The 284,924-nt window shown below is 34.6% G+C and overlaps 12 protein-coding genes, 5 long non-coding RNA genes and 2 pseudogenes across 31 annotated transcripts; 10 read left to right on the plus strand and 9 right to left on the minus strand.

The window, feature by feature from the left end:
* Positions 1–9,097: 9,097 nt before the first annotated feature.
* On the minus strand, positions 9,098–11,807 carry LOC148266273 (uncharacterized). The gene is made up of 3 exons (XR_015818423.1): positions 11,690–11,807; positions 10,550–10,620; positions 9,098–10,328 (listed from the first exon to the last, which is right to left on the minus strand). It is a non-coding gene; the product is annotated as an uncharacterized LOC148266273 (long non-coding RNA).
* Positions 11,715–14,115, plus strand: LOC148266274 (uncharacterized). Its single transcript, XR_015818422.1, has 2 exons — positions 11,715–12,258; positions 13,650–14,115. It is a non-coding gene; the product is annotated as an uncharacterized LOC148266274 (long non-coding RNA).
* Positions 14,116–15,136: 1,021 nt separating this feature from the next.
* On the minus strand, positions 15,137–17,193 carry LOC148266275 (uncharacterized). The gene is made up of 3 exons (XR_015818758.1): positions 16,215–17,193; positions 15,681–15,852; positions 15,137–15,536 (listed from the first exon to the last, which is right to left on the minus strand). It is a non-coding gene; the product is annotated as an uncharacterized LOC148266275 (long non-coding RNA).
* Positions 17,194–27,583: 10,390 nt separating this feature from the next.
* Positions 27,584–38,932, plus strand: LOC110809423 (uncharacterized). Its single transcript, XM_022035250.2, is given in 9 exon segments — positions 27,584–27,939; positions 30,368–31,643; positions 31,735–31,800; positions 36,821–36,843; positions 36,846–36,965; positions 37,053–37,271; positions 37,598–37,805; positions 37,900–38,095; positions 38,518–38,932. Coding segments are annotated over 4 exon segments (1,293 nt in total). The 5' UTR covers positions 27,584–27,939; positions 30,368–30,486; the 3' UTR covers positions 36,893–36,965; positions 37,053–37,271; positions 37,598–37,805; positions 37,900–38,095; positions 38,518–38,932.
* On the plus strand, positions 37,095–38,632 carry LOC148266276 (pre-mRNA-splicing factor CLF1-like). Its single transcript, XM_088219067.1, has 4 exons — positions 37,095–37,271; positions 37,598–37,805; positions 37,900–38,095; positions 38,518–38,632. Exons 1-4 carry the CDS (start codon positions 37,095–37,097, stop codon positions 38,630–38,632), a joined length of 696 nt encoding a protein of 231 aa, XP_088075193.1.
* A 21,155-nt stretch (positions 38,933–60,087) lies between the features above and the next one.
* On the plus strand, positions 60,088–117,066 carry HIT1 (Membrane trafficking VPS53 family protein). Of its 4 annotated transcripts, none has more exons than XM_022035246.2 (26): positions 60,088–60,792; positions 61,703–61,800; positions 62,441–62,535; positions 68,382–68,438; positions 68,583–68,733; positions 70,472–70,542; positions 80,465–80,589; positions 90,025–90,185; positions 90,263–90,404; positions 91,848–91,911; positions 92,646–92,834; positions 92,920–92,958; positions 101,215–101,319; positions 101,404–101,463; positions 101,659–101,736; positions 102,950–103,057; positions 103,143–103,208; positions 108,639–108,716; positions 108,793–108,926; positions 109,009–109,102; positions 109,691–109,768; positions 111,325–111,387; positions 111,971–112,039; positions 112,114–112,209; positions 116,314–116,601; positions 116,679–117,066. In XM_022035246.2, exons 2-25 carry the CDS (start codon positions 61,752–61,754, stop codon positions 116,599–116,601), a joined length of 2,460 nt encoding a protein of 819 aa, XP_021890938.1. In that variant the 5' UTR covers positions 60,088–60,792; positions 61,703–61,751; the 3' UTR covers positions 116,679–117,066. The 4 variants fall into 4 exon arrangements, with proteins under 4 accessions (XP_021890938.1, XP_021890941.1, XP_021890940.1 ...); XM_022035249.2 differs by having other exon boundaries at positions 60,088–60,772; XM_022035248.2 differs by having other exon boundaries at positions 60,088–60,739.
* A 2,837-nt stretch (positions 117,067–119,903) lies between these two features.
* On the minus strand, positions 119,904–122,712 carry LOC110809432 (high mobility group B protein 13-like). 2 transcript variants are annotated; one of them, XM_022035262.2, is made up of 9 exons: positions 122,180–122,711; positions 121,698–121,826; positions 121,354–121,628; positions 121,139–121,244; positions 120,990–121,055; positions 120,739–120,909; positions 120,561–120,658; positions 120,386–120,470; positions 119,904–120,286 (listed from the first exon to the last, which is right to left on the minus strand). In XM_022035262.2, exons 1-9 carry the CDS (start codon positions 122,606–122,608, stop codon positions 120,173–120,175), a joined length of 1,473 nt encoding a protein of 490 aa, XP_021890954.2. In that variant the 5' UTR covers positions 122,609–122,711; the 3' UTR covers positions 119,904–120,172. The 2 variants fall into 2 exon arrangements, with proteins under 2 accessions (XP_021890954.2, XP_021890955.2); XM_022035263.2 differs by having other exon boundaries at positions 119,983–120,286; positions 120,561–120,652; positions 122,180–122,712.
* A 2,236-nt stretch (positions 122,713–124,948) lies between these two features.
* TBL23 (TRICHOME BIREFRINGENCE-LIKE 23) lies at positions 124,949–128,515 on the minus strand. The gene is made up of 3 exons (XM_088217859.1): positions 128,052–128,515; positions 127,285–127,571; positions 124,949–125,830 (listed from the first exon to the last, which is right to left on the minus strand). The coding sequence occupies exons 1-3, from the start codon at positions 128,281–128,283 to the stop codon at positions 125,054–125,056; spliced, it is 1,296 nt and encodes a 431-aa protein (XP_088073985.1). The 5' UTR covers positions 128,284–128,515; the 3' UTR covers positions 124,949–125,053.
* Positions 128,516–141,783: 13,268 nt separating this feature from the next.
* Positions 141,784–150,341, minus strand: CIP1 (COP1-interactive protein 1). 7 transcript variants are annotated; one of them, XM_088217866.1, is made up of 6 exons: positions 150,156–150,341; positions 149,699–149,851; positions 149,535–149,594; positions 148,409–148,610; positions 147,191–147,358; positions 141,784–146,699 (listed from the first exon to the last, which is right to left on the minus strand). In XM_088217866.1, exons 5-6 carry the CDS (start codon positions 147,282–147,284, stop codon positions 142,081–142,083), a joined length of 4,713 nt encoding a protein of 1,570 aa, XP_088073992.1. In that variant the 5' UTR covers positions 147,285–147,358; positions 148,409–148,610; positions 149,535–149,594; positions 149,699–149,851; positions 150,156–150,341; the 3' UTR covers positions 141,784–142,080. The 7 variants fall into 7 exon arrangements, with proteins under 7 accessions (XP_088073992.1, XP_088073989.1, XP_088073988.1 ...); XM_088217863.1 differs by lacking the exon at positions 149,699–149,851 and having other exon boundaries at positions 147,191–147,312; XM_088217862.1 differs by lacking the exon at positions 149,699–149,851.
* Positions 150,342–155,829: 5,488 nt separating this feature from the next.
* LOC110809439 (uncharacterized) lies at positions 155,830–160,507 on the minus strand. Of its 2 annotated transcripts, XM_022035268.2 has the most exons (3): positions 160,372–160,507; positions 158,666–158,827; positions 155,830–158,369 (listed from the first exon to the last, which is right to left on the minus strand). In XM_022035268.2, the coding sequence occupies exons 2-3, from the start codon at positions 158,718–158,720 to the stop codon at positions 156,094–156,096; spliced, it is 2,331 nt and encodes a 776-aa protein (XP_021890960.2). In that variant the 5' UTR covers positions 158,721–158,827; positions 160,372–160,507; the 3' UTR covers positions 155,830–156,093. The 2 variants fall into 2 exon arrangements, with proteins under 2 accessions (XP_021890960.2, XP_021890961.2); XM_022035269.2 differs by lacking the exon at positions 158,666–158,827.
* Positions 160,508–167,436: 6,929 nt separating this feature from the next.
* LOC110809434 (Transmembrane amino acid transporter family protein) lies at positions 167,437–172,094 on the plus strand. 2 transcript variants are annotated; one of them, XM_088217867.1, is made up of 7 exons: positions 167,439–167,708; positions 167,795–168,025; positions 168,938–169,035; positions 169,786–169,972; positions 170,479–170,609; positions 170,926–171,162; positions 171,401–172,094. In XM_088217867.1, the coding sequence occupies exons 1-7, from the start codon at positions 167,636–167,638 to the stop codon at positions 171,788–171,790; spliced, it is 1,347 nt and encodes a 448-aa protein (XP_088073993.1). In that variant the 5' UTR covers positions 167,439–167,635; the 3' UTR covers positions 171,791–172,094. The 2 variants fall into 2 exon arrangements, with proteins under 2 accessions (XP_088073994.1, XP_088073993.1); XM_088217868.1 differs by lacking the exon at positions 170,926–171,162 and having other exon boundaries at positions 167,437–167,708.
* Positions 172,095–177,486: 5,392 nt separating this feature from the next.
* LOC148266277 (uncharacterized) lies at positions 177,487–178,014 on the minus strand. The gene has a single exon (XM_088219068.1). It carries the CDS (start codon positions 178,012–178,014, stop codon positions 177,487–177,489), a length of 528 nt encoding a protein of 175 aa, XP_088075194.1.
* Positions 178,015–178,470: 456 nt separating this feature from the next.
* Positions 178,471–180,249, plus strand: LOC148266278 (uncharacterized). Its single transcript, XR_015818759.1, has 2 exons — positions 178,471–179,420; positions 179,542–180,249. It is a non-coding gene; the product is annotated as an uncharacterized LOC148266278 (long non-coding RNA).
* A 17,075-nt stretch (positions 180,250–197,324) lies between these two features.
* On the plus strand, positions 197,325–198,248 carry LOC110817070 (uncharacterized). Its single transcript, XM_022045468.2, has one exon. It carries the CDS (start codon positions 197,525–197,527, stop codon positions 198,032–198,034), a length of 510 nt encoding a protein of 169 aa, XP_021901160.1. The 5' UTR covers positions 197,325–197,524; the 3' UTR covers positions 198,035–198,248.
* Positions 198,249–221,588: 23,340 nt separating this feature from the next.
* On the minus strand, positions 221,589–231,101 carry LOC148266279 (uncharacterized). Its single transcript, XR_015818760.1, has 2 exons — positions 230,890–231,101; positions 221,589–223,341 (listed from the first exon to the last, which is right to left on the minus strand). It is a non-coding gene; the product is annotated as an uncharacterized LOC148266279 (long non-coding RNA).
* A 7,476-nt stretch (positions 231,102–238,577) lies between these two features.
* Positions 238,578–240,257, plus strand: LOC110812390 (hydroquinone glucosyltransferase pseudogene; annotated as a pseudogene).
* Positions 240,258–250,330: 10,073 nt separating this feature from the next.
* Positions 250,331–251,709, minus strand: LOC148266280 (uncharacterized; annotated as a pseudogene).
* A 5,452-nt stretch (positions 251,710–257,161) lies between these two features.
* On the plus strand, positions 257,162–269,382 carry LOC110810311 (CDPK adapter, putative (DUF1423)). 3 transcript variants are annotated; one of them, XM_088217871.1, is made up of 6 exons: positions 257,162–257,266; positions 257,380–257,439; positions 265,581–265,999; positions 266,520–267,088; positions 267,190–267,256; positions 268,662–269,382. In XM_088217871.1, exons 3-6 carry the CDS (start codon positions 265,612–265,614, stop codon positions 269,084–269,086), a joined length of 1,449 nt encoding a protein of 482 aa, XP_088073997.1. In that variant the 5' UTR covers positions 257,162–257,266; positions 257,380–257,439; positions 265,581–265,611; the 3' UTR covers positions 269,087–269,382. The 3 variants fall into 3 exon arrangements, with proteins under 3 accessions (XP_088073997.1, XP_088073996.1, XP_088073995.1); XM_088217870.1 differs by having other exon boundaries at positions 257,162–257,445; XM_088217869.1 differs by having other exon boundaries at positions 257,162–257,439.
* On the plus strand, positions 262,556–264,739 carry LOC148266281 (uncharacterized). The gene is made up of 4 exons (XM_088219069.1): positions 262,556–263,159; positions 263,434–263,703; positions 263,904–264,482; positions 264,567–264,739. The coding sequence occupies exons 1-4, from the start codon at positions 262,556–262,558 to the stop codon at positions 264,737–264,739; spliced, it is 1,626 nt and encodes a 541-aa protein (XP_088075195.1).
* Positions 269,383–284,924: the final 15,542 nt, after the last annotated feature.

Below are 284,924 nucleotides of genomic sequence, written 5' to 3' on the forward strand. Positions count from 1 at the left end.
TCAAGGAGGATCACAATCTGAGAGAGAGAAGCGACGGAGCACAGTTGCACCGCTGCATCGGAGATCGAAAACTGCTTAGTAAGGCAAAAATTTCCCTCTTTCCTCTGTAGAACACCATCCTAACCACGATTTAAATGAATTTTCACCAAGAAATAACCAGAATCGATTCAGCCGAGAGGGAGAAGCATAGAAAAAGAGAAGCAAGCGGTGGAGCTCGGTTTTGCCACACCAGAACCCTAAACTAACCCCCTGATGAGATTGTTTTGCCCTTTTTACGATTCCTTGTGTATTTTCGTGCTGTTTTGACGTACGTTTTCAATCTTACTAGGAAAATCTAAGAAATTCAAAAACCAAAATTGTCAAGAACCATAGTAAGAAAGATGGTTTCCTGGACATTGATCTAGTGTAAGAATCCCTTTCTTTTTTCTCATGTTATGTTAAATTAAAGCTACGTAAATAATAAATGGAAAAATTATAAACAATTTGATGATTCCTTAATTAATTAAATACAGGTTGCCGATGGAGCCAGTAATCGATTTGTCCATGTTTATCTCTAGTTTATTGCATTGCCTATATGCAATTTTTCCCCTATTTTTATTTGATTTTAATAGCTTATTTATATTTCATTTTAATTGGTTTTATTTGTGCTTCATTTTTACTTTCTGCTCGTTAAAAATCCCACCTTGAGTTAGTGTTTCATTTTATTGTTCATGATTATTGCGACATGTAGTGTTTTATCCTTTTGTGATATTTTGATTCAATTTTATTTAATGACTTATTTCTTTACAATTTTTAAGCATGAATTTTGTCTCCTCGTATTTTTAAAGTGTGGGTTTGCGTGGAAAAATATGCATGTGTAAACAAATGTTGTGGAACATGAGGGCTTATCGAGTGTCATAAAAAATAGTGTATGGACTTGGTACATAGGGTGAACTCTACTGTGGACATTACCCTCAGCAGTACGGGGCTAAGAAGTCCCATACCGGATAAGGTTGGGAGTTTATAGATTCTGCTCATACCTGACGAGGTATTAAGACGGTTTTTAGTTGTGGTGCCCATTACCGGATAGTATATGGGGATGACATATTTAATTACAAAGAAAGTGTATGCATCCATGTGTAACGGGAATCTCTGTAGACCCCCAGTGACATCTGTAGGGAAAAGTAAAAAGATAGAGTAGCGATGAGTATGGTAAGGAATCCGACTTTGAGTAAATAGTGAAGAGTCAAACGTTATATATCTATTGAAATGTATACTATTAGATTGTTATTATGATTTTATCTTAATGTATTTGTTTGAGAAGTTATAAGTTAGGGGAGAAGATATTAACATTTTTAGTGAAACGAGTAATGATAGCACTAGTATTCGGCTTTTATTTAAAGTATGTTTCATTGATCGTTTTATGTTTTCTACAACCTTTTGATTTTCTGTGTAACGGCCCCGGAAATTAAAAAGGAAATATATATTAAAAAAATCTGAGTGCGAAAGCGAAATAAAAAGTTCTGATTAATATCTCTTACACAATAACTTAAACGTACTAACAATATCAAATAATAAGTTCTCTAAAGAAAATATTAGAAATGAAAGACTATAAAGAAAACTATAAGGTATCTAGGCATCTACTCGTCGTCTTTTTGTGGATCAGGCTCGGGAACCAAATCCTCCTGATCTGAAATGGTTAAGTAAGAAATGAGCTACACTAGCCCAGTAAAGACGTCACACTATATCACTGTCATAGAAGTAAAGGTTGGTAGAAAACCAAAAATAACTAATGGAGCACAAATTTTAAACAAATTCATTTATCAATAATCAAACCATTTACCATCCACTTACCTCCGTGAGATTTATAAAAACGACCTATGGAAATAACATCATAGATATCATGAATTTATACATAATTTGTAACATAGCACATGTCATACTTTTATATTTTAATCATCAAACAACAGTTGCCCCATTTTCATCAGCCTACTAGTATCCACGGGGATCCATAAGGGTCCCCGCTACATGTAAACCCTACCCTTAATAAACTTAATTTCCAGGGTCGTCCCCATACCCCATCTGGTATAGGCGCCAAACAATAAACCTCAATACCCCGTCCGGTATGAGAGTGAAGCGGATCGTCACCATACCCCGTCCAGTATGAACGCTAAAACATTTAAAGTCTTCATACCCCATTCGGTATGAGACAACGTTCCCGGTAAGGTTCCCTATGGACCCAGTCCGTTCACCATCTCCCAGAATATCTAGTGAGGCTGTCATCTTATTCATTTATCGATTCACACCCCTTTCCTATTTTTCTTTAGTCTCCGTTACCCATTCAAACATGAATACTTAAACAAGCAACGTGCATTCAATAAGGCAAACATATCTTAGATTCACAAAATCAAGCAGTAGTGAAGTAAACAGTGATTCATGCATTCAAAATCATAGAATAAATAAACCATATATCATAATGCATTTAAACTGTAAAATAAATCAAACAGCAAATGACAAAGAAATATGTCCGATTCGGGCTCCATTAGCAACCGTAATTAATTATGCATATTTACTCAATTTGTATAAAATACAGTTTTTATCATTTAGTCATACTTCAATCCCGTGATAGGAAATAGGGTGAGGGGTCCTTACCTAATTCGACGTTGAAAACCGAATTTTCACTGCACCTACGGGCAGTCCCTAGATTCTCTGAATTTTTTTTCGGGAACTGAAACGCGCTTACGGTACCTACACATGTCCCAAATAACTGAAAAATCAGACCCAGGGTCTACTCGACCAATTTCAGAATTCTGGCACGACGGCTTCGCCGTGCTCTGGTGATGCGGCGGTAATCCACCTCGGGTTGGCTGTTTCTGACCGTTTTAGACCGAATTCAGCCAAACTTGGATCGGTTCCTGTGAGAAAACACCCTTAGGGCCCTCGGTGGGCCGAAAAAATACAGAAAACCGAGACTTACTTGCGGTGGGGCTCTCCGGTGCGGCAGTTCCTTTAGCTCGCATTGCGCTTTGGTGTTTTGCTCTGGTCAACCTATAGAGGAGGGAACAATGGTCACAATGGTAAAAAAAATTACATTAAACGGGAATCGGGAAGGGCCTCATCGGAGGCAAAAATTGAGACAACTCGCGGCGACTCCGCTGGGCTTCGGCGGTGTTTTTCGGTCAATTGGCCGGTGTTTTTGCTCCGATTTGGCCATAGATGGGTTTAGAATCGAATTCTGAGCCAAGGAGATAATTTTTACCTCGTTTGACGGCCGATAATTGCTCCGGTGCAGCGGCGGGTGACGGCGGTCGGCTCCCCAGCGGCTGGGCTGTCTTCTCCAGCGAGGGGCTCTGGCGGCTAGGGTTAGGGTTTGGGTGCGGATGAGATTATTTATAACCATTCACTTTTAATCTGAGCCATCCATCGCGATTCAATATAGACCGTCCGATCGCGATTAAATAAGAAATGAATCTAGACCGTTCATCGCGATGCAATCTGGACCGTATGTGCGTATTTTTTATCTGGGTTGTCCGTGCGCGCAGGAACAGATCTCAGCCGTTCGATCGCGCGCACGCAGATTGCCCACGTGGCTCCCTTCCGCGTGGCCTCCCGCGTCAGCGTCTCTGTCATGCGATGCGTCCTGGTTGGCGGGGGCTGCTGACCGGGCAGCTAACGTGGTGCAATTTTTTTAAATTGTGTTTTGACCATTGGTTTTCGATTTTTCTTTCAAAAATACCCCTAGAACCCAAATTTTCACCCGTTTTCTCCAAAATTATTTTCAATTAAATTTCCAAATAATTTTTACCCCTTTTATTATTATTATTATTATTATTTCTATTTAAATGAATTAAATTAAATTAAAAAAATAAAAATTAATGAAATTAAATTTTAAAAAATAAGAAAAGCTTCTTGGGTGTTACATTATGTGTCAGTGGTAAGACGTTGATATTCTTACTGATGTAATGTACCTCACAATTTTCTTATTAACCAATTCATATCAGGACGACCAAGACCCGGATCTTGAACAGTAAAAGACCAGCTAAATAATTACATCTTCTGCTTTGTTAATTTCGAATAGAGGTTAATCATATTTATTGTTAATATTTTTCCCGTTTTAAGTTCCAAAGCTTTTCCATAAGCCCTATTTAAATGTTTTAAGTAAATGTGTAAAGAATGTAACATTCGAACAGTTAATTCTTCTCTTAAATAAAGAAATTCGATATTATTATAATTGTTATCATTATCATGATTTGGTCAAAACCCTTGAAATCCCTATTAAGAGTTTTGGACTTTTACATATAGATTTATAGTAAATTGCTAGTTCATATTTTGATATTATAAAGTGCTCGTGTAAATTTTAATAAACTTAAACACATAATAAATCTACTTTACTTACATCTAAAATCATAGTTTATTCTTAATAAAGGGAAAATTGTCAATTAAATAGTAATCTATAGATTCTTACATGTTACACTTTTATTTCTTGACTTATTATGTTTTCTTCCTTGATGATTATTATTTCTTGGAACAAATTTCTTTTATTTTAGTTATTTTTAACTTGTTGAAAAAAAAAAATTGTTCAACTAATGAGCATGTTCTCTTCATGTGCGATAATTCTACAGATGTTGATGCCTCTAAAAGATGTACATAGAAAAGTTCTTTTCAATTAATTTGATATTATATCATATTTTATATTTTATAATTTGATATTATATATATTTTTACAGATAAATATTTATATAAATAATTCAAACTCAAAATTTATGTGTAATTTTTTAAAATAATATTTTAAACATAAAGTATAAATCTTAAATTTCATTAATATAATCTATCTACTATTTCTGATTTTTTTTTCTTTTTTTTTAAAGCTAATTTGTATGTATTAGAATTGTCAATTTAAAATTTTTAAAAATAAAGTTATAATTCAAAATAATGTAGAAATTTTTTAACTTGATTAATATATATTATAATTTTATCTTCATTTTTAATTTTTTTTTTTTAACTTCTGGATGTATTTGTACTGACATAAATCACCATAATAATTTCTATTATAGACATTAAAGATGCTTTCAAATACACAAGTAACAAACAGCAGTGCTTCTTCTTTGCTTATATTATTATATTTATAAAATAATTTATTATTTAGTTAAATTAAAAATTAGATAAACGTATCAAATTTAAAATTCTATTAAATCTAAAATATTTAATTAAGAAGTCGATTAATTATATTAAAATTAAAATTAACTAAACTTTATAAAATTAACTGTAAAACCAATGTGCAGGAAACATTTATACATTTTAATTTGATATCTACTGTTTTGTTTGGATAAATTGTAAACACAACATAAGTAATAATACATCTTTATACTGTTTTCATTTATATCTTTTTAAACCTTTATAGTTTTATTCTACTTTCATAAATTTTCATTTATTTTCTTCATTAAGTTAAATGTCTCATCAGCCATACGGCATTGACTCAAAACAGAAAAGTAATGTTTAAGAAGTTAGAAAATTAAAACAAAATTTTATTTAAACTGAAATTTGAAACCATGATTTTGTAATCTTAGATTACCATCTTAACCAACTCAGTTATTATAACTTCATTATTTAGGATTCCTTAACAACATATGTAACAATAAAGTCATACTTCATGTGTTCAAAACTTATTAATATATAAATGAGGTTGATAGATTATTATTACTAACAATATCTTTCTATCACCTTAAGATATTATATTATATATATATATATATATTAATTTATGTACGTGCAAAAGTATCTAATTTAAATGACAAAATATTTTTATTAAAAAATTAATAACTTGAGTTCAGATGGATAGTTATGAGTAGTTAAAAATATTGTAATAGTAACTTTAAAAAAAATATACTTTCAATGTGGAAATGATATAATATTTAGTAAAATTTATTATAAAAAGTGTATTAATATCGTATCTTATTTATCCAAGGTGTACCGATGCACATTTAATATGATAAATACTAAATTATCTTAATATTAAAATACGCAACGTTTATATATCTTGTAATGGAATACATCCTTTTTCAAATATCAAAACATAAGACTCTAAAAGTTTAAAAAATATATTGTTATTGAAATATCCAAAGTTTAGCTTACTTCCCTAACATCTATTGTCCCAACTCTTGAATGGATGTGAAATTTTAATGAATTTTCACTTCTCAATAAGTAGGGATGTCAAAATCTTACAACGAGAAAAATTAAAATTTTAAAACATGCATATTGAGAAAATTAATTGAACACATAAGCACATATTTAACTTGTCACGGACTATATCTCATCTTATAAGGTAATAATAAGAGCATACTCACTTAAATTACATAGATTCAGATTAAGTAAGATAACTTAATTTTAGTCGCAAAATTTTCAAAGGGTGTACAAGAGATCCAAAATATAGAATGCACCTCTTGTGTCTACTTTTGTTGCTACAAGAGTCACTTTAGGGACTGTCAGTGCCGCACCTGCATTCATTATATGCAGAATGCACAATCCTAATCTCCCCTAATCATCAGTTTAGCTTAATGATTATGCTGATTAGAAGTTTCATCTTTCAGACTTTATGTCTTATATGTAAAATCTAGACTGCATGATCATGTTTTTTAATTAATGGCCCGAGTTTGATAACGACTTTCAATTGGAATTTGGATGCACGTGCCATCTTCCACCATGTAGTACACAAATCCTATTGTGCTGGTGGCAGCATTTATAGAGGTTCTAGGCATGGAGATGGTGAATGACAAGGCTCTCTAACTAGTCGAAGTTTGTTCAGATCCTGTGGTTGCCATGCATTGAAAGATCTTATCAAAACTGCTTCTTGTTGTATGATTGGTGATGATTAGACTTGAAAGTTTATGTTTGGAATTTGGGTTTTTGAGAAGAGAAAGAAAATTCTTTGGAATTAGTGAGAAAAGAATTAAAGGATAATAGAGGATATATATATATGTATGTATATTCTTTTTCTATCTCAAAAATTTTCTAACAATAATGCTACATATTGTTTATATAAGCATATTTATATTCATAAAATATGTACATATAAAGTATATTTAAAAGAAGTGTGAGGTATCCTTAAATTTATTTTTTTATTTATCATAATCCTATTATTGAAGAAAATTTTACTAAAATCCCTAAATGAAATAAAGAATCTGATTTAGTAGAAATTAGTGATATACTATTAGTTTTTTTTAAAATATATGCAGGTATTATTTCCTAAAAAATAATAGTTTATTGAAGAATTTGATGTTTTTCCTAATAAGCAAAATTCTTGGGTTCTAGAAAAATGAGGTACTTATATTCTTTTTGAGATATAAAATATAAAATTATTAAATAAATTTGTAGTACACCACCACCAAAGAATGGTGCATGGTCAAAGATCGTCACAGCCTAAAAATTAGTGTATCCTATATAAATGGTAAAATAAGCAGAAGAATTTCTCAAATTTCTATTAAAGTTGCTATAAAGTCTTAACTATCACTAAAATCTATCTCATTATATAACATCTTATCAATCTTTAAAAAAAATCTTTTTTTTTATGGGACGACTAATATTGTAGTAATATATCTTATTATTATTTAATCTAATATGTTTAAGCAAAGTGTATTGAATTCATTTATTATAGTTCATTAAAAAAATTATAAATGCACAATTATACGTCAAATTTAAATCAACAGATAATCAGTATTGTTGGAAGGCTCATAAATAGATATTAGAGCTTGTCTCGATGCTCTCAAAGAAAGGAAAAGCTTGCAATAGTAATATGTAACATTACGATCAATTTTAATAGCATTTTTCTTAAGAGTTATAAGAACTATATTCCCAAGTTGATTGTTTTCCTCAGAAAAAACTTCACCAGCTCTATTTCATGTTCAGCAAACTTGTAACCTGATATCTTGCTAAACTTAATCTTGTATGGATCAGAAACAAATATATTAAGTTCGTTCTTCTAGTGAAGCTCCTAGTGAGATGTGTGAGGAAAATTAAAGTCATTTAGTTACAGTAATAATTTTAATTTTATGTATATAGTTAGTAATTTATCATAAAGAAAACCATCCAATAAAAACACATCTACAATGGAAAAGGATGTTGGTATAGGTGGCACAAGTGAAGCCTTACCGAGTGGAAACGAGTGCAACATGGTCTTGGGTCCCGTATGATTTTGCTAGTACAGATCTTTTCTAAAGCTTCCTCTTTTGAACCTTATGACATGAGATTTAGACTGTAGAAAATATTAACATTGAATATTTAGATTTTGTATTTGTGCTTGAAGATTAAGAAGAATGGAAAGAAACTTGTTTTTTTTTCTTTCTTCGAACGAGTGGAGATTAAGTGCGTACCTTTGAGTTTAATCAATAATAAATAACTTCAGAGGTTATGTAGGGTTTGGAAAACTAACTTTTGACTATACTTTTTTGTTGCACCAGTTAAGAAGACGAGTTTAATTGAAGAACAATTGAATTATGATGGAGGGATAAATGACATACGGTTGAATATTTTATATAAGCCATGGAAAATATAGGTTTTATGACACTACAGTTTATAAAACCTTTGAATTAAATGAAGAATCGATGGCTATTTGTAAAGTGGTTATATTTTTTAAAATCTTGAACTTAAATGAAGAATCCATCACTATTTGAGATGCGATTTTATTATATTCATGTAATATCTTACTTAATATATATATAATTAATTAAAAACAAATATTTGATTAATTCTATGATCGCCAACTATATTAAAATTAACTTTTGAATTTTAATCCATGCGCTAAAGAACTTATTCATCATTTATTTTTTTAAAAGTGAGAAAAGACAATTCTATTGAGATAACGATAGAAGTTTATCACCACACTTAATGTAAAAAGCCACTTTGCAAAAAAATGTCGACTCTACTTTACAGTAATGTGATTAGTTATTTTAATGCAATATCTCTACTTTAAATCATGTTTTTATATACTAATATATAAAAACTGGTAAGTAATTAACCTTAGAAATATGATCTAATTGTTGATAAAAATTTTGAAATACCCTTGATATAACGACCCCGGAAATAAAAATGAAATGTATGTATAAAAAAGTTCTAAGTGCGGAAGCGAAATAAAAATTTTGATTAACATCCCTTACACAATAACAAAAAACGTATTCAACGTATGAAAGAATAAACTAAGTAAGGTAAATACTAGTAGTGAATGCTATAAATAAAACTATGAAATCCTTAGACGTCTACTCGCCGTCTTCCTGCAGGACGAGCTCGAAAACCAAATCTTCCTGATCTGAAATGGTTAAATAAGCTACACTAGCCCAGTAAAGACATCACACTATCTCACTATTACAGAAGTAAGGGTTGGTAGAAAACAAAAACGAGCAATGGAGCATAATTCATGATAAATTCATTTATCAATAATAAAATCCTTTACTGTCCACTTACCTCGGTGAGCTTCATGAAAACAACATAAGGAAACAATAACATTATAATATCATGAAATCATACACACTTTATAATATAACACATATCATACCTTTGCATTTCAATCATCAGACAACAGATTTTCCTCTTTTATCAGCCTACTAGTATCCATGGAGATCCATAGGGGTCCCCGCTACACGTGAACCATTTCCATTGATAACTCGATACAGGGCTGTCCCCATACCCCGTCCAGTATGGGCACCAAAAAACATAAACCTCAATACCCTATCTGGTATGAGGGTGAAACGGGTCGTCCCCATACCCCATCCGGTATGGGCACCAAAACACATAAGGTCTCCATACCCCGTCCGATACGAGAGACCACGTTCCCGGTAGGGTTCCCTACGGACCCGGTCCGTCCACCATCTCCCAGGATATCTAATTAGGCTGTCGACATCATCCATTTATCAATTCACATACCTTTTTTTATTTTTCTTGGTCTCAATTATCCAATCAAATATAAACACGTAAACCAGTAATGAACACCAAATAAGACAACAATGGGTTCACAATAATTCAAACCATAATAAACGAAACCGTGATTCATGCATGCAAAACCATAAAATAAACACATCAGATACCATACTGCATTTAAAACTGTAAAATAAATCAAACAACAACTGACTGAAAAATACTTTAGATTCGGGCTCCATTAGCAACCTTAATTAATTATACACAATTCATGAAATACCATTTTATCATTTATTGAGCATTAATACCGTGATAGAAAATAGGGTGAGAAATCCTTACTTGTTTCGGAGTCTGAAATTGCCTTTACACTGCGCCTTCGGGCAGTCCCTAGATTCCCTAAATTTTTCTCCAGGAACTGAAACAAACTTTTGGTACCTACACGTGTCCTGAAAAAACTCAAAGTCAGACACAGGACCTACTCGGCCAATTTTAAAATTCTGGCACGGCAGCTCCGCCATGCTCCAGCGACGGCACCGCCTCCCGCGGCGACGATCCGCCATGGGTTGGCTGTTTTTGGCCAAATTCAGCCAAACTTGCATTGGTTCCTGCGATAAAACAACCCTCGGGCCCTCGGTGGGCCAAAAAATCACGAAAAATTGAGACTTACTGGCGGTGGAGCTCTCGGGTGCGGTGGCTTCTCTGGCACGAGTCGTGATTTGATGTTTTGCTCCAATCAACCTGTAGAGAAAAGGACGGTGATCACAGTGGTGTAAAAATTATATCGAATGGGTACCGGGAAGGGCCTCATCAAAGGCAAAAATCGAGGGAAGCCGCAGCGGCACCGCTCGACTTCAGCGGTTATGAAATACTAAATTTATTCTCAAAGTTTAGCTTCAAAAATTTTTTCCGTATCATCACTCACTCTACAATGGTATTTTAAATATTTGGATGGTGATAGGAGGTGAGAAAAAATATTCCAATAAACGATATTATAAAATCACAGCATAATACATGCAATATATAGTTTCTTTATACACAATAAAACATATGTTATATAATCTTTCCAAAACATATATATGAATCAGAAGACGAATGCACAAATCAGAAAAAAAAAAATTCACAATTGCTTTATTGTATACTTCATCACTATTATGAAAGATTAATTAGTTATCATATATTATGCGTAGGCACACATACCTATCACTGGTTCCTTATATACCCAAACACATAATGATATATATGAATACATTAAAACACTACTACCCCCCGAATACGAAACAATTAGAGCACGCAAATCAAACTGTTTCTCCATACACATGAACACGAAACAATTATGTATAGGTACACACTTATTACTTCGCCAATACACTCGAATATGAAATGGTTTTGTATGGTCATATTGAAGCCTAACATAATGCAGGTATTTTCGGAACAACTTCGTTCTATAATAAGTGGTGCACAGATATCAAAATCACATTTTAAAAATAAAAAGTGGGATAATACTTATATCAAAGTAAAACTTTAACAAATACTTATTTAGCAAATATAAAAGACAAATCAAATATTTTCACAGGTTTATACTGAAAATTACATAGGCTATAAATATATAATATCTACTTACCTTAGGTTCTTAGTAGTCATAATCTTAATTTCAGTATAGTTTTGATTTTATTTATGACATTTTTCTCTCAAAAATTCAGTAGAATTCGGGATGATTTTTTGTTACTTTCTTAACTTAAAAATATCTCAAAAACTAATCTCAAAAATTAAAGAGAAACCAAACTTCAAAACTTAAGAAAAGACTTACCTTTTTAACAGTTCATAGTCTTCTTTTGATCGTGAGCCATCCTCGTCTTCTATTTCTCTTCATTTACTTTCACGAATCTAGTAGATTTTTTCCAAGATTTTTATTTAAAACCTTACAATACTCTCACAATTTTGTATTCCTTTTTCTTTCCTTTCGTATTCCTTTTTATTTCCTTACCTCTATACTTCTCACTATTTTCTCTCATCCGGAATGTGTAACAACCCAAAAGAATTGGATGGTCCAGATCGCACAAGGGAGATTCAATGATCAAGATTTAAGGGAAGATAAAACGACCAAAATATACCCTCACTAAGACCTAGATCAAATGGCCAAAAGTAAATCCCTAGATCCAATGGTCCAAAATCTCTCCCACCCGATTTTAAATAAGTTCTTTATACTAAAATTGATCCTAGAGAACGAATGGAATGGCAGAAAGGAGTGAGAAAGAGAAAGAATTGATTGGGGGGAGAGAGAGAGAGAGAGTGAGCAGCAATCGACTAAGGGAGGAAAGAATGGAGGAGGAACTGTGCGAACCACCACTGGTTGGTGCCTGAATGTCGACCGAAGAGGTATTTTTGGTTTGATAAATGTTATTCCTTCGAAAAAAACTCGAATCCGAAGGACTCTCGCCATTCTAGATTGAATGTCAAAATAAATCTCTGGGTATATCATATTTGTGCAACTACAGGTGAAAAAAGAAACTTACACCGCACCTCAACTTTATCTATTCGAGATTCGGGAAGGGTAAGGGTAGTTTATTACTTTAAATCCCCAGATTTGAAAAATAATGTAGTGATCTAGGTTTTTGGATTGAGTAAATGATATGGTATTGCACCAAGATTTGTTATCTTGAGAATATTTGACAATAATGATACAAAAATTTGAAATGTATTATGTATATGATGGTGTAGCTCAGACAAGCTTGAGATGTGGTCAAACAAGGAGCGATTGAGGGTTCCTTCCTTGTTGTCCCAGGCGTCGGGAAGAGGGAAGATGATTTATTGAGTCAGGTAGCGGGTCGGTTTGGCAACCTATTAAGCCCATATCCGAAAGCTCTGATAGTTTTGAGTGAGACCAAGCCCAATAAGTCTCCCGGTTTAACTTTGTAAAGAAAAATGAGAAAAATTATGATAAGAGGTTGGTTTAGGTTTTATTGCCCAAGCCCACATAGCAATGGACTAGATATGAATTCAAATTTTATTGGATCTAAGAAACAAAATAAAAAAAAAAAGAAGGGGAAGACAAGGAGTTAAATAAAACCAATAAGAGTTGATATCTGAATCCAAGAGTTATCAAACAAATTTCCTACTTATTAGATATATGAATAGTAATGAGCTGGTTGAACAGAAATTATGGTATTGGACTAAATGGCCAGAGGAAATAGTAAATAAAATTAATGAAAGAAGTTTAGTTAAAGCTATAAATAGGTCTAGAAATAATCATTACTGGAAATAAAATATAATGGGAGTACAAAAATATTTATGCGGTGGAATAAAGGGTATTGGCCTTATAATTAGATAATTGTAGACCTACCAATTGTGAATAGTTTGATAAAATTGTAATTATAAGTAGATATATAAAAAGTATGCGCATTTGAGTTAGATAAAATGGTATAAGATTACGGGAATAGTTCGATAATTGTGAATTAGCAACGGCGTAAGTATAAGATGCTTATGTTTGAATATTTATTTAAGTCTATATATAAGAATGTAAATCTTTGGGTGATTCTAGAGATTAAAATAATTTAGGCATTGATGAGTTTAATGATTTATAAATTAATAGATTTAACCTTTGGAAAGCAAAGAAATAGAATTTTATATGAAAGAAAAAACTAAATGGAGGTAGTCAAATTTAAAGGTTAATGGGTAATTTAAATCTAGAAATAAAATGCATTGGGGAATACATATGACCAGCAGTTAAGATTCCTTATCAGTAAGATATGTGTAATTATGTGATGCAGGATCGGTTAAGAATGATTATAAATTCTATCTCATGGACTGTCTGTTTGTATCGTATTTATGACTGTAACTATGACTTGTGTCCGTTAAGAACGATGTGAATTGTAACTATAATTGTAATTATGACTTATGTCATTTGGGGTTGATATGAATAGTAACTCTAACCGTAACTATGACTTGTGTCCTTTGGGGACGATGTGAATCGTAACTGTGATTACAACTCTTATTGTAATTATGACTTATGTCCATTGGGGACGATGTGAATTGTAACTATGGCTACGACTCTAATTGTAACTATAATAGTAATTATGATATGTGAATGTGTAACTATGACTAGATTCATATTAATAATGTAAGTATCTTTTTTTTTTCGTGATTGTGACTAAGTGTTATTATATGAAATAATATGGTTTATGCATGTGTGTTGGTTGTGTACAGTGAAATGATGAAAATTTATTGTTATGTGAATATATATTTAAAGAAGGATACCCTATGTGTGAATATGTGTTTAAAAAATGGTATTCAATTTGTGAATATAAGTTTAAGGAAGAGTATTTTATGTTTGAGTACGTTTAATTAATATGAATACGATATTACGTTTATTAGATTGTGAACAAACCAAAGGTAATTTATGGGAATATAGTTATGTAATTGTGGATATATTTTGGATGATTTGAAATATATGAGAAGAAAAAATATTTTATATGTGAATATGTGCAATCAATGTAATTATGACGTTATGCTATAGAGATTGAGAAAGTCTGGATATCCTTTGATTGAAATGAGGTATATGAAAGTGAAAACATGTGATTAGTAAGATCGACATAGTTGTAGTAGAGTGTGAAAATCAAATAATTGTGAAGAGCGTAATAAGTTTGAGGTAAAAGTTATAGTTCGAATCAATATATTATATTTGATCTTTGGCTTGGAGTCTTAAATTATTCTTACTAAACAAGTGGTGACTCACTCTCTTTTTATCAATTATAGGATAAGAAAACCAAGAGCAAGTTCGAGATTAAAGGAAAACTCAGAAGAATATTTTTATAATTTTGAAAAATTATTTTGTAGAGGATATCTAAAATTTACTATAGAAACATTATCAAATATTTTGTGAGTATCATGAATTGTAACTTGTGCAAGGGATATAAGGTTGAGTCTCAAATTTTGGCATATTGCGGTGCTATTTATTAAGTTTTATACGTGTGGTACCACTCCTTTCTTAAATGAGAAAATGAGTCATTACAGAATGCTTCTTCTTCCCTTCTCACATCCCTTATATATAGGAGTGAGGAGTTACGAGAAAAAAGTTACTACTATTCTGTCATACTATTTTATCTAAAAGTTGTTATTTTTTATCATGTCACTTCATATAAAAAATTACAATTTTTTATATGTCACTTCATCTAAAAGTTGTCACTTTCTGTTATATTATTTTATTTAAAATTTATAAATTTTTACATGTCACTTTATCTAAAAGTTGTTACTTTATGTTATGTTATTTTATCTAAAAGTTATCACTTTCATTATACAACTTCATCTAAAAGGTTTCTATTTTTTTCCATGCCTCTTCATGCTTATTTTGGTAAAGTAATGAGTAACCAAAAATGTACCTTACTTTAGTGAGTACATTTTTTATTGCAAGTTGGAGATTTTGACAACATCTTTTTGAGCAAATCTAGTGTACAGAACTTTCCAAAGATCTTTTATTTGATCGATCCACAACACACTCTGAGTGGTCCACAACGACAAAAATCGAAGTATCCATGAATGCATTATTGTGTTACATCGCTCCCATGCCTCGTACATAGGATCATCCTTGCTCGGACTCTGTATTGATCCATCCATAAAATTTTAGCTTGTTCTTAGTGATTAAGACCATCTTCATTGCCCTGGACCATGAGTGAAAGTTGTCATTGGTGAGCATGATAGATATGAGTTAGAGAATTGGACTTTCGCTTGGATGTATATAGAAGAGATTTGCCAAAGATTCATTAGATTTCGTCAAATCAGAAGCGACCATCTTCAACTCATACCTTGATTGATGCAGAAAGCGATAAGAGATGATCGACCAAAGAAATTTTTGAGAACTTAAGATTTATTCTAGGTGTCGATACCACAAAATCTTCTGAGTCTTGTTGGTTATTTCAGCTCTGATACCATATCAGATGATTTTGTATTCAAGATTAGCAGCAAAGTTTGCAAACTCTGAAAAAAAAATGCAGTCATTGATTCACATTCGAAAGAATGTTTAAATGTGTCTTTTTGGGAGAGAGAGAATACACCGGGGTTAGTTCAAAGAATATAAAGAGTTTTGGGTTTTGGATATTTATACAAAATGTGTAATTAAATTGATTACAATTAATTAATATTTAATTATAATTAATTCTATTAATGATTATTGACTGGACCACCGTCTTTTACTTATCCGTTGAGCTGGTTGAATTTGTTTCTTCTATCATAAATCATGAAGAAAGTTAGTCCAAACATATACAAAAGGAGACCAAAATACGGAGAGCCTGACAAAGCAAATTAACAAAAATCCATCACAAAAATGAACGCTCTAATACCTGCACCCGCTAAAGTGCCGATAGCATCATCTGGAGAAATGCGAGAAGGACCAGCATGCACTTCCAAGTCGATATTGTTCCCATGGCAACCAGTTTCATCAGTCGTATTCATCACTAGTGCGTATTCTTCTTCTAGGCGCAAAACCCACATTTTCAATTTCTCAAACTTCGTCTTCCAAAACTTGAGTTCGCTCTCAGCCTTCTCTTTCTTACCTTCCGCATCGAGATTTTTGCTCCTTAGTTTAACAATAATCCTCTTCTCCTCTTATTTTACTTCTTTTGAAATATCCGACAACTTCTTACACCTCTTCTCGGCTTGATGCTCTCTCTGACACGCGACCTTCTTTTCCTCAGTCAAACGAGCATTCATTTGCCTCTCGAATGCCCAGATTAGTAACCTCCAAGAACTTGCATCTCATCCTTCCATCTCTTGAGCTCCTCTTGAATGCCCAGATTAGTAACCTCCAAGAACTTGCATCTCTCCTCCGCAATCTTCTTTCTCTGGTACGCAACTTCCTTAGCTTCGTTCAAGAGAGAATTCGTTTTTCTCAAATCTGAACACTCTTCAAGAGGAGCTCAACAAACTGAAAGAAGTGTGTTCGGATTTGAGGAAAGTGAATTTCCTCTTGAGCAACGCTAAGGAAGTTGCATGCGAGAGAGAGAAGATTGCGGAGGAGAGATGCAAGTTTTTAGAGGTTGCTAATTTGGGTATTTAAGAGGAGCTAAAGAAATGGAAGGATGAGTGTCTAGTTTTGAGGCAAATGAATGCTCGCTTGACTGAGGAAAAGAAAGTCGCGTATTTGAGAGAGCATCGAGCCGAGGAAGATGTATAAAAAGTTGTTGGATGTTCTAAAAGAAGTAGAGGAAGAGGACAAGAGGATTATTGTTGAACTAAGGAGCAAAACTTTCCAAGTTGATGGTAAGAAAGAGAAGGCCGAGAGTGAACTAAGTTTTGGAAAAGGAAGTTTGAAACGCGGATTTTGCGCCTGGAAGAAGAACACGCACTGGTATGAATATATAATAATAATAATACATAAACGCATTGAGTAATTTAAATTTTATCTTAAAAATATATATATAATAATAATAAATAAAAATAAACAAATAATAATAATAGTATATATATAGATATACATATGCTGAAGGAGAAAAAAAACTGCAGAAGAAGGAAGAAAAAAAAAAGAAAGAAACAAAAAAAAAAAAAACAGGTAAATATATATACATATATATAAGGGTTGAAGGCCCTGTGTGCAACCTGACGAGAAGAACAAAAAAAAAAGTATACGTGTATATGTATACTTTAAAAAAGAATACAGCAAAGGACGCGGAGGACGTCCTTCCTTGGCCAGGCAATGGCTGGCCAGGAGAGTGGAGTAGCTGGCCTGACCACCCACCAGCTGAAAAAAAAAATTAAAAATTAATGAAGCTGCTGGCTGCAGCAGCAAGCTAAAAAATTAAAAAATTACACAAGAACGAGCACAAAAAAATATATATAATAAAAGAGAGAGAGGTAAAAAAAAAAAAAGAGAGAGAGAGGCAGCATTGTTAGAATTAATTATTATTTTTATATAAAATTATAAATTATTGGTTAAAAAAATAAATAAATAAACAATTATAAAAAAATTAAAATAAATTAATAATAAATTAAATAATGATTAAATATAATAAAAATAATAATTACGAAGAAAAAAATTAATAGATCATTATCTATATATAGGTAAGTTATTTTTGTGTACTAATATTATTGTTTTGATTTAATAAAAAATTGATATTCTTTGCTCTCAATATATATCTTTAGTTAAAAATTTGCATCAATAATTTTTAGTTTTCATTTTATTTTAAATAACTAGTATTAGAGTCTAATCCGACTACAAACATTAACGAAGTAGTGAATTCACTTTTGTGAAATTTGAAAAAGCATTCCAAATTGATGACTTCAAATGTTGGTGCAAGTATGGCACTATAAGGGCTCCGAAAATTCAAAAGGAAATACATATAATAATTTGAGTGCGGAAGCGAAATAAAAGATTAAAATTAATATTCCTTACACAATAACTTAAAAGTATTAAACAATATCACGGAATAAGTTCTCTAAAAGAAGTACGATAAATGAAAAAAAAATAAAGAAAACTATAAAGTATCTAACATCTACTCGCCGTCTTCTTGTGGATCGGGTTCGAGAACCAGGTCCTTTCTGATCTGAAATAATTAAATAAGGAATGAGTTACACTAACTCAGTAAGGACATCACACATTATTACCGTCACAGAAGTAAAGATTGATATAAAATGTAAAACAACCAATGAAGTACAAATTTTAAAGCAATATAGTTTTTTAAAATAAAACTACTTACCCTTTTTCTTACCCTTGGAGAACCTGTGAAAACAACCTATGAAGACAATAACATCATACAAATCACAATTTCATACATAATTAGTAACATAAAATACATCATAAATCTGTATTCATTAACAATAACTTACTATCACAGTTTCTCATTTTTTACCAGCCTACTAGTATCCATGGGGATCCATAGGGGTCCCCGCTACACATAAACCATTCCCTTTAAACAATCTTAATTTCAGGGTCGTCCCCATACCCCGTCCGGTATGAGAACCAAAATAATAAACCTCAATACCTCGTCCGGTATGAGGGTGAAGCGAGTCGTCCCTATACCCCGTCCGGTATGAGACAACGTTCACGGTAGGGTTCCCTATGAACCTGATCCGTCCACCATCTCCCAGGATATCTAGTGAGGCTGTCATCTTATCCATTTATCAAATCACATCCCATTCCTATTTGTCCTTAGTCTCCGTTACCAACTCAAACATAAATACATAAACAAGTAACATGAATCCAACAAAGCAAGCATATCTTAGATTCCCAAAATCAAACAGTAGTGAAGTAAGTAGTGATTCATGCATTTAAAACTATAGAATAGATAAACCATATATCATAATGTATTTAAATAGTAAAATAAATCAAGGAGGAATCGACAGATAATAATGTCCGGTTCGGGCTCTATTAGCAACTTTAATTAATTATGCATATCTATTAATTTGCACAAAATGCAGTATTATCATTTATTCAAACTTCAATTCCACGATAGAAAATGGGGTGAGGGGTTCTTACTTGATTTGACGCCGAAAACTAGATTTTCACTGTGTCTATGGGTGGTCCCTAGATTCCCTGAATTTTTTTTGGGAACTAAAACGCGCTTACGGTACCTACACATGTTCCAAATAACTAAAAAAATCATACCCAGAGCCTATTCGGCCAATTTCAGAATTCTGGCACGGCGGCTCCGCCGTGCTCCGGCGACGACGCGACGGCGATCCGCCTCGGGTTGGTTGTTTTCAACCGTTTCCTGCTAAATTCAGCCAAACTTGCATCGGTTCCTGTGAGAAAACACACTTAGAGCCCTCAGTGGGCCGAAAAATCCGTGCGCGATGCAATCTGGGCCGTCCGTGCGCATTTTTGATCTAGGTCATCCGTACGAACGGGAACGGATCTCAGCCGTTCGATCGAGCGCATGCAAATTGCCCATGTAGCTCCCTCCCGCGTGGCCTCCCGCATCAGTGTCTCTACCACCTGGTGCGTCCTGGTTTGCCAGGGCTGCTGACCGGGCAGCTAACGTGGTACAACTTTTTTAAATTGTATTTTGACCCCCGGTTTCTGATTTTTCTTTCAGAAATACCCTCAGAACCCAAATTTTCACCCTTTTTTTCTAAAATTGTATTCAATTAAATCCCTAAATAATTTTTACCCCTTTTTATTATTATTATTTCTATTAAAATAAATTAAATTCAATATAAAATTACATAAATAATAATTATATTCATACAATAATAATTAACAAAAAGAAAAAAAAAGGGTTAGGCGTTATAGGCACAGTCAATGGTTCCCATATTTTTTAGATAAAATTATGATGTATGGAAGATCAAGATGTGAATGTTGCTACTATCGCGAGGATTGTGAGATAGGGTTGAGAATAATTATTCTCAATTTGTTGTTGGATTGCAACTAACACCACCAAAAACAAAAAAAATTATGTGAAGATTATATGAAAGATGCAAGAGTCATGTTTCTCATTCAACAGGATATTGCAGAGAACTACATGTCTTGAATTTAGTGCAACTAAATCAAAAGAAGCGTTAGATATATTACAAGAAGAGTTCCAAGGATCAACAAAGGTTATCATTGTGAAGTTACAGATTTTGCGAAGATAATTTCAAATTTTGTAAATAAATGAGACAAAGAGAATAAATAAGTATTTCTCGAAGGTGATCGAGATCATAAAGCATATGTAGAATTACGACAAAGAAATCACTGATCAAAAGGTAGTTGAAAAAATTTTAATTAGCTTACCTAAAATATATGAATATATCGTTGCTGCAATTGAAGAGTCGAAAGACTTAGTCCATTCTTATAATTCAATAATTAATAAGTTCCTTGAAGTCACATGAGGCAAAGAAATTGTATAGTGGGAGCAATTTTATTGAAAGTGCTTTTAGCATAACTTTCACAACTCAAACGTCATTGGCAAATTAAAGAAATTTTCATTGAAAAGATGGACAAAATGCATAGAAACAACAAAATGATGTTGAATGAGAAAATATGTCTAACATTTTTTGGGCATAAGTAGTAAATATAACAATTTACATCTTGAATAAGAGTCCAACAAAATCATTTACTAATCGAACTCCAATTGAAGCTTGGAGTGGTGTCAAGCTAGTGGTTAGTCACATGAAGGTTTTTGATTGTGTATATTATGCTCATATACCAACTGAGAATAAACTGAAGTTTGATGACAGAAGTAAAAGATACATTTTGCTGAATATGTTGATGGTATAAAAAAATGATGATCAGTAGAGATGTCATGTTCGATGATAACGCTTCTTGAAATTAGGAAGAAGAGAAGATTCAAGAAAAACAATCACCACCAATTATTATCTCATTGGGTTGGCCAATGACTCAGGTGCTCGAGGCACATGATCAATATAGCACTATAAAAAAAGATGAGTCTAGCCGAAGCTCAACTTCTACTCCAGGTTCAAGCCCGAGTTCCAATCAAATTTCTGGAGAAGTGCTAATTACTCCAGAGTAAGCTCCAAAACAGGTAAGAAACCTGGTAGAAATTTATAAGTCATATAATTTCTCAATAGTTGAGCCACAAAACTTTGAAGAATATGAGAAATAATAAAATTAGGTAAAAGCCATGGAAGATAAAATTCACATGATAGAAAAAAATAATACTTGAGAGTTAGTAGATCAACCAGAAGATTGTGAAATAATTGGTGTTAAATGAAATTATAAGACAAGAATGAGTCCAAATGGCTCAGGTCAGAAGTATAAAACAAGACTCATAACAAACGGTTTTAAACAAAAGTATGACATAGACTATTATGACATATATGCTCCTACAGCAAAGATAGAGATAATTAGAACTATTATTGCTCTAACAGCTCAAAAAATTTGGCAATTATATCAATTTGATGTTAAATCAGCCTTCTTGAATGGTTATCTTGACAAAGGAATTTATGTCGAACAACTAGAAGGATTTCTAGTTGAAGGGGAGAGAACAAAGTATACAAACTAAAAAATGTTTCATACGGTTTAAAGCAAGCACCAAGAACATGGTATATTGAGATAAATAAATACTTCACGCTAAAAGAAATTCAAAAAAGAAAGAGTAAGTCAACTTTATATGTCAATAAAAGAGGTACTGATATTCTAATTATCTCATTATACGTTGATGATTTATACATGCTATAATGAAATGATGTTAAGAGAATTCATGAAAGATATGACGGAGACATATGAGATGAGTGATCTTGGCTTATTACACTATTTTTTGGGTATAAAAGTATGCCAACATGAGATAGACATCATATCATAGAAAAATATATAGAAAGCATTTTGAAAAAATTCAATATGCAAGATTGCAAGTCAGTTACAACTCCTTTAATGGCCAATGAAAAACTAAAAAAAAAAAAGATGATGGGGTAAAGATAACAGATAAAATTATCTATAGGAGTCTAGTTGAAAGTTTGTTATATTTGACTGCAATGCGACCAGACATCATGTTTGTTATCTGCCTATTATCAAGATTCATGAACAATCCAAGTCAACTAAACTTTGCAGCTGCAAAAAGAGTGCTTAGATATATTAAAGGTATAATAAATTATGAAATATGGTACAAACTGTTAGAAACTTTTATGTTGAACTTATCTTTTTTATTGAATTCAACACATCTTAAAAAAGAAAGACAACAGAAAGTTAGAGCTGCATATCGTTCTGAGATGATACAATCATAACGTAATTGAGAGACCCTTTAGAAAAAAATCTTAATTCTCTGACTCACTTCTTCTCTCTATTTAGCTATTATGCACAAAACTTTGTAGTTTTAACTAATAGAAAATACTTTGAAAGGGAAATTTGTGCTCCTTTTATAGATGAGATGAGAGACTAAAATATATTTAAGGTAATTAAATGTGTTGATAACTATTTCTATTATTATAAATTAATACCCATAAAATACAGTAATTTTATAATTTATGTTAAGGTTACCCACTCCATCAATGTACATTTTTCTTTATAACGGTTATCTATTATTTAGATGTCCTTTAAGTTGATTTCAACCGTTATAAGTGGATGAGAAAATAAAATACTAGATTAGTAGGTCATTCACTTAGTTGCTAAAATTAATATAAACCAATAGAAAGCTCAAAATTGATTGGTTATATAAATAACAATTGGGTTGGATGTGTTGATGATATGAAAATTACATCTAAATATACTTTTTCACTCGGATCAATTTTTCGCTCATGGTCATCAAAGAAGTAGAGCTTAGTGGCTTGATCATTAGCTGAAGCTAAATACTTAACAACAACTTGTACAATCCCACAAACAGTTTGGTTAAAAAGAATTCTAGACAATATTAGTGAGAAGCAAGAATAACCAACAATGATATTCTTGATAGCATGTCGGCAATTGCAATAAGTGAGAATCCAATTATCATGACATAACCAAATATATTGTTATTAAGTATCATTACATTCGAGAAGCAGTCGAATACCAAGATGTGCAATTCAAATTTTATAGAATGGACATTCAGCTGGCTTATAGAACGTTTATGTTCTTTGCTCTCAATACATATTTCTAGTTAAAAAATCCCATCAACAACTTTTAGTCTTTACTTTATTTCCAATAAGCAGGTCACTATCCTAGGAAGTAGAAAAGAGAAAAAGAAAATGAAAAAAGAGATTAAAAAAGAAAATAAGTCAGTCAGGATTGGAACACTTGTTGGCATCCCATTAGCTACTTTGAGGAAAGGAAATAAAGGAGGAAAGAGGAGTTCTTCACATATTTTCTTCAAGCAACTTTGAGACAAAATATGTATTAATCTGTAACTTCAAATGTAATGGCCCCGGAATTTTAAAATGAAATATGTGTATTAAAAAGGTCAAATGCGGAAGCATAATAAAAATTTTGAATAACATTCCTTACACTAAAACAAAAAACGTGCTCAAAGTATAAAAGAACAAACTAACTAAAGAGAAACTCGAAAATAAAAGCTATAAATATAACTACGGAGTCTTCAAGCGTCCCCTTCGTCGTCTTCCTGCGGAACGGGCTCGGGAACAATGTCTTCATAATCTGAAATGATTAAATAAGGAATGAGCTACACCAGCCCAGTAAAGACATCACACTATCTCACTGTCACGGAGGTAAAGGTGGGTAGAAAACACAAAAAGACCAATGGAGCATAATTTACAACAAATTCTTTTATCAATAATAAAATCTTTTACTATCCACTTACCTCGGTGAAGTTCATAAAATAACATACGAAAGCAATAACATTATCATCATCATGAAATCATATGAACTGTATAACATAATACTTATCACGCGTTTTGCATTTCAATCATTACATAACATATTTTTCCTCATTTACCAGCCTACTAGTATCCATGGGGATCCATAGGGGTCCCGCTACCCGTGAACCCTTAACACTTGTAATCAGATTCCAGTGCCGTCCCCATACCCCGTCCGGTATAGGCACCAAAACTATAAACCTCAATACCCCGTCCGGTATGAGGGTGAAACGAGCCGTCCCCATACTCCATCCGGTATGGGCGCCAAAACACATAAGGTCTCCATATCCCGTCCAGTATGAGAGACTACAATCCCGGTAGGGTTCCCTACGGACCCGGTCCGTCCACCATCTCCCAGGATATCTAGTCAGGCTGACCACATTATATAATTATTAATTTACATAACATTTTATTCCCTTTTTTCCTCAGTCAGCATCATCAAATCACACACAAACAAGCAAACTAGTAATTTATGCCAAACAAGACAACATACAACATCGGGTTCTCAGTCATTCAATCCATAATCAATAAAACAGTGATATATGCACACGAAACTATGAAATGAAAACATTAGACCTCATACTGCATTTAAAACTGTAAAATAGGCCAAACAACAGCTGACCGACAAACAAACCAGATTCGGGCTCCATTAGCGACCTTAAACAATTTCACACATCTATTGATTCATGAAATACCGTTTTATCATTTATTGAACTTTAATACCGTGATAGGAAATAGGGTGAGGGGTCCTTACTTGTTTCGGGGTCTGAATACGGCTCTACAGTGCGCCTACAGGCTGTCTCTAATTTTTTCTGAATTTTTTTCGGGGAACTGAAACGCACTACTAGTACCTGCACGTGTCCTAAAAAATCCCAAATTAGACCCAGGGCCCCTTTTGGCCAATATCGCAATTCCGGCACGGCGGCTCCGCCTTGCTCCGGCGACGGTGCTGCCGCTTGCAGCGGCGATTCGCCTCAGGTTTGCCGTTTCCGGCCGAATTCGACCACACTTGCATCGGTCCCTGTGATAAAACAACCCTAGGGCCCTCGGGGGGCCAAAAAATTACGAAAAACCGAAGCTTACCGGCGGCGGTGCTCTCGGGTGCGGCGGCTCTCTGGCGAGGTTCGTGTTTTGGTGATTTGGCTCCAATCAACCTGTAGAGAAAAGAATAGTGATCACAGTGATATAAAAATTGTATCAAACGAAGGCCGGAAAGGGCCTCATCGGAGGCAAAAACCGAGGAGGGACGCGACGGCGCCGCTGGGTTTCGGCCGTGTTTTCCGGCCGTTTGGCCAGGAGTTTGGCTCCGATTCGGCCACAAGGGAACTTAGCATTGAAAAACGAGCCGGGAGTATGAAATTTACCTCGATCGGCGGTCGAAAAACTCCCCGGTGTGGCGGCGGGTGGCGGCGGCCGGCTCCTCCGGCGTCTGGTTCGTCTTCTCCGGCGAGGGCTGGCGGCTAGGGTTTTTGTGGTCAGGTGTGGGGGGTTTATTTATACCCTTTGCCTTTTAATCACAGCCGTCCATCTTGATTTAATCTGGACCGTTCAATCGCGATTTAATTTGGATTAAATCTGGGCCGTCCGTGCGCGTGGGAACGCATCTGGACCGTCCGATCGCGCGCCCGCGGATCGCCCACGTGGCCCGTTCCCGGGTCGGCGTGGCCTTGCCACGCGGCAGGTCCTGGTTGGCCAGGGCTGCTGACTGGGCCGCTCACGTGGCTGCTGACGTGGCGCTGATGTGGCACAACTTTTTTAAATTACGTTTTGACCCCCTGGTTTTCGATTTTTTTTTCAAAAATACCCCCAGAATCCAAAATTTCACCACTTTTTTCCAAAATCAATTTCAATTAAATCCAAATAATATTTCTACCCAATTTTATCGTTATTATCATTTTTATTTTTATTAAATTAAATTAAATAAATGAATTAAAATTCAATAATTACAAAATAGACTAAATAAAATAAATTAAAAATTAATAATAATAATAATAAAAATGATAAAATTAATTGGTGTTACATCAAAATTTTTTACATTTTAGTAGGATGATTAAGTATTCTCTTAGTGACTTTTAGGAACAAGAACAAATTAAAACGGTGTTTGGAGTTGAGAGAAAAGCTCCTGAAACTAGAAGGTATTCGCTACCAGAAAACAGCAGCATACACCGATTTGGAGGAATTTTTTGGGGCTATTTTAGACCAATTTTCGCGAGAAAAATTTTACAAGTTTGCTTGGCAATGAGGTAAGTATGTTGTCAAATTTTCATTTGCAAAGATTTTAATGCTTTAAGGGAGAAAACTAAGCCAAAAAATGAACACCAGTACGCTAAAATTTCTAGACATTAGTACTTAATTTTTGTATAAAAACTTCCTTAGATTATTTGATGTGATTTTGGATCTTTGACATGCTTAAATTTATGTATGTGCATGATGGTATGTTATGTGAAAATATGTAAGTTTTTGAGTTTAATTTGGATAGCGGTCAAAATAAAATAAATTAGAAAGAATTAAAATGCATAAGCATGAAATTATAAATTAGAAATTTTTAGAGGTAATTTTTAAGTATAAAAGAAAATTTTAGAAGATTCTTAGGATATTATTGAAAATAGAACAATGTATATGATAGGAACACACGGATAAAAAAAAATTTAATACCAAATCGTTTATTTTGTAAATAGATATTTAAATTATTTTCAAATAAAATTTTAAATCTGTAATTTTTTTAAAAAATAAAAATAAAAATAATATAATTAGAAATAAAGATTCAAGAATAAATTAGGATTAATTTAAATAAAATTTTATAATATAGTTAGCTCTAACCAAAAAATTTCTTTATAACTAAAAAATTATAAGATCTGAAAATTTATTTAAGGGAGACGGTTTTAAAAATATTATTTTAAAATTATTTTTTTATTAATTATTAATTCTATATTTTTTTAAATTTGATATGAAAATTTTTAAATTCTGCTTGAATAATAGTATATTAATGTATGATATGATTTTTTTATATTTTTATTTTTTTATTTATATTTTCGAACACAATATAATTTTTTCACAATTGTTGTATAGATCAAAAGTTATAATTTTTTTTTTAAATTATCGAATTAGCAATTTTGTGTTGTTTGAATGATTTTATTTTTATTTATATATTTACTATTTTTTATTATTTATATTTATACCCATTTATTTTTTTCTTTACCCGATGCTTCTTCTTCTTCTTCTTCTTAAAGGTTTGGATGATTATTTATTTTATTATGTATATACATATATATAATTAATATATATTTATTTAATTATATATATATTTTATTTTTTTATTTATTATTACATTCAATAAAAAAGAATAATACGTAATTTAATTAAATATATAATAATATCATTTATCAGTTTAAATAAAAATAATGATTATTATCATATATTAATATATAATTTTTTTTAAATATAATATAAATTTAACATTATCATCCCACTTATCATATAATACCATACCTTAATAAACCATATTGAAAGTCATCCAAACACCTCACAAGAAATCAGAGGCTTCCTCGACACAAAAGGCTCGAGGGTTTTCAAAAAGAAAACGGAAAGAAGGGGAAACTCCGGTGTCTTTGAAGGAAGGAGCGATGGAAACGGTCTAGTGGGAGAAAGGGTCACTCGAGCAAGGGAGGAGCATGGTAAGAGAAAGAAGAGAGAAGAAAGTAGCAGAAGAAAAACAGGAGAGAGGCCGAATAGCCTGGGTATAAGAAATTTTGAAAAAGAAAGGAGGGAGATCAGGAACAAGCGAGGTTAGGGAGTGCCTTTGCACGGGTTTAGCCATCTGGAAGCAACCACAAGAAGTGTTCGAGTGTGGTACAAATCTCTCTCTTTTCTTCTTCCTACTAGTTTAGTAAGTTGTATACGTTTTGAATGATGAGTGGAACAGGAATTTTTTATACCCGTGATTTATCAATATGAATGATACTGCTTGCTTCTGCTCTGTTGTGTGCTAATATAAGATGAATTTATCTGTTTGGATTACTTCCTATTAGAACGATGATTGGACCGCTGAATCAGTCTATTTTCTTTTGGTCTACACTCTGCTAAAATGAATGTTAAGAAATAAGTAAGCTTAAATGGTGTTTGGAGCGTTTTGGGTCTGTTCAACGATGTCTATGACTTATTTCCTACTATGCATAAATTCTTCCAAGATTTCGGTTATGGTAATGAATTTACTTTGTTCTACGTACTGATACATAATGGACAAAGTTCGAATATACTGTTTGCATATGTATGAAATGGTAGGGGGGTATGATGAAGCAAGGCATTTAGTATGCATATTTCAAGGGTAAATACTTTGTGCTCAATAGAGGGCAGCATGAAAGATTGAAAGGGTTTTGCAAAATCAATTTTTCCGTCATAGGGATTCTATCACTGTGAAGACTAGACTAGCCCTTGAGACCAATTACCCAACCAAAGACATTCCTTTCATTTGTTTTTCCAAGTTGCCACCTTTGCACCTCCAAAATTTCTCTTTTCATACTTGAATCATTGATGGGCAGCAACCCTCTTCTGATTCTGTAATCGAGCTTAGGATTCATTCCATCTTGGTAAATATCTAGTGATGTACCTAACCTCCCTGTATGTCTCAGTTTCTTACAATCCCTTTCATATTTTGGTTTTTTGGGTAATTTCCTTGTCTCTTTTTGGGAAAAGTAGGGACCATTCTGAAGTTGGTAACCTAAAGGCCCCAACATATTAGATACTAACTAGAGATCCTCCAATGAGTCAATAACCAGAATTGGGCTCCCATAGGTTCCCTTCTATCCGTCCTTCTTAGGTCTCCTCTCTAGGTGTCATAGTCATTACTCATGATTCGGGATGAAAATGATTGATAGGGAAAAGGCAGAAGGTCTCTAGTGTTTGTCTATAAAAGCTAATAGCAGTAAAAAAGGGGGATGTCCATGCTCTTACAGCCACTTCCATACCCGCCTACCACTGAGTTGCATCCTTTATGGCTTAAAAGACTGGCCATTTCATGCGCATTTCAATCCTCTGTTTAGACTAGCTTTAGGTCTCTGTTAATAATCCATTCTTGAAGGTTTTAATTCATGTTTGTCGCTCTTGGTTTCCCTTTTCTTTCTCTTTTCTTCTTAAAATGTTTTTGCCTTAGAAATTATAGCTAAAGGTGCTAGTTTAATAAAAAAAGCCCTCTGTCATTCCAATTATTGGCACTTTCCCTGATATTTGTGTTTGAACAAAATGGTTGTTTAGATTGAGTTTCTGTTCACCATATTAGAAGTTGTTCTGTTTTGTTGACTTACTATTGGCTGTTTATTGATTTGAGGAGCTCGCTAATGGAAGCCATGACTGTTTTAGAACATCCATTTTCTATGCATAGTTAGCTACTGTTTAAATTTCATTTTTGTGTAATGTGTCCATCTTTTCGTTTTATGGTTTCAAAATAAAGAGGTGGACTGTACTGGAAAGTGGCTTGGTGATCATGAATCAGTTTTGAGGTTTTGGAGAAGAACTTGTCTAGTTGATTTTATTAGGCATTGGGTTAGCCAATAAATAGCATTTTGGTTTCGAAGTTCAAGAATAGGAAAATGGGATCTATTGTGAATAAATTAAATTTCCTTACATGTTTATTTTCTGTCTTGGCTGCTGCCTGCTACTCTAGAAGTAAGGAGTTGATTCATGGTTAGTAAATGAAGAAAGTTATTGTGTGGGTGTTGGAAATGATTGACCTTTGGTGGGTTTAAGATGGGAAAAAAGACCAACTTTTCTCTTTTAATTTAGACACGTGTGCACGATATCTTGATATGATTCAAAGACCATGCCTTTTTTGGGATAATAGAAATATATGCTTTTAAAACTTTGGTGTGTTTCATTGGCTTCTTATTTGGAGATTTATTGTATGAGAAATTGGGCTGTTGTAAATTGATAAAAGATCACTTACTTGATAATTTTTGGAATTACGCATGAATAAAGTATGCATCTAATTATGAAATATTTTTTTGATAAATATTTTTTTTTGATAATTTGTCTTTACAATATTTTTTTTAAATTACAAAAGATTGATAAATGTCTCGTGACATTTAGATGGGTGAATAAAATATTTTTTTAAATACAAAAAATTAATTATTTGATAATTTTTGAAATATGCATGAATAAAATATGCATCTAATTATATTATTTTTGGTGGATTAAGTACGTTTATACAATACTTTTCTAGATATTTGGTAAAAATAAATCCTTATAAATCTTTGAACATTTACATGGGCATGCTCGTGGCTAGGCTATTTGGCTGCTGCAGAATCAGGTGTACTGGAATCAAATAGGGTTAAGGAATTCAATTCCTCACTGACCTGAGGAAGTTCGATCACCTTTCAGGGTTCTGAATATCAAGTATCTACCATGTCATCGGGGAAAGAGGCTGATCCCTCTCTCGGCTACTTGACTCGAAAAGACATTGAGGTTAAGTTGCCTCGTCCGACTCGGGTCAAGAACAAAACCCCAGCTCCTGTGCAAATCACAGCCGAGCAAATCCTTCGGGAGGCACGCGAGCGGCAGGAGGCAGAAATCCGTCCCCCCAAGCAGAAGATCACTGATTCCACCGAGCTTGCTGATTATAGGATCCGCAAGCGGAAAGAGTTTGAGGACCATATTCGTCGTGCGCGGTGGAGCACTAGCGTCTGGGTTAAGTACGCACAATGGGAGGAGTCCCAGAAGGATTTCAACCGTGCTCGCTCTGTCTGGGAACGAGCCTTGGAGGTGGACTACCGGAACCATACCCTCTGGTTGAAGTACGCGGAGGTGGAGATGAGGAACAAGTTCATAAACCACGCCAGGAACGTTTGGGACAGGGCAGTGACATTGCTTCCCAGGGTGGACCAGCTATGGTACAAGTACATACACATGGAGGAGATGCTAGGTAATGTAGCTGGTGCTAGGCAGATCTTTGAGCGGTGGATGAATTGGTCCCCAGACCAGCAAGGTTGGTTGTCGTACATCAAGTTTGAGCTTCGGTACAATGAGGTGGATCGTGCTAGAGGTATCTTTGAGCGGTTCATACAATGCCATCCCAAGGTTTCGGCGTGGATACGGTATGCTAAATTTGAGATGAAGAATGGAGAGGTGGCTCGGGCAAGGAGCGTGTATGAACATGCTGTGGAGAAGCTGGCAGAGGACGAGGAGGCGGAACAGTTGTTTGTGGCGTTTGCTGAGTTCGAGGAGAGGTGCAAAGAGGTAGAGAGGGCAAGGTGCATTTATAAGTTTGCTTTGGATCACATTCCCAAAGGGAGAGCAGAGGATTTGTATAAGAAGTTCATGACTTTTGAGAAGCAGTATGGGGATAAAGAGGGGATTGAGGATGCCATTGTGGGTAAGAGGAGGTTTCAGTATGAGGACGAGGTAAGGAAGAATCCTTTGAATTATGATTCTTGGTTTGATTATATTAGGTTGGAAGAAAGTGTGGGAAATAAGGAAAGGATTAGAGAAGTTTATGAGAGAGCCATTGCCAATGTACCACCTGCTGAGGAGAAGCGGTACTGGCAGAGATACATTTACTTGTGGTGAGTATTTTTTTCCCCCAAAATTTCTGTTTTGTGATTTGGATTAAGTTTGTTATTTGTCGCTGGCTTTTCACATTATTCTGCCATCCAGGATTAATTATGCGCTGTATGAAGAGCTTGATGCAGAAGATATGGAGCGCACCAGAGATGTTTATAGGTATGTTACTTAAACGGAGAACAACATGCATCATTGTGAACTCTTTCTTGTTCCAAAGCTTCTACTGTTGAGATGTTGCTTGTAGAACCGGTTGGTGACATAAGTTCTAAAGCATCTGTTTGTTTACTCTCCATTTGCACTTATTGGTAAAAAGTCTATTAAGCTAATAATTCAGAGGGGTTATTTTTCAACCAATCATGGATGTAATTAAGTGGAAAATGATTTATGTTGCTTGGATAAGGCAGTAATTGAAATAGGTAAGATATTTTATCTTGTGAAAGAGTCAAATTTAAGATTATTAATATAAAAAAGATAATAATAACCCCTAACTATCTGTCAGCATAATAAAAGAATTATGGTTATTTTTATTCCATCTGTTCTCTCTTGGCCTTTGATGCAGATGAGTGGAAATGGTTCCTCTTCATTTCCATTCTATTCCATTAAGGAATAGTATCTGAAACAAGAGTAAATATTCCGCTCTCGGTTTTCCATTCCGTTCCATCCTCTCCCCCTCTGCACTCATAAATATCCTGATATCATTTTGATTTTTGGTAGTGACCTATCAACTTGAATTCTTGGAATATAGTTATTGTGAGAGTGAATAGGGTTGAGTGCATGGTGAATGATATTTTCAAGACTGTCTTTGTTTTTCCTTGTGTATTGGAGCAACAGCCTTATTCTGTCAATTGCCATCTTCAGTTGTGATAGATTCCCTATTGATGGATCTAGTTATGGTCGATTTGCATAGAAATCCATAGATAAATTTGACTGTTTTTGGATTTTGTCTTTTTCTAAATTTGGATCTAATTTTAGAGATAGTTAAAAGAGAACCAAATGGTCTCTTGAGTACGTAGGTGCTTAACATTTTAGTAGGTTTCTTTCTTAGGTATTCTGAGATCAGACAAAAGGATTTATTACAATAGGGAGGATAGGGTCAGTTGCCGTTTTCCCAGAACATGGGAACTGCCCGATTGTTTAACCTTAACTTCCTAGACTTAGTCAACTGTAACAACTACCAAGACATTCAAATATTTCTGAATTATGATTGACTAACTTTATTTCAATTCATATTGCCACAACCAAAACACCTACAAAACAATGGGACACTTGGACCCTAAAACTGGGAGCGAATAATTCTGAACAACACACTCTTTCTTCCTTTTCTGATACACTTTAGCTATGGAATGTAATCTAACACTCCCCCTTAATGCATTTTTTATTACTCCAAGCCAAGCATATTTCTTAATATCTTGAACTTTGTTCTTGGTAATGCTTTGGTGAAGATATCTGCGAGCTCTTTCTCTGTCTTGCAATATTGCATGGGACAGTATCTAACCAAATGTATAGGAACACATATTTCTAGGCGGTTTTGCCGCCATACAAGACAAAACCAGCAGCCGACTGTGTCTGAGATGGATCTTCCCGCTTGCATTAAACTCATGGCGCTTCCCGTTTTTCTTTCTTTCGTTCGTTTTAAAAATGGGGGAAGGATTGCATTCAAGGATTTAGGCATTTAGGATCCTTAACATGGTTGTGTCATTTTCCCTAATTTATAGAAGTTAGATGGATGAACATTGAGTCAAGTTTTAAGAGTCTATGACCATGCTTCTGGTTTGTATTATGTTGTAAGAAAGTAGAAAGTTGATCAAGCACCTAAAATGTTTGTGCTATTAACTTAAAATTAGAAGTTGTTTTATTTTTTGGTAATTTAATATGAAAGCTTGGAAATATATGCCTGACATGTAAACAGTGTCTTTAATGAGTATTTTTATCAAAAGGAGGAGATGCCAAGAAGAGAGGATGGTTATGCATAACATGAGAATGATGATTTAGTTGATTATTAACAAGCAGACACCTCTCTTTTGTCTATAGTGAGACACGTCTTAGCGACACTTGAAGTGGAGAAAGATGATGGCATTGTACAATTATATCTTAAACTCTTGTTATTTGTGGGACGAAAGCTAAAAAGATGGTTATTAATAGTAGAAGTTCTGTGGGATGTAGTATCAACTACAACAGCCTAGCGTCTCTATCTTCCAACACAACCACATCTGTAGCTCTACTAAGTTACATCAACAGATAATACAACTATTTGGTCACTCAAAGAGTCAAAAGACTCTTTTTTTCTTTTATTGAGGTGCCCCATAGGATTCTATCTTATGTTATGTTGTTCCTATGAAAGTTATCCATGTCCATCTTTCTTGCCCTAGCTTTACAACTGGCATATAGATTATAGCATAAGGGAACAATACATTGCTATTATTATTTTGGAAAAGAGAGATTGTTCTACAACCTATGGGACATTTTTATTATTATTTTAAGGAGACATATGAATCAAATGGTAGGCCGAAGAATAGATAAACATCAATTTCTAGCAGTTATCCCCAAGGTAATTTGAAATTGTTTGTTTCAAAGTGTGGACATACTGTTATTTCAAAAACGGAAGTGTGGGCATACTGACATATGGGCTGCAGTGGCAAAGAACAATATATTGCATGTCAGGTTATATTAAAAGGAGATGCCAACAGAGGATGGCCACATGAGAATGACAGTTTAGTTGATAATTAAGAAGCAGACACCTCTCTTTGTCTTCTGTGAGACACATCTTATCAGCACTTGAAGTGGAGAAAGATGATTGTATCGTACATTTATATCTTGAAATCTTGTTATTTCTAGAACAAAAGCTAAAGAAACTTGTTATTAATAGTTAAGTTCTGTGAATGTGGTATCAACTTTAACAGTCAAGCATCTCAATCTTCCGACAGACACGTCTGTAGCTCTACAAGGTTAAATTAATAGATAATACAACTGTCCTGGTAAATTGAAGATGGCTTTTTCTATGCCCTTTTTAATGAGGTGCACATAGTGATTCTATCTTATGTGATGTTGTCCTTGTGAAGATTACCACGTATCCTCCTTGTTGCCCCTAGCTTTACAACTTAGAGATGCATCATAGCAGAAGGGGAAACTACATTATTATTATTATTATTTTGGAAAAGAGAGATTGTTCTACAACCTATGAATGCCATTATATAAGAAGTATCCAGAAAAAGCTGAGAACTATGATGGGAAAGAGATCCATAAATCTAATGTGTTGTTTTAGTAAAGAAAAAGAACAACTCTAGATTATGGCAAGATAGAAACTAAAAGGGATAAGCAGATAGATGGTACTCATTTTAAGAGGAAGCATGGTGTGTGTTAGTTGGTAGAAAGTTCCCGAGCTCTTGATTTTAGCAAGAAGTCTTATGCTCTCAGCTTGAAGGGATCGAGTTTTTTAACATGGGGAGATTGATGGTGCATAGCAACAACTATGTTGTTTAGGACTTCTATTTGTAGTTGACTATTTAGGATCTAAGTTATGTTTTCTTAAGTTAAATATGATTTATTTTCTTATTCTTAGTGGCAATTATATTTCTTTAGTAGTATTACTATTAGTGTTAGTATTTGTACTTCTGAGAATTCTTAGTCTAATTTAAATTTGGGAAAGACTACATAACAAGCACTCTGAATACCAATCTCGCTTTTAAGAAGAGGTCCAATTGTTCAATGAAGAGCTTACTGAGAATTTTCTCCATATTTCTAGTTGCATGATGCAATTAGACTCTCGAGTTTGATGATTCGGGATTCTTAGGTGTAATTTGTAGGAAACCTTGGGTGATGATTTCTTGAGTTAAGAATTATAGGCGAGTGATGTTGCTTCCCTCAAATCTAAGAATTTTATCTCTATCATTCCTCTTCTTATTCTTTGGGTCACGTGGAAAGAGAGAAATAGGAGAGTTTTTGACAATCCCTCTTCACTTTTCTTAGATTAGACATCGGTGGTTTCGAATTCTCTATATTTTGCTTTAAGGGGAACCTATTTCTGATGGTATTGATATTTTGGATCTCTTTGATCTTTTCTTTTGTTGGAGACTAAATTCTGTATGTCTTTTGTTTGGGTTCTTGATGCTCATAGTGGATCTTTTTTCTCTCAAAAAAATCTAGGTTACATCCCAAAATCCTTAAGAAGACTAATTAATCCTAATTTGTCATATATCATGAACTATTTGTGTTGGGTACATTTTAGTATGCAAATGCATCATCTTACACTAGTAGGAAATACATTTTGGTATGCAACTATCATCTTACACGAGTTAAGAAGCTCAGACACAAGAATGCATGTGATATGATATTTGACTTTACTTAATGTATATCTCCATTCTTTTTTTTTTTTTGGAATTTTGATGTTTAATTTGTAACACATATTTGGGTTAATTGGCCACTGTGGAAGATTCCTTATGCCACTTTTTAATGCAATGTCCGTACGCGGAAAGCAAATGTGATATGATATTCCACAGCTGGCTAGGGTTTCGAGAGGAAACTTAAGAAAAAGGAAAGATACATCCAACTCCTAATCACAAAAATTTGCAACAACTGATAGGGTTGTCACAGTGATAGAGCTGTTAGGCACTCAATTTTATGAAAGGAATTTACTAATTTTTGTTTGTTAGCAGTCTGTTTAATTAGATGACTCACCAATGTATATACAGGGTACTTACATAGCCTAGTATAACTTGAATCCCTTGAAATGGGAAATCAATAAAAAAACAAAATTTCTAACTGAACAAGAAATGGATACTAAACCAATAATATGCCTGTTCTTAATAGTTTATAGATAAGCTAAATATCCCAAATAACACATCAAGATTAACTTACATAAATATCCCATGATTGGATGTGTAAGATACTCTATGTTTCATGTAATTTTATGCCTCCATAAGGGAATAAGCTGCATTATAGTATTTTAAAAACTTTGGCAGTTGAAATACCTCTTTCTTAGTTCTGGGCTGTGGATATTTGTGGTGACTTAAACGTGTCTTCTTTTCCTAATATTAACCATTGCTACCACACTTTTCTTTAAAAAAATACGTTTTGTATTCTTTTCCTGATATTAATCATTGCTGCTATACTTTCCTTTAAAAAAATTTATTTTGTTACTGCCCAATGGGATTTTCTCATTCTCACTTTGAAATTTTTCCAGAGAGTGTCTTAAGCTGATTCCTCATGAGAAATTCTCATTTGCAAAAATATGGCTTTTAGCTGCACAATTTGAAATACGACAGTTAAACATCAAGGGTGCTCGTCAAATTTTGGGAACTGCCATTGGCAAGGCTCCTAAGGATAAGGTAACGTGTGATCGTGCTGCTTATTCAAATGTTTTCTTTTCGAGTTAAATTGATGCATTCTCACTATTGGGCTGGTTAAACAAACAGATATTTAAGAAGTATATAGAAATCGAGCTACAACTTGGTAATATGGATCGTTGTAGGAAACTCTATGAGAAATATCTGGAGTGGTCACCTGAAAATTGCTATGCTTGGAGCAAATATGCTGAGCTAGAGAGATCCCTCTGTGAAATGGAGCGAGCTAGAGCTATTTTTGAGCTCGCTATTGCCCAACCGGCCTTGGACATGCCAGAGTTGTTATGGAAGGTGTGTTGTGGGAACTTGTATCATACTTATTTCAGATTGAATGTTTCTCCAATGCATTTCATCCTGTGTCTCTGGATTTGAATTAATTTATAGTAGTAGGGTACTCTTTGAGTTGAAACCATCATTCCAAAAATCTATGGTTTATCCATCTTCTGCTGAGCGCTAGAGGTCTTGGAGTGTGTCCCTGTCTAGGTTATGTTTGCTACTCGAGTAATGCAATTCATATAACTGTAGAGATCATAAAGATCTTACATTTCTCTTTTTTTTTTTCAAACTTTATTTGATTATTTGATTTATTAATCCATAAATATGCTTACTTATTTCAGGCATACATTGATTTTGAAATAGCAGAAGGGGAATTTGGGAGGACGAAGGCTCTCTACGAGAGACTGTTGGATAGAACAAAGCATCTCAAAGTGTGGATCAGTTATGCAAAATTTGAGGCATCTGCGGTGGATTATGACAGCAGTAATTCAGGCCTAACAGAAGATGAGGTCCAAATACGAAAGAAGGAATGTATTGAGCATGCAAGAGGTGAGTTATTTGACGAATTTCATTCCTTCCTTTGCTTAATTTCATTGGATTTTTGTGCTTGTGATCAAATTCTTAATGTTTCCTCATTTTCCAGAGATTTTTGAAAGAGCCAACCAATATTTCAAGGACTCTGCATCTGAGTTGAAGGAAGAAAGAGCTATGCTTCTAGAAGAGTGGTTGAACATCGAGAGCAGTTTTGGCGAGCTTGGAGATGTTGGCATAGTCCAGTCCAAGTTGCCAAAGAAACTGAAAAAGAAGAGGCAGATTACTAGCGAAGATGGTTTATCTGGGTATGTAGCTAATAGCTTAAGATATATAGTCTATGATTATCTAATGTTTTTATTGTATTATTTTGTGGTGTTATTAAATATCTGTTTGTGTTGGCAAGACTTTGTTGGAGTTTGAAGAGTATTTAATTTAATAATAGGTAAAAGCTAAGCGATAACAATTGGGTTGGATCCATTCCTCCTCCCAACACACCCCCCTTCCCCAACCCCACCAAAAACCCAAATGGGTAGAAAAACTCTCTCCTCGAGCTGAGAGAAATCTCTGCCCTACAGGGCGGAGAGAATAACCGTATCATTAGGATCCCTTTGTTAACTATTATCACCGTGAATTTAGCGCTTTAAATCCTGAGATAGATACACCAGTGATTTTGACTAATTCACATGTTGCCTTTGGTTCATTCTAAAATTTGTGAACATTTTGATAGGTACGAGGAATACATCGACTATTTATTTCCTGAGGAATCTCAGGCTACAAATCTCAAGATTCTAGAAGCTGCATACAAATGGAAGAAGCAGAAAATTGCTACTGATGAAGAATAGCTGGATTCTGACTGTTCTGTTCCGTGTACTTCTCTCTAGAGTGATCAAAAGTCCAAGGATTTGTTACCTGGAATGCAAATATTTGGAACAGTGAAAATTTGCTTTAGGAACTGTTGAAAAAAAAAGTTAGCTTGGTAGTGACGAAAGAAGATTAAAGCTAAAAGCTTCTTCTGCTAGAGTTTGAAGAAATTTGTTTGTAAATTGAGATGGTAGATGATTCAAAAGGTCTGCCAAGATATTGATAACTTGTAATATTACTTTCTCTTGCGCCTGTCGTATCTAATATTACATTTTAAATAATCACTCTGTAATACTTATGTTGCATCATTCATACTACATATCTAATTATCTACATAATAATTTCGTATTTTAGGAATGTCCAAATATTTTTTTATATATTAAGTAATAAAAATTTTGAGTAACTAAGGACAAAATATTTTTGACGACTTCTTGTATTATTTAATCTTTTTTATTTAAATTCTTATACTAGTTTTTGGTCTATTATAATTTTATATTTATAAATTTTTACCAAATTAATCTTCGGCACTGATGGAAGCTGTTAATGGTTGGGCACGAGGTGATATATCAATCATGATATGAGAGGCTTAGGGGTTAACATTGAGAGTTGATTAGAGAAAAAATTAAAAATATATTATTAAAATAGACAACAAAAATGTAAAGAAAGTTATAGTATATTTCAACCTATTTATAAATATTTAACATTTATGATCAAAATATTCTATGAATTCATATACTATGTGATCTTTTCTATTTAAATTCTTACGATATTTTTTAATCTATTTTAATTATATATTTTTAAATTTTATTTATTCAACTATCAACATTAACAGTAATTTTAGAGTTATTAACGACTTAACACGTGATTAATGACGTACTAAAATTATGATATATTAACAATTGTGTGATGCATAATATGACAGAGTTGAGGATGAGTGTTAAGAGTTGAATCAATAATACAATGCCAAAATAGATTAATAAATAGTACATTTGTTTAAATGAAAAGCGTCAAATAGTATGGAGGCTTATAAGGTATTTTAGTTTTTTTTTTTCCTTTTTGTTAATTCAAATTGCATTACCAAAAAGAAAGAAAGAAAGAAATAATCAGGAAATAATAGACATATTTTTGTGCTGGGTTAACATATGCATTAGATTGTATAAGAAATTAAGACAAATTTTTAAATAAAAAATTATGTCAAAGTTTTTAGTTCTTTATGAATTCTAATTAAAGAAGTTTATTTGTCATAAAATATTCTTATTGCCTATAAATTTATATCTCGTTAAAATTTTTATGATTTCACTAATATATTAATAAATTAAGTCACGTGTTTTACTAAATCAAAGTAGATTTAAACACTTAGAAAATTATAAATTTTATATTCATGATAAAATTTGAGTTTATAAATTTTAAATAAATTAAAAGTTCTAAATGAAAATTAGATATACAATTCTTTATTTTATTCATTCTTATTTGTATTTCTTTTAGGAAAATTGTAAATAGAACACAACTAAAAAATAAGATTTTGAGTGATCTCTCTCTCTCTCTCTCTCACATACATCTTGATAACTAGTAACATGTTTTAATTTTTTTTAATAAATTGATATAATTTAAAACATGCTGGTTGAAATTTTTTGTATGAGTTTATTTAAAATTAAATATATACATACATAAGATAATTCTAACTATTTAATTTTTTAAATATTTATGAATATATCAAAATATTTTACAAGCTCCAGTACTATTTGACTTTTTTTTTCCATATAAGCTCATGTATATGTTTTTTTGATTTATTTTAATACTACTTTGAAATTTTCTATATGTATGAGATTATTTCTTTGATTTATTTTAGTTCGTTAATGAAATTTTTTATTTTTAAAATATGAATTGATGTAATTTTAAATATATTAGTTGAAATATTCTTATGTAAATTTATTTAAAATTAAATTTTTGTATGCACATAAAATAATTCTAACTACAAAAGTTAAGTCAAAACAATTATGAACCCTTATACTATTTGACTTTTTTCTATCTTTGCCCCTATACTAATTTTTTGTCCATCTTAACTTTGTACTTTAAAATTATTATCAATTTAACCCTCATGTTAACAATCGTTTGGGGGCATCAATGGCTAGACACGTGGCCAATGATATTTTAAATTCATGATACGTTAGTAATGACGTTACGCATGACTTAACATGATTGAGAGTAGTGCTCGGGGTTGAATTCGTAAAAATTTATAAGTAATATACTAAAATAAACCAAAAAACAATACATGAGCTTAAATAGAAAAAATTAAATAGTACATGGACTTACAAGTTATTTTGATCAGTTTATTAATATTTAACTTTTATAATTAGAATTATCATATATATATATACAAAATTTTAATTTTAAATAAAATTATACAAGAATATTTCAACCAATATTTTTTAATTATATTAATTTATTATTTTTTTTAAAAGTATTATATGTTACTGGTTAATTATATGTAAATTACACAAATAATTTATTAAGATGTATGAGAGAGAAAGAGAGGTAATTCATAATCTTATTTTTCGGTTGTGTTTCATTTACAACTTTCCTAAAAGAAATACAAATAAAGAATAAAAGAAACAAAAAATTATACGTCCGACTTCTATTCATAACTTATAACTTGTTTGAACATGAACTCACATCTTATTAAGATTATAGAGTTTATTATTTATTAAGTGTTTCAATATATGTTTGATTTAGTAAAACATATGATTTAACTCATTATTACTTAGTGGAGCTATAGTAATTCTAATGAAATATAAGATATATAGACAAAAAAAATATTCTTTGATAAATATACTTTTTTAGTTGGAATAGTTTAACAAGCTACAAAACTCGAAATAATATTTTTAATTAAATAATTGTCTTAATTTATTATGTTAGAAACTCATGAAATCATATAATTCATAAATTAATTCTGTAACTATTTTTCCAAAATTATTTTGTATAGTATCACATAAAATCACTTTAATACATAACAAACTGTATGTAAATTTTCACGGCACAAATATCTTTTGTAGAAAGCCAAAATTTTGAAGAAAAACTAACCAAAAAATATCTTCATCTTCTTCACAAAAGAACTTTTTGTTGAGAGAGAGTGTGTGTGTTTTTTTTTTCCTCTCTATATGTTATGTCCCTTCTTTTCTTCTGTTTTTTTTTTTATTTCTTATGGAATAGTGAGTAACTTTTCCTTTTCTTTTAGATGTGGTAACTAAGTATAATCTTTTTTATTTTTGAATTTTAAACTAGCAGTCACTATTAATACAACTGGGTGGGGTCCCATCATGGGTGACTCACCTAATTGAATTCAATATCTCTCACTCACACGTGATGGGACTACCTCTCTCTTTAATTCTACAAGACTCATACATAAATAGGTCGTGTAACCATGCATACTTCGAAAACACTTTAACTATATATCTGTTAGGAGTATATACCTTTTTGAATAGTGAAAGCTTGAAGTATGTAATTGTATGCTATACCGTAAATCACATATTGCATTTATATCTCTAACGATCTCATTTAACTAATAAATCAAGTACATTCATAATTATATTTTTTCATAGATAAACATAACTGGTCGACCAATGAATGTACATCAATAATACGATATATTTTTTAGATTGTGATTTTTCTCTTATCTTGATTCTGTCACCTTTTATTTAATTCGCTTTTCCAGAGATATTCCATTAAATTGAATCATTCATGATCCTCTTGTTATATCCTAAGATAGCGAGCCTTAACTAAAAAGCTTAAGAAAATAGATTAGTGCCATGAGAGTATTAGATGATATTATCTTAAAATTTCAGGGTCTCACACAATATTAAAGTTGAGATCTCACTTTTATTACCCTTTGGTCAAATTAGTTGCACATGTGGTATGAATCACATGTTATGGTATTCTCTCATTTTTCGTGGAGTGCATGTCTTTTATTTCTCATAAATACCGTACCTATTGTAGTTAAATATGCTCAATATCTAACTCGACTTCACTTACACACCTTTTTAACTCTTCAGAACTCTAATATGATAATAAGACAGATAAAGTGATAATTATTAAATTATTCACTTAGTGTCATAAACATAACAATTTTATTATGACTTAATTCTTCATCCTGATGAGTGGCGACAATTATTAATATTTAAGCTGGTTCTCAATTACTACCTAGATAATTAGCTTAAATTTGTCTCATCTTTGTTATACCAAATAACGAAGGTGGATTGCCAGTGTGAGAATGTCAATCTTATATATGTTTGACATGTTTTCTCTAAATGTATAGATGTATACAACATTTGTTCACATGTTTGTATATGTATGCTCTCCAATAAATATAAACAAGGTAATAAGAGGGAAAAAAATAAAGTCTTTCATTGGTAACATAACTAATGAACATGGTTGAAAAATATATAAAATGTAAGTACATTTAACACATACGTAAACCTAATGATTTAACATGCTTATAATATGCATCTCTTGGTATAGGCTTTGTAAATGGATCTGCTACTATATCATGCGTATATATGTACTTCATGTTTACTTCTTTTTGTACAACCATATCTTTCACGAAATTGTATGTAATATCTATATGTTTTATTTTTTCATGAAATTTGAAATTTTTGGTATATGCTATTGCTACTTGATTGCCACAGTTCACAATTACTAGTTTACTAGTAATACCATTGACTCCCAAATAATCCATAAGCATTTTTAACCAAACAGCTTCTTGCATTGTAGCTGAAAAAAACTACAAACTCAACTTTCATTGTGGAAAAGGTTATACATGATTGTTTCTTACTACTTTATGATATAGCACCACCGTTTAGTAAGAAAGCATATCCAGAGGTAGACTTTCTCTCATCTAAATCTCCTCCCTAATTAGTATCTGTATAACACTTCAAGTGTAAATTAACCTCTTAATAACACAATGAGTAATTAGTTGTGCCTTTGAGATAACGTAGGATTCTTTTCATTGCTTTTCAATACGCTTGACCAAGGTTGGATTGATATCTACTTACCATTACAACTGCATGACATATGTTAGGCCTTGTGCACATCGTAACATACATAAGGTTTCCAACTGAACTTGAATAAGGAACTTTGCTCATTTGTCCTTTTCTTGTGGTGTTTTAGGATACAATCTTTAGTTTAAAGCTTCACTTTTTATGATAAAGGTATCAATGAGTTTACAATCTTACATATAAAATCGTTCAAGTATCTTTTTAATGTACGACTCTTGTGAAAGAGATAAAAAATTCTTTGAACGATTTCTTGAAATCTTAACTCCAAGGATATATGCAGCCTCTCCCATATCTTTTATCTCAAGATAAGATGGCAATCAATCTTTATTTTTTTTACATACCCTTTATGATTTCAAGCTATAAATATGTCATCCACATAGAATGATAAAATAATAAATTTATTTTTTGGATCTTTAATTATATACACAATGGTTTTCTTCAATCATATTAAAGTTATGCGACATTATCGCATTATTAAATCAAATATATCATTGTCTTCAAGACTGCTTAACACCATATATTGACTTTAAAAGTTGACACACTTTGTGTTCTTAGCTGTTTTCGTGAAATTTACTGGTTGTTTCATGTAGATTTCTTTTTCTAATTCTCCATTGAGAAAAGAAGTCTTTACATCCATTTGATGTAATTCAAGATCCATGTATGTTACTATAGCTAGAATTAGTTGGATTGAGGTAAATCTAATAATAGGTAAAAAGGTTTCTTCATAATCTATTCTTTCTTGTTATGTATACCCCTTCGTGACTAGACGAGCTTTGTATTTTTCAATATTGCCATCAACTTTTTGCTTGATTTTGAGAACATATTTGTTCTCAATGACTTTGCGTCCTTTAGGTAAATAGACTAACTCCTAGATTTGGTTAGATTTCATGGACTCTATTTCTTCTTTTATTGCTTTTATCCATTTTTTCTTTGCAAGGTATTTAAGAGCCTCATTTATATTTCTTGGCTCTTCTTCATCTTCTGGAGTAACTGAGAATATTCCCCCTTCAATCTCAAAATAGGGACGAAGAATACTTTCCTATTTGTTTGACATAGTTAAGATTCTTTTAAGTTACTCCCACTGGAACCAACTTTCATACTTGGGCCCACTATTAATTGTGATTGGGTTTCAATTGAAACATATTATTGAATCTCATATCACTCCCACTCAAATATAGTGGGTCCGTTTGTATTTGTTGGATGAAAATATTTTGTTCTTGAGTTTCATATAGAAATAAGTCTTGACTTATCTCACCCATTTTAGAAAAATCATTCTCTAAGAATATGACATCTCATTATTTAAATATAGTTACATGACTATTTTCTTGTGTGCCTGTGAACACATATTCTTTTGATTATTCAGAATATCTTACAAAGATACTCTTCTTCCCTCTTGGACTTAATTTTCCATACTTGTGGGAAGATTCATTAAAACAGGCAGCACAACCCTAAGGTTTTACAAAACTTATGTTTGGTTTTCTGTTAGTCCATAACTCATATGGTATGGTGATAAGCGATTTTAATGGTACACGATTAAGAATATATGTGGCTGATAATAATGCATCAACCCGAAAGGTAATTGACAAATTAGCTTATGTCATCATATATCTAACCATTTTAAGCAAGATTCAATTTCTTATTTCTGCAACACCATTCTGTTGTGATGTTGCTGGAATAGTTAATTGATATTTTATTCCCATTTCATCACAAAACTCTCTGAACTTATGAGATAAATATTCTCGTTCTCTATTGGTCCTTAAAACTTTTATTTTATTGTCTAATTGATTCTCAACTAAATTTTTATATTTTTGAAAGCAACTGAAAGCTTCAGATTTACGAGATATCAAATAGATATAACTTAATCGAATATAATTGTCTATAAATAAGATAAAATAAATAGCACCATAAATTGCCCTCACATTCATTGGACCACATGTCATAATGAATTAGATTCAATGGAGTATTTGCTTTACGACTTTTTTAAATGGTTTTCTTGCTATTTTTCCAGCTAGGCAATGCTCACAAATAGACAATTCTACTTTTTCTATATTTCTTAGTAAGCCCTCTTTGGCTAATCTATTCATTCGTTGTTGACCAATATGGCCAAGTCTAGTATGCCAAACATTCACATCAATTCCAACACTATTAGAAGATGTAAATAAGGAAAAACTAATGTTATAAAAATTATAGTCAACATCCAAAACAATAAAACCATATAGAAAATAACCATCATCATAGTTTATTCCTAAATACAAGTTTACACCACTAGGTTTAAAGTTCAAACTGAAACCAAGTTTAATTAAAACCAACACAGAAATTAAATTCATGTGAATTTCTGGAGTAAATAGTACATCATGTTGGAATAAGGTTCGGCCTTCATGCATCACCAACTTGTATGTACCAATACCCTTTACCTCTATTTTTGAATTGTTTCCTAAATATATCCTTCGTGCTCCATGTGGAATGCGTTAGAATTCTATGAAGGCATTCATGTCCTTCGTTATATGGTCTATGGCTACTGAGTGTACAGTCCACAAACGATGAGATTTATCATAAAGATAGAACTAGAAACAAAAATTGCACTCACACGTACAAATAGGTCTTTCACCTTTTTGGGCTTATTACAATCGTGAGCAAAATGTCTCTTATTGCCACAGTTATAGCATTTCACTTTTGCTATATTTTTCTTCTTGAAAGTACATTTTATTTTCTCTTGTTAGTGAAACTTTCTTTTTTTGTTGACTTTGAAACTCCTTTTTCCCTTTTGTTGGGATCCACCATGGAACTTGTGTTTATGTCCCCCATCACTTTATGAGCTAGAACTGGTCATATAAACATTAGTACTTGACTTATTGGCCTCAATTCGATCATCTTCTAGGTCTAAGTGTCTCATGGAACCTTTAAGAGATCTAATACTTTCATTATCGGTTAGGTGGATCTTTAAATGTTCTAAACTTTGAGGCAATAAATGAATCACAGCTTGGATCTATTATTCATTAGTAAGAGTATGACCATCACTTTTTAGCTCACTTATCATGTTTGACATTTTTCTTAGATGTTTATTCATTGCATGATCAAGACATTTCTTATAAGTATCAAACTTGACAGTAAGTGATTGAACTTTTGTCAAGAACGTACCACCAAACCTTTGAGCTAAGGCAGACCACATGTCTTTAGCTAGGTCATACTTCCTAAACTCTTTCATGATGTTATTTTCCATACTGCTCAACAACGTAATGCGAACGAGATATTTTTTTTTCTTCCAAGTCTCAAAAGTTGTATGGTCTCTTTGATGTTGGGTCATGTTCCCTTCTTCAGGTTCATTCATGGATTCATTCAAAGTTTCAAGAGCCTCTTACTCTTTAAACACATTGAATTTTCATACTCCATATCTTATAATTGTTGCCATTTAATTTTTCTCCTTTATTGAGTTCAACAACAATGTTTTTTAATGCATATGTCATTTCTCTATACATATAGATATTGTGCACGTCCTTAACATATATTAATTATGCTAACAATAATCTCATATTAGACAGAATAAAAAGGACATTATGTTTCTAATAATCTAAAATTCTAATATTTGATAACTATTAGTGTAATTAATCATGTACGGTGCTACTTTTGGTTACTAAAACCTCTTAGTTTTAAGATAATTCACACATGCCATATAAAAGAAAAAAAATGTTATCATATATATACATAAATAAATATGAAAAATATGAATAACATTTCATTAATAAGAATAAAGTACATAATTTATAAGTAGTTCATAAAAATTAAAAATAATAATAATAACAATATAAAATACTTATCTTATTGTAACCTTATGTTTAAGAAAAGATTCTGTAAGCTTCTTTTTAAGGTTATTCTTAAGAAAATTATGCTTATTTTAGCTAAAGGGACACCAACAACCTTATGATATCCTTTTCATGTAGACACCACCTATTGAAGCACCGACTATCATTCTAGCACCCCAATTAACATATTCCTTAATAAATTAGTTAACTGTGGGTTTATATGCTTGTTTTTTGTCCCAACAAAGCTCAAGCAATCCTCGATAACTAGGAATATATAAAGTTCCCTTAACAGCATCATATTTTTCTTTGTCTTTTAAAATACTTCATTTCCACACAATTTTTTAAATATTTATATTAACATTAATAATATGGTTCACTAAAAGTTCAGTTTCAATTTGTCTACCAATCTCTTCCATATTTAAGTCTTGTATCATACGATTGATTTTCTCTCTTTGTTGAGTAGTACTAATTGCCATAGAAGTTCTTACCATTATCACCATTAATTTTTTGTAATACATACAGAAAATAAAGAATATATTAATATGCTATATTTATAAGTTAATTAACTAATAATTGATTCATATAAAATCGCTATTATAATAAATTAATCAACTAATAATTAATTTATTCAAATATGATACAATTAAATGACTAATAATTAATGTATTTATAGTGACAATTATAATAAATTAATTAACTAATAATTAATTTATTAATATATGATAAATTAATTAACAAAAAAATAATAATTTATATGAAAGGACTTGTTTTATTATGTGTTCATAGATCTTTTATCAAATTACATATACTATCTCACTCAAAATGGGTTTACCGGATTTGTCGTCGGGCACAGGTTCGATTCTTGTCACTCACTGTAATTTTACTCTCGATTTTGTTTTTTTTTTTGTTTATTTTGCTTTACTTTGAATACTTACCTAAAATTTGTTTAGTTCAGTCGAGTCTTACTTTGGATATATCTCTCTAATTTTTTATTATTTGAAATAAAAAAATAAAATATTATAAAAAGACTAAATGTAATGGCCCCGAAATTTTAAATGTAAATGTATATATAAGAAAAATTCTAAGTGCGGAAGCGGAATAAAAATTTTTGATTAATATCTCTTATACAATAATCCAAACGTACTAAATGTATGAAAGAATAAACTAAATAAAGTAAATACTAGAGATGAATGTTATAAATAAAATTATGAAATCTTTAGATATATACTCGCCGTCTTTTTACGGGACGGGCTCGGGAACCATATCTTCCTGATCTGAAATGGTTAAGTAAGGAATGAGCTACACTAGCCCAGTAAAGACATCATACTATCTCACTGTCACAGAAGTAAAGGTTGGTAGAAAATAAAAACGACCAATGGAGCATAATTTATAACAAACAAATTTATCAATAATAAAAAGTTTTACTGTCTACTTATTTCGGTGAGATTCATGAAAATAACTTATGAGAAACAATAACATCATAAACATCATAAGATCATGCATACTCTGTAACATAACACATATTATACTTTTGTATTTCAATTATTAGGCAACAAATTTCCCAGGATATCTAGTCACGCTGTCGACATTATCCATTTATCAATTCTTATACCTTTTTCTATTCTTCTTAATCTCAATTATCTAATCAAACATAAACACGTAAACTAGTAATGGATACCAAACATGACAACACAACATCGGGTTCACAATAATTCAAATCATAATAAATGAAACCGTGATTCATACAGATGAAACCATAGAATAAACACATCAAGCACCATACTGCATTCAAAGTTGTAAAATAAATCAAACAACACCTGACCGAGAAATATATCAGATTCGGGCTCCATTAGATACCTTAATTAATTATACATATCTATTAATTCAAAACATACCATTTTATCATTTATTAAGCTTTAATGCCGTAATAGGAAATATGGTAAGAGATCCTTACTTATTTCGGAGTCTGAAATCAGGTTCTCACTGCGCCTACGGGTAGTCCCTAGATTCCCTGAATCTTTTTTTTTGAAAACTGAAACACACTTCTGGAACCTGCACATGTCCCCAAAATACCCCAAATCAGACCCAGGGCCTTTTTGGTCAATTTTAGAATTTCGGCACGGCGGCTTCGTCGTGCTCCTGCGACCGCATCGCCGCCCACGGCGACGATCTGTATTGGGTTGGCCGTTTCCGACTGATTTCGGCCAAACTTGCATTAGTTCCTGTGATAAAACACCCCTAGGGACCTCGGTGGACCAAAAAATTACAGAAAACCGAGACTTACCGGCGGTGGGGCTCTTGGGTGCGGAGGCTCTTCCGGCGCGAGTTGCGATTTGGTGTTTTGCTCCGGTCAATCTGTAAAAAAAAGGACGGTAATCACGGTGGTATGAAAATTACATCGAACGGGAATCGAAAAAGACCTCATCGAAGGCAAAAACCGAAGAAACCCACGGCGGCGCCGCTGGACTTCGCCGGTGTTTTTCGGCCAATTGGCCAGTGGTTTGGCTCCAATTTGGCCACAGGGAGGTTCAACATCGAAAAACGAGCCAAGAGGAGAAATTTTACCTCTTTTGGCGGCCGGATAATCCTTTGGTGTGGCGGCGGGTGGTGGCGGCCGGTTCCTCTGGTGGCTGGGTCGTCTTCTCCAGCGAGGGTTCTGGCGATTAGGGTTTGGGGTTAGGTGTGGATGCGATTATTTATAACATTCCCTTTCGAATCTGAGCCGTCCATCACGATTTAATATGGACCATCCGATCACGATTAAATTGAAAATAAATCTGGGCTGTCCATCGCAATGCAATCTGGACCGTCCGTCCGTGATCAAATCTGGGCCGTCCGCACGTGTGAGATTGGGCCGTCCGCACGCACTCTTGATCTGGGCCGTCCGTGCACGAGGGAACGGATCTAAACCGTCCGATCGCACGCACGCGGATCGCCCACGTGGCTCCGTCCCGTGTGGCTCCCCGCGTCAACATCCCTGCCACGCAGCGTGTCCTGGTTGGCTGGGGCTGCGGACCGGGCTGCTGACATTGCTGCTGACGTGGTACTATTTTTTTAAATTGCGTTTTGACATCCAGTTTTCGATTTTCTTTTCAAAAACACCCCCAGAATCCAAAATTTTACCCCTTTTTCTTAAAATCAATTTCAATTAAATCCCAAAAATAATTTTACCCCATTTTATTATTATTATTATTATTATTTCTATTAAATTAAATTAAAACCTTATTAATTAATTATTAAAATAGAATAAAAATAAACAAAATTCCAATAAAAATTAAAATAAAATAAAAGAAAAGGTTTGGGTGTTACACTAAAATATCATCATCTTCAACCTTTATACACTAAAATATCCACCATTGACTGAATTTTTTTTTCTTTAAACATGATAGACTTTAAAAATACATAAATTTTTTATTTTTCGTTCAAAAATTATGAATAATATAGTAAATTAAAGTTTTTGGTCTCTACTTTCATCTAATATCAATATCGTATATATTTAAGTAATACAACATAAAAGTATTTTATCACAAAAGTAAAAAATAAATTTTACGCAAAAATTCAACAAAAATACAAATTGGAACAAAATTAAACATGCAATTAACCATAATGCTATGATACCGCTCATGAAATTAATATATACTTCACAAATTAATTCTGTAACTATTTTCTCAAGATCATTTTGCGTAGTATCACATACAATCACATTAACGCATAATAAATTTTATATAAATTTTCACAGCATAAATATCTCTTGTAGAAATTCAAACTTTTGAAGAAAAACTAACTAAAAAGATCTTCTTCTTCTTCACATAAGCAGAACTTTTTGTTGAGACAGAGAGAATGTGTATGTATTTTTTTTTCTCTATATGTTGTGTCTCTTTTTTTTTTCTGTTTTTTTTTTCTTTCTTATAGAACACTAAGTGGATGACTTTCTATTTTTCTTTGGATGTGGTAACGAACTACAATCTTTTTTATTTTTGAATTTTAAACTAGCAGTTACCACTAATCCAACCCGGTTGAGTTCCATCATGGATAACCCACCCGATTAAATTCAATATATTGTCTAATACATTGCATGTATTAACATCACATAGAAAATATATATTTTATTTCTCAATTATTTTTTCTAATTTGAATTAACAAAATAAAAAAGTAGAAAAAAACTAAAATTCATATAGTTTCTCTTTATTATTTGATTTTTTTTATTTAAGTTCATGTACTATTTTGTAGTCTATTTTAGTTATACACTTCTAATTTTTTATTGATTCAACCTTCAATATTAACTGTTACTCTTGTTATGTCATCTGTCGCATCACTATTGATATTTTATGATTTTGACACATCATCTGTCACGTGTCTAGCTGTTAATAATAATTGTTAGTAATGAGAGTCAAGTCGGTAAAAATTTAAAAATAAAGGGTTAAAATAGATTAAAAAATAATATAAGATTTTAAATGAAAACATAAAATAGTATAAAGGCTCATAGAATATTTTAGGCAAGTAACTAATGATGAAATACTAAGTTATTAAATGTGTATTTAAACTAACTTATATGTATGTAATTAATCATTTAGGAAACTAATTTATTAAATGTGTGTAAATTAATAATTTTAAATTTCAAATAATTTAATCCATCCATGTAATTAATTTAATAAATATATGTAAATTAATTATTTTCATTATTAATTTAATATATACATGTAATTGTATAAATAAAATGTGGCGGCCCGCAGTTGCTCAACGAGAAACCACGCCGTCAAACACAACCGAACCAGAAGATACAACATAAAATTTCAAAATAAAAGTACAACAAATGCTATTCATCCCTTGTACAACATGTAACATAATTTACATCATGAGGTTATCAAAAACTGTAAAGTCTACAACTGAACTAAAAGTCGCCAGATGAAAACTAAATATGAAATTCTTGTTTTAGCTCTATAAATTATCTCCATCGACCTTATATGAAAATATTAGAATTTGAATAGAATAAGCAAAACAACGGGCTCAGTAAGTATATTGAATAGACTACACCCTAGACATGCGGCATACCCACATACAATCAGTCATAAATGTAAAACTTTTGTAGTGCCCGGGAAATTGAAGAAGAAAAAAAAAAAAAGGGGGGGCCACGTCAGCAGCCACGTCAGCAGACCCAATCAGCAGTCCCGGCCAACCGGGACCTACCACGTGGCGAGACCACGTCGATCCAGGACTGGCCACGTTGGCGATCCGCGTATGCGCGATCGGACGACCCAAATCGAACGTGCGATCGGACGACCCAGATGCAATCACACGGACGGCCCAGATTCAATCAAAAACGGACGGCCCAGATTAAAACAAAATGGACGGATGAGATCAAAAGGCAAAAGGGTATAAATAAGACCCCCACACCAGACCACAAACCCTAGCCGCCTGCCCTCGCCGGAGAAGACGAACCAGAAGCCGGCCGCCGCCACCCGCCGCCGCACCGGAGGGATTTCCGACCGCCGTTCGAGGTAAATTTCATACCCCCGACTCGTTTTTCCACGCTGATTTCCCCTGTGGCCAAATCGGAGCCAAAATCCCGGCCAAACGGCCGGAAAACACGGCCGAAGCCCAGCGGCGCCGCCGCGCCCCTCCTCGATTTTTGCCTCTGATGAGGCCCTTCCCGGCCTCCGTTTAATGCAATTTTTATATCACCGTGATCACCATTCTTTTCTCTACAGGTTGATCGGAGCCGAATCACTAAAACACGAACTTCACAGGAGAGCCGCCGCACCCGAGAGCACCGCCGCCGGTAAGCTTCGGTTTTTCGTAATTTTTTGGCCCCCCGAGGGCCCTAGAGTTGTTTAATCGCAAGTATCGATGTAAGTGTGGCCGAATTCGGCCGAAAACGGCCAAACTGAGGCGAATCGCCGCCGCAAGCGGCGGCGCCGTCGCCGGAGTACGGCGAAGCCGCTGTGCCGGAAATGCGATATTGGCCGAAAGGGGCCCTGGGCCTAATTTGGGATTTTTTGGAACACGTGCAGGTACCAGTAGTGCGTTTCAGTTCCCTGGAAAAAATTCAGGGAAAATTAGGGACAGGCTGTAGGCGCACTGTGAAGCCGTGTTCGGACCCCGAAACGAGTAAGGACCCCTCACCCTATTTCCTATCACGGTATTAAAGTTCAATAAATGATAAAACGGTATTTCATGAATCAACGAATGTGTGAAATTGCTTAAGGTCGCTAATGGAGCCCGAGTCTGGTGTGTTTGTTGGTTAACTGTTATTTGGCCTGCTTTACAGTTTTAAATGCAGCATGAGGTTCGATGTTTTCATTTTATAGTTTCGTGTGCATATTTTACTGTTCTATTGATTATGGATTGAATGACTGGGATATTGATGCTGTATGTTGTCTGTTTGGCATAAATTATCATTTTGCTTGTTTGTATGTGATTGATAATGCTGACTGAGGGAAAAAGAGAATGAAAGATTATGTAAATGAAAATTGTATAATGTGGTCAGTCTGACTAGATATCCTGGGAGATGGTGGACGGACCGGGTCCATAGGGAACCCTACCGGGATTGTGGTCTCCCATACCGGACGGGGTATGGAGATCTTATGTGTTTTGGCAACCATACCGGACGGGGTATGGGGACGGCCCGTTTTACCCTCATACCGGACGGGGTAATGAGGTTTATAGTTTTGGCGCCCATACCGGACGGGGTATGAGGACGGCCCTGGAATATGATTTCATGTGTTAAGGGTTAACGGGTAGCGGAACCCCTATGGATCCCCATGGATACTAGTGGGCTGGTAAATGAGGAAAATATGTTGTGTAACGATTGAATTACGAAAGGCTTGATAAGTATTATGTTATACAGTTTATATATGATTTCATGATGATGATGATGTTATTGCTTTCGTATATTGTTTTTTATGAATTTCACCGAGGTAAGTGAATGGTAAAGGTTTTATTATTGATAAAAAGATTTGTTGTAAATTATGCTCCATTGGTCTTTTTGTGTTTTCTACCCACCTTTACCTCCGTGACGGTGAGATATCGTGATGTCTTTACTGGGCTAGTGTAGCTCATTCCTTATTTAATCATTTCAGATCAGGAAGACATTGTTCCCGAGCCGGTTCCGCAGGAGGACGACGAAGGGGACGCCTAAAGACTCCATAGTCATATTCGTAGCTTTTACTTTCAAGTTTCTCCTTTAGGTAGTTTGATCTTTTATATTGTGAGCACGTTTTTGGTTTTAGTGTAAGGGATGTTAATCGAATTTTTGACTTCGCTTCCGCATTTGATATTTTTAATATACATTCCATTTTAAATTTCCGGGGCCGTTACAACTTTTCTTTCCCTTTATATTTGAAAACCATGAAATGCAGAGATATTTTATTTCCTATCTCATTTCTCATTATTCTTCTTAACTTTCTTTTTATCTATTCTTTCCCGCTCACTATTCCCTTTTACTAATTATATCTCAAAATTTCTCTTTCTCATTATTTTCTCATTATCCCCCTGTTTTCTTTCCTTTCTTAATTTCCTAATTATAACTACTCATATTGCACACTATTATCACCTCATATTTGGTACTAAGATCATACTCATTTATAAGTTTCTCTCTAATCTATATTTATCTCACAAATCCACATATAAGAATTTCTTACAAATTTCTGGCTAAATTGAGATATCTGATTCTTCAGCGAGTATTTTCGATTCTCGATTTACTCCAACACAATCATCAATTTAAAGTTATTAAAGTTTTAAAGTTTTCTTTGAAATTGAACGAATGAATCTGTTATCCAATTGGTACCATTGTGGGATCAAGATTTTTACTATCACAAGAGGATACACAAACAGCCAAAACACACACAATGGCCACAATAATCCGTCGCCAGGTGACCTATAACATAACACATACTCCAACCATGTCTAGAAGAGTTTTCATTCAACCAAGAATAGGCTCACCACACTACTAAATTTCAGCCATACCAATCTTAAACGGGTTAACTCTAAATTTTTATTTTTTAAAATTTTTTGTTTTATTTTTTTTTTCTTCCTATTCTAGTTGAGATAGATATATTTTTTTTCTAACAAACTAATTGTATTTCCTAAAGACCATGTACATTTCTTTAATTGATCATGCTCTATCTTTCCCACTATTCTCATTCTCATTGTTTGTCTCGTTTTGTGATAGCTTGAAAATACTTCCAGGTTAATTTCTTATTTTGATATATTTGCTTTAGCTTTGCATGTATTTGAAAATATATAATTAGGTCAAGAATATATTGTAGAGTCAAACCAAAAAAAGATGGATAAGGATAAAAGAGTTGGAATAAACATGAAGAGGCATGAGAAAAGGTTCCCATATTTTAAATGAAGTGGTATAATGAAAAAATATAACTATTAGACAAAATGACATAACGTAAAATGATAATTTTTAGATGAAGTGACATGTTAAAAATACTAACTTTTTAAATGAAATGACACGTGAAAATTTTTTATAGATAAAATGGCATGTGAAAAATGGTAACCTTTTAGATGAAGTGACATATTAAAAGGCCTTTAAGATAAAATGACATGTGAAGAGTGGTGACCTTTTAAGTTAAGCGACATAATAAAAGGTGATAAATTTTAGATGAAATAGTAAGACGCAATAGTGGCAACTTTTTCTTGGTGGCTCCCCACTCCTATAAACAGAGGATAGGAGAAGGGAGGAAGAGACATTCTGAATGAGAAAAAAATAGTAAGAAGCATAGAGGTGAAGGGAAAAAGAGGGAATACGAAGTGTGTGATATTTAAGAGTATTTTGAGGTTTTAGATAAAAATTTTGAGGAAACTTTATTAAATTTGTGAGAGTAGAAAAAGTAGAAAAGAACAAGAATAAGGTTCACGATCAAAAGGAAACTATAAACCGTTAGAAAGATAAGCTTTTTCTTAAGTTTTGAAGTTTGGTTTCTCTTTGATTTTTGGGATTAGTTTTTTAGTATTGTGTTGGATATTTTTGAGTCAAGAGAGTGACCAAAAATCATATCAAAATACTGCCGAATTTTTAGAGGAAAAAGTCTTAAATAAAGCTAGAACTCTGCTGAAATTAAGACTACGACTGCTAAGGACTTAAAGTAAGTGGATATTATGAATTCATAGCCTACGTAGTTTTGAAGTATTTTATATATTTTCAGTATAAAAATGTGCACATGTTTAATTTGCTTTCCGTATTTGTTAAGTAAGTATTTGTTAAAGTTTTGTTTCGTTATAAATGTTATTTTACTTTGTATTTTCAAAATATGATATTGATATGTGTGCATCACTCGTTATGAAAAGAAGTTATCTGAAAGCACCTGCTTTATGCTAGGCTTCAATCTGGCCGTACATAATCGTTCCATGTTGAGGTGTATTAGCAAAATAATAAGTGTGTACCATACATAATCGTTCTGTGTTCGAGTGTATGGAAAACCAGTGATAAGTATCTATGCCTATGCATAATGTATGGTAACTTATTGATCCTCCATAATAGTGATGAAGTATATAACATGCATATGTTTTATGATTTGTGCTTTCGTTTTCTGATTCGTATCTGTTTTGGAAAGATTATATGTTATATATTCTATTGTGTGTAAAGAAACTATCTATTGCATGTACTATGTTGTGATTTCATAATATTGTTTATTTGAATATTTTATCTCACCCCTCCTATCACCCTCCAAATACAAAATATACCGCTATTGAGTGAGCAGTGACACGGAAAAAATCTCTGAAGCCCAGACTCTGATATTAAGGTTACTGTTTCTTATTTTTGTTTAATAATGCAAGTAAGAAAATTTAAAGTCTCGTACATATGTTTATGTTTCATATTTAAGAGATATAATAATTCTGCAACTCTTTTATTATTAATAAAGATAAATTATTTTACTTAACTCGAGTCTATATGATTTTTAAAAAAATACTCTGGTCATTACTCTATAAGACGGGGAATGGTCTATGATAAGTTTCCATCCTCATGAGACTATTTACTAACTCCCCTTAATCATGCACTATCATATTTATTTTAATTTTAATAATTTTTTTTTAGTTATCATTTGTTTATTATTTATGTTTTAGTGCTTCTATTATTTTTAGTTTGTAGTTTTATTAGTTTTATTTAGAATCCCTAATTTTATTTAAGAATGTGTATTTTTTTTTGTTAATCTTATTTTGTTTGTGAGAGTTATTTTATGTGTTTATGACCTTATTGGTGAATATGTACTATTATTAATATTCTTCTAAGGCTATTCAACTCATTATACCATCAACCATCATACAATATTTAAAACATGCAATCTTCATTCAACAATCAAGCAACAAGCAAATGACAAATTAAAACATTCAGTATCACCATTTTTTCAAGTCTTCCTCTTACGTGATTATCAATCCCGATTCCTTAATTTTATAAACTTTATTCAAAACTTAATTAGGTTTTTTTCTTGAAAATATTTTTAAAAATATGAAAATGTGGTTTTGGGATAGCTACTAGATATACTTACCTTCTCAGATGACTAAGACATCAATTTACACTCTCCCCAATTTCATGGCATCGTGAAGCTATATATCAATTATTAGATACTTTTTTTTACCAAAATAATTTTATAATTACTAATAACTCACCCAGATTTCTAAGTCTAATTACTCAACTTACCTAAAATCAATCCTAAATCTAACTTAATGAATTAACACGAATATATGGATTTTTAGGAATTTACCTTCAACAGGTTTGGAATTCCCGAAAGAGATGCACCCCGCTTCGCCGTAGGAAGCAGTTGGCTTGGCATGAACCCCACAGTTATCAATGCGATAACCCAAAATGGTATCATGTTACGATTCTCTCCACCTCCCGACTACCAGTCCAATGTTTTTCTCGTTCACAACTGGAATACACATGTCATTAAAGATGAGTAATAATCGAAATGCTACAAAACAAAAGGAAAATGATTTTACCTTTGAATCCAGGGTCCTCGGATGTTGGAGCCACCATGCACCACCACGTGCGTCACCAGAATAGTCACACACTACCGCATGTGCCACCGTGATTAGTACGCGCCTTCGTGCGCACCAACAGTAGATCAAGCCACGCCTTTCCTCTTTTTTCTCTTTTTTTTTGTTTCTTTCTTTTTTTTTCATCTCTTTTTTTTCCCTTTTTTTCCTTTCTTATTTTTTCTTTTCTTATTTTTTCGTTCTCTTTCTTTTTTTTTCTTTGTTTTTTTTTTCCTTCTTCCTCGTGGTTGTTTCCTCTTTCCTCTACCATGTCCACCATTGCCACTGCATCAGATTCCTCTGTTCTATGAAACCATCGCACACGAAGTCCCTTCTTCCCGACCGCACACGTCGCACACTTATCTTCTCCGCAGGATCGCTACACATCGTGCCGGTTGTTCAAATATGCTTCCTCTCTCGGCTTCAATGACCCTCGACCGCACGTCGTGCACCATGGCCATTAATCCTTCGTTCTTTTCCCTTCTCTTCTTCTTCTTTTTCTTCTTCTTCTCCTTCTCCTCCTCATTCTTCTTCTTTTTCTTCTTCTTCTCCTTCTCCTCCTCCTTCTTCTTCTTATTCTTTTTCTTCTCCTCCTCCTCTTTATTCTTCTTCTTTCGCCCGATGATTTCCCCTTATCTCTCTTCATTTTTTTGTTGCAAGCCTCTCTCTCTCTCTCTTTCTTTCTCTCTATCTCTTATTCCCGCGACGTCTTCCCTTCTGCCTCGTCTTCCACCTTCGCGACCACCGCATAGTCCTCCACCTCACGCGGCCAAGGCTCCTCCCCTCTCTCCTCTCTCTTGGTCCCAATGCCGCCTGGGCTTCCCTGACTGCTAGGGTTCTTTTTTCCTCTCCGAGAGCTGAAAATGAAGCTTTAATATCGGCTTTTGGGAGTCGTCGGATCTGCAAGACAAATTTAGACTGTACGTTTTCAGATCTTGCCACGTGTACGCACACATGGCCGAATGACCTGGCCCACCTTGACACCTCACCTACTGAGGTGTCCTATATTTTCAAAATTACATTTTAGCTCTATTTTTAGTATTTATTATCATTTAGGTCCTTATTATTCATAAAATATCAATAAAATTAAATTTTTTCTTCATTTAAACCTCTAAAATTTTAATTAATATAATTTTATACTTAATTAAAATTTTAAATATCATTTTTTTTAAGTATGCAAAATTACAATTGTTACATAAAATATATTATGAAAATTACTTCATTTAATATTCTTAAATGTAAAAGATAGGTATGTATATATACTCTTTGTAAAATTACTTTATCACGTTAACTTTTTGTGTTTTATTTTTCCAGAAAAAATAAAATGGTTCATTATTACTATTGAAGAACATTAAACGATTAAAATATCAATCATCATTATTAAATTATTTTTAACTCTGCCTTTTAAAATCCAAGCCCAAATCTAAAACTAAGCCGAAAAACAATCAAATGTTTTTGGGAATTTTGAGCGCAAACTCAATCCACAACGACAGCCCAATTAGAACAACAAGGGCCAAGCAGCCCAGCCAGCATACCAAACGCGCTCAAAACGCACCGTTTTGTTGTGCTGTTTTTGTTTTTCCTCTTCCGTCGTACAGTGAGATAAAAACACAAGACAGAGCAAGAGCTGCAGAGAGAGAGAGCGGCATCCGGCTGAGGGCACGCGGAGGGGAGAGATCTATTGCATTTTTTTGGTAGGTTTAAAGAATCGGAGCCTGTAGAGAGGGAAGGGAGGCAAGACTAAAACAGAAACCTAGCTTCTGCCATGGTCGATAAGAAGAGAAGCAGGAGATAGTGTGAAGCAGAGAAAAAGCACTAGAAAAAGAAGTTGTTGCCTAGAAGCAAGGATCCAAGTAGAGATAGAAAGCTAAAGAAGATACTGAGAGATTAAGTGACGCTAGATGGGCAGGGAAAAGAACAGAGCGAGGGGGGACCGATTTTAGGAGAAGAGGAAATTTTGGGTTTTGAAGGTCTGATCTCAAGGTTGCGAAATTTAAGAAGGGTGAAGGTTGAGCCGAGACATAGAAGAGGGATTGAGAGCGCTCGGGATTGAGAAGAAACGAAGAAGGTAGAGAGTTCATTGGAGGCGGGGGGTAAGTCGGCATCGTGTTTCCTTCTCCATTTTGCATGCTTATTGGGAGGTCTTTTGTCCAAGTCAAGTCCATTTACCGTGATGAATGAAAATGGAATGGAGAGTTAATGATGGAAATCTCTTGTATGACTGGAATTTCATGCCTGCAATGAACTGGGATGAGTAATTTACTTCCAACTTGGTGAAATGTCTTAAGTATCTTATCAATTTCAATGGTGATAGTGCTTCTCTTTTCTTGACATTTAATCTTCGTACTACTTCGATATATATACTTCCTTGTTTGTCTTTGACTTAACAAAGAAGATGATGTTAGCTTTATCGATTCATTTCTTTCATGTTTCTTTCGGGTTAATGAAGAGTGTAATGAAGACGGCTATTACTTATAGAAATGTCGTTCCAACTGTTCATGAACTTATGGAGTTGTTACCTGGGATTCATATTCTTTGAAGTGTAAGGTTTTAGAAGAAAGCAACTAATTTGAAAAAGAAAAAACTGCGAGAACTGAGAGATCAAAAGGGAAATAAGCCCTTTAATGTCTTCTGATAATTTGATCTGCTGCATTTTTTTACTAATAATTGGGTTTCGTATTGCTGGTACAATTTCTGCTTCTGTTTTCTGAGTCTTCATTCATTTCCTATTGGATATTCCACTAACTAGTCGAGATGCATTAATTTCTAGCTTCAATCTTGATCTCTGAATCTCAATTTGAGTAAATGGTGTTTAATCTTTGTTCTTTTGGAGGGGTGATCTGGGCTTTTTCTTTATGTTTAGTGGATAAAAAAGGTTTGATTTAATAAAATGGAAAGACAGAGTTGGACAGAAACTGGAATTACCCTTTCGTTACAGAAAAGGTAAAACAGAAGGAGAAATAGAAAAAAGAGGGAGGAAAAGGGAGATCGTGCCGGGGAGAGAGACCTTCAGTCATTCCTAACAACCAAAAATTTACCTTGTACCTTCCCTCTAGGAAAATAAACTCACTGTGGGTCAAATATTAGAACTCAGTACAATGCTCTTCTTTAGATCTATCCTCACACCTCTATTTTGGCTTGAGTATATACTATATGTGCTTGCTGTGCTTTTCTTCTATTATTGTGTGATTCTTGACTTGCTTCGTCGTCTTTATAGACCTTCCTGGTAATTGGTACCCATTAATTGTGGTTATTATCTGCAAGTCATGGACAAGTCGAGTGCTCTGGAGTACATCAACCAGATGTTCCCAACAGGTGCATCACTATTTCTCTTTCTCGTATCATCATTCTTTTCCCATTTTTTATTGTTTTTCTTCTGGTTTAGGCATATACTAGTGGAATTACATATAGTTCTGTAAGAGTTGTACACCTGAGAATGAAATTTATTTTCTTAGAAAAGTTCTTATAAGAAATCATGATAAGATTATACATGTGAAGCTGTAGAATGCTAGTTTTCCATTCTTTTCATTCTACTGGGTTTCTTAGAAAAATCAGTCAGATGGTTAGTAAACTCAACTGGCTATGCTTCTCATTTATTTTCAAACTAAATAAGTTGGTGACTTGGATTCTTTTGGCATTTTCACTCCATTTGTTGCCAACTCCCCCATAAAATCATTAAATGGTAGATCATCTCATTGAGTTATTATGCCCCTGTCTTATCTTCTTTTTCTTTGGGTCATGGGAGTGGAAAACAAATCAATGCAATCCCTTTTATAGAATTAGATTTTTAGGACTGACCTTAAAAAAATTTTCTTCTTCCTTGTTCTTTTGCTTGGTGAATAGGGTCTAGCCTAAGCCTTCCTTTAAAAGAAAATAGAAGATCCTAGCCTTCTTTCTGGTTCTGGTCATTTAAATTTACTCGTCTAATGACATTGTAAATATGGTTGATATGCAGAGGCATCTTTATCTGGCGTCGAGCCACTTATGCAAAAAATACATAGTGAGATTCATCGTGTTGATGCTGGAATATTAGCTGCTGTTCGCCAACAGGTTGATACTTCTTCATTCTAGTTATTCGATGTTGAAAACTCTTAATATTTAAATAATTGGATTTTGTTGTCGTATCTGTTTGTGGTCTGTTCTGGCTTGAAGCTTTTTATGTTTTCAGCAGTCTTCTTAAAGCTTTGAATCTCTTTGGTTTGAAATCGAATATTAAATATTAGATATCTGGGAAGTTTTTTCTAGATATTTCAGGCCTTATAATGAATGGGAAACAGTAGGATAAATATATGAACTGAAAACTTTTGGATGATACTCATGGCAAGTAAAAGCAGTTACTTAGGGGAAGTTTGGCAAGTGTTTAATGATTTGTTGCACGTTAAGTTCTTGGAAATCTAAAGGAAGATGTCTAGAAATACATTTATAATTCATTTTCGTTTTAGTGGATTTGGATAAAAGCACAAACTTAAGTCTTCAATTTTACACAAAAGTTACCACTAATTTGCTACGGGAAGTTTAGCAGATAGTAAACAGAGACCCGTTCACTTATTTACAGGTACTTTGGTTTGCTAGTTAGATAAGATTGTGATGTAATAGCTATTCGGTGGGAGTGGAATAAGATTTTCATGGAATTGCAATTGCATTACATTGTTTGGTTCACAACTAGGGATACTAGTTATAACCTTTTACTATTAGTGGCTCTGCTGTAAATGATGTTAGAATATACCTGTAATTAGCTATAAATGACTAGAATTTCTTTTTTATTATATTTGGTCGAAAGTTAATTCTGATGCATTTTACAATTACATAATATATTCAAAATAATTAATAAATAATACAATTACCTGATGAATAAAATTTAAAATAATCAATAAATAATTAAAATAATGCAATTGCATAATAATTAATAATTATATTTCTCTAATATTAAATAAAATTGGAGAAATCCCAATAAAAAATTTAAACTTGTTCCAACATAATTTAAAATTTAATTTAAAAAATTTATGAATAGTTAGTTTCTAACATATAAATTTCAACATCTATTTGAGATTGGAAAAAATATTTTTGATCAGATCTTGTTGTTAGTTAATTTGTTGAAGTTGAGGTATATTACGTATAAAACAATATAAATTGAGGGTATAATTGATCAAAACTAAAAAGTAGTATTCTCAAGCTGTAGTAGTCGCGATTCATGACCCTTTGTGCATGAATTATGATGCAATATTTGCTGTAAACATAACTCTATTATGTTTCAGTGAACCCAACAAGGTTAAAGGGGAGTCTAAACCATTACACCTGTCAGGAATAATGTATTGTGTATATTATTAAACAATATGTCCCTAAAGATACAGGTTCTCTAGAGTAGGAAAAGGAAACCAAAAATTAATTACATATAGTGTATTTTACGTTAGTGCTCTTTAACATAATTCTCCTTAATAAATTAGACATATATTATATTCTTTAACACTCCTTCTCAATAGGAATGCTAATAGGTTTTACATGCCAGCTTACCTGTATTACTGATATATTTTTTTGTAAAATAGATATTCTTGATTTTGAGTAAGCAACTTCAATTTCAAGGAATATTTCCACTATTCCAATTTCTTAATCTCAAATTCCTTGTAGAGGCATTGTTTAAGAATGAGTTTTTCTTCTTCATTATCACATGTCACAATTATATTGTCAATGTACACTAGAAGAGTTGTAACTTCCCTTATATATAAGTGCTTGATAAGCATGGTATAGTCTCTTTGACTCTGCTCGTATCATGGGCTTAATATTACCTTTATGAATCTCTTAAATGATGTTTTGTTTAAGCCTATGAAGTGTCTACTTCAATTTACATACTTTGTTAGTACCTGCATTTTTTATAAGTAATTGGTGGGAAGAGAGCTAGAAGGGTTAACAAATTTTCCAGCGTGTCAGATATGGAAAGTAAAGGCACCTCCAAGAGTTGCTTTTTTGGCCTGGGAGGCGACTCGTGAATAAATTTTAACGATTGACAAACTGATGACAAGAGGCAAAATTATGGTGAATGGATGTTACTTCTACAAAAGAGCAGCTAAATCCTGTAATCATATTTCCTGTGGTGCTTAATGGCTTATGAATTGTGGACAATGATATACGGCCTGTTAGAGATTAATTGGGTTATTGCCAGAACGGTGATGCCAGAACGGTGAGGGATAAGATTTGTGCTTGAGAGAGGTTATATAAATAGAGAAACTTTATGATGTGGAACCTAGGATCAACTAATATGATCAAAAAATCCAACATACAATTTAGCACAAAAATTTAATAGTTAAACAAATTCTCACTACTTAACCCACAATCAACCTTTGATTGAGAATTAAAGTAATTGAGAAAAGAAATTAATAATTGATAAAACGCCATATGATTACCTCGATAAGGAGAACCAATTCTCCACTCAATAAGATGGTTGAAGAACCCTCTCAAAGAGTACTAACAATAGTTGAAAGCTACTAAGCAAAACTTGTATTTTATTTCTTGAAGTTGAAAACCATTTACGAAGGAAATTGTGTTCGGTTATGGAAGAATGAATAATCAAGTTTTCAAAATCTTTAGGATTCTTATTATTCATCTGATTAATATGCTTTAAAAGAGATGAATGTCTAGTTATGACTGTTTCAAGAAGCCCAGATGCTTCCCTCATATGAAATACCTGAGAGTCCATGATTGGGAGGACTTTTTTAGCTGTTTGCTTGTAATCATCTCGGTCATGGAATCATAGTGTGAGTTGCCCCCCTTTGCTTGCATCACTTTGTAAAGCTTATTTTGTTTACTATTTTTTTGGGTTTTATGAAAAGAAAAGAATAGTAGATATTTTCAGAGTATTGAGGGTGAGATGCCTAAAATCAGGAACTAATGATTTCATTTTTTTGGGTCCTTGATGTTGGGTCATGACTTTTATTTTATTTTTTTGAAATAAAAGTGTGAGGTTTGTCTATTAATGGGGTGCCAAGAGGGCACCGGCATATACAATTGGGTCATAACTTTTATAAAATGGAGGATTTTGGGAAGGTTTGATATATTAATACAATTGTAAATTTTTTGTAAATTGGTGGTACTCCTTGATACCTTGTGAATATACACTTTATACTTTTATTTCAAAAAATTTAGTACCTGCATTTTTTGAAAATTTCTAGTGCGGTTTCCGTATTAATTTCTTCTTGTAGGAAGACATTCTTCATATCAAGTTGTTGTAATTGCTAGTACAATTAGAGATAACAACACTCACACTTTGTTCATCTTAGTAACTAGTGTAAATGTCTCTTGATAATCTAGCCCCATATGTTTGGATATAATCTTTCACCACCAGCCTTGCTTTTTACTTCTTTATTGTTCCATTAGTCTTGTATTCTATGGTGGGCATTCACTTGAATCCCACGGATTTCTTCACTCTGGGCAAGTCCGTTTCTTCCAACTTCTGGTTCTTTTTATTTGCCTCCATTTTGATATTCTGATATTTTTTTTTTTTCATTTTTTACAAGGTAATGCCTCAATTAAAAAGTTGAGAGATAAAATCAGTATTCAAGCTTATGAGAAAATTTTTATGGAATTTAAAACATTTATGAAATGATACAAACTAAGATATTGGGTAAAGAGGATGTTTAGTGTACTCCCTGGTTCCTTTACTTGTTACGCTGAGCATATCAATATCAGGTTGTGTAGGATTATTGGGGCTTAACTCAATTCTAGAACTTGTTTTTGATACTTGAATCTGCTTCACTTGAAGATCTAGATTCTTCCTTCTTGAGTATAACTGTGTAAATCTCGGGTCATGTATGATTTCTTAGGTTGGTTGATTTTTTGGTGGGTTGTGAAGGGTTTCCTGTGGTGATGTAGGTGGAGATTGAGTAGGTGGTAAGGATGAAAGCTTGAGGTCCAATGAGAGATCACTATCCTTATCTTCCAATATAAGCTCCTCCTTGAAGATAAAGTTGGGAAAAATAAGAATTTGTCTCAGCAAATGTAGCATTTGTAAAAACATAAAAATTTTATATAGGCGGATGATAGCATTTGTACCTCTTTTTAAAAGATGAATATCTTACAAAGACACACTTTAGACCTATGATATTAAGTTTTCCTATTTGATGTGAATGAATATGGACGAAGACAACACATCCAAATATTTTAGGGACTAGATGGTTGGTGACACTGACTTTTGGCAAGAATTTTGAGAGTGTTATAATAGGGGTTTTAGAACCTAAAACATTTGAGGATAATCGGTTGATAATGTAGGTGGTAGTAAGAACTGCATCTCTCTAGTATTGTTTTGGGATATTGTTCTAGGATAGGAAGGCTCTAGTGATAGTGAAGTGACCATTTTCCATTCTGCCACATTGTTTTGTTGTGGGTTGTAGACATACAAGGACTCATGAAGCATCCATTCTTAGTGAAAGAAGGATGAAAGTGTGTGATAGAAAATGTGTTTGGAATTGTTTGTACAAAAGTTTTTGATATGCATTCCAAACTAGGTTTTTGTATATTGCGAAATTGGAGAAGTATGTCGTTCACATCAGATTTTGATTTTAGTAGAATAAACCATATAATTCTTGTACAATCATCAATAAAGAACACAACACCGTCGAGCCTTAGTAATATTCGGAATGTGGGATGATCCCCAAATATCATTATAAATTGATGAAAAATGAATTATAATTATTTTATTACTATTAGGAAAATTTACACGCTTATGTTTGTCAATTCACATATATTCCAGTGTAAATTTCTGTTAAAAATTCCTTAAGTAAAAGAGGGAACATAACCTTCGGATGAAAAAGATGGATGTCCCAGCCATTTGTGATAGAGCCAAAGAATATCAGATGAGTCCATAGTGATGGTGGAAAGAGATAACTTAGGTGCCTTCAAGTAGTATAATCCAATCTTTTTCCTTGAGTATTGGTCCCGCAAGTCATAATGAGAGGGAAGAAAAATTATTTTGCAATTCAAGTCCTTTGATAATTTGGTGACTAACACAAAATTAGTGAATTGTTTTTGAATAAAAGAGATTAGTGCAGAATTTAGGAACATGTAACACATTCTCAGTAATCAAATTGGGATCAATCATGATATTACCCTTTACTGCAATGGTATTTAAATAGCCATCATCAGTAACAATTTTTCTACTACTCGGACACGGAAAATATATGTGAAAGTATTTTGAAGAGTTGGTCATATGGTCAGTGGCCCTTGAGTCTGTCATCTATAATTGTTTAAAGGGTCTATATGAGACATTTAAACTATGTGAGAAAGGAAAGATACCTGAGTGGCTAATAAATCTTTACCTGTGGGTTTCTCCATGTCCTCAAGCTCTCGCATTTAGGAAGCTGTTACAGATTAGGAAACTCTTGCATTTAGGTCTTTAAATTGTTTTAGGGTCACTTCCTTTGTGGTTAGGTTCACTTTTTTTGTATTGGTATTTAGTATTACATTTAGGACTCTATAAACGGGGAGACTTAGTAGCATAACAGTTCTTTCCAGAATTATTAACTAAGCTTTGCTCAATTGGTACTTCCCTTTTGAAGGGTTCCGTGGTGACTTCGATTCAAGCCTTTCAAATGGCCTATGGGGCTAGGAAAAGATATGAATCAATTGCACTGCTGGAGTATTTTATTCTCTACTGCCCTGTTTTTGCCTTCTTAGCTCTCTTCCATGTGTTAGTTGTCTTTTTTTCTTCGTTCTACTTGTTTTCTTTCTGGTTTATTATTTCCTGTTTGATGCCAAGTTTCTTAGCTTTCTTTTGAAGTGTGGTAAAACAACAAAAGTCATATTTGCACCAGTTGCAGTGAGTATTGCAAATTCTTATATTCTTGTAAAGATGTAATTGCACGTGGTTAGTTTTTAGATTTTTGACGGATAAGCTATTTTGACCTCAGAGTAATTCAGGAACGAAAGCCAAGGAAGATCTTGCTGCTGCAACACGGGCTGTGGAGGTCTCAGTCTGTTGCATTCTCAAATTGTTATTTATGTACTTTTTTATTTATAACTGGAAGCCTTTTTCCTTTTTTTTTTTTCTAATTAGTCTTTTCTGCACTTCCTCGTTGTTCTTTTATTTTTTATTTGACTCTGCAAAGCAGGAATTATCTTATAAAATCCAAGAAATAAAAACCAAAGCTGAACAAAGCGAAGCAATGGTTCAAGAAATATGCCGTGACATTAAGAAGTTGGATTTTGCAAAGAAGCATATAACAACTACAATTACTGCTCTTCATCGCCTAACTATGCTAGGTTTGTTTTTATTTTCCTTTTAGTGGCCATAAAACGAAGTATGCATTAGTATCAGCCTCTAGTTAAGCTTGTCAGAGATAATGTTTTAAAGTTGTGATTTATCTTCTTTATCTTCTCCTTTCATAATGATTTATGCCATGATTTGACCTTGCATTATGAATTTTAATTATACTCAGTGCTAGCAGCTACAGAAACAGTCACATTCTTCTTTGTTCTTTGTGTTTTCTTTTGCCGAACCTTAGTCCATTTGTTTCTCTGCCATAATTTTGATATATATGCAGTTTAGTCCAACTGTTAAGCCACCTGGTAAATCTGAACCCTCCTTTTAAAAGTATAGTTGATACAGAAGAAGAAGAACCTAGGATGATATGTTTTAATATTATGGCATATTTCTACAAGTACGCATTTACTTATTACTAGGGATATTAAGCTTATCTAGAAACTACTCGGATGGTCTAGATGTATGCTAGTTTAGTATTTTTAGTTCTTATTTAGTTAGAAGTCTTGTTGTGTTATTTGTTTTGTATTTAACTATAGTCATATTAGGCTATATAAACCCCCTACAAGCACATTGCTGCTTCGTCATTATTAAAGAGAATGCTTATGTTAAAATTTATTAATTTTCTCTCATTGAAATTAGTGCCTAATTACTCTGTGATTGTGGTTGTGACAACCCTATGGTTATAGTTGCTGCCAATCTCTGTGATTGTGTATTGTATTTATATTTCATTTTCTTTAGTTTTTCTCTCTCTAAACTCTAGTAAATTATGTTTATCAATAGTATATTTATTGTCCTGAAATTCATGCTACTTGAGTTTTAACACGTTCCTTGCCTAGTAGATCACAATCGTATCTGTAATAAAAAACCGAAAACCCAAATATTTTCTTTTTAAGATATATGAGAGGGTGAAGCTAGCAAGACGGCTTTTCTGTTCACCTGCCTGCAATAGCTTGGAGTAGGATGGAATTCGTGAAAACTATTTGATGTGCTTATCTTCTCATGAGATTTCTCAATCAAAACAAGAAAAGTATGAATTAGGTTTTGAAAATCTTGTTTAAATAACTTGGTCGCACTCAGCTCATTTTCCAGACCACATTACATCATTTTTTTTTTCTCTGGAAGTGTACCAGGTGTTTTTCACCTACTTGTATGAAAACTCTTGCAAAAAAGAAAAAAAAACTTTTCCCCTTGCAGCATGCTATGATAAATATTGTGTAGTTTGCAGCACGTCTTGCAATATTTATAATGTATTATTTTTCATCAGACGGTTGTACATAGAGTAGGAATACCTGGTTTGTCTTCTCGATGAATAATGTTTACAAGAAATGCTATGCCCCTCTTTTCCATTCTGTATAATCTTCTTTTCTTATCTTCTTCAAGTTAATGAATGTTTCACCTCTTTGGAGTATGATCAGGACATGAGCAGTAAAATTATTTTCCACAAACATACAACAAAATGATTGGGGTTAAATCAGTTGGATGCCATTTGCCTAGGATTTTGACGTCCAAGAAAATTTATACTTGTACATTTACTACAAAGATGTTTTTTTTTGCTTGGAGGATATGTTAGCCTCTCACTTTCATCTATAACATCTTTCTTCCTCTTTAATAATATCTCAAGTTTCTCTCTCTCTCTCTCTCTTCTTTTTTTTTTGAAGATGCAGCATTTGAGTGCAAAATGATGAATATTTTTGTAGATAAATTCTTACAGCAACACTCTCTTTCTTGCCATGGCAGTCTCTGCTGTGGAGCAACTGCAGGTAATGGCTTCAAAACGACATTATAAGGAGGCAGCTGCACAGCTGGAGGTATGTTGTTTATTAGTAAACTATTCATTTTTTTTCTTCTCAGAGTTATGTTAAGTTTCCTTCAATGTTTTTGTGGAACATAAATTTCGATTGAGATCACGTAATCATGTACTCTGTTGTTAGTATAATTGACAGCTTCTAAGTATCAAATGTCGGGATCTTTTTTCTGTCTTAAAAAATGTCTTTTGGGAGAAACCAAACCAGTTTTTATTCTTATATATGTCTATCAACACTTTAAATCAACAATGAGAGTGTAAGTGATTTGTTGAGAAATTATATCATCACCATCATCCCTCTCTACTGCTCCTAAACCTCCATTTCAAGCTGGCCCGACCTTTAAAAGCAAAAAACTAAGAAATTAACAAGACAATCAAGCCATCAGCCAGGTCATCCTTTGTGAACCGAGATCCTATAAAACCCTAATGAGAAAAGCCAACCATACTAAAATTAAATTAATGGATTACCAGGTACCATAAAATCAACAAAACACCAACATAAGGTATCCCCAAGAGAAAATCAGAATAGATATGAAGAGGCAAATCTACCTTTTCTGGTATTGGGTTCCTTCGCAAAATCAACGAGCATTGTCTGGATAGGTTCTGGTGCTCGCCACAGTTGTAGCAGTTCCCGCCACCACCTCCACCTCCACCTCCACCTCCGCTTCCATATCTCCCACCGCCACCTCTGCCATAACTTCCTCCACCTTGAAAGCACTCTATCACCATATGCCCTGTGTCACCAAACTTGAAACAACCACCGCGGCTGTTGATCCCTCCTCCGTAGCCATCTCTTCCTCTGCCCCCTTTCCACTGTGTCCACCACCTCCTCTATGGCCACCACCACCATCATCTTCTCTCTCTTCCCCCCCGCCCGCCCCCCACCAACCCCCCAAATATCCACTGGTACACCTGCCACCTCATTGCCCTCTTCCATAGCTACCGCCTCTGCAGCTACTGCTTCCTTGGACGATGCTGTCATTAGGACCAGTGACATCTACGGCCATGGTTTGTCCATTGACAATCTCGATGATGAACTTGACCTGTTCTCCCTCACCAAGGCTCTTGAAACTCTCGTCGTGGATGGAGGACTTTGACCTTCCTACTTTGTTTTCAAAAATGTTGTCATTCTTCTTTTGAAAATGGAAGAAATGAGGCTTTTTGATTGATTGAAACTTCTCCCTAATTGAGTTTGAAAATTTCTTATTGTAGTAAAGTGAAATGATGAGGATTGTGACTCATCATCAACTATTCTTTGCCAGAAAGCATCTTATAGTCTCAGTTATAGTTTGTCTGGATTAGTTAGTATTGTTTATCATTTTAGGTGAGTTGAATGAAATCTTTTGATTTGTCTATGGAGAATAAGAACATCAATCTTATCTATAAACGCGAGCCCGGGAATATAATCATTTCAAATACTCAAAATCCAAGTCATTTTAAATCATTTAGAGAAGAATGGGGTGAAATAGCTGAAAACTCTTCTCTCTATACTATCTTACCAAGAAAAAGAATACCAACCAGTTAACTGAGAGGGTGGTAGATACTGTTTGCCGAAGATTCATCAAAATGCTAGTGTCAACAACTGTCCTTGTTAGAATATGCTGGAGGGATGAAGAGGAATGGTTTATTTGTCCTTTAGGGAGGGTTAGAACTGGAATGAGGATTCTAGAAGGAGTTTCGGCTGAGTATGCTGAGAGATGTACGAGAGCCAAGATGCATGAAGAGAGACTTGGAAAAGCCATGATTGTTTTTTTGAAATAAAAAGTGTAAATATATATATATTAACAAGGTACCAAAAAAACAGGGTGTACCACTCATTACAAAAGATTTACAAAGTACTTACTATGTCAGTGACATTTCCAAAATTCTCATCACTAATGATGTCATAGCCTTCTTCCCTCATAAAATTATTTGGAACTCTCTCGCCCCACCCAAGATTTCTGTCTTTGCTTGAAAAGCTGCAATAGATAACATTTTTACACTTGATAACCTCATGAAAAGGGGCTTTGTCTTGGCTAACTGGTGTGTTATGTGCAAGCAGAATGCTGAATCTTGTAACCATCTTCTCCTCTGGTGCCCCGTCTCCTATAATCTGTGGTCTATGATTTACAAGCTGATTGGTTTTTCTTGGGTTATTGCTGGCTCTGTAAAAGAGGAGTTACTTGCCTGGGAAGGCATCAATTTCTTCAACAGATGACACAAAATTATTCCTCTTACTATCCTCTGGATCATTTGGAAGGAAAGAAACTACTGAACTTTTGAAAACAGAGACACTAACATTACTTCTATTAAGGACAAGTGGTTGCACTTTTTTGGTTCCATTGTTCTTGGTCATAACCTTGTCTCTTTTAATGATCTTGGTTATATTGTAGATATTCTTACTGACCTATAAATTTCTTTTGTACACGGGTTCGTCCCCTTGGCGTCTCTTTAATATATCTTCTTACTTTTATCTAAAAAAAAAAAAATTAATGATGTCATAGCCTAACAAAATAAATCCAAAATAATGCATCCATTTATCTTTTAATCTGTACAAATCAACATCTTTACCCTCAAAAGCTTTAGAATTTCTCCCTTTTCAAAGAACCCAAAAAATGGTCAATAGAATCAATTTAGTTTAACTTACTATCTAATTGCTTACCATCCCAAGTCCATAATTCCTCTCCAAGAGACCCCGCCACAATCCAATTGATACCAAGAAGATAATAAATGAGACTTCAAAGCTCAACTGCCACAGGACACTACAGCAATGCTCGATTCTTCTGCTTTCTTACACAAATAGCACCTGTTGGGAATGAACATACCTGTTGCTTTTAATTTATCAGTAGTCAGTATACATTCCCTGCAGGCTTCCCATGCAAAAAACGCAATTCTTGGTGGTGCTTTAGTTTTCCATATCTGTCTCATAGGGAAATTTTGTAGCTGAACAAGATCTGTCCTGGTTAACTGACTGTAGTAGGACTTTACTGAAAATTTACCACTTTTTCCAGGTTCCAAACAACCCGGTGAAGCAAGCAATTGCAACAAATTTTCATACTTTTTGACTTCCCAATCTTGCAAATTTCATGAGACATTAATCCACCAATCCACACAACCATTATTGATTCTGTAAGCATCCTGGACAAACAGATTTTTCGTCTGTGCAATGGCAAAAATTCTGGGATATTTGCTTTTCAAGCTTTCATTCCCAATCCAAACATCACTCCAGAACAGATCTTGCTAAATTGATTCCATGATGACTGGAGAGAAAGTAGCGAGGGATGCTTATGATCTGGGAGGTAGTGGAGTAAATTATGGGAAGGTCTTTTCAGTTCTCAAAGAGGTTGAAAGTAAGCTTAAAAATAAGGTTTGGCTCAATTGTCTTTGATCCAGACAGCACCTAGTTGGAAGATAAATAAGGCTCATCACTACCTCTTGACAACATAGGGTGTGTCGATAGGAAGGAAGGTTCAATGGCCAAGCAGGGAATTAAAGATGACTTTAACAAGTCGTTAGGTGTGTCAGTCTCTTAAGAGGTTGAGAGCTTGGTTCTAGGGGATAAACAAGGAGCTGATAAGGAAGTGGAGCTCAAAAGGGACGATGCTTTTGTTGTGGAAGAAGAAGAAGAAGAAGAAGAAGAAGAAGAAGAGGCAATTAGAAGACATAATAAGTCTTTTTGGTGAAGGGTAGCAAGGGTTTGCAGTTTTCTTATCTTAAATTTGGTTTAAGACCATAAGGGGGTTGTGGTAATTGGCGATTTTGATTTTGAAGATTATCTTATCTTATCCATGTCTTCGTTTGATATGGCAGATCTCATACATGAAGACAACTTGTTGGGAGGATAATAGGAAGAATGAGAAATGGATTTATAGAATTAGAATATGAACATGGCGCAAACAGAGGAAGATAGTAACTTTGTGAGTTTGGGCTCTTTGAAGAGCAAAGTCCTTCTGGGCAATGATTAAGTTGAGATTATGAGAAAACTGCAATGTATTGTTGGGTGTACCATTGGAATGATGCTACTGCAAGAACTGTGACTTTATAAGGGAGTACTTCCTTTTGACCATATTTTGTTTAATCCTTACTCTACTTGCCAGATAATATTATGAATGAATCTAGTCTTAACATGGCAACTTTTGTAGTGGGGTTTGAAATATAAATATGGACAAAGGAATTCTACCATTCTTAGGTGGAGGATACACAAGGCAAATGAGATACATCAAGATCCAAACCTTTTTATCTAGTCAATTGAGACAGATGTTTAGATCCCAGTAATATCCTTCAAGAAACTGGACTTCTGATTGGTGGACTCATGTTGGAAGGAAGTGATGGTGTGGGTTTCTCTGATGGCTTATGTCAGAAAGAAGGGGCAAGACCAACACTAAGATTAAGAGACTGGCTTCTGTTTCTCGATACGGAGGATCCTAAGGTTCGGAGGGGTAAAGGCAATGTGATATTTTGTTATTTTAATAGGGCCAAATTTTTTGTTATTGAACCTCTATTACTGCAAAGTGTTTGGGATACTAGTTTTAAGGATTGGTCTTTTAGCCCCTTGTAGAGATGATAAGAGGCAGGTACGGGTGTGTATATCCACTCTGCTACCTGCCTACTTAGGAAAGTCCCATACGGGTGTGTATATCCACATGTTTCTTTATTCACCACCAACAAACTGGGTAAAATTTTCTACTTACCACCAGCTCTAATTATCCATAGGCACTTGTTTGTTCACCTACCCACCCAACCCTGAAAACCTACGCTATTTGCCCATTTTTTATCCTAAAAACTCTTATAAAAATATTGAAGAAAAAATTAAAACTTAATTAAACAATCTAAAGTATTAATTAAAATAAAATATAATTTTAAATAATATTGAAACATAATCTACTCAATAATAAATATAAAATAGCATTACAAAAGTGCGACTAACATTTTAACTAATTAGAAAACTAAAGCATTTCAATTACAACATATTTTTGAATATTAAGCATAAAAGATACAAAATATTTATACATTTATTAACTTGCTCAATTAATCATGTAGATCACTTTTTTGAGATAATATATTTTTTTGGTTGTTTGGAAAGAAAGGAATTTGAGAGCTTTTGAGGGTTTAGAGGTTGATAGATATAAGCTAAGAGATAGGTGGTTCAAATATTTTGTGTCTTTTATTAACTTGCTCAATTAATCATATAGATCACTTTTTTGAGATAATATATTTTTTGGTTTATTTGGAAAGAAAGGAATTTGAGAGCTTTTGAGGGTTTAGAGGTTGATAGAAATAAGCTAAGAGATAGGTGGTTCAAATATTTTGGGTGTTTTATTTTAGAATATGACATCATTAGAGATGAAAGTTTTGGGAATGTCATTGATACCCTCACAACCTTGTAAACTCTTGTGTATACGGGCGATACCCCCTTTGGTACCATACTAATGCATTTTTAACTTTTTCTTTCAAAACAATTTTTTTTTGGGATAAATTAATCATATACATCATAATATGTAAGTATTTGGATTTGTAAGTAAAAATATTTGGACCAAATATTTATTTGGTTAAAAACATTGATTTATATATCAAAATTGGTTATTATTTAAAAAAAATATATAAAAAATGTTTAGGCATTATATTTTATTGGAGTAAATAATTAATTTTACAAAATTTATTTAAAATTTATATTTAGTTTAATTAGAAGAGAATAAAATTATTTTATGAAATGATAATGATAAGCTTGCTTTTAAAGAGAGCTAATTTAAGTAGAATTACGAATAAAATTAAAAGTTTATTAATCATATATATATATGGTAGGTTGGGGTAGGGCCGGACGTTATAGGTATATCATTTAATCCTTCCTCCCTTTACCTGTTTCATATTTTGAAACCCACGGTCTAGTAACTTTTTAATTACATATTTTATTTGTCCTCATTAACTCGTTAATTACCAGTTTTTGCGCTTCACGGATGGTAGGGCTAGTGGGTATCTCACCCTTATGCCCCATCTCTAGCTTCTTGACAGGGGCCCTCTGGAGGTGTTTGCCTAATGTCGTATAATAGAGTGGCTTCTTACATTGATTACGTTGAAGGTTCCTTCTCCCTGTTGGTTCTTTTGAATATTAGGGGTGAAGGATTATGGCAACTTACTTGTGTTTGTGGCCCTAATAGTGTTTTTCACTATGTTGGAGAGGAATTCTCTTATGTAAGTGGTCTATGTAGTCCTTTCTGCTGACTTGGTGGGAACTTTCATATATGTAGATATCTGTCTAAGAAGTGGGAAGGTAACAAATTGATAGTTATTATGGGGGCTTTAATGATTTCACCCAGAATTGTGAGCCTAGGGAACCCTTTTCAATGCATAGTTTACCTAGCTGGTTAATACGACAGAGTGGTTTCGTCTCATACTGATTGCTTTTTTGTCTCCACTTGCTGGGAGATACATTCCAGGATTTAGTCTAGGAGGTCCTTCCTCGTGTTGTTTCGAATCATTTCCCTATTTTTGTTTTTAGTTTGACCAGGTAGGTTTTGGTCCCACTCCATTCTATTTCCAAAACATGTGCTTGACCCACTATAGTTTTGTGGAAAGTATTAGGCATTGGTGGAGGGAGTGTAATACAGAAAGGTGGGAGGATCTTAGATTCATGAGGAAGTTGCAATTTCTTAAGGGAAAATTGAAGGTTTAGAATAAGGATGTTTTTGGTGACCCAAGAATTAGGAAGAATTTTATTCTTCAAGAGATATCTGCTCTTGATAGAGTTTTCATAGATAATAATATCACTAAGGATCAAATAACTTGGTTATCTTCATTTAAGATGATTCTGAAGAAGTGTTTATTAAAGAGGACTTCAGTTGGTATTTAAAAAAAAAAAAGAGGATTTTAGTGGAGAAAGAATAAGGTGAAATAAATTAGAGACGGCGATGCTAATTCTAGATTCTTTTATCAAATTGTTAATGATAAGAGAAGGAACAGCTATATCAAGGAGTTAGGATTGGATGATGGCATAATTGAACGGATCAAGGGATGATAGGGACGATGATTACTGAGTTTATAAGAAACTTTATGTAGGAGATTACATTCATTGTTCTTTCATTAAGGGGCTTGATTGGTTGCTGATTGGTGTGGATAGAGCTAAGTAGTCTGAAAGACCTTTCTAGGAATTTGAAATTAAGCAGGCTGTGTATCTCAGTGCTAATACAGTGCTTCGTCTAGATGGTTTAACTAATTATTTTTTTCAACGGTGTGGGGACATTATCAAAGATAACATGTTAAAGGTTTTTGATGAATTTTATCTCAGTAGAAAGATTGGCATTAGTACGAGTCCTACTTTTATTACTTTGATGCCTAAGAATGATTAGTCTATCAAGGTCTCTGATTTCTGCCTTGTAAGTCTAATCGTCAGGACGTACAAGATTATTTCCAAAGTTCTCTCTTAAAGAATGAACAAGGTTTTGGAGGGAGCTATATCTATTTATCAGAGTGCTTTTATTTGGATAGACAAACTTTAGCGCATTCCTTATCGCCAATGAAGTGGTGGAAGATGTTAGGAGGTATAAATCTACTTGGTTAGTTCTTAAGTTGTTTTCGTAGAAGGCTTATGATCGTGTAAATTGAGATTTTCCTAGAACAATTTTTGGAGAGGAAAGGATTTGTATACAAATGGAGAGGGTGGTTCATGTGGTGTCTTTTCTCTGCTATGTTTGCAATTCTAGGTAGGGCTTGGGATTGGTTCCCTGTGTTGCATGATTGAGGCAAGGAAACCTTTTATCTTAAGAGTCTGTTTATGATTGTTATCAATGTTTGAGTCGGATGCTTTCTTGAGGGTCAGAGAGAGGTATGCTAGAGTGAGGCTTCCCACCTTCAATTTACTGGGGATACAATTTTCTTCTTCCCTGATGATCTACGGAAAATTTTAAAATGGGATTACCATTTAGCACCATTTTAGTTTATTTCAGGTTTAAAAACTAATCTCACTAAGAGTGGTCCGATAAGTTTTAACATTGAGAACCATCTAGTGAGACAAATAGCCAATTATGGAGGTTTATGAAGTGTTGGACTGGCCTTCTTATCTTGGTGTTCCTTTAGTGGAATCCTAGGGTTTCATTCCTATTGTGTGCAAGAGTCCATATGTAGGGAGCTGGAAGGCTGCACTTTTTAAATTATTTCAGGTTTAATAGTTAATCTCACTATGAGTGGTCTAACAAGTATTAGCATTGAAAACCATCTAGTGAGACATATAGCCAACTGTGTGCACTTTGAAGTGTTGGATTGGTCTTCTGCTTATCTTGATGTTCCTTTCGGGAAATGCTAGGGTTGCATCCCTGTCTCCTACAAGAGTCTAAACTCGTGGAGGCCTGGAAGGCTGCCCTTTATTCTCTTATGGGAAAGGTCATTCTCATTCAATCTTGCCTGTCTAGTATTCCCTTTTATTTCTTATCACTCTTCAAGATTTCTAGAGGTGTGGCTGATAGAATTGAGAAGGTGATGAAATCTTTTCTTTTGTTGGGTTCGCGGGAGCCTAAGAGACATGATTTAGTTAGCTGGGAGAAGTGTTGTACAAGTAAAGAGAATGCTGGTCTTAGCATTGGGAACTTTTTTTGTGAAAATCTATCTCGTTTAACTAAATAGTTATGAGATTTGCTCTAGAACCGGGTTTTTTGCAGCAAAAGGGCATTAAGTCAATAAGAGTAAGTTTGGCCCTCACTGAAATGGGTGGGATTCCAAAGCCAATGGTTTCTGTGCTTGCAAGAGCATACTTCTTTTCTACATCTACTTCAGATGAAGGTAGGGGATGGTTATCACTTCCTTATTTCTGGGAGGCTCTTGTACTGATAATGTCTCTCTTGCATCCTGTTTCCATAGATTGTGTAGAGTCTCCAGAAACTAGCACTCTTTGATTTTTTCCTTTCTGATCTTGTGGTACCCATTGTTAGTATTTCTTTTTCAGAATCTTAATGACAGGGAGACTGTGTACTTTACTGATATTCTTAACTTGTTGGACTCTGTAGTCTTTTCTAATAACTGTCATTGTAGAATCTAGTCTTCGGATTCTTCCAGTATTTTTCCTGTAAATCATATCTACAATTTTTGATTCACAACAATGCCATTTAGAACGTCTTCGTTTCTAAATTCCTTTGGAAGACAAAGTCTTTTAAGGTAAACATTTTTTTTTCTTGATTACGATTTTGCACAGGCTTAATAATAATGACATGCTTTTGGTTCACAGATTGAATTGAGCCTTGTATCAGGGGTTCATGTGATATGTTTTGGAGCTGCTGAGACTCATAACCACATATATTTGCATTGTCATGTGGCTTGAACGAATTGGAATTTTGTTTTTGAAGTCTTTGGTTTCTCTTGGGTTGTTCCTCAGAGTATTGAGTTTTTTCTATCTTCTGGAATCACAATTCTAGTAAAGAAGAGGGAGGTTAATGTTATTTGGGTTAGAGCTATGATTGCCCTGTTGTGAATGATCTAGTTGGAGTGGGATTCTAGAATTTGTTGAGACCAGTCACTTATGATGATTATATGGGATGAAGTTTGCTTTAATGGCCTCTGCTTGGGCTAAGGCCAATGGTTGCTTTAAGAATATTTCTTTTTCATTTCCGTGTGGAGATTAAGTGATCATTCTTTCTCTATTTTCTTTTTGTTTTTCTCTCTTTTCTTAAGAAATTACCTAATCCTCTTGTGTTGTACTCTTTCGTTCTTAATTATGTTTATTCTTTTCCTATACACAGTGGTTTTTTCCCCAATTTTTTCACAGTTCTAATTTATTCTGGCAAAAGAAACTAGAGCCAACTTTAAGTTCTTTTCCTTCACATTTATAAAAAAAATTCTTTTTTTTCAATCCAAAAATTGGAACTCTCTCATTATCTGGAAGTGCTTACAAGATTCTTTGGGCAAATTTATTGTTCTTCAGAAATTGAATTCTTTTACTCATGGTGGGTAATGATATATTTCAGGCTGTTAACCAGTTATGTAGCCATTTCGAAGCATATCGGGATATTCCGAAAATCACAGAGCTCAGGGAGAAGCTAAAGAACATAAAACAAATACTAAAGTCACATGTTTTTTCTGATTTTTCAAGGTAATTGCTTTTTTCTTTTCCAAGAAGTTCTCTAAGGTAATGTTATTTTAATTACTCTTATCACAACCGACATGTTGGTAGTCTGTTATAGAGACTAATGATACTTTTCTAGTCTTTATCTTTCTTTTTTTTTTAAAATTAAATTCTTGAAAGTTTCATTATGCTACCTTGAACATGTAGCTACGTTAATCCTGTAGAATTTATGTCAAAATCGTTGAAATTTTTCGGTAGTAGTTTTTTCTTGTAATACTTAAAAGATCAAATAGGAATTACATGTACATCAAAAGCAAAAACAGTGAGCTTGTAGGCTGGTTGGCTTTGCAAATTCTAGCTGGTAAAAAAAGAATAGTTTCAGATCTAAGGATTGGCATATGATCAGTGCTTTCTTGGCTTTCTAGCTTCCAGTTTCATGGGTTGAGACTCTACTATCTGGTGTATTTCTCGCTGGTATGTATATGAATGTTATTACAATATATTATATATTTCTTACATACATTGTTATTTTCTGGTAAATTTTTTATAGTAAGCTTTCCTATTTAGACTTTTTTTCCCTTTTCTTTTTGGTTACTTGAATGGGGCTCCTTATAAATATCCATATATATTTTTTTCCTAACATATATTAAAGTTCTAATATTTTCATAACTTGTCATCAAAGCTAGGGTGGTGTCCAAAAAAACACATAACAGGAGGTTCCATTAGAATTTTTCATTAAAATATGTTAGGATGATGATTATTAGTGGATTATTAGAAGCAAAGCTGTTCTTGGCGAGCAAGTGGAACAGAGCCCATGGAGGAATATGGATTGAAGAGAAGGTGAGGAATCATGTTTATGATATCACCCTTGACTGGCCAGAATTAGAATGGTTTAGCGATTGTATATCAACTATTCTGGATGAGGGGATCATTAACAATTGTATATCAGCAATTGTATGTAGGGTGACTATTAGATACTTGTAGTCTGAAGTAAACAAAAATGGAGGGGGTCGTTTTTTGTCCTTGTCGAGATATGATGGGATAACCGTAGGCATAGAGTCTGCATCTCCATAGGAAGAGATGGCTAGGCGTGGGAAGATTTGGTGATTGTGCTTAGTGACATGAAATACCAATTTATACACATGAGGCTGAAAACGAGAGTCCAAAGGCTGTAGGTGAAGGGGCACCACAGCAGTAAATGATTGCAGGACTCAACATTGCATTTACAAAAAAAGCATTTGATGGCCATAATTTTCCCTCTTCTCATTAAGTTGTCAAGCATCAGAATTCGCTCCTTAGATGTTTCCCAAGCAAAGAAAGATATTCTTGGGGCGGCATGCACCTTCCAGATGGTTTTGAAAGGGAAGAACACACCCCTTGCTTCTCCAAGTCTGACCACGTGTTTGTAGAAGGAACTGACTGAAAAGTTGTTGTCCTTCCTCAAAATTCAGCACAATCTGTCATCCCTGTTTCTGAGGCAAACAATGTTCATCAAGTGCAGAAAACTTTCATATTTAGCTGTCACAGTGCAAGTTTAGCTGTCTGCATCACTGAAAGCCTCCCTCACCAGAAGAGATAGACATGATACCCTTCTAAAGACTCAATCCATGTGGTCTGTTGATTATAGAAAGACAACCATCACTGTTCCTTCTCATCCATTTTATGTCAACGACCTGATGTAAGACATTTGACATTTTTCTGGCCAGAACCTTAGAAATGAGTTTATGCAGGCTGCCCACAAGACTGATTGGCCAAAAGTGACTGATGTTTTTTGCACCGTCCTTTTTTGGGATAAGAACAATAAATGTGGTGTTTAATGACTTGACAAATGATTCTGATATGTGAAATTCTCGGAACATATTAATGACATCATCCTTAATTAAAGGCCAGAACACCTTGTAAAACCCATTGAAACCATTTGCTTGGGAAGATGCATGCCCCCCCACCCCCCAAGAATTTTGTTCTTTACTTGGGAAGTGACTAAGGAGCGTATTCTGACTCTTGACAACCTAATGAGAAGAGGGAGAACTATGGTGAACAGATGCTTCATTTGCAAGGGCACCGCTAAACCTTACAATCACTTATTGCTTTGGTGTCCTTTTTTTTTATAGCCTTTGGACCCTCGTTTTCAGTCTCATGGGTATCAATTGGGTAATGGCGGGTTCGGGGGACAATGAATTATTGGCTTGGGAGGGCTAACCAACAACAGTAGATCGGCCTGTCTTATCCCTTTGTCCATCTTTTGGATTATTTAGAAAGAAAGAAACAATAGAACTTTTGAAGGGTGGGAGGATACTTTTCTGAATCTTAAAGATAAATGGTTACATTATTTTGGCTTCATTTTTTTAGGACACAATATATACAGTTTAGATGGTTTTTGAACAGTTGTAGATATACTTATTGACATGGAAATTTTTGTATATAGGTAACATTCCTTTGGTGCCATTACTTAATATACGCATTATACTTTTTATCTAAAAAAAATTATTGAAACCATTTGAGCCTGGGACCTTGCCAGTTGCCCCCCCTTACAACTCATAAGACCTTTATAAATCTTGTCCTCTAAGAAAACTTCCTCTAAGTACACAAGGTCTTGCTTTCCCTACATGTTTAATTCTAACCATCTAAAGTAGGTCTCCAAGGTGCATCTTTAGTGTACAACCCTCCAAAATAGGATTTAACCCTCTCTCTCAAAACTTTCGTGACCCCTCACAACTTGGCCATTAACTTCCAATTCTTTCACATAATTGCATCTTCTATGGTGGTTTGCTATTTTGTGAAATTTTTTTGTATTTTTATTCCCTTCCTTTATGCACCTGACTCTCGATTTTTGTCTCCAAGAAATCTCTTCCATTTGAATCGAACCTGTTAGCTCAAGCCAAATTCCTTCTCTTTTTTCAAAATCCTTTATTGGTATACCACATTCCCCTTCTAAGTTATCAAGCCTTTCTAATTCATGGAGAAATGCTTCTCTCTTATGATCATTTGCTCTCAACTCATCCTTCTATTATTTATTCTTATCTTTCATAGTTGATAGTTAGCAAGGTTTAGCTAGCATATCCTCTATTTCTATATCTTCCAAGAGACTTTGATTTGTCATGGAAACCTGAGACTTTAGCCATTTACATTTGAGTTTAAATGGACAAATGCCTTGTTTAATAATATTTGATCCCAAATTGATATAAGGCCCTACACCTGAACTGAAAAGATGCCAAATCTAAACACCGATCAATCATGGAGAAACTGGGTTAGTCTCTATGATTTAATCATGTTCACCTAGTCCTTGAAAGTGGAAGATGCACAAGTTTCAATGGAGAAAATTTCCCCTGAATGTTCAAGCCTCTTAAGGACCATATTGAAATGAGAACAATAACCCAATGCACCTCCTCCTGCATTCCCCAAAATCTTGCTAGAACATCCCTCCCATCTCCTTTGTCGTACCTCCGATGAAAACCTAATAACTTCCATTCGTCTTGCGTTCAAACATGCATGAAATTGAGAATTCACTCCTAAAACTATCTACAATCTTCAACATATTCTCATTCTGTAATACAACTACATCCCCTACAGCCCCATTTGCTGGTAAGTCTCTCAATCCCACCTTTCAAACTTTCCAAATGGTTTCCAACCTTTGGTCGGAGAAAGACTCTAATTTCTCTTTTGGAAGACTTATCACATCCTGTTTCCATCCCGACATGCGCCCTTTTGTTACCACCTCCCTCTGCTTTGGATGATTCAAGCCTTTCAAATTCCATGAGATTATTTTACCTAATGTAATACGGTATTGATACTTGCTTTATCCTATCAATCTCTCCCTTGTTGTTCTTATCATATTTAATAGATGAGTGAAGTCTTCTCAACTCTCTTTCCTTGTCTACCCCATATTTTTCTTGTTTGCTAACTTTTATTTTTTATTTTTTGATAGTCTTTTCCCCTCTTTTGCTTTTAATTACTCTAAAGAGATTAATTACTTGCTCCTCAATACTCTTGAAACTGACCCCTCACCAGCTTACTAATCGTCTGAATATTGTTGAATACCCACATGGAATTTTCGTCATACGTTAGACTCTCATCCTCCTCTCTCTTTGAGTGTCACTGTCAAAATACAATTTGTTTGTTCCTCTGGCCCTCTTGTCCACTCTTCTGCGAACTCGTCTTTGTGAGCAATGACCAGTGACAAAACTACCTCTCACTCTTTTTTCTTTCTCTTTCTTCTTCATTTCGTTCGAACCTCCACCCATGGACTATTCAACTGCTTCTTCCGCATTATCTGCTAAGTATTAGGACTGCACTCTGCAACATCTCTGTTTCTAAAGAAGAGGGCCGAGCTGGATACAATAGTCACACGTAAGTCTTTCTACTTTACCTCATAAATAACCCCAATGTGACAAAATTTCAGATTGCCAAGGCATTTTGGAAAGTTATAGTTCCTTTGAAAGTGAAGGTATTCTTATAGACTGTTATCGATCGGAGACTCAATGCCAATGACTTTGCTTCTAATCTGTTGCCTCACCGTGCTTTGCTCCCTGATGTATGCATTATGTGCTTCAGAAATGTGAGAATCACTCTTACTTATTCCTGCATTGCTTTGTGGTTTGGCGAATCTGAAGTGATATTATGAAGAAATTTGCCCTTAGCTGAGTGGTAACCCTTACTGTTTTGATAGTTTTGTGAAATTCTCTACATAAGGAGTTGGCTTGGAAAAAGAGGTTAAACTGCTTCAGCAAGGTGCTATTTTTGCTGGACTCTAGTATATGGTTAGGAAAGAATAAGCAGATTTTCCAAGATCGTTTGGTGTCTTCTTTTGAGTTTAGGGAAAAGGTTTCTTTTGTGGCCTCTCTTTGGGCATAAGCACATGGCTACTTCCCGGAGAATACTTTTTGTGGGAGATCCTTCGCTATTGGGACGACATCACTTGATCAAGAGGCTAGTGGGATGGAAGAGAAATTTTTTATTAAGAGGAGGAAGGCTTACCTTGATCAAGAGCACCTTAGCTAACTTACCAATGTACTATCTTTCTGTTTTGACAATTCCAGCTAACATAATGACAAAAATTGAAAGGATGCAATGTAAATTCCTTTGGAGTGACTAAGAGGGGAATAGAAAATATCATTTAGTGAAATGGGATGACATGAAGAAATCTATCTATGGAGGGGGAGGGGGGGGTCTTGGTTTTAGATCAATTGTGGAAATGAATTATGCACTTCATGGTAAATGGCTGTGGAGGTTTCTTGATGAGGAAGGGAAATTATGGAAGAGGGTGTTGGAGGCGAGATGGGGTGATTGGGAGAGAGATGGGGGGAGAAGAGGGAGGTATAAACCGCATGTGGTGAGCTTGTGGAAGAAAACCCGTGGGGGCAGTAGCAGGTTTTTTGAGTGTATTGGGTTGCAGGTGGGTAATGGTGGGGGCATCCATTTTTGGCAAGATGAGTGGATAGGAGACTTCAAGCTAAAAGACAGGCTTCCAAGAGTATATGCTATTGCCTGTGATAGGGATATCTTGGTGGAGAAGGTGTTTGGGATTGAAGGAGCGGCAACGGATGGAGTGTGCGGGTAAAAAATAAATTGAAGGATTGGGAAGTGGATGAATACAATAACTTGCTTCTATGTGAATAATCGGGTCCCAATAGCTTTTATCTTTGAATTTAGCACCTAAAGGTGCACCAAGATTAGTAATGGGGAGATGATATAATTTACAGCCCAAAAAAACGGAAAAGTATATCGACCGAAGAGTTGCCCATAAATTGGAAGAAGAGACTTTTATCCAAGGGAGGCAGACTTACACTCGTTAAAAGTACACTCTCAAACCTTCCCATCTACCTCTTATCTGTGCTTAATATTCCGAGTAATGTTGTCAATAAATTAGAGGCCATACAATGCAATTTTCTTTGGGGTGATGGAAACAACAAAGACATAAAACTTTATCTTGTAAATTGGAAAGAAATCAAGAAACCCTTCAAAGAAGGAGGATTGGAGTTGAGATCTATTGACAAACTCAATAAAGCTCTACTTGAGAAATGGATATGGAGATTTTGGAATAAAAACAATAACCTTTGGAAATCAATCATTATGAGAAAATGGTTCAATGGTGACTGCAATGATAACTCCAAAATAAAAAAACACAATTATGGTTCTAGCCTATGGAGAGGTATTTGGAATCTAAGAAACCTAGTTCTTCATAATTGTAGGTGGAACATTGGCAATGGCATTCGACACGATAGAGAAGCATTCCAATCAATATTTTCACTTATTTATGCGATTGCTAGAAACAAAGACATGTTAGTAAAAGGTGCTGTCGAATTAAATCAATGGCACGTGATAGTGTCTAAAAACTTGTAGGATTGACAAACAAAGGAATATGAACATTTGCTCCAGACTCTGTCACACATCCACCTAATTGACAACAATGACAAACTCCTCTGGTGACGCATCAAATTTGGAAATTTATTAGTTTAGTCTTTTTATAGGACTTTAGCCAACAATAATTCCCAAAATCAGACTAAATTTCAGCTAATATTATTTAGAAATCGGTTGTCACTTCAAGAATTTTCTTTTTTGCTTTGGAAGCAGGAAAATGTTGCATTCTTATACTTGATAATTTAATGAAAAGAGGATTCACAATTGTCAATAAATGTTTTCTCAGCAAAAACAGCATTAAAACGTGTAATCACTTACTCCTGGGATATCTAGTCTCTCACAACCTCTAGTCTACTATTCTCGGCCTCATGGGATTATCTTGGGTCAAACATGAATCAATTTTGAATGAGCTACTTGCATGAGATGGATTGAGCTGCCACAAGAAAACTTTTAGACTCATCCCTCTCACTATCTTTTGGGTCAATTGGAAAGAAAAAAACAATCGTATTTGTGAAGGAAAAGAAGTCAACTTCAGAGTCATCACAGACAACTGGTTTCACTACTTTGGGTCTACTATTTTAGCACATAACATTGAATGCTTTGATGATCTTGGCTATATAGTCGATTGTTTAATCGATTTGTAAATTTTTTGTAAATGGATAGTGTCCCTTTAGCACTCACATCAACACAGATTCATACTTTTATTTCAAAAAAAAAATGTTTGGCTGACATAAACTTGGTGGACCATAGGGATAGAAGGATATGGGAATTGGACAAGCAAATGGGTTTTTCTGTGAAATCATTCTACAATTATTTATCCAATAGAGATGGAGGAGCAGGTATGGTAGCACCTTTTAAGCAGATTTAGAGATCCAAAGCTCCCCCTAGAATGACTTTCTTTGCTTGGGAAGCCTCTAGAGAATGTGTCTTGACTATTGATATGCTGAGGAGGAGAGTTAACATTTTGGTAAATAGGTGCTATTTGTGTAAAGCTGATGAGGAATCTTGTAATCACGTATTAATTGGGTCCCTGACTCTGTACAACACTTGGACTACTGTTTATGGGCTTATGGGAATGAATTGTGTCATGGCAGGTGTGGGTGGGAATCTGTAAAAAGAAAATGCATTTATTCTTTGTTCTGCTTATCATTTTTTGAGTAGTATGAAAGGAAAGAAATGCTAAAACTTTTGAGAGAATAGAAACTAATTTTATAAACATTAGAGATAGATGAATTCACACTTTTGATTCTATTTTTTGGATCATGACATTAGAGAATGGGAAGATGTTAGTATAGTCATTGACCACTTTGATTGATGTGTAATTATTTTGTAATGGTGGTACCCCTTTGATACCTATGTTTATAATAATATACTTTTCTTTTATTTAAAAAAAAATTGGGACGACATCACTTCTATGGAATAGGGCTTTGCTGGAATTCATACTTGTGTTATTTTTATCTTGATTTTTGTTTTGTTTCTTGGAGGATATCTTATTCTCCATTTTTATAACTACTTTCTTTTCATTCATTTTTAATGAAGCTTCTTCTTTAATTCAAAAACAATAAGTTAGAATATCAAGCAATGACTCATATTACATCTGAGTTGATTAAGTTGAAACATCTACTTCACAAACTTAGCTTTCCACAATCACAACCTTTAGAGCTACTGTGTGATGACCAAACAACAATCCATATTGCTTTAGAGCTTGTTTTCCATTAGAGAACTAAACAAATTGAGATTGATTGTCATTTTATTTGAGAAATCTTCTATAAAATGTTATTCTGGCTACTCGTAAGAATTGACTAGCTGGTACGTTCACAAAATTTGAGCTTGTATGAAGGTCACTTGTAACAAGCTTGGTGCATATGATATATATGCTTCAGCCAGAGGGTTAGTTGTACAATACAAAATATATTTCCAATATAATTATTTTCTAGTAGAGGTCTTTCTTATATTGTTAATTTTTGCAGTTATTGTTTTTCTTTTCTTGGCATTAGGATTTTTGGAAAAAATATAGTAAAATTATAGTAATTTTCATAAAAAAAATTATTAAATGAAGAAGCTACAAGGAAATTTTTCTATTTCTTGTTCGACCTCAGTAATTTTGCTCCTGCATTTTACCTTTTGTTTAAATAAAAGAAATATTATTACAATCAGAGGAAGAAAACATTTTTTTTTTTAAATAAAAACAGTATGTATGAATTACTATGAGAACTTAGGGGTGCAACCGGTTTACAATTTAATTACAGCTCAGTCATCACGAGACAGAAACTTCTAAAAGCCTTGGTGACCTCTAATGGTTGATCCGGCATAAAAAACTTAAGGGTCCTAAACTATCTATTCTTTAAAATATCAAAATTCTTAATATTATCAATACCATCGAAAACCCTCTTATTTCTTTCCTTTCACAGAAATATTATTATCAGAGAAAGAAAATATAAAAAGCAAGAGGATGAGGCACCTCAAGAAAACCTCTGGAAAAATGGAGGACTACTCTGGCTTGAATGATTATGCATTGGCAAGCAAAAAGCTAGTTCCCTGAGTATTGTTCTTTATTTTAGACTGTTTCAGTTATCTAATACTCTATTTCAATATATAAGGAAGAAAAGGAAATAAGATGAATATTGCTTAACTAGGATTATGTTATGGGGATGGAACACTATGGTAGCATTGAGTTCGTGCTTAAAAACATTTTTGGGTTTTGTAAGGCTAAATTACAATTTTCGAGAACTAAAAAAGTTAGCATATCATAGTTTTAGCTTTTTTCTCTCAAAGAGAAGATAAAGTTAGCATATTCAAATGCTATACTTTTATTTGAGATGGTTTTATGTGAGGCGGGTGTGCCAATAAGTTTTCTGTGTATGTTTGCACTGTATCATCTCTTAGTCATATTTCTGATTATTTTTCTAGTTTGGTTCAGTTCTGTCTTTCTCTCTGCATTTTCTTTTCTGTTTATATTTTTTTTTCTGTTTATACTCTCTTTACGTGTGTGCATTTCTCTAAATATTTTCTTGTTTCCTGCAGTTCTTTGTTTCTGTCTTCTTTAAGTAGGGGAGACTAAGCTACATTTTGTTACTAAATCCCTTATTCTGATTTTTTTTTCAGTTTAGGTACAGGAAAAGAAGCAGAAGAAACTAATTTGTTGCAGCAGTTATCTGATGCTTGCTTGGTAGTTGATGCTTTAGAGCCATCTGTGAGAGAAGAGCTGGTAAATAACTTCTGCAACAGAGAGCTAACTTCATATGAACAGATTTTTGAAGGAGCTGGTATGTCTGTTTTTCTTTTCAGACTTTAGATTCCATTTATTTATCCTTAAAACTCCTAATTATTAGTTGATCTTCAGAACTGGCTAAGTTGGATAAAACTGAACGAAGATATGCATGGATAAAGCGTCGAATAAGAACGAATGAAGAAATATGGAAAATATTTCCTCCTTCATGGCATGTTCCTTATGGCTTGTGTATCCAGTTCTGTAAGAAAACAAGGTATCCTGCATTCAACATAATCTATTTATCTCTATTGGACATTTGCAGGAGGCAGCTTAATGTTCAGTCCAGAATGAGTTTTCTTTGTTGCCAGTGCAAATAGTTCAGCAAAGTGGTCAACCCACTTTGTGACTTAGTGGGCTGCCTATGCGGAATCACTTGTCATTTGTGGGTTGACTTGGTTCTGGTTCTTTGTTGCTCCATTTTGAGGGGTTTCGATGTGGAAAAATAACTTAGGAATATTTATTAATTCATTTATTAAAATAACTTATTAATCCATTATCTATTGGAATTCATAGTCAATAAGCTGAACATTTTCTTAAGGTGTAGTTAGGCCAGGCATAAATCTGGGCTTCTTTTGCAAGAAAGTAGAGATTTTTTCTAAGATATGATTTATGTTGTAGTAGGTGAATAATATTTGATGGATATTTATTTCTTTATATTTCACTAATTTATTGATTTAATATTTGAAAGTAAAGATATAATATTAATTTATTATTATTTATTATTATTGTTTAAATAATTTTTATAATTAGTTAAGTACTGATGATTTAAGATTAACAGTATATAGAATAAAATAGGTAAAATAATAAAAAATAAGTATTTTCATTATAATTTCAATTATTTGACGATTTAATTTTTTTAATGTTGTTTAAATAATTTTAACAATTGTTTTTTTATTTTTCTGCATTTTTATCATTTAAATGTTTGTGTCTACTTTATAATATGATTAATTAAATATTTTATTTTATTTTATATTGATAGCACTTTTATAGTAAGTTGTATAGAACATTATACTGCTTTCACTTTAAAACTATTTCATTGAAAATATTGTTACAACTCTTTCAGTAACGCTACACAAACACAAACAACAGCCTAACTAAACGGATCCTAAGTGGATGTGAACTTTCCAGAATACATAATGCAAGTCATTTGTTTGGACCCAACAGTGTAGTTAGTACTAGTACTGATAGCCTAAGAAAAGGCTTGTTAATAAGGTTTCCTCTGCATGATTAATGAGGCTTATATGATCCTCAATTTTGCTTGGAATAGTTTTTCTTGAAAAGATTTGAGAAGGGGGTTGAAATACAATATTCTTTCTGAATTTCTCTGTTGTATAGATTTTCTTGGATAGCTGTCATATGATCCTCAATTTTGCTTGGACTAGTTTTTCTTGAGAAGATGGTGAAAAGGAGTGGAAATGCAATACTTATTTCAGAATCTCTGTGTTCTATAAATTTTCTTGGGGGTAGCTATTAGGATATCAAATCCTTATTTTCTTTGAGAATCTTATTTCGACTCTCCACTTAAAGAAGCATGTTCATTTCATATAATACTCTAAATAGAAGTTTCAAGAATCTTGAGTCATGTTCATTTCATATAATACTCTAAAAAGAGGTTTCAAGAATCTTGAGTCTTTGATTTATTTGCTTTTTGTTTTAGGAAACAACTAGAGGGGATCCTTGATAACCTGAAAGAAAAGCCAGATGTTGGAACACTATTGCTGGTGAGCAAGTTTTTTTATGCTACTTCATTGTTTTGTTCTCCTTCACTTGAGTAAAATTCACCATAATCACACTATCCTTAAGTTAGTCTATCTGTGATCGGGTCAATGGATTCTATTGGTTGAAAGCGATACTACCACTTTCATTTAATAGTTTATTGTTGGTCCATCTGTTAGTCCTCATGTTTACCAAAAATCATTCCTTCGACTTTGTGGTGTGTGTGCATTTGAGAAGAAATGTTAGTGTCTATATCAGTAAACTAGGCTATCAGAGAAGGGAAAGGCTGCTCTCAATCCTCAATGCCGAGTAAGCAGCTGTGATATGGGAAGTGGTAGATCCATCAAAATGTAGTATTTCAAACTGAAGGTTTAAACCTGTGATTGTGGACATTCCAGTCCCAACATGTTCAAAATCATCCTATACTACAAAGAGCTAGGTTCCGTAAAAGAGCAGCATAATCTTTTATTCATTAAAGACAAGGTTTTACTCTTAAATGTTCCCAATATCCAAATCTCATCCTTTAACGAAGACAATGCACCTTTTGCCTAACTATAATGCGACAATAACAAAATCTTTATGATTCCCTTTGAAGTGGTTGTCCCAAGCCAATTATTGAGATAATTTTGGGGTACTCTTTGTTCATTGTGGCTATTTTACCATTTCTCACCTAAGACTGCATTGGGTTCTGATTATCTTTTTTCCTTAATGTTTTTATATTTTGGAATTTGTTTATTAGGCATTACAGAGAACTCTGGAGTTTGAGGATGAATTAGCAGAGAAATTTGGTGGTAGTGCTCCAAATAGAGAGATTGCCAATGACATTGAAGAAATTGGTACAGGGGAAAAGAATGGTCAGAATAATGTGTCCGACATTCGTAAGAAGTATGAAAGAAAGCTTGCTGCACATCAGGGAAGTGGAGTTGAAGTAAGTATAAAATGTTACCCTCTATGATTTAGAATTCTGTATTGCTACATTTACCAAACAGACCTTGTTTCTCATACGTGGACAGGAAAATAATGGAAAGGACTTGTCTGTGCCTGGAGCTGGGGTACAGTCCACTCTTACTATGGTTATTCTTATTAGCAGCATTATACTTCTGGGCCATCTGTTCATCTTTCAGTCTGATTGCTGTGGGGGGATTGAGGCTTGTGTTTTGGTTTTCCACTTCTTTTTATCTCTCATACTGCGCTGGTGGGATTTACTTGTCTGGGTAGTTTGCTCCTAGTTCATGCCAGTTGTTTGGGTTAAGGTGTTATCATATACTTTCCTGGCTGAAAACTAGGATCTGAAGTTATTGCCATGATGGAAATCATACACAAGTATCAACTATAGGACCCACAATCTTAGATAAGACACGTGCTTTTATCTCCCACATTATATCAGAACCGATATAAATAAAGTCGTCTATAGATGGATCAAGTAGGTTTAATTATACATTTATTTTTATTTCTTAGGAACTGTCTAAAATGAAAATATCAAGTGATTATGAATGATTTAGTTCAAAATTTATGCTTAATGAAAGCAAATTATGTAGAAATTATGAGAAATGGTAGATGCCAAGTTGGTTTGAATCACCTGACTGGTTAAAACCATTATTATCCTGACCTAAGAGGGGCTGGCTGGGCTGCTTCTACTTAAAGAACAAAGATGTGTCAATTGAATGGTGTATTAGAAAACTTAAAATGCTCTTTAAATTTGGTCCTTTAATTTAACTGATGGTTTCTTAGATAACAAAAGTGAGATGATTTAGAAGGCAGTGCTTTCATATGATTTTTTTTAAATGCAAAGGAAATTTCATTGAAGGCACCAAAGGAATTCCACTCATGTACAAAGATATTTATAAAAGTAGGTTCAGTCAAAATATCTAAAAGATATCATAGATCATCTCCATCATGATCTTGGAGAAAATGATCCTTGAACAAAATACTCGAAGGTTTTGGAATCAATGACATCTGGTCCTATCAAAAGGAGAGCACGTGCAAAGCTCTTCTATTTCTTCCCTTCTCTTCTGCCTACTATAGGAATTACACAAGATCTTTTCTATTGTTGCTAACCTAATTCCATTTCACGTCTTAATTTCATCCACAATTGAGTTGGCCACCAGCCATCCCGAGTGAATAAGGTTGAGGAGCAAATCCCATAGCCATCTTTTTTCTGAATACCGGAAGAAGAAATGGGAGGATTTCCGGTCTCTTAAAAAACAAGTTAAACAGCATTAGAAAAGGATGTGCTCTCGTTTCAAAAAAATTCAAATGTGCTGATTCTTCCCCATGAGTCCTTCGACCAAAAAAGGTCATACAAGCTCATACTTGCTAAGTCTGCTTCCAAGGAAAGCTGCCCATAGCCTAACTTCAAGGACTGGTGGTAATATCTTAATGCAAAACAAAGTCTTAATCTGGAAGAAATTTTCTATTAGATTCTTTTGAATTATTATTGTTATTATTATTTAGTATTTTGTCTATTTAGCCTATCGGTAGATTTTAAATTATTACGTTACATAAGCTTTTGATTTCCTCTTTATTGATTTTCACATTTCCGGCATTAGTTGTAATGGATGCCTATGTAAATGTTAAGAAAAAGAAAATAAATGGTGATCAATTAAGAATTCCTTTTGCTAAACTTATGGTCTCTTTATGTCTATTCTTCTTATTGTTATTATCTCTAAACTATCCCATTTAGTCCACTTCTTCTGACATTTCTTCATTTGTTCTCAAATTTCCTCTGTTATATTTCTATCTTTTATTTTTGGTTTCTCACCTTTTTCGCTTATTTTTTAACTATTACTAGAACAAATTAGTTTCTGAGTTACTTATCCTGCATTAGCTGGTATAAGAGCCTAATTATCCTATGCTATCTTCCTTTCCAAATTTATTACTTTCTAGGGGAAAAGCACTTTCTTAAAAAAAAATCTAAGAAAACATAATTCTTGAAAAAAAGGTCATTGAAGAAAAAACCTAAGCTCTTGCCCCCTCTACATAACCAAACCCTTCCACCATTGCTCCAAATAGAACAAAGACTATGACTCTCCCTTTTTATTGGACTTTCATGACTGGATGTCACTTTCAGACACACCACAATAATTTTAGCTGTTGACACCCTATAGATTCACCATCTTCAAGATCATTCTGTGGAAGGCGAACGTCGACCTCTACCTCTTAGTTATCCTCATGCCAATTATGGACAGATCATTGCCATCAGATTGTTGGAAAGCCGTGTGTGAGTTCTACGTGCCATTGAAACTAAGTGACCTGAGCCAGTTTATTCTACGCCAAACCAATGAGAGCTGATCACTGAGTCGGGTCTCTTGCTTTGAGCCTCGTTTGAGTCAATTCAACTTTCAAGCCACTTTTGAGCTCTTTACTAGAATGATATTTTTCTAAAATTTTTAATCCTTAAAAAAGTGTGTATGCGGAGTCCATTTATGGAAGCAGTTGACATTCAATCTTAGGATCGTAGCGAAGCCCTTCACCTCCACTTTGTCCCCAATGTTTACCTATTTTATGTTCCAAATTTATCTTAAGACACAAGACAACTTGAAAACAAATTAATAAGAAATGAAATTTAAGAACCATTTCTGTATTACCCTTGCAAAAGGGAATTAAAGTCATCTTCAAAGAGCATATTTTTTCAAATCTATTGCCTCCCAATTTACAAAAGCCTTGAAAGCAAGTTCCTGATCTAGCTTTAAGAAACATTCCATCAACGTCATCCATGACGAGGATGAAAATTGAGGAGATTCGGGTGACATTGCCTTGGACCTCTTGAATACTTGAAGAAATGTAAAGATCACGATTAATTGATAATGCAAATGAGGCTATTAAGATGCATTGATAAATCAATTTATGGCATCTACCCTCAATCTCCATATGCTATATCACATATAATAACAAAATCTCATCTCACTTTAACATTCAGCTTTTTCTTTTTTTTGTGTCAACCTTGCAAATAAGGCCGCTTTTCTGTTTTTGTGTGCACAAAATGAGTTGGGATTTGTAGCCTTCCATAAACTCTTGTTAGGCTTCCTGATAACGTGGTCCACCACCCTGCTCAACCTATTGACTAAAACTTCATCTATAAGCTTCTAGACACACCTGACCAAGGTAATAAGCGGAAGTATTTAATATCTGTCACCTCTTAAGCTTTTATGTGAAACTTTATCTGATCATTATAGATAATGATATTTAATGTAGTGCCGGTGTGAAGAAGGAAAAGCTAGAAGGGCTAAAAATCATAAAGATTGTCAGTTGGAATGATAATGGCACTGGTACCATTTTGAAGCATAATACTAGTAAGGAAGGTTTTTTTAGGGTTAATCTACGTATAATGATGTTATGTTCTCGAGATCAGGATCTTGTCACTAGGTGGTTATATGAAATTTCCGGTTCGAGAATCTGCTTATTCTCTTTATTGTGATTTTTTGAGTGACTTATTTGGTGAAAATAGATTACAACTCATTAAAGGGAGTTGCTATATTTAATCTTGTTTTAGAGAGCTCAAATCTCATACTTTAAAATAATATTCTGACTTATTTTATTAATAACAAACATTTTCCTTTATATAGAGATTATAATTCTTATTTAGAAATATTAATCTAATTTTGAATGTAAATTTAATTAGAAATATTCTACTAAAATATTGAAAATTGTACACTATTTAGGAATCCAATATTAATAGAAAATGTATATATTATTTAAAAATCTAATACTAATTAGAATTTCAACTATTTAGAAATCTAATACTAATTAGAATTCTAACTATTTAGAAATTTAATATTAATTAGGATTGCATATTTAATTGAACGTCAATTTCTTATTCTTGCTGCGCCTTCCATATTTGCATTCATAACATTACCCACCCCCCCCCCCCCCCCCCCCGGTTTTCAAGGTTGTTCTCAAACTTGAAATGTGGATGTAGCTGTCTCGTTGGTCTTTTCTTATTGTGCAGTATCACATTCAATCTCAAGTCAGAATAGCCGTTTACATTGGTGAGCCGAAACAAATGACTCTTTGCAGTTATAGCACAGCTTTTTTAGTCTCCTTTCTATCATCTCTGCCTTTGTTAATTTTTTTATAAATGGAGATGAAATGTTAACAGATTGTGTCGTAATGTTGCTGCCCTGTAGAGTCGGTTTTTTTAAATTGAATTGTTAGGTTTGGTCACGAATTGAGAATGATCAACTATAATTGTCTTCGATCATACCTCACAATTGTTTTTTTTTTCAAAAGTTCTGGTCATACTTATTGTATGTATAAGAGTGGTGGGTGATTGCATCTCGACCTCTAAACGGAGGGAATCCATTAATCCTGCTGTGAACAAACTTACATGCTGATCAACTCAAACAAATCTATTTGCCCGTGTCAATTTTTCGTGAAATTGCTTTTAATACTCCTCAACTGATCTTGTTTGTTTCAAGTTCACCTACAGCCCCAATAGATTGCTTCCGGCTGACGGTCCAAACCTTAGCGAGCAGTATTCCTTAAATCTAGCCCAATTGATTGTAAATTGTTCGGATTCTAATTGATGATACCAAAGTTGCGCTTCACCGAGCATGTGAAAAGCAGCCAATCCTACTTTATCTCCTTCCGATGTGTGTTGATTGGTAAAGAATTTCTCACATCGATGTAACCAAATCAGAGGATCTTCATAACAGTCGAATGTTGGAAAGTCTAATTTAATATAACGAGAAATAACCACATTACTTGGATGATGGTTTGTGCCTTGCGAACAACTTCTTGCATGAAATGCTTGAGGCGGTTGTTCTCGCGGGTTATGACTACTGCCAGTTCTTTACAAAACGGTTCGCTTGTTTTGACCAATTCCAGCCAACATCTCCTTGTATTGCGAGGATAACTCCTGTAGTTGACAGCCGAAGCGTCTTTCGAGTTCTGTTGTCCGTGCTTCGTTTGTAGCGAGAGCTTCCTTTACCATCAATCGCAGATTCTCCATTATTGCAGAGTTGCTCATTGTGTTAGATTCTGATACCAATTTGTTATGTTCTCGATATCAGGATCTTGTCACTAGGCGGTTATCTGAAATTTTCGGCTCTAGAATTTGCTTCTTTTCCTTATTGCGATTTCTTGAGCGATCTATTTTGTGAAAATAGATTATAGCTCATCAAAAGAATCTGCTACCTTGGATCTCATTAGAGAAAACTCAAATCTCGTACTTTAAAATAATATTCTGATTTATTCTATTAGTAGCAAACATTTCTCGTTATATAGAGATTAGAGTTCTTATTTAGAAATGTTAATTTAATTTGGAATCTAAATGTAATTAGAAATATTCTACTAAAATATTAAAAATTTTACACTATTTAAGAATAAAATATTAACAGAATATATATATATTTATTATTTAAGAATCTAATATTAATTAGAATTTTAATTATTTAGGAATTTAATACTAATTAAGATTGTATATTTAATTGAATGTCAATTTCCTATTCTTGCTGCGCCTTCCATATTTCTATCCAGCACTTAATGTAGTGTTGGTGTGAAGAAGTAAAAGGTAGAAGGGCCAAGTAAATCATGAAGATCTTGAGTTTGAATGATAATGGCCCTGGTAGCAAGCATCTTGAAGCATAATATTGGTAAGGAAGGTTTTTAGGGCTAATATGCATATAATGATATGGCCAAAAAGAGGTAGTCAACAATATGTTGGTCAGGAGGTGTTGGATGAGGATGGTAATGGGTTGGATCCCTGGCCATGTTCCATAAAATCCATACGGATCCAATTTTAAATATATATAAAACCCAAATCAGTCCCAACAAGGGATAGGTTTAAAAATTTATTTTGTTTTCGGCCTAATCCGGTCTCCGTTTAAACTCAAACCAACGAGACCTGATCAATCCAGATGATATATTTCAATGTATTATTTGTATATGCTAAATTAAACTATATATTATGTATATTTTTAATTAAGACTTAAAATATATATTATGTATAACAAGATTGGGTTCTAACAGATTTTTAATTTTAAGCATGAACCTAACCGATCTGGATTTAATTTAAAAATTAACCCGATCTGACTACTTTATCTTTAAAAAATGGGCTAGTCATGGTAAATCGGCTTCGGTTTGCCAAGTCATATTATTTTGGCCATCTATAGTGAGGGAGGCTAGATTTAAGGATTTTGTTTCGAGGACCTCGTTTGGAGTTTCTAGTAGTTTGGTGATTTAGGACGATTAGATAATGATCTTGATTTAGGGCTTGTCTTTCTTCTGGCACCTTTTTGCTATAATTTGTTGAGAACCCAAAGTTTAATTTAAAGTTGAGCGAGGTGTTAGGCAAGGAGATCCTCTTGTTTCCCTTTCTCATTATCTTTGTGGTGAATGTCATTAGTAGGATGCTTATAAGAGGGACTGAAAGTGAAGGATCTATATGTGGGGGAAAAGAGGTGGAGGTTTCTTTTTTGTAGTTTGCAAGAGAGACTTTTCTCTTTTCCCCTAAAAGATTATTTTTCTCAATGTTCTCTCTCTCATAGATTATTGAAGCAATTTCACGTAAGGATCAATTTGACCAAAGATGGTTTAGTTGGTATCAACGTGGAGGAGAATGTTATTAGGAGCTTAGCCAACCCAAGGTCTAATGTTTTGGTTTTGTCATTACTTTATCTTGGTGCATCTTTGTTTGGGGGGGGGGGGGGGATATCGCTTGTGAATTTTTTTTTTGGGATCCAGTTGTGACAAAGATTTCAAACTGGGTAAAGAGTTGGAAGCATACTCTTTTCTCTCTAAGTGTGCATTGAATTTGTTACATTCTACTTTGTCTAGCATCCCCTTGCATTGTTGTTCATTGTGTAGAAATTTGATCAGAGTTGTGAAGAGGATTGACAGTAACTTCTTCTAGTTGGTGTAGGTGAGTATGCTAAAGATCATCTTGTTAAGTGGGATGTTTTTTATTATCTAAGAAGGAAAGTGGGTTATGTCTGGGAAATCTAGTTTCTAGAAAGATAGCCATCTTAGCTAGATGGTTGTTGCATTTTCTAAACAAGTTGTCGTGGCACAAGGTGGTGAAGGGCAAATTTGCAATGCACCAAAAAGGCAAGGATACTAAGTTGGATCTTCATATTCGCAAAATCCTTTAGAAAACAATTGCTTAAGTATATGTCTTTTCACAACTAATTTGGATTAGGGTAATGGCAGTCACTTTTCCCTTTCAGGAAGATAATTGGGGCAAGGGATGCAGTCCTAGTATCTCTTTTCTCTCGCCTCCACAAGCTCCATTAAACATCTGCATTGACTCCTTTCTGACTTAGTATCATTTATCTCGTTCATGAAATCCTTTCATCATTCTTTTAGTCGCGATCCTAGAATCTTCTACATAGTATCAGGGGCCTATAATTGTAAGTCTTTCTTTAATTACCACACCCATGGAGTAGTAACGAAAACATTGTTCTTCTTGCATATTTCTGGAAAATTGAAGCTTCTGCTAAGGTGAGATTTCCTTATTTGGACGGTAGTGCTTAATAGTTAATAGCAATAAATTCTTTAGGCTCATAGACTATAGACCACTCTTTATCTGATGTGTGCTTCATGTGCTTTTGCAATTTGTAGTATAGTAGTCCTTCATTTTTATATTTCAAGGTACTTGGAAGATTTGGAATAGACATTTTTTCTTTTTCAAGTTGGCCTGGGTTTGCCCAACAAACTTGAAAATCTTTGGCTTCATTGGATACAAGAAAATGTATAAGTTAGTTAACAATGATGAGAATGATAACCATGACAATGAAGTTGGAAAATTTTAAAATGTTCTTTCTAATGTTTTCTAAAAACTATTTTCATTTCTATTCCATTATTCCACAAATGCACATCTTTTACATATTTTCATGGATAAACACATGCATAACACTCACAAATTTAGAAAATGGAAACCTCAAAGTGATTTCATGTATCAAACAGAGGCTTCATTCTCTCTGTGTGGTTGAGCAGAGCAACAAGCATTTGATGGTTTGGGAATGGGCTATTTTTTTGTTAGTGCTTGAGTCCTTCAGTTAGAAATAAACGTAAGCATTTTCAAACAACATTCTTATTCTTTTAACAATCTTTGGGATGAATGTGTACAGGACAGAGGGATCGTGTTGTGATCTTGTTTTTGTTCTTTCATTTACATTGTTTTCTTGTATATTTGCTTTCTTTTAGTTTTTGGAGGACATCTTATCCTCCTTTAGGTTGTATTTCTACTTTCTTTATGTAATATATTTCTTCTTCTATCAAAAACAAAAATCAGTATTTCCCTAACAGTTTTAAAGCAGTTGGCTATTTTCAAAAAGATCATCTATACTAACTAAGCAGTGTTTTGGCAGTTCAACTTTCGTGGAATTATCTCATCTTGCTTCGAACCTCACTTGACAGTTTATGTAGAATTAGAAGAGAAGACACTAATGGAGAATCTTGAAAAACTCGTTCAGGTATTTTGGTGTATAAATCTTTTGTACATGCATTCTACATGTCTATTGTGCTTGTTCCATTTATATATATATTTTTTTCAATAGGAAGAAACCTGGGATATTGAGGAGGGGAGTCAAAATAATGTTTTGTCTAGCAGCATGCAGGTAAGTATAATGTCTATGTTGTTATAGTATTTCAGTTTAAAGTGTTGGATGAGTATTTTAGATTTTCTTTCAAGAAAATAGTTTCTGAATCCCTAATAGGTTTATTTGTTGCCTGCATCAGTGATTGGTTTTATCTGTAATGCTCTTAACAAGTGATTCCCTTACATAGTTCTCCTGCATTATTTTTTTTTTCAGTTGTTTCTTATAATCAAGAGGAGCTTGAAACGTTGCAGTGCTCTGACAAAGAATCAAACTTTATTTAATTTGTTCAAGGTGAATTCTTGAATCTCAATTTGTTGAGATCTCTTCATGATACATCTTTAGTCTAAGGCCCTTGCCTTCTTTTGTTTTGAGGGGGGTTGTCTTTGTCGGGGTGAGGGATTGGTATGATATCTTGCCCTGATGCATCTTCATTATTTCTCTTTTTTATTTTGCCTTCTTTTTCCTGCAAGATGCTGAACCTCATTATCTAGTTTGGAATTTTTTTGCCCTTCATAATACTATTTTTTTAATTTAAAAAGCATGTACTCTCTCGGTAAAAAGAATGTGCCTTACAAAAGGAAACTATAATTCCTAAGTAAAAACATCAGTAGAAGGGGACACACCTTAGGATGTAGAAAGAATACAAGAAGAGATGTATTTAATCTGATGTATGCTCTTATTGTTTAAATAAGACCTAGGTTTGCCATTTGTTACTGTTTAAATAAGACCTAGGTTTGCCATTTGTTACTGTTTAAATAAGACATAGGTTTGCCATTTGTTACTGTTTATTTTTTCATTGCTATAACTTTGTTGTTTTTATTATACTAAATTTGCTTGGACACAAGCTATATGTATTTTATTTTTGATCTTTTGAGAGGCCTTGTAATTGGTTTAAATTTATGAACATGATCCTCCCAAACTCAAAATATGTACTTATTCTTTCTCAATAGATTTATGCCATAAATTGGATCTCTGAATTCCCTCTAACCTCTAACAGCTCTTGAGGTTTCCAAGTTGGTGCCTGTTTTGGTTTTTGGCCCAGGATCACTCTCTTGGTTAGCATATTGCTGACCTAATGTGTCTTGGTTGCCTACTTGTTTATGTACTTTCTGAATTGGCATATGCTTGTTTTGATGGTTATAGGCTAATGTTTTTGTTATATAGAGTTATTAGTTTCTGTCAACAGCGATATCCTGGAGGGAAAAACTGAAATTGAGATGTCATATATGCATGAAGGGATATATGGGAGAAGTGATTTGGTCTATCAAGACGGTTGTCAGAGTGGTTTTCTATAAGAAAAATGACAATAGTTGGTATAACTGCTTGCTGCCTCTTAAACATGGATAGATTTTCTCTCAATTATGAAAGGAAATAATAGAGTGATAATTACTATGTGGATTTCAGATATCCTTCGATGTAATAAAATGAGTTCATGTGAATTAAAAGTCAGATATGCATGAATCATGCAATCCATAGTGTTTACTGGCTTCCCCTTTAATTGTAGGTTTTTCAACGAGTTCTAAAAGCATATGCGACAAGGCTTTTTGCAAAACTCCCTAAAGGCGGGATGGGAATTGTTGCAGCAGCAACAGGAATGGATGGACAGATAAAGGTATGAGAACTGATTGATGCTTATTTTCTTTCTTTCTTTGGGACTGCTTAATTCTTCAATAATTTTTTCACTTTTTCCTGTACAGACATCTGACAGGGATGAGAAGGTGATCTGTTACATTGTGAATTCAGCTGAATATTGCCACAAAACGGTCAGTTTGATTTTGCTTATTGATTGACTTATGCGTTTGTTCTTTTGTTTTTCATATTTACAATGCAGGTGTTGTAGAAGTTCTAGAAAAATGTATTTAGATGAACTATTCTGCTTCAAATTTGTGCAAATAACAAATGCAATGTTGTAGTTCTATGTTTGCAAAGAATGATCACATACTGCACTGTGAGTGTCATGGTTGTAGAGAAATGTAGGCATCTAAGAATGCTGCGTTGTTTGTTTATTTGAGATAGGATGAACTTTTTGTGTCTCTTTGGGCATATTAGCATGACCTCTATAAGTATTCTAGTTGCACAGAAGATTGGTCAGCTGTCCTCTATTGAGCTGTTTTATTCTCTATTAAGTTTGGCGTGTCTTTCTCATTTTTCTGTTTGAATTTCTTTTTTACTTTGAGGGCATTTAATCCTCCGTTGATGTAGTATCTTTATCTTTCTTTTATTATTTCTTTTTCTATAAAAAAAACTTGAGGTGTTTCTTGAGTTCCTTTTGTGTTAGAGGGGCATTTCAATCACATAAAGTTTCTGTTTTGGCCTTTGCATTTGTACTGATCATGACTAAGTTATTTGCTTGGTTTTCAAATAAGTATTTTATCTAGTGTCAATACTCTGCATCGGAAATTTGACTCTAACTAGGAAGGCCTGATTAACTCATCTATCTGAGGTTTCACGGAAACCATTTTCTGTATTGATATTTCGTACATTTAGTTGTTTCAATTTGAACTATCCTGTTGCTTTTATCATTTTTGCTATTGTGTTGATTGGACTTCCACATATTTCTGTGTTCCCAGCCACTTATTCTGTGTATGCGAAGTGTGACAATGCTCCACATATCTGAAATAGATTAAGCTTATGCCAAAGTAGTTAGTGTTGATAATTCTTGGACTTAAATGCTGTTATCAGCCAAGTTCTTGGTGATGACTGTAATGTTCACTCAGGATGCTGTAAGCAAACCGCTCAAAGTTTATATAGGAAGAAGGGTGAAATAGAGAAAGACCAAAAAAGGGCTGAAGGGCCGTTTTGTAAAGGGGTAGATTAGTCTTTTACTTATAATCAATTGTTGTTGGGTGATTGGGAAATTGTAACTATTCGACTGTGTAGCCATAGCAACTTGTAGCTGTTGTAACATACAGGTGTGCCTTTTCCCACCAACCTTGGCCTATAAAAAGGGGGTCTGGTTTAAATAAACTCATCAAGGAAAAATTCTCTCAATTCTGTCTTCTTTCTCTTGACTAATTGCCCTTTTTCTCTTTTCTTTGTTTCTCTTCCAAGCCAAAGTCATACCGTGACTAAGGTCTCTGACAAGATGGTAGCAGAGCTTTTGGAATCGCCTAAGACATATGCTTCAGTCGTCTCACGAATTAGGTCCAAAGGAAAGGCGGTGGTGGAACCGCCCAAAGCATTATTCGGTGAGCCATCTGCAAACGAGGTTGACCAAAGGCTAAACAATTTCATGGTGGAGATGTATGAAACGTAGTGGTAAACCCAACAACAATTCAACTAGATTGTTGAGTTGTTACGGGTCGACACTAAAATTAACGAGGTGACTAACTAGGCAGCTCAACCAACTCCAGTGAATGTCGAACAATGAGGAATCTTTTCCTCCCCAATTCTACGCGACCAAGACAAAAAATTTCCCTTCAACATGGATGAAAAACCATTGACGGCCCATAATCGACCTGGACGGAATTCTCTAGCTTCTCTGCCAAAAGTTGAAATCTAGCTACTTGAGGGAGTAATTCTCCATGGCTGGATCAGAAAATATGACAAGTAATTTCTGATACATGTCATCCTCGACGAGCTAAAGGTGGAAGTAGCACCTCTTTTTCTTGGTAAAATGGCAGATGTGCGGTATCAAGTGTGGTTGATGAAGATTCACAAGTTGGAGTAGGAGTTTTACATGGAGGAACACTGCTGTTGGTTCAATGTGCCTCAAGAAAAGACTTCATTGAAGAATTCAACAAGCTCACACAAGCCGAGATTGTTCAAGTGTAGCAAGAGTAGTTTGAGCATTTACGGGCTTTAATGAATGCAAACAATCCCATGCTCTCGAAGAAATGTTTTATCTCTAGCTTCATTCGTAGCCTCAAATTGGAACTGTAACCTATGATAAGGTTGCTCAAACCTCGTATACTCAATCAACTATTTGAACATGCCCTGCTCCAAGAGCAATCCATAATAGAGATTTCCTAAAACTCATACTTCATGGAGAAGTCCACCGACCCTTTTGGAAAATTGCAAATATCAGGAACAATGAATTTTGAATGGGCTCCTAGGAACTTGGGAAGAGAAATGGAGACTAAGAAATCAACGACGACTTATTACAAATGCGGTGACCATTATTTTCTAGTGCACTATTGTCAAAACAAAGCTGTGATGGCTGTGGAGGAAGTCCTTAGCTAAGAGAGCCTTGTGGAGAAGATAACTGAAGAATTGACCGATAAGGAAGAAAATCCAGCAGAGACCTTATCCATTCAAACCACAGGAGTAGTTGCAGGAAGCACCCTAAAAATCCGAGGGTTGGTAGGTAGGACATGATGTTTGGTCTTTTTGGACAGTTCACATTTCTTGGGCAAATGTATTGCTAGGTGGATCAAGAATTAATTGGTTAGCAACAAACTACTAATGATGATGGTAAAAAATGGCCAAAAAATTACTAGCAACATTGAATACTTGGAGGGTACCTAGGTGACGTAGGGTTATAAGTTTTGCTATAATTTTTTCATAATATTTAGTTAAGCAGATATCACATGATACTAGGAGTTGATTGCATAAAACAGTTTAGCCCAATGATATCCGGTCTTGTCCAAGCCACTATCAAGTTCAATTATGGTGATTTGCTGATAATATTTAAAGGGGATGACACCTGTGGAAAACTAACCACGAATATAAAGGAGGCCACTGCTCAAAAATGGGTTAAACAAGAACACAACATTGAAGGAGGGCAATTTTTCTAATCATGGAGGTAAAAACAGGAGTTTGGGCTGCATAGACGTCAAACAAGACCCTAAAGGCCTTGATCAATATAAGGACGCTTTTGGGGAGCTACGAGGGTCTCCTCCATCTAGGGACTTTGACCATGTCATATCGTTGACTCAAAAAACAAACAATTAATTCATGTTTATATAGATGTTCTTTTCTTCTAGAAAACAAATAGAAAAACAATTACATAAGATGCTGAAAGAATTAATAATTCGTCCCAGCCACAGCCCATTCTCATCACAAATCTTACTAGTCAAGAAAAAAAATGGGTCCTTGAGATTCTGTATTGACTACAGGGGACTCAATTCCCTGACCATCAAAAATAAGTTCCATATAACCATCATTAATGATTTACTTGATGAATTACAATGGAGCTTCCGTATTTTTAAAACCTTATCTTAGAGTAGGGTATCATTAGATCCGTGTTAGAGAAGCATAAAACAACCTTCTAAACACACCAGGGTCACTACAAATTCAGGGTGATGCTTTTTGGTCTCACCAATGCTTCAGCCACCTTTGAGGCTCTCGTGAATCATGTCTATAAAGCTTTTCTTCAAAAGTTCATCTTTGTCTTCCTCAATTTAAGTATCAATAAATAAAAGCATTAAACATCCTTGCACCGAAAGGTTGGGCCCTTGTTGGGTCCTTTTGGGTTGGTTTCTTGGAATAGGGCCTAAAAGCCTTTGAATCTTTCTTCCCAGGCCTTTAAACCGGTATTCTTGACAAATCTTGGATGGATCTTGGACTTGGGCTGGTGCGGGACATCTTCTTGGGCCGGTGCGGGACATCTTCTTGGGACGAAATCTTTGGGCCTTGCATACTTGGACTTGCGGGAGTCCTTGCGTGAGTGGAACTCCTCATTCCTGCAGGTAAAAACCCCCTCCTGCGGGCGCGGTTGAAATCCTTACCGCCCCTTTTTACGCGCGCAATTGTGTGCGTGTGCGCATGGCCTGCCGCCTGTGCGGCTGTGTGCTCGTGGGTAGCTATCCCGCAGGAATTTGGCTGCTCACAGGATTCCTGCTTCTTGTGGGAAACTTGTGTCTTTGGGAAATGTCTTCCTTGGCTGTTCTTGCTCACATCAGAAATGGTTATGGAAGGCTTACCCATCAGTACTGGGGAAGGCATGATAAGTGTCCAACCACAACAAGTTGTGACATTGAACCATCCTTTGTGGAAATCACCCTGCGGAGCAGGTTCTTATGCAGTGGGAAGGTACTCCATCAGAAGAATGCACTTGGGAGAATTACAAGTACATATGTTGACAATTTCCCAACCTCAACCTTGAGGACAAGGTTGCTGCTCTAGGGGGGAGTATTGTAAGCAAATCATTTAAAGCCTACTGTAGGAAGAAGGGTAAAATAGAGAAAGACTGAAAAAGGGCTGAAGGGTCATTTTGTAAATGGGTAGAGTAGTCCTTTACTTGTAACCAATTGCAGCTGGGAGATTGGGAAATTGTAACTATCTGACTCTGTAACTATAGCCACTTGCAGGCTGTTGTAACCTCCAGATATGCCTAACAAACAAGCGCACCTCTTTGCACCGACCCTAGCCTATAAAAAAGGGGTCTGGTTTGAATAAAATCATCAAGGAAAAATTCTCTCTATTTTGTCTTTTTCCTCTCAACTAACTCTCCTTTTTGTCTCTTCTCTGTTTCTTTTCGAAGCTGTCGGACTATGAGTAAGGTCTCTGACAGATGTTTTCTCTTTGAAAGGAATAGAATTCCTGCAAATCTTCTCTCTTTTCTCATTTTCTTCTGCATCCCCTGACTTCATTAGTTCAAAGAAGCAAACAAAACGTGAGATTCTAAGGTCCCTATTCTACACTTCATGACATTAGAAAATCTTTGGCTGCTGATCCTAGCATTTGCAAAGGAAAAGGGTTCCCTTTGGAGGAATATTGCAAAATATGTGGCACTACTCATCCAGTTAATTGGTCTGAGTGTCCTCCATCATTATTTTCTATTAGTGGGGATCTTCTTTGCCTTGAAGCAGTTAAAAATTATTTATAGTTTATGTACATTCCCCATGCATGTAAAGAAATGAATGGTAACCATGTGACTGCAGGTTCTTCTTATTTATTGTTCTTGTTTTATTTTTTCTTTTATTATATCAGAGTTTGGTTCAAATATATTGTATCAATGCAGAAAATTTCTTGTACTTTAATGCTTATCTCTGGGTGTTTATTATTTAATATATGTTTGGACGCAGACACTGATTTCTCAGACTTTTTTGTTTACCTTCACGTTATTAGAAGATTTAATTATTTCAACATCCAGATATAGAAATGTGCTGTATTAAATAATTAAAGCCCCTTGGTGTCTTGTGAATGAACTTTTTCTTTTCTCTTAAAGAACAAAGGCTGAGAAAACGTTGTGCTAGTTATGTTGAAACACATTTTGCATAGTAGCTCAGCCTTATTCTTGTTGTTGACAGTCTGGTGAGCTGGCAGAAAGTGTGTCCAAAATAATAGATTCTCATTTGGCAGCTGATGTGGATATGTCAGAAGTGCAGGTAGTTACTGTTTAATAAGTTAGCCATGCCGTAATAATTTTCCTATTCACTTCTCTGGAGTCATACTGCTGTTCAGGATGAATTTTCAGCAGTTATAACAAAAGCATTGGTGACATTAGTGCTTGGCTTTGAAACTAAGTTTGATGCTGAAATGGCTGCCATGACACGTGTTCCATGGGGAACCCTTGAAAGTGTTGGCGACCAATCTGAGTAAGATATTATTTCAAATTTAAAATTCTTCTTTTGTGGGTCTTTGGCAATTTCCCATATAACCAGATGCACTTTCTTGTAGGTATGTCAATGGAATAAATATGATCCTTACCAGTAGCATTCCTATACTAGGGAGTCTTCTTTCACCAATTTACTTCCAGTTCTTCTTGGACAAGGTGAATATAAATGCTATTGCTTTATGTTATGTTGACAAACATGGATCTTTATCTTATAAATTTATGCAGTTATTTTGATTTTTATTAGATGCTTTTTTCTTAGATTTATTTATACATCATGCATATTTGGTTTATGCTTTCAATCTATTTAATGGCCTTGTTCTCTCTTTCTTTTCTTCTCATTTTTTGTTTTAATGCATGAAAATTTATGTTCCCATTGGCATAATTAAGCATTTCAATCTATTTAATGGCCTTGTTCTCTCTTTCTTTTCTTCTCATTTTTTGTTTTAATCCATGAAAATTTATGTTCCCATTGGCATAATTAAACATTTCAATTATGCTCCTTTGCATTATGGTTTCAGATTATATGGTGGTTTCTTTCCCTTATTTTTCCTTATACACAACAAACATCATCTCTTGGTCCATGGTTCTCTCATTCATGGCCTTGTTCTTTCTTTCTTTTTTCGTTTTAATGCATGAGCATCTGTTTTTCCTTTAGGTATAACTAAGCATTACAATTCTGCTCTTTTGGAATCATGGTTCCAGGTTATGTTTGGTTCATAACCCTTATTTGTTTTTTATGTGCAGCTAGCATCATCTCTTGGTCCACGGTTCTACAGTAATATTTTCAAATGCAAGCACATATCAGAAACTGGAGCTCAACAAGTAAGAAATTATTCTTCTATTTTTGTTGCTTATAATATGTTTGCATGAAAGTTTTTCTTAAGCTGTTTTTGATTCGTGCATAAGACTACAATATATTTTTGAAAAGTATTAAGCAACCTCTTAACTAGGCACCGTGGAAGTGCCACCAAATTTTCAATGAGGTCAAGTAGATCTATATTATCGAAGTGTAGCAAAACAAATATCGATAAATATAGCTTACACTATGTTTGGATAAATATTCTAACGAATAAAGAGGAAAGAAAATGAAAGGAAAAAAGTGATTTTAAAAGGCGTGGAAAAGAAACATGTTTTCCTTGTTTGGTAAATAAAAATTGGAAAAAAAGAAAAAGGGAAAGAAATGGTTGTTGTAGTATTTTGTTTGGTTTTAATTTATAGAGGAAAAAATGGGTAGTTAAAAGAAAATAGTTCATAATATCTTTTATTAATGGAAGACAAGTTAGGTAGTAAGGATAAAATTCAAGAACCTTTAAGAGTTCTAATCCCTTTCCTTGCCCTTCATTCCCTCCCAATTAGAGGAATAGAAAAATTGAAGTTAAGGGAAAGGGAGGGATATTCACCATCCTTCCAAAGAAAATAGAGATATTGTTCATAAAAAGCTCCTGAAAGAGAAATGTCTTTTTCGGGGGGGAAGGGATCTTATAGTGTTTGGTCTCTAGCATTTTTTCCTGTTATGTTATGGGAATTTTATAATTTAGAGTTTCTCATATTCAGAGATAATTTTCTCAAAAAGTATGCTTAAACTGATACAATAAGGAATATGTTCAATCTAGTCCTTTTTTTTTAATTATTAAGAGTGTTTTTATAATTTTGAGTTTTTCTTTTTAATCTGCTAATAAAAATGACAAACCTAGTTGTTAGATTTTATTTTTGATAGTGAAAAATACAGATGGTTCCCTAGATGCAAACACATTGCTGAATCACATGAAATTTTTTTCTCTCTTCTCTCACTTTCTTCCATTCATATATGTGATGTGTGAGTTGAGGGTAGTTTAACACAAAGAGAGATTTTCGGAAACATCTATATTTCCTTCCAATCCCTCCATGGATGTCTTCTGAAGAACAAAGTTTGCTTCCAAAATCAATCCTGAAGCAATATGGGTCCTGATATCAATCCAGCTTTTTTTGATCTATTTCCACTCCCTGGTTGTGTAAGGTTCTAGATTTGCAGCCAACTCCTCAAACCATATCTGATCGAGATGACCTTGTGCCAGAAGTTACCCTTCTGTTAAAGCATAAAGCTACTCCAGAGCCATTTCATCTGGGACTCTATTGGACTCTCTTTGAAACTGCAGCCTTAGTGCCTTAATAACATACCATCATGAGAAGGGAACCAACAATTATAATATTGGCTTCAGGTGGTGTTTAGAATCTGTAATAGTCAAATAACTAATGCCAGTAATTGAGGAGACTAATTTCTATAACCATCCAAGTTGGGTTGAAGAAAACATTGCTATTACCAGTCTTAAATATACAGTATAAGCAATTTTGAGTTTGCTTCATGTATGTCAGATTTGAATTTGTTGGCATTGTTGCAGATGCTACTGGATACACAAGCTGTAAAGACAATTCTTTTAGAGATTCCTTCTCTGGGCCGGCAGGTGAGTTCTTGCATAAGAATTTGCAGTTGTAAGTGTATCTTAGATAATCATGGCGCATTCATTTCAAATGCTGATATTTCCTGTATAATGACATTTTCAGAGCTAATAATATGAATTGTATGCCATGAGAGTCGCGGACATGATTATTTTGAACTGTTGTTGAAGTTGGGGGAAGTTGTCATTATGCAACTCAGGAGTTTCCTTTTATTTTCAGAAATTAATGGATTTTTAGTATAAGAGGAATGAAATGGATATAGTTCCAAGTCATTCTGACTTGATTATACTTTTGAAAGATTCTTCAACCAAAAAAAGACCTAGGATCTAACCCTTGCTTTACATCTTTGCCTGAATGAATGCAAGGTATGCTGCTGGCTTGTTTACTGAAGTGCTGTTTTAACATGTGATGCTTGTTAACAACTTTCAAGTATTCCTGAAGTTTTTTTCTCGTTTGATAGTATTCATGATTGTTTCGAGCGGATTATTTCAGAAAAAAAATGATTGTTTCTAGCGGATCCATTAGACACCTTTGTTATTACACTTTTGTTTATCGTGTACCAAATCACAATTTTATTTCTTGAGGCAGACATCAGGTGCTTCGAGTTATTCGAAATTTGTAAACCGTGAGATGAGCAAGGCTGAAGCTCTTTTAAAGGTTTGTGATAAATTTTATGGTTGCTTGGTTTTTTCTCCTATGAAGTAAATCCGGTTTTCTTCACTACTTGGCAGGTTATACTTTCCCCAGTTGATTCTGTAGCAGATACGTATCGTGCATTGCTACCAGAGGGAACACCAATGGAGTTTCAGCGTATTCTGGAGCTTAAGGTAATACATGCTTTTTTGGTTATATTCAATCATGACTTATTTTATAGTTATATCACTTTTACAGCATCCTGACCGTTGCACTATATTGGTCCTTCTCTCGTTTTCCTTGTCCCAAAATGACACATAATAGAATGTCAAGATAGTTAGTTCCATTTTCTCTTAGTTACAAAATCAAGACAAGCCTTGGTGTTTTGACAAAGAACATCTTTGGAAGCATGCTACTAAAAGCTTCTAATGTTTTGGCTTTAACTCTCTATGTACAAATTTGTACTTACATGTTTTATACATATTCAATAACTCTGTTTCAATTAAAAGAAATATAAAAAAAGACTCCCTTTAATGTTGGTTCGATATCAATGCACTTACAACCTTTCAATTAGGGTAAATTACACCTTAAGCTTTCAAAAATTATCAAATATCTTCCACTAAAATTATGATTAAATTTAACAAATTTTTTAAGGATTCTCTTTTCATTTTACAACTTTTATTTATTTAATTAAAAATTTTAATTTTGTTTGCCTAAAACCACTCTGCACAGTTTACATCTATATTAAGTTTTAATGGGGGGTGTGATTTGAAACTTTCTAAAAATTAGAGGTGATAATTTTAAGTGTAAGGTTGTTTTTGATAAAACAAGTATAAGGTGCTTTTTTTACATTTTCCCTTAAATTTATAGATTATACATGAGTATTTATACATATACGAGGGAGGGAAGAGAGTAAGTTTTAGAGAGGGAGAGTGATAGTGAGTCTTGTTTTATCTTATAGACCATTAAATTCTGTGACATTTTGTAGGATTATTGTTGAGGCAGTAATAAGGATATATTTGTGTTTAAATTAAGATGACAGTATTGCGGTCCTATTTTCTGGTTAATGTGTAGTAGCCCATATCTTTCAGTCATACAATTAAGATATTGCTCAATTGACCAACGAGGTTTAAGCAATGCGTACATGTGATCCTAAGAATATGCCTGTTTCTACTTTGATTCTTGATTAATGGGCTTTGACCAGCGTTATTGAAACTGGACTGCATTAATTTTAACATTTGTTTGAGATCCGTAAGGATATGGCTTGATCTTAGGGATATTCTTAAAAACTTTAGCCTCATGTTGGCATATCTTAGGGAATCGACATAACCTGGCTTGATCTTTGAACCAGTTGAAATCAATAAAAACTGACTGGTCCCTTGAAAACAAGTGAACTGATAAATCAACTTAGTTTAATATTTTTAAAATTTTTAAAGAAAAAAAATAAATATTAAATATTAAATATTAAATACTAAGTTACTGCTATGATTACAATCTTATACTAATAAATAAAATCTTATTCTAATTATTTGTTTCGGAAATAATTAACTAAATCTTAAAACTAACTAATAACTTAAATAGTAAATACTTAAATGTTTCACAGTAGAACTCAAAAATTTTAGTTGAATACTTTGTGGATAACCTAATTGCGGAAGGAAATTTTCTAGAAGAAAGCCTTTCAGTTCTTGATGTTTCCTCTGGAAAGGGGTGAATATGCAGCAATCGAAGAGGACGCTTTCTGCAGTGGAGAACAAATCTTTCAATGTAACTTGTAACTGTAGAAAAGATGAAGGTGTTCCTCTTAGTAGCTTGACTGGGCCCAGTGCGAGGAAGCCCGTAAGAAAAACGGGAGGAGGCCTGGGGAGCAGGAGAAGAATGGGCTATGGTGTTTTGATGGGTTATGGTGCTTTGATGCCCACGATAAGCAGGCTGAGGAGAATGATTCTTGTGCATTTGGGCTTCAGGAGATGCGAGTGGGCTGGTCAAGGCAACAGGCGTAGGTGGCGGAAAATTTTAAATGGTGTTGGGCGGACCGAAATATCTGGACGGGCTAAAAAGTCGGGTACGGACCGGAGGATATGGAGACTCGTGACCAAACAACCCACGAAGGAAGCTGGCCGTGAAGAGGGAGAAAATGGTGGTACTTCTCACCGGGTGACGGCGGATGTGGCAGGGACAGCCACAGACAAAGCTGACAAGGAAGAAGGGAGTTCTTATGATGCAGGTGGCTGAGGATGAGTACAGCGGGAACTGGAATGCATATGGGAGAATGTTGAGCAGAAGAGAGGCTGGAGTGCAGGGAAGGAACCTGATCCAGAGGAAAAGGGAGATGAGCAGCATTTGGCAGTGGTGCTAGTAGGTGGGAACAGTGGGGCAGAAATTCTAGAGAGTAATGAGGATGATTTGGATCAGCATGAAGGAAACCTGGAAGTGGTGGAGGATGAGAAGATCATTGAGGATCTTATAGAGAAAGAAGACTCCTCATGGATCATCCAGAATATCCAAAAATTTAGTTGCATGCTGGAAGTGTGTTTTGAAGGGTTAGAAGATTGGGTCATATATTGTTGGAGATTGAACGGAGAAGAAAAGAGAAGATGAAATAGGAAAGTCAACTAGTGAAGAGGAAGAATAAACAATGTGGCGAGGGATCCAAGGAACTACGAAGACTAGAATCAAGCATAAACTATGATGGTGTAAGGAGAGGGAGAAAAAAGGTGGGGTGGGGAGGAAGAGGGAGCAAGTGAAGAATGATATAGAGGATCATCTCTTAGAACGTATGGGGTATCAATGATTATAAGAAGAAACAAGTGATCAAGGGTTGCATAAGTAGATAGAGACTAGATATTATTTGTTTACAAGAGACAAAAATGGAAAATATTAAAGACAGGACAATTCGTAGCCTCCGGAAAGCAAAGGAAGTGGGTTAGAAGGGTTTGCTTGTAGTGAGTGTGAGATTTTGATTATGTGGAAGGAAGACATAGTTAGTTGTGTGGAGTATATAAGGGGGGAATGCTCGATTTCTTGTTTGTTCAAAAATAAGAGTGGTGGGGAATGTTGGGTGTTAACTGGAGTGTGCAATAAGGGGAAGGGAAGTGAAAGAGCTTTACTGTGGAGTGATATGGAGGAATGCAAGTGGAAGTGGAGTCTCCTTTAGGTTGTTGTGGGGGGATTTCAATATGTTGTTGGATCGACTTGAAAGAACAATTTTTGAGAACTTGTACGAATGAATTCAAGGATGTTATGGAGAGATTAGAATTGGTTGATTTTCCATTAATAGGGGGAAAATGGACTTGGTCCAATTAGAGAGTGAGTCTGTTGTGCTCTTGTATTGACAAATTTTTCATGTCTACTTGTCATATTCATATTTCAGGTATCTATCAGAAGCGATTGCAGAGGGTAATTTTTAATCATTTTCCTATAAGCTTGGAGTCGGATGATATCAAGTGGGACCATGTTCGTTCATATTTTAAGATTGATGGTTGACTGTTAATGACTTTTGTGACAAGGTAGAGTGGTGCAAGAAGGTATAGTGGCGAGAAAACTAAAGATGATTAAATATGCTATAAAAGAGTGATGCAAGGAGGAGTATGGACACACAGATTTTATTCAATGAAATAGCACGTATTGGTAGAAAGGAAGGAAATGAATAGGAGAGTTTTTGAGGGCGTGGAAAAGAGCATCAAGAAGTTTAGGAAGGGATGGTTCCAATCTCTTGGCATATTGATTTTGAAACAATATTTGTATTCCCTAGAGAACTTAGATGAACTAATTGATATGCTTACTAATATATAAATTCTTTTTGTACATGGGTTTTTAGATTCCCTTGGTGTATGTATTTAATACATTTCATACTTTTATTTAAAGAAAAAAAAAACTTAAATATAATACATGAACGCCTCACTCAACTCTAAACTTAAATTAAAATAGATTCAAACTCAACTCTAAACTTAAATTAAAATAGATTCAAACTCAAACCCTTTGTTCTAATTTAATGCATTCTATTAGTAAGTTTCTGCAACTTCAAATTTCAAAAGCTGCCATCATCCATCAGTCATTGATTTTGATTATCTTCGTTCTTTTCTAAAATATTTAATGTGTTATTTGTTCTTTCATATTTTATATCTTTTTAATCTTCATCATTAGTACTCATATTTGAGTAATTTTATAATTAATTCTAATATTTAATATTTTAAGTTATAAATTCTTAGACTAGCAATCCAACCAGCAAACTGAAAACCAGCATCCCAACCAGTTTGATGACCAGTGCAATTTTAATAACTATGGTCTAAACTGTTCAGGGCCTAAAAAAAGCGGATCAGCAAGCTATTCTAGATGACTTCAACAAGCATGGGCCTGGGATTACACAACCTTCTATAGTTGTCCCAGCTGCCCCAGCTGCTCCTGCGGCACCAGTAATTAATAATCCAATGTCAGTTGGGTTTATCACTTCCAGAGAAGATGTGCTAACCAGAGCAGCAGCACTTGGTCGAGGTGCAGCTACAACAGGGTTCAAGAGGTTTCTTGCTCTAACTGAAGCTGCCAAAGACCGGAAAGATGGACCTTTCAGGAAGCTATTTAATGCATAAGTATAAATTTTATTGCGTAGTCTCTCTCTGTTTCCCACTTTTTCCTTTTTATTTAATTCTCCTCCACTTTATGCTAGGCACTGAAGAGCAGATGCTGTTCATATAACTTGTACTTTACCTGATCATACGAGGTATTTCATCCATGAGTATTCAAGCTTCGAGGATGTTGAGAATCATTTGTAAGTTCCATTTAGTGGAAAATGTGGCTAGTCACGGAATTCAAAATGAGCTACTACTATATGACCTTTGTTCTGGTGAAAGCTGTTGTTCCATGCCAGCATATTTGATTGGTATCATCTGCTGGACTGACAAAAATGAATGTGAAAGGCTTTTCTGTAGATTTTTTACTCTGTAGAATTGATCTGTTTGTTTCATCCTCGGGGTGACTAATCTATCTTCTTTAAGGGGTTTTTCCCCCCTTTCATAGGGAACTATAACTATATTAATGACAAAATTTTGGGTCAATTGTTGTCTCAGCCTATGTGATTTGGCTTTTTTTTTTTTTTTTGTTTCAAATTTGTTATTTTTTGAAACATATGCCTGATTTGACAACTAGTAGTTCTACAAGAACTATGGTTGCATCTGAATAAATTTTCTATTCAATTCTTTGTTCTAGTTTTTCATACATATATTATAGGACTATTTACTTAAATTTAGTCTGAACATTGTAAAGGAATTAAATCTAAAACATAATATAATGGAGATTGATTTCCATGTTGTAAATTATAGATAATTTTGATAATCTTTTTACATGGACATATTAATATAAACCATGTGTTTATTATTTGATATTAAAATGAAGTATATCTGAAATCAATGTCCATTAACATATTCGGTGGTTAAAGTTGAATGCAGATGGTAGTGAATGGCAAAATGGTAAAGGTGCAGAAAGGGTTATTCTTATTCACAACAGAGAATGGATGAATGGCTTTTGTAGAAAGTTTAAGGTTCATGTCTAATTAGAGCTAGAAATGCTCAAATCTATGTTGGAGTCGGTGGTTAGGAAAGAGATGAACACACTCAAGATGGTTGAATATATTTGGGACCATTGTTGCTGTACAATTAACTGCTGATTACAAGATAATTTCCAACTTTTAAAAAACAGTTTTTTATTTAGAATGTAGCTCCAGACACATGGCAATACGAAGATCCCAAATACCAAATATGACAAGCGAGTCTTAGATCTGTGCTGAAATTTCAGGACGTCCAAGTTCAAATTAAAATAGATTTTAAATAAAAATTAGTAATATTACATAGTTATTTTCAGGCTTAAGTATTTTTTTTTTTTTTTCAATTTGGTTTTGTTCTAATTTTATATTAAATTAATCTTTATATTTAAAAAAAAAAATATTTGAATAGTTCTCTCGCTAAGTGTTACTATCTCAACACGGCATTACAGATTGATTAGCTTTCACATGTTGATTGATGTGACATTTAATGTGATAAAGAGTTTAAATAATATTTAATATTTTAAAAAATGAAAATTAAAAATTAAAACCATTTTTTCTTTCTTTCTTTCTTTCTTTCTTCCTTCCTACACTTTCTCTCATTTTATCTTTACTCTTCTTTTTCTTTCTTACCACAAGCATAATAAGGTAAAAATCTCATTGCAAAGTATTGAAAATGATTACCATCAAAATATTGTTTAACATCATACTTCACCTTTTCTTTTTCTTTTGTTTAACACCAAAAAAAATGTTACTTGTTTCTCCCTCCAAACCCTATTATTGAACCTTCCCACAATGCCACTAGTGATCACAGATAACCCGCTCTTGTTCCAATCAAAGAAAGATACCGAATCCATTCTTCAAATTAATTACTGAATTAATCACAATATGAATCGTTCTGTACCCCCATTATTCTTTTTTTATTGGAGATGGTCTGGCCCCAAGAACCTTTTGGTCATGATGCTTCTTAATTAATTAATTATTTTCGTTGTAGTAGATAACCCATTTTGTTCTATGTTTCACTTCGCCCTAGTTTTCTTTCGGCATATATATATATATATATATGTACATGATATTTATGACACCTGGAATCTCACATGAAAAATAACAACCTCACAGTCATAGCTATAATCACCAATGATTCTTAGCTATCCAGCATAATGTTGATTTTTAAAGGCCCTTAATATCTGTTTACGACAAATCCTGAATTTTGACAAGTATGAAATACTTTCCACGTCATTTGCATTCTTGAAGGTCCGCAGATGAAATCTAATACTCCCAAATATCCATTTCTCCCCCACCATGATATGCATCTGCATTCAGGACAAGAAATAAATCTTGTAACTTGTAAACAAGTTACCAAAAAATTTGAGAAAACAGATACCATACAAGATTCACCTTGCAACTTGTTGGCTCCCATCCCTATAGTAAATTCATCTAAGCACTAAGCAGAAGATTAACTGATGAAAATTGACGGAACTATTAACTGGAGACTAGAAACTAGCCAATGACTTGAAGGAAAAGAATGCAATCCGAATGGTGATTCAGGGGGCACTCTTATTTATCAACAAGCACCTTCGGTTCTTACCTATCAAGACATTTGAAGACCTCTACATCTCTGGATTTCAGACTGTGCTGCTTACTCAAAGTTATCCTTCGTAGAAGACATGTTGTTTCTTTGTCTTTGGAATCAACACATTAACATGTACATCTCTATCAAGTCCAACAGGGCCCCTAATACAGTGGATTTCTATATCTAGATGTTAAAATAACTAAATCTTCTAATAACGTGAAGGTACACAAACAAGTGTCAGTGTCTGCATCCAAACATATATTAAATAATAAACACCCACAGATAAGCATTGAAGTAAAAGAAATTTTCTGCATTCATACAGTATACTTGAAGCGAACTCTGATATAAAAGAAAAAATAAAAAAATGCATGGGGAATGTACATAAACTATAAGTAATTTTTCACTGCTTCCAAGGCAAATAATGATGGAAGAGGAGAAAATCAGATAACTGGATATATTCCTCCAAAAATATAGTGCCACATATAGTCTGTAATATATTCCTCCAAAAATAGTCATTTTCCTTTGCAAATGCTACGATCAGCAACCAAAGATTTTTTAATGTCATGAAGTGTAGAATAAGGGTGAGCTCTCTTTATTTGCTTTTCCTCACAGATTTTGAAATTCTGTGAGTTTTAAAATCAAATTTGTTTGTGTTATAATTATAGAGGAAGAAGAAGATGTTGATGCTGGTAGACAAGTTCGATTTAAAAGCAGCAATTCATTCAATGAACCATGATAATCCAAGTTTGAGTTTTTCATGGATGTTGATGCTGGTAGACAAGTTCGATTTAAAAGCAGCAATTCATTCAATGAACCATGATAATCCAAGTTTGAGTTTTTCATGGATAAACACGTTCAAAATATAGAACCTCTGAGGAAGAAAGTATATGAAATCACAAACAAAACCACCCATGGCTTTCGATTACAAGATTTGGTGTTCAATAAAACCACTTGAACATCAGAAAAGAAACTAAATCTGCTTCTTTCAATCTCTTCGTAGAGATTTCTCTTATTGTTGTAAGGCTTCAAAATTCTTTCTTGTATGCTTCCTTCAATCCCCTCGTAGAGATTTCTCATTGTTGTAGGCTTCCAAATCTTTCTTGTATGCTTCCATGGCCTCAGCAGCTCTACAATTCCATGGTTGCTTTTCTTCTTCACTCAGTTCCTATAATAAACAAACCATACCACCTCAATCCTTTTCCCTACTCACATAACCACTAATTAAAACATGTACAGCAAGATTTGTCAAACAAGAATATTGTACCCTCCATTTCACTGAAATCATTGCATTAAGAGTAGAATTGTTTATTCCTGGTCGCTCCTCCTGCAAAGTTTTCCTTGTTTCTTTGCTGCATCAAACCAAAAAACATTATTAACTCTACTCCCTATGTTTCACAGCTTCATTTTCTGCCATTTATTTATCTGGGTTATACTTATACCTGAACAAAAAGAAGGAGGATGCAGGTTTTTTAGGCTTGTTAGGATCAACATTCTGCTCCTTTTTCTTCTTCTGACGCTCCTCTTTAGTTTTCTTCTTCTGCAGTATACCAATCACTGTCAGTCAGAGATTTCTATGAAAAATGGTACGAGAATCACTTCATGGTAAATATGAAGTACCTTGATTATGTTTTCTGTTCTCTCTTTCTTCTTGAGTAGTTGCATAGCTTCCTGTCTCTGAAGTTTCATCATTTCTTCCTCCTCCTCCTTCAGGTTCCTTGCCTCTTCATCCTTCATCTGCTTGTAGGCCTCCATTTCCTGCAAATATTTCTCCTTGTTTTTTCTTGCAATCTGTAATTTGGCACAAAACATTATCAAACATCTGGCAAGTTGAAATGGAAATGGATAGCATGTTTGGTTATTAAGTCAACCTCTTCATAGGGCTGTTTTTGTTCTTCGCTCATGTTTTTCCATTCTCCACCAGTAACTTTTGCTGCCTGCAAATATAATTCCAACTACCCCAAATTTAAAAAAAAAAATGTTATAACCTAGAAGACTCATCAAGAGAGACCTCAATTACCTCCAGAATACTCTTGTTTTCGGCGAATAGAGCAGCCCTTCTCTCGTTTGAGAACAACAAATAGGCTGATACGGGCTGTTTTGGTTTCAGCGGATCCTTCTCTTTCCTATAAATCAAGCAATGAGAAACAATCAGCAAACTTTTTTCTTGGGCGGGTTGAGAGAGAGAGAGAGAGAGAGAGAGAGAGAGAAGTTATAATCAGTAATGGGGTTTACTTTGTTTTCTTCTTGTTCTCTTTCTCTGCCTCTTCAATGAATTGCAGATAGTTATCAAGCAGCTCCATAGCTGTTTTATGTCTCTGCTCTTCCTCCAACAGCTTCATTGCCTCATTTTCGCGCTTCTCCTTTGCAGTAGCCTGTAGATAGGCTCCCTTCTCAACCTTGTACTTGTCTTCATAAGGCTTCCTCTCTTCGGCAGTAAGAGTCTTCCATTTTGCACCCACGATATTTGAGATTTCCTTGAACTCCGCATTTGGGCGCTCCTTCTTGATCTATTACAAAAACCATATCAGTATTGACATGTATGCGCTTAAGAAACCGTTTCTCAGTCCATTCTTTACCTCATTCCATTGATCTTTGCACCATAATATGTAAGGTGGAGATGGCCTCTTCCTTTCAGGGCAACTCTTCTTCTTCTTCTCCTTCTTGTCTTGCTCCTTGTCCTTCAAAGTTTGCCCAACAGGGAAAGCCTGAAGAAAATATCAGCTCAAATCAATCAGGTTGTAAAAGGACATTAAATTCTCTTTCCACTAGGTTTCAGCAATCATCATAAAATGGTAGAAAATAAACAAAAAAATGCATTTAATTTTTCCTTCTTTTCCATTCTTCTTGAGAACAAAACCTAGGAAAATTATCCATCCTTAACGTTAAATAGAGAATGATACAACAATCTATAGCTAAGGACGGAAGTGGTCAGCAATTAAAAATCATCCAATGATCAAATACAATCTTTTAAAGCAAGAGTCATGGAAACATCAAATGATGTAATTAAATCCATACATGGTAAAATCGACTACAAAGAATCAAAATAACTAATTCATACCATATTGGGCTTAAACTCCCTCAACTTCTTCAACTTCTTCAACTCCGTCTGCAGCTTCTCCTGCTCCCTTCCTTTGGTTTCCAGTTCCTCCTCCTTCAACTTCAGCATCTCGTCCTTTTCCTTCAACATTTCCTCAGTCTTCTCTTTCTCAAACCTCAAATTTTGCAGTGTTTCTTGCATTTCCTGCAACTCTTTCTCAAAAGACGGGGCCTTAGATGATTTCCTCGGGGAGGAGAGAGCCTGAGAAAGAGAGTCGTGATTCTCCTTTTCCGGGAGAGAATCCGAAGGAGGCTGCACCACCAGAGAGGCCTCGTTAAGTTTCTGGGCCATGATATTGGCGTCATTTGTTGATGGGTTTTTCTGTTTCAGTGGTCTTCTGTTGTTGTTCCTCGGTTTCTTTGTGGGTGCTGGATCAGCGTTCGCAGACATCTCTGTAACTGTGGCCGTGGCTGATGGATGCTCAGAGAGGGAAAGAGAGACGAAATTGATAGGGTAACTTGTTCGGTAAGGGTTTAAACAGAGGAGGAGGAGCGTCTGGAGATTTAAAGATGAAAGGGGCGGCAACGGTCTGATTTTTCAAATTCAAATGTGATTGTTTTAGAATTGACCGTTGGTCAGGGGGGTTGATTTCTTACTTTTTTAAATTCCAGAGCAGTTATTTACACTTTTTTAGAAAAAAAAGAGAAATTCTAGAGATTTTTGGATAAATATCATTCAAGGGCGAAAAGTAGAGATTTTTGTACATATACGTCGTATGCTCTTTTTATAAAAAATTAACTTTGTATATATATTTATATTGTGAGTAATTTCTTGGGCATACAAGATGTAAATTTGTATTTTGATGTACAAATTTACATCTTAAATTTCCATTTACAAATTTGCTTCCTATCTTTTACTTAAATAGAAATGTGCGCAAACCCTTGGATTAGTAAATAGTACGAGTTGCTAATTTTACAATACATTTATTTATTTATTTATTCATTTGGACTACACAAAAAAATTGATCAAAATTTTTACCCCAACTTGGAAAATTGTTGAAAGAATATTATTTCTCTAGTGGTGTAAAATTTCATGACAAAATTCCCTCTCTATTATTAATTTGGTCTATTTTAAATTTAAATTTACTAATATTGGCATTCGTCATTCTGACCTTTTTTTTTACCCCCACCAAACTCAGATTTTTCTTCAACAGGCGCCAACTTCCTTTCCGCCTTCTTTGTGCCCTAACGGCAACTTCCCTCCCTCACCTCTCATGATCCCTGATCGTTTGTCTTTTTTGCTCATTCTTCTTCGCAGTGTCCACTCAATGCTTCCTCTCACCAGACACCAACACTTTGAACTTCCATCTTCTAATCACAAACAACCCTCCTTTTTTTCTCTCTGTTCCCTAAATCAAAACAGTGGAAGCTTCCATCTACACAGCTTCATCTGTCATTTTGAATTGACTCTCTTTAAACTGTCTTGCTTCTTCTTTACAGCTTCTCTGTGGTGCCCTCAAAATCAAGATTCTAGCTAGCTAGCTTCCTTCACAAATGAAAGTTATAAATGTCTTCCTTAAGGTAAGCTTCCCTTATGCTAATTAATACCTTTACGTATATTTTAATATTTATATATTTTATGGTCTTCATTCGCTCAAGTGGGTACAAATCAATAAACCAAAATAATTTACAATAAGCTAAATTAGAAAATACACTCTCCCAAAATTTTTACCCAAAAAATGATAAATTAAAGATAATATATATATATATATATGTTTTTTAATTAAAAAAAAAAATATATATATATATATATGTAAGTAATAAATAAATAATATCAAAATCAATAAGCAATTCAAAATTTAATAAAACTCAAAATGCTTGTCAAATATCATATATCTCTATGATAAGCCAAATCCAAAATTTTAATAAAATTTTTATTCTTATTTTTCTAAATTATCTTCATCCAACGTGTTGAATAAAAATATTCAAAAAAATTTGTTATCCATATTAATATTAATTAGATTTAAATGAGTATTTAGGTAGGCTAGGAATTGATCTATTAATTTAAAAATAATTAAACTCCTTGAGATTGAATATAAAATAATTTTAATTCATTACTCCTAAAATTTTGCACGAATAAACTCTTAACATGTAATATATGAACGAAATTTATATTTTCATCAATATTCACTTGTAATATTTATTTATTTTTTAATGTCGTATGATCATAAATTATATTAAAAAAAAAATATTTAGAGACGCAGAATTATTGCTTTCGAGTAAAAATCAACCAAAAGATCACCGGAAGAGGGAGATCTAGGAGCATACAAATGATGTTATGATTTAATTTTTTTTAAAAAAAATTAATAATAATGAATTTTTACCATAAAACAAGAAGAATCTTATGATATGTTAATTATAATTACTTATGTTTAGCGGCTAGAAGTTAGGCAAAACTTTTGAAAAAGAATTTTAAAAATTACTAATATTGTGATTAAAATATCATAATTTTTATTATTCAAATCTTTTTACAAAATAAATCAAAATTTAAACACTCGATCTAAAAATTACATAGCACCAATCCGATGCATACACTTTAATACCAACTGTTTATCAGCAACTTTTAAAGTCAAACTGCTGCTTTGAAAATATTTAGACTTATATTATTAACAATGTATCTCTTCATTTTTGTATTAAATTCTCACATATCTTTTAAATGTGATATAGGATATCACAAAGCAATGAGTTATATATTGAGATTCTTTTACGTATATAGTATTTCCCGTATAGATTATTTCTTAAATGAGTTGATATGTGCATATATATAAATAGAAGTCTCTTGTGAGCCCAAAAATCAATTAATAGAAAATTACAGTTTCTATTAAATAAACAACTCTCAACCATTAACCACCATTTCCATTATCACATCATTCCAGGAGTCCATTGGCCCAGGCAAGCACCAGTGTAAGCAGTCATTTTGAACCTTGGCATTTTTGTCCTTCGCAAATGGATGGAACTCTCGATATGGACCTGGGTGCCCATCTGGCCTCGACAGTAACATATTCATGAAGTCAAGAAGCTTCAGTTGCACCCCATTCCTGGCAGCTTCAGCTGCTGCCTTCTCAACCGCTTCCAGTTCAATGTCACGTAAAATCCTATGCAAGCTTTTTATTTCAATCTCTCCCTCTTTAGCCGGTTTTGTTCGTGGACAAGTTCCTCCATTATGCCACTCCCCATTTTCAAAGTGATCTGGCGTTGTTGTCCTGAAAAAAATCAATCCCTTGTGCCCAGATTGTGCAATGTGGTTCATAGCATAATGGAGACTCTTGTTGTAAGCATAGACAAATCCCAACTGTGTCAGGTTTTTTCCTTCAGGGCAGATGTGGCAGCCAACTTCAGTGTCATTCTCATGGTAGATAGCAGCTTTGAGAAACCATTTCCCAGTTGAGATTATCGTGTAGTCCAAGCTCTGGAAATGATCTGTCCATTTACTATCGAGTTGGTCTAGATAGAGCTGAACCTCAGACGTCGAAACACCATTAATGTCTTCAAAGATTTCAGCTTTCACGAGGAAAGGGGACCAAATGTTTGATACGGTCAAATTGTATGACGGGAAGTGCCATCTTCTTGACTTGAATTCCTCATCATGGTAAACTTCAACACCTTTTTCAATCTGGAAGATAGATACAAAAAAATAATAATAATTAATCCCAACAGAACACAAGGCAGTTCAGCGGCCACATATTCCTAAATAAAAGAGTAGCTTTTGTTGACAATGTATGTACGATATGATGATGTGCTGTTTGACAAGAGTAAACCCTAAGAACTCTGAAACTGTGTGAAAGAATAGACCACAAATCTTATGATGATTAATAATTGTCTGGAAGATGAAAACTAGGGCTCCGACACCAACGCAAGTCCTTTAAACCAACTCGATGCATAAGGAAAGAGGAGGGAAACTAAAACAAAGAAAACACAAAAATTCTCAACCCTAAAAGTAACAATGACCTCATGGTGAAAAAAACATATGCAGCCTTTTACATAATCCCACCGGACATTCACTTATCTTCAACCCTGAAGAACAAATTTAGTCTTTTCCCATTGGTCAAACACCAAAATTTGCATAATCCCACTGGAAATTCACATATCTTTAACCCTGAAGAACAAATTTAGTCTTTTCCCATAGGTCAACCACCAAAAGAAAAAGTTAAAACTCTTCAACATTTGCGTCCATTCTCATCAGAATATAAGACAAAGGAATGTCCACACCCATACAGTAAACTTTTCTCGAATGGCTGAGTAAGTTTCAAGACAATTGATTTAATTCTAAAAAGAGTCTATGCACCATTCTTGAGTAAATAAGACCAGATTGCGTTTACTTACAATGAAATCTACAGGGAAAGCTCTTGACGGTCGATTAGAAATCATGAAACTTTGAAGTAATACTAAACTAAGGAGCCTAGCACATTTCCGAATCACAAAGCCAAATTACCAGCGTGCAACACCAAAATCTCAGTGATATGTAATCATCCATAAGATCGTTTTTTACATTTCCGATATCAATCATCCAAGAAAACATCAAAACACAACCAAGATATAGCAATTACGTCAATCCCTTTTGACATTAAGTTGACCCTCGTAAGTGATTATCCATATTGGTTTAACCATCACGTTTGTACATAACAACTTTAAACAATGTGCAGCAGGATGGAAGGCAAAAAGATGAGGAAAAGAAAAAAGCTCCCCCAGAAAATAAACATTAGCTGAAAACCAAGGTCACATCATAACCTCAAACATGATAATAATATTTAAGCTTGGACGAAAGGTGGAAATAAAAAAACCGAGATAAGCGTCAACAATGATATATAATCCGCTTCTCTCAATTTCATGAGAATTTAACAGAACTATCTCCCAACCATACCATGAAATTTACATCATGATCACACCTAGGGTAACTTAGGACTATTAGTTTGCTGTAGAAGTTCAATAAATCTTCTCAAATTAATCAAACGTGTTTCCTAGTCGTAAATACAAGTGATACACCATAACAGGAAAGGATTAATAGGCACAAATCTGATCCTGAAGTAGAAAGTGAATGCAACAAGGGGGAAAAATGACTGCACATACCACTGAGAGCACACACAAAAATGACTGCACATGGTTGCGTGATATTGAATCACCTATGAATGCCCATGTTTTATTCCTCATCAACTCAAGAAATCTCCCTGCATCAAATGGAGGTAACTGGCATTCATGTGGGTTCCACCGCCAATATAGATAATCTACATCAGGCCGCCCATTCCTCATACAGTTCTGATGTCCTTCGATCAAGGGACAACTTTCATTGGTATAACTTGGGCCTGATGGGTTGGGAACCCAGTTCCCAGTAAAGAGATCACACTGTGCAACAATATCTGTTGAAGCGAAGAGGAGTTATTTTTAGAACCACACAAGGATGAGAACACAGTCAAAGGAAAAAAAAAAAAAGGAGAAGAAAAAGCTGTCATTGGTGAAGCTAGGGTGTGATGGAGTGGAAATCCAATCCCCAGGAAAGAAATCAGATGCTGCAATGATATCTGTTCCAAGCATGAGCTATTTCCAGTACTACAACCCGAGAAATATTACATTTGAGGGAAGAATAAAAGGAACACTGGACTGAAAAAGGATACAACAACCGTCGAATTAGAAGCTCAAATATCAGAACAATTAAGCATGAGACCCATCGAGACTTTAGAAGTATATATAACAGAAGATATTATTCTCATAAAAGGTATTCTATATAAATCCAGTAATTTCAAATCGGAAAACAGCTATAAAGCATAGATCTCATATTGTAATTTTAGCATAGGGTGATTCTATTCTCCCGTGGAAGCAGTGTAAGGGAATGAAAATACCTTGAGGTATTTGATCTTCATTATCTGGTATAAGAATAGAGCCGTTGTATTGTACATGAACAGAAGCCGGAAGTGATGGTGGGCCTTCCACCACAGTAGCATCAGCAATAGGGGTTTTAATCTGAGAAGAGCCAAAGAAGAAGAAACGAAAAGCAAGACCTAAAATGAGAGAGGCAGCCGCAACCTTAAGGAGCAAGTTCTTGTGCTTGCTTAATTTCCAGTTGAACTTCATTGTCTTGTTAAATTTCTTCTGATTCACTCAGATTTTGAGCAGAAGGGGCTCAGGCCAAAGTAGCTCCTTCCATGGCCGATTACTTGTTGACTCCAGGTCAGCCTCCGGTAATTTTGAAATCCAAACAAAACACTCAGAGATTCCGAAATTATAATATGTGTGACCGACACTAAACTCTGTTATTCAAAGCTGTACTGAGACGAGTATATGCAGATCACTCTCTTCTTTAATTACATTTTTTTCCTCTTAAAAAATTAGATTTAACTATAATTGGTCTGTTAATTTAAGTATAAATTAATAACACAAAATTAGTTCGTATAATATTTTGAAACTAATGGTTTAATTGTCTGACATCCATTAATTAAAAAGTTAAAAATAAAATAAAGATAAAAGAACAACAGGAAGGGGCGGGGGGACAAAAAAGATAGAGATATATATGGCACCGTGGCATGTGAAAATACGATCCTAGTTTCCTGTTTTTTCCCTTATAATAAAAGTATTTACATAGACGCAGTAAGTACATTTCCGAAAAGGAAAATAGAAATGACCAAGTAATGATTACAAAATTTCTGAATAATTTAACTATTTATAGGCAGAGAGATGGAGCAATTCAATTTTCTACAATGACAGTCCAACTAGGCACTAGATGATGAAAGCCCAATGTACATGTTCTGAATTTAAGAAAATATGAATTTGTATTTTAAATGTAGAAGTAAATAATAATGTTAGTGTTTATATTTCTAGCACAGTAAATTAAAACGCTCAATAAGAATACAGAAATGTCTATTTTACAGCGGTTCGTAAAAAGAAACGAATAAAGTGATTAAAATAAGTAAATAAATATTTTAAGAGTCAACCTCCAGTAACACTTGATGGGGTTCGGAAGGTAATCTACTTACAACCCTCATCTTGCTGATCATGATCTGGATCTCAGTTTTGTTGATCTGAAATGGTTAATAAAATGGTGAGGTACACTAGTTCAGTAAGAATATCGCGCTAATAACTGATACGAAAAATCGCATGTTGATAAAAATCATAAAACAACTACGGAGTCCTTAATTTGAGTAAATTCATTTAATATAAAAAAAGTCGTTTATTTCGTACTTATTGTTGTGAGTTTTCTAAAACAATTTATGAACACAATAAATTCGAATCTCATTCTTATGACACATTTACATGAACAATAACAGTAAACTCGTTTTATTCCCTACTTACCGGTACCTCAAGGGTCCATAGGGACATTCTCATACTCATGAACTCAATATATAGATTTGTCAATTAACCTAGTCGTCCCCATACCCAGTCCGGTAATGAGCACCAAATACACTATCACCTTAATACCCCGTTCAGTATTAAGGTGAATTATATATCTCAAACCCTTCTGCTATGGGACTTCTCAATTTCGTTTGACTAAGGTAATGTCTACGGTAGGGTTTTTTATGTACCAATTCGTCCACCCTTTCCCAAGGCATCTAGTAAGTCTTTTATATACAGATCTCAATCAACAAAATAACCACCAATCGCATATCAATAATTCATTTTATATTCACAGATCAATTAAACGGCATTTAAGCAAATAATACAATTTCATATCTCAACAATTGATAACGTAATTAGGACTTTTATTTCAAATCAATCAATCAGATAAAAATCACGATCTAAGCAATCAATAAATAAGAAAGTAATTTAAAAGTAATAATTTAGATCACATGGTGAAACAATAAACATTTTAGGCAGTATAGAAAAATAAAGAGGCGACACAAACGAGATAGGACAATCGTACACTAACCAGTTTCTAGCTCCACTAGTGACTATAATTATTTTTAAGACTTTTCTAATTTTTCACAAATATAAGATATTTGATTATTAAGTCTCAATTTATCATAATAGGGAGTAGGGTGAGAGATTCTTACCTAAATCAATATTTCAAAACGTCATACTATATACTATGCCTCCCAACGGGTCCCGAATTTTTTGAATTGTTTCTGTAAAAATTAAAATACTCGTCATGTACCTAAAAATACCCTAAAAATCTAAAATTGGTGTTGAAAATCCTTTCGACCAATTTTAGGGTTCCGACACGGCGCCACTGTCGTGCTCCCGCACCGGCTCCGCCTCCTACGGTAGTAGTTTCACTTAGTCTGGCCGATTTTGGCCAATTTTGGTCAATTGTAGCCGATTTTACAAGTATCCCTGTAAAAACATACGTTAGGAAGCCTCAGTTGGTTAGAAAAATTGAAAAATTAAAACTTACCGGTCAGGGAGAGAGGATCTTCAGGCGCGACGACTCTATCGATTTTCCTTCGCAGCTGCGATTCTTTTTCGATTAACTTGTACCAGAAAGAGACGATGAACACGATGATCAAAGAATTGTGTGAAACCGAAACGGGAAGGGGATCATTAGAGAGGGTTTAGGTTTTTGGCCGAACGGTTCTGTTGGGCTTTGCCTGCAGTTTGTGGCTCATCCGCCGTCCTTTTTGCTCCGATATGACCACTGAAAGACTTGAAATTCAATTCCAAGCATGGAGGGGAAATTTTAACTTTTTTGGCAGTCGATGGTGGCTCCGGTACGGAGGTGGCCAGGCGTCGACCTCCTTCTCCGATGAGGACTAGGCGAATAGGGCTAGGTTCTCCTACGAAGAGGAGTTTAAATACTCATCTCTTCTTCGATCTAAGTCGTCCGTTTGTGTCAATGTAGAGTGAGGAGGACCGTTCGATGATTTCCCATTTAGGCTTATGGCGTGGACGAATTCAGACTATCTATCGCGATCCATCTCGTCCGTCTGATTGCGTCTAAAGAAGAAATGCATCTGGGTCATTCACGTGCGCGGGATGAGGTTTAAATCGTCGGACTGCCAGGCACGCGGATCGCTCGTGTGGCTTCCTACATGGTGCCAATGTCAGCCTGCTTGCCACGTTACCAAACTTTCTCTTTTTACGATTTAATCCTCTATTTTTAATTTTTATAAAAAAACACTCTTCGGATTCAAAATTTCACCAATTCTCTCCAAAATTATTTTTAATTTCGTTTCTAATCAATTTTTTCTAAAAAATTCACTAAAATTAAATTGAAATAAAATTAAATTAATTATTTATATAATTTTTATGAATAAAAAAATTATTCCAGGTCTTTTCGGACTCGGGTATTACACCGAAGCAATCCCCACATGGAAAGTCCCCTAATGATAATTAATTGTTATTAGATCTTTATTATTAAAAATTAAAATTATTATTATTTTAAGAATAATTTCAGTTTTTCATTGTTTTAGATTTTATTTTGTGCAAAAAAAAAAAAGAAAAGTTGTTATTTGCTCACTTTGATTAATACTCATACTTACGTAGGAAATGCATCATTTATTCATTAATAATTACAAAACAAATTAAAAATACATTTTGTTAAAAAGGAAAAACTCCTACATATAGCAAATAAATTTTGGTGAGAATATTTGAAATTCTACTTAAAATATCAAATATTTTGAATTTATTTGAACACCAAATCCATGCATTTCATTGTAAATTATGAACCATTACATGTGGTAGAATTTAATTTCTACCATATATGTCTAACCAATTCACCATTTCCAACTCTGCAAATAAATTCACATGTGATATAGTTTTATTTGAAACTTATATAATTCTTCAAAATTATTATCTATTAAATGTTATAATTTTATTGTATTCTAGGAGTAATTTGTGTAAATTCTATAATAATTTAATAAGGGTAAGTGTCACTTAAAACATAGTGTTATATGCACTTCAAAGTTATGACATATTGTACCTATTTGTATTATAAAGTAATATTTTGCAATTCAGTCAATGATAACAGTACAATAATTATGTTGTATCTAAATTTTATAAAGGATGATAAATTGGATGTAAGTAAACTTAAATTATTTGAGAGAGAAATTTTTTTTTTTTTTTTTGTTAAACGACAATGAAGTATTGTGCTTCTAGATCTTAACACTTTAGGGAATGTAATTTTAAAAATTGATGATGCTCATAACCTTAACAAAATTTGCACAAAATAGGGTTACTATACATATATTTTAACGTCTTTAAGTCCAAATATCACTATTCTAGTAAACTATTGTCTCTTAAAGTCAATATTTAAATTGTTAATAATGTATTATTTGAACTCTTATACAGAGATTAGTAATTATATATGTTGTATCTCAATTTCTATCGCTCAAACTTTTAATGTTTTCATCAAGGGTGTACATTACATAATCACAAATCACAATTTAATAATTAGCAAGATTCAAAATTATACCAATTTGACGTGTTCTATTATTACTTATAATATTTTAAATTATAGTGCCATTATTTTAACAATCTTTTAGACCCAGATAAGTGACCTTCAAAAACTTAAACTAAAGTCAACAATAATATAAGACTCAACCTCTTATACGAACTCAATAATAATGTATTTTTCTTACCAAATTTTGTATATGACTTGTTTACTATTATAAAATCTTTAAAAGAATAAGAAATGCACTATAATATAAAATAATACATGAAAACAAGACATGAACAAGTTAGATCCTACCTTATGAAATAAATTTAAATTTTCAGTAGTTATTTATCCTAACAAGTTTTGAGTATACAAGATCACATAATTATGAAATGTAATGCTGGTCAGAGTCTGAATAAAAACTCAGGAGATCAACATGGCACAAGTTTAAGACTTACCAAGCTAAACTTTATTTAAGTATAAATCAAGACTCGTGGGATAAATTAAGAATTTAAAAATTATTTTAATTTTACAAAAAAATTTAATACGAAATTATATTTTAATATCTTAAATGATCTATATCTCTTATTAAACTAAATATCAATTTATAAATAAATGCCACAAAATTTGAATTTGTTCTAAACAATGCCCAAATGGGTTTGTGTTTTGTAATGAGACACTTATATATCATGGCCTATCTTCCTCAAAAGGGCATCAAATATTTGAAGTGGTGTACTTGGAAGCCATGAAAATGATTCTAAACGAAAATTAGAAATAAGAAATTGGAAGATTAGGTTGCTTGCATCGTGCTAATGAAGGATGTCAAATTTCATGTCACTATGAAAATCAGTGTCGCAATGCGTTCATTTCGTGCCACTTCCAAAATAAGCATTTAATATTATCCTCTATTTTTTCGTTTCTCAATTCTAATGTTTACATTAATTTTACTTATATAGTTTAACTATAAGAAGGCAAATTACAGATGTGTAATATATTTAATCACATCTTTTAAAACCGAATATAATATTTTACTAATTATTAGGCTGTTAAATTTAATAGAAATGATAAAATTATTATAATGTCTCCTAATTTAATGATTTATTTAAGTAATTAAAAATTATAAACTTTATTAAATGAATTAATAATTGATAAAATTATTTAAAAATAAATATTAATAAAAAATAAACATATATTTCTATTAACGATTGATATTTATAAAAAGTATTTTAAAATATATTGAATTGAATGTAGAATGAGTTAATAAAAACTATTAATAATTTATTGAAAGATATAAAGAAATAATAAATTCATAAACAAATCGTTTCATATATTTAAAATAATTTAGACTTTTTTTTACTTGATTTCTCCCGTCATGAGTTACTTCCAATTTATCTTAAAATTTTCAATTAATTCACATATAAAATTCAATTAAATTAAATTATTTACATTTAATCCAAAATAGAAAATATTCATAGCTTTAGAGTTTAATTGAACTGTTTTCCTATTATTATTATTATTATTATTATCTAGCAATGATATACTACAATCTCTAGATTTTTTGAGTGGAAATCTATAATTTTACCTTCTAATAGTGTCAAAGAATGTTGATTCACTGCTTAGAGTAATAAACCAAACAGGGCATTCATCAAATTATGCATGAAAATAATGAACTTCTCAAAGGGCCTTCATGACCACTCAGATATTATGTTTTCCCATAAACCATTTTTTACCTTGTAGAGTTCCTTCTTTTTTTTTTCTTTTCTTTTCCTTAAGGATTTTGTTGTTGTTGTTGTTTTTTTTTTTTTTTTTGTATTTTACATGGTTTTACGATTATTCTTTAAATTTAAAAATTGAAAGTTGTATTCGGTGAGAAAGTAAAAAAACTAAAATATACACTGTTTCCTTCTCCTGAGTTATCTCCCTTCTTCTTTTTACGATCTGCAATATTATTTTCTGATGTGATATTAAAGCAATGATAGATCAAGATAATCAAATCAAATCACAAAATTTCTTATACTTAGGTTTATTTACTTAATCTAAATCATATGCAAGTTATTCTTCACAAGGTTTATGTGCCATTATAAAGACATAATTTGATGCAAAAATCAAAATCATCCTAAGTGATAATGGAAAAGAATTTGATCTGAAAGATTTTTATTTTAAGAAGAGGATCATTCACCCAAGAACTTGTGTTAAGACTCTTGAGCAGAATACCAAAATTGAAAGAAACTATCAATACATCTTGGATGTTGTTAGAGCATTGAGATTTTACTTTACTATAAAGTACCGGAGTCACTGTATTCTTATCGCATTATATCTTATTAACAAAATATCTTCATCTGTTATAAAAATTTCAAATCCCCTTTTGAGTTGTTGCTTAAAACTAACTAATCCTATATACACCTTAAAGCTTTTAGATGCTTAGCTTTTACTTCAACACTTGCAACTAATACATACAAATTTGACTTAAGAGTAAAAAAGTATATTTTCTTGGGATACTCTTTTGGCATGAAAGGATACAAGTTACTTGATCTTCAAACTAAGATAACCTTCATCTATAGGAATATTGTGTTTCATGAGAATATTTTTTCATGTAGATCAAACATCAATAAAGCCATCTCAATTGACCTTCTTGATTTATCTTTCACAAAAGAAGAACTTATAGATTTCATGTACCCCACAGAGTAATCCATGAGTTATAATATCAGTGAAACGGCTGATCAGCTGTGTACTACAGAAGTCGTACCACCTAATTCTCCTTTGTTGCCTAATGAAAAAAGTTCCTCTATGTTGTTTGTAGGATCTTTGAGCCAAAATTAGAATAATGTCACACATTCTCATTTACCCAAAAAATCAATCAGAGTTAAGAAAACCCCTTTTTACCTAAAAAATTTTATATGCCAATAAGCCACCGCTTCACTCGTTAGTTCTGTTGAGAATATTAATTAATTAAATTTCTAGGGAAATGGAAGAATATGGAAGAAAGTGAAGAGAGAAAAATTGTAGAAAAAAAAGTCTTTTGCTGCTAGAAAAGTGTTCAATGACATACTCTTTTTATTAATTTTATACATCTATATGTATATATACAAAGAGGAAGGAAAAGTCTATAGACTTCAACTAATCATATCTATTCTGATACATATCATAATCTAAGCAGAAAAATATGGAGCTGAATAAAAAATATTGAGCTCAATTTCTCTTTGACAGTTGTTATCAAAAGCTATCAATACCAAAAGAAAATAGTAAACATGAAGTCTTGAGCTGAAATGACAAAAAAAAGTTAACTCTTTGTTCCATGAAAGACTCAATCTTCAACACTCCTCCTTGAGTTTTCTATTGAACAAACCAAGTTTAATTCTCAAATCTTTAAATTTACACTTACGCAGAGCTTTGGTTATTATATTAGAAACTTGATCATTTGAATTGCAATGCACCAAATGAACTTCACCATCCTTTGCTTCACGAAGAAAATGATACTTCACTTTAATATGTTTTATTCTTCCATGCTGAACTGGGTTATTTGCAATTGTAATGATATATTTACTATTCACATAAATAATAGTAGGATCCTCCTGCACCATATTAAGTTCATTCAAAATTTTTTTGAGCCATATAACTTAGTTTGTTGTTGCAGCTGCTGTTATATATGCAGCCTCAGTAGTCGACTGAGCTACCACCTCCTGCTTCTTTGAATTCCAAGCAAATACACCCAAATCAAATGAAAAAATAAATCCTAAAGTACTCTTGCCATCATCTGAATTTCCTGCCTAATTACTATCAAAATACCCTTATAATGCACTACTTTCTTCTTTTGAATACCAAATACCATAACCAGCAGTTCTTTTTAAATACCTTAACACCTTTTTTGCTGCTCCAAGGTATTTTTGACTAGGCGAATTCGTAAATCTTGGTAAATAACTAGTTGAGAACATCAAATCTGACCTGATAACAGTCAAATAAAAGAGTTTTTTAATCAAACTTCTGTAAAAAATTGTATTTACTTTCTCAGCTTTATCAAACTTTGATAGCTTTTCACCTATAAAAAGTGGTATGGCAGTTGACTTGCAATTCTCCATTATAAAGCTCTTTAAGACATCCCATGCATACTTTCTTAGAGAAAGAAAAATTTTATCATCAAGTTGCTTAACCTTCATACAAAGTAAATAAGTCATTTCTCCAAAATCCGATATATCAAACTCTGACATTATATGTTGTTTAAATTGCATCAGCAGCTTTAAGTCTCCTCATGTCACCAACAAATCATCAACATATATTGACACAACAAGCTGATTGTTGTCATCAACGCCCTTCACATAAAGAGTTGGTTCAACTTTGCTAATCCTAAAATCCATGCTGATCAAATATGAATCTATTCTAGTCTACCAAGTTATAGGAGCTTCCTTAAGCCCCCATAAAGCTTTCTTTAGCTTACACACATAATCACCATCTTAAAAAACCTAAAAATCTTGTGGTTGTTCTATATAAATCTCTTCTTCCAACATTCCATTTAAAAAAGTTGACTTCACATCTAAATGAAATAGCTTCCAACTTTTCTTTGCTGTAAGAACTACAAGTAACCTTATTGTTTCATGTTTTGCAACTGGTGTAAAAGTATCGCCAAAATCAACTCCTGCAAGATGAGTATATTCTTTCACCACAAGTCTAACTTATGCTTGAAGACTGACTCATCAACATTAAACTTAGTTCTGTAAACCCATTTTACCCATATCACATTCTTATTCAAAGGTCTTGATGTGAGCTCCCATGTTTCATTCTTGCAAATTGCATCAAACTCCTCGTGCATAGTTGTTTTCCATTCATGATACTTTGAGGCTTCATCAAAGTTAAATGGTTCTATAACTACTAAGTTGTATCTCTCATAAATTTCAGTAAGTGACTTTGTTTTTTTGGTAGGAGCATCAGCCGTAGGATTTGAGTCAACACAATGGTCGCTCTGTTCATGCTGAACTAAATTATTTGGACCTGATGTAGACTCGAAAGTAACCGAGTCTTCCTCAATTTTCTTTACTTTAACTTGCTTCTTCTCTCAATCTCAACAAGTTTGTTCATCAAATCTTACATCTCTACTAATATATACTTTACCAGAATGCACATCATAAATTCTATTACCTTTACCTTGTCCTGCATATTCTAAGAATATACCAATTTGAGCTTTGTCATCCAACTTAGACCTCTTCACAAAAGGAACAAGTATATAGCAAATTGAGCCAAAGATCTTCAAGTGCTTTGCTGAAGGCTTTGAACCACTTCATGCTCAATTGGAGTTTTTTCTTTAATTGATCTGGTGGGAAGTCTATTAAGCAAATAAACTAAAGTATATACAACTTCAGCCCAAAAACTTTTAGGCAACTCCTTCTCTGACATCAAGCATCTGGCTGTTCCATTACTATCTCATTCTTTCTTTTTGAGACCCCATTATGCTAAAGTGAATAAGCAACAGTAAATTGTTGCAATATACCACAATCATCATAAAATTTCCTGAACTCAGATCAAGTATATTCACTGCCATAAGCAGACCTTAAGTTTGCTATCTCACATGCACTTTGTTTTTCTATATAGGATTTAAATTTTTTAAATGCAAAAAGCACTTGACCCCTACTTGAAAGAAAGTAAACCTAGGTCATCCTTGTAAAATCATCTATAATCAAAATAAAATATTTATTGTAGCTTAAGGAAGTAAAACTCATAGACCCACAAACATCAGAGTTGATTTGTTTAATTTTTCTAGTTGCACAAAAAACTCCACCAATTAAAAAATTGGTGATATGCATTTTACTATATTGACAAGTTGTATATATTTCTTCTCCACCAGAAATAACAAACATATCACTCACTATACTATTCTTCTGCATCAACTTTAATGCGCCAATGTGATGGTGACCAAAATGTTTATGCCACAATCATGTTTCATCATTTTTAATAGATAAGTCAATTTTATTCACATGTTTCAAACATAAAATATAACTATTGTCAACCTTTTTAACTTTCACAACCTCAACATTTGTAGCATCATATACATGACAGCAATCATTTTTGAATAAAATTGAAAATATTTTATTTTGTATTTGAGCCACACTCAATAAATTTTACTTTAAATCAAAAATAAATAAGACATCAGTAATAAATTTTGTACCTTATTTTGTGTGAATTACCACCGAATCTTTACTTTGAGCTTCTATAATCATCTCATTTTCAAGTTTCACTTTGTTTCTACAGCTGGAATCTAGACTAGAAAATAATCTACGATATCTAGCCATGTGGCTTGTACAATCATTGTCAATGTACCACATATCAACATCAGATATATGAAGATTTTTAGTAACCATAAACAAATGGCTCTCCTGCTGAGTCTGATTCTCTACAAAGTTAGCTTGTTATTGCTCAGTAGATGTTTTTATTGTTAATATGAATTCTATGATTTTTTATTTCTTTTCCAACAAACTTTTGCAATGTGTCATGTCTTTTTACAAACTCTACATTACAAATTATTTCAGCATTTGCTCTCTAGATACCCACTCCTGCTACAAAGGCCGTAAACAAGAAGCTTCTCCTCTTTATTTGACTCTTTTAAACCTTGCTGCTCTTCACTTTTAGATTCAAAAGACCGACCAACTTCTTTTGAGGTTGTAGCAACTTACTTTCCCTTTTGTCTAACTTGGAATGCATTTATTATAACACCATCGCTTCTAATAGAAGTCATTTGCTCTTGAGCTTGCAACTTGCTTATCAGTTCGGTTACTGACAGCTTTTCCAGAAAGCAAGTTTCTTCAATCAATGAGAATTTTGATTCAAACCTCTCTGGAAGGCTGATCATCATCTTTTCTGCTACTCTTTGATCATTGAAGTTACCTCTAAGTAATCTGATTTGATTCACCATATTCATAACCTTGGTAAAGTAGTCTTTAACACTTTCACCTTCTTACATTTTCATCAGCTCAAACTCCCCCTTTAATGTTAATAATTTTACATCTCTCGCCTTTGCACTTCCAGCATACTCCTCCTTTAGATAATCACAAGCTTTTTTTGCCATTTTTAACCAACCAGTTTTGAAAAAATATCTTTTGATACAGCTAAATGGATAATAGCTAAATGTTTAAAATTCTTCATAGAGTTCTCTGCATCTTAACGAATTTGTGTTAACGTAAGATTTTCAGGTAAAGGCACCCTAACATAATCCTCCTCTACACCAGCCCACAAGTCATAAGCAAGCAAATATGATTTCATCCTTACAGCCTAATAATCATAATTTTCTCCTGTAAACATTGGTGGTGCAAGTAAGTTCACATTCATGACCATTTTCTTTCAACTTGATGAAGTTTAATAAAAGAACAAACTAGTTTAACTCCTCACAGCCCACAAGAACAGCAGCTCTGATACCACTGTTGAGATATTATTTAATTAAATTTTTAAGAAAACGGAAGAATATAGAAGAAAGTGAAGATGAAAAATTTGTAGAAAAAATAAGAGTCTTCTACTGCTAGGAAAGTGTTCAATGACATATAGTTTCCATTAATTTTATACATATATATATATGTATATACAAAATGGAAGGAAAAATTTACATATTTCAACTAATTCTACCAACCCTAATACATATCATAATCTAAGTAGAAAAATATGGGGCTGAACAAAAAATATGCAGCTACATTCCTATTTAATAGTTATTATCAAAAGCTGTCAATATCAGAAGAAAACAATAAACATAAAATCTGGAGCTGAAATGATAAAAAAGTTAACTTTTTGTTCCATGAAAAACTCAATCTTCAACAGGTTCTCAAAAATCTAACAAGGAAAGGAGTTCCGCACTTTCAGGTTAATCTTTTTCCGGTTCTTCTATTTTGTCATATGATAACTTGCTACTAGATATTAAGAGATATATGTGTTCTATTACTGCTCAAATAGAGCCTAACTTTTATAATGAAGCCTGCAAAGACCCGACTTAGCAAAGAATACTGCAGGATGAAATTGTAGTACTTGAGCAAAAGAAAACTTAGATGCTTTTATATTTGTCATCTAAGAAGGGGGTGAATTGACACAAATGGGTATATAAGGCGACGTAAAATTAAGCCATGTGGCCTGTTATCACTTGATTTTTGCTACGTTACCAACAACTGTTCTCCTCTTATAAACTAACATAGGTTTCTTTTCTCTGTTCTCAACTTCATTTTTTTCCTTTGTGAATCGAGTCATGACAGGTAACTAACTGTTATTAGCTTCAAAAGAGGAAGTTCCTTGCATTTGTTTAGTAAATTCATTTACATGACGGGTATGCTGTTTTGAATTCTTGTTTAGGTGGTTCCATCCATAGCAATTGCATTTGTGACATAAGAGTTGGTGAAAGATGTTCTCATAGTTGAGTTGAGGATCCTCCGACTTAAGTATGAGCCACTGCTCCAAGGTTTGTTTATTTTGCAAGCAGAAGGATTGGAAGGCACCTCTTTCTGAATCATAGTTCTAGAAGCTAGTTATACAGATCCACGTTTGGCCAGTGTTGATATTTCCTTTACACATCTTGATCAGTTCCCATCCAAACAAACCGATGTCTATACTTTATTCTTATATGCTACAATAATAAGTTATTTGTTCAAAGAAGGAAAATGACACACGATACGTGTCAATAATAACTTTTACAATGAATTTTAAATTCAACTGTAATAATGACTGCTTTTTTACGAAATATCTGATCATATAAATAATTACTGTTTTCTTTTTCATATCAACTTTCTTTTCCTGTTATTTATTCATTCCTCGTGATGGATGGGTGATTCCTGTGTTTCTCTTTTCATATTTCACTTAGAATGTTCCCAAGCTAAAATATTCTGGTCATACTTGATCCAATTCTCCAATTTTATATAATTAGCACTAGGAAATATATAAGACCACTATGGGAAATGCTGGTAAAACTCCTTTTGCAGGAACTTACCTAATCCCGGAATGAGTTCTGGTTTTGGTGCTACTGTTGTCACTAGCTGCTATGGCAACTTTGCCAAAAATATTGATCAAGAGACTGAAGTTTCTGAGTGTTTTTTATAAGGATGTACTTTGGATCTTTTTAACTGATTATGTCGAAACTAATAGTGTGCCAAAGATTCATAATGCAGCATAAATGAAAGATAACGGATCATTTTCAAGCACAGATGACTAAAAAAGAAAAAAAAAAAAACATAGTAGACTACCAGGTGCAAACTTTTGTTTGTCCCACTTGATTTTTACCTAATTATTTGCACAAAAAGTGGGAGGGGAGGCACTTAAAATGAATTCATGAGCCATTAGACTCGCATATAGCCATATTTTCCAATGCCAATATAATAATGTTCCTGTAAGTTTTTGTACATGATGAGATTGAAGAAAGAGAAAAGCTATGAACATAAAACTTGAAAACCAAAGCTTTACATGATGCTTAACTAAATCCAGAAACACCATTACCTAAAAATGGTTCTATCAACAGCTTCACTAATGGAGAAAAAAAAAGAATAAAAAATACTAATCCGCAACTCAAAACCGAAATGAACATTGAACATACAGATGATTAATGCCAAGCACTTCTACGTTTGCCTCTGGTGTCTAACAACAACCGTGGATAGTACTTCCTTTAAATGATCGTAACGACTTCTGTGATAATCAATCCACAAACAGAGTTGCCTAATGGCCTCCCTCTTCTCCTCCCCTAGACATAATATACCGTCATCCTTCTCCTTCATCATCATCTCTAATACCTCTACCTTCTTTTCTAGCTGCTTTACTGCTCCAGTTAGATTCTCCTTCTGTTCTTCTTCTTTGCTTACCTTAACCTCTAGCTTCTCAACCTTCTCTCTTAACAGGTATTCTTGTTCTTTTTTACCTTGCAACTGCTCAATCAGATTGAATACTTTCTTTTTTAGTAGTTCTTTTTCGTTTTTTGTCTCTATAACCCACTGCTTTGCAACCTGAAGCTCCTTTGATGTCTCCAGAATAGAGTGCTCATAGTTTTGATAGCCTTCTTCATACTTTTGGACCACAATTTCCAGGGCAGTCAAGGTACTCTCTATTTTCTCTGTGATCTGGAGAATCATGTTTTGGTGAGCTTCGTTAGTTGCATCAATAGTTCGGGATAAAGTAATAACCTTTTCTTCAAGCATTCGTTGCTCCTCCTGGAGCTTGGCTTCTGTTTTCCTGAAGCTCTCTTCCTTCTCTGTCAGTAGTTGTTCAGTCACCCGCAGCTTCTGATTTGACAACCGAAGCTTAACTTCAATTGTGCGGACATTCTCAACCAAAGTGCTAAGCTCATCTCCTTTCATTTCCAGATCTCTTCGCAGGTCTTCAACTGTTTGCTCCAAATCAGCCACCACATTGTCCTTAGAAGAAATATTCTTCCTGACTTCTTCAGCCATTTCTTCCATCTTCCTTTCTGTGGCTTCAAGCTTTGCTGTGCATTCCTGAAATGAACTTTTGGCTTGTTTACACTCCTCATGTAGCACATTGAATGCATCCTCTTGTTCTTTTACCATTCTCTCTTTATCTGCGATCTGGCTCATTAACTCATTATGCGCACCCTGTTTTACTTCAAGATGTTTTTGAAGGTCTTCAACCTCTTTTTTTAAATCAGCTACCATCTGGTCTTTCGATTCTGCATTCTTATGGAGATCTTCTGTCATTTCTCCCAATTTTCTCTCTGCAGCTTCAAGATTGATCCTAGACTCCTGGAGCAAACCCTCAACCTGTTTATATTCCGTGCTTAACTTGTCATATGCTTCCTCCTGCTCTTTCAGCATTATCTGCTGATTACTTATCTGGTTCATCAATTCAGATCTCTGATTCTCCAAATGAACTAGGCTTTCCAAATATTCTTTTTTCTCTCTATCAAATTGAACTATCATTCCGTTGTTCTGTGTCCGGAGAGAATCCAACTTCTGTTGGAGATCGGCAACTTTTTCTTGTAAGGCTGTTATTTCTGCTGAAGATTCATTCTCCAAGTGTATGTGTTTCTCCTCAAGAACTGAAAAGCGAAGTACTCTCTCTGCTAATGTTTTCTCCAATTCAAAGACTTTGTCTTGTAGCTCCAGCTTCTTCTTCCTCAACTGGCCATTCTCCTCAATTTTAGACTTTATCTTCTCTTCCAAGTCACTTTTCAATGTATGGAGTGAATCCATCTCCAATTTCAGATTCCTTGCCTGCTCCATCAAGTTTCTTTGGTCTTCCAGAATTCTCTTTTCATCCTGACTTTTGCTTACCATCTCCTCTTTCAATTTTTCAATTTGGATCAAGTATTCTGAAATGTCTTGAGATTTGCTCTCAAGTTGCAGCTCCCGTTCAGCTTTTTGGCTATGCAAGGATAGTAATTCTTGCTGCAATTCATTGACCTGATCCATCAAGCCATTGATTCTGATTGATGCTTCATCAGTTTTACACGCTAGCTGCTCTTCCAGTTCTGCTTTATGAGAATGTAAAGAATCCATATCTGTACGTAGATTATTGATCTCTGATGTCAAATTCTCTATTCTGGACAATGATTCACTCTCATTGTTCTCAAGCTTCTTCATGAGAGCAGAAAGTTTGTCTTCTCTCCCTTTAGACATCGTTTCAAGTTCCAATATTTGGGCTAGTAATCCTTTGTTATGCACTTCCAGTTGTTTTGCTTCAATTGCTTTGTTCTCTATCTTAAACTCCATGTCTCTATTGTGGGCTAGCAGAGATTCCAGCTCCAGTTCAAGGCCAGTAATCTGTGCTTCCAATCCGCTTATTTGAGCAGAAGACTTATTTCCATGCACTTGATGCATCTCTGCCAGAGTAAAAAGTTCTTTTTCTTTCTCACATAGTTTCTCTTTCAACTCACTTGATTCAGCCATGAGTTTTTGGATGACATCCTGTGCCTGCAGGAGCTCACTTGAAATCTCTGAAACTTTCAAGGATAGTGATTTATTTTCTTCCTCAGTTCCATTCAGAGTGCGATTCAAATTTGAAACTTGCTCTTCTGAAGATTCGAGCTGCTGCTTTAAATTGGAAGTTTCATATCTCAATCTATCTACTTCTTGTACAAGAGACCCTTTTTCCTCCTCCAGCCGATCAGCTGCCTCCTCTGCAATCTTTATAGCAATCTCCTTCTCCTTTATCATGTCCCTCTTTTCTTCGTCCATGTCTTTTCTGAGTGTCCCCATCTCCAGTTCCAGGTCTTTTACATGTGCTTCCAACTGTCCTATCTGAGCTGATGATTCATTCCCATGCACCTCATGCATCTCTGCCAGAGTTGAAAAATCTCTCTCTCTCTGACCCAGTTTCTCTCTCAACTGACTCGATTCAGTGATGAGTTCTTTTATAACATCCTGTTTCTGAAGGATCTCAAGTGAAATTTCTGAAATCTTCAAGTAGAGTGATTTATTTTCTTCCTCTGTCGCATTCAATGTATGTCTCAAATGTGAAACTTGCTGTTCAGAAGATTCCAGCTGCTGCTTCACATTGGAGGATTCTTCTGTCAGTGTACGTACTTCCTTCAAAAGTGTCATCTTTTCATCTTTCAGTCTATCAGCCTCCAGTTGCAAATCTTCTGCAATCTTCTCCATCTCTTCAATTCTTTTCATTGCAGTTTCCTTCTCCATTATCATGCTGTTTTTCTCTGCGTTCTTGTTTTCTATCACTGTCTCCAGCTCCAGTGCCATGCCTTTCACTTGTTCCTCCAGTTTTTTTATCAGAGCTGATGATTCATTCCCACGCACCTCATGCATCTCTGCAAGAGTTGAGAAATCCCTTTCTCTCTCACCCAGTTTCTCCTTCAACTGACTCGATTCAGTGATGAGTTCTTTTATAACATCCTGTGCCTGAATGATCTCAAGGGAAATTTCTGAAAGCTTCAAGGATAATGATTTATTTTCTTCCTCTGTCACATTCAGTGATTGGCTCAGATGCAATACTTGCTGTTCAGAAGATTCCAGCTGCTGCTTCATGTTGGAGGCTTCCTCTCTTAGTGTCCCTACTTCCTTCGCAAGAGTCACTTTTTCATCTTTCAGGCGATCAACCTCCATTTCCATATCTCCTGCAACCTTCTCCATCTCTCCAATTCTTTTCATTGCAGTTTCTTTCTCCATTATCATGATGTTTTTCTCTGTGTTCATCTCTTCTCTCAATGTCTCCAGCTCCAAATCCTTGCTTTTCACTTGTTCCTCCAATTTTTTAATCAGAGCTGATGATTCATTTCCCCGCACCTCATGCATCTCTGCCAGAGTTGAAATTTCCCTTTCTCTCTCGCCCAGTTTCTCTTTCAATTGAATCGATTCAGCAATTAGTTCTTTTTTAACATTCTGTGCTTGCAAAATCTCTTTTGAAGTATCAGAAACTTTCAAGCATAGTGATGTGTTCTCGTCTTCTTTTGCATTCAGCGCATGGCTCAGATTTAAAATTTGCTGTTCTGCAGATTCCAACTGCTGCTTTATATTGGACGCTTCCTCTCTCTGTTTTCCTAGTTCTTGCGTAAGAGTCATGTTTTCATCTTTCAGCTGATCATTCATGGTTTTTAAATCTTCTGCAATCTTCTCCCCCTCTTCAATTCTGTTCATTCCAGTCTCTTTTTCCATGATCAAGATATCTTTCTCTCTTTTCATGTCTTCTAATCTTAGATTCATTGCAGATTCTATATTAACAGAAGCTTCCAGTTTCTCAGTAAGTTCTCCATTCTCAAGCAGAAATTTTGATTTTTCAACACTTAATCTTTCAATTTCAAGCTTCAAACTGCTGGAAATTTCTTCGCTTTCTAGTTTCTTGCTCAAAGTTGTTTGATATTCTGAATTTAGAGCTTCTTTTTCTTCATTCACTGCTATCAGCTTCCTCTTCAGGTCAGCAACTTCAGCATTCGCCGTTTCAAGTTCTTGCTTCATGCCTTCTGTTATTTTCAGAAATTCACTTTCTACTTGTCCATTTTTACTGCTTTGGTTTTTTAAAGAATGATCAGAGTCAGAGTCTGAGTCTGAGCTAGATGAAGAAGAGTTGTTCTTGTCCTTCCCTTGTTTTCCATGAACTTTTTTCCTTAGTTCTCCTGTGAGATGATCATATTGTGTATAGAGCAGCTTGTAATGTTTGTGAAAATCTTCAATTAACCCAGCAAGTGTATCTTTGCTGAAGTTTTCTACTCTGTCATTTTCTTCAACGTCTTCATTTTTTATAAGCTTCAAAATCTTCATTACTTTGTCTTCGATTTCTGCATTATGGAAGTACTTTTTGTTAAAATAATTGATTATAGCAATTTTTTAAAAAACTTAAGTTAATAAGAAATGGACAGATATAGATATTTACTCAATAACAATCCTCTCTCATGCCCAAAAAGATAGTGAACTAAAAGTGTGGATCAAGAACAAAATTTCTATATCTCGTGCTGCAATTTAAAGAATTTGACCTCTAGACTTTTGCTTTTGATACAATTATAAATAATTGGTCAAACCATTTTTTCTAAAGTTTAAGCTAATAGGATGATTCAATGATTAATATATTATTTGTACATTAGCTTTAACTTGTGCTCTACAGCAACTTAATACAATTTGAAGAAGGCTAAAATTTATAATTTGAATGGCCAACAAAAAGAAGAATCATGCTATTCAGCTGTAAACAAAAATTAGGTTCTGTCTACTTTTCATCATGCCACATCAATTTTTAGGTGTTCTAATAGACAAAATTACCAGTAGAGAATTTTACCAGTTTTAGTTCCTTTAATCTGTTCATCTTTTTCTGGGTCAATGTGACTCCCAAAAAAGGACTTGATGGATTCCCTCCAGTGATGCTTTGTCATCTCTTCTTCAGGTTATCATCTAATTTCTCTTTCCAAAATCAACAAATCAAGGCAGTTTAGTTGTGGCTTAAAACCTGAAGATCAGAGTTACGAACATTTTATAGAAAACCCAGAAAAATTTGTTTCACATTCAAGTGCAAACATGTATCAACAAAAAGAAACGCGCAAACATATATGCTATTTTCTTATTCAGAGAACGATAACAAGCATCAATATCTTAGACATAAATATCCAACTTCAGTGGAATATAAATTATGCAGAATCCAGTAACATGACCAGATTTACGTAATTCTGATATTGTAGATGATGTCTTTTTGGCATCACAGTCGAGGATGTTTGTCATAATTTGAAGTTTAGGAAGCCTAATTTTTCATGATCTTAACAGGTCAGTTGCCAAACTTCTGCTGGTCGCTGGCTCCTAATACAAGGAAAAACTACCATAGGCAGGGTCCCTCAAACACTACAAGATGACTGTAAATTCATTGCTGATATTACTGATGATATATGAGGTATAATTTAATTGGCGTGAAAATGATAGCTAATGTAATTAACTAATGGAGTTCTGCATGGGATCTCCTTTTGTTTGGACATATTTTGGACATGATATAAAATTTTATAACAGGTTCAGCTGCAGTTGACGTTTGAATTTGGAATCAAATTACCAAATCCCAGATGCTTGTCTTAAAAGCGCCCTAATCTGAATTTCATCCTCTGACAGATTGTACATCAATAAATTGGCCGAGACAATTAAATCGTTCAAAAAGAACTAACCAGAACGAGTGGCTCAAATCCAAAGGTCACAACCTCCATATCTTTATCATTCACAAAGAATGACAAGAAGACTCCAGTTAAGTGTTTGTCTCACAATTTTCAATAGTTGCTGAGTATTAATATTACATGAAATGCTTCTAGTCATATGATTATATTTTTCAGATTATTATGATTATTGCCCAAATCTGAAACTCCTTGCCATTTATCAACCAAAGAAGTATAGAGAATCATAAATGCTACTATGGTGCTGTAACATAGCCCTCAAGTATAAAATTGTATAAAATCAATTGCTAAGATTTTATTTATTTGATCAGTTGTTTCATATTTAAAAGAGTTAAAATAGAATTCCATACACTTTGATGTGAGCTTCCAGAGGGGTAGAAGCAAAGAAAGAGCCACTTCAAACCATAATTCTAAGCTTCAACGAAGATGATACTTCCACTTGGTTGGTTCAGGTATCACATACTAGTAAACCAAGAAATTACTGATAATCTTGAGTACTTAAAGAACAACTACTCAGAATATGTGATATTCTGTTTTATTGAGATGCTGCACCTGATATAACAAGGAAGATCTTAATATTGTGTTTTATTTATTTAAAAACAGTAAGGATTTTTTTTTTGGGGGAGTAGACTTTTAGCCCATAAGTTTCTCTTATTCAATTGTTCTATCAAAAACGTGCCCACTTTTTTCTGAGGATCCTGTACTTATTTCCAAGGTAATTTTTTTCCCCTGAAACACTAAAAAGTGATCTATAACTTAAATAAATTAGTTTTACCGGATGTGACTAAAACTAAAATACACTGTCATAAGTGGAGAAATATAGATACATATAAAAAGAAAATCGAGATAGCCACATAGCATTTTCTCATATTTTTGAAATATTTTTAAACTATTAATATATCTTAATTTAAATATATAAAATAATCATCTACATTTTTAGTTAAAGTGATAATTTATATATATAATAGAGAACAGAATTTCGTACAAAAAATATGATTCTATCATTAAAAATAAAATGAAAAGGTGGGATATGAGAAATTGGACCCACCAAGAAGACGTGGACCCACTATGGATCCATATGTTTTTCATGTGGTGTGAAACTGTAATGGAGGATGATATCCCAAAATTTTGGTATTTGACTGAAAAATGAGTAACAAGTCAATAGCATCGTCTGTTAAACTTAGCGCAGACGTCACTAGTCAAGCAGGTATAATTTCTGATCAGATGCCACATCATCGTCTCTGAAGAGCCACCTAGAGGTGGATTTCGAATGATAAAAGACAGCTATTATGTCGCAGAAAGTGAGTTGGTCTTTTTGTTCTTTTGCGCATTAAAAAAGACCAGATTGCTATCGGTTTTTCATTAACATAGAAGAGGTTATTCTAAAACAGACAACCTTTTCCCCCAATATTTAATAATTTAACAGTATAAACATTTTTCCAATTAACAACTTAGTAATATTTATAATGATATTACCTGAAAAATATTTGCATCACTTTCCCTTTTCAAGTCTTGCTAGGAAGTCTCGTAAGAGATCTGCAAATACAAAATTGAATTAATCTGCAGTGCAGGGAAAGAAAAAAACAAAGAGAAAGAAGCAATTTACAAACAATCTAATTTTAAGAAAAGCTGCTTATTACATTTCTACAGTTTCGATATCGACCTAGCAATTCAGATTTCGTTTTTAAGTAACGAACAAGAAAGCTCAACCAGAGCTCGAGATCAGGATCGATATATCAAGTACTTCAATCAAATAATTGCCCAAGTCTCGGTTGGATAATCTCTGTCAATAACTTGAAGAACAGCACCAGAATTCATTAAGAAGTCCACATCAAACCAAACTAAACACGACGGAAACAACACGCAAGCAAAATTCAGGAACAATAAATCAGACTATGAGCTTCAGATTTCAAGCATAATAAACCAAACACCATCTAATCAATCTGATCTTCAGAAGACTGAAATCGAATCAGGTTGAGCTCTAGGACTAAGAGCTTCAAAGTTAAGAATCAAAGTTGCACAAAAACTTCAAAATCAACTGCTGATAAAAGCTCAAACAATCAGATAACAACTAATCAGAAAATAACCAGAGATTACCTTTCAGCTAGAGCTAAAACAGCTGGAAACTGAAGGAGGAATCCTAGAACAAACCACGAGGAAAACGAATAGTCGCGAGAGAGAGAGAGAGAGAGAGAGATGATGAACTGATTATGAAGGAGTAAATTCGAAAGTTTTTCTGAGAGGAAAAAGTGGTCTCGTTTGGATCATTATACGCACCCTAAGCGACAGCAATTTGTAGCTTCAATTCCAGGAAATGGAATCTTTGGAGCTTTCTTTTGAATAAATATCCTCGTTGATTAAATTTATTACAATAATGCCACCGTTGATATTGTAAGAAAGGGAGACGAGAAATTCAAATTGTCGTAGTTAAGGTCAAAGTTACGTGTTGAGAATGGGGCCTCGTTCCGTGGAAATAAAATAGCGAGAGAGAATTTCGTTTTCACGTAAAAGCATCGGCGTCGAGGACCCCACCAAGTGATCTACTTGTTAATCGCCTGTTTATTGCAATAGGAATTTGAATTTTAGGTACGCAACTGGAGATAATTGCGAGTTTATAAATTAGACCGAAATTGGTATAAAAGAAAATTTATTATTGGTACTCTAAACTCAAGTTTTACCAGAGCCAAAAACCAATCTCCACGTGGCAATTTTTGCTTCTTCATTCAAGGCTGTGGGCTCCACCACACAGCCGGTCCCATCTCTTACCAAGAAAATATATTTTTATAGAGGGTATATATTCAAATACCATTTAAAACAAATTTCATATTGGTTATTGTAATATATATTTTTTTTAAATATAATCCTATAATTTTAAGTTTTATCCAAATTAATTTTTACTACCATTTATGATTGTTAACCTGGCAAACAAAGTTACGACATTATGACATCATAATTGTCAACTATTTATCACGTGATAAATATACCAGTGGCATCTTAAAAAGTAGTCAGCGTAATTGTTACATGACATACACACTGATTACCTATTGTTATTTTTTTATAAAACAAAAATTATTCATATTTTTTCATAAAAGACTTCTACTGTTATAAGATATAAAAAAAATGAATGGTTTCATACAAAAAACAAGTGTTTTCCACTAAGGAGCATTTTTCATTCTCAACCAATTAAAAAAAATTTTTTATCTTCAATGACCTATAAAAGAAGATATCTACATATTAGCATTTACCTCCTTACATATATAATAAAAGATATATATATCTTAATAATATTGTAACTTTCTAATATATCAGGTTAATATATATATATATATAATTTTAAATACATGATTTGTATATATTTACAGAATATATATCTATATATATATATGAATAACTCCAATAAATTTTGACAATTAAAAGAGCCAATTTTATGGCTACAATATAACTATATATATAACTTTTTAATATATCTCTCCTTCTAATTTGATTTAATTTGATTTAAATTAATTTTTGTGAATATAAAAATATTAATAATAATAAAATTGGGTAAAAATATTATTTGGATTTAATTGAAATTGATTTTGGAAAAAAATGGTAAAAATTTGGATTCTGGGGATATTTTTGAAAAAAAATTCAGAAACCGGGGGTCAAAACGCAATTTAAAAAAATTATGCTCCATCAGCGCCACGTCAGCAGCCATGTCAGCGGCCCAGTCAGCAGCCCTGACCAACCAGGACCTGCTGCGTGGAAAGGCCACGCCGACCCGGGAACGGGCCACGTGGGCGATTTGCGTGCGCGCGATCGGACGGCCCAGATGCGTCCCCGCGCGCACGGACAGCCCAGATGCATGCGCACGGACGGCCCAGATGCACGCGCATGGACGGCCCAGATTTAATCCAAATTAAATCGCGATCGAACGGCCCAGATTAAATCAAGATGGACGGCTGTGATTAAAAGGCAAAGGATATAAATAAACCGCCCACACCTGACCACAAAAACCCTAGCCGCCAGCCCTCGCCGAAGAAGACGAACCAGACGCCGGAGGAGCCGGCCGCCGCCACTCGCCGCCGCACCGGGGAGTTTTCCGACCGCCGATCGAGGTAAATTTCATACCCCCAGCTCGTTTTTCAATGCTGAGTTCTCCTGTGGACAAATTGGAGCCAAACTCCCGGCCAAACGGCTGGAAAACACGGTTGAAACCCAGCGGCGCCGCCGCACCCCTCCTCAGTTTTTGCCTTCGATGACGCCCTTCCCAGCTTCCGTTTGATATAATTTTTATATCACCGTGATCACCATTCTTTTCTCTACAGGTTGATCGGAGCCAAATCACCAAAACACGAACCACGCCGGAGAGCTGCCGCACCCGAGAGCACCGCCACCGGTAAGCTTCGATTTTTCGTAATTTTTTGGCCCCTCGAGGGCCCTGGGGTTGTTTTATCGCAAGGATCGATGTAAGTGTGGCCGAATTCGGCCAAAAACGGCCAACCCGAGGCGAATCGCCACCGCAAGCAGCGGTGCCATCGCCGGAACACGGCAGAGTCGTCGTGTCGGAATTACGATATTGGCCGAAAGGGGCCCTAGGTCTGATTCTGAGATTTTTGGGACACGTGCAGGTACCGGTAGCGTGTTTCAATTCTTCATAAAAAAATTCAGGAAATTTAGGGATAACCCGCAGGCGCTCGAAAAAGCCTATTTCGGGTCCCGAAAACAAGTAAGGATTCCTCACCCTATTTCCTATCACGGTATTAAAGTGCAATAAATGATAAAATGGTATTTCATGAATCAATAACTGTGTGAAATCGTTTAAGGTTGCTAATGGAGCCCAAATCTAATGTATTTGTCGGTCAGTTGTTGTTTGTTCTATTTTACAATTTTAAATGCAGTTTGATGTTTTTATTTCATAGTTTCGTGTGCATGTATCACTGTTTCATTGATTATGGACTGAATGACTGAGAACCCGATGTTGTGTGTTGTCTTGTCGGCATGAACTACTGGTTTGCATGTTTGTGTGTGACTTGATGATGGTGACTAAAGAAAAAGGGATAAAAGGTTATGTGAATTGGCAAACGGATAATGTGGACAGCTTGACTAGGTATTCTGGGAGATGGTGGACGGACCGGGTCCGTAGAGAACCCTACCGGGAATGTGGTCTCTTATACCGGACGGGGTATGGAGACCTTATGTGTTTTGGCGCCCATACCGGACGGGGTATGGGGACGGCCCTGGAATCAGGTTATAAATGTTAAGGGTTCACGGGTAGCGGGACCCCTATGGATCCTCATGGATACTAGTAGACTAGTAAAGAGGAATTATGCTGTTTAAAGATTGAAATGCAAACACGTGATAAATGTTGTATTATAAAGTCTATGTGATAACGTGATGATGATAATGTGTTGCTTGTGTATTATTTTATGGATCTCACCCAGGTAAATGGAAAGTAAACGTTTTTATAAACAAATGGGTTTATTACAAATTATGCTCCATTGGTCGTTTTTGTTTCTACCCACCCTTACTCCTGTGGCAGTGAGGTAGAGTGATGTCTTTACTGGACTAGTGTAGCTCACTCCTTACTTAACCATTTCATATCAGGAAGACGTGGTTCCCGAGCCCGTTCTGCAGGAAAACGGCGAAGGGGATGCCTAAAGATCCCATAGTTATAATTGTAGTTCTTACTTTCGAGCATTTATTTTAATTAGTTTATTCTCTCATTTGTTGAACACGTTTTGGTACTGCGTAAGGGATGTTAATTGCAATGTTTAATACGCTTCCGCAAATTCAGATTATTTATCTATATATATGCCTTTCCAATATTAAATTTTTCTGGGGCTGTTACAGTCCGTGCGCGCGGGAACGGATCTGGGCCGTCCGATTGCGCGCACGCGGATCGCCCACGTGGCCTGTCCCATGTCAGCGCTTTCTTGCCACGCAGTGTATCCTGGTTGGCCGGGGCTGTTGACCGGGCCGTTGATGTGGCTGCTGACGTGGGTGTTGACGTAGTACAACTTTTTTAAATTGCGTTTTGACCCCCAGTTTCTGATTTTCTTTTCAAAAATACCCCCAAAATCCAAATTTTCACCCATTTTTTTCAAAAATCAATTTCAATTAAATACAAATAATATTTTTACCCAATTTTATCATTATTATTATTTTTATTTTCATTAAATTAAATTAAATTAAATAAAAATCTAAAAAATTCAAATACAAAAAAAAAATTAAAAAAAAAAAGAAAAAAATTAGAATCACTTGAGTGTTACATATATGAAGTCTCTCGTAAGTTTGTACACATGGTTAGTCATTGAGATAAAGGATAAAACTATCTCTATAGTGTGCAAGAAAGTTGTGGAGAGGGCAAATTTTGCTAATATAATTCTCTTGGCCCTCAATATTCTCAGTATTTTTTGGACTTAACCCATAATCCCTTGGTAAGTGGGGCAAGTGATTTTCAAACAAATGTGAAACTCTCAAATATCTTCTTAGATATGTCGGATAAATATAACTGTAAATTTGCTCAAACATTAGACTACCTTCCTTGTCCTCCACGTCCCCACCACCTTTTTTGTCTTTTTTTTTTTTTTTTTTTTTTGGTTCTATTCTCAATCCAAAACCTGGAGCGGTGGTCTCCTACTTTATGATAAAATCACAAATTATATATAAAAATTAATTTTAAATAAATTCGATAAGCATTTCACTATGTATTGCTCTATTTACTGCAAATACTATTTGTAAAATATAACAGGCTTACACATTATTTATTCTATAACTTCTTCATAAAAAATATTAATAAAAAAAAAAAACACTAGCCATGTAGTTTTAATGGGAGATACATATACTATTAATTTCAATTCAAATTATTACTCTTCTTGTCACATCTATGCATAACCATCACCAACTGCAGAGTTATGGTGGAATTTAATACAGTCACATTTAATATTGATGTGTTATATTAAATCAGAATTTTGAAATTAAATTTAAATTTTTTATGGACCAATAAGTTAAGTGGAATTAGTAATACTTGGACTTAAAACCCTATTTATTGATAATATTAGACCAAGTGTCAATCTCACATTTATGCTTTTTAACCTTTTAAGTTATTTACTATATTATATTAGCTTGATGACATGTTACTGTAGTGTGAAATGTTGGTAGTAATATATAACCTTAGTAAAGTGGAGGGAAGCATTTTAATAGTAGAAATTGTGATAATTTTATCACTCATAAAAATATACTGTGTAATTAATGAATTCTATATGATAATTAAGTTAGTTATTGCCGATAATTTGAAGTTTAACTTTTAATACTAAGTACTTTTGACCTGGAAATTATTAAATAAATAATAATTAAGTTTTGGACATATTTTAAGCAAAAAAGATGCTTTCAATCAATTTTTACTAACTTTTTTAGGCTATATTAGGAGCATATTCTCTGACTTTTTATTTTTTTGCTTGCTTTCAAATAAGTGATTCAGTTAACTTATTAAGAAAATAGTTTTGGAATATATTATTACTATGTTATAATTACATGATAAAAAATTAATGAGATAACTACCATATAAATCTATAAGGAACCTTCTAATAAAAATTAAATTGATCATATTTATATAGTCTCTTTTCAGAGGAGAAAATAAACTTGGAAGTTATAGTTTTTAGCCTGCCTTAATTTACATCTTTTAAAATATCCAGCAAAATGGATTCTAATGGGAAAATTGATTGTACCATAAAATGACTATTAAAACATAATAATAAAAGCAAGCTACTAAAAGAAACGAACAAACAAGGAGTCAATTTTAGAATTATTTGCACTTTGCTACCTACCAATAATAAGGAGGTACAAAATTTGTTGATGGAAGAAGCAGAACTAACTGGAGGGTTTGGCTAAATGGTTCGGTTCTCCCATTATGGATTTTTGTCTTCAGGTTTGCAATGCCCGGTACTCAGTAGAGTGCCAACAAAGGAAGAATTGTGTTTGATCCCTAATGGCTAATCAATGCATTACCAAAAATGCCATTAAAGAATCCGAGCGAAGAAAAAAAAAACATTGATCAAGATACTTTCCTGAGTCTAACAGTCATCTTGGAGATTGAACTCTTCAAATTATCACAGCGGTTGCGGTGATAATCAATCAAGATGCAGAGTTGCCGTATAGCCTCTCTTTTCTCCTCACCAAGACCCAACAACCTTTCATTTTTCTCTTTTATTCTTTCCTCCAGTTCTTCTACCTTTTCCTCTAGTTGCTTCACAGCTTCCCTCAGCTTCCATGTTTCACCTCCTTCTTTGCTTACCTCTGACTCTAACTCCCAAACTTTCTCCTGTAATAAAATTTTTTCTTCTTCCTTGTTATCTACTTGTCTAACAAGACAATTCACATTCTGCTTCAGTTTTTCCACTTCATTGTTTTTCTCAGCAACCCAAACTTTTGCTAATTGGAGATCATTTGAGATCTTGCATATGCGATGGACAAAGTTCTCATTCTCCTCTAACTTCCTGGTTATTGAGTCCAATCCAGGAAACACATCATAGGCTGGATAGAGCAAATCTTTTATTTTCCTGAACTGAGCTTCATACTTTGCAACAACCACTTCAAGCCGGAGACCTTCTTGTTCTGAAAGCTCCTTTGTTCTCCTATATTTATTTCTGTTTTCAATGTGTATTTGTTCTGCAACATGGATTCTACGGTACAATATGCGAATATGATCTTCCATTTTCATACGGAAATCTTCTGCCAGTTCTTCCATTTTCCGTTCCAGAAGATGGGTATTTAACTTGGACTCTTTGAATCCAAAGGACCAACGTTTCAGTATCTTTTGCTCTTCAATTGATTTCTTAATTATATCTTCTTGTTCCTTCAGGACTCTCTGTTGATCACCAATCTTGCAGGTTAACTTCATGTTTTCATCTTCTATTTGGGTCAGGCTCTGCAGATATTTTTGTTTCTCTCCCTCAATTAGCAACTCCAGCTGGCATTTCTGGGCCTTCAGTGTATCCAGCTCCTGCTGCATACGTTCAATTTGCACTTTCAAGTCCACAATTTGAACAGAAGCTTCATTTTCTTTAACCTCAAAAATCCTTTTAAGAGAATCAATTTCTTCCTCTCTTTTGGTAAATGATCCCTCCAATTCTGTACTTATACCATCCAGTCCCTCCTTTTCCTCCTGGAACTGATTAGAATCGAATATTTTACTTTTTATCTGATTTTCTAGTTCCTTTTTCTGTTCATGTAAGAAGACCACTTCCATTTCCAGGTCCTTCACCTTAGCTAAAAGACCTTCCTTCTGTTCCATCATTATCTGCTCAGCCAAAGTCTTTTTTCCTAATTCCTCTGTCAGAGTTTTCACCTCAATGAGGTTTTGAGAAATTTCTTTGTTTCTCACCTCCAATAGCAATTCTGTTTCAAGTTTTTGACTATGTAGGGATGTTAATTCATGTTGCATATTATTGACCTGATCCATTAAGCCCTTGAATTGATCTACCTCTCCATCTTCATTACCCAATATATTTCCTTCAGGTTGTCCATTTTGAGCTTGTAAAGATTCTAACTCAAATTGCAGATTGCTCACAAGATTCTTCAAATCCTGAATTCTTGACAGTGAGTTGTTCTCATTTTCTCTAACTTTTTCCATGAGAGGAGACAAGTGAAGTTCAGAAATCAAGGATTTCAGTCCCTCGCTTTCATGTTCACTTTCAATTGTTTTACTCTCAATCCGTTCTTTGATGCCTCTTTTCTCATCATACTGGGTTTGCAAGTCAGTTTTTAGGGCATTTAGTTGCTGATCCAATTCTTTTAACCATGTTGATGCTCGATTACCTAGAAACTCACTCAACTTCTTGAGACTAGAAAATTCCCCTTCTTTCTCATTTGCTTCATTACCGGGATGCTTGTTAATCATCTCTGCTTCTCGTAGCTTGCTTAAAGCTGTCAAATACTCCAAATTTAAAGCTTCCTTTTCTTCAGTCATGGATTCCAACTTAAGCTTCAGTTCAGCAACCTCTAAATTTGCTGTCACAAGCTCTTCCTTATCGCTTTTTGCCATGTCGTGACTCTCATTTTTCAACTTGCTGTTATTTCTGTCTATTTCCTCTGAGGAATAATATTCTGAGTCTGAGTCTGAGCTGGAGTGTGAAGAAGAAGAATTTAACCTATCTCTTACACGAAACGTCCTCTCCGACTCTTCTTTAAGGCGATCACAGTGAGAGCAGAGTAATAGATACTGTTCCTGCAGGTCCTTAACAAGTCCCAGAAGTTCTTTCTTTGTGTCTTTGGGAATTTTATCCTTATTTTGGATTAGTTGCAAGATCTTTGCAACTTTTTTTTCCATTTCTGCAAATATGATGAGAAAAAAGAAATCTAGTTACTTTAAAAATTGTTAATAAGTTGAATAAAATTTCAAAGAAATTTCTACAACTTAATTACAGAACAGAAGAGCTCAAAAGGGATCGGATTGCATATATGCAAGGTGAAAATGTAAAACTGATTTTAGGACGAACTAATAAGTCTCTAGCTTTGTGATTTTAGCTAGTTAGACGAGCTACAGATTCAAAAACAACTTTTGTTTTTCATTCCTATCTCCTGATTGTTAAATAAAATTTAGATTGTCTAGAATTATATAATTGCACCTGCTCTAAACTCTTCCATTGGACCCAGATCAAGTTGATTTCCAATGATCTTCATTCACTGCAGATACTTGAGTGTCTCCATTTACAAGTTCCAGTAGATTTTTTTTAATGAATGGCTGTGAAGGAAAGTCTTCTCCATCTCAAACAGCAAAGAGTAGAGATCTGAATAAAAATGGGAAAATAAAAAAACTCTTATAAACATGATGATTTGAATTCAATATTCAAGGATGTGGAAGTGGACCAAAACACGATTTCTTGAAACAGTTAGTAGTCAGTTTGCACAACTCCAGTTACTTGTCTAGTATAGACAATCCACATGGTGACTATATATTACGGAGTAGAAAGTTCAAACAGGTTAAATTAAGAAATTAATCATTTTAGTGAAGCTCTTGGCCCATAAGAACATAGAAACAAGGGACACCAAACAAGAAATGTTCAGAACTGAAAAATACTTTTCTCTCTTTATTTTCGTTATGCATTAAAGTGGTATTCAGGCTAGCTTGCACACACCATATACCGCAACTAATTCACCTCTCCTTTTCAGTCAACTGCGTATCATCGGCATAAGGATTAGGGGATCCGAAAGCTTTAACCACTTGAACTATCCTGTGGAAGCAAACCTCATCTTTCTCATATTGTAGTCAACTGCCTAAATTTCTAACTGTATTTTTCTTTAAAGATTTATGGGGTTCCCCACTCCCTCAATACCACAATCAACTTCTGAAAAGAAGAAAATATAAAAAATATCATCAATAATCTTTTCAGTTTTTTTTTTTTCAAAAAAAGGCTCTTCTAATCTATTGCTAATGTCCATTTTCCCACACATATTGATAAGAATGGCATAATCCATAAAAGAACTATTGCACTACATACTTGATCCCAGCTTCTCAAAATATCCAATTAGTCTTGACTCTTTTTTGGTTGAAAAAATAGTCTTGACTTATTATCATATGTTACAAGAGAAATTTGTACTGGTTATCAACGAATAGTTGATTATTCTTCCGACAACTAAGGACCAAAATTCAAATTTTAAATACCTACTGAAGATATGCCCCACCAGAAACAGTGATCCATCACTAATTTCATTTGATCTCTCTAAATGTAACGCGCACGAGTTTCTTCAGCAACAATGGGGCCACCCACTTAACAATATGAAGAAATTCAAACAATCCTTTTCTTCCAGTTCGTTAACAACCCACCTATAGCATAGAGCCATGTAAATAGAACCCTAATCAGAATATTAGAACAATGGAACCACATAACTTTCTCACTACAAAACGTGATTTGTGCTTCAGTTAGTTGGACGTCAATTGCGAGGAAGTGACGTGCAGCGCAAGCCGAACGGTATTCCAAAAGTTCCAGGTAAAATGCAATCGAACAGTCTATCCAATTCCAGGGAAAAATAATCCAGATCTTCCTTATTTTTTTAGGCGGAACAAATCGAATCTTTAGATTAAAGACATTCACGCCAAATTAGCAGATGATCTAGATTTTTCTTATATTTTGCTTTCCGGACATCTATCATAAATTGGGAAGATTATTCCTATGCTTGAAAACTTCTCCATTTTGCGAGGAGTAAGATATTAATATGAGATTTAAAATTATACATTTGAGTATTTTCCTTTTTCCTGCATGTTCTCAGGAACCAAACAAAAGACTGATTGTTTAATAATTCAGAGGGAGAAGCAAGAGATAATGAAGATTACCTGGAAATCGGATGCGAATATTCACGCTGCAAATCTAGGAACAAAAAGACAATGAGAGAATTAATTAAAATTTAAGAGCCTCTGAGTTTCAGTGTTTTTTTGAAACAAAAAAATAAAGAGGAAATGAAAAAGAAAAAATTAGAAAAGTTGATTAATATAATATTATTAACTGAACTCTTTTTTAATCATTCCAGCTGGAGGAGATGGAAATTTTGGCGATTCTACGATATGATTATCCTCCGATTTTGATATTTTTACAGAGAAAACCACCGAAATTCTCATCTCGCGAATTCTGTGAAATTATCGGCCACGTGGCCTAGGCCGTAATTTAACGGAATGAAAATATTTGTATTCTAACACATTTTGTTTTTGGTAACAAGAAATATTGTTAAAAATATATTTCGGGATTCAAACTTTTTATTTTATTTTTAATTTAATTAGTATTATTTTTAACCAACTAAATGAAGAAATTATAATACTGTTGGATTTAAAACGACACATCTTAGCGACTGGAAAAACGGGCCGGGTTGTCGGGTTTTAAAGCTTGACTTTTGTGTTATTCGGAGGTGGGTTACAAAGAAAAGTCGGGTTGGGTTGGGAAATTTTGATTCCCTTTCTTAATGCATTATTCACGTATTTATATATATATATAAAAAAGCAAACTTGAATTTTTATTTTAAAACTAAGTATTTATTTAAAGACAAATAAATGTTTATTTTTTAAAATAATATCTTCAAATAATCAACCCAAACTTTAGCCTACTACACAGATATATACAGACACACACACATGTTGATAAATAAGTATTTACTTAAAACACACAATCAATAAAAACGTTAATCTAATAAACTGATATATGCATGTATGCACACATGTTGCACGTGCCACTGATCAAAGTCACATAGCCCATCATTTCACTATCCATGGGCTGGAGTAATTGGGCTGTGCAGTTGTAAAACATTTTAAAATATAAAACATTGTACCATGGAATCATGTGGTATCTACTCAAATTTAGTTTAAACAAAGATATTATTTTGATATATTTTATTAAACATAATATAATTAATTAAATATTTAAATAAATTAGCAACTCATGGTTGAAAAATTTAAATTTATTTAAAATACAAAACAGTGTATACAGAGTAGTAGGTATACAAGACTTCATATCCTCAAAATAAAGACATCAACAGTGCATGTCTAATAGAGTCATAATATTTTAGGAGGCATAAAAACATAAAAGAAAACATGATCCAGTAGCTAACAACATCGAGACAAGTCAGATGATCATGGATCATAAGCATACAAATCATTTTTGTGATTGAACATGCAATCATCTCATCTATAGTTGATATTGATGGGACAAACTAAAACAGATCACCAAAATAGCTTAAAATAGAAAGTTATACCTGCCAAGAAAACTTTGCTCAAATGTACTAAGCCTAGGAATTAGTATACACGACAAAGCACATGGGTTTTAATAGATGTTGGAAACAGAGGTGCAACAACTGTAGGTAGAAACAAAAGAATGGTAGAGCCAGCGCCCTTAAGAATTAGAAGGCTAATAAGGGAGATTTCTTCGAAAGGTTGGGGTAGTGAAGTGAAAATGAGCTCATGGCTTTTGATAGATTAAAAACAAAAACAAAAAAAAAATACAATTCCCTTTGGTATGAATTTAGAAAGAGAAGAGAGAGACAACATCATGAAACAAAGATGAGAGAATGTGGTAAATCAGTGGCGTCTAACAATGTATAAGACTTCTTTTAAATGTATTGCTTGTAAATGCACCCACTTAAATGATAACTTCCCTTTAAACATTAGACTTATTCCTTATATTGAAAGTGTCTATCAGAATTCATAATTAGTCTCATAATTAGAAATTTGCATCAACATTTTACAGTTAATCTCATCCCTAGTTTGTATCAATTTTGGAATTAACCTCATGCTCATAGGTTGCATTGTGCTGAACAGTTTGGATTGATTTCATATGGAGATTGGCATAGTAGTTTGGAGTGAATATGTTCATCCTCGGACCAAGTTCTGCTAGTAAGAATATAAACTCATATATATATATCATATACTCAAACAAGATTGAAAAAGAAAATTATTTATTTGCTATCTACCTCATAAATAAAATTTTATTTATTCCTGTCACTCGCGGTATGTATCATCTTTTTATTTTTTATTTTATAAAAAATTATATTTAAATAAATAATTAAAAAAGATTAATAGTTAATCAAAATAAATATTTAAGTAATATTCAAACATAATATACTAAATAATAAACATAAAATATCATTATAAATATACAATATTAAATATATTTTTAATTAAAACTGATTATTTTGAGTATAATTAAAAATAAATATAAAATTTTATTAATAATACATAGTAGGCGAGATACACTATTAAATCTGTACTTGATTCATACATATTTTGAGTTTAAAACTTTTTACTCACATTTGTTTCATACTTCTTTAATTACGAGGTTTTATCCATCTTATCTAAGGATGGGTTGGTGTGAATTGGCAAATAAATCGCCCATCTTTGATTTTATATTCAAAATTTAAACTTTATGTTCAAAATTTTTTACATCTGTTTCACAGCATGCACCAAAGCTCAAAGTTTACACTTATTTTTTTTTTTTTATAATATAAACATCTAATCGAGAGTATAGATTTCAAGATCTACAATGAACTCAAAGTTTAGGCAAAATTGATACCTAGTTTAGAGTTAACCTTGAATTTCATATTGGTTTTTAAATTCAAATTATTTGCTTAGTTTTTTTATAAGATTAACTCATAAATTAATTTCATTTTCTTTTGTATAGTTTATAATTTTAACTCGCGTGAGTACGAATATGATACAATTTAAATTTTTGAGACAAGAAGCATAAATATTATGCAGTTTAAGCATGTATAATAGTGAGCACGTTTTTGCTTTACAAATAATACCTAAATTTTTTGTTGATCGAACAAAATCTCCATTCAACTTGATTACTATTAACTCAACTTAGTTGACTTCTTTTAGACATTTCATTTATGGGCGTTGAATGAGATTAGCTTGAAGAAGACTTTCCAACGTGCATGAGAAATCTGAGTTAGAAAATGGATATTAATTAAATATAGATAAGCTTGACAAACACAATTTAGGTGCTTGATAAATTAGAATTAGAACACACCACTGAAGTTTAATAACCACATTGTTCCTTCTTCAATAGTTTCTTTAAGAAAAAAAAAAACAATTTGAATACTCTAATAACTTGATTTCAAATCAAAGCTTGAAGTTGGATGAAAAATTGAAAAAAAATCTTTAGAGCTTTCATGCTTGAGATGATATAAGTCCCATGTTAAGTGCAACATCCAACCTCTAAATTAAATGAAGGAATATGTAAACATTTAATAAATTAGAATTGAGATTTAAATGAAAGAATTTTATTAATTTTGGGAGTTTTAATCAATTTTAAGGACTTAAATGAAAACAAGTAAGAAAAACGGGAGTGAAAGTATAAATAAGTTGAAGTGGAATGGGGCAAAAAGAAATAAGGAACAGACAGTCATGATCGAACTGTCTGAAGAGATCAAATGACTAAGATTTAATGGAGAACGGACAGCTGAGATCGAGTCAGGGAGATCCAACGATTGGGCGAATGGGTATAAAAAGGAAAAAAATTAGGATTTCTCTTTATTTATGAGAGTAGCTGAAAAAAAGAGAGAGAGAAGGAGAGAGGAGCCGATCGGGGAGAGAGAAGGAAGAAGTTTGTCGCAGGGGGGAGGGAGGGGGAGTCGAGAGGAGAAAGAAAAAGAGGAAAAGAAGAGGGAGGCCAGAGAAGGAGGAGAGGAAGGAGAAAAAAAGAGTGGTCGAGCGGGAGAGGGAAGGAAGAGCTTAGCATGGTTGCCTCAAGGGAAGAAAAAAAGGAAGAGGAGAGAGAGACAGAGGCGGGAGAGTGGTGGAAGCTGAACCGAAAAAAAGGAGGAAGAGAAAATGACCTGAGACGTCGTGTGACGATGGAGACCGAGGCACGCGAGGTAAAGGTTCGTCCTTTTCGTCTTTTCTTTCTCTATTTTCCTTTCAATTTTTTTTTCTATTTTATATTAATCGATTTTTTGGGTGTGAAAATCATCATTCCAATCGTAAGCAAGCAAGGGAGCTGTGGGGTGATCGAAAGAAAATTATCAGGAGCCAAACTGAGGCCGAATCGCCCCATGTCGGAAAGGTAAAGCATTTTTTTTGTGTTTTTGAAGGCTGTTGAGCGGTGGGGGAGTGTTGGTCAGGTTGGCCGCGCGAGTTCGGCCTGGCCACCCACCCGTGTAGGAATCGAGGAGCCTTCATCGGGAGTGGGAAACTGGCCCGCCAATGGAAGCCAAGGGGCCTTCTTCGGGAATGAAGACTGGATTCACCCTTTTGGGATTCCGATTCACCGTTCGAAAAATTGAAAAATCTTCCTCAAGTACAAGAATCCGATCTGCCGAACGGGAAGCCGAAAGACCTTCCCTACGTACAGATCTCGATGTTTTCGGGATCTTCCGTCGGGTTATCATTAAAATACCTAAATTCAATTAAATTAGTTTTGTTTAGTAATTAAATTATATTAATTAATTTGTGTTGTATACGTACAGAAAATTAGGACGTTCAGGCAAATCCAAGAAGACTGTTGTATAGGAATGTAAGTATTTCTGATTCTAAACCTAGATTCAGATTTTGAAATTTGCATGAATTTTATTAATTTATGTGTATTTTAAAATTTGAATGGATACTGACCCGATTTTTGATGGAGAATAGAACCCGAACCTATAATCAGTGAACCTAAGCTATTAAAAATTATGAGGAGACGAAACCAGAAAACAAACTCAAAGACTGATAAATACTTGGACTGTGATGAGAAATGAATTTAAAATTTAAAAAAATTCTTAATTAAGTGAAAAGTTGAAAAAAAAATAATTTAAAGAAATAAAAATAGAAAGGAAAAAGAATAATTATAGTTGTGAAGCGATCAATTAAATAAAATTTTAGGAAAAATAAAATGAGAGTAAAATAAATAAGAAACTAGAAATGAGAAAATGTGAGTTATTAGGGTATGGATCTTGAATATCGTTTTCATTTAGTCTGAATCGAGGAAGGGAGTGTGTGTGTAGTTGAAGTTCAGCGGGAATGGTGAATCTATACGTAGATAGAGTTTGAATTCTAGTCCAGATGTGAACATGTATTTGTGAGTGTGGGTCACCTAGTAAACGTATCTATTGTGGCCATTATGAGATTCTGTGTATGTGTGCTATCCATGAGATGGAGAGATCTATTTCACCTCTCATCGATGACGACATAAACGACATCGCGCAATGAAACCTTAGAAATGGTCTTTCGGGTGTATATGTGATCTTTTATGTGTATGTGGTTATGTTTTGAGGTTAGGATTGATATTCGAGTGTATTTATGTTCTTTCGAGAGTGTGTAGATATACATTTGAGGATTGTATATGATATTCGAGAGAATTTAGAAATCCAATCAGAAATATGTGAAATGGTAAAAATAATAAATGAATTTTGCATTGAAACATCATTATTACATTTGTCTCATATTGTGTGTTTTGCATTAAATCTTATTTGGGTTGAGAGAACAGAAATACTTATTGAGTTGGTGAAATTCATTAAATTTTACTATGATATTTTTTAAAGAAGAAACAAGAGTTAGAACCGCTGCCAGACGAGTAGGACCTGAATTTCTATTTATGTATATTTTGTGCATATTCGATAAATTTTCGTTTTATTTTATTAAACTCTAAACTTTAACCTCATGTTCTGTATATATAATGACTGTATATATCACATACGATATTAAATTGTATGATAAATTTTGATATGTGTATATGTATATTTTTATGGGTTTATTGTATGAAAATAAATTGCACTTCATATCGAGTGGGGAGTATTACACTAAGAAGTGAAATACTCGTAAATGTCAGTTCCTTGAAAAATAAAGCTATCGTATAACATGCACTAAAATGATTTCATCACTTAATCCATCTTCATCTCTACTACTTCTTGCTTCTTCTTCTTATTTCGTTAGTTCACTGCAAAAACCCTCTTCCACCTTTAGTCAATTCCCATCTTTACCTATCAAGCTCATGTCGTGGCAAAGGAAAAGAGCAACGATTGTCATGGTTTTCATGTTTAGTAAAATTTAATTAAATAAATTATAAAAACAATTAATTCAAGCTTAATTTTAAATTTTAAATAATTTAAATTTGAAATCAAATAATAAATTAAATTAAATAGTTTAAAATAATTATATTAATTAATATATATTTCAAACGAACAAAAATAATACGCATTCTTATAATTCCATAATTTCTCATTTAATGAACATCTCTTTCATCATAAAATGAAGATAAGTCCCAAATGTCTCTATCACTGACACGTTATGGTTTGATTTATCTGATCATGATCATGTCATGATATCCAATCAAATTTTAACACGTTTTTTTTTGGAATTAGCATAAGAAATAATTAAAATAGAATAATAAATTGGTCAGAAATTAAACACTTTATTTTTATGGGCTTCAATGGTAACAAATAAGAAAAAACTGAATTGGCCCAAATTTTTGCCTTCCCAGACATATGAATCTCGTACCATACATAAACTAAAACGTACCTTATCCGTTAGATGTATGTATATATATTCATTGAATGTTTATATAGAAAGTGGGGGGGTAATCTTTCGTGTAATCTCTTCACCCAGCACTCGATTACGCCATGTTAACATTCTGAGTGCACTCATGCTTCTCATCTTTTTGTCCATAAAGTCTCTTTTCCCACTTTGTTTTTTAATCATATAAAAATTGAAAAAAAAAAAAAAAGAACATTATTCTTACGCCTCTGTATTTCTTTTTAATTATTTTATCTGGGAGGAGAGGTAATTTAATACCTTTTCTCAAATCTAAAAACCTTATTTTCTCAAAATTATTAAAAGCCTTGCATCTATTAATTATTTTATTATGTATACATTTTTTTTTTTATTTTTTTTTTAATATATATATATATATATATATCCAAAACTCTAACTCTGAGTTATATTTTAAAAAAAAAAACAATAGGATAATACCCAAATTGGAATCATATTTTCCACAACACTATTTATTAAGTCGTCTACGATAAACAAACAAGTGGTTAATGGCATGACAAGGCGGCTAGGTGCGCCAAAACCTTCCTGGTTTTGATGCCTCCAACAACAATTCCCTCTTTGGCCTTTATTTAATCTCTGTCAACCATCAATGGCTCAACCTCCAAAGTCCGACGCCGACACCGACGCCGATGCCGGAGCTGTGTTTGTCCTCCAGTCAAAAGGTGAAAGAAAGGACTCTTGATAATTTATTTTTGTTAGAAAAAGGAAAATTTTATTTTATCAATCGTATATGTTTTTTGGTTGGTAGGAAAATGGTGGCATGCAGGGTTTCATCTGACGACGGCGATAGTTGGACCCACAATACTGACGCTGCCGTATGCATTCAGAGGATTAGGATGGGGATTAGGGTTCTTTTGCTTAACGACGATGGGTGCTGTTACCTTCTATTCTTACTATCTCATGTCGAAAGTGCTGGACCACTGCGAGAAGGCTGGACGCCGCCATATCAGATTCCGTGAACTGGCCGCCGATGTTTTAGGTAACTCGGAAAACGATAACAATCTTTTCTTATTTTTTGTTTCTCTCACTGTGTTTCGGAAAAATTAAAGAGGACATCAAAAGAAATCTTTCTTGGGTTTTCTCTAAATGCGCAAATCGCGGATCGATGATGGGTTTAAATTTGTCCGGTTGACTTTTTGGGGGATCGGAATTGGATGAATTGTAAGAATTTGAACACGTGTTGATATTTCGGGTTGTGACCGGGTCTAAAAGGATCCACACCCGACTGAACATAATGGAAGAAATGGAATTCCACTCAACCGTCTTTCTAAAAGTTTTCATATAGAAATAAAGATTTCATTTTATGACGGAGTTTTTTCGGTGTTACCAACTTTTTTAACTGTTAACTGTTTTTAAGTTTCGTCGGACAAAATTAAGTTACATATAACGTCTAACCGATTTTCAATTAAATTGTAGTTTGCTTTTAAAATATTCTTTCATCAACTGCGCCGTGTATTGAGTATATATTTTATATGGAGGGAATGTAAGCTCGTATTATTTAATCCCACTTTGAGAAAATTGAACAACAAAATCTTGTTTCTTTTGCATTTAAAATTTTAAAGATGCGCTGAGAAGCTCATGTTGAATTTTCAAACAACTTACTCGTTATGGGGTCCATGCATGTGGACTGGGAATATTGCCTTTCACCGCTACTAGCATATATATATATACACACACACACACACACTTTGACTATGTAATATTCTTTTACCACTGAAACCCTCAGTGCACGTGTGTGTATACACACACACACACACACAAACGCGTATATAATAAGTGAGATTAAAGAATCATAAATAATTATGTATATGTATTGTTAATTTTAATAAAATTTATGAATTTATATTGAAAAATTAAATTCTTAAAGTGTATGATTTTTGATTTATTGCAGGGTCGGGGTGGATGTTCTATTTTGTGATATTTATTCAAACAGCTATCAACACGGGGGTTGGAATAGGAGCAATTTTGCTCGCAGGTCAATGTCTCGAGGTATTTATTTATGATTTATTTATCTTCAATACATATATATATATAACCATTTAAATGATGACAAAGTCCTTTTCTAGTTTGGTGGGGTGGTGGATTGGACCACTGTTATATTTATATTTGTTTCACAATCAGCATGTAGTATAGATTTTTATTTTTATTTTTTTAATTTAAAAAAAGTAAGAAGACAGTTTTGTTCCATGACAAGTCTGTAGCTAGTAGTCCTTATTAGTAGTATCTTCACATTCGTCAAAGAACTAGTAGATTCTTATTTTCAATACCCAAATTAAGTAGATGATTAATTTCTGTTCTTCAGAAAAAAACAGACTCATCAAATCATGAGCTTTTAGTGTTTTATGTTTGGGATAATTTAGACTACTACTTTATTATGGTGGTGAAATAGAATTGTTTATATCTTTAGCAAATTCAACTTTTGTTATACATACATACACACATATAGTGAAACTTCATATAATTTTGAAATATGTTTCTTCACATAAATTTTGTTTGTTAGTGTATTTTAATATTTATATTTATACTAAATTTATTCTTTATTTTTTTTTATTTATAAAAAACAAATAACAATCAAATTATATTCATATCTAATGATTTATTATTTAATAAATGACTAAAAAATAATTCACCGATATAATTTTAATATTTCTTACTTTATACATAAACAAAACATTCAAAATCGTATTTAGTTTACCTTTTTTTTTTTTTTTTTTTTTTTTTTTTTCATTGACTCAACAGATCATGTATTCCAATCTTGCTCCCAATGGCTCCTTGAAACTATATGAATTTATAGCAATGGTAACAGTGGTAATGATATTTTTGTCTCAACTTCCAACCTTTCACTCCCTGAGGCACATCAATTTAGCTTCTTTACTTCTCAGTTTGGGCTATACTTTCTTGGTGGTCGGTGCTTGTATTAATGCAGGTACCCTCAATATCTCTTACATCTATTACATCGATGGTAATTAAGTTTGAATTGAATCATAATTTAAAATGATTGTTTATATATTAATAAAATTATATTTGCAAAATTCATGTTTAGTTTAATCAAGAGAGAATGTTAATTATGTTAGAATGACAAAAAAAAATTAATGTTACGTGAAGTTTTATATGAAATTGGAACAATGAATGTCATACTCGTGCAATTTTTAGAATATATATTGTCCTAATTCCGCTTCAACTTAATATTTATCATTCTTAAATATAATTTAATGAATAAGCCTAGATTTGCAAATGAATTATATATATCAATTTTGGATTTGTCCGAAACATAATTTGTGAGGGAGTTCTTGATGTTTAAGAGAATTCTAAATGAAGTCGCTTTTAAATTTAAATAATTATTAATATTATCCAAGTTAGTTAATGTTTAAAATGCTTTTCCCACATAAATTAGTAATAATTAATATTTAAAACACTTAACTTGTCATGTAGGTCTCTCCAAAAATGCTCCATCCAGGGACTATTCCTTAGAGCATTCTAGTTCAGCAAGGGCTTTTAGTGCATTCACTTCTATCTCTATAATAGCTGCCATTTTTGGAAATGGGATACTACCTGAAATACAGGTAATTAATTTTGACTCTTATAATAAACATACACATTTATTGCTAAATAATTTTCTCTTTTAATTTATTGTCTCTAAGATTCTTTACAGCTAGAAACATCATCTTCAATGCTACTCCTTACGTAATTGATTAATATGTAATGGAAAATTGTTAAAGATGGATGTTTGTGTGAAGTTAGCACCAATGAGATTATGCAAAAAAAAAAAGAAAAAAAAGAAAAATTCAGCAATTAAACAAATAAGTTGAGCTATAACCCGTCTTGTTTGATCCTGATTGAACTTCTTCTTCTTCCTTTTCTTTTTTTGCATTAACTTAGGCGACTCTGGCTCCACCTGCTACTGGGAAGATGTTTAAAGGCCTTGTCATGTGTTATACTGTAATCTTCTTTACTTTCTACTCAGCTGCAATTTCTGGGTACTGGGTGTTTGGAAGCAAATCTAATTCCAATATTCTCAAGAGTCTAATACCTGATGATGGACCCTCTTTGGCTCCCACAGTCGTTCTAGGTCTAGCTGTTGTCTTTGTTCTCCTTCAACTCTTTGCTATTGGCCTGGTAAATCTCCTTTCTATATGTAGACTTCTCATTCAAATATGAACCCATAACTTGTAGTGATATAATATACATATATCAGTTTTTTTTTTTTTTTTTCCAAATATTCAACATTGATTACATCCCTTTGGAAAAGTAGAGATTTTCAAGGAATAGCCGCTGTTTGATCTCTTGTTTTTCTCAATTTGAAAACCTAAATTTTCACGTTGCATTGAGGTAATTATTCTCTAATACAACACAGGTTTATTCTCAAGTAGCTTATGAGATCATGGAAAAGAAATCAGCTGATGTGAAGCAAGGGATGTTCTCTAAAAGGAACCTAATCCCGAGGATAATTCTGCGAAGCGTTTACATGATATTTTGCGGGTTTATGGCAGCAATGCTTCCGTTCTTTGGAGACATAAATGGCATAGTAGGAGCTATTGGATTCATCCCTCTGGACTTCATCCTCCCCATGCTACTTTATAACATGACCTACAAGCCTCCAAAATCCTCCCCCACTTACTTCATCAACATCTCTATCATTGTTGTGTTTACAGGAGCAGGACTTATGGGTGCATTTTCTTCCGTAAGGAAATTGGTTCTTGATGCCAACAAGTTCAAGCTCTTTAGCAGCAATGTTGTTGATTAAGGTGTCTCTTTAGGCCGAAGCAAGCAGACAATCATTAAACATCACACGTAAATCTCACAGGTTTATGGTGGACATATATATATGTGCAATAGGTTTCAATAATTGAAGATAACTAATTTGGCAATTGGAGATTTGGAAAAGTGGTATAAAAGGAAGACCCTCAAGAGGATTTAGTGCAAGAAAAATGAGGGTCATGCATGATGGTTATAGTCAATATCGGTTGTATAGTTGAGAGCCATGAAGTTGTAATATTTTTACATAAGTTTGAGATCAAATGTATAAGCTAATATCAAAATGCTCACAATTTTGTTTTTATATTAAATTTCATCATGCACTTCTGATTATATAATTAAGATAAGATAATGGTTTATTTTTTAATTAGTAACAATCTAAAGTTAATAAAAAAATACAAAGGAAGGAAGCCATTTAGTATATTGTGGTAGTTTATGGAGTATATTAATAGAATTAAGCGTACAATGCAATTTCATATAAGCGTAAAGAAGTACAAGATTTTTTTGGTACTAACAAAAACATCCTTGAAAATGTTAATTCTAAATGGGCCTCGTATAATTGAAATATATATATACGTGCATGTACATACTTAGATGTCTCCATACATATGCTTCAGCTTCCATTCATAAAATTTATTGATACATGCACTCCTATTAAAGATTTCTATTTATCTTATTAAAGGAATCCCTGTAGCAAAAGAAGTTGCAGAACAGTTGAACAAAAATTATAGATTTCTATTTATACTATTAAAGGAATCTAGAAACTAAAAAACTCCACTAGTTCTGTGAGAGTCAAAGAGATGGTAGACAAAAGACTAGTTCATTTGCTGATTGACACTGGCAGCAGCCACAACTTCTTGAACTCGGATTTGGCTAAGGCATTAACATGTAAAATGGTAATCACAAAACTGAAGTTGATTGAAGTAGCAAGTCTGACACAATAGAATTCAATAAATGATGTAAAGACTTCAAGTGGAGCGTGAAGGGGAAAGCTTATCAAGCAAATCTTTTCTTGGTTCTATGGGAGGAGTTGAAGTTGTACTTTCAATACAATGACTGAACTTACTGGATGACATTGTTTCAAATTTTAAGCACCTAATGATGATGTCCAAGAGAGATGATCGACGGATTAAACTGGAAGGAGCAAGTGAGATAGGGTTGAAATAAGTCTCTCAAGCTCGAATGATGAAATTAATGAGGAAACAACCAATGTAGCCCCTGAATTAAATATCCCTGGATTTCAGCAGCAATTCAAAAGAAAATCTAACAACAATTAAGCCGATACTAGACCAAGTTTCTTATGTATTTGAAACTCATACTGCTCTACTTCCAAATAGAAGCCATGATCATCATATACAGCTCATGGATCCATACAAAATAGTAAATGTAAGACCTTATAAGCATTCAAAGGAGGAGGAAGATATTACAGAAAGGATGGTGGATAAATTAATGGACACTGAAGTTATAAAAGAAAGACAAAGCCCTTTTTCTTCACTAATCGTTTTGGTGAAAAAGATAAATGGTAGATGGCGAATGTATATCTATTAGTGAGAGCTTAATAAGTGGATTGTGAAAGACAAATTCCCAATTCTGATAATTGAGAAGCTATTGGATGAATTAAAAGGTCATTCATATTCTCAAAGTTAGATTTGCTTTGGTTAACACAAGATACGCATGACAAAGAAGGACATACAAAAGACAACATTCTGCATCAATAAGGGAAACTACAAGTTCTTGGTGATGCACTTCGGAGCTCACCAATTCCCTTTCAACCTTTTTAGCACTTATGAATAATGTGCTTAAGTCTTTCATTGTAAAATTTGTAATTGTATTTTTTGATGATATAATCGTCTACAATTTCAATATTCTTGAGCGTACTAACCTCTTTGTAGATTTTTAATCAATAAACTATCACAATTTTTTGCTGTAATTTTAGAGCGAGAGTTTAGAGAGAGAGAGGGTAATAGTATGTGTATTCGGAGTTTTCTGTTTTCTTATTTCTCTTAAACTGCAGAAATTTTTGGGAGGAAGGAACTATCATTTATTGATTGATTTTAAGTGGTATTTAAACACAGAATTAAATTAGAGTCCTACTCAAAAAATATAATTCGAATTCTAACAAAAACCAAACTCTAAACACATAATTTTAAAAACAATCCTAAACCGCATATATGTCAATTTTCTATGTGTATTCTGCCACCTCTCTGTTCGTAACTTTATTTCAAATAGATTTCTATTATAAATGAAATCCTTACGTCAAATACTCCTCCTTAAGGATTTTATTCATCCCCAACATTTTCCTTAGTTCTTCAAATTTGCCTTTCGGCAAGGACTTGGTAAAAATGTCTGCTGCTTGATCTTCTGTTGCACAGTGTACTAGGCTTACTTCTTTCTCCTTTTTTGCTTCCCTTATAGCGTGGAACTTAACCTTTATATGCTTAGTTTTTCCATGCAACACCAGATTTTTTACAATGGTGATTGCTGATTTATTGTCGATGTAAAGGATCGTAGGTTTAGTGGAAAGCATCTGTAAATCATCTAATATTTTCCTTAACCATTAAGCTTGATTTACTGCTCCTGTTGCTGCTGTGTATTCAGCTTCGGCGGATGACTGTGCAACAATTTTTTGCTTCTTTGACGACCATGAAAACGCACTAGAACCAAGTGAAAAAACATACCCCGATGTGCTTTTAGGATCCTCCACACATCCTGCCTAGTCACTGTCCGTGTATCCTAGAAGCTCTCCTTCTGTGTGAGCTTGAAAATGGATTCCCAGATCAGTGGTTCCTTTTACATATCTTAGGATATGTTTAACTGCTGTCATGTGTGATTGTCTTGGTGAATTCATAAACTGAGATAGCAGGCTGGTTGCATAAGTTAGATCTGGTCGAGTGGCAGTTAGGTAGAGTAAGCTGCCAATTTTACTCCTGAACTCTTTCTTCTTCACCCTTTCTTTTTCTTCAGCTTTTGATAGTTTAATATGTGGTATGAGAGGGGTAGATACGGCTTTGCAATTTTTAAGCTTGAATTTTTTGAGCAATTCCCTCACATACTTCTTTTGTGATATAAAGATCCCTTTCTCATATTGCGATCTCCATTCCCAGAAAATAGGTTGCTCTCCCAAGGTTTGACATCTTAAATTCCTGCTCTAGTTGTGTTCTGAGTTCCTCCATTCTTTGTTCATCATTTCCAGTGATGAGAATATCATCAACATACAGTGATATGATGACCATTTTTCCATCCTTTAGGTGTTTGACATATAGGGTTGCTTCATTCTTACTTCTTTTAAACCCACAGTGTAGCATGTATGCATCAATTTTGCCATACCATGCTCTGGGAGCTTGCTTCAAACCATACAGTGCTTTATGTAATTTATACACACAATCAACCATCTCTTCTACTTCAAATCCTCGATTGTTGGACAAATATATCCTATTCCAATTCACCATTTAAAAAGGCAGATTTTACATCAAGGTGCAATACATGCCAACCTCTTTGTGCTGCCACAGCAAGCAGAAACCTTATCGTTTCATGTCTTGCTACTGGGGTAAATATCTCCCCAAAATCCACTCCCGGCAATTGAGCATAACCTTTCACTACCAGGTGTGCTTTGTACTTATTGATTGAGTCGTCTGGGTTCATTTTGAGCCGGAAGATCCATTTAACTCTGATTGCATTTTTACTTTTTGGTTTGGGAACCAGAGACCAAGTGGCATTTTTCTTGATCATGTTCAATTCTTCTTCCATAGCTTTTCTCCAAACCTCATGTTGAGTAGCTTCTTCAAAAGTTGTTGGCTCTGCAACAGCAATGTTGCGTTGATCATAGATGTCATATAAGCTTTTTGTCCTTTTATTTGGTGATTTTTCTAACTCTTGATTATTCATTTCTTCATTTTCTTATTGAGCTTGTTTTGAAGTAGAACTTATATTATCAGGGATTATCTTTTCATCTTTCCAATCCCAATGAGATGCTTCATCAATTACCATATCCCTTCTGGTCATAACCTTTTTAGTCTTTGGATTGAAGATCCTGTATCCTTTTGTTTCTGTATTATAACCCAAAAAGATACAAATTTCTGTTTTATCATCCAGCTTCTTCCTTTTCTCTTATGCTACATAACAGTAGCAGATGGAACCAAACACTCGTAGATGCCTTGTAGCCGGCTTCCTTCTACTCCAACATTCATATGAGGTCTTTCCCTCAACAGCCCGAGAGGGAAGTCGGTTTAACAGGTATACAGAAGTGTTTATGGCTTCACACTAAAATTGCAGAGGCAGCTATTTATCCTTGAGTAAGCTTCTTGCCATCTCAACTATAGTTCTGTTCTTTCTTTTTGATACTCCATTTTGCTGTGGAGAGCAGGGGGCTGTAAGCTGTTGTTTTATGCCTTTTTTAATACAGAAATCCTTGAACTCCAGACCATTATCTGACCTCAAACACTTCAGCTTCATTCCACTTTCTGCTTCTCTTTCAGCTTTGAACTCCTTGAATTTTTGTAGAGCTTCATTCTTTATTTTTATAAAATAGATCCGTGTCATTCTGGAGTGATCATCAATAAATAGGATGAAATACCTATTATTTCTTAGTGACTCTGTGCTCATAGGACCACAGATGTCTGTGTGGATCAATTCAAGCTTGGTATTTGCTCTCCAGGAAGACTTTGAAGGGAACAGTTGTCTGTGCATCTTCCCAATTTGGCAGATTTAGTTTTCTCCTATGATTTCAGAGAGATCTAAACTCAATTTTAATGAGTTCATCTTCTTGAGGGCTTCAAGATGCACATATCCAAATCTTCGATGCCATAGAATGATGTCGTTTTGAGTAGTGCACCTTAGTTTTTCTTTAGCTCCTTGTAGCTTCAAGGTGAAGCTTCTGTTGATCATTGGAATGTTCGCAATTTCATATCCACGTGAGTCTTTTATGGAGCATGAATTTTCCTTGAAGACCACAGCGTATCCCCTTCTGATTATTTGGCTCACACTTAACATATTTTGCCTCAGGCCAAGTACATACAGGATGTTAGGTATGACTTTTTTTCCTTAGTTCGTGGTTACTGCGATGCTTCCTTTTCCTTCTGCTCTTAATGCCTTTCCATCACCTAGAGTTATGTTGAGTTTTGTATCCTTGTTAAGATCAAAAAACATTCTTTGCACATGTGGCTTGTACAACCACTGTTAATTATCCAGTGAGTGTCAACTTCCTCTTATTGCTCGCTGAGTGCCATAAACATCTGCTTTTCTCCTTCGGTTTCTTCGGTATAATTTACTTCTTGTTGAGACTGATTTTGAGTAGAAGAAGCAGCTGTGTTCCCTTCATATTTTTTCTTCCATCGGTATATCTTTTTGACGTGTCCGCCCTTCTTGCAGTAATTACACTTAATCGGGTTCTTCCCTTTATACTAGCAGTCTTGTTCCAGGTGGTTATTGCGAGCACATATTCTGTAGTTTGGTAATCCCTTTTGCTGCTTATTGTTGTGCTTGTTTGAATTTTGTGTTGATCGTGTGACTTGATCATCTTGATTTCTTCTTCCTCCTTTTCCTCTACCTTGATTCTTGTTTCTGCTTTGTGTAGCTACTAGTGCTCCTTCGGTGGAGTTTGCTTCTCTCAAGGCTATCCTATGCTCCAATGTTTGCAGCTTGCCCAATAATTCTGCAACCGAGAGAGTTTTGAGATTGCACGTTTCTTCAAGCTGAGATTTTTGCCTCGAATCTTGCAGGGAGACTCACCAACATTTTTTCAACTACTTTTCTGTCTTCGAAGTCTTCTCTGAGCAATCTGATCTTGTTTACTGTATCAAGTAGTTTTGAGGCATACTCCTTTACGGTTTCTGCCTCTGCCATCTTCATTATTTCAAATTGCTTTCTCAGATTTAGAACTTTCACCATCTTGATTCTTTCATCACCTTCAAACTTCTCCAACTTGTCCCATACTTGCTTTGGGTTTCTCAAGTTCATTATTCTGGAGAAGACCGAATCTAATATTGCTGCATGCAAACAAGACAGAGCCCGAGGTTTCTTAGAGACATCTTCTTCATACCTCTTTAGTTGGTTTATTGTTACATCATCTTTCAATGATACTGGTTCTGCATCGTCTTCCACGACCTTCCATAGGCTGTGGGCTCGCAGGTACGTCTCCATCTTTATTGCCCATACGTGATAATTTTCTCCTGTAAATAAAGGAGGATTTAGTGTGCCAGTCGGGTTTGTTGCCATGTTGTATTTTGTTTTTTCGATTTCTTCTCACAGATTCCTTTAGATCATACAGCTCTGATACCACTTGTAGATTTTTAATTAACAAACTATCATAATTTTTTGCTGTAATTTTAGAGAGAGAGTTTAGAGAGAGAGGGCAAGAAAACAGAGTATGTGTATTCGGAGTTCTCTGTTTTCTTGTTTCTCTTAAACTGCAGAAATTTTTGGGAGGAAATGACTATCATTTATTGATTGATTTGAAGTGGTATTTAAACACACTCAAAAAACATAATTCGAATTCTAGTAAAAAACAAACTCTAAATACAGAATTTAAAAAATAATCCTAAACTGCATATATGTCGGTTTTCTATATGTATTCTGCTAACTCTCTATTTCGGAGCTTTATTTCAAATATATTTTTATTATAAATAAAATCCTTACGTCGAACACTCTTTTTGAAACAGGTCCTCTCTTTGCTAAGACACATCAGCTGTACGCCAAGAGAAGCAAATGATATATTGGATAGATCATTCAGCAAGGTGTGGCTATGGATCCCAAAAGAATATGAGCCCTCCACGACTAGAAACAACCCCACTAATCTGAACAAATTGTGTGGCTTCCTTTGCCTCACAAGATATTACAGAAGGTTTGTGCGACAACTATGACACCATTGCAAAATCACTTCACAACATGCTAAACGAAGGGTAGTTCCAACGGAAAGCAGAGGCATCACAGGACTTTGAAGAATTAAAGTACAAAGTCACAACAACACTAGTTTTAACATTACCAAATTTCAGTGAACGGTTCATGGTGGAGATAGATGCTTCTAATGAAGGCATGGGAGTTGTGTTGATGCAGAAGGGACACCTTACAACATTTCTCAACAAGGCTTTTTCAGGATGAAACCTTTTATGGACAGCATATGAAATACAACTTAGGGCCCTGGTGTTGGTTGTAACAAAGTGGGAACGTTATTTGTTGGGAAGAAAATTTTTAATTCTCACCGACCACACAATCTTCAATACTTACTGGAGTGACTCATGGCTATAACTACTCAACTCAGATGCTTATCCTAACTTATGGGATTTCATCACGAACTTGCAAACAAGAAAAAGAAGGAGAATGAAGTGGCAGACGCCCTATCCAAAACACCCACACATGGATTATTCAAATTCAAATATCTCTATTTAAATCCAACCTAGTGAAGGATATGTAACTGAGCTGGCAACAGGATTCTACTTTCAAAAATTTTGTAACCAGATACAACAGGACTCTGGACTCAACTCCACGTTTACCTTCCATGATGGGATTTTGCAGAGATAATGAAGACTTGTATTAGGAAATAGTATGCAGTTGGGACAAAAGATCATTGAAGAATTTTACTTCAAGCCAACAACAGGACACTACGGGATACATCCGATCTTCAAGTAAATATCTTTGTCATTTTAGTGGAAGTGAATGAAAAGGGATATTCACAATTTTATTAGATAATGCGATATATTCAACGATGTAAAACCTGATATATCAGCTTATCTTGGCCTGTTGCAGCCGCAGCCTATCACTTTAACACCTTGGTCAGGAGGAGCTATGGACTTCATGGAAGGCCTTCTGAAATTTATGTTAGCGGTTGAGTTTTTCTTGAACAGTGATTGCTGAAGTCAGAAACTTATGATTATTTTTTCTATATTCTGCTTTAGTTAGTAAATGGTAGTTGAAAAGAATGGTGAAACATGTTTTGTAGCAAGATCTTGCTTGTTTTGGTTAACAAAATGATGTGTTTTATTTAACTTTTTTGCTGACAGCTTGTACTTGCTTGAGCAAAATATCTTCTCTTAAAAATGCTATGTATATATGTAAGGCTGATGAACTACAAAACATAGCCATCACATTTTCCAGAAGCTGCCATTATTCTGCTGTATTCTCTTCTGCATGTTCTCTGAATTTCCTCTGCATTTTTTTGCTCTCCTTTTTCTCACTACAGACCTACATATTCAGATTTAAATTTCTGTATTTATAGAGAATTTTAAGATATTCACCTGCTGCATTTTCTGTCGTAACAGCATGCAGAATGGAGTGTGCTATGCCAACTGTATTTTCTGTTGTATGTAGCAGCCAGCTGTTTTTGTTATCCATTTTTTAATGTCCTTTTTACTTTCTTCTACCTTCTTCTTAGTTGTATGCAAGTAGCAGAAGTCTGGTTGTACAGTGGGTATGAAAAATTATATATTTCAAATAGAAAGATTTTTTGGTTTCACAGCTCACTATATTGGTACTATTCTTTCTTTGTTTTGAAATTACAAACACAAAAAACAGCAAGCTTTTGCCTCCAACAATTTACTGTAAGAGATTCCATTTGAGTGGTGGTTGACTGATTGAGGAAGTACACACACTCTACATCCCTTACATATCCATATTTGGCGCATATGATCGATCATCTTTAAACTCCGTGGACTGCCACAAACAATCGCCAGCGACCAAGACCCCATTTCATAAGTACATTTTGGGAATAGTTGTTTAAATTATAAGGAGTTGCTCTAGCTACTTCTACTACTTATCATCCTCAATCAGATGTCAAACAAAAGTAGTTAATAGGTGTTTAGAGATATATTATGATGTATGTGTTACAAACAGCCAGCAGTGGCTCGTCACATCCCCATTTTGGGGCATCATCAATATCCCCCTCCTTTGCCATCTTCCAAGTGGTTCTAATATTGAGACTCTTGATTCCATCTTACAAGAACGAGAAGCAGCCATGCAAATACTTAAATTTCATCTGCCTCGTGTGAAACAAGAACCAGACAAATGCCGGTTAGGCTGGCGAAACCGTCTACTTTAAGCTTCAACCACATGGGGAACAAACAGTTGCTCCTAAATTTGGATTCAATATTTAAGGGACCATTTCTGGTTTTAAAGAATATAGGTGAAGTTTCTTATAAGTTACAAGTACAAATAGGTAGCAAGTATCACTTAGTTTTCCACGTGTCTCAGCTCAAACGAGCACTTCCGCAAGTCCCCTTGCAAGTTAAAGTCAATAATAGCTATAAATCTTCAGAACCGACAAGCAATAATAAATGTTTTCACAAGACAAAATCAACCAATTGTGCAATGCTTGGGGTGTAAATATTATTACATTATTATTATTATATCGTAGTTTTCAAATGCACGTATTATATTATATTAAATTTTAATTTTAATATTTTCGTTATTATTATAATATAATTGTTTTCTTTTTTACTTTTGTGTTAATTTGAGTAATATAATTATAAATACAACTGCACAATAGAGAAGAACAATTTAAACCAAAAAAAAAAAAAGTGGTACCTTTTAGTTAATATATAATTATAAATATGACTATAGTATGCAATTATATTATATTGTTTTATTTTAACTGTAAGTAATTTATTTCAATGTTATTTATATGTTCTATTCAATTATAAATGAAGTAAGAATAGTTCTATCATTTCATTTTATTTAATTGAAAAGGTAACTTAGTAATGCACTTTTGCAATGCATACTACAATTGAAACAATTAACTCAATTAATGAATATTACAATTACATAATAACTAATAATAAAAGTTTCTCTAATATTAAATAAAAATTGCTAAAATTTCATATAAATTTTAAGATAGCCCAAATAAGAAAATCTAAAATTTTGCCAAACATTACCTAAAACTAATTTTTTTTTTTTAAAAAAAAAAATTATGAATTGACAGTTCTAATATAGAGATTTTAGTATTTATTTTAGGTTAAAAAGTTTGTAATAAATTTTTGGTGTTAGATTTAATTTTCAAATTGATGAGAGTATATTTTGTATAAATAATATATTTGAGGCAATAGCTGACTCAATACCAAAAAAAAAAAAAAAAGAAGGTAATATTATAAAAAGCCTATAACGTAGAACATTTAAAATAAAAGAACACATAATAAATATATTAGGTATTCATATAATATTTAATACATCTAAAAGTTATTATAATTATATAAATAATATATAGTTAAAATTTAACTAATAAAATCTGTAGTACTTGTCATCATTTTAACACATAAAGTTTTTCAATAATATTGAGAAATAAAAAGATACAATCTAATAAACAATTATAAATATATATAATTTAAAAACGACAGATCAAGTAATATCACTTGTTATAATTTTATGAGTAGTCATTCAGTTGGATATTAAATATGTCTGTGTTTATATATATATAGATTGATACTTTGTATATCTTTCTTTTTTTTTTTTTAATTTTAATTTTTTTAAACTATGGCGGGATTGGCTGCTATTCCATCCAATTTAATCCAGACAATGGATTAATTTATGGGGCAGACCTAGGACCACCAATTCTGCACCAAGAGTTAAAGATTATTTATAACTCAAATATTTATAGGGAAAACTATAATATATTATACATATATACATATGTCTGTATGTGTACACCTGTTTCTTTTTCGTTATAATTTGCAAATAGAAGAATCGTACGTATGGACAAACTGACGTGTGTGTATATATATATATCGTTCACATTATATGTATATATATACATACACGACGAAACGCGTGATCTATTAAAAAGGGTTTGTTTCATTTAAGAGAAGCAACTGTTTAAGACGTGTGGCCGTCAGCTGTAGGGTCATATTTTATTATAAGTTCTGGCATACTAAATACTGAATTTCTTTATGGTGCCATCTAAATTGATTTACTGAAAATGTCACATTCAAATTTTGCAGTAGCTAATAAATACTTTAGATTCAAATTTTTAGATGAATCATGTTGAATCATACCAAAACAAGTGAAACCAAAAACAAGAAATAAGAATCGTTCTTAAAGGTGTCATTCGTGCAAATGATTCTTGGTTTCCTCCAACCGAAGGTGCATCAATGAATAAAAAAGATTATGAAAACAAATCTTAGAAGAAAATAAATTTCTAACCCGTTCTAGTTTAAAGGAAAATACAAGAATTTATACTTTATAAAACATTCGAAAAATATTGTTTCTATCGTAAGTGATTGTAATTTCTTTCACAATGTATCTCAGACTTTTTTAAACTTTAGTTTTTTAGCAAATACTTAATATTCTGTATAATTGAGGCTTTTCAAATTCATAAAGTCTTTCCTTTATCCAATTAAAACTCACTCAAAAAGGCTCATTAAGGTAGTATGAATCACCGTGTAATTAGGTTTAGATTTTGAACCTAAAAGCTACCTTGCAAAAGAATCACAACCATAAAGGAAAGCTAACACAACTCAAGAATATCAATTTAACGAAAATAGAGAGATATAAGATACAAAAAGGAAAAAATCTTTTATGCTAACATATAACCTTTCCATTAAGGAGCATCATATGGTCATGCACATGACTAAAGGAATGATGAAGAATTTGTATACTATGTATAAGCTGAATATTCTAAATCTCTTATGAATAAGATCTAATGATTGTTATCTCTCCACATCCCAAGAAATGGGATTTTACATAGGAGAATAATTTTTTAAAAGGTTTCATTGTTGATATTTGTCTTATTTGGAATTTTCTATTCTTACTTTGCATAATCAATATACTTATGGTAATCAAGGAAGTAGATGGTAATAAATGGATCTTTAAGCCTACTTACTCTCAATATCTTACACACATAAATATAGTGTTAGAGGATATGTTGTCTAGTCTGCTAGTAATTGCAATAGCTCTTAGCTTGTAATAGGTGATTTCAAACGACTACCATACGAAAGTGAAAAACCTAGGAGAGGTCATGTTCAATGCAAAGAGTCCAAGGGTTAAAATTTTAAGTGGGTCTTATATTGTTAAACTCCAATAACAGTAAATATATTTGAATAAAAAAATGAAATGGAATTATCATTTACTATAAGAAAATAGTCAAAGCCCTCACTTCCTCGAATTAACTCACTTTCTTCATGCATATCCTTCTGAAAAGCTATTCAAACTGTAAACTTTCTTTTCTCAACACTATCAAAGCGATGAACCACCCTAAACCTCAAATAGAATTTTATTATGAGGCTAATTGGTTTTAGCACGATGTATTTTGGGACTTTTTAAAGGACACTTGGTGCATCAAGCTGTATAACCTAGCTTTTCATATGCCTTTGATCGTGAACAAACTTAAAGTCTATAGCTCCTAGGTTTTATGACAATATTTACAAAAAAAGTCCCATAAGTCCTAACAATGATCAATAATATCCAATGACACTTGCATACAGTGTCTTAGTTTCCTATTTAGATAAAGAGAAGATTTCATTTAATAGTGTAATTATGTATTGGAACAAAATAATATTTTTTATCATCAAAGACCCAAAAAAAAATGAATCAATAATGGGCATATAAACCCTTAATCAATCTAAGAATAAGATTATTAATCTTAAGATCAACCAAAGTGATTAGTGTGATCGATATAATCTTAAAGTCCATGCTAATGATTAATTCACTTTCATTTTTATAGTTCAATGACGAAAATATTATGTTATTATTGAGAATGACTTGAGAATTAATTACATTTTTTATTTCTCGATTAAAAACTAATTTAGTACAACTTGTACTTGTGAGTGATAAAATTGTTACAAGAACAACTTTTGAATAAAAATATTTTTAGGTGGAAACTATTCTATATTTGATGAAAATAGCAATAAAAAAATATTATCATCTTAAAACAATGTGTAGGTAGGAAATCAAACTTTTTCAATTTTCTTGATAGAGTAACTCTTGTTAAATTAGCTCTTACCACCATTCCAATGTATAATATGCATTTTACTTAATATTCAAGGTCGCAAGATAAGATTGACCAACATATATAAAACTTTGTATGTGCTAGTACTATAAAGCAGACTAAGTTTCAACCCTTAGGTTTGGATAAGCTTTGAACCCAAAGAAGGTGATCTCAACATCCATAAGGCTAGACATATAAAAATTATAATGCTCACTGAAATAGGTTGGAGACTAGCAAATATTAATAACCTTATTAAGACAATTATTATTTATAATATAGGCCTCAAGGTTAAAAGCTTTTTGAAAATTGATCCTCAACGGTGTAAATCTCCATTGTGGAAAGATATCATTTGCATTCAAGATATTATCACTCAAAATATTATAGAAGAATTGGTAATGGTGTTATTATCTATCTTTCGCATGGTCCGTGGGGGGAGAAACCTCTTGTTAGGACCAAGGTTTCTCATAGTTAGGAAACATACCTCAAGGTTAAATATATCAAAGTTAATCATAAATGGAACTTTATATCATCTCTTATCCACCATTATTAATAGTACGAAGAATCTTGTTATAGTTATCATCCTTCCCTTTAATGAAAACATTCTTGATAAATGCATCTAGGGTCTTAAAAAAGGTGAAAATTTCAATTGTAGTTAAGCTTATAGAGCTATCAATGAGCAAAACATGTTTAATAATGAATCAGGGCACGTGGAGCCATTTTCTTATTTTTTTCTTAAGAAAAAATATGGTAGACTAACTGAGATTTATATCAGTTAATGAAAAAGCCCAATGCAAAAAAAATGCATGTTGGGTCTTTGAAAGAGTTAAACTTATGGCTCTAATACTACTATTGACTCAAATTTAATAGACTGCAGAAATAGAATTGATAGAATAAGAAAACAGAAACTAAACTTAAAAGTTTATATAAAGTGAAACAAATTAGCCTATAAATAGACATTACAATCAGTAAGCAACTAACCCATAATTCTTATAAAATATGAAGTAATAACACCACTAACATAAACTGAAATGCTAAAACTTAGGAACCATCAAAACATTAACCATAAAAATCTATAAAAATAAAATATCTTCAGCAAATAACTAAGTTACTGCTAACATGATCAACTAAAAAGGTAAGGATAAGGAATAAAGCCTATGGTTTAGGAATGAATGGCAATGAAGAGGCATAATCTGCAAGTGATGAAGAAATAAATGAGGTGAAAGACATGGAGACTGTTGTTATTGAAGAAGAGGATTGTGTGGAAGCAGAAAGAGACAGAACGAAGGATAACGGTACCTGCAGTCGTGAAAGAGTCTCATTTCGAAACAAATTTACAAACACTAGGCATTTCGAGAAGAAAATAAAATATCTTGAGATTAAGGATGAGGACATGGTTATCAATTTGAAAAATGGTCTCCTTGCAATTTCATTCCCCGACAGAGTTCATAACTGCATTTATTAATCCATGAAGAACCATGTGATTATATGATTCTTGAGTAGAGCCATTAGCTATTACGCCTTACTTGGCCACCTTCAGAACCTTTGGAGACCAACAGGAACCTTCGAACTCATTGATATGAACAATGACTAAGCAAAATTCACTGACCCCAATGATTTCATGCATACACTCACCGGGGTCCATGAGTTATCTACGAACACTACCTAACAATGCAACCATGGACATCAACTTTTTCCATCAACAACGATACAATGACTTTTGTGATAGCATGGGTGAGATTCCCTAGGCTTCCACTTGGATGGGAATTTGTCTCCCAGTCGGAACATTGGCTCTCAATGGGAAAGTATTTCTCACTCCTGAAAAATTTTCTCTCAGTTGGGAGATTTCTGCCCCTCCTTAGGAACTATTTTCTTATCTTTAAAAGAATTAAATGATTTTTTCTAAGAGCTTAGCTACTGTCATTTAACTTTACGGGGTCAATAGGTCAATAAAAGGTTAAGGCTCTAATAGTTTTCCTCTTAACACCTGTGAAGTTCGACGACAGTGGTTGGTTAAGTATCATCATCTGTTAATTTCATGGTGAATCCCTAATTGGTTAAGTTCTAAGTTTGCTAGAAAATAACTTATGTGATTCCTATCGCTAGGTTTGTGAAATACTGTTCTCCTATTTTTCATTTGAAAAATATTTCAGAGAAAGTCTAAAGCATTTCTTAAGTCATTCTTCTAAATTTTATTGGTCCTACGCCTTTAAAAGTTCTTATGCCTCATGTCACAAGGGTTGCATCCGAGGAACATGTGCTCTGATACCACCTGTAATAGCCCGAACTCCAATGTCGGTGAGTATGGACGTTAGCATAATATTTTCAGCTAGTAAAATAAATAAATATTAAATATGTAGTAAAACTACACTTTAATACATATTCTTTATGATAAAATAATTATTTATTTACAAATAATTAATACATCTAAATTAATTTATAAATCTGTAATAGGAACTAACAAGGTTTCCTTCTCCATCTTCTCTTGATCTTAGACTTGTTTCTCATCTCCTCTCACTTAAATGGAGGTGAATTGAGGTAAGCTTCACGAGCTCAGTAAGAAAAAAAATTTTATAACGGAGATTTACGTACATACATTCACGCAATATATAAAACATAATAATACTTATAATCAAGAAAGTGTCACAAAATATCACAATCAAAATACACAACAAAATAAATCATCACAAGAAACATATTCTAATCCTCACTCTTCTAATCTAATTGTTGTTCTCCTTCCAAATCACACTTATGGATTCACAGATTCCTCAAACCCAAAATGGATTTACTCACACACACGTATCACTCCACTTGGATTTATAATTTTATATTATTTAGTTTTTTAAAGCTTAATTAGGTTACCATCGCGCGATGCCTGTTATATCGTTATCAAAGAGAGGTGAAATGGATTCCCTAATCGCATGGATAGCACAACATAAAATCTCACACTGGCTATAGCAGTTACATTTGCTAGGTGACCCATGCTCATAAACACCTATCCACATCTGGACTACGTTTCAAACTCTATCCATGTGTAGGTTCACCATACCTGCTGAATTTTAGCCACACACGCACCCTCCCCTCTTCGGTTCAGACTAAAAGAATTGAATGTCTCATTTACTCTTCACAATTTTCATATGATTGCCTTCCTAATGGCTTATTCAATCTATTTCTCTAACTAATTTACACTTCTCAATTTCTTTGATGTTTGTTTTCTAGATTTATTTAACTTATTTAGTTTCTTATTTAAAAATCGAAAATGTATATTAATTTAAGGTCCTAACTTCTACACACAATTAAATACAAACATACATATAATATATGATATCATCACGCACATCAGAACTATACATTTCAAAACACTTTATGAATCATCATGTACTAGATCACACAGCCGCACAGGATACTCAGATTTCTCGCACAACTGTACAGGATCACACAGCAAGTACAGTGCACTATATATCTGTACCAGATCATACAGTTAGTGTAGTGTACCCAAATTTTACACGTACACACACTGGTTATACATTTCACATGCATAACATATGTAGACACATTTTAATACACGCACATATATTATAATACAGACATGTACCATCACTACATGTCTCACATAGAATATATATTTATATTCATACACACATAATCTCTACTGATATATACACACACGTTCATACTTAAATACGTATACACAATCACACACAACATGCTATATATATATTTATGCATTTGTTCTTATCAATTTATATCTCATTCATTTTATATTTTTACATATATAGACACACATGCGTAACAGTGTTGATATATATACACTATATAAATACACACAAATACAAATTAGATATATTAATTATATTCACATTATATCACACATACATTTAAACATTCACACACAATGTACTATATATACACGTTTATATAAACATATAATTTATGTCTCCGTACGAAATACACACAATTCTTACCTATGGTGTGATTAGGAAAGCTTTGGGAATCCTTTCTATCTCGATCGACGGTTCTCTTGAAAATTCAAATACCGTTTAGGTAGTTTTTCTTATTTATAATAGAAAATAGATATATTAAATTATGAATAATTTTAGAAATTATATTACGCAAAATGAGGAACGGATTTTATCTTGGGATATGCAGTCTCAGTCGCCAACATCACCACAACTTATCATACACGTGTTACCGAAAATGTCAGGTGCTGATGATCGAATCAATGCGCGTTGTCGCATGCGGTGCACCAACATCATATTTGGTTGCAACCCTTTCAGTTTTCTTCCTTAATTAATTAATTTTTTTCCTCTCTTTTTTTCTACTCTTTTTTGTTTCTTTTCTTTTCTTTTTCCTTTCCTTTTCTTTCTCTTTTTTTTTCTTCTTCCTTTTTTCTTCCTTCTTCTTCTTCCTCTTTTCCCAAAACTTCTTTTTTTTTTTCTTCTTCCTCCTTTCCCACAACTTCTCTTCTTCTTCTTCTTTTCTTTCTTCTTTCTGTTTCCTTTCTTTTTCTTCTTTTTCTTTCTTTTCCTTTTCTTCTTCTTCTTCTTCGCACGACATCTCCCCTCTCGCTATATTTCACCTCCGCAATTGTTGTTCACTCCTCCTCCTCAAGCAGGCAAGGCGCCTGCCCTAACTCCACTCTCTTGTCCTCGATCCTCACTCAACTCGGCCTCCTCTCTCACTCGTTTGAACTCATCTCTCTTCCTCTTTTTCTCTTTTTTTTTCTCTTCTGCTATTTTATTATATGTATATATTTTTGTCTCTTGGTTTGTTCTCGTTCTCTTTACATTCTTTTTTTTCTAATTAATTAATATATATTTATATATATATTTCTTTTATACCCAGTTGAGAATTACATTATGAAATGATCATTTAAATAAATTAAGAATTTTGGAATAAGAGGGTAGGAGTGAATGGGGTAAGGACCCTGAATACCTTCTCGTTTAGTCTGAATCGAGGAGGCGGGTGTGTGTGTGTGTTATTGAAGTTCAGTGGGGCATGGTAAACCTACACATGGATATAGTCTGAAACCTAATCCAGATGTGGATAGGTATGTGTGAGTGTGAGTCACCTAGCAAATGCACTTATTGTGGCCATTGTGTGATTTGTGTGTGTGTGCTATCCATACGATGGGGGGATCTATTTTGCCTTTCTTTGATGATGACATAAACGGCATCACGTGATGAAATATTAGAAATGACTTTTCGAGTGTATATGTGATCTTTCGTATGTATATGATTATATTTCGAAAGGACGATTGAAACTCAAGTGTATCTATGATTTTCAAGAGTATGAGAATATAAATTTGAGGTTTGTATATTATACTTGAGAGAATTCATAAGATCGATCAGGAACATGTGAAATAGTGAAAATAAGAACATGAATTTTGCACTGAAACATTTTTAATTTTTTTTGTTTATTACCTTGTGTTTTGCATGAAATTTTATCTACGTTGAGACAACGAGAATACTTATTAAGTTGGTGAAGCTCATTAAATTTCACCCTGATATTTTTCATAGGAGAATGAAGAGTCAGCACTGCTGCCAAACGAATAAAACTTGTAAAAGGGTTCTTGTTTATGTATATTTTGTGCATATTCGAAAAGTTTTATTTTATTCTATTAGACTCTAAATTTTGACATCATGTTTTATATATATAGTTACTGCACATATCTCATTGGATGTTAGGTTTTATTATATTTTTTGTTATATGCATGTATATACATTTTATGGGCCCACTGCATGAAAATGAGAAGAGCAGAAATTGCATCTCATATCGAGCATCTGGGCGTGACAAGTGGTATCAGAGCCCACATTCCTAGAATCATCCATTGTGCATGAGTTTAAATGTGATATTTTGCAACTATTTGGATGTTGAGAAGTAGAAAACGTTATTTTGAAATGTTCTAATTCATTATTTTCTTACTGAAGGGTTGTAAGATGAGCTGTGAACAGACTCCACCGGAGTAACCTTTCAATTACATATCCTTACAGGAGCATATTGACTGGTTATACCATATGGTAGAGAAGCTTGTTAACTAGCCTAGAGAAGGGATACCTGGCCCTCATCTAGTATTTGCTCCATACAATCCAGAACCAGTCATTATGGATCCAGATTGTCATAGATAGTTTTTGAGATTCCATCCTCCTATATTTATTAGTACCAAGAATGTTATTGAAGCTGAAGGATGGTTGAAAAAAATTAAAAAGGTATTCCGAGTTTTGGGGATGACTTCTGAACAGAAAGTGATCCTGACTACATACCTACTTGTGGGTGAAGTTGGCCATTGGTGGGAATTCAGACAGGCTACTTTACTTGTTCCCATCACCTGGGAGAGATTTTTGGGGGCGTTCAACGCTGAGTACTTTTCGACATAACTCCGACACCAGAAAGAGTTAGAGTTCATGCAACTCACTTAGGGGAACCTATTAGTGGTTGAATATGCTCGAATATACACTAAGTTTACTCATTTTGCTCCAGCCATTCTGACTGATGAAAGGCAGAGGGCGAGAAAATTTCAATCGGGGATACACCTAGAGATCTAGGATGCTTTTACAGTTTTAGAATTAAAGACCTATGATGAGGTTTTGGTGAAAGCATAAACAGTAGAAAGCAGACTTAGGGGTTCATCCTCTGAAGCAGCCAGTTCTAGACCCTCAGTACCGAGAAGACAGATTCCAGGGTTTAGTTCACAAGATAAGAGGTCTAGAATGGTAACAGAGATATCTCCTAGACCACCATCAACTCCTGGTAAGGCATCGACCTACCGTGCTTGTGGAAAGAATCATAGTAATCAGCCATGCCATCGTGCCACTCGAACCTATTTCAAGTGTGGTAGCCAACAACATTTGATCCGTAACTGACCACTTATGAAAGAACAACTAGAAACTCAAAGACGGGGATGAGTGTACACACTTACTGTAGCAGATGTTGAAGCAAACCCAGACGTGGTTCAAGATGATAAAGATAAAAAATGATTTTTATGATGTGTTGGTGGTCCGTGAGTATTCCCTGACGACCTTTCAGGATTACCTTCGGACCGTGATATAGAATTTTTCATTAATCTACAACTAGGCACCCAACCCATCTCCATTACTCCTTACAAACTGGTGAGCTGAAATGGAAGAATTAAATAAGCAATTAACAGAACTCTGAGAGAAAGGATTCCTCTGCCCTAGTATTTCTCCTTGGAGTGCTCCTCTAACATTTGCCGGTAAGAAAGATAGAAACAAACGAATGTGTATTGATTACAAACAACTAAACTGGGTCACCATCAAGAATAAATACCCTTTACCCAGAATTGATGATATATTTGACCAATTGTAAGGGGCCCAAATCTTTTTCAAGATTGATTTATAATCTGGTTACCATCAAGTGAAGATTAACTCCGAAGATAATTGAAAGACCGCCTTTAGAACTAGATATGGCTATTACGAATTCTTGATCTTATCTTTTGGATTGACGAATGCCCCTGCAGTATTTATGGGCATGATAAATCGAATGTTTAAGGCTTTGTTAAATCAATTTGTTATTGTGTTCATTGATGATATATTGATTTACTCCAAGAGTCGAGAAGAACATGTTGAACACTTAAGGTAAGTTCTGAAAACTCTTAGAAAAGAAAAGTTGTATAAAAAATGGAGTAAGTGTGCATTTTGGCTCGAACAAATCACTTTGTTGGGTCATATAGTTTCTAAAGACGGAATATTTATGGATCCAGCAAAAGTTGAGTCTATCATGGGATTGGAACATCCCACTATGGTAAAGGGTGTTCGAAAATTTTTGGGTATGGTTGGGTACTACTGTCAATTTATGAAAGGATTTTCTAAGATTGCAACCCCTCTTACCCCGCTTACTAAAAAGGATATTAAGTTTGAATGGACCCGAGATTGTAAAAATAGTTTCAAAGAACTCAAAGACCGACTTGTGACGACTCCAATACTAACACTACCTAGTGGATCAAGGGGCTATGCAATATATACTGATGCGTCAGACTAGGGTTTAGGATGTGTGTTAATGCAAAATCACAGAGTCATTGCCTACAGGCCAAGACAAATGAAGAATCATGAACAAAATTACCTAACCCATAATTTAGAATTGGTTGTAATTGTACATGCCCTTAAGATCTGGCGTCATTATTTGTATAGAGAGACGTTTGAGATCTGTATTTATCACAAAAGTCTAAAATATCTCTTCACGCATAGGGAACTGAACATGCGCCAGCGTAGATGGATAGATTTTCTTAAGGATTATGATTGCAAGATATCCTACCATCTAGATAAAGAAAATGTGGTAGCTGATATACTGAGTTGCAGTACCTCCAGCATGATTGCAAAACTAGTAGCTTCTAAATGCAAGAGTCTAGAGACCTTATAAGAATTGCAATGGGATATTCACAAATGGAGAATGTATATAGTCAGCTTGATAATCGAGCCAGTATTAATTTAGAAAATTAAAAATGCTCAAGAAACTAACACTACTATAGGGATCTTAAAGAAAGAAGCTGAACAGAGTATAAGACCTGTCTTCAAATTTCACGATGATGGGTTGCTTCGATTCAGAGGAAGGTTATGCATTCTTGATGACCCTAACATAAAGAGACTCATATTAGAAGAAGCACATAATTCTAGATTTACCACACACCCAAGCATCACCAAAATATACCAAAACTTACGACCTCGGTACTGGTGGATTGGGATGAAGAAAGATATCTTCGAATTTGTTAGTAAATGTCTCACATGTCAGAGGATTAAAGCCAAAAATCAAAAGCTAGGGGGATTACTTCGACCTTTACTAATTCCTCAGTGGAAGTGGGAACACATCACTATGGATTTTGTGATTGGTTTACCTACGAGTAGACTGAACCATGATACTATTTAGGTGACCGATTAATGAAGTCAGCCAATTTTCTACCAATAAAAGTTACAGATCTTTTCAATAAACTTGTCAGATAATATATTAAGGATGTTATTAGACTTCACAGAATTTCGGTATCAGTAGTTTCAGATCGAGATGCTCGTTTCACCTTTAAGTTTTGGACAAGTCTTCAACAGGCCTTAGGCGCCACTTTATCATTGAGCACAACATTTCACCCACAAACAAATGGTTAAACAGAAAGAACCATCCAGACATTAGAAGATATGCTAAGGGCTTTTGCACTAGAGATGGGAGGAAATTGGGACGACCATCTACCATTGATTGAATTTATTTATAACAATAGTTATCAGTCCAGTATTAGCGCAACTCCATATAAAATACTTTATGGTAGACCTTGTAGATCTCTTATGCGTTGGAAGAAATTGGGGATAGGAAATTAATTGAACTCGAATTAATTGAAGAAACTACATTCAAGATTGTCCTAATTAAGAAAAACCTTCAAACTACCCAAAGTAGACAGAAAAGTTATGCAGATAACTGTAGAAGGAGTTTGGAATTTGAAACAAGGGATCATGTATTCTTGAAAGTGTCACCAATGAAGGGCCTTATGAGATTTGGAAATGAAGACAAATTGAGCCCTAGCTTTATTGAACCGTTCAAAATACTGGAGAGAATTGGATCTACTACTTATCGATTGGCATTGCCACCATAGTTGGCTAACATTCATGATGTATTTCATGTGTCCATGTTACATAAATACCATCCTGATCCGTCACATATAATTCAGCATGAGAAGATTCCTATTGAAGAAGATATGTCCTATCAGGAAATGCCCATAGAAATACTGGACAAATATGAATGGGTATTGAGAAATAAAAATATTCTGATGGTTAAGGTACTCTGGCGACACCATTCGCCAGCAGAAGCTACTTGGAAAATTGAAGATTCGATATGAGCTCAATTTCCTCACCTACTGCAGAGACATATCAATTTGGAGGATCAAATTTTTATAAGAATTGGAGAATTATAATATCCACCTAAGAAAATAAAAATAAAATTAAAATTAGGACTTAAATGAAACAAATGAGGAAAAATAGGGGTAAAAGTATAAATAAGCAGAAGTGGAAGGGGGCAAAAAAGAAATAGGGAACAGACGATTTTGATCGAATCGTTTGTGAAGATCAAATGGCTGAGATTTAATGGAGAACAGATGGCCCAGATCGAGCTAGCGAGATTTAACGATCGGGGTGAATGGGTATAAAAAGGAAAATTTTCAAGTTTCTCTTTATTTTGAAGAGTAGTCGAAAAAGAAAGAGAGAGAAGAGAGAAGAGCGATCAGGGAGAGAAGAAATAAGAGGGGGTCACGCGGGGAAGCTGAGAGAGAAGAAAGAATGAGAGGAAAGGAAGAGGGATGTTGAAGAAGGAGAAGAGTAAGGAGTAAAAAAAGAGTGGTCGAGCGGAAGAGAGAAGAGAGGAGACTCTCACACGAGGGAGCTAAGAAGAAGAAAGAATGAGAAGAAAGGAAGAGGGAGGCCGAAAAAAAAGAAGGGAAATAAAAAAAAAAGGAAAAGAAGAGAAGAGAGGAGTGGCTGAGCGGGAAAAAAAAGGGGAAACTGAGAACTGCCGCTGCGAGGGAAAAAAAGGGAAGAAGAAAGAGGCGGAGGTGGAAGAACGGTGTAAACAAAGCCGAAAGGAAAAGGAGGAAGAGGAAACAACCTGAGACACCATATGATGGCAGAAACCGAGGTTACTCAGGTTTTTTTAGCACCGCACCCGAGCTAGTGCGTTTCTTTTTTCTTTTAGTTTATGTTTTTGACCAAAAGAGTGTTTATATTTATGTGTGTGCAAGTTTGGGAGCTAAAGAGCTATGGGGTGACCGAGGGAAGACAACCGGGAGCCAACCGAGGCCGAATCACCCACGCCGAAAGGTAAAACAGTTTATTTTAATGTTTTTGTGGTGGTTGAGCGGCAGCAGAGTGAGGCTGGTGTCAGGTTGGCCACACGAGCTCGACAGGGCCACCCATATGTGTGGGAATCGAGAAGGTTTCCTCTGAAATGGAGAAAACCCACCCGCTGTGAAAACAGAAGTGTCTTCTGCAGGAATAGAGGCCAGAATTGCCTTTTGGGGTTATGATTTGCTGTCCAGAAAGCTGAAAAATCTTTCTCGAAAAATAAAACTCTGATTCGCTAAAGGAAAAGCCGAAAGGTTTTTCGGGTATGGATTTCGATAATTTCGAGTATTCTGTTGGGTGGTCATTAAAATTCATAATCTGATTAAATTAATTTTTAGTATTTTGAAGGATTTTAATTAATTTTTATCGTGTGTACAGAAAAATTTAGACATTCAGGCGGATCCAAAAATACGCATATGAGAGTAAATATTTCTAAATCTCAAACGGGTTCGAATTTCAAAAAGTGCATTCATTCTATTAAATTATGAATTTTAAAATTTGAACGGACATTAATCTAATTTTTGATGAAAAATAGAACCCAAACTATTATCAGTAAACCTAGGCAATTTGAACCCTATGAGGAGACGAAACTAAAAAACAGATTCAATGGACTGAGAGTTATTTGAACTGATGAAATATGAAATTGAAAAGAAAAATGTCCAATTAAGGAAAAATTGAAAAAGAAGAAGAAATAAAATAAAAAGGTAAAAATAGAAAGAAAAAGAAATAATTAAGGTTATGAAATGATCATTTAAATAAATTAAAAATTTTGGAATGAGAATGGTAAGAGCCGAAATTATGCCTCATATCGAGTATCAGGATGTGACATGAATGCTTGAAGATGACTTAACCATAATTTTCATGATCACCATCATATAAGAATAAAAGTTATTGATTATGAATTTTTGTTTCTCTTATTTGGTATATCTTACTCAGAATAAGGTTGTGTTTGTAAGTATCACAAATGCCCCCACGTAGTGCCCATTAAGGCCTAAAATGATTTCAAGCTCTTTAAGAGCACCTAGATTAAAGATACCAAAAATATGGAAAATGCTAATAGGTAAAACTATCTTTGTGATGCTCCCTCTTGAATGTAACTTAAAGTTAAAATTGATTCATTTAGTCACAATAATCTTTAAGAGGCTCACGCTTGGAACTCTTTAGAAATGCTTATGCATGCCATCATCTTCATACTGAGTTAATCAATAAAAAGAACAACTTTAATCTTATCAATATAAAGAGCCTAACATATTACTACTAAAGGTGTCTGTCAACCTCTTAATAAAATGTTTGATGAGAATAACCACTTGAAACATTATCTCGAAAAATGTTGCATACTTTTGGATTGCATTAACCATAATACCATAATCTATATATGTTAATGTAGTAACAAGTGTCTCGATTCTACGATCAATTTCAGTTTTTCAGCACTTTTGATAGATGAAATCTTATCTTAAAGTCTCTAAAAAATCAATCAATACAATTTACTTGCTCATTTTCTTTTTTCACAAAAAAAAAAAAAAAAAAAAAAAATTATATAAAGGATATATATGCTTTGTAGTAGGATGGATATATTAAAGAAATAGCCACGTTTATAAGGTAAAGTCAATTATTTGGTTGGTCATATTAATATATGTAATATGATTAAGATAGGTAATTAAAGGTAAACAATTAGTAATAGTGGTTTGAACCCAATAATATAATTAAAAAAATAATCACGAGTAGTAGACCAGCAAACCATCCGTTTTGCAATAAATGCAGACTTTACACATGGAAATCCATCACTCGGAAATGTAGACGACTACTTAAATGGCTCATATGAAGAGACCGTGAAATTTGTAAGCTTTTCCCCTTTCAGTTCTTAACTAACGCCTTTCATTATTCACCTACCATTTATACAAATCCATTTCTTCTTCTTCTTTCTTGTACATATACATACATATATTTTCACCTATCTGATCTCCCTTTCTTTCTCACAAAACAATCACCTCAGATGGACCCAAAACAACCAAAGCAACTGGATTTATTCTTACCCAAACACAAACTCGAATTACAACCAAAACCAAACCAAACCCACCAATATTTTAAACCCAGTGTTGCAGACCAAAACAATAAGCGTATTATATGGGATTGCGGCAGCACGCTTTACGACTCGTTCGAGCTCAACTCATTCAGACGCCAACTCGACTCAACCATTTCCAGAACCCTATCCATGTCCCACGTACCCGATCCTCTTCCCCCTTCCGTCCCCAAGAAATCCTCCAAGCTTTCTCGTTCTCTTAACAAATTTTTCAGGTCTGTCTTCAAGTTCAAGCGAAACAACGGCTCTGTTTTCGACGTCAACCACCGATCCCAAGCTCAATACTACGACAAGTCCGGCGCTCTTACTACCATCCTCGAAGTCCCCGAGATCGATCTCGGTGGGTTTTCGCCGGAGATGATCAGGAAAACTGCATCGGAGAGGTTCACATCGTCTTCACTGATTGGTATCTCTTATGCTTAGTCAATAAATAGATACTATATACATGTATTTGTCTAAATTAGGACTGTGCCAATATATACAGGAGTACCATTTATCTTTCCATGTGTACAGTTATGCCGTGATTTAGAAAGTTTTCAAGTTTGACTTTTCTAAACTTTGAGTTATTGTAATTTTGGTTTTTGTGACAAGTTATATTCAAGATATTGAAGGAGGCGTTCTGCTGTTTTTTGACCCATTGGATCTTGATCCAGTGAATTATATTATATATACACCTTTAAAATTAATTAAAGTGTATTTTTTCTATTAAGAAAATGGGGGGCCTCTCTGCTAAACGCATCTAATAGGAGTCGTTTTGCTTTAGTTGTTCATCAAATTTAATTATCTCGTATGTATACATATACATATATATATATATATACATATATTTTTTTTCACTATATTAATGTTAGTGGGTGTTAAAGTTAACAAATATCAAGGGCAGTTGAGAGAGAGATTATTATTAACCAATATATGTTAAATTAGAAAGAGTATATATTATACAAACGCAATTCCTTTAAGAGATAACCTTGAAGATATTAGTAAAAGATACAATTACATATATCTGGTGCATTTGATTATTTTATAACAAATAAATAAAAAAGATCTAATTATACTAATATAATTCATAGCAATCAAATACCCAATGAATTTATTTTCTCTGAGTCTCAATTTGTACTTCAAAATTAGGAGTTCAAATTAATTAATGAACGTTGCATTTAAACTTTATTAAGTCATATTATTTTCTTATATAGTTTTATTTATTTTAATCTGATAACATTTCATTTATTTTAAAATTTTTATTTTTTTTATTTTTTTTATTTTCCTTTCCGTTCCGTCCATTCAATATGTATGATCAACAAATTTTAAGGTTAAGGAAATAAAAAATATGGATTTTAATTTTTATTTAAACTCTGTAATGTTACAAAAAATAATTTCTCCAAATTGATAATCTCTTCTTGCAGGTGTTTTTATTAATGTTTTTTCTTGAGTGTCAAAACTTAACTCAATTATAAATTCATAAAAATATTATTCTAATATTTTATTTTAAAGTTATTCTAATAGAGAATTAGAAGACTTGGCAATAGCAACAAACAATCGGATTCACCACCAAACAATTTTTTTAATTTTTAATTGATTAGAAAGAAAAAGAAAAATAAAAAATAAAAAAGAAAACTGATCCCATATTCTTCTTCATTCACTAATTTTCTAGTCCTTTTTCTTTAGAAAATTATGTAATTTTATATTGGACAAGAAATGCAGAAATTAAGAATTACCCAAGATTAACATACAGTTAATCTAACAGTTATGTATGAATATGTGTTTTTTATTAGGTTTAAGTTAATGAATTTTATTATTTACTTAATAAGTTATTAAAGAATGCTTAGTATATTCTACAAATTCTCCAATCTTATTATTTAATTAGTCAATAAAATTAATTAATTAAAAAATTATTATATAATTGAATTTAATTCATATCTAAAATATACTTAGGTCAGACCTTTTTGTTTTTTCATAAATTTAATCATATTCTTATATGAATGAAATAAAAGTTTTGCATCAACTTTTATGAAAGTTACACTTGCCTTTAAGTATGTATTTATTACCATATTACATTATTTTCCCAAGAAGATAATTCTATGCTGTTGTGGAGTACTATATTTTCAAGTACTTGGTTTTTAATATAAAAAAATTACTTGCATGGTTAGTTTTGTATTTTATCATTGCCCTCTAAATTTATCCTATAATTACACATATTAGTTGTTTATAGTGATGGTGAAATGTAGAATGATACAATAAGATTGATATTGTAATATAATTGTAACTACTAGCTTTTTAACTGCTAAAGTTTAATATTTGAAAAATAATAATTTTAATATTTGAAGAATAAATTGAGAAACACGTCAGAGAAAAAAGATAATCTATCATATGTGTAAACTAGATAAGTTGTTAAAATTCAAATGTCCCAACTTGTTCCACTCGTGCCATCTTTTACCTTACTATAGAGTACCAATATAGAATTAATCGAACAGGTGAATGATTGAACCAAACTACATACTGTTTCGGAAAGTTTTGCATCAACTTGTCCTTAGTAGCTATTTATTACCATATCATATTGTTTTCCCAAAGGGATAATTCTTTGTTATTGTGGAGTACTATATTTTCAAGTACTTGCTTGGTTTTTAACCAAAAAAAAAAAAGTACTTGCTTTGTTAGTTTTGCATTTTATGATAATCTTATAACTTCATCCAATAATTATTGAATTATTACAAAGTTATTGCACATATTAGTTATTTATATTGATAGCAAAATATAGAATGATACAGTAAGCTAGATATTATAATACAACTATAACTATTATTTTTTTAATAGATAAATTTAAAGATTTAAATAACAATATTTTTAATATTTATTTAATAAATTAGAGAACATATCAGAGAGAAAAGATAATCTATTATGACTGTAAACTAGATGAGCTGTTAGAATCTAAATATCCCAACTTGTTCCTCTCATACCATCTTTTAGCTTATTGTAAAGTTCGAATATAAAATTAATCCCACGAGTGAATGATTGAACCAAACTACATGTAGTTTTTGAAAGTTTTGCATCAACTCCTCTAAAAGTTACACTTGCCTTTTAATAGGTATTTATTACCATATTACATTGTTTTTCCAAGGGGATAATTCTATGTTATAAAGGAGTACTATATTTCAATAACTTGGCTTTTGATAAAATAAAAAATAAAAGTACTTACTTGGCTAGTTTTGTATTTTATGATAGTCCTGTAACTTCATCTAATAATTATTGAACTATTATAAAACTTGTCACATCTCGATACTCGATATAAGACGCAATTCCTACTCATATCATTTTATGCAATGAGTCCATAAAATATATACATGCGTAGATTAAAAATATAATACAACTTAGCATCCTATGTAATATGTACAATAACTATATATACAAAACATGAGGTCGAAATTTAGAGTCTAACAGAACAAAATAAAACTTTTCGAATATGTACAAAATATGCAAAAACAAGAACCCTTTTTACAGGTTCTACTTATTTGGCAGCGGTACTGGATCTTTATTCTCCTTTAAAAAATATCAGAGTGAAATTTAATGAATTTCATCAATTCAATAAGTATTCCTGTTCTCTCAACCCATATAAAATTTCATATAAAACACACAGTAAGAAACAAAAATAATTAAAAATATTTCAATGCAAAATACATATTCTTATTTTCACTATTTCACATGTTTCTGATCGATCTTCTGAATTCTCTCAAATATCATATACAAACATCAATTGTATATTCTTATACTCTCGAAAGTCATAAATGCACTCGAATATCAATCGTCATTTCAAAACATAATCACATACACACAAAAGATCATATATACACTCAAAAGGTTAGTTCTATGATTTCATTGCACGATGTCGTTTATGTCATCATCGAGAAAATGTGAAATAGATCCCCTCATCGCATGGATAGCACACACATACAAAAATCACCCAATGGCTACAGCAGGTACATTTGCTAGGTGACCCACACTCACACATACCTATCCACGTCTGAATTAGGTTTCAAACTCTATCTATGTGCAGGTTCACCATGCCCTGCTAAACTTTAGCCCCACACACACACACTCCCCTCTTAAATTCAGACTAAACGAGAAGATATTTAGGGTCCTTACCCTATTCACTCCTACTCTCTCATTTCAAAATTCTTATTTTATTTAAATGATCATTTCATAACCTCAATTATTTCTTTTCCTTTCTATTTTTACCTTTTTATTTTTTTTCTTTTTCAATTTTTCCTTAATTAAAAATTTTCCTTTTTAATTTCATATTTTCCTTAATTAAAAATTTTCTTTTTAATTTCATATTTTATCAATTCAAATCATTCTCAGTCCATTGGGTATGCTTTCCGGTTTCGTCTCCTCATAGGGTTTTAATTGCTTAGGTTTACTGATCATAGTTTGGGTTATATTTTTTATCGAAAATTGGGTCAATGTCTATTTAAATTTTAAAATTCATAATTTAATGAAGTTAATACACTTTTCAAAATTCAAACCCGATTGAGATTTAAAAATACTTACCTTCTTACGCGTATTTCCGGATCCACCTGAATGTCCACATTTTCTTGTACACACGGCATAATTTAATTAAAATAATTTAAAATACTAAAAATTAATTTATTCAAATTGCGGGTTCCAACGACCATCTAACAGAATACCCGAAGTTATCAGAATCCGTACCTGGAAAACGAATTGGATTTTCGGCTTTCCGTTCGGCGAATTGGATTTTCGTTTTACGAGAAAGACTTTTTAGCTTTCTGGACGGCGAATTGGAACCCCAAAAGGCAATTTCGACCTCTATTCTCGTGGAAGGCCCTTCGGCTTCCACAATGGGTGGGTTTTTCCCATTCCCAAGGAAACCTCCTCGGTTCCCGCACGGGTGGGTGGCCTAACCGAGTCCACGCGACCAACCCAACACCAGCCCCGCCCCACCACCGCCCAACCACCACCAAAACATGAAAAAAATTGTTTTATCTTTCAGTGTGGGCGATTTTGCCTCGGTTTGTCTCTCAGTTGTCCTCTCTCGGTTACCCCGCAGTCCTTTAGCTCTCAAACCTAGCTTTGGTGCGGTGCTCAAAAAACCCGACAACCTCAATTTTGGATTCTGCTGTCACATGGTGCTCCTCGGTCGCGATTCCCTCTCTTCTTCTCCCTCTTCCACGATTCTCTCTCTCTCCTCTCCCCTTACGCAGCCATTCTCGAATTCCCTTCTTCCCTCTCGACCATTCCCTTTATCTTCCCTTCTCTCTCCTTTGTTTTCCCTTCCCCTCTTCCCTTCCGGCCTCTCTCTTCTTTTCTCTCTCAGCTTCCTCACGTGACAGTCTTCTTCCTCCTCTCCCCGATTCCCTCTCTTTTTTTCTCCCTTCCTCTTTTTTGGCTTCTTTTCTAAATGAAGGAAACCTTAATCTCTTTCCCTTTCATACTCGTTTCCTTAGCCGTTGGATCTTCATGACTCGATCTGGGCCATCCGTTTTCTTTTAAATCTCCTCCAGCGATCTGATCTAGGTCATCAATTTTTTTGATTTCATTTGCCCCCTTCTATTTTTATTTATTTATATTTATATTTTCTTTTTCTTACTCACTTTCATTTAGGTCCCTGAAATTAATTAAAAGCCCCAAAAAATGAAAATTCCTTTCATTTACGTCCAAACTCCAAATTTTTATTTTTATTTTATTTTATTTTTTTTAGGTGGATATTACAGAACTATTACACATTAATTGTTTATAGTGATAATGAAATGTAAAATGATATAACAAGCTAGAGATCGTAATATAACTATAACTATTGTTTTCTTATCTGCTAAAGTTTAATATTTAAAGAATGGTAATTTTAGTATTTAAAGAATAAATTGGAGAACACGTAAAAAAAAAAGATAATCTATCATAAGTATAAACTAGATGAACTGTTAGAATCTAAATATCCCAATTTATTCCTCTTGTACCATCTTTTACCTTACTATAGAGTTCCAGTATAGAATTAATCATACAGGTGAATGATTGAACCAAACTACATACTATTTTGGAAATTTTTGCATCAACTCCTCCGAAAGTTACATTTGCCTTCAGTAGGTATTTATTACCATATCATATTGTTCTCCTATGGGGATAATTCTATATTATTGTGGAGTATTATTTTTTCAAGTACTTGCTTGGTTAGTTTTATATTTTATGATAATCTTGTAACTTTATCCAATAATTATTGAACTATTACAAGACCATTGCACATATTAATTGTTTATATTAATAGTGAAATGTAAAAAAATACAGTAAATTAGATATTGTAATATAACTACAACTATTATTTCTTTTAATGTTAAATTTAAATATTTAAATAATAATAATTTTAATATTTATTTAATAAATTAGCGAACACATCAGAGAGAAAAGATAATCTATCACGGGTATAAACTAGGTAAGTTGTTAGAATCTAAATATCTCAACTTGTTCCTCTCATGCCATCTTTTAGCTTACCATAGAGTTCTAGTATAAAATTAATCCCACCGATGAATGATTAAACCTAACCACATGCAATTTTTGAAAGTTTTGCATCAACTCCTCTGAAATTTACACTTCCCTTTTAGTAGGCATTTATTACCATATGACATTGTTTTTCGAAAGGGATAATTCTATACTTTTGTGGAGTATTATATTTTCAAGTACTTACTTAGTTTTCAACAAAAAAAAGGTTCTTGCTTAGTTAGTTTTGTATTTTATGAAACTCCTATGAGTTCATCCAATAATTATTGAACTATTATAAAACTATTACACATATTAACTATTTATAGTGATAGTGAAATGTAGAAAGGTACAGTAAGGTAGGTACTGTAATATAACTAAAACTATTTTTTTTAATTGCTAAATTTTAATATTTAGAAAATAATAATTTTAATATTTATTGAATAAATGGGAGAGCATATTTGTAACGACCCCGGAAATCCAAAAGAAAATATATAATAATTTAAGTGCAGAAGCAAAATAAAAAGTTAAGGTTTACATCCCTTACACAATAACTTAAAAGTACTAAACAAACATCAAAGAATGAATTCTCTTAAAAAAATAGGAGAAATGAGAAAAGTAAAGGAAAATATAAGCTATCTAACATCTACTCGCAGTCTTCTTGCGAATCGGGCTCGGGAATCAGGTCCTCTTGATCTGAAATAGTTAAATAAGGAATGAGGTACACCAGCCCAGTAAGGACATCACACTATATCACTGGCACAGAAGTAAAGGTTAGTAGAAAATTAAAACAACCAATAGAGCAGTAGATTTGAACTAATACATTTATTTAAAATAAAACTATTTACCTTTTTACTTACCATTGGGGAATTTATGAAAATAACCTATAAAAATAATAATATCATACAGATCATAACTTCATGCACGACCAGCAACATAGAATATATCATAAATTCATATTTATTAATAATAGACAAACTCGTAACCGTTTCTCGTTTTACCAGCCTACTAGTATCCATGGGGATCCATAGGGGTGTCCCCGCTACACGTGAACCTTTTTCCTTAACAGTCTTAATTACATAGCCGACCCCATACCCCGTCCGGTATGAGTGTCAAGACATTAAACCTCAATACCCTATCCGGTATGAGGATAAAGCGGGTCGTCCCTATACCTCGTCCGGTATGAGTGCTAAATGACCAAGTCTTCATACCCCGTTCGGTATGAGACAACGTTCATGGTAGGGTTCCTTATGAACCCGGTCCATCTACCATCTCTCAGGATATCTAGTGAGGCTGTCATCTTATTTATTTATTAGATCACACCCCTTTCCTATTTTACCTTAGTCTCCATTACCAAATCAAACATAAATACATAAATAAGTAAACATGCATCCGACAATGCAATCATATCTTAGATTTTCAAAATCAAACAGTGGTCAAGTAAGGCAGTAATACATGCATTTAAACCATACAATATATAAACCAGAAACCATCATGCTTTTAGACTGCAAGATCAATCAATAGAAATAAAAAGAGAACAATGTCTGGTTCGGGCTCCATTAACAATCCGTAATTAATTATGCACATCTATTTAATTTTTACAAAATACATAATCATAATTTATTCAAATTTCAATTCCATGATAGGAAATAGGGTGAGAGGTCCTTACTTGATTCGACGTCGAAAGCTAAGTGGTTACTGTGCCTACAGGCGGTCCCTAGATTCCTTGAATTTTTCTTCGAAAACTGAAACGCTCTTACAGTACCTACAAATGTCCCAAATAAATTCAAAAATCAGTCTCAGAGCCTACTCGGCCAATTTTAAAAATTTGGCACTGCGGCTTTGCCGTGCCAAATTTTTAAAATTAGCTTGCCATACTCCGGCGACAGTGCCACTGCCCACGGCGGCGATCCACCTTGGGTTGGCTGTTTTCAGCCGAATTTAGCAAATTTACATCGATTCCTGCGAGAAAACACACTTAGGGCCCTCGGTGGGCCGAAAAAATGTAGAAAACTGAAACTCACCGACGGTGGGGCTCTTCGGTGCGGCGGCTCCTCTGGCTCACGTTGTGGTTGAATGTTTTGCTTTGGTCAACATGTAGAGAAGGAAACGGTGATCACAATGGTAGAAAAATCACATCGAATGGGAATCCAGGAGGGCCTCATCGAAGGCATTTTCTGAAACTCCCTGCGATGACATTGCCGAGCTTCGACGACATTTTTCGACCAATTGGCTAGTTCTTTCACTTTGATTTGGTCATGAGTGGGTTTAAAATTAAATTTTGTGCAAGAGGAGAAATTTTTACCTCGTTTGGCGGTCGAAAATTGCTTCGGTGTGGCGGCGGGTGGCGGCGGTCGGCTCCCCGGCGGCTGGGCTGTCTTTTCCAGTGAGGGACTTTGGTGGCTAGAGTTAGGGTTTGGGTGCGGATGGGGTTATTTATACCCATCCACTTTTGATCTGGGTCGTCCATCGCTTCTGATCTGAACCGTCCGATAGCGATTAAATAGAGAGTGAATCTGAGCCGTTCATCGCGATTCAATCTAGACCGTCCATGCGTGATTCAATCTAAGCCGTCTGTGCGCGATTCAATTTGGACCCTCCATGCACATTTTCAATCTGGGCCGTCCGTACGTGCGGGAACGGATATCAGCCATTCGATCGCGTGCACGCAGATCACCCATTTGGCTCCCCCCGTGTGGCCTCTCGCGTCAGCGCCTCTGCCACCTTGCACGTCCTGGTTGGTCGGGGCTACTAATCGGGCATCTGACATGTTATAATTTTTCTAAATTATATTTTGACCCCTGTTTCTGATTTTTCTTTCAAAAATACTCCTAAAACCCAAATTTTCACTACTTTTTACCCAAACAAAATTTCAATTAAATCCTCAACTAATTTTTACCATTTTATTATTATTATTATTATTTTTTATTAAATTAAAATAAAATAAAACCAACCAAATTAAATTCAATTAATAAATAATTATATATATATAAAAATTAAAAAAAATGAATGTTGGGTGTTACAACTCTCCCCCCTTAAAAGAAATTTGGTCCTTTAGATTTGTCTCTTACTCTCGATCGAACAGCTGGGGATACTGGGCTTTAAAGTTTGATTTTAGCTTCCATGCAGTCTCCTTTGGTGTGTGGTTCTGCCATATGACCTTTACAAATGATATTTTCCAGTTGCGGAGTAATACGCTCTTTCGATCCATAATGTCGACTAGTACTTCCTCATAGGATAAATCCTTCTGGAGTGGAAGAGCCTCGTGAGCCAGGACATGAGAGGGATCTGGGTTGTACTTGCATAGTATAGACACATGAAACACATTGTGGATCTTAGAAAGTTCCGGAGGCAGTGCTAATCTGTAGGCGTCGGTACTAATCCTGTCTAAGACTTCAAATGGTTCAATAAATCGGGAGTTCAGTTTTCCCCTTCTGCCAAACCTATTGATTCCTTTAAAAGAAGTGACCTTGAGGAATACCCGGTCGCCTTCTTCAAATTCTAAATCTCTCTTTCGGGTGTCCACATAACTCGTTTGTCTGCTCTGAGCCGTCTGAATGTTCTTCTTGATCTTAACTATTTTGCATGTAGTCTCCTCTACCAGCTCTGGGCCGAACAGTTTTCTATCGCCCACTTCGATCTGCATAGGTGCCCATATAACGCCTCATACGGAGCCATACCAATACTAGTTTGGTAGCTGTTGTTGTAGGCAAACTCTATCAGAGCTAGATGGTCATCTCAATGGCCCCCGGAGTCAAGGACACAAGATCGGAGCATATCCTCAAGTGTACGGATTGTCATTTCTGACTGTCCATCAGTCTGAGGGTGGAATGTAGTACTAAGGGACAGTTTCGTTCTCATGGCTTGCTGAAAGCTACTCCAAAATTGAGAAGTGAACCTGGGGTCCCTGTCGGACACCACTGTCACTAAGACTCCATGTAATCTAACAACTTTTCGGATATACATTCTTAATAACTTGTCCAAGGGATCAGTCACCTTGATGGCCAAGAAATGGAAAGACTTGGTAAGCCGGTAGACAATTACACAAATGACATCATGTCTTGAGCGTGCCTTAGGTAATCCTGTCACGAAGTCCATGGTGATATGTTCCCACTTCCATTCTGGGATCGGTAATGGCTGAAGTAACCCGCTTGGGCACTGATGCTCTGCCTTGACCTTTTGATATACCAAACACTTAGAAACAAAATCTGCTATATCTCTTTTCATTATGTTCCACCAAAATTGAGGTAGCATATTTTGGTACATTTTAGTGCTTCCGGGATGCATGACAAATTTTGAGCTATGGGCCTCTGTCATGATGTTTCTTTTTAACTCATTGTCACCTGGAACACACACCCTATCCTGGAATCGGAGCAACCCATCGGCGGAGACTCGAAATTCTGAGTTAACTCCTTACTCTGCATCATTCTTGATGGCTACTAGGGCAGGATCGACTGACTGAGTTTCCCTTATTCTCTGGATTAACTCAGGCTGAACAGTCAGATGACTTAAACATGTGACTCTCCTCAAGTCGTGAAGCCGAACCTGTTGTATGGCCCCAATCTGCCTGCATTATGAAACTATCAAATGGGCTAATATACCTGCACTTTTTCTGCTGAGTGCATGGGCTACCACGTTGCTTTTACTCGGATGATACAAGATGTCATAATCATAGTCCTTAAGAAGTTCTATCCACCTTCTCTAACGCATGTTGAGATCCTTTTGAGTGAATATGTGTTTCAAACTCTTGTGATCGATATAAATTTGAAAGGTCTCTCCATATAAATAATTGCACCAAGTCTTCAAGGCGTGTATGATTGCGGCAAGCTCTAAGTCATGGGTGGGATAGTTTTTCTCATGACTCTTTAACTGTCTGGACCCATAGGCTATAACCTTCCTATACTGCATTAAAACACAACCCAGGCCTAGATATGAGGCATCACTGTAAACTGTATATCCCCCAGATCCACTCGGTAAGGCCAGCACAGGTGCAGTAGTCAGCTGCTTCTTTAGTTCTAAAAAACTTCTTTCATAATTCTCATTCCACTCAAACTTGACATTCTTCTTTGTGAGTCGGGTCAGGGGAGCAGCTAGACTAGAAAATCCTTCAACAAATCTGCGGTAATAGCCCGTCATTCCCAGAAAGCTACGGATCTCTTTAACTGATGTCAATTTCTCCCAGCCGAGCACCGCTTCAACCTTTTCAGGGTTTACTAATACTCCATCCTTAGATATGATGTGTCGCATGAAGGTGGTCTGTTCAAGCTAAAATCCATACTTACTCAACTTTGCATACAACTTCTTTCTTCTAAGAATCCGCAAAACCTGAGCTAGATGGTGAGCATGTTCCTCTCTGCTTTTTAAACAAACTAGGATGTCATCGATGAACACGATAACAAATTGATCTAAGAATTGTTTGAAGACCCTGTTCATCAGATCCATGAAGATGGTTGGGGCATTAGTTAACCCAAATGGCATGACCAGGAACTCATAGTGTCCGTACCTGATTCAAAAACTGTCTTGGGGATGTTTTCTGTCCTGATTTTCACCTGATGATAACCTGAATGTAGGTCTATTTTGGATAAGACCTGCGCACCCCGCAATTGATCGAAGAGGTCATCTATTCTGGGAAGGGGATACTTTTTCTTGATTGTGACTCTGTTCAATCATATGTAATCAATACATAGTCTCAACGTTCCATCTCCCTTTCTGGCAAAAGTGACTCCGACACCCCAAAGGGACACACTATATCTGATAAAACCATTGTCCTGCAATTCAATGATCTGTTTCCTCAGTTCCTCCATCTCAATGCGGCTCATGCGGTAAGGAGCAACCGAAATAGGCTGGGTGTCTGGCTGGAGGTCTATGGTGAATTCGACTTCCCTATCCACTAGCAGTCTGGGTAGTTAATCCAGAAATATGTCTAGAAAGTCTTGGACTACCGGAATCTCTTGAATACAATTCTCTTTTTTGTGGTGCCTACTTAAAGAAAATAGTAGGGTTAAAGTACTCGACGAATAAAAAAACTCGCCATCAAGGAATAAGTACTAAATGATTTTATTAATTTATAAATTGCTCATCATTAGGAGGATTGAATACAACCTTCTTGCTAAAACAATCTACGGTGATGTGATACGCCGCTAGTCAATTCATTCCTATAATTACATCGAAATCTTCCGTGTCTAATTCTATTAGGTCATACTCAATTTTCTATTTGCTATCTCTATGACATAAGCCTTGTAGACAACTTCTCCCAATAGTGTCATACTCCCAGCAGTGTACACAAACAATAACAGGTAAAACATATAAATGCGATGCACTAGTGTCAATCAAAACATGAGAAAGATAGTTACAGACAGTGTACATACCTTTACTACGCCCGGGTCGGCTTCGGTATCTTGCTGGGTAAGGTTGTAAGCCCTACCCTAGATAGGAGGTTTGCCCTGATTCTGGTTCCTTAGTCATTCTCTCGTATAATGCTGGGCACTACCACATATACAACAGGTGTTGTTGAGGAGATAGCAGGGTCAGTCCCCGTGATCATTACCGCAATGTTGATAAATCTTACCACGTCCTACCACTAGAGCCTGAGGGAGAGCCTGGATCACCGGCCTAGGCCTTTTATTGGACAGACACAGTAGGTGCTGGTCTGCGGGGTAGAGCTGAGGGTATGAGGTTCCCTGCTGCCTGAGGGAGGGTGTGGAAGCTCCTCTCCACCAGCTGTGCCTTGGCCAGAACGGCCAAATAGGTCCTGAGCTCCAACACGAACAAATGCTGCCTGATCTCTGGGCGGAGGCCCCACTAGAACCTCCTAGCCTTCCTGCCCTCATCCAACAACGTCTCAAGGGAGTATTAGCCCAACTCTAGGAATTTACGGGCATATTCTGACACAGTTATGTTCTCTTGGACCAAGTGGACGAACTCTATCTCCTTCAGATGTCGGAGATGCTCTAGAAGGTACTCTACATGAAAAGCTGCTAGGAACTGTTCCCAAGTAACCGGAACAAGCAGGGTGGTCTGTTTGAGTTCCCACTAACGGTCTGCTTCTCTCACTAGCATGTAGGTAGGAAGGGTGACCTTCTGCTCAGAAGTCACCCCTAAGGTCTTGAAGGCCTTCTCTGTCTCTGCTAACCAGTACTCAGTATCTTCAAAAGAGGATCCCCCTGCAAAAGTGGATGGGTTTAGTCTCTTATATCTCTCTATGTAGCCCGAGTCATTTGTGGGAGGAACTGGGTCCTATGGAAAAAGTACTGGGCCAGGCTGAGGGTAAACTAGGGGGCACTGTGGTGGTACTTGCTGATAGGGTGGGGGTACCGGATTATACTATAGCGGTGCCGGGTGGAACTGTGGCTGGGGCACTGGATCATACTGTAGTGGTGCCAGGTGGTATTGTGGAGGAGTAGGGTTGTACCGGGGTGACTCGAGATCCTATCGCTGCAGTGGTGGCTCAACTTGTGGCAGTGGGGGAGGGTCAGGTAGCTCCCCCCTCTCCTCTCGGCCTTGCTGGGCAGCAATGAGTCTCTCTAACATCTCAAATATCCTGTCAACGTCTTTCCTAAGTGAACCATCCCGGGCTACTCGGTTTAGTGGGGGTTTACTTCTTCTCATCTCTCTATACCTGCATTTAACAAGGAATGGTCGAGTGGCAATTCATTGTTTTGGTGTTTCTATAAGTATTATTGTGTAAGGGACGGGTCTGAGGAAAGCGACTCTGATACCAACTGTAACGACTACAGAAATTCAAAAGGAAATATATAATAATTTAAGTGCGAAAGCGAAATAAAAAGTTAAGTTTTACATCCCTTACACAATAACTTAAAAGTACTAAACAAATATCACGGAATGAATTTTCTTAAAGAAACACGAGAAACGATAAAAGTAAAGGAAAATATAAGGTATCTAGCATCTACTCGCAATTTTTTTGCTAATCGGGCTCGGGAATCAGGTCTTCTTCATCTGAAATAGTTAAATAAGGAATGAGCTACACCAGTCCAGTAAGGACATCAGACTATATCACCGGCACAGAAGCAAAGGTTGGTAGAAAATTAAAACAACCAATAGAGCAGTAGATTTAAACTAATATATTTATTTAAAATAAAACGATTTACCCTTTTACTTACCATTGGGAAATTTATGAAAAAAACTTATAAAAATAATAATATCATACAGATCATAACTTCATGCACGACCAGTAACATAGAATATATCATAAATTCACATTTATTAACAATAGATGAACTCGTAACTGTTTCTCGTTTCACCAGCCTACTAGTATCCATGGGGATCCATAAGAGTGTCCCCGCTACACGTGAACCCTTTACCTTAACAGTCTTAATTACATAACCGACCCCATACCACGTCCGGTATGAATGTTAAGAAATTAAACCTCAATACCCTATCCGGTATGAGGATGAAGCGGGCCGTCCCTATACCTCGTCTGGTATGAGCGCCAAATGACCAAGTCTTCATACCCCGTCCGATATGAGACAACGTTCACAGTAGGGTTCTTTATGAACCCGGTCCGTCCACCATCTCCCAGGATATTTAGTGAGGCTGTCATCTTATTTATTTATCAAATCACACCTCTTTCCTATTTTACCTTAGTCTCCGTTACCAAATCAAACATAAATATATAAATAAGTAAACATGCATCCGACGATGCAATCATATTTTAGATTTTCCAAATCAAACAGTGGTCAAGTAAGGCAGTAATACATGCATTTAAACCATACAATATATAAAACAGAAACCATCATGCTTTTAGACTGCAAGATCAATCAACAGAAATAAAAAGAGAACAATGTCCGGTTCGGGTTCCATTAGCAATTCGTAATTAATTATGCACATCTATTTAATTTGTACAAAATACAGTATCATAATTTATTCAAATTTTAATTCCATGATAGGAAATAAGGTGAGGGGTCCTTACTTGATTCGACGTCAAAAGCTAAGTGGTTACTGCGCCTATGGGTGGTCCCTGGGTTCTCTGAATTTTTCTTTAGGAACTGAAACGCGCTTATGGTACCTACAAATATCCCAAATAAACCCAAAAATCAGTCTCAGGGCCTACTCGGCCAATTTTAGAAATTCAGCACGGCGGCTCCGCAGTGCTCTGGCGATGCCACCATCGCTGCTTGTGGCGGTGATCTACCTCGGGTTGGTTATTTTCGACCGAATTCAGCCAAATTTACATTGATTCCTGTGAGAAATCACACTTAGGGCCCTCGGTGGGCTGAAAAAATGTAGAAAACTGAAACTCACTGGCGGTGGTGGGGCTCTCCGGTGCGGCGGCTCCTCCAGCTCACGTTGCAGTTGGATGTTTTGCTCTGGTCAACCTGTAGAGAAGGAAACGGTGATCACAACGGTGGAAAAATCACATCGAACGGGAATTAGGAAGGGCCTCATCGGAGGTGTTTTCTGAAACACCCTGCGATGGCGTCGTCAAGTTTTGACGGCACTTTTCGACCAATTGGCCGATTTTTTCACTCCGATTTAGTCATTGGTGGGTTTAAAATTGAATTTCATGGAAGAGGGATAATTTTTACCTCGTTTGGCGGTCGAAAATTGCTCCGGTGCAGCGACAGGTGGTGGCGGCTGAGCTGTCTTCTCCGGCGAGGGGCTTTGGTGGCTAGGGTTAGGGTTTGGGTGCGGATGGGGTTATTTATACCCATCCGCTTTTGAACTGGGCAATCCATAGCTTTTGATCTGGACCGTCCGATCGCGATTAAATAGAGAGTAAATGTGGACCATTCATCGCGATTCAATCTGGGTTGTCCATGCGCGATTCAATCTGTGCCGTCCATGTGCGATTCAATCTGGACCGTCTGTGCGCATTTTCAATTGGGGCCGTCCGTGCGCGCGGGAATGGATCTCAGTTGTTTGATCACGCGCACGCGGATCGCCCACGTGGCTCCCCCCCGCGTGGCCTCCCGCGTCAGCGCCTCTGCCACCTGGTGCGTCCTGGTTGGTCGGGGCTGCTGACCGGGCATTTGACGTGGCGAAATTTTTTTAAATTACGTTTTGACCTCCGGTTTCTTATTTTTCTTTCAAAAATACCCTCAAAATCCAAATTTTCACTTATTTTTCTTAAAATTGTTTTCAATTAAATCTTCAACTAATTTTTACTCTTTATTATTATTTTTTCATTAAATTAAATTAAAATAAAACAAACCAAATTAAATTCAATTAACAAATAATTAGATATATATATATATATATAAATAAATAAATAATAAATGTTCGGTGTTACAACGTTAGAGAGAAAAGATAATCTATCATGACTGCAAATAAAATGAGCTGTTAGAATCTAATATCCCAACTTTTTCCTCTCATACCATTTTTTAGCTTACTATAGAGTTCTAGAATAGAATCAATCCCACAGGTGAATGATTGAACCAAACTACATGTTGTTTTTGGAAGTTTACATCAACTACTCCGAAAGTTACACTTACTTTTAGTAGGTATTTATTACCGAATTACATTGTTTTCCAAGAGGATAATTATATGCCATTATGGATTGTTATATATTCAAGTACTTGCTTGGTTTTTTTAAAAAAAATTTACTTACTGGTTAGTTTTGTATTTTATAATATTCATATTATTTCATCCAATAATTATTGAACTATTAGAAAACTATTACACATATTAATTATTTATAGAGATAGTAAAATGTAAAATGATACAATAAGCTAGATATTATAATATAACTATAAGTATTATTTTTTTAACTGCTAAATTTTAAATTTTAAAGAATAATAATTTTAATATTTAAAGAATAAATTTGGGAACACGTCAGAGAGAAAAGATAATCTATCATGAGTATAAACTAGATGAACTATTAAAATCCAAACATCCCAACTTATTCCTCTCATACCATCTTTTACTTTACTATAGAGTTTCAGTATAGAATTAATCCTGATGTTTTGGAAAGTTTTGCATCAACTCCTCTGAAAGTTACACTTGGCTTTAGTAATTATTTATTATCATATTATATTGTTGTCTTAATAGAATAATTCTATGCTATTATGATGTACTATATTTTTAAGCACTTGTTTGGTTTTTAACAAAAAAAAAAGTACTTGCTTGGTTTTTAACAAAAAAAAAAGTATTTATTTGGTTAGTTTTGTAGTTTATGATAGTTTTGCAATTTCAACCAGTAATTATTGAATTATTACAAAACTACTATATATATTAATTATTTATAATGATAGTTAAATATAGAATGATATAATAAGTTAGATATTGTAATATAATTATAACTATTATTTTTCACCTTCAAGTATTTGTGGTGAAAAGATGCTATACCTTGAGACAATAGGTATAAACAATGTGGTTTGCTCTCTCTTTCTTCACTTGCTAGCAACTTAACTTGACCACTCGTGTAATAGTTCATTGGTTGACATCTAATCACACATTAGTTCCATGTGTTAGAATTCAAATTGGCTCATGAGTTAGAGATGCATGTTTTTTACAATTAATATGTTATTTGTTTCTCCATGGATTGTAATCCCTGAAGTAGAATGGTTGATATGTATAGCGTGGAACTATCATGATGAACTATTACACGAGTGGACAAGTTAATAAGTTGCTGCCAAGTGAAGAAAGAGGTAGCAAACCACATTGTTTCTACCTTTTGTCTCAAGGTATAACCTCTTTTCACCATAGATACTTGAAGGTAAATATCTTAAGCTTCTAAAAACATAGTCCATGACAAGTTGTGTCCATCTTAAGAAAAAACTTGGTTAATATCAGAAACTTTTTTTTTATCTATATGCTTTACCGTCGAAGAATAAACACTTGTAATGCACTATTGTCATGTTGGTGATATCTGATGTCCTTACTAACCTAATTACCACATGCAAGAAAAACATAAATATTCCCTATAACTTCAACAAAATACCAAACTCATAGGCTAATCTCAGGCATGGCTTTTACTTTATGATCTTAACGAGACATCATTGATTATCTCATTAGTGTAGCTAGTTTATTGACTTGATACAAAAAAATTATTTCCTTCCATATAACAGTACAAGCACACCAAAGGAATTTTCCAACTGGAACTAAGTTCATCATGATAGTTCCAGTGCTCAACTGTATTGGATAGAAGAACACATGCATTTGTATAAAAGATTATTATCCCTATTAGAACACTCAAAAAATACATCTGCATGTCATCAAATGAGTGTATTTGTGCACCTCAAAAACACAAAGTACTTTTTGTAGGGAACTAAGATACTCACCTGCTGCATTTTCTGGTATATCAGCATGCATAATGGAGTGTGTTATGCCAGTTGTATTTTCTGTTGTAACAACCAACTGTTTTATTATTTTTGTTATCTATTTTTGGTCTTCTTTTTTTTTTTTTTTCTTTTCGACCTTCTTCTTAGATATATATAAGTAGTAGCCTTCTTGTATGGGGTGTAAGGAAATTATATATTTTAAATAGAAAAGTTTTTTGGTTCGACAGCTTACTCTGTTCATGGTATCAGAGCGCAATCAATCCAAATTGAGAGAAAATAAATAGTTATTAGTTATGGAGGGAATTATTGGCGTTGCAGAGACTGTGACAGGAAGTGTTCAAGGAGCTAGGCATAACGACGAAGATCCATTGCTTCTTCAATCATTTGATCATCCAGGCATGATTCTTGTTTCCACTCCATTAAATGGAAACAACTATCTAGCTTGGATTCGTTTCATGAAGATAGCTCTATGAGCCAAGATGAAGCTGGGTTTCATAGATGGAAAATGTGCAATGCTAAAAGAAGGATAAGAGAATTTTAAAAAATAGAATAAAGTAGACTGTATGGTGCAGTCGTGGATACTAAATTCCATTGCCAAGGACATTATAGATCCATTCTCGTATACTACATCTGCAAAGGAACTTTGGCAGGAATTGGAGGAGACATTTAGAGAATGCAATGGTCCGTTATTATACCACTTGCAGAGGGAGATTTCTTCATTGAGATTTCTTTCATTTCTCAAGGGAACCAAACAGTGGTTTAGTAGTACACAAAGCTTAAGAAGTTATGGGATGAGTTGCAATGCTTGCAACTAGTTCCACAATGCAGCTGTGGAGCAACTAAGCAGGTAATAAACTATAACTCTTCTAGCAAGTTGATGCAATTTTTAATGGGTCTGAATGATGGAAATGATAACATAAGAAATCAGATTTTGGTAATATAACCATTACCTTCTATGAACAAAGCTTATTCAATGATTTTGAGAGTTGAAAAGCAAAGAGAAGTTAAAAATGTATACACATATACCCTAGATAATGTTGCTATGATGACAGTTAATAACAAAAGAACATGTCATGATGCAAAGAATTATGGCAAGGATCGAGGTGGAGCTAAGAAGATTGATAAATTTAATTTACGTTGTTCACATTGCAACTTTACTGAACACACCAAGGAGACATGTTTTAAGATCCATGGCATTCCTGATTGGTACAAAGACCACATGAAGACCAAAGGGAAACAAGGTTTTAAACATATGGCAAATATGGTAGATGTGGATACTGAGATCAATGCTGACAAGGAAGGAACAATTTCAGCAGGGATAAACAACAAGATTTAGGAGCTGATTCAGCAAGAAAATAGTAAATATATTGAAGGGAAAGGTATCACAAAAGGAGGTCTTGTTAACATGTCTCATTTCCAAGATTTTACAAGTATAACTTCACACTATTTTGCTTTTAATATACTTGATCTATTGGAACCTGGTAGCTGGATTGTGGATACAAGAGCCTCAAATCATATGCATAGTGATCTAAAACTCATTCAAAAACCAAATTCAGTCAAAGCCATTACTCATGTTTTCTTACCTGATGGTTCAGTCAATATGGTACATCATGTAGGAGATGTACATTTCTCTCCTAATCTTATTTTGACATCCACTTTGCACATACCAGTTTTCAATATAAGCTATTATCAGTAAATAAACTTTCAGAAACCTCTTTGATTAAATTTGTTTTCTCTCATAACTAGTGCTTGTTGCAGGACCTACAGAATGAGAAAATCCTAGCTGTTGGATTCAAGGGTGATTGGGCAACTTTATATTTTGGATTCAAGGAGCATTAGTCCTAACTTGATTGATTATCACACAAATTTGTTAAAACATAATAGCAATACTGTCAATTTAGTTCATTCTCTCAGCTGCACTTGTATTGATTCCAACCAAAAAAAATCAATTCAGTCCTTATCTCTTTGGCATAAAAGACTAGGACATGCTTCCTCTTTAGCTTTGTCTCATTTACATTTTCTAAAAAATAAACATTTCCTTCACTCCTTGTGACGTTTGCCTTATAGCTAAGTAATGAAGAACATCATTTCCACTCAGTCATATTAAAACCACCAAAATTTTTCAATTAATACATGTGGATCTTTGGGAACCTTGTAACCAAAAATCGTTAATATGAGCATTTTTTTTTTCACCATTGTTGATGATTTTAGTCGTTCAATATGGACATATTTGTTAGCACAAAAATCTCAGACTACTCAAGTTTTAAAACATTTTTTTCAATTCATTGAAACACAATTTGGCACAGTTGTTCAAAGTTTAAGATCAAATAATGCCACTAAGTTTATAAATAAAGAATGTCAGGCATTATTTTTGAACAAAGGTATTTTGCATAAAAAACATTTCCCTACACACCTCAGCAAAATGGGGTTGTAGAGAGAAAACACAAGCACATTTTACAAGTTGTCAGGGCCTTAATGTTTCAATCACAGTTGCCAAAACATTTTTGGAGAGAATCCATACTCTTTTCCACACATATTATCAACAGACTGCCAACTTCACTTTTAAATTGGAAACACCATTTGAAGTTTTACATGGACATTTACCTTCTTATGAAGATTTCAAATGTTTTGGTTGCTTATGTTATGTGGCAAATGTGATACCTCACAAAGATAAGTTTGATCAGAGGGCCATCAAGTGTATTTTCTTAGGTTTTAGTCTTGGATAGAACATATACAAAGTGTATGACCTTAAATCACAAAAGGTCTTGATCTCTAGAGACATTGTCTTTTATGACAATATTTTTTCATACCAACTATCACCATCTGCTACACCTTTACCTATCGTTCCTCTTTATGATTATCATAATTTTACAGATGAGCCTTCATCTTCTATCCTTGAGTCTGATTCTTCTCCACCTAGTTCTCTTACTACCACCATAGTAGAATATCTTATTAATTCTTCTGATATATCAGTACCCAATCAACCTAGAAGAAGCACTAGAGCTAAAACTAAACCCTCATGGCTCATTGATTTCGTGTGTAATATTGTCCAATCACCTCTACCATGTGCTAAGGTCAGTACCACAGTATTAGTTCCTGCCGGATCACTATACGCGATTAACACTTTTCCCTATCATCCTTCACCAATGTTTCATGATCACTACATATCATTTCTGGCAAATGTTTCTGCAATTACAGAACCAAGTTCTTATAGACAGGCTTCCACTGATGCAAGGTGGGTGAAGGCTATGCAAGATGAGTTAGCAGCACTTGAAAGGAACCAGACTTGGGTTTTAATTGAATTTTCTAAAGGAAATAGGGCAATAGGCTACAAATGGGTATACAAGGTGAAATACTTAGCAGATGGCACTATTGACAGATTTAAGGCAAGGTTAGTTGCCAAAGGCTACAATCAAATTTCTGGGATAGATTATTATGACTCTTTTTCTCCTGTGGCAAAAACAGTGACAGTTAGAGTATTCTTGGAGTTGACAAGTGCATATAGTTGACCTTTTCATCATTTAGACATCAACAATGTTTTTCTTCATGGAACACTGCATGAAAAAATATATATGCAGCCACCTAAGGGATATACTAAGAATACAAATGGGCAGGTATGTAGTTTAGTGAAGTCTTTATATAGATTGAAACAAGCATCTCGAGAGTGGAACTATAAATTTTATTATCAATTGTAGCAATTTGGTTTCAAACAATCAGAACATGACCATTGTTTATTTACTAGGAGAAATAGAGGTTCTTTTCTTGCACTACTTGTTTATGTTGATGATGTATTAGTTACAGGAAGTGATGAAGCTGAGATCAATTTTGTGAAGGCTTTCCTTGATGACAAATTTACTATTAAGGATCTAGGACCAGCACATTATTTTCTAGGGATTGAGATTGCTAGATCTTCTGAAGGGCTGTACTTGAATCAGTGCAAGTATATCCTTGATATTCTTCAAGATGTTGGTCTACTTGGCAGTAAACCAGTCAAGACTCCATTGCAAAAGGAACAAATATTACAAGCAGATGCAGGTGATTTATTTTCTGAACCTGACAGATACAGGAGATTAATAGGGTGGTTGCTTTATCTCGATATCACAAGACCAGACCTCACGCATGTCATTCAACAATTAAGTCAATATGTTAACTCTCCACGTCAAGTACACTGGGATACAACAGTTCATCTTTTACGATATCTCAAAGCATGTCCCTCCAAAGGATTATTTATGTCCTCTCAGAATGATCTCAATTTAAGAGCATATTGTGATGCAGACTGGGCTGCATGTTAGGATTCTAGAAAATCTCTCACAAGCTAATGTATTTCTCTAGGCTCTTCCTTGGTTTCATGAAAAATAAAAAAAAACAAACTACTGTCTCATGTTCTTCGGCAGAAGCTGAATATAGAAGCATGGCCTTCACTGTTACGTGAGTTAAAATGGCTTTCCTACTTATTACATGATTTTGGTATTAACGTTTCTCTGCCAATTTCTTTGTATTGTGACAACAATGTTGCGCTTCATATTGCTACCAATCCAGTGTTCCATGAATGCACCAAACACCTCAAAATTGATTGCCATCTAATCCGTCATCATTTGAAGGAAGGTTTCATTCAATCTCAGTTTGTTCCTAGTAAGCAGCAACCAGCAGATATTTTCATCAAGAGCCTCTCATTTCCTAAGTTTGATTTTCTCTTGCCCAAGCTGGGGATGTAGAGAATTAAGATATTCACCTGTTGCATTTTCTGTAATAACAGCATGCATAATGGAGTGTGCTATGCCAGCTGTATTTTGTGTTGTAACAACCAACTGTTTTGTTATTTTTGTTATCCATTTTTGGTGCTCTTTTTATTTTTTTTCTTTTTGTCCTTCTTCTTAGACATATCTAAGTAGCAGTAGCCTTCTTGTATGGGGGTGTAAGGAAATTATATATTTTAAATAAAAAGATCTCTTGGTTCGACAGCTTACTCTGTTCACTTTCAAATTAATATGTAATCATATAGCATTTGCACCAAAAAGAAAGTGTTTAATAGATAAAAATTTTATTGATCCTGTAAATATGAAGGAAAATTACCTGTGTAAGCAGCTGAATCACTCTCATCTATTTTCAAGATATCTTCTAGAGATGTTTCAGATTTAAGCTGATTGAAATATTAAATGTCAGGAATCATTGGAAAAATATAAAGAAAGTTCGTTTAAGTATAAAAATAAGTACAGTGACTTTATCTTTATGATGGCCAACTCAATACAGTTCAACAACTCTTTTGCACAAATTTTCTGTGAATTATGTAAGACACAAAAACAAACATTCAAGACCTTCTCAACATCACCCCTAGAATTAATTGATTCATATATTTTTAGAAGCTCTGCAACACGCAGGAGCAAATCTGTCTGTGAATCACAATGCTGACAATAGTACTCAATATCCATCGAATGCTTCCTCTAACTGTTCACACGAGTAACATGCCCACATATATAACCTTGACCAACTATTACCTCCCATTTTATGGTTTTGCAATAAAGAATACAACAACACACATGGTAGAAATGAAATTCACTACAACAAATGTCACAAGGCATGAGAGTTGAAAGTGGATTTTCTTTTTCTACCACCAGACTATTGCATGGCCTATTTCTAGCATTACAAGACACACCACTAGACTATGAATCAGACATAAAAGTTCTTCTATCTCCTCAGGAGGTATAGAAAAAAAGGTCTGCTTCACTATATTGCCTATTAGAAAGCAACATTGAGAAAATAAAATATTCAAAAATTTAAATGAAATAAGCGTGAATAAGATCAAAACATTCTATACACGAATTTATACTTTTAAGGAAAACATAGCAAAATAGGAGCTAGTAAACAATGGAGCTCTAGATAGTAACCTAAGAGCATTTTATAGAAACTTCTTGAATGCAACATACAAACAAGGAAGATCAATTCTTTCCAAGAATGAGAATATGTTCATCAGGTTAATTTTAGTAGATACGTAATTAGGTTAAAGATTATTTGGTCTTCTTTGCTCATAGATGATAAGTAGTAAACTAGTAATAAATTGATTGAAAAAAAACCATGAAATAAAAGAATTTGTCATCACAACATCATCTTTTGACAAAACTTATCAAAGACAGAATAATTTTTCACATGAAAATAAGTAAATAAAATATATATATACTTATATAGAAACAAATCCAAGCTAATGCACATTTAAAATTATGAAATTAAAATTAGTATTAACTAGAGTTTGTTATACCTGACCATTTGTTAGTTTCACCTATTTTGAGGGGATCTTATAGCTGAATGAAGCAAAAAATATCTCAATATCCACATCAGGAAATGCTGCACAAATATTTCTTTTAACGAAAAGCTTGCTTGTAAAAATATGTATTCTACCCAATTGATCATCCAAACAGGAAAGAGGCTTTTGAAGATACAGATACCTATATAAGAAATAGTTATTACTAGCAACTCTTTTCCCCATCTTCTAGTGCCAGATATCTCCAGGTTGAGGAAAATTTACTAGATCATATGGTAAACCTTCATCAGACTCCTCAGGCAATACTAGCCTAAGAGAAAAACCATTATGCCTTAAAATAGATGTGCCTCCATTGCTTTCATCACGATTATCATTATCCATATTTTTCATTTTCTGCTAATAAATTTGGGACTGGAAAACTGCAATTAGTTCTGCTTCAATATCATTAATAGCTAGGATTAAACTTTCAAAACACTGAAAATATGTTGTTGTACTCTAAAACTGAACCTTAGGCAATGCTTAGACGGGTCATAACCTGGGTCTCATTCTACTGACATGGTTGTAAGCCTTGCCCAAGGGTTAGTTATATTTTCCAATTCCTGTTAAAGTGCAAGCCTTCGGCAAGGCACAGAAACTAATGCATGCTGCGGCTGTGGGGTCTTAGCCTTGCCCAAGGGTAAGACTGTGATAGATGGAAATTTTACAATTCCCGATCTTGTTTTCTGTGGTTCTTCCCAGCTTGAGATTCTAACTTCTATCTGCATCAAGATGGACAAAAATAACTTAATTAAGTAGTAAACAATTCATTTTAGACACACAAAATATGTGACAAGGGTGTTGTTTTTACACCCTATCAATTTATTTTTTTCCATTTTCTACTAATAAGTTGTTGGGACTGGCGAGCTGCAATTAGTTCTATTTCAATGTCATTAGTAGCTAGGATTAAACTTTCAAAACACTAAAACCGAACCTTTAACCATACTAAGAGGAATTCCTTTATATAATTATTGATGTAATTACATATCACGTTACCAACCTAAAAAGCCCTTGTTTCTATGAAGCAAGAAGATGGCATCCACAAAAGAAAAGAAAGGTTCTTCTACTTAAATGCAAACCTTCATAGTCTCATGCCACTTTCAAGTTAAGGGTTTAATGTTAGATTTTTTCAATAAATGAGCTTAATGTGGGCTTTACTATACGTAACATACTATCGATTTATGGTCTCGTTTAAAAGTGATCGAATACAGTTAAACAAAATTGAGCATAAATACATCAAGTTTAGGTATAATATTAATATGTGTGTATACCATTTTTGTAATTTCTCGTTTTATAATGGATCAAATAAAAAATACAAAAGTAAGTCGATATAAACAGGCAGTTATGGTTCTCGAATCACATGCGTGCCATTTTATTTTTTAAAAATTTTGTCACCAGAGTAAAACAGTTTTTGAGACTGGATATTGATTCGGAAGTATCTACCGCAGGACGCAATCAAATCTTCTACGATGGATCCAAATACATTTCCATTCATCCTTTCTCATTGGTTCAGTACGAGATTGCATGTTTAGATTTATCATATCTGTTTTGATTTGAAAAAGTTTTCTAATAATTATTATCAAAGCATTTCTTGTATTGGATTTTTTGAGATTCAAGTTTTTTTTTTTTTTTTTTGGATTTTGGACTTAAGATTTAGGATTAGAAATATATTTATGTATATTAAAAGCAGAAGAAAAGAAATATATATGTATATTAAAAATATATATATACATACATACAACAGAAAAAAGAAAAACAACGACCAACCACCATTGCATGAAAAAGAGAATCTGGTGGTCACGCAACGGTTCGGCAACCGAAATGACTGTCGAATCTCATGCGTAATGGCCAATTTTTTTTCTTCCCATTATAGAAGAAGCTCGAATGCCTTTGGGCCCAAAAAAAAATTGTTTAGGCTTCAGGCTTCAGGCTTCAGGCTCAAAATAATTTTCTTTGGGTTTTCTTTTAAGTTTTAATTTGAAGTTATATGGGCTCTTGTAAAAAAAAAAGAAAAAAAGAAAGAAGGGAAAATAAAAGAGGCTCACCTGTGCGTGGCCCACAACCCAGACGGGTTTCAAGCTGGGCCGACTCGCCCAAGACCTAACCTACCCAGTAACCGACTCGTATGACCCAACTAGAAGTTGATCAGTCAACAGTCAACAGTCAACAGTCAACCCTTTAACTAAAAAAAAATCAAGTCAATTGTTATTTTTATTTTTTGGTCATTTCTATGGTTGATTTTGTTCTTAATTCAATCTAAATTTTGTTTTAATTTTGAGTTTAAATATTAGTATGTGTATATACATATTGAAATAAATCGATTTATACAACATGTTAATAAAGTGACATCTTTTGTGGATAATTTATTTATTTCACAATGTAAGTGGTTGCATGGGTGTAATTTATATAAATATTGATCGGCCCAAAGAAATGTTAATATTTAATATAATTGCATTCCTATTTAGGGTAATAAATATGTAATAGTTATTCAGTATAACATGTGAACTTTAAATCGGCCCAAAGAAAGATTTATTGTTTGATATGTACTCACTGTATGTATTTAATTACTGTTATAAGGTATCATTTACAAGTTAATATTATGTTCAAAGATAGAGTGTTAATGGAGTGCTCGGTATCTTAATATGGGATATACCTTTATTTTAAATTTATTATTAAAGTTAATGGTTTTAATATTTTTTTTTATATGAGTATTAATTAATTAATTTATTTTTTTATGTTCTTTGTTCAGTTTCCTATACTGTTGGGAGTACCATCGGGAATGTGAATTCCATCCCAATGCTAAACAACACAAACTTTAAGCAATGGAAGAATAATGTTTGACTTGTGCTCAGGGTTATGGATTTGGATTGGGTTTTACGAGTTGACCAACCCGATCAGATTACTCATGTTAATATCCCTGAGAAAAAGAATGAGTTTAAATGATGGGATTAGTGGGATCGGTCAAATCGTATGAGTATGTTGATTATGAAACATGTCATTCTATAGGTTTTCTGAGGCATTATGTCCGATGAGATCACAATAGATAAAGATTTTTTTTTTATTTTCTATAACAATGTTTTGTTAGAAGTGATGAAGCTTAGGCATGTATACTTTTGTCGACTCTTATTTTCATGAGGTATAAAGAAAATAGAAACATCAAAGAACACATAATGGAGATGTCACATGTGCATGCAAAACTCAAGGCACTTAGAGTGAATTTGTCAAAAAAAGTACTTGTGTACTTTATTTTAATTTCTCTTCTACCATAGTTCAATCATTTCAAGGTGACATACAACTATCAGAAGGAATCCTAGAATCTGAATGAGCTCATTTCACATTGTGTTCAAGAGAATAAAAGGCTCAAGTCTGATAAGATAGAGATTGTTCATTTAGCAGTGATCTCAAAGGATAAGAAGAATAAGAAAAACAAACAGGTAAATATGTTGTTGTTCCAGTACAATAGAAGAAGCAACAGAAAGTTTAAATTGAAGATATTTGTTTCTTATGTAAAGCTCTAGGATACCATAAGAAGTAATGTGTTAATTATAATGCGTGACGCGCAAAGAAAAGTATGTTTCTTAATTTTATTTGTTTTGAGGTTAATTTAACTTTTGTACCTACACACACCTGGTGGATAGATTATGATACCACAATTCACATTAATGTGTCTATGCAGGGTTGCCTCCATTGTCGCAAGCCAAGTGATGGTGTAAGATTTATTTATATGGGTAATGGCAAACCAGTCGATGTGAAAATAATTGACAAATTTATATTGTTGTTAACGACTGGATTTTATTTGGATATAAAAGAGACGTTTATTATACTGTCATTTAGATGGAGTATGATTTCTATTTATGTATTGGACAAATTTGATTATTCATGTTCATTTTAAAGATGAAAAATTTAGTCTTTTTTTCCATTCATATTTGGTTGGTTCTAATTCTTTATCAGCGCATGATAATATTTATTTGCTTAATACAATTAGTTCTTATAATGAATAATTGTATGTTAATACAAGAAGTGTAAAGAGAAAATTAACCAAGGAGAATTTCGTTTCATTCTAGTACAAGAGATTAGGTCATATCTTCCAAAGGAGAATTGAAAGACTTGTGTCATATATAATTCTATATCCTCTTGATTTTATAGATTTTAACAGATGTGTCCATTGTATCAAGGAAAAACGTGCAAACATTAAGAGATTTTATGCTAACAGGGCTATAAACATATTAGAACTCATTCATAAAAATATTTGTGGACCGTTCCATACGGCTTCTTATAATGGTCAACAATATTTCATAATGTTCATAGATGATTATTTCAAATATGGCTAACTACATTTCATTTACGAGAAGTCTCAGTTCATAGATGTGTTCAAGAGTTTTAAAGTAGAAGTTGAGAACCAACTCAATAAAAAGATTAAATGTGTTAGATCTAAACGTTGTGGTGAATACTATGGTAGATCTGACGGATCAGGTAAACAGCGTCTAGGACATTTTACTTGACTCCTATAAGAATGCAGTATCGTCCCATAGTACATCATGTTAGATTCTCCTAGCATGAATGGCATTGCTGAAAGGCGAAATAGAACACTTAAGGACATTGTGAGGAGTACGATGAGTCATTCTATCTTACCTGAGTCACTCTAGGGAGAAGCATTAAGACCATAACATATTTACTCAACAGAATTCTAACTAAAGCAACTATAAAGACCCCTTATGAGCTTTAGACGGGTAAAAAGGCTAATTTGACACATTTGCGCATTTGGAAATGCCTAACTAAGACCAAGTCTTATAGGCCACAGAAAAAAAAAATTAGACTCAAGAACTGTTAGTTGCTATTTTATTGGTTATTCTGAACGATACAGGGGTTAAAAGTTTTATGATCCCACTTTTAAGATAATTTTTAAGACGAAAATTATCCAATTATTTGAGAATGTTGAGTTTGCAATGAGAGAAAGAGTTCGAGACTTTATCTTTGAAGAAGAATGGATCGATATTCCTATTCCCTTTGTTGCTTTTGACACTGATCAGGATAAGATTCTTATACCTAGTATTATTAATAAGCAAATCTAAATCAAGAAAATGTCATAGTATCTCCCGTTCCTGTTCAAAAAATTATTCTTAAAGCACAAATTTCACACCCTCAAGAACCTATGTCATTAAAAAGATCCATTAGAGATAGAAGAAGTGCAATATCAGATAATTATATTGTATTTATCCAAGAACATAAGTTTGATATTGGTACGATGGTGGATGATCTTATCAACTTCTGTCAAGCCATGAAAAGTTGTAGCTCTCAAAAGTGAATTAATGCCATGAATGAAGAGATAAATTCCATGAAGGACAATGACATTTGGGATCTTGTTCCATTACCTAAGGATGCGAAATCCATTGGTTGCATAGGGATATTTAAGACCAAGATGGATTCAAAAGGTAATGTCAAGAAGTAGAAGGTTTGTCTTATTGTTAAAAGCTTTATACAGAAAGAAGGCATCAATTATAAGAGACTTTCTTTTCAGAGTAGCATATTTTGATCTTGAGTTACATCAGATGGATGCTAAGACAATGTTTCTCAATGGTGACATTGATGAGACAATTTATATGGTCCAACTAGAAAATTTTATATTTGTAGATGCGAAGCAAATGATTTGCAAACTAAGAAAATTTATCTATGGACTTAAACAGACTTACCATCAATGGTATCACAAATTTCATCAAGTTGTCATCTCGTTTGGTTTTCAAATGAATTTAGTGAAAGATTGTGTATACCACAAGTTTAGTGGGAGTAAGTATGTTTTTCTAGTTTTATGTGTCGATGACATACTATTTATCAGTAGTGATATAGGTTTAGTACACAAAATCAAGAGATTTTTTACAAAGAAATTTGATATGAAATTTCTTTGGGATGTCTCTTTTATATTAGGGATTCAAATATACCGGGATTACTATCGGGGTATTCTTGGATTATCACAAAAGCAGTATATCGAAAAGGTTCTTAATAGGTTTGACATGCAAGATTGTAAATCAGGTGACTCCCTTGTGTTTGAATGAGACAAGTTTACTCTAAGTCATTGTCCCAAGAATGACCTAGAGACTACGGAGATGCAAAATATTCTTTATGTTTCAGTTATAGAGAGTCTTATATATGCACAAGTTTATACGTGTCCAGATATTGCATACATTTGGGATGTTAGGTAAATATTTAAGCAATCCAAGTATAGATCATTGAAAAACTGTCAAACGTGTCATACGGTATCTATAGATAATAAAAAATTACATGCTCACATACATGAGGTTAGATCAGTTGGAGATCATTGGCTATTTTGATTCTGATTTTGTTGGATGTCAAGACAGTAGAAAATCTACATCAGGCTATATCAATTTATTTGCTTGGGGAGCTATTTTCTGTAAGAGTGCTAAGCAAACACTTGTAGCCTGTTTTACTACAGCAGCATAGTTTGTAACTTGTTATGAGACATCCAATCATGGAATATGGCTGTGAAATTTTATCATTGGGTTGCTTATGGTTGATGGCATAAAAAGACCATTAAAGTTATTTTGTAAAAATAAATCTGTAATTATGTATTTCAATAATAACAGGAGCTCGACGAAGTCAAAACATATAAATATCAAGTTCCTCGTTGTTAAAGAAAGAGTTCAGAGTAAGTAGATATCAATATAACATATTGAAACAAACTCCATGATTGTGGATCCACTCACTAAGGGATTACTGTCTAAGGTCTTTTATGAGCACACTGCTTATATAGGTGTTGTATCTTTAGATGATGTATAAGTTCAGTGGGAGTCTTGCACCATAATTGCATTTATTTTGTAAGACATGTCATAAACTTTGTACTTTAGTTTTGGTTTGTGGATATATGATTTAATTTCAGTTATTATGTTTTGGTTTATTGAGTTACATATTATCTCTAAGTTTTCTTATAGGTAATCTCACAAAGGTTAAGGTAGGACCAGTTAGAAATAGACATACTTAGATCATATAACACGTAATTTTCATATCGCACATCTATGATTGATCCACGTTGTTTGATTATACTGATATATGTGGTCATCGATGGGTTTACCTACGATAGTTGTAGCTAAGACCACTTTAATCTTTTGTCATTATGATTGATGGACGAGATTGTTTGGTAATACATTCTGGTATTGATAATATAGTTCTGAGTACTCCTACGGTTATTTAACGTATAGCTAAGGTATCACATAAAGTCCAAGTAGGATATTGTTGAGTTTTTTAACAAATGAGCTTATTGTAGGCTTTATTATGCTTAACAGACTATTAATTTATGGGCATGTTTAAAAGTGATCAAGTACTATTAAACAAAATTGGTTCTTAACGCATCGGACGTAGGAATGGGTTTAATATGTACGAATACCATTTTTAAACGTTTTATGATTAGTAAAATGAAAAATCCAAAAGTATGTCAATAATAAGCAGTTATGATTCCCAAATCACATGCACACCATTTTATTTTGCTAAAATTCTGTCACTAGAGAAAAATAACTTTTAAGGCAGTGTGTTAATTCAGAAGTATCTACCGCACAACGCAATCAAATCTTCCGTGATGGATCCAGGTATGCTTTTGTTCATTTATCATTAATTCGATACGAGATTGCGTGTTTAGATTCATAAGATCTAGTTTAATTTGTAAAAATTTTATAACATTTAAAACATATTATATGAATGGATTAACCATAAAAGCTTGAGTTTTTACAAATCCATCGTATCTACAGCAGAATTCAATTAATTAGATAAATTTTAGCTAAGGTAAAAGATAAATTTTACTATTCTACTTCACTTGAGAAGGCACCACATTAGAAGTCTTTTTGTAGTTTCCAAATTACAAAACCCAATAGTCAACTCAGTTTAACCATGCATACAATCATTGGCCTAGTCATTAGTAACCAACGGTAATCATGACTAACAATGACAAAATTTCACATTCTTTCTGACAAACATTTGTGTCCTTTACCCAACCCAAAAAAAAAATCTCATTACAATTTCATAATCATAATTCTATTAAACAAATAATTAGAAATACGCTAAGTTAAGGGAATAATCCTAATATAAAGACAATTATCTTTGCAAAATGTATCCACCTAGATTAAACGTACATTAGGTTTAAAATATCCCTCCTCAATAATTTAAGAAGTCATTAATTTCAAGCAAATTGCATCAATAACAATAAAAATAGAGGGAATAATAAAACATCTGGCAAAACTAAATGAACTCATAAAACGTCAACTTACCTTCAACGAGAGCAGCAACGGTCTCAAGTCACTATTAATGACGTCTTTGATATGCGAAAAACACAAAAAGATGTATGAAAAAATTGTTTGAATGTGGCAAGGAAACAACATTTCATCAAGGGAAAAATTAAAATCATTGCACTAAGACAGAGAGAGATAGATAGAGAGAGAAAGAGAGAGCCAACTCCAAGGATTCAAAGAAGTGACAGAGATGAAATTAAGAACGCCGAGATAGGGGAAAAGACAACGATATTGGCAAATTGAATAACTTTTGTTGTTTGTTTGTTTTTTTTTTAAAAAAGAGCAAGCAACAGTTGAGTCGTGAGAAAGTTTCCAAAATCTAAATTTATAAAATAATAGTTTTTCCCTCTTGAGAAACTATCCCGTGGAGGAAACTATCTAGTGCATCCATCATAAGATTTATATCGTCATTCAATAATAACAATTTTAATTCGCACATTATATATGTAATTAAAAAAAGGGAAATTATGAAAAATATCATATACTTGTGACATCTCAAATTGTATTTTAGACTTTAAGACTTTCCTTTTTATAAACTTGCCTTTAGTAGGTATTTATTACCATATTTCATTATTTTCCCAAAGGGATAATTCTATGCTATTGGAGAGTTTTATATTTCCAAGTACTTAGTTGGATTTGAAAAAAAAAAAGTACTTGCTTAGTTAGTTTTGTATTTTATAATAGTCATGTAACTTCATTAAATAATTATTGAACTATTACAAAGCTATTGCACATATTAATTGTTTATAGTGATAGTGAAATGTAGATTGATACAGTAAGCTAGATATTGTAATATAACTATAATTATTATTTTTAATTATTTTAATATTTAAAGAATAATAATTTTAATATTTAAAAAATAAATTGGAAAAAATATCATAAGGAAAAGATAATCTATCATGTGTGTAAACTAGATGATCTATTAGCATCCAAATATCTCAACTTGTTTCTCTTGTAGTATCTTTTTCCTTTACCTATAACACCATTTTGCTTAGCAGTGCAATTGTGAACTGTTTGTTTTACTGAAGGTTATATTCTAAGTAATTATAAAATAATTATAGATAGATACAAAAAAAACTGAATATATGAGATCAAAATAAACCTATAAAAAGATTTTAGCAATATAAAAAAATTAATAAATTAATTTATGAAGTTTGGTAACTTATTATAATTGGTATATAATATTTTTTTCTATTACAATTGCTCTTTGAAGTTTTTTGTTTATTTTCAAGGTGCAGTTTGCTTTCAATTTTTAATGGAAAAAATTAAAAATAATTAGATCATATTTGAATGCATTAAAAAATTATCTAAGTAATTAATTAATTAGATTAATAGATTAATAAACTAATAATAATATTAGATCTATTTTTCATTGTTATGAACTTATTAATTTCATTCCTTAGTTAAAAGTTATTTTTTAGTCATTTTCTAAAACATTGAAACATGATTTAATTATTTAGCTTTTTTCGTTACAAAATTATAATATTATAACAAAAAAAAATATTGTGATGTCAAACTTTTAGAATTAATTTAATAATTTAGTTTAAACAAATAAATAAGTGCATAAATCAAAACTTGTTAGGTTTTGATTAAGTTAATACATTTTTTAAGATATGAAAAAAGTTTGAAGAATGACCACCTTATTCTTCATGAAGTTAGGTTGCATTCGACCTGATTTTTTTCAACAATGTATTTCCTCTAAATCTATAACACTCGGGCCAAGAAATTTAGTCCGAGATGATTTTTTTAATTTATAAAATATATATAGAAATAATTAAATTTTTATTTTAATTTAAATTTTGTTAAATTATTTAGAAAAAATGAATTATGGACGAAATTGAAAACAATTCTGAGAAAATGGGTGAAAGTGCGAATAAAGGAGGTGTTTTTGAAAGAAAATTTGAAAACAGTGAGTAAAATCATTAAAAAAAAAATTTGGCCACATGAGACAACCCGAACAGTAGCCACGACGAGTCAGAACGCACCGCGTGGCGGACACACCAACATTGGCTCCACGCGGGAGGCCATGAGGACGATCCACATGTCTAAGCGATCTGACGGTCCAGATCGCATCTTACACGGACGAACAGTTCAGATGCATTCCCTCTTTAGACGCGATCAAATAGATGAGATTGATCGCGATAAACAGCCCAAATTCATCCACGCAATCAGCCTAAACAAGCAACAATCAGACGACTCTTGTCACTCTACGTCGACGTGGATGGACAGCCAGGATCAGAGAGAAGAGAGGTATTTAAGCCTCTCTTCAATCAGCCCCCAAACCCTAGCCGACACCCAACCGGAGAAAAAGAAGAAGGAGGCGGTTGGAAGGAGGACCAGCTACCGGAGGGACGCCGTCGCCGTAGCACTAGAGCCACCACTGATCACTAAGAGAGGTAACATTTTTTCTTTCCCGCTCGAAATTTAATCACGAGTGCCCTATGCCAATATCGGAGCCAAAGGGTCGAGCGATGAGGCAAAAATTACGGACAAAACTCGGCTGAGCTGCTATAGCCAAAACCTAAAATCCTCTTCGATGACTCTCTTCCCTTTTCTCATTTCGCGTAATTTTTTTACCACTATATTCTCTGTTCTTTTCTTGTGCAGGTTAGCCGAAGGGGAACTTCAATTGTGAAGGAAGACCGGTGGAGCCACTGCACTTGAAGACCTTCTATTAGTAGGGTTTCGTTTTTTGTCTTTTCTAGCTAACTGAGGCCTCCTAACTGCATTTTTTTTGCAAGTCTATGTACAAAACAAGCCAAAACTTGTGTAAACCGGCCGAAACCGACCAGACTAAGGCAAATCATCGCCTTGAGCGGCGGAGCCGACGCTGGAGTATGACAGTGCCACCATGCTGGAACCATAAAATTGGCCATAAAGGTTTTAAAACGCCTATTTTGGACCTTTTGGGATATTTTTGAATACGTAACGGGTGTTTTAATTTTCACAAAAAAAATTTCAGAAAACTCGGGAACTACTAGAAGATGCAGTGAAAAGTACGGTATTTCAGACACCAATATGATATAAGAATCTATCTCCATATTTTCTATTACGGTAAATTGAGACTTAATAATCAATAATTCTATATTTTGTGAAAATTAGAAAATTCTAAAATTAATTATAGGTCATTAGTGGAGCCAGAACTAATCAGTGCATATTTGCCATAGTTTACTGCTTATTTTCTCATATACTACCTAGAATATTTACTATTATATTGTGTAACAGCCCCGAAAATTTAAAATGGAATTTATATTAAAAATATCAAATGCGGAAGCGAAGTCAAAAATTCGATTAACATCCCTTACACTAAAACCAAAAACGTGCTCACAATATAAAAGATCAAACTACTTAAAGGAGAAACTTGAAAGTAAAAGCTACAAATATGGCTATGGAGTCTTTAGGCGTCCCCTTCGTCGTCCTCCTGCGGAACTGGCTCGGGAACAAGGTCTTCCTGATCTGAAATGATTAAATAAGGAATGAGCTACACTAGCCCAGTAAAGACATCACGATATCTCACCGTCACGGAGGTAAAGGTGGGTAGAAAATACAAAAAAACCAATGGAGCATAATTTACAACAAAACCTTTTATCAATAATAAAACCTTTACCATTCACTTACCCAGTGAAATTCATAAGACAATATACGAAAACAATAACATCATTATCATCATGAAATCATATATAAACTGTATAACGTAATACTTATCAAGCCTTTCGAAATTCAATCGTTGACAATATATTTTCCTCATTTACCAGCCCACTAGTATCCATGGGGATCCATAGGGGTCCCGCTACCCGTTAACCCTTAACACTTGAAATCATATTCGAGGGTCATCCCTATACCCCGTCCGGTATGGGCGCCAAAACTATAAACCTCATTATCCCGTCCGGTATGAGGGTGAAACGGGCCGTCCCCATACCCCGTCCGGTATGGGCGCCAAAACACATAAGATCTTCATACTCCGTCCGGTATGGGAGACCACAATCCTGGTAGGGTTCCCTACGGACCCGGTCTGTCCACCATCTCCCAGGATATCTAATCAGGCTGACCACATTATATAATTACCCACTTACATAATCTTTCATTCTATTTTTCCTCAGTCAGCATCATCAATCACATACAAACAAGCAAAACGGTAATTTATGCCAAACAGACAACATACAATATCAATATCCCAATCATTCAATCCATAATCAGTAAAATAGTAAAATATACACACGAAACTATAAAATAAAAACATCAAACCTCATGCTGCATTTAAAACTGTAAAACAGGCCAAATAACAGTTAACCGACAAACACACTAGACTCGGGCTCCATTAGCGACCTTAAGCAATTTCACACATTCATTGATTCATGAAATACCGTTTTATAATTTATTGAACTTTAAAACCGTGATAGGAAATAGGGTGAGGGGTCCTTACTCGTTTCGGGGTCCGAACACGGCTTCACAGTGCGCTTGCAGGCTGTCCCTAATTTTCCCTGAATTTTTCCCCGGGGAACTGAAACGCACTACTGGTACCTGCACATGTTCTAAAAAATCCCAAATTAGGCCTAGGGCCCCTTTCGACCAATATCACAACTCCGGCACGGCGGCTCCGCCGTGCTCCGGCGACGGCGCCGCCGCTTGCAGCGGCGGTTCGCCTCGGGTTGGCCGTTTTCGGCCGAATTCGGCCACACTCGCATTGGTTCCTGCGATAAAACAACCCTACGGCCCTCGGGGGGCCGAAAATTTACGGAAAACCAAAGCTTACCGGCGGCGGTGCTCTCGGGTGCGGCGGCTCTCCGGTGAAGTTCGTGTTTTGGTGATTCGGCTCCAACCAACCTGTAGAGAAAAGAATGGTGATCACGGTGATATAAAAATTGCATTAAACGGAGGCCGGGAAGGGCCTCATCGGAGGCAAAAACCGAGGAGGGGTGCGGTGGCGCCACTAGCTTTCGGCCGTTTAGCCGGGATTTTGGCTCCGATTTGGCCACTAGGGAAATCAGCGTAGAAAAACGAGTTTGGGGTATGAAATTTACCTCGATCAGCGGTCGAAAATCTCCCCGGTGCGGCGGTGGGTGGCGGCGGCCGGCTCTGGTTCGTCTTCTCCGGCGAGGGCAGGCGGCTAGGGTTTTGTGGTCTGGTGTGGGGGTTCTATTTATACCCTTTTGCCTTTTGATCTTAGCCGTCCATTTTGATTTAATCTGGGCCGTCCGTTTTTGATTAAATCTGGGTCGTCCGTGCGATTACATCTGGGCCGTCCGTGCGCGCGATTGATCTGGGCTGTCCGATTGCGTTCACGCGGATGGCCAACGTGGCCCGTCCCCGGTCGACGTGGTTTTGCCATGTGGCAGGTCCTGGTTGGCCAGGACTGCTGACTGGGTCTGCTGACGTGGCTGCTGACGAGGCGCGCGCGTTTTTTTTTTTTTTTCTCTTCTTCTTTAATTTCCCGGGCGCTACAACTCTCCCCCCCTTAAAGAAATTTGGTCCCCAAATTTACCTCATTGCTCTTGATCGAACAGATGGGGATATTGGGTCATAAATTCTGATTCCAGTTCCCAAGTAGCCTCCCTGGGCGTGTGGTTCTGCCACACGACTTTTACAAATGATATTTTCCGGTTGCGGAGTATTCTGCTCTCTCGGTCCGTGATACCGACCGGTACTTCTTCATAAGACAAGTCCTCTCGGAGTGGAAGCGGTTCATGAGCCAAGACATGAGAAGGGTCCGGATTGTACTTACGTAGCATAGATACGTGAAACACATTATGAACCCGGGAGAGCTCAGGAGGCAGTGCAAGTCTGTAGGCAGTAGTACTAATCTTGTCTAAGATTTCAAAGGGTCCAATATATCTGGGGTTTAATTTTCCCCTCCTGCCGAACCTACTAATTCCCTTGAAAGGGGTGACTTTAAGAAACACCCGGTCGCCACAGCCGCGGTACGACCCGGTACCACAGCCACGGTACCAGCAAGCACCGCCACAGCACATTCCAGTACCCCCACCACATCAGCAGGTGCCACCACAGGGTCCCCCAGTTCACCCTCGGCCGGCCCCAATCCCTCTACCTCGGGACCCCGCTCCTTCCTTGATCGACCCCGGCTTCATAGAGAGGTACAGAAGACTGAACCCTTCTACTTTTGCAGGGGGATCCTCTTCTGAAGAGGTCTAATACTGGCTAGCAGCGTCACGTCAGCAGCCACGTCAGCAGACCCAGTCAGCAGTCCTGGCCAACCAGGACCTGCCACGTGGCAAAACCACGTCGACCGGGGACGGGCCACATTGGCGATCTGCGTTTTTTTTTTTTTTCTCTTCTTCTTCAATTTCCCGGGCGCTACATATTGTGTGCGTTAAATTGCTAATTTTAATTACTTTCTTGGTTATTCAGTTTATCTAATTGTATAGCCCTTATTTGTTGGCTCGTTTTGCAATAAATGTCCAAATTATGTTTTCTTGATTTATGTATCGTCTCTTTGCATGACCTATTGTTGATTTATAAATATGAGATATTTATATGTAATTTGGTGATGGATTGATGATATGAATCTATGTATGAAAAGCTTACGGGGTACTTTGAGAAAGGGTAGAAGGAACCGGTACATAGGAAAAATTCTACTGTGAACATCACATCAGTTGGACAAAACTGAGAAGTCCCATACCGGAAAGGTTGGGAGATATGATTCACCCTCATATCGGACGGTATATCGAGGTGATGGTAAGTTTGGCGTCCATTATCGGATGAGGTATGAGAATGACCGGTTAATTAACAAACTTAGATATTGGGTTCACGCATAGGGGAACATACTATGGGCCCCCAGAAGTACCGGTAAGCAAGTAAAAAGGTAAGTTATTGTTCTTACTCACTTGTATATTAAATCATGATATTATTTGAATAATTATCTTTATAGATCAATTTTAGAAACTTCTAACGGTAAGTATGGAATAAACAATTTTATGTTAAATGAATTTACCTAAATCAATGACTCCATTAATTGTTTTATGATTTTTTTTTACCAAAATTCGATTTTTTTATCAGTAATTAGTGTGGTATTCTTACTAATCTAGTGTAACTCACTCCCATGTTAATCATTTCATATCAAAAAGACAAAGATTCAGATCCTGAATAACATAAGGGTTGTGAATAAGATTACCTCTCGGACCCTATCAAAGTTATAAGTAGAGATTAACCCTATAAGACATTTATTTATTTGTTTTCAATTATTTCTTTTATTTCTTTCATGAACTGCTGTAAAAAAGACATTCCCGTAATTTTATTGGACATCCTAATTTACTGTATAAAAAATATAGATCCAAATTATTATTTGATTTTACTATTTTAATATATATTCATTTCTTTAAAGTTTTGAATTTTTACAAAATTAATAATAGATCTACTAACAGTAAAAAAATGGGAATCTTCATTACATACAAGCAAACACAATTAATATGCTATGATTTTCTCTAATAGTTAGTTTGAAGAAGAAAAATTTATAATACTTATGTCAACATATTTTAAGTGCTGTATAATATTATAATACTGTAGGTCTTCCCCTTTTATCACTTTTCAAAAAGATGACTTTTAATAAAGATAAGAGATATATTGATAACATGAGTCATCACACTAGGGTTATTGCGATCATATGATATATCCAATTTAATTATATTAAAAATTATAATTTAATCCATTGCAAAAAATTATAAAATTCAATCAAAAACATTTAAGAGTATGGGACAGAATTTCCAGCACGTAAGCATCGGTGCATAAACAAAGGTATACCACCACTTGCATATTATTAAATGATATTTGTTCCCATTCCATCCTAGTTCTTCCAGTGTCATCCTCTCACAGCCTCACTCTCAACATCACGAACCCCAAGAGCTCCAAGACCCACCATGGAAACAACTCCACAGACACCAACACCGCTAGTAGCTATGGTGGCTACTCCAGGCATGGGCCACCTTATTCCACTCGTTGAGTTGGCCAAACGACTCGTCTCGAACCACAACCTTCAAGTAACTCTCATCATACCCAATGACGGAACACCCATGGATTCCTCAAACCAACTCCTTAAAACCCTACCCGCATCCATTTCTTCCATCCTTCTCCCTCTTATCAGCTTCCACGACTTGCCTGAGGGTACCAAGATCGAGAATCGGATCGCACTCAGTGTGACTCGCTCCATGCCAGCTCTCAGGGACTCGCTCAAGGTCCTAACTGAATCAACTCGGCTACTGGCGGTGGTCGCTGACCTTTTTGCCACAGAAACGTTTTCTGTAGCAGAGGAGTTCGGTCTCACCCCATACTTATTTTTCCCTACAAACGCTATGGTACTCTCTCTGATTTTTCATTTACCAAAGCTTGATGAGACATACTTGTGCGAGTACAGAGATATACCGGAACCGATTAAGTTACCCGGTTGCTTTCCAGTTCATGGTAGAGATTTTCCAAGCTCGGTTCAAGACAGAAATGACATGGCCTACAAAAGGATTGTTCACAGAGCCAAACAGTATCGACAACCTGCTGGGATTATAGTAAATAGCTTCGTGGATTTAGAACCGGGTGCTTTTGAAGCCTTGATGCGAGGTGAACCGGGTTTACCTCCGATATACCCAGTTGGACCGGTTGTAAAAACCGGTTCGAGATTAATCGAACCAACGGATGAGTCTGGATGCGTCCATTGGTTGGACAACCAACCAAGTGGGTCTGTGATTTTTGTTTGTTTTGGTAGTGGCGGTACCCTCTCACAGGAGCAATTGAACGAGGTAGCATTTGGTTTGGAAATGAGCGGACAAAGATTCATTTGGGTCGTGAGAATTCCGGACGAGAAAGCCGCGAATGCTGCTTATTTCGGTTTTCAAACCAGAGACCCACTAGAGTTTTTGCCCGATGGATTCTTGGATCGAACCAGAGGGTTAGGGTTAGTGGTGCGACGGTGGGCTCCTCAGATTGAAGTGCTGCGCCATGTGTCCACCGGTGGGTTCGTGACGCACTGCGGGTGGAATTCAACGTTGGAGGGGATTGTGAATGGGGTGCCGTTGATCGCATGGCCGCTGTACGCAGAGCAAAGGATGAATGCGGTGCTGGTGGCGGATGATTTGAAGATTGGGATTAGGGTTAAAGGGAATGAAAATGGGTTAGTGGGGCGTGAGGAAATTGTAGAGTACGCGAAGAGATTAATTGAAGGAGAAGAAGGGAAAATGATTAGGGAGAGAATGAGGCAAGTGAAGGAGGCTGCGTCAAGAGCTTTGAGTAAAGATGGGTCATCTGCCAATTCTCTTGCCAAACTTGTAGAAATCTGGAAATCAAAAGACAAAAAATGTTAAACTTTAAAAATCAATTATTATAATAATTGAAGTTTGGTTTTTTTTTTTTTTTTTTAATTATGATTTAGTTTTGAATATTTTTTATTTATTTTAAACATTAAATTTCTTCCATTTCTTTGCAGAAAGTTAAAGCAATTAGATCATGTTTACATGTTTTAAAAAATATTTCAAGAGAATGATCTTATTTAATTCATTAAATTAATAATATTAAACATTTTTAATTTTAGTTAAATAAATAAGTTCATTTTTTGAAATTGTTTTTGAAATATTCTAAATAAATGAACCATATCAAATTTTTTCCATCAAGATTAGAAAGAAAATACATGTTTTAAACGAATGACAAGTATAGGGAAACTGAGTTATAACAAAAAAAAATTAAGATTAAATTATAATAAATATCACAATTTGAAAACTAATTTAATAGTTTACCTAAAAGAAAGTAATAGACCCTCTTGTAATTATGCTCAAATTTTAAAGACAGCTTGTTTTAAGATTAATTAAATATAAAATATAAATTTATAAATACTAATAGAAAATATGGTGTTTTCTGCCATGAAAGGAAAATAAAACAAATCAATATATTTATTTTTCTAACAATAAATTAATAGTTTATTTCATTTAAAAATAAGAATAATAGTGGTGAGTACAACCCTTCTAACATCTTTCACCCTCCTTTCATCACCCAAACCACTTTAAAGCTTCAATTCTTCACTAGGTTGCTTCACTCCTCAAGGTTAGCTTACCCTTTTAAGGCATCTAAACTTATAAGATATCTCGCTTCTTGTTATAAATTTGTCTTTAAAGTAATATGGTGTAATAAGATATGTGTACTGACCTCCATTGACTAGAAGGAATAACTTTGGCCAAAAATTTTCCTATGAATGAATACTTAGGTCTCATATATGCATCCATATTATCTAAGTCTTTACCATTTTCTTTCTCTCTCTCATTAACTGACTTGAGATTACTGTTGTCAGATTTAAAGACTAAATAATATTCTATTAACAATAGTGAATATTTATATAAGAGTGCTGTAACACCCTAAATTATTTTTTTTGTAATTTATGGTTTAATTATAAATATAAATTCTTAATTTTTTCAATTTTTTAATTTTAATTTAGAGTAAAAATGAAGTAAAATTGATTGACAATTAAATTGAAAATAATTTTGGGGAAAATTTGTGAAAATTTAGGTTTTAGGAGTATTTTTGAAAAAAAATCAGAGACAGGGGTTAAAATACAATTTAGAAAAGTTCTGTCACGTGGGACGCCTAGTCAGCAGCTCCGATCAATTAGGACGCGTTGCGTGGCAGCGGACACTGACGCGGTGCCACGCGGGAGATCTGCGTGACCGCAATCGAATGACCCAAATCTGCTCCCGCACGCACGGACGACCCAAATGCATTCCCTCCCCAAACACGATCGGACGGCTAGATTTGAACGCTATCAGACGATCCAAATTAGATCGCTATGGACGGCGCAGATTGGATTGCGATGAATGACCCAAATTCACTCTCTATTTAATCGCGATCGGACTGTCCATATCAAATGCGATGGACAACCCAGATTAAAAGTGGACGGATATAAATAACCCCAATTCGCACCAAACTCTAATGCTAGCCACCAGAAACCCTCACCAAAGAAGAAGACTCGGTCGTCGGGAAGGACGATGCCCCCACCATCATCGCACCGGAGCTTTTTCCGACCGCCAAAAAAGGTGAAAAAAAATTTTTTTGCTCGAAATTCAATTTTAAGCACACCCATGGCCAAATCGGAGCAAAAAGACCACCCAATTGGCCGAAAAATACCGGCAAAGCCTGGCGGTGCCGCCACAGAGAATTTCACAAAACACCTCTGATGAGGCCCTTCTCGATTACCGTTTTGTGTAATTTTTTACCGTTGTGATCACCGTATCCTTCTCTACAGGTTGACCGGAGCAAAACACCCGACTGCAACGTGAGTCGGGGGAGCCGCCGCACCGAAAGGCTTTACCACTAGGGAGTTTCGGTTTTTTGTATTTTTTCAGCTAACCAATGCCCTTTAATGTGTTTTCTTACAGAGATCGATACAGAATTGGCTGAATTTGGCCGAAAACAGTCGACTCGAGCCGCACCGCCGCTGCGGGTGGAGGCACCGACGCCGGAGCACGACGGAGCTGTCGTGTTATAATTCCAAAATTGGTCAAGCGGACCCTATGACTGATTTTGGGTTTGTTTGGGGCATTTGTAGGTACTATTAACGCATTTTAATTCTTGAAAAAAAAAAATTTAGGGAACCTGGGAATCACTCGTAGGCGCAGTTGAACAGCTTGGTTTTTCGGGCAACAAATCGAGTAAGGATCCCTCACCCTATTCCCTATCATAGAATTGAAGTCTAAATAAATAATAATATGATATTTTGTGTGAATTTAGGAAATGTGCATAATTAATTATGGATTACTAATAGAGCCAGAACTAAAAATTATCTACTAGTGTTTGTTGATTGTTTTTACAGTTTATATGCATGATGGTATGTTATTAATTGATTTTATGGTTTTGAATGCATGTATAGTTTATTCTATGTGTTTACTACTGAATCAAGAAAAATGAAGGTTAAACGGTAAAAATTGTGTGATGAAATGAATGGATGAAACGGCAGCCTTACTAGATATCATAGGAGATAGTAGATAGACCAGGTACATAGGGAACTCTACCGTGAACGTTGTCTCATACCAGACGGGGTATGGAGACTTGATAATTTGGCGCTCATACCGGACAAGATATGGGGATGACCTGCTTCACCTTTATACCGGACGGGGTATCAAGGTTTGGTAAATTGGCGCTCTTACCGGACGGGGTATGGGAACGACCCATAATTGAGAATGTTAAATGAAAAGGTTCACGTATAGCAGAGACATCCTTATGAACCTCCATGGATACCAGCAGGCTAGTAAAAAAAGTAACAATTATTGTTTGATTTATTGATGATGGACATAGATTCATAATATGTGCTATGATTGGTGATTATTCATGGAATCATGATCTGTATAATATTATTGTCTGTATAAGTTGTTTTTATAAATTCCACTACGGTATGTGAATGATAAATGATTTTTATTATTAATAAATAAATTTGCTAAATTTAATGCTCCATTAGTATTTTTTTTTTATACTAACTTTTACTTTTGTGTCGGTGATATAGTGTGTAACGACCCCGGAAATGTGAAAATGAAATGAGTATTTAAACATATAAAATGCGGAAGTGAAACTAACTAACTAAAAGAGAAACTCGAAGATAAAACTATGAGTATGACTACAGAATCTCTAGGCATCCCCTTCGTCGTCCTCCTGCGGAACGGGCTCGGGAACCATGTCTTCCTGATCTGAAATGGTTAAATAAGGAGTGAGCTACACTAGCCCAGTAAGAACATCACGATATCTCACCGTCACGGAGGTAAAGGTGGGTAGAAAAACACAAAAGACCAACGGAGCATGATTTACAACAAATCATTTTATTCATGATAAAACCTTTACCATCCACTTACCTCGATAGAATTCATGAAACAATATAAGAAAACAATAACATTATCACAATCATGGAATAATATAAGCTGTAAAACATAGCACTTATCACGCCTTTTGTAATTCAATCATTATACCACATATTCTTTTCTCACTTACCAGCCTACTAGTATCCATGGGGGTCCATAGGGGTCCCGCTACCCGTTAACCTTTAACATTCATAATCAGTTTCCAGGGCCGTCCCCATACCCCGTCCGGTATGAGCGCCAAAACCATAAACCTCAATACCCCGTCCGGTATGAGGGTGAAACGGGCCGTCCCCATACCCCGTCCGGTATGGGCGCCAAAATCATAAACCTCAATACCCCGTCCGGTATGAGGGTGAAACGGGCCGTCCCCATACCCCGTCCGGTATGGGCGCCAAAACCATGAGATCTCCATACCCCGTCCGGCATGTGAGACCACAATCCCGGTAGGGTTCCCTACGGACCCGGTCCGTCCACCATCTCCCAGGATATCTAGTCAGGCTGACCCCATCATACAATTATCAGTCTACACAATCTTTCATTTTTCTTTTCCTCAATAAGCATCATCAATTCATATTTAAACAAGCAAATCGTAATTAATGCCAAACAGACAACATATAGTATCAGTTCTTCAGTCTTTCAACACATAATTAATAAAAAAGTAATATATGCACTCGAAACTATAAAATGAACACATCAAACCTCATAATGCATTTAAAGCTGTAAAACAGGCCAAATAACAGTAAATCATCAATCACACTAGACTCGGGCTCCATTAGCAACCTTAAGCAATTTCACACATGCGTTAATTCAAGAGATACCGTTTTATCATTTTGAACTTTAATACCGTGATAGGAAATAGGGTGAGGGGTCCTTACTTGTTTTCGGGATCCGAATACGATTCACAGTGCGCCTACAGGCCGTCCCTAATTTTCCCTGAATTTTTCCCGGGGAACTGAAACACACTAACAATACCTGCACGTGTTCCAAAAAATCTCAAATTAGGCTCAGGGCCCCTTTTTGGCCAATATCGCAACTCCGGCACGGCGGCTCCGCCGTGCTCCGGCGATTCGCCTTGGGTTGGCTGTTTTCGGCCGTTTCCGGGCGAATTCGGCCACACTCGCATCGGTCCCTGCGAGAAAACAACCCTAGGGCCCTCGGGGGGCCAAAAAATCACGGAGAAGCGGAGCTTACCGACGGCGGCGCTCTCGGGTGCGGCGGCTCTCCGGCGAGGTTCGTGGTTTGGTGATTCGGCTCCGGTCAACCTGTAGAGAAAAGAATGATGATCACGGTGATATAAAAATTGCATCAAACGGAGGCCGGGAAGGGCCTCGTCGGAGGCAAAAACCGAGAGGGGGCGCGGCGGCGCCGCTGGTCTTCGACCGCGTATTCCGACCGTTTGGCCGGGATTTTGGCTTCGATTTGGCCATAGGAGGAATCAGCGTGGAAAAACGAGTCGGGGGTATGAAATTTACCTCGATCGGCGGTCGGAAATTTCCCCGGTGCGGCGGCGGGTGGCGGCGGTCGGCCTCTGGTTCGTCTTCTCCGGCGAGCGGCAGGCGGCTAGGGTTTGTGGTCTGGTGTGGGGGTTCTATTTATAACCCCTTGCCTTTTGATCTCAGCCGTTCATTTTGTTTTAATCTGGGCCGTTCGTTTTTGATTGAATCTGGGCCGTCCGTGCGATTGTATCTGGGCCGTCCGATCGCGCGATTGATCTGGGCCGTCCGATCGCGCCATCGCGGATCGCCAACGTGGCCCGTTCTGGAGCGACGTGGTCTTGCCACGTGGCAGGACCCGGTTGGCCGGGACTGCTGACCGGGCCTACTGACGTGACTGCCGACGTGGCTTTTTTTTTTTTTTTTTTTCTGTCCGGGCGCTACATAGTGTGATATCCGTACTAAGTTATTATAGTTCATCCCTTATTTAATCATTTCAGATCAAGAGGACCAAGTTCTAGAGCCCGATCCGCAAGAGGATTGCGAGTAGATGCTAGATTTCTTTATTTCCCGTTTATTTCTTTATTTTTGTATTTCTTTCAAAATGGTGAATTCCGTAACACTGTTTGGTACTTTAAGTTATTTGTGTAAGGAATATAAACCCTGAACATTTATTATACTTCTGCACTTTAATTATCTTTTATTTCTTTTGGATATTTTCGGGGTCGTTACAGTGATATAGTAGAAATAAAAAAATACAGATATAATGTTTCCTTAAAATACAGAAATTATCATAATAGAGTGTACCTAAAATACAGCAATGATCATAATAGTATTTTCCTAAAATATTGTAATTATCACAATGGAATTATATTCCTTATCACTTCCCTGCAAGTTGAGCAGGGTTAGCCAACATTGTCAACTTGTCACGCAGCCAACAAAAACTGATCATGAGAATTGATGTGTTTAACTTGCAATAACTTATCCTTCACTTGATCACGAACAAAGTGAAAATCAATCTCCACATGTTTAATGCGATGATGAAACACATGATTAGCAGTCAGATACGTGGCACTCAAATTATCACGCTATATAATAAAAGCAACGCGAAGTGGTGGGCCAATCTCATGCAACAACAAATGAAGCCATGTGATCTTGGAAGTTGTTGCAAGAGCTCTATATTCGGCTTCAGTAGAGGACCGAGATACAGAGTGTTGCTTGCAAGAAACCCAGGATATTAAATTGGAACCCAAGTAAATTGCAAAACCAGTAGTAGACTTCTGATCATCAACTGAACCTCCCCAAATTGCATCACTATATCCATGTAATAGAAAATTTGACTGCTTACTCAAAAAAAGTCCATGATTTGCTATTTTGCGAAGACACCATAAAATTCTTTTAAACAATACTCCAATGAACATCAAATGGACAATGCATAAATTGAGAGACTTTGTTAACGGTAAAGGTAATATCAGGACGAGTGAAAGTCAAATACTGTAGACCACTTACAATACTCCTAAATAGTGTTGCATCATGAAAAACCTTTCCATCTTGAGCACTAAGTTTATCTGAAACAACTGCTAGCATACGGATATGGCTACAAGTAGACATCTTTGCCCGTGCAAACAAATCTTCAATGTATTTATGTTGAGTAAGCATTAAGTAATTCGGCTTCCAATTTGCCTCAATACCAAGAAAATAATAGAGTTAGCCAAGATCCCGTAGTGCAAATTGCTTATGAAGATAAGGAATTAGCTGTTGAATAAGAATATCATTCAAACCAAACAAAAAATAACATTAACTCCACGAGAGTAATAAAAAAGAGATAGATTATTCTTAGACCCAGAGAAGCCAAACTGAGATAAAGTATTTGTGAGCCTTTTGTTCCACATCCTGGGTGTTAATTTTAAGGCATAAAGAGACTGTTTGAGCAAATAGACATGATCTTTTTATTGTTGGTCTACAAAACTTGGAGGTTGAGACATATGGACTTCTTCTTCTAAGAACTCATGTAAAAAAAATATTAGAAATATTAATATGAGTAACTTTCCATCCTCGAGAGACAACAATAGAAAAAAGAAGCCGAGTTATATTAGGCTTGACAACCGGATTGAAGATGTCTAAAAAATCAATGCCAGGACATTGAGTATACCATTTGGCAACTAAGCGGGCTTTATATCGCTCAACATAACCATCAGGTTTTCGTTTGGTTCTAAAAACCCATTTACACCCAACAATATTTTGTTTTGGATCAGGAAGAACTAACTGCTACGTACCATTTTCCATGAGCGCATTATACTCATTTTGCATTGTATCGAGCCAATGAAGATACTTTATTGCCTGAGAGTAAGAAGTAGGATCAGCTATAAAAGTAGTTGTTGTATTAAAAAAAGATGGAATCTTTCGCTTAAAATTCTCAATTTGAAATCAAGTAACCATATGATGGTGACGACCAATATTATTATATAAGATGGTTGATGGAACAGGAGGTAGAGAACTAAGCTGCTCAACATTAATAACACCAAATATCTATGGAGAATCAATGTAAATAGAAGTGGCAGCAGTATCACAATGTTGAGGAGTTTGCATAACATTAGCTGTGCCCACATCTTGCTGTCCAGAGTTACACTCACCCACATCTCTAGGTATAGAGATAGTTGTGCCCACGACTTGCACATAAGGGGAATATTCAGTACTCAGGATTTTATCCATGTGAACCAAACTCAAATGAGGCAAGGCAAAAATTAGAGGCAGATCAGTCATGGAGGATGTAGTGGTATCCATACCATTATGCTTTACATAAGGAAAAACCAGTTCATCAAATACAACATGGCATGAGACATAAAATTTATTAGATTGGGGATCAAAACATTTATAACCTTTGTAGGTTCTGCTACAACCCAAACAAACACAAGGATGAGAGTGAGGGGATAATTTTATTAGTGGAATAAGGATGCAGCCATGGATAACACAAGCAACCAAAAATTTAAAGAACATTATAATCTGGTTTGTGATTAAATAATTTTTGAAAAGGAGACATATTGTTCAAAACTGGAGTTGGTAAACAATTGATAGCATAAACGACTATATCAAATACATTTGTCCAAAATTTATGTGGGACAAAAGCATGATAGAGGCCTGCCAGTTTATACAATATGTCTATGTTTGTGTTCAACACAATCATTTTATTCAGGGGTATATAGGCAAGAAACACGTTGAGATATTCTATTTTCACGGAGTATTTGGTTAAATATTGGAATTCACCACCCTAATCAGCTTGAAAAACTTTAATTGGTCTTCCAAAAAATTTCTCGACTAGAGTGGAAAATTATTTAAAAACAGAGAGAACTTCAAATTTATAATGCAAAAATTAAATTCATATATATTTAGAATAATGATCATAAAAATAACATAATACTAAAATCCATCATTTAAAATAACCAGGGAAAGTCCCCATAAATCCGAACAAATTAAATCCAAAGGCACAGTAGCTAAATAAAAAGACAAAATAAAAGGAAGCTTATGACTTTTTAAAACTGAACAAGACTAACACAAAAAAGAAAAACTATGAGAACCCAAAATTAATTGATGATCAATTACTCTTCGAATAGTTGGTCCATTGACATGTCCTAACCGCGCATGCTAGGTAGAAAGAATAGCTAAATAAGCTTGAGCAGTATAACCCTTAGGCAAGTTAGAGAAAGAATACATGCCACCATCATCCTTGCCTTGGTGCAAGATTTCTTTTGTGTCCATATCCTTAATCAAAAAATGGTCAGCAAAAAATTCCACAGAAACTGAGTTAGAACGTGTAAAGGTATTGACAGATAACAAATTTTGTTTAGCATTTGGAACTTGTAAAATATCATGAAGAGAAAACTTACGGTTGCTAAGAGTGACACAAGAATTTCCAATATGAGATATAGATAATTTAGAACCATTACCTAGAGTAACCTCTTCAGGTCCGGTGAACTCAGAATGAATTACCAAGTTATCAAGATCAGCAAGTAGATGATATGTGGTACCATTATCCATCAGCCATGCTTGGGTAGGTTGAGATGATATGCTTGCTAGATTCGCGGATGGTTTGGTGGTAGGAGCATGAGTAGCTGAATTATTCACCTTTGGAGAAGGGCATACTCGAGAAATATGACCATTGTCGTTACAATTGTGACACACAATTGTGAAAGTATCCAAAGGCACATATTGAGAGTGAGCACCATTAAATTATTGATACCCGCGATTTTAAAAAGGAGAGAATGAGGATTGATAATTGTTTTAACCACGACCACGTCCTCTTCCCCCTGTGTCGTGCTTACTGCTTGACTGATTGGGAGAAAATTGAGAGAATTAAATAGAAGGTGGGATTATGATTGTCTCTTCCTCATATTTTATATGTCTTTCTTCTGTCAAAAGCATGTCATAGAGATCATCAAAATCATAATCATCAATACGAAATTCAAGCATTCTAGATAATTGTTTATTGCCTGGTCCAAGACCAACAACAACAAATTCAATCAGTTCTTCATCCGAAATAGGATGTTGTAATGCTGCTAGTTTATTTACAATCCCTTTAGCACGCACTACATAGGTCTCTATAGAGGAATTTTCTCACTTCAAGTTGTTCAATTGTACACGTAACTCCTAGATTTGAGCCTTTAATCGAGAGGCATATGTGGATACAAGTTTATTCCATGTTGCTCGGGCGATTGTTGTTGAGGCAGAAAGTCCCTTGAAATCTGTGGATGTTGTTGAGGCGCAGACCTTATTTTATTGGCCGAATGATAGCAATAATAATAAGTCTGAGTTTCTCTTATTGCTGAAGGTGATGTAAAACTGTTCTTGAGAATGTTGGTACCAGTTATCAAAATGTATCATTACTTTAGTATTAGGTGCTTTTCTGAATGTTATTTTTATTTATTTTTTTTAAAAAGAAGAATTATGTAGTCAAAGTTGTTAATTCCTTACTTAGAAATACCTTTTGCAACACGGTGATCAAATTAGAAAGGGCTTCTGATTTTCCAAAAGCTTCTTTTGGTCAGAGGCTCGTTTCCTGTTTTTAACTTTATTGATGGCTTTTCCTCAAAAACAACTATTGAGTCTTAATATATAAATACAAACAACATCCATCAAGATGCTCCTATGTGAAGAATAAGTCTTCCAAAAATATGGCATAACATAAAGCATATATGCAACCCGCAGTTTTGGAAGATACTACTTCAAGAACTTAACTGAAAGTTCCATCATGAATCCATGGTCTGCAATTAAAGAACTAGTTGTACAAAGTATCTCACACCTGGTTAAATCAAAACAAAATGAAAGTATTATCTTAAACCTGGCAGGAATGCAGAGAGCACAGGCATTACAAGTAGTTAAATAAAACATCCACTAATTTAGGAGAAAGACTACAAAAGAGGTTATGTAGATGTTTCAGAGCCTACTTCACTTAAAAATGAAATCCTTTCAATGGGGAGAATTTTGCATGAATTTAGGCTTCCCTCTTCAAAGCATTCTCCTTTTACTATTCCCATTCTGGCTTCTTGAAGTTGGCACCCTGAATTTCCTGCACCACCCTTGGAATCGACCCAGCAACCATTTTCTGAGCAAAGTTCAGGTCAACTTTTTCCTTGTTCTTGCTATTAATCAAACAAGTTAGTTCCGCACGGTGCAATTGAAGCTAGGCAATCTGCTCATCAATTTCTTGTATAGTTGAGGAATTTTTGTCCACTTCTATCTGGATCTGGGTTATTTTATCTTTCAATTCACTGTACTCACTCTTGAAGGAAGCAACCTTGGACTTGTTCACTTCAAGGGCTGAAAGAAAGTAGTCCGTCCTGTCTATCACTTCTTTCTTCTCTAGATAAACTTCTCTGAATGTTCTTCAACCAGTTCAGCACTAAGGGTGGGATCCCTCCGAAGTTTAGATGGAAGATTTGAGGTGGCTAACATCATTGGAGATACCAATAGACTAAATTCCATATAAAGCAGGGATGAAAGTTTGGCTCGTGCTCCAGCCATTTCATGTTCTTCGATAGCAGAGCTATCAGCTGAAGGAAGACATAAAGGCACTTCTGAAGGTTGAGTTAGAAGATCATCCAGAGAACTTAGAATGTTATCGAATTCCTCTGGGATTATTTCAACAGGCGACTGGCAGGCTGCAATCACACCATTGAGAGGAGAAATGTAAATATGGGGAATAGAGACTTGATCATCATCAAAACCAGATGTACTTTTCATATCCTTGGTAGGTGATTCACCTGTTGCTTTATCATTGAAGCAATTCACGTTAACTGCACCACCTGTATGTCTGACAGTAGATCTAGAAGATTTGCGTGGCTTTTGTTTAGATGGAGTCGGCGTGGTGTTTGGTTTCTCTTTTCTTTTCTTCTGCGTGCTAGCATGTTTTTCACTTGTTTTCTTCTCAACAAGGGGCGGCTTCCTTTGGCTTTTCCCTTCTAGGCCTCAAGGAACTGCAAGGATCTGTCCTTTTTAACTTCTTGTGTTTCTCCTTCTGGAGGAAGAGTAGCTTCCGCTAAAAATAAAGAACCACTTCAGTGAAACAGTAATAAATTATCATGAAAAGAGTATTAGGAAAATATGCAGCAATAAAGCAAGCGGAGAAGATAATAAGGAAATGTAACTTCATCTTGTCTATCTTAAGTTACTAAAAGGCCTGATTATCACCGATAAACAATTCACAGGAAAGAAAGTTCCACACTAATCATAAAGATACTTCCAGTTGAATCCACTTAGGTGAAATACAAATATTGATGCAATAAAAACTGAAGAAACAAAAGACAGAGTCTTTTTCTTTTTTTTTTTTGGTACAAGATAAAAAATTTCACTCAAAAGACATTCAGGTGAATTCATGATATAGGCAATTCTAATTATGCAAGAACGCGACCACTGAAAAAAAATATGTCACTCTCAATGGCCCCCTTCATTCTGGATGATTAACCACCGAATATGACAAAACTCTAATAATCATAAAGACCATATTAATGAGAAAACCAAAACTAACATTAAAATATTTAATATCAAGTCAGAAAAAATTCTAATTTCCATCATGGAAAGAAAGTTATAGAACAAATATTCAATCACCATGATACTTTAGAGTAGATATTTCAGTAACCAGTTAATTTTTGTTCTGTGGTGACTTTGTTACAGCTTTGATTGACCAATGACCAAAATACTGAATATGACATTGTTAAAAAGCACAAAAAGTACAACATATGATAAAAGTTACTAGTGAGGACATGTGTTAATGACATTCTATAGGAAATACGAAATAAAACCATCAATCTTACGGATGATAGAAACCCTTTCTTAATCGATTCTAGAATCCTATTGTAACACCTAAGTAATTTAATTTTTATCTTACTATTTTTATTTTTATTTATTTGAATTTTTTTGATTTTTAATTAATTTAATTTGATTTAATTTAATTTAATTTAATGAAAATAAAAATAATAATAATGATAAAATTGGGTAAAAATATTTTTTAGATTTAATTGAAATTGATTTTGGGAAAAAGGGGTGAAAATTTGGGTTTTGGGGTGTTTTTGAAAAGAAAATCGGAAACCGGAGGTCAAAACGCAATTTAGAAAAGTTGTACCACGTCAGCAGCCACGTCAGCGGCCCGGTCAGCAGCCCCGGCCAACCAGGACACGCCGCGTGGTAAGAAAGCACTGACACGGGACGGGCCACGTGGGCGATCCACGTGCGCGCGATCGGACGGCCCAGATTCATGCGTACGGACGGCCCAGATTCAATCAGGCACGGACGACCCAGATTGCATCGCGATGGACGATCCATATTTAATCTTGATTGACGGTTGAGATTAAAAGGCAAAGGGTATAAATAACCCCACCCACACCTGACCACAAAAACCCTAGCCGCCAGTGCCTCGCCGGAGAAGAAGAACCAGACGCCGGAGGAGCCGGCCGCCGCCACCCGCCACCGCACCGGGGAAGTTTCCGACCGCCAATCGAGGTAAATTTTCTCCTCCTGGCTCGTTTTTCGATGCTGAGTCCTCCTATGGCCAAATCGGAGCCAAACCATCGGCCGAACGGCCGAAAAACCCAGCCGAAGCCTAGCAGCGCAGCCGTGCCCCCCCTCTGTTTTTGCTTCCGATGAGGCCCTTCCCGGCCTCCGTTCGATACAAATTTTATATCACTGTGATCACTGTTCTTTTCTCTACAGGTTGATTAGAGCCAAACATCAAAACGCAACTCACACTGGAAGAGCTGTCGCACTCGAGGGCACCGCCGCCGGTAAGTTTCGGTTTTTCGTAATTTTTTGGCCCACCGAGGGCCCTAGGGTTATTTTATCACAGGGACCGATGCAAGTGTGGCCGAATTCGGCCGAAAACGGTCAACTCGAGGCGAATCACCGCCGCAAGCCACAACATATGTTGTGTATGATTGGATGATTGAGATCAAGGAAAAAGGCAAAAAAGTTATGTGAATTGATAAATGGATAATGTGGACAGCCTGACTAGATATTTTGAGAGATGGTGGACGGACCGGGTCCGTAAGGAACCCTACCGGGAAGGTGGTCTCTCATACCGGACGGGGTATGGAGACCTTATGTGTTTTGGCGCCCATACCGGATGGGGTATGGGGACGACATTGGAATCAGGTTGTAATGTTAATGGTTCACGGGTAGCGGGGACCCCTTATGAATCCCCATGGAAACTAGTAGGCTGGTAAAAGAAGAAAATATGTTGTGTAATGATTGAAATGCAAAAGGCGTGGTAAGTGTTATGTTATGAAGTTTATATGATTTCATGATGATGATAATGTTATTGTTTTCATATGTTGCTTTCATGGATCTCACCGAGGTAAGTGGACAGTAAAGGTTTTTATGTTAATAAACGAGTTTGTTATAAATTATGCTCCATTGATCATTTTTGTATTTTCTACCCACCTTTACTCCGTGGCGGTGAGATAGTGTGATGTCTTTACTGGGCTGGTGTAGTTCATTCCTTATCTAACCATTTCATATCAGGAAGACGTTGTTCCCGAGCCCATTCCGCAGGAAGATGGCGAAGGGGATGCCTAAAGACTTTATAGTTATATTTATAATTTTTATTTCGAGTATCTCTTTTAGTTAGTTTGTTCCTTCATGTTTTGAGTACGTTTTGGTTATTGTGCAAAACATGTTAATCAAAATTTTTATTACGCTTCCGCATTTGAGATTTTTAATACATATATTCCATTTAAATTTTTGGGGCCGTTACAGTTACCTATATTTGAAAAAAGCACATAAATAAAGAATCAGCAATTAAAACTCTGACATTACTTTTTCTCCAGAGATGATTCTTTGCCTTTAAATCATGACTTAATACTATTAAGGATTCAGGAGAGGAATATCAATTATTAGGAAGTGGAACAGATGACTTCCCTTCAGGCCGCCCTAGCGACCTGCGAGGTGAATCCAGATAGTGAGGATCAACTGGTGGAGACGTTTATCAAGGATTGCAGATTCTTTATTAAGTTTTATCACCACTCCTTTGGCCAGAACCAGTTATTGGATTGCTCCGCTCAATTGGAAAAGAAAAGCCTCTCATGTGAACTATTTTTTGCTTAGGAGGTTGCTTGAGACCACTTACGGTCTATGAAAATTTGGCCGATATTCTTGTCAACAGGTGCCCCTTTTGCTTGAGTGACAGTAAATTCCTTATCTATCTCCCTCTCTGGAGCCGTAAAAGAAGGTTAGATTCAGCCCTCAGTTTAGTCAGGCTAAACTGGGTGGTTGGTGCCAGTAGCGGCTGAGCGGTGGTACAGTATCCAAGTGGAGAAAACCAAGATATTATTCCTATAGTAGGAAAGAAAACAGAATCTTTTGGATATTTGCTGTCCTTCTGGTAAGCTTAGAGATCTTTGGTTCCAAAACTTACATATTTGGCCAGAAGATCATCCCCTCTATCATGGAAAATATCTCGAAGGCCTTAACACTTTGACAAAGTCACTTTTGCAATTATCGACTGTTTATGGGAACTGCCTTTAATACCTCCTTTCTCTTAAACTACTGTTACATTGTGTTTGGTTTATTTCCTATTCATTTCTTAGTCAATTCTAAGTTCTATTCTCTTTTGAGACTTACTAGTTATAGTTAGAAACATAATTTGTTCTGTTTAAAGTGCCACCGTCCATCTTAAATGCCTCAATGGTAAGAATTCAATCCCATATTAAAAAGTAAGAAATAAATTTTCATAGTTAAAAAATTAAAATAAATAAGTAAAAAATAAAGACAAACAGGCAATAATTCACACACTGAAAATCATATTCTCATCCTCCACATGCGAACTAGAATTAGGAATTGATTAAAAATTGATTGGAAAGTAACCCAAAAGCAACCAAATGCAACATTGGAAAGAATAAAAGAACATTTATTGAGAGTTACTTGGTAAGAAAAAAATAATAATCTGCAACAGAAACATGAAAATGAATAGATTTAGGGCAGAGTAAGTTCAAAAGAAACCCAGCAACCATCATTGATCTATCATACAACATCTGGATCTTTTGCAAACTATATATGCGTCCTTATACCTATTTTTATATCAATAACAGACCACTGAAGAGAAATATGGCAGAGCACAACGACATTGATCATAAATATATGGAGAACTCCAGAGAAATGCATTAGCAATAATAAGAAAAACTCCATACAAATCCTAAAGTAGGAGAATGTTTGAATATCTGTGGAAGATTTTGTAAAGATCCAATGTGTTGTACTTGTACTTGTGTGCGTACAAGTTAAAGTTTATAATGATGTATGTATTCACATTCCAATAAGAGTTGTCATCCCACAAAAGTTTTTTCCTTTCAACACCATCACAAGGAGCACATAGCTCAGGTACATTACAAAAAAAACCTAAACTAGAGCCACATGACTCGAACCCCAACACTTGTAAAGAAAGCAGAGAGGTACAACCATCCAATTCAAAGATGGGTTGTCATGGAATGAAGCTCCGAATTCCAATTACTATAGAAACCTAAATTTGAGCCACTTGACTCGAACCCTAGCCCTTATAAAGAAAGCAGAGAGGTACAACCATCCGATTCAAAGATGGTTTATCATGGAATGAAGCTCTGAATTCCACTTAGGGATGGCTACACCTCGACATCTTTTCTGTTTATAGAAGATTTCACATCTCAATAAAGAAATTCAATTTCATCACTACGTTATCAAAATAAATTGAGAAAGAGAGGATACTGATGATTTAGCTGACCTTTACGGAGTTTGGATCATGATGAACGATAAGATTTTAATATATGATACTCCGCGGATGTGAAAAAATTATATATATTTCAACTTCTAATGGTAACAAACGGTATCTGATTAGTAAATTTTGAATGAATTTTAAAACTACCGAATCGGTGTTATGTGATCGGTAGATTACTTTTTTTCTGCTTATACCCCTATATAATATACTTAATTTTATTTTTATCATCACAAATTATTATTTATTTTATTAAATATAAAAAATTAATTTGATTATGTGTAATAATTATTTATTTAAATATAAATATAATTATATTGATAAATAATTTATTTTTTTTCATATATATTTTTTATATAACATTTAGTATTATATACAATAAATATAGTTAAATTAATAATTTGATTGAAAATACAAATATATTATTTTATCATTCAAACAAAAATATGTCATTAACATATATTAATATACAATCATCTAAATATAAAAAAATTTATTATTTAATTACTGTCATTATTATATATTAATTAATTATTACTAAAATTTATCAAAATAAAGTATTAGTGACAGATTGCAACAATCCTGGACCTTCCAACTGAAAGATTCAAAGAAGGCATAACATCTGCAGTAGGGAATTCTGTTTGAACATATTGTTAACAGGCCCATGGGAAACGGGCTGCGTGCATCCAGCCCGTTTCCCTCAGCCCGCGTCCGCGTTTCAATAAACGGTGCGTTTTGGCTGTTGCTGCACCAGAAGAAGTATACCCCTTCTTCGCAAGAAAACCCGGCTTGATTCTTCTCCAGTTTTCTTCTTTAAGCGCCGACACCAGGAGCCCTAGGATCTCTACATTTTGTTTGTTTTGCAGGTCTCGTCGGCTTGGACATCACGTGGAAGCATATCAGTGACTTCCTTCTTCTTCTTCCATCTTCGGCCGTCCTACTCCAAAAACATCAATACTCTGTTTCTCTGATTTTGTAGGTGATCGGCTCGGGTTCTTCGTGCGGCGTTGCAGCAAATCGCCTCTCCGATGGAGTGGAGGTTTATGTATCAAGTTCCTTCTCTTTGCTTTTGATTTGATGCTTTTTTGAATGCAAATATTGAGGATTTAGATTGCCGGTGTACATAGAACAAAATATATTTATATCTTTCACATATCGAAGAAATGATGGTTTGCTAGCAAATTGTCTTGGATAATTGGCCTTTTGAAGACCTTTTGGAAGAATAAGAATCTATCCTGAAAGAAGCCACTAGAACTGATCCTCTTTCCTACCCTCCAACTCCATATATCCCCCGGGTTTGGTCAATCCACAGGAGCATGGCAAGCCATCTCCTCTAGAACCCGGTAGAACTGGTGGAAGATCATTATTATCATTTGTCATAGGGGAGAGATTACCAATTTCATTCTTGATTCTATATGACCCCCAAACATCACCATGTACAAGTGATTTAGAGGCTTTCTAAGACAATGTGAGATATATAGTATGTTATTAAAATTTACATATTTCACAATAAATTTTTATTTTTTTTTATTTTTGAAGATATACAAAATTTAGATATCCAAATCGATAATGTCATAACATAATTGTATAAGTTGGACTATCTTAAGACTCAAAACATTTTGTATCTATGCAAAAATCAATATTTCTACATCTAACCAATCTCTTGAGCCTATTACTTTGGTCATATCGGGAGGTCGAGGGAAAGTTGTCGTTTTATGATAGACGTATGATTTTCTTTTGGAAGTAAGTGTAATAATTAAGTATAATATCTTTACCACTAATACATACTAAATAAGATATTACTAATCCACTCTAAAATAAGAAAAATATTAATGAAAAAAATTATACATAATATCTTTTGCGCTTATTATACATACGAGTTTTTGTGATATATATATTTAATCAAATTATCAAGTAAGAAAATCCTACAACAATATAAATATATATTATATTGTATGCTTTTGATAGAATTTTTTAGAGCTTACCCTTTTAAATATCTTTAAAAAAATTCTATTGTTACTCTTTAAATAGTTTCATTAAATTTTTGTCTGCATCATGTTCGTTCGGTGTAACTAAAATATTCAAAAAATACAAAAAAGTAAAATTTAAAGTCTAAAATACAATATAAGACATTACAAGTATATGATATTTTTCATAATTTCCTTTTTTTCTAATTATATATACGTATATAATGTGCAAATTAAAATTGTTATTATTGAATGATGATATGAATCTTATGATGGATGACTATATAGTTTCCTCCACAGGATAGTTTCTCAGGAGGGCAAAACCGTCATTTTATAGATTTAGAGTTTGTCAACTTCCTCACGACTTAGCTGTTCATCACTCTTACAAAAAAAAAAAAAACAAAAATTATTCAGTTCGCCAATACCGTTGTCTTCTCCCTATCTTGGAATTCTTAATTTCATCTTCGTCTCTTCTCTGATCCTTAGAGTTGGCTCTCTCTCTCTCTCTATATCTCTCTTTGTCTTTGTGCAATGATTTTGAATTTTCCCTTGATGAAATGTTGTTTTCTCGCCACGTTCAAACAATTTTCTTATGTGTCTTTTTGTGCTTTTCACATATCAAAGATGTCATTACGTGTGACTTGAAACCCTTGTTGCTGTGGTTTCAGGTAAGTTGAGGTTTTATGAGTTCATTTAGTTTTGCCAGATGTTTTACCATTCGCTTTATTTACATTGTTATTACTGCAATTTGCTTGAAACTAATGACTTCTTAGATTGTTGAGGAGGGATATTTTAAACCTAATGTACGTTTAATCTAGGTGGATACATTTTCAAAGATAATTGTCTTTATATTAGGATTTCCTCCCTAACTTAGCGTATTTCTAATTATTTGTTTAATAGCATTATGATTTTGAAACTATAACGAGTCTTTTTTTGGGTTGGGTAAAAGACACAAATGTTTGTCAGAGAGAATGTGAAGTTTTGTCATTGTTAGTCTTGATTATAGTTGGTTATTGATGACCAAGCCAATGACTGTGTGTGTGGTTAAACTGAGTTGACTTTGAGTTTTGTAATTTGGAAACTACAAAAAGTCCTACAATGTGCCTTCTCAAGTGAAGTAGAATAGTAAAATTTATCTTCCTCCTTAGCTTTTAAAATTTATTTAATTAATTGCATTATGCTGTAGATACAATGGATTTGCAAAGCCTCAAGCTTTTACGGTTAAACCATTCATATGATATGTTTTAGACCCTTTGACTTGAAAGTGGCATGGGACTATTTAGGTCTGTGTTTAAGTAGAAGTACTTTTCTTTTCTTTTATAGATGCCCTCTTCTTGTTTTGCAGAAACAAGAGCTGTTTAGGTTGGTAACGTGATGTGTAATAAGATCAACAATTATATAAAGGAAGTCCTCCTTGGAAAAAGGAGGTTGGATCCTTATTCCTTAAGACTTATGAGCAGTGCTTCAAACTCAAGTTATTTGTAACCAAGAAGGTGATATGGATGGTGACGTCAATCATCTTTCCTAAGGAACTCAAGTAACCATCCATTCAAAATTGCCATGTATAGGGAGTGTTTGACTTGATCCAGGTTGCAGTGTGGAAAATCATTTTTCTCGCCACTTCCTAAGGAGTTGAATGGAATACATGACTCGGGACGATATAGGGAGCATCATGGAGTAGCATTTTGAGGGACGGAGATAAATTTCTTTCTTTCTCCTCCCTCTCTCTCCCTCTCTTTGTGCCCTAACCCTTTCTCATCTGGAAAACAGACTCTGCCCTAATCCTTTCTCACTAGCCTCTCCACGCACGCTTACTCTACCACTTGAGAGGAGCGTCGAGAAACTTCCCGGAGGTGGTCGGTCCACATGGCTGAACCAGATGCCCTAGCAGTCATGTCGGACAACAAAAACAAAAAATTTATTCTCATAGACAGTAAATCGTTCGACATTGCTTGGGTCAGTAAGAAAATGAACAGTCTAAAGATTAGCAAAAATGGTCATGACTTTAGAATCTCGATTTTACTAGACAAAAATGAAGTTCGTTGGCTTATTGAGATCTTAAGTGATTTCTATTGGAATAAAGGTGGCTGAATGTGGGGAAAATGTCGGAATGGAAGATACCATTCACTGAGTTTAGCTCTCGGTTGGAACAAAAGAGGACGTTTTCTGGTTATGTCGGAAATGTGGGGTAAGAGACATAGAAGAAATTTCATCCCGGAGGGAATCGAAGTTGGGGGATGGTGGCGGATTATGAAATCTATCTTTGAACTCGCAGAGGTCCCCATCGTAAACCCTTTTAAGGACTCGCTCTGCTAATGATACTCCAAACATTTTCCCTATGCTTTCCTCTTTGTCCCGTTGTCTGTGCTGCCACCAAGAAGTTAGAGTTGAGTTATCCCCATGGAAAACGAGAACTTTTGCCGAAGTGATGCAATCGAACACAGTTAGCACATATCGGGTGAAGAATGCTATCGAACCCGGAAACCAGAAACAACAAGTTTGAATTTCAAAAGGGAAAGGGGTTTTGCGGGCACTCGGTTCATCCCCCAAACCAGAGGACACACTTGGATCAGACCGGTACCCCACCAAACCCGGTCAATCAGTTATATCCAGGGATTAAAGATGCTGGGGAGAATCCCAAAATCCCTTGGGCTGACAAAGGCAAAGGGATAGACCATATTGGGTCTAGCAATGAAGCAAGGAGGCTTTTCAAAAAACCAAGGGTAATAGTCCAAAAAGTTAAATGCGTATGTAGGCCCAAGCAGAAGCCCATGACCCAATGTGACCCGGTAAGGCTGGGTACAAATGCTGACAACAAGATAAATTCTGAGCACAGTGAGCCCGACAATGTGTCTTTCGAGGAGTTGAAGGAAATAACCCTAATGGCTGATGTGGAGACGCTTTCTGCAGCAAGTGTTATTTCTGAAACAAATTGCAACATCTCTCCTCTTTCTCCAGTATCTGAAGAACCTGATAAAGCGAGCAATCCTAGAGGTGAGTGTCCTCCAACTCCTCGTCTTCCTTTACAGACAGGGCCGGAGATAGTCTTAGTGCAAGAACCAGTGTATCCCATCTCATATAACGTGACTCAGGAGCCCATGACCTATTGATATGACTGAAAGGTGCAGTGAACAATTCTACTCCTTGTGGGTTAGACACAATATCATGCAGGTGAGCAAACTGTTGGGGGTCACTTTTGATGGTCACAAGGAACAAGCGATGGCATTATTTGCCGAACTGGAAAAAAGAGCACCTGAAAAAAAGAAAGGTGATGAGGCTGTCGGTAAAGGAAAGAAAAAATCGACCTAGGGGAGAGTGCGGGAATTGAAAAGACTATAAATTTCTATTAATTATGAAGGGAGAAGCAAAAAGGCAAGCAGCAGTGGGGAGGTGAAAGAGGTATCCAAATGATCAGGAAAATAAAATCATGGAATGTTAGGGGCCTAATTGATCCAAAAAAAAAAAAAGAAATATCATCAAAGGATGCATGAATCGGTGGAAACCAGACTTAATTTGCATTCAAGAAACCAAACTGGCCTCTGTCGACGACAAAACCGTCAAGAGCGTGTGGAATCTTCTGGATGTTGATTGGCTGTTCCTTCCAGCTAACAGTACTGCTGGTGGTATTATCATTTGCTGGAAAAAAGACCTTGTTGATTGCATTGACTATATATCTGTGGTGAGTCTTCTTTATCATGTCTATTTGTTAACAAAACCAATAATGAAAAATGGTTTTTCTCTGGAATATACTGTCGTGGTAATGCCCATGACAGAGAAAATCTTTGGAAGGAATTGATTCAATGCCAGAACAGCTGGGTGCTAAAGATGTGGTTGGTGGGGACTTTAACATGGTCCTGAAGCGTGAAGAGAGATCTGGCGAATATTTTTCTACTTCCATTGTTCAAAATGTTAAAGAAAATATAGACAAACTTGGTCTGGAGGATCTACCACTTAAGGGGGGTCGATGAACTTGGAGTAATCAAAGGGACCAGCTTTCGTACTGCAGAACTGATAGATTTTTGGTCTCCACTGATATACTCTTGTCTCTTCCGGGCATTAACCAAAAGGTACTCACTCGCCCTATCTCTGACCATTTTCCAATATGTTTATCTTCTGATGGGATTCAATGGGGGACCTATACCATTTTGTTTGGATAATAAATGGCTCAAAATTGATAGCTTCAAAATCATGGTCAATGATGTTTGGAATGAACCGGTGGAGGATGGTACAGCAAGCTTCAGACTATTTAGGAAACTTTTCAGACTTAAGCAAGAGATCAAGAAATGGACTAAAGATGTGGGTAAGAAGGAAGAAAACAGAATTAATGAATTGATGCAGGAGATGGATACTTTAGACAGTTTTGAGAGTAAGTCTATGCTGACTGCAGATCTCAATGAAAAAAGAAATAATTTGAGATTGGAACTAGCCAACAGATTGCACATGGAAGGAATTTCTTGGAAGCAAAAAGTTAAGGAAAAATGGATCAAAGATGGGGATAAGAATACAAAGTACTTTCACAGTTTGGCTAGTCACAGAAGAATGACCAATTATGTGGAGAAAATCACTGTTAATGGTAATCAGATCAGCGGCAATGTGGCTATGAGGGAGGCTGCAAAAAATCATTTCAGTCAATTGTACCAAGAAAAGTTTGTAAAAAGACCCTTAATTGACAACATTCAATTCAATAAAATTGAAGAGTCTGACCGATTACTTCTTGAGGCTGAATTTTCTGAAGATGAAATTACTTACTGCCTAAAAGATTGCGATGGTGATAAAGCACCAGGACCTGACGGTTTCAATTTTAAATTCCTACAAGATTTCTGATATGTGATAAAAGATGATATTCTAAATTTCTTCAATGACTTCCATAAGCATGGATCCTTTGTTAGAACTATCAACTTCTCTTGTTCTTATCCCCAAAAAGGAAGGTGTCAACTGTTTTTCTGATTTTTGACCCATAAGCCTTGTGGGCTGTGTTTATAAACCTTTATCTAAGGTTTTGGCCAGAAGACTTTCCAAGGTCCTAAATTCAATCATTGGGGAAAGTCAACACACTTTCGTTGAAGGTAGGCAAATCACCAATGCCATAATGATAGCTAATGAAGTCGTCGATGAGCTGTCCAGAACTAAGAAGAGAGGAATGTTATGTAAATTGGATATGAAGAAAGTCTTTGATAATGTCTGCTGGAATTTTGTTGATTACATTCTTGACAAGTTTGGTTTCAGTAAGAAATGGAGAAAATGGATCAAAACTTGCATCACCACAACAAGTTTTGCAGTTATGATAAATGGTGGCCCGTCTACATTCCTTAATGCATCTAAAGGCTTAAGACAAGGTGACCCCCTTTCCCCATTACTTTTCATTAAATAAGCTCATTGAACAAGCTAAGAACTCAAATCTCATCAAAGGAATCTCGGTGGGCAACGAAAAGAAAATGGAGATTACCCATTTATTCTTCGCTGATGATACTCATCTTTTGTCAACCGGAAGTTAGCGTACTCCTACATTTAAGATGTATTCTTCTTTGCTTCCAAGCTGTTTCGAGTTTACGAATCAACTTAAGCAAGTCTGAATTGGTTGGGATTGGGCATGACGGCAAGGCGGATGACCTGGCCAGGGTTCTGGAATGCAAAATGGCAAATCTACCTATTAAATACCTTGGTATGCCTCTTGGGGCGAAGCATAAGGATGGCAACTGTTGGGAACCGGTTATTGATCACTTTGAAAAAAGTCTTACTTCATGGAAGAGAAATTATCTGTCTAAAGGTGGGAGATTGACCCTTATCAAGAGTACATTATCCAACCTCCCAACTTATTACCTTTCATCCCTTACTATTCCGGGAAAAGTGTCTAAAAGACTTGAAAGAATTCAATGTAATTTCCTTTGTGGGGATGAGGATAGCAAAAAGAAGTTTCATCTTGTAAATTGGGAGGAGGTCAAGAGTCCCATCAAATCCGGGGGTCTTAGTCTGAGGTCCCTAAAAATTCTGAATAAGGCTTTGCATGGTAAGTGGGCTTGGAGATACTGGAATGACACTAACAGTTTATGGAAAAAAGTGGTGGATTGCAAGTGGAATCTGAAAGGAAGACAGGATCAGATGTTGTTGACTAGAAGTAAGTTTGGCATGAGCTTGTGGAAGGGAATCTCTAACACTACTCATTCTGTTCTTGAGTGTTCTAGATGAAATGTGGGAAAAGGCAACAAAGTCAAGTTCTGGTCTGATTTCTGGTGTGGAGATTATAATCTGTTAATCAGGTTTCCTCTTATTTTTGCCCTCGCTAAGGATAAACAGATGACAACTGAGGAAGCTTTTGACAAAAATAATGGCATTGGTTGGCACGTTGTGGTCAATAGGAATCCAAAAGATTGAGAAATAGTGGAATATGAGAATTTGCTGGCAGTATTGAACACCATTCAGCTCAGCAACACTAATGATAGGTTGATCTGGAAGTTGGAAAACAAAGGCTCCTTCAGCGTCAAATCATATTATAATTATCTTGCGGGACATAACAGAATTGTGGCAAATTCTTTTCCTGCCAAAATGATCTGGAGGGCAAATGCTCCCACCAAAATTTCCTTCCTCACTTGGGAAGCTTCCAAGGAACGCATTTTGACCGCTGACAACCTTATGAAAAGAGGCTTTTACCTTTTGAATAGATGTTATCTATGCAAAAACAATGGTGAAACTAGTAACCACCTTTTGCTTTGGTGCCCTATCACTCACAAGCTGTGGACTATGGTATATAGTCTACTTGACATTAGCTGGGTAATGGCCGGATCTGTTCTAGAAGAATTATTTGCTTGGGATCTGGTGTGGAGAAACAAGAAATTGAGACTCATTCCGCTCACAATTTTCTAGGTTATCTGGAAAGAGAGAAACAATAGTCTTTGAAGGAAAGGAAGAAACATTTGGCAACATTGTGAGCAAATGGCTACACTTTTTTGGTTCCACTGTATTGGAACATAACATTAACAATTTTGAAGATTTAGGGTCAGTTGTAGATATTCTTATTAACTTGTAAATCTTTTGTACATGGGCGGCGACCCCTTGACGCCTCATATCAATATATATTCTACACTTTTCTTTCAAAAAAATAAAGGAAGTCCTCTTGGTATGGTTAAGGTTCAGTTCTAGAGTACAACACTATAGTTTTAGTGTTTTGAAAGTTTAATCTTAGCTACTAATGATATTGAAACATAACTAATTGCAGCTTGCCAGTCCCAGCAACTTATTAGCAGAAAATGGAAAATATGGATATTGATAATTGTGATGAAAGCAATGGAGGCACATCTATTTTAAGGCATAATGGTCTTTCTCTTAGGCCAGTATTGCCTGAGGAGTCTGGTGAAGGTTTACCATATGCTCCAGTAAATTTTCCTCGACCTGGAGATATCTGGCGCTGGAAGGTGGGGAAAAGGGTTGCCAGTAATGGCTATTTCTTGGATAGGTATCTGTATCTTCCAAAGCCTCTTTCCCGTTTGGACAATCAATTGGGTAGAAAATATATTTTTGCAAGCAAGCTTTCCGTTGAAAGATATATTCGCGCAGCATTTCCTGATGTGGATGTTGAGGCATTTTTTGCTTCATTCAGTTGGAAGATCCCCTCAAAACAGCTAAAACTAACAAATGGTCAGGTTTAATAAACTCTAACTAATACTAGTTTTATTTTCAAAATTTCAAATGTGCATTAGCTTTAATTTGTTTCTATATGAGTAGATATATCTTTTATTTACTTATTTTTTTGTGAAAAATTATTCTGTCTTTGATAAGTTTGATCAAAAAATGATGTTGTGGTGACAAATGCTTCTATTTCGTGGGTTTTTTCAATCAATTTGTTACTATTTATCATCTATGAGCAAAGTAGACCAAATAAACTTCAACCTAATTAAGACGACTTATCTACTAAAATTAACCTGATGAACATGCTTTCATTTGGAAAGACTTGAACTTCCTTTTTTGTATGCTCTGTATTCAAGGGGTTTCTATAAAATGCTCTTAGATTACTATTTAGAGCTCCATTGTTTATTAGCTCCTACTATGTGATGTTTCCCATAAAATAAAAATTCGTGTATAGAATATGTTGATGTTATTCATGCTTGTTTCATTAAGTAATTGAATATTTTGTTTTCTCAATGTTGCTTTCTAATAGGCAATGCAGTGGAGCAGACCCTATTTACAATACCTTCTGAGGAGATAGAAGAACTTTCAACGTCTGATTCCCAGTCTATTGGTGTGGCCTGTAAAGCTGGAAATAGGGCATGTACTAGTTTGTTGACAGACAAAGAAAATCCACTTTCAACTCTCATGCCTTGTGACATTTGCTGCAGTGAACCTCATTTTTGCCGTGAGTGCTGTTGTATTCTCTGTTGCAAGACCATAAACTTGAAGCATGGAGGATATAGCTACCTCAAATGTGAGGCAATGGCTGGTGAAGGTTACATATGTGGGCATGTTGCTCATGTGAACTGTGCTCTTAGATCTTACATGGCTGGAACAGTTGGAGGAAGCATTGGATTGGATGCTGAGTACTATTGCCGGCGTTGTGATTCACGGACAGATCTGGTCCTGCGTGTTGCAGAGCTTCTAGAAATATGTGAATCAATTAATTCTAGGGATGATGTTGAGAAGGTCTTGAATGTTTGTTTTTGTGTCTTACGTAATTCACAGAAAAGCCGTGCAAAGGAGTTGCTGAACTGCATTGAGTTGGCCATCATAAAGGTAAAGCCACTATACTTGTTTTCATACTTAAACAAACTTTCTCTATATCTTCCCAATGATTCCTATACCTATTATTAATTATCATTTGATATTTAAATCAGCTTAAATCTGAAACATCTCTAGAAGATATCTGGAAAATAGATGAGAGTAACTCAGCTCCTTGCACAGGTAATTTTCTTTCATATTTACAGGATCAATAAAATTTTTATTTATTAAACACTTTCTTTTTGGTGCAAATGTTGTATGATGACATAGTAATTTGAAAGTACCTTGTGTTTGTGAGCTGCACACATACACTCAGTGATGACGTGCACATGTATCTTTTGGGTGTTCCAGTAAGGAAAATAATCTTTTATGCAAATGCATGTGTTCTTCTGTCCGATACAGTTGAGCACTGGAACTATCATGATGAACCTGGTTCCAGTTGGTAAATTCCTTTGATGTGCCTGTACTGTTGTATGAAGGGACATAATCTTTGTGCAAATGCTTGTGCTCTATGAGGAGAGGATATCAAATCAATAAACTAGCTACACTAATGAGATAATCAGTGATGTCTCCTTGAGATCATAAAACTAAAAGTCATACCTGAGATTAGCCTATGAGTTTGGTATTTTGGTGGAGTTGTAAGGAAGATTTATGTTTTTCTTGCATGTGGTAATTAGGCTAGCAAGGACACTAGATATCACCAACATAACAATGGTGCATAGTAACTGCTTTCCGACAGTAATGTAATCCATATAAATACCAAAAAGTTTTCTGATATTGACGAGGCTTTTTCCTAAGGTGGACACAGCTTGTCATGGATAGTGTTTTTGGAAGATTAAGATATTTACCTTCAAGTATCTGTGGTGAAAAGAGTCTATACCTTGAGACAATAGGTAGAAACAATAGATATTTAGAGTTTGCTCTCTCTTTCTTCACTTGGCAACAACTTAACTTGATCACTCGTTTAACAGTTCATTGGTTGACAACTAACCACACATTAGTTCCATGTGTTAGAATTCAGGGGTGCTCTTGAGTTAGAGATGTGTGTTTTCTACAACTGATATGTTATTTTTGTCTTCATGGATTGTAATCTCTGAAGTAGGATGGTGAAACAAATTTAATGTCAGGTGATAGCCCAGATGCTGATAGAATACAGTATCTTGTGTATTTCTTGTTTTGTCTCTTGCATCAAATTTTGTTCAACTTTCACTCAATTTTTATCCGACTTCTAATTCTATATTCATAATCTTAATATTATTTACAATTGAGTTAGCTTTCAACATGGAAATTGAATTCCTGCCTTGAGAATTCAAGGTGGAATGATGAGGTAACTCGAATGCAAAAATTGATGTTGAAACTAAGTATAATCAAAATTAACATGACAATTAAGATTGGGAAGTAATTAGGAATTGAATAGAACTGAACCAAATGAGACCTCAAGGATTTTTTCTCTTTTTACTATTTTTTCCCTCAAACATTTTCTAGCTCTCATGCGGAGCAGGCTCTGCATCATGCATGTAATCCCTCATCTCTCTTCCTCTAGATTGATTTATCATCATTTGATTTCTTCTTTTTGGTCCATTAACAGGTGCTCATGATGGAGAGACTACACTGGAAGCAAACCACCAAGGCTGTCTGGACTTACCATCAATTTTTCTTATACCTGTCAATTATCAGAATGAAGCACAGAAACTTGAGGATGAAGTTTATCATGTTCTTCAAGAACTAAAACAGTCACAGGAGACTGAATATAAAATTGCAGAGGAAAGACTTTTTTCTCAGCAGAATTACCTTAATAATCTGTATCAGCAACTTGAGCAAGAGAAGGCTGAATTGTCACACCATAGATCAACTGCTGAAGCAGATGACTTACTGAGTGCTTTGTCGAAGAGATCTGAACAGATAAAATGCGAGGTCAAGAAACTCAAAGAAATGGAAGAAGTGACCAAGGGATTTGGAAGAACCTCTAAATATGTTCTGAAGGAACACTTTGGTCTGGAAATTGGGGATTGATTACAACCGTTTCTTTTATGATGAACCAAATTTGTCAGCTTTTACACCCAATTTTGCGATTGAGAAAACATATGCACATGCACCAACTTTGACACCATACATTGGATGATAGAGGTTAGATTGGTTCACCCAATTGCATCAGTGATTGTGCTATTATAGCTTGTAAGCTCAGATATGGGATTAAAAATAACCTAAGGGATTGATATATGCTGTGCAAAGGTTATTGGTTCAGAAATTGGCACCTGAAAATTTCCTCCACCAATCAATCATGATTTGAAATGATGTTACCAACGTAATTTTATACAGTTTGGAAACTATTTCATCTGGTGAATGTTGAAGTAGAATGCATAAATGTGTTGAAATTTTCTTGTTTGACAGTTCGGAAGTTTGGTGACCAAGCAACCTACCTGTTGGTTGTTTAGTGTATAGTCGCTACCATGCTATTGGTAAGTCACTCAGTATTTCAACATAATCTGACATCAAAACTGTCAGAAACTATAATCTATTATGAGCAATTCATATAAGGAGCTACTGGTAAGAACTGTCAGAAACTATGATTTATTATGAGCAATTCATGCAAGGAATAAGTGCAGCTTGAATGATGCTTTTGTCATAATTTGGTTTAGATTGATTGAAAATGTTGTATAAGCTGTGATTCTGAGGATTATTCTAGACAAACATTGTCTATTCTGGATTGTCAAATATATGATGATAGACCCGATTATTTGCTGTTAATCAGATCTGTAATGAGTAAAAATACTCACAATAATGGGAAAATCGTTTCAAGTCTTTGCTCTTGTGTATTTTGGCACTTAAAAATCTTCGCGAAATTTAGATAAAAATAAAAGTTAATAGTCAATGTTCGTGCTCCGCTAAACTAAAAATTAATAGTCACCCATTATATGTCACACAGTGGGTGATAGGTTAACCTACATCACCAACAAATATATAATGCTATTATTTGAAACGCGGTTGTTTAGTGTATGGCCGCTACCATGGTATTGGTAAGTCACTCAGTGTTTCAACATAATCTGACATCAGAATTGTCAGAAACTGTGATCTATTATGAGTAATTCATGCAAAGAGCTACTGGTAAGAACTGTCAGAAACTATGATTTATTATGAGCAATTCATGCAAGGAATAAGTGCAGCTTGAATGATGCTTTTGTCATAATTTGGTTTAGATTGATTGAAAATGTTGTATAAGCTGTGATTCTGAGGATTATTCTAGACAAACATTGTCTATTCTGGATTGTCAAATATATGATTATAGACCCTATTATTTGCTGTTAATCAGATCTATAATGAGTAAAAATACTCACAATAATGGAAAAATCGTTTCAAGTTCTTGTTCTTGTGTATTTTGGCACTTAAAAATCTTCGCGAAATTTAAATAAAAATAAAAGTTAATAGTCAATGCTCGTGCTCCGCTAAACTAAAAATTAATAGTCACCCATTATATGTCATACAGTGGGTGATAGGTTAACCTACATCACCAACAAATATATAATGCTATTATTTGAAACGCGGTTATTTAGTGTATGGTCGCTACCATGCTATTGGTAAGTCACTCAGTGTTTCAACATAATCTGACATCAGAACTGTCAGAAACTGTGATCTATTATGAGCAATTCATGCAAGGAGCTACTGAAAAGAACCGCCAGAAACTATGATTTATTATGAGCAATTCATGCAAGGAATAAGTGTAGCTTGTATTATGTTTTTGTCATAATTTGGTTTGGATTGATTGAAAATGTTGTATAAGCTGTGTTCTGAGGATTATTCTGTACATTGTCTATTTTGGAATGTCAAAATATATGATGATAGACCCTATTATTTGCTGTTAATCAGATCTGTAATGAGCAAAAATATCCACAATAATAGAAAAATCGTTCCAAGTCCTTGCTCGTGTATTTTGGCACTTAAAAGTCTTCGCAAAATTTAGATAAAAATGAAAGTTAATAGTCAATGTTCGTCTCCGCTAACTGAAAGTTAATAGTCACCCATGATATGTCATACAGTGGGTGATAGGTTAACCTACATCACCAACAAATAGATAATGCTATTATTTGAAACGGGGTTGTTTAGTGTATGGTCGCTACCATGTTATTGGTAAGTCACTCAGTGTTTCAACATAATCTGACATCAGAACTGTCAGAAACTGTGATCTATTATGAGCAATTCATGCAAAGAGCTACTGATAAGAACTATCAGAAACTATGATTTATTATGAGCAATTCATGCAAGGAATAAGTGTAGGTTGTATGATGTTTTTGTCATAATTTGGTTTGGATTGATTGAAAATGTTGTATAAGCTGTGATTCTGAGGATTATTCTGTACAAACATTGTCTATTCTGGAATGTCAAAATATATGATGATAGACCCTATTATTTGCTATTAATCAGATCTGTAATGAGCAAAAATATCCACAATAATAGGAAAATCGTTCCAAGTCCTTGCTCGTATATTTTGGCACTTAAAAGTCTTCGCAAAATTTAGACAAAAATGAAAGTTAATAGTCAATGTTCGTGCTCCGCTAACTGAAAGTTAATAGTCACCCATTATATGTCATACAGTGGGTGATAGGTTAACCTACATCACCAACAAATAGATAATGCTATTATTTGAAACGGGGTTGTTTAGTGTATGGTCGCTACCATGTTATTGGTAAGTCACTCAGTGTTTCAACATAATCTGACATCAGAACTGTCAGAAACTGTGATCTATTATGAGCAATTCATGCAAAGAGCTATTAGTAAGAACTGTCAGAAACTATGATTTATTATGAGCAATTCATGCAAGGAATAAGTGCAGCTTGTATGATGTTTTTGTCATAATTTGGTTTGGATTGATTGAAAATGTTGTATAAGCTGTGATTCTGAGGATTATTCTGTACAAACATTGTCTATTTTGGAATGTCAAAATATATGATGATAGACCCTATTATTTGCTGTTAATCATATCTGTAATTAGCAAAAATACTTACAATAATAGGAAAATCGTTCCAAGTCCTTACTCTTGTGTATTTTGGCACTTAAAAGTCTTCGCGAAATTTAGATAAAAATGAAAGTTAATAGTCAATGTTCGTGCTCCGCTAACTGAAAGTTAATAGTCACCCACTCTATGTCATACAGTGGGTGATAAGTTAACCTACATCACCAACAAATAAATAATGCTATTATTTGAAACGCAGTTGTTTAGTGTATGGTCGCTACCATACTATTGGTAAGTCACTCAGTGTTTCAACATAATCTAACATCAGAACTATCAGAAACTGTGATCTATTATGAGCAATTCATGCAAGGAGCTACTGAAAAGAACCGCCAGAAACTATGATTTATTATGAGCAATTCATGCAAAGAATAAGTGTAGCTTGTATGATGTTTTTGTCATAATTTGGTTTGGATTGATTGAAAATGTTGTATAAGCTGTGATTCTAAGGATTATTCTGTAGAAACATTGTCTATTCTGGAATGTCAAAATATATGATGATAGACCCTGTTATTTGCTGTTACCAGATCTGTAATGAGCAAAAATACCCACAATAATAAGAAAATCGTTTCAAGTCCTTGTTCTTGTGTATTTTGGCACTTAAAAGTCTTCGCGAAATTTAAACAAAAATGAAAGTTAATAGTCAATGTTCGTGCTCTGCTAATTGAAAGTTAATAATCACTCACTTTATGTCATATAGTGGGTGATAGGTTAACCTACATCACCAACAAATAGATAATGCTATTATTTGAAACGCTACAGAGAGTAGTGTAGATGAATCACTAATAACTAATTATTAAAGAACATAAACTACATAACTAATTATTAAAGAACAAAAAAGGGTTTGATCTGGAGTACTTGCAAACACAAGAAAATATGTACTTTTTCTCTTTGTTGGAAATAGTTCCAATGATTATAACTTGTTCCATAACCAGAAGCTACTTTTCTAGGAAAGTTAACCATGATAAGCAGCAGATTCAGATATGTATATATATATATATATTATTGTTTTCTCTTTACTCGCAAGTACCACGCAAACAACGTCTTGAAAGATGATGATCTTCTGCAAGCAAAATGGATATAGGAACAAAACTCATCGTTAACACTCTTATGGTGATTGCTCTTTTTTTATCTGTAAATCTATTCTTTTTTCAAGAACAATCTCTCTTAAATAAATTATAGTCAATTCATTGTCAAAGTTCCGACTTGTTTATCTCGACGAAATGGGTGGAATGGCTATCTCAATGCCAAAAATATTCACAATGTTCAGTATCTTATCGATGACTTCCCTTCCATTACCGGACATGAGTGGGTTTGTTGCAGAATTGATAGTTTTTTTTTTAATAATTACCAGTCAGAAATATTTTTTAATGGCAAAAATACTAATTACTTTTGTAATTGCAATTGGAATGATATTAACTCCTATTTATTCATTATCTATGTCACGCCAAATGTTCTATGGGTACAAGCTAATTAATGCCCAAAACTTTTCTTTTTTTGATTCTGGGCCGCGAGAGTTATTTGTTTCGATCTCTATTCTTTTACCCGTAATAGGTATTGGTATTTATCCGGATTTCCTTCTCTCACTATCAAGTGACAAGGTTGAAATGCAATTAGATCAATCATAGAATTATTTTAACATCTCATTCCATAGTGGTTAAAATTGGCAACCATCAAATAGTGTCAACAGAAAATTACTATGCTATTTTGCTGGATTTCAGATCCTTTAGAAAATACCCAAAGTTCCTTGCCATTTTAATTGGTTCCGGGTTCTTACAAAAATTTAACATAAACATACACTTTTTATTCTTCCTAACATCTCAATATGACATTCTTATCAAAATTTTCAATGGATTTTTAACTAAACTCTTCATTAGCCTCTTTGTTAAAAAAGAAAAAAAAACAGGGAGCTTGGGTTATCTAGACATAAATAATAATATGATTTAGTAGAAGAAAAAAAAGTGCATAGCATATAAACAGATTATAATTGTGAAGAAGAGGACACAAACTAAAGGGGAACAAGTTGCAGGCAGGACCCACTACTTTCATATTGAGATAGTAAGAACTGAGAAACAAGGATATGTAGCAATGAATAAACTCATGAAGTGATTAATTACTGACATGATGGCTAGTGGGCAAGCTTAGAATTACATCCAATATATCTTCAAGATAGAATTAAGGAATAAACTTTGAATATATGTGTATCCAGATATGACAATCACTATATTCAATACTTCTATTACAATATTTACCATATTAACTGAATAGAAACCTAAACCATGATTAAGAGAAATCCAATAATATAAATATGATATGGTCAACCAAGAATAAAGTAAATCATCAAAAAAGATATGTTGTGATAAGAATTTATCAGTAGATAATAAGAATAAAGGACTAAAAAGAGTCCTAAGATAAAGTAGTTTAATGATAGCCTCCAAAAACTACTAAATAAGTAATAGGAAAAAGCAAATGAAATATGTGAGTCCGAGATTAAATATACCTAGTGGAGAGAGCAGAAGCATATATTCTTAACCACGAAGTTATATGAGAACCAGTTCCTGGAATCAAAACACGAATGATGTTGTTGCTTTACCAAATTATCGATTTCAACTTCCTCAAGAGGTTGGAGAAGCTTCAATTATCTAGGAACATAGTGAAATAACCATGAAAATTTAAATCTAAGACTTGTAAACACTTACAAAAGGAAATGCATATAGAATCTCCACTATCATATCAAATTCAACCTTTTAAAAAAACCAAAACAAAAGACTTAATATTCGTCAATATGAGAATTCTTGCTAATACTCTGCAACAAAACATCAAAGCATAAACAAGGTAGAGAGTCCTACACAACCATCTGCTCAAAAAGCCATATGCCAACACAAGTATTATAAGTTTAGACTCCTATTTATTCTATACAATACTAGCTTAAAATTTAAAAGCTTATCTATCATCTAACCTGTAATACTTCGCCTATCATTGTACTTAATTAATTTGGAAAATCCTAATTGTTCGGGCATTTGACCGCATTAAATTCATTTAAATTATAGTACGTATTATTTATCGTAATTCGTAAATATAGTTAATTTTTTAATTATTTTGCTTCTATTTAATTTTATTTAATTTTTATTTTTATTATTTAATTTACATTTAACTTTATTTAATTTAATTTTAGAAAATTAAAAAAAATCAGAAAAAGGGCGAAACGAAAAGAAATCCCGCCAGGAAGCAGAGTTTCCCGCGTAGATGCCACGCACACACGCACAGCGGCTGCAAGCTGTGCGCACATCACGCACGTCCTATCCGCACATACACACGAACGGGACTTGTGCACAGTGCACACATCTCCTTCGTGCGTCACCTCGCGTGAGAGCAGCACACTGTGCGCGCACCGTCCACGAAGAGGGCTTGCGCAGATAGGCCCTGCGCCCCTGGGGCCTCAACGCACCAGCCAGGGCACTGCCACCTCGGCCAATACACTGTCGTCGCCTCAGGAGGCACGTAGCTTCACTAGATTTCGCCACTTGGTGCAAATCTGATGATTTCAAAATTCTATAAATAGGCCTTCCCACCTCATTCTTCCCCACACTTCCATTCTTCCATTTTTCTAGACTTATAGAGAAAAAAAAGGAGAAAGAGAATAATCTAGTGAGAGAAGGAGGAAAAAAAAAGGAACGGTAAAGGAATTTAATATTTCTTTCGACATCTTAGGGGATATCTTTAGATAAAATAAAATTATTAAACATGACGATTGTGATTTTGTCTGTTTGTATGCCTTTGTGAAAAGACATAAGAGGATCGCTCCTAGTAGATGACGGTGTACCCTCTGACGAAAGTAATAACGCGAATATCTATTAGGGGTCACTCTTTGCTAAGTACTTCATGAATGTAGATATCTTATAGGGCCACTATGGTTGGTACGGCCGTGGTCGTAGACCGTACCATGGTTTGACCAGATAGAAATAGGCCTGAGTAAATTGTCGTATCTGTATCTGATCTGGTCATTCTATTTGAGTAGTTAGAAATCTGTATGTACTTTTAGAGATGAAGGTTATAACGACTTCATGAAGCATGATACGAAAATATGAGAATTTCATAATTTATTTAATTTTTTTTATTATCTGACATTACGTATACTAGGTTTATTCATATTAATATATTATTTTCTTAATAAATAAATTATTTTCATAATGTAAGATCAGTCTACGAGGTGGCCAAATGGTAAGCTTTTAAGTTAAAATAATTCACCTTTAAAACCTTACGATGTTAATTTAATACTATTTTTCTTACCGAGCATATGAAACTCATTTTTTCCATCCCTCCCAAATGAGAAAAAAAATAAGGAACCACCAGCTGACCAACCCTTGGAAATCTATGAGGATCCTGTGGATCTACAAAATTTGAGTGCATGATTGTTTCCACACTTTGATCAGTCCAATAGCATGGTCAAAGAAGTGGTATTCTTTTGTATTTTTTTTTTATATTTTGTAGCCACTTCAGGCCTCAGTTATATGTATGTAATTGGAACTCATATATATATTTATAATGAATTTGTATTAATTGTTCTGTTGCATAAAATTTTATCATGCACTCGTTATTCTGAATCTGTATTTGACACTCATTTGCCTTAATTAGCATCTGGGATATCACAGATGGTATCAGAGCAGAATAATTGCGGATCAAATCCCTTACACTGAGGTCTTAAGTAGAAAAAGTCATTTAGAGTAATTGGAAAAAATAAGTCCTCTTTTCAAAACTAGACCACCAACTCGTGTCTTCTTTTCTTTTGTAGGAATGACGTGAGGAAGACCATCTGTAGAGCATACTCAGTGACTCGAAGCCCTAGATCACCCGACTATAGCTGAATTTGTCGAACTCTTCCGAACTATCCAACGATTAACTATAGCAGTATGACAAAATCAAGTCAGCCCTTGTCCACCTCTTGCCCCCAAATTCTGAAATACTGAGAGATCCATTTCCCACAACATAGTAAAGTTTAGAAAACTTAACCCCTTACACTTTAAAGGTGGACCCAATTCCTTAGTAACCGAAGCCTGGATCCTACAGATAGAGAAACTCTTCTCTATCCTAGACCTGATCGAGAAACATAAAGTTTTTATTGCAACCTTCATGTTAAAAGGCAAAACAGAACACTGGTGGCAACTTAAAAAGGAAGTCATGCCTACCCCTACCACCTGGGAAGTTTTCATAGATGTATTTTTTTATAATTTTTTTCCTACCTCTGTCCGAAAAAAGGATGAGGAGGAATTTCAGGACCTCCATTAAAGGAGTCTGACGGTTGCCCAATATGCAGTCTGTTTTGTTCAACTATTTAGGTTTGTCCCTCTAATGGTCACCCCTAAGAGCCGAAAAGCTAGGAAGTTTCTTAAGGGCCTTCGTGCTGACATCTATGATCGAGTCGCAATGCAGAGACCCAGCTCATATGTGGAGGTGTTTGAACATGCCCAGTTCGCTGCAGATCTCATCTCGGCCAAACACTAATGCATTGCCCGAGTACGTACCCAACAACAACTCCAGCAGCTTATGAGGAGATTACCTGACCCAGATAATAGCTACACTAATAAACGAACTAGAGTTACCCTTCCCCCTATTTTGCCTCCACCTACAATTCAACCTACTCGACCTTACCAACCCTGTTAGCATTGTGGTCGCTTGCATGGGGACCTACCTTGTTGATGTATCAATAATGTATGTTATCGGTGCAAAAACACCTAACACCTTATAAAGAATTGCCCCCAATGACCAAAGGACGCCATCTGGCCTATAGCATAAGATCGTATGTACCACTTGGATGAACCCGATGCTCTTCCTACTTCTGTTCTTATTCAAGGTATGTTTTCTATTCATGACACTTCTACCAAGGCTCTAATAGATATAGGTGCTACTCACTCTTTTATGTTATGTACATTTGCTTGTAATCTTAATTTTAGACCAGAACTTTTGGTAGACACATTAATGGTAGAAATTCTCTCTAGAGGACTGCTAAAGGCTCATTATATATATATATAAAAACTGTAAGATAAAAGCTTTAGGAATAGAGGTATTTGTAAATCTGATACTGTTAAATTTTGTAGGATTTGATATGATATTAGGAATAGACTGGTTAGAAAAGTATAGAAGTATAATCGATTATAAAAGTAAAATTATAACTTTATGGTCTCCGAAAAGTAATAACATTTTTGTTATTATTTTTTCTAACCATTGAATGAACAGGAATATAGGTGTTGATCTTGTTGTGTGTGCCATTCCAATTCTTTGTAACTTTCCGAATGTTTTTCCCATCGAACTTCCTGGTTTAATTAAATTACTACCCGAAACCTAGCCAATCTCGAAGCTTGTCTATCGTATGAGTCGTGCTGAGCTAACAGAGCTGGAACATTAGCTTTCTGACCTTATTATTCGAAAGTTTATTCGCCCTAGCCATTCTCTTTGGAGCACTATGCTGTTGTTCGTGAAGAAAAATGATGGTTCCATCATACTCTGTGTGGATTACCAAGAACTCAACTAAGCGACTGTTAAAAGCAAATACCCCTTACCTCATATCAATGACCTATTTGCTCAATTACAAAAAGTCATGATTTTCTCTAAGATCGATCTCAGGACGGGATACCACTAGTTGAGAGTCAAAGAAGAAGACATTCTGAAGATCGTCTTCCAATACAGGTACGGTTTGTACGAGTTTAAGGTAATGCCATTCTGATTAACCAATGCCCCTCAGCCTTCATAGACCTAATGAACAGAGTTTTTTGGCATGCACTAGATCAATACATCATCATTTTTATTGATGACATCCTAGTGTATTCTAAGAGCCTTGAAGAACATACAATGCACCTAACTGAAGTGTTGGAGACTCTTTGTCGGAATCAACTGTACGTTAAACTGAGCAAATGCTCTTTTTGGTTGGATCGAGTTTCCTTTCTCGAACAAGTAATTTTGAGTGAAGGAGTTTTCGTAGACCCGTCCAAGGTGGAAATGGTACTCAACTGGAATCTGCCCACCAATGTGATCGAGGTACGTAGTTTCCTTGGCTTGGCCGGTTTTCATTGATGGATTCGCTAAAATTGCCACCTCACTGACTCGACTTACCCGAAAATGGATATCATTCATCTGGAATTATAAGTTTAGTGAAAGTTTCATGAAATTGAAGCATCATCTCACCTCTGCTCCTGTGTTGATCCTCTCTGACAATATGGAAAGATTTCAGATCTACTGTGATGCATCTCATATTAGCTTGGAGTGTATCTTAATGTAGCATGGTAGAGTAGTCATTTATGGGTCTCGATAATTGAAATCTCATGAGCAGAACTACCCTACCCACAAACTGAAGCTAGCAGCCACTATTTTTGCCCTGAAGATATGGCGTCATTACCTATATGGTCATACCTTTGAAATTTATACTGACCATAAGAGTTTAAAGTATATCTTTTCGCATAAGGAGTTAAACATGAGACAGAGACGCTGGATGGATCTTCTGAAGGACTATGACTATAAAATTGTTTATCACCCCAAGAGAGGAAATATGGTTACTGATGCACTGAGTCGAAAGGAGTCTACTGTGTTAACTCAAACCATGGCCTCCAATTGGAAATTAATAGACGTTATGCAGTCTCTTCGGCTTAACTATTATGGTAAAGGCACTTATCTTGCCCAGATCCAAGTCTTGTCGGATCTCTTTATGAAAATCTAGGAGACTTAATCCACAGACCCAGAACTCACCAAGAATCTATATACGTTCACTTCTGACAAATATCCTAATTTTAGGATTTCAGATGATGAATTGTTCAGATTCTGGAACTAAATTTGGATCGCCGTTACTGTAAGGGCGGATGTTCTCAAGACCACCCACGCTTCAAAACTATCAATCCATCCTAGAAGTACTAAAATATACCGGGACTTGAAGCGTCAGTACTGGTGGATAGGAATAAAGAGGGATATAGTTGACTACATCTCCTGATGCCATACTTATCAACAGATTAAGGTAGAATATCAGAGACCCGATGGTTTGTTACAACGTCTTCCAATTCCTTAATGGAAATTAGAGCATGTAACTATAGATTTTGTTATAGGATTACCTAGGACCTGATCTGGTCAAAACACTATCTAGGTCATCGTGGACAAACTGACTAAAACTATCCTTTTTCTGCCCATCAACATTACTGACTCTATTAACAAATTAGTCCGCCTATATATTGATGAGATTGTTTGAGTTCATGGTGTTCCCTCATCCATTGTGTCCGACCGCGATCCTCGGTTTGACAGCTTCTAGGAAGCTCTAGGGTCTGGGTTGTATTCTAGTACTGTTTATCATCCTCAAATGGATGGTAAGTCGGAACGTACGATCCAAATATTGAAATACATATTGCGTGCTTGCGTCCTCGACTTCAGTGATAACTAGTATGAATATCTTCTCCTTTGTGAATTTACTTATAATAACAATTATCATTCTAACATTGACATGGCTCTGTATAAAGTACTGTATGAAAGGCTTATCCATTCTCCTACTTATTGGAGTGAAGTCAGAAACCAGCGTCATTTAGGACCAGACTTAATTTAGGAGACCATTGAGAAGGTTGCAATCATCTGCAAGAACTTGGCCACTGCCCAGAGCCGTCAGAAGAGTTACGCTGACAATCGTAGGCGACCCTTGGACTTTTTCGTGGGAGATCAGGTCTTCCACAAGGTTTTCTCTTATACAGGAAAGATGCAGTTCAAAAAGAGAAGGAAGTTTAGCCCTTATTATGTGGGACCTTTTAAGATCATCGAGCATATTGGACCTGTTACATACTGCCTCACTCTATCCTGAGAATTTACGGGTTACATGATGTCTTTCACGTCTCGATGCGTAAGAGATACCACCCTGATCTTTCTTATATTATTCCTCGCGATGAGGTGCAGGTACAAGCCGACATGACTTATGAAGAGGTTCCCATTGAGATTCTTGGGTGGACCGATAAGGTCTTGCATAACAAGACAATTCTTATGGTGAATGTGCGATGGTAGCACCATACCCCGGAGGAAGCCATGTGGGAGTTGGAGAGCGAGATGAGAAAGAAGTATCCGAACCTATTTGAGACAAATTTGGGGACCAAATTTTTTTAAAGTGGAGAGGATGTAACACCTTGCCTATCGTTGTGCCTAATTAATTTAAAAAACCCTAATTGTTCTACCCTTTTGACGCATTAAACTCATTTAAATTACACTACATATCATTTATCGTAATTCGTAAATCTAGTTAATTTTTAATTATTTTGCTTCTATTTAATTTTATTTAATTTTTATTTTAATTATTTAATTTTTATTTAACTTTATCTAATTTAATTTTACAATATGGGAAAAATCGAAAAAAAATGCAAAATAGGAAGAAATCCTGCGAGGAAGCACACAGTGCACACGTCCCATCCGCACGCAGGCATACACAGGACATGCGTACAACCCACACATCCCCTCCGCATGCACAGAGTAGGGAATGGTCCTGTGCGCACCTTGTCGCGCGCAGGGCGGCCGTCCATGCGTCACCTCGCATGCAGACAGGCACCGCACACTGTGCGCGCGCCATCCATGCTGCAAGCCTGCGCGGAGAGGCCCTGCACGCCTGGGGCCTACATACGCGGTAGGAGGCCTGTGCTTTTGCTTGCTAGCCTGCAACACGCCGACCGAGGTGTTGCGGCCTCAGGCAGTGCACCGTCATTGCCTCAGGCGACCGCCGTCGTCCCATCGGGCAGCTCGCCGCTGCCAGTGGAGGAGGCCCTCCTCCCTCTTTTTTCGTGTTGAACATCGTTTTCTCCTCTCTCTTCATTGAATTTTTCCACTTGGCGCAAATCTGACGATTGTAAAATTCTATAAATAGGCCTTCCCACCCCATTTTTCCCCACACTTCCATTCTTCCATTTTTCTAAACTTAAAGAGAAAAAAATGAGAGAGAGAGAGAAATTTAATGAAATAAGGAGGAAAAGAAAAAAAACAGTGAATGAGAAAACATCAAGGTTTCAGTAAGAAATTTTGTATTTCTTTCGACGTCTTAAGGGATATTTTTAGATAAAAAAAATTATTAAACATGACGATTGTAATTTTGTCTGCTTGTATGCCTTTGTATTTATAGTTCAGATAAGTCGAATTGTTCTTGTTTTCAAGTATGTTATGTGAATTATAGACACTTGATGACTTACATGCAATAAAATATAATATAAAGTCAGAATTATTGTCTGGTAAAAATAAAGAATAAAAAGAAAAATAAATAAAAAAGTTGAATGAAGTCTGAATGGTTCGAAATATATATCCGTATTGACATGCATATTGTATTAAGTGTCTCGTTAGGCTTTTTATCTATGAGGGTTATCTATTTTTCCCTCCTCCATCTGATCTTTAAAGACATAAGAGGACCACTCCCAGTAGATAACGGTGTACCCTCTGACGAGAATAGTAATGTGAATATCTGTTAGGGATCACCCTTGGCTAAGTATTATCATGACTATAGATATTTGATATTGCCACTATAATTGGTACGGTCGTGGTCATAGATCATACCATGGTTTGGCCAGCCGAAAATGGGCATGAGTAAATTGTCGTATCTGTATCTGATCTAGTCATTCTACTTGAATAGTTGAAAATCTATATCCACCTTCAGAGATGGAAGTTGTAACGACTTCACTAAGTGTGAGTCGAAAATTTGAACATTTCATGATTTATTTGATTTTTTCTATTATTTGGCATGATGTATGCTTGATTTGTTCATATTAATGTACTGTTCTCTTAATAAATAAATTATTTTCATAATATAAGATCGATTTACGATGTAGCCAAATAGTAAGCTTTTAAATTAAAATAATTCACCTTTAAAATCTTACGATATTATTTTAATATTATTTTTCTTACTGAGCATACGGAACTTTTACTCTTTTCATTCCCTCCAGATGATGAAGAAAATGAGGAATTGCAGGCTGACCTACCCTTAGAAATCTATGAGGATCCCGTGGATCCACAAAATTTGAGTGCATGATTGTTTCCGCACGCTGATGAGTCTAATAGCATAGTGAAAGAAGTGGCATTTGTTTGTATTTTGTAGCCACTTCAGGCCTCAGTTATATGTATGTAATTGGAACTCATATATATATTTGTAAGAGATTTGTATTAATTGTTGCACTGCATAAAATTTTATCATGCATTTGTTATTCTAAATTTGTATCTAACACTTATTTGTCTTAATTAGTATCTAGGATATCACATAACCAAAGATAAAATATGACAAAAAAGCATGCTCACTAAGAAACAAAAACAACATTTTCAACATTTGTTGATTCAAGAACAAAAGTTTAAGCATTAAAATTGATAACATAGTTCCAACAACACTAACCCTATAATAACAAAGGTAAGTGAAATACTGTTACACCATTTTATATATCATTGTACAAGTACAAGCCTATTATTTCTCATATCTCCTCTAAATTCACTGTTACCACCACCAGCAGCAACAAAGGTAACTTCCTCTACCGAATCCTCTATCTCCACTCCTTTTGGCACGAATATTAAATCTCAAAATTTAGTCGCTTATTATAAGATCAAACCCCCAACCTTTACTATTATCACTGGCCGTAGAAGAATATTAGTTCTTAATTGTCTATAGACTCGACTCTATTCAACACTACTACAATATTATTTTATCATTTAAGTTAAAAATTATCTTTGATGAATGCGGCATCCATCATGGATATTGGCGTGCCATGGCGTGTTTAGTGCGTATTAGTGTCTTGATTATGTCGTGGGAACTGCATATATGGTTTGTGTGTAAATACATGTCAAAACAAATGGGCATGGTGGTGCATATATACATGAGCTGGTAGGCAAATAATGATGATTATATTTTGATATTGATGTGCGGTGAACCCTACTATGGATACAATAGATAATTATGGCGCTCAATTGGGTTAAAGGGTATGACATCTGGTGATTATAACGCTATATAGGTTGAGGTATGGGGACGATTGATATTTAATAGCGCTCACCTAGCTTGAGGGCTAAGGACGATTAATACTCTATGGCACTCAGTTAGGTTGAGGGGTGAGGACAATTGATGGTTGTTTTTTAAAATATCTCAAGTATCCACACATAGAGGGAACCCCCTATGATATTGGAAAAAAGGTCATCATGCGATGAAATGTAAAAGTAGATTGAATCTTAAACTCCCAAATAAAATATGAAAATGATTTATTTGATGTGTGTACTGTAAATTAACTGTGTTTCAATCTGGTACGATCAGATAGTATGGGTGAATGAACGAAATTAGTTGAGCATGAATATGATTTGATGCGAGGTGAAGAAACTGAACAGGATTTTAAGTTAAGAAAAAATGATTTCATTAAAATAAATATTTCATTGATTATTTTACTATTTTCTACCACACTTCAATAGGTCGTTACGTTGTTTGATTTTTGCAGTCTTACTAAGTTAGTATAGTTCACTTAAATTATTATTTTATCTTTTCAGATCAGGACGTTCAGGACCTCGCTTCCGAATAGTGAGAGAATTGCTAGGAGACTGCCCATTTTTATTTTACATTAATTCAAATAGTAATATAAGGTTATCTATTTATTTATAGTAGTTCTTCTTTATTTTAGGATTTAAACACGTCTCATAAATATCAAGTATTTAAAACTAAGTTTCTAAAGGATGTACTTTTAAATTCTAAAGGATTTACTACGCGAGATATTTTCATAGATTATTTATCATTACATACTTTGGATGCGATGAAGACTCCGAATGGGAGTTCCAGTTGTTACAACAACAATAACAATAATAATAATAATAAAAGTACTCTAACACAAAAAAAAA

This window comes from Carica papaya, chromosome 4 (assembly GCF_054855325.1).
Source record: "Carica papaya isolate Zhongbai chromosome 4, ASM5485532v1, whole genome shotgun sequence".
Taxonomy (NCBI): Eukaryota; Viridiplantae; Streptophyta; class Magnoliopsida; order Brassicales; family Caricaceae; genus Carica; species Carica papaya.

What these genes read in the sequence shown, in the direction of transcription:
- LOC110809432 (XM_022035262.2), bottom strand. Translation starts at nt 122,608, where the DNA reads ATGTCTGCGAACGCTGATCCAGCACCCACAAAGAAACCGAGGAACAAC. An exon ending in GCAAAGATCAATGGAATGAG is followed by an intron (nt 121,629 to 121,697) that starts GTAAAGAATGGA and finishes TTTTTGTAATAG; the next exon opens with ATCAAGAAGGAGCGCCCAAA. An exon ending in TCCTCCTTCTTTTTGTTCAG is followed by an intron (nt 120,471 to 120,560) that starts GTATAAGTATAA and finishes GGTTTGATGCAG; the next exon opens with CAAAGAAACAAGGAAAACTT.
- TBL23 (XM_088217859.1), bottom strand. Translation starts at nt 128,283, where the DNA reads ATGAAGTTCAACTGGAAATTAAGCAAGCACAAGAACTTGCTCCTTAAG. An exon ending in TGAAGATCAAATACCTCAAG is followed by an intron (nt 127,572 to 128,051) that starts GTATTTTCATTC and finishes TCGCTTCAACAG; the next exon opens with ATATTGTTGCACAGTGTGAT. An exon ending in TTTTGTGTGTGCTCTCAGTG is followed by an intron (nt 125,831 to 127,284) that starts GTATGTGCAGTC and finishes TCTATCTTCCAG; the next exon opens with ATTGAAAAAGGTGTTGAAGT.
- LOC110809439 (XM_022035268.2), bottom strand. Translation starts at nt 158,720, where the DNA reads ATGAAGATCATTGGAAATCAACTTGATCTGGGTCCAATGGAAGAGTTT. An exon ending in AATGGAAGAGTTTAGAGCAG is followed by an intron (nt 158,370 to 158,665) that starts GTGCAATTATAT and finishes TCATATTTGCAG; the next exon opens with AAATGGAAAAAAAAGTTGCA.
- CIP1 (XM_088217860.1), bottom strand. Translation starts at nt 147,284, where the DNA reads ATGACAAAGCATCACTGGAGGGAATCCATCAAGTCCTTTTTTGGGAGT. An exon ending in GATTAAAGGAACTAAAACTG is followed by an intron (nt 146,700 to 147,190) that starts GTAAAATTCTCT and finishes TCCATAATGCAG; the next exon opens with AAATCGAAGACAAAGTAATG.
- LOC148266277 (XM_088219068.1), bottom strand. Translation starts at nt 178,014, where the DNA reads ATGGCAACAAACCCGACTGGCACACTAAATCCTCCTTTATTTACAGGA.
- LOC148266281 (XM_088219069.1), top strand. Translation starts at nt 262,556, where the DNA reads ATGGTCAATGATGTTTGGAATGAACCGGTGGAGGATGGTACAGCAAGC. An exon ending in TAAAGCACCAGGACCTGACG is followed by an intron (nt 263,160 to 263,433) that starts GTTTCAATTTTA and finishes CTTTCGTTGAAG; the next exon opens with GTAGGCAAATCACCAATGCC. An exon ending in ATCTAAAGGCTTAAGACAAG is followed by an intron (nt 263,704 to 263,903) that starts GTGACCCCCTTT and finishes TTTGCTTCCAAG; the next exon opens with CTGTTTCGAGTTTACGAATC.
- LOC110817070 (XM_022045468.2), top strand. Translation starts at nt 197,525, where the DNA reads ATGGACCCAAAACAACCAAAGCAACTGGATTTATTCTTACCCAAACAC.
- LOC110809434 (XM_088217867.1), top strand. Translation starts at nt 167,636, where the DNA reads ATGGCTCAACCTCCAAAGTCCGACGCCGACACCGACGCCGATGCCGGA. An exon ending in GGATACTACCTGAAATACAG is followed by an intron (nt 170,610 to 170,925) that starts GTAATTAATTTT and finishes GCATTAACTTAG; the next exon opens with GCGACTCTGGCTCCACCTGC. An exon ending in AACTCTTTGCTATTGGCCTG is followed by an intron (nt 171,163 to 171,400) that starts GTAAATCTCCTT and finishes AATACAACACAG; the next exon opens with GTTTATTCTCAAGTAGCTTA.
- HIT1 (XM_022035246.2), top strand. Translation starts at nt 61,752, where the DNA reads ATGGACAAGTCGAGTGCTCTGGAGTACATCAACCAGATGTTCCCAACA. An exon ending in TAGCTGCTGTTCGCCAACAG is followed by an intron (nt 62,536 to 68,381) that starts GTTGATACTTCT and finishes TTTTGACCTCAG; the next exon opens with AGTAATTCAGGAACGAAAGC. An exon ending in TTTTGTCTAGCAGCATGCAG is followed by an intron (nt 101,464 to 101,658) that starts GTAAGTATAATG and finishes TTTTTTTTTCAG; the next exon opens with TTGTTTCTTATAATCAAGAG.
- LOC110810311 (XM_088217870.1), top strand. Translation starts at nt 265,612, where the DNA reads ATGGAAAATATGGATATTGATAATTGTGATGAAAGCAATGGAGGCACA. An exon ending in ACAGCTAAAACTAACAAATG is followed by an intron (nt 266,000 to 266,519) that starts GTCAGGTTTAAT and finishes GCTTTCTAATAG; the next exon opens with GCAATGCAGTGGAGCAGACC. An exon ending in TTGAGTTGGCCATCATAAAG is followed by an intron (nt 267,089 to 267,189) that starts GTAAAGCCACTA and finishes TATTTAAATCAG; the next exon opens with CTTAAATCTGAAACATCTCT.
- LOC148266276 (XM_088219067.1), top strand. Translation starts at nt 37,095, where the DNA reads ATGGATCGTTGTAGGAAACTCTATGAGAAATATCTGGAGTGGTCACCT. An exon ending in TGCCAGAGTTGTTATGGAAG is followed by an intron (nt 37,272 to 37,597) that starts GTGTGTTGTGGG and finishes TACTTATTTCAG; the next exon opens with GCATACATTGATTTTGAAAT. An exon ending in AGCGAAGATGGTTTATCTGG is followed by an intron (nt 38,096 to 38,517) that starts GTATGTAGCTAA and finishes ACATTTTGATAG; the next exon opens with GTACGAGGAATACATCGACT.